This window comes from Psittacula echo (assembly GCF_963264785.1).
Source record: "Psittacula echo genome assembly, chromosome: 2".
In the NCBI taxonomy this organism is placed as follows: domain Eukaryota; kingdom Metazoa; phylum Chordata; class Aves; order Psittaciformes; family Psittacidae; genus Psittacula; species Psittacula echo.
The window spans coordinates 127804022-128092379 of NC_137737.1; the positions used below are offsets into that span (position 1 = coordinate 127804022).

General features: G+C 39.3%; 5 protein-coding genes across 9 annotated transcripts; 2 read left to right on the forward strand and 3 right to left on the reverse strand.

Moving 5' to 3' along the window:
- Nucleotides 1-56588: 56588 nt before the first annotated feature.
- Nucleotides 56589-125742, reverse strand: STAU2 (staufen double-stranded RNA binding protein 2; the record flags this gene model as incomplete). The annotated part of the gene is made up of 11 exons (XM_080611570.1): nt 56589-58985; nt 71898-71958; nt 77781-77912; nt 81350-81487; nt 85047-85259; nt 91187-91294; nt 96313-96472; nt 118830-118965; nt 120172-120331; nt 124319-124464; nt 125544-125742. The coding sequence occupies 11 exons, from the start codon at nt 125740-125742 to the stop codon at nt 58636-58638; spliced, it is 1803 nt and encodes a 600-aa protein (XP_080467696.1). The 3' UTR covers nt 56589-58635.
- On the reverse strand, nt 125610-192264 carry UBE2W (ubiquitin conjugating enzyme E2 W). Of its 3 annotated transcripts, none has more exons than XM_080611572.1 (6): nt 192179-192264; nt 173954-174045; nt 170964-171066; nt 168266-168421; nt 167011-167086; nt 125610-125751 (listed from the first exon to the last, which is right to left on the reverse strand). In XM_080611572.1, exons 1-6 carry the CDS (start codon nt 192191-192193, stop codon nt 125729-125731), a joined length of 465 nt encoding a protein of 154 aa, XP_080467698.1. In that variant the 5' UTR covers nt 192194-192264; the 3' UTR covers nt 125610-125728. The 3 variants fall into 3 exon arrangements, with proteins under 3 accessions (XP_080467698.1, XP_080467699.1, XP_080467697.1); XM_080611573.1 differs by lacking the exon at nt 125610-125751 and adding an exon at nt 150178-161163; XM_080611571.1 differs by lacking the exon at nt 125610-125751 and having other exon boundaries at nt 166863-167086.
- Nucleotides 192265-202456: 10192 nt separating this feature from the next.
- On the reverse strand, nt 202457-215597 carry ELOC (elongin C). Of its 3 annotated transcripts, none has more exons than XM_080639388.1 (4): nt 215484-215597; nt 206832-206890; nt 204530-204673; nt 202457-202889 (listed from the first exon to the last, which is right to left on the reverse strand). In XM_080639388.1, exons 2-4 carry the CDS (start codon nt 206833-206835, stop codon nt 202699-202701), a joined length of 339 nt encoding a protein of 112 aa, XP_080495514.1. In that variant the 5' UTR covers nt 206836-206890; nt 215484-215597; the 3' UTR covers nt 202457-202698. The 3 variants fall into 3 exon arrangements, with proteins under 3 accessions (XP_080495514.1, XP_080495515.1, XP_080495516.1); XM_080639389.1 differs by lacking the exon at nt 215484-215597 and adding an exon at nt 215316-215458; XM_080639390.1 differs by lacking the exon at nt 215484-215597 and adding an exon at nt 215048-215288.
- Nucleotides 215598-215691: 94 nt separating this feature from the next.
- On the forward strand, nt 215692-221491 carry TMEM70 (transmembrane protein 70). The gene is made up of 3 exons (XM_080639387.1): nt 215692-216260; nt 216974-217085; nt 218239-221491. The coding sequence occupies exons 1-3, from the start codon at nt 216111-216113 to the stop codon at nt 218685-218687; spliced, it is 711 nt and encodes a 236-aa protein (XP_080495513.1). The 5' UTR covers nt 215692-216110; the 3' UTR covers nt 218688-221491.
- A 3937-nt stretch (nt 221492-225428) lies between these two features.
- On the forward strand, nt 225429-233230 carry LY96 (lymphocyte antigen 96). Its single transcript, XM_080611225.1, has 5 exons — nt 225429-226407; nt 230576-230665; nt 231599-231727; nt 232650-232702; nt 232947-233230. The coding sequence occupies exons 1-5, from the start codon at nt 226314-226316 to the stop codon at nt 233046-233048; spliced, it is 468 nt and encodes a 155-aa protein (XP_080467351.1). The 5' UTR covers nt 225429-226313; the 3' UTR covers nt 233049-233230.
- The last annotated feature ends 55128 nt before the right edge of the window (nt 233231-288358 follow it).

The window sequence follows — 288358 nt, forward strand, 5'->3', positions numbered from 1 at the left end:
CTTTGCAACAGCTCTTAATACACTGTTAGACTAAAAAGAGCAAGCTATAAAAAAGCACTGATTTCTCCTGGAAAATTACTAAGCTTCCTCCTTGTAAAGTGCTGTGGAAGGTCCCACCTGGCGGTGCTAGAAACTCCAGCCCTCTGCTTTCCCAGGAAGTGACAGCACAGAGCTCCTCAGTTCCTCCCAACATTAGTACTCTCTGTCCTTCATTCATGTTTTTCACCAGCTCCCCCCAGCAGTGAAAAATCAGTCATCACATCCATTTCATTGTTGTGTTGTTTCAATCTGCAGGTTGCATTGGCTGACAGAGTGGATGCTATCCCTGGGCACCAAAGAGCTAAGCTTGAGGTCTAATTGAAATGGAAGAAACAGGTTTTTGCCTCTAACATTCCATAGCAAGAAAACGGTAAGCAAAGGGTGAGATGATGTTTGAGATCAGACAGAAACTGACCTATGATCCTCATCATGCAAATGAAGGACTCAGTCATGCAGTTTTCTCTTTGGAGAATGCTACCAGGCAGAAGTAACTTGACAGCTGTGCTCTCATAATAGTCAGTCTGTATTCCTGTACTCTCTTCAGTCCTGTGCATTGTTTTATTACTTTGTATTTAGATGGCGAAAACTCCATGACCTGCACTACACATCATTGAATCTACTAAATCTGCCAACACACCTGTATCTACTAAATCTGCCAACACAGAAGCTTACTCAGCCAGTGGAATTATTTGATGTGATCACTCACTACTAAGTGGGTTGAAAGCACAAACTTCTCTCAAGCCCACCACTGCAGAAACAACCGTAGCATTTTACTGACGTGGGCAGGACCCAATTTGCAGCTCACTTGAAAAATAAGTTATTTTTGAACAAAGTTCCTTTGTTCAGTTTTAACACATTTCTTGACTTGTATTACCCACTTCTTCCTTTCCCATTCCCAAGGAAGTTTCCATTAATCATCCCTCTAATGGAAACACTTGTGTCTGATCACTGAGGAGTAGACACAGGCATAGACTTGGACATGCACTGAATAAGAAGCCCAAGGGAAGCCTAGCTGAAAAGTTTGGGAAAGCAAGGATGCCTTTTTAAAATAAACTTTGTAGAGGTCAGCAGGACAGCAAGGGGTCAGCACCAGGCAGCCATTGGGTGGATGGCACAGGAGAAAGACAACAACACTTGTCATTAATTATATCTGTTGGAATGCTACACATTTCCCCCCCCAAGTGGTAGTACTCCAAACATCCAAGTACAATCTCTCCCACGTCCTACTCGACCCCAGGCAGGGCACATGCCAAGAAGCTTTCATACACGAGAAGCCAAGAAGTAGCTCATACAAGTGGAGGTTAAAGAATTTAAATTGTCCCTCCACTTTGAAACATTTTCTCTCTAGATTAAAGCCATCATCTCACAACTGTCTCTTCTACCAGTGAAATGCATATTCTCTTTGAGCTAAATATGGCTAGATTTCTGTGCCCAGCATCAGGCTAACAGAACTCTGTCTTTGGAGTGGAATAACTACTGGGAACTGGGCTGATGGAACAAGAACTCCACTCCTAAAATTAATCCTGCATGATTCTAATACCACATGCCACTTACCTGGGTCTAGACGTATCCTTCTCCTATAAATATTTATTTTCAAAATGTCTGCAAATGTCAGACTGCATCACTACAGAGGATGGTCTTGCATAACTTTGAACTATTCCTATTTATAAAAGTAATTGTTTCATAACCAGTAGTATCTTTTATTTTAGTAAAATCCCCAATAAATTGTTAATTGGAGAAGAAATGGCAGACTAGTAATTCATGGCTGGATTCATTCTCACTTAACCCTGAACTTGCCAAGGACATAGTCAAAATTAATTGTCTATTGTGAGCATCCAGAAGACAGGTATCTCTGGAGCATAATTTATCCTATCCCAAATAAATAGAGAAATAAACCTCTGAAAATGCTTCTTTTTGTGCTTTCATTATAGAGAAACCCATAAAACTAGCCCAATCTAGAAGTGTTGTAGGTGTCTGAAAGGTATGCAAGATGTTTTAGTGACTACATAGTTTATGAGGAAGCTTTGGATATTAGAATTCCAACATAGTAGTTATAATGCAAAGTAGTTGTAAATCATAGAAGAATATTACCTGGCCATGTTGTGAAAATTTCTGCCCATTTCTGCAAACTGACCTGAGATGTCTTAAAATCAGCTTCTGGCATTCTTTAGTGTATATGGAACAAAACAGCAGAATCAGCTGGGCAGGGGGTTCATAATGGAGGACAGTGGGGTGTCCCCTGTACACTGCAGAACCCTGTCTTGCACTAATGGAACTAGACAAAACTTAGCAAAATCGATCTGGATATACTAAGCCTTGCTAATGGGTTCTGAATATTAAGTGGGGAAGAAAAGCAAAGCCTAGGCTAGGGTCACTGAAATACAGTTCACTACTCTGTGGTTTAAGGAGAAATTCCCCTATGAAGCAGGGAAACCCCCTACCTGAAACCCACCTCTTTTAGATTGCAGTGGAAAATAATACATCTTTTTGCAGAAAAGGAGATCTGTAGAAAGACAGAATTCCACCAGTAGATAAAACAACAGACTGTGGCTGTGTTTTCGTTTTTATGATGCATCCAACAGTGAATATTCAAACTGAGTGTTAATGTCTGCCACTTCGAGGTCCAAGATGGGCTTTGAACTTAGAGCTTCAGAGCCCAAGTTAAATCACCAAATTTTTTTGAGAGCTTTTATTTAACTTTTCTTTAGTTTTCAACCTTTCATACAGTCATAAAACATGGGCAAAAATATGCTCACTTTACAAACAGAAAAATACTGTGGTAGGAAACATATGCTGTGGTAAGACACAGTATCCACAGGAAAGTATTAATCATTTTATTACTGAAAAAGGGAAAGCTACCCAATGCTGAAAAAGTAGTAGCAGTGTTAAAAGTAACTTGTCAGAAGGATAAAGAACTCCAGAGTCATCCCATGATGTTTGTCACTCAGAGGTCTGTTCTTCAATCCCATCCTTGAATAAGAGAGGTATGAATGGAGACCAAGTTACACATAAGAATTTTAAAAGCAACCCTTCCTGCCTTCCCCTCAGAAAACAACAGCAAACAGGAACAGTAATGAGCCTGGATGTGTTGATTTAAACCATTTGCAAAATTGCAGTTCTCAGTTGTTCTTGTATTAACCAGAGACCGGATGCTAGGCTTCCTCTCCTATTTTGAGAAATTCATCATAGCTAGAAATTGCTTCTACAGGAGATGGAAAGAAAGGCTTAAAACGCAAGAATCCATTATTCAAAACTGCAAACAGAAGTGAAAAGAAGACCTCACCAAATCATCAGATTCAAAAAGCATCGCCCAGAATTCATTTGTCAGCTTTCATCTGAGACCTCATTATGAAAGCAAGTTGGCACCATACCTGGGTACACTTTTTTCAGTTTAACTGCTCCTCTCTGATAATGTGCATGGATTTTCCTGGTCTGTACTACTTGGACCAGCAATGAATGTTCCAGGTAAGTGAGATTTCTGTTCCATAATTATAAACCACATATATTCATCAATACATAAGCCAGAAGGGAATCTGAGTTGGTCTGGTCTGTCCTCCCTTATGTCCTATTATAATAGTGCTGTCCTTGTGTGTTCACCAAAGAAATCCTATCCTGCTCCACAAAGTGTTAGAGACATTTAGGAGTCACTTTCCATGAATAAACATTTTTCTGCTCAGAACTTATTCTTTGTCATCTGAATTTGCGTCCCTTCAAAATTTTGCTATTGGTTCTTATTATGTCCTTCTCAGATAGACTAAAGAGTCCCTTAGGCAACAACAATTTTTATTTTGTAAGTACTTTGACAGACTCGAGTCAGCTCCCATTTTTTTTCCCTTAGACATTACAACAAATGAGCTTTCAAGTCTCCCAACAGAAGGGATTTTTCCCCACTTCCTCCAGAAAATACTTCTTTTGCGGCTGCTTTCTGAACTTACCTCAGTGTTTCCATATCCCTTTAAAAATGCTGTCATCAAGACTAGATGAATTCTTCTAGCATCAGTTTGACCAATGCCATATACAAGGATGCACCTTGTAACTCATAAATACTATTACCTGTGACATTCGTGGTCAAGTAGTCTTATAGGAACTCTTATGCAGATGCCCATCTTATATGACCCCTGATCAGTTACTTACTTTTTGGCTAAAATTCTTTGTTCCATCAGTATGGCTTTGGCCCCTTGCTCCTTGATGAATAATCGTGCAGTTAGCTGTGTCAGGATGTACTTTGTTGAATCAGCTGGGCTTACCATATTGTATTCTACAACTTACCACCACGGAACACTCTGCTGGTCTTTATGCTATCAGCAAACATTACTAAGAGATGATTTTATGCTTACTTCCAGAGCTTTGATGAACATACTGCATATAACCCAAGGCTGAAAACTGAAACTGTGTTTTATATATACAAATAAAGTGTTTATTTCTGTATAGTGTAGAGAAAGAGCAACAGAGTTTATCATATACTGGAACAGATTTCTCAGGATAACTCAGGAAATGCTGAATATATAAGAAAAATAAAAGAGCAGGTCACATTTTTTGCCCTGGTCTGCAGTTTCATGTAAACCAATGATAGGATTGAAATGGAAATAGATATATATATGTACCAAGAAGACACTGTAGGTCAAGCTATCTGATTTCTGTGCAGATTAAGTACATGAAACCTCATTTTTGAGTCTAGTACATGGCATACTCAAAATCGACGGCCAACTCACACTTTGGCAGATTAGGCTTAAGGATACATATGAGATCTGTGAACTGTGTGTATTAACGGAGTTAATAAAGAAGAAAAGAAACAAAAAAGAGATACCTAAGCCACACTTTTGTTATGATGCGAGAATAAAGGTGAATATTGCCAGCAGTATAAACTACCAAACATGAAGCCTGGAGCTTTCAGTACTATGCACTTTCTTAATGCAGAATACCCTATTCCGCTGAACTGAAATGTTTGAAGGCATCCAAAGAGATCTTGCTTGCTTGCAGTGGGTCGGCTCTGCGTTGGCTAAGACGCCATCCAGCTCCTCCCTCATTCTCCCCCTGCCCCAAACAAGATGGGGGAAAGAACTGGAATGGCAAAAATGAGAAAACTCATGCATTGATAAAGTCCGTTTAATAAGTGAAGAAAAAGGAGGTAAACCCAAGTGATACAAAGGCACTCACCACTTCCCACCAGCAGACCAATGCTCAGTCACCCTGCAAGTGATGGCTACCTTGGAAAAACTCTTAACCCTTTCTCCCCCCGCCTTCTCCCCCATGCTTTATTGCTAAACATAACATTAGACAGCATGGAATATCTCCTTAGCCAGTTAGGGTCAGCAGCCTCAGCTGTGTCTGCTCCCAACCTCTTGCCCACTCCAGTCTGTCTGCGCTGGGGCAGAGTGAGAAACAAAGAACACCTTGATCCTGTGTTTGCACTATTCATCAGCAGCTTAAAGAGTGGTGTGTTATCAACACTGGTTTTGTCACAAATCTAAATTGTAGCATCATACAGGCTGCTATGAAGTAAATTAAGTCCATCCCAGCCAGATCCAGTATACTACTGGGCAACAACGGAGTGGTACTGAATTCAGTGGGTATTGAATTCAGTGGATACTGAATTCAGATTATGAAAGCAAGTGGTCAGAGTACTATCATCAGCTCTGCTCTAGCCTAAAAGTGGGGGTTTACCTCTATTGGCTATACAATATACAGAATTTTTAACAGCTGTATATCCTGAAGTCAACAGCCTGAGACTGTAGATTGTTATAACTAACAGAGCTACGAATGCCCACCTCCTCTAAACAATACCGATTCTTTCAAGAGAATAAAATATATCTGCATAAAAAATGATAGGACTCTTTCCATACAAGACAAAAAAAGGCTTTCTAAAAACATGAGCTATGCTTCACTGAACTTGTACTGCTTTTTTTAAAAATAGGTTTTTATATTAAACCAATTTGTCTTTATTGCTTTTCAGTCTTAAACTTCATGGTCTGCTTGCTTCAGTATCTGAAAATCAATTATTTCAAAGTATTAATGTTATGAAGAGTTAGTTGGACAGATTACCCTAAAAAAGATTATTCTAAACATTCAAACTGCTTGAAATTATTTAGTATGGCCTTACTTAGATGTAAAAACAATGACTGTCCTTGCATCTTACCCTTTTATTAGCTTACCAGCTCATTTTAATTCTCAAAACTCATGTACTTAAATACTACTCACTGTAGAGTAGCAGCCTGCACTGTCTCAATGACAGGATATTAAATACCCTGCACTCTGTTTCCATTTATTGTAGAAAGAATCTAGGTCTATTGCATCCAGAAATGGAATTAAGTTATCAGAGAATATTGATTTTAACCTTGAGAAATGCTGTGGTATTGATGAAAAGTTTAATTGTGAAATAGAGTTAAAATAAAACTGAGGTAGAATGTCACCTATTAATTCTAAATGGAGTATTAGCAATAAAAGGCAAAATTAAGTTCTGAAAATTCAGGTTTCTGCATCATCCTCATTCAACTGTGATGTTATTACTGGCCAAAACCACTTGGGTTTGTTCCCATAGCTTAGCTAAAAGTTTATTTGTTGATATATGATCCCATAAAAACCATTCTCTGAGTCGGGATGGGAAAACAGCTTAGATATCCAGCCCTTCCTCTGGAAAGGTTTTTTAAAGGCTCCACTGCTTTGGTCAGACTTTTGTGTCTGGGCTCATAATCTGGGAAGAGCAAAGCCATGAATCCCCCAAAGTTATTATTTTAGATTAAGTGACCTGTTCTCAGGCTGTTATTCCAGCCAGGGAGGCTGGCAAGAGAGATTAAGGTTATACCTACCTACAGCATAATAGGCTCTTCCCACTAAGTTCCTGGAAGCTGAAACACTGTGGATTTTCTATCTATCTTATAAATATCCAGTTTAAGAAGAAAAAAGGATCAGGTAGTCCATGAATTTAAGTGATACTGTGATCCCATTACAAGCAGAAACCTTTGGACCTTTCTAAGTTTTACATTCCATTGCCTCAAGCATTTCCTTGAATTATTTCTTGCTGAGTTCAGCATGCTGAACAGTAGGGTTTGAAGTTTGAAGGAGGAAGATTTGGACACACTGGAATTACTTGAGATGTGAACATCATGCGGAAGAACAGCCATGGCCCGCAGACTTTCAGTGCTCTTCAGGGCCAGACCCAGCATATTTCATTCACCCCAGTGACAACTCCCAGGGTGTGCATCAGATCAGTTCCCAAGGTGCATACACTGAATGCCTCAGGAGCAGGTACCCTTTGCCTCCTCCAGTGATCTTGCTGCAATGCCTCCTGCAAGCCATGCACTTGAATTATGTCTGGGGGAAATGTCAGGCTGGAGAGAAGTCCGGAAGGAGGCCTTCTGGGCACCTGCTTCTTGTCCCTGCATGAGGCTGGGACATAGCCAGAGTATATACTAGCCTCAGGAGCTCGAAAGCTCAAAAGTGATTTTTGAAATAGTGAGCCCAAATATTTTTGGTGGTAGTTATATCAAATGGATCAGAAAACTGGAGCAAGTAGCTGATAGGGCATCTTATTAAACTGACAATAAGATTGAAAATTACATTATTCTGAATTTTGCTCTTTTCTAGACCTGAGAAGCAGGATGTCATGAATCCAAGGTTTTCACACATGAAAAAAGCACCAAATCACATTACAGGTATTCAGGCAAAGGAGCTCTGTCTTATGGCAAGTCACATTCAATTCTCATTATTATTTGTCAATCTCAAAATGAGTGTTCATCCTCAGTGAGCAATTTTAAATTCTTTGGTAAGTTTGAAGGAAGTACACAGGATGGACTTGAAAAGTCGCGTTGTGTTCTTCTGTTTAATATTAAATATATTTTCTTTCTTGTTTGCCTGGGGGGGTTTCCCTGAGGAAAGAAGCACCACGTCTTTACATTCTCTTGAAATATTTTTTCTCACTAGTTCTGATGAAACTTCACTGCTTCTGATGAAGGAAGTGGAGATGACAATGATGCTGATTCAGAGGCACACACCAAGAGTTGTAAAAGCTGCTGCCTGAAAGGGATTATGTGTTCCTTGAGCTGTTATATGCTTAAGGAGATATGAATAAATTTCCGAATTCCAAAATGATTAAAAAGATAGAAATATTCCCACAGAAAAAAAAAAAAAAAAAAAAAAAGAACCAAAAAGAAGGTTGGTGAAATGGAACCTATTCATGCCAAATATTGCCAACACATTTTATATGAATAGGATGTCAGATGTCCTGGAGTTATTTATACAACTAGTCTACAAACAAGAACTGTCAGTACCAGAAAAAAATGGGTTTCATCTGCATATTTTTCAGTTCCAGAACATTTACAAACCTGTAGCACAGAATAATCCACAGACTGTTGTGTTCAGTAGATTATACAACTAAGAATCAGAAGACTGGTTCGTTCTGCTGTAATTTAAGGCTGATTAAGTCATGGTAGGGACTGTACTGACCATACATGATGTGCGGTCTTCTTTGACCTCATCCTCTAGATCCTAGTTCAAAGAGTGGAAAACATCTGAAATGAGACCAACTTTTCATAGCTTTCTTAGTCAGATATGGGCTATAGCATAGGCATGATGGTCACTTTTCATGGAAGCTAGTTTCATTGTCACTATTCTCAATCATTTCTTTGAAATACATATAGGAGCTTCATATCACTATTAATTTTCTGTAAATGTAAATTATTATCTCTCTCTTCCTTCTAAAGGTTCAGACAGAAGGAAAAGTTAGACACTTCACTAGTTCTTGGTATTTATCAGAGGATTTTTTAATGAACAAAGAATCACAGTGGCTGAAAATCTGAATGTAACAATTCAGGAATTACTGAACTACTGAAATATAGCGCAGTTCAGTTTCAGCATAACCCTAAGCTTTATTGCATTTTTCTCTTTAGAAACAAATCTGCCTTAGGCAGCCTATTTTTGACAGACTAGAGTACATCCTCCATAAACCTAAATTCATATGATAAGCTCTTATTCATAAATCCAATTTTATCCTTATTTTGGAGGGAAAAACTAAAGATAAGGATCAGCTTCTACACTTGCCCGTAGCTGCTTCAGAAGAAGGAATGCAAGCTGACAAAGCTTCTTTATTTCTACTTATTATTCTAATTACTTATCCACAGTTTGGATCATGATTGCCTCTATTTATACTGGGAGCCTACACATAGCACTATTTCTGCATGACTGCTTGTCAAACAAACACCTCAAACAATGATAAACAGCTCTCTTTCATAATCAGAAATTCAGAATTTTTCAGAGGATACAAGTGAAACATATTTTTTAGATAGAAGGTGGCTGACCTGCAAATTGGAGATGTATACCTCAAATTTATTTATAGAGACAGCTTGAAGTAAAGCAAAGTCCTGAAATAAAGATTAGGGCTCACAGTGCATAAAGTAAACTTTCAGTAATAAAGCATATTTACACACGTGAAATATTCAAAGTTCTTAACATGGTATGCAGTATGCAGCTATACTTTGTAGGCATACTTTAAATGTACTTCAAATGTACTTCAAATGATCCTGTTCTAACAAAGGCTACCCACGATTAGCATTAAATGAATGGGTTTTTTAACTAGGGAGAACAACAAAGGCTCTGCCTCTGATTTGAAAAGTCATAAGAAAGAATGAGCATGAAATACCAGCTTTCATTTACAAACAAACCAACATTTTAAGTCTGGCTCTAAAGTCTTTACACATGGTACATTTAGGGAAACAAAACCTGCTCATTGTTGTATGATAGGAAATGATGCAGTTAAGTGGTAGTGACAGTCAAGTTTCCATCTGAAAATCAGGGTGGCTAATGGGAAGCATTGACACAAACTGTTTTTAGCCTCTGTGTAAGAACCTGCCGTACCAGTGATGTGCCCTAGAGGTCTGACTCGCAGGCTGCTCTGCGTGACAAACTTCCTCCACGCACTACAGAGCAAAGTAGCACTAAGGAATTACTTGAGAGGAAGTTTGTTAACCTATACAAATTTGGGCAGAAAGAAAGGGATCAAAAGTTTTAAGAGAGTAGTACTTGATTTCCTTCCAAGGAGCTAATATAATGCAGTCCACTTGTTAAGAGCCTGCTGTGGCGAGGTGTTGAGAGCCCAGTTCAATGGGCTGCAGTCAGCGTGGGATGCTGAGCAAATTCCAAGTTGCAGACTGAATCATGCAAACATCCAATATGCTCACAACAGTTCTAGCAATCATCCTGAAGGTTTGCACATAACCCACGGCCATGCAAAAAGAAGGTTAGAGCATATGGCAAGATTTTTAAGAGCTTTGAAAGACATTGGAGAACTTTACATGCAGCAACAAAATATTACATGTCCAAAGGCTTCAAAGGTGTTTGCAAATATCACTATCATGCTGTGGGACTGATCCTGCTGCCACTCTCCTTTCATTTCAGCAACCCCCTGCTGAGAATCTGGGAGTATATTGGCTCCACAGCTCTTCATGCAATGACATTTACTGAAACATACCGGCAGAGACAACATGGAACTGTTATTCGAAAATACTGATGTAAGCATAACTCCTTCAGAGGCTAACAAAGGTATATGTATACAATTACAATATTTTGCAGGTTCAGATCTGTCCTGTCATCTACCCAGTGTGTCTGCTCTAGCCTAACAGTTTCAGTAAGGTGAGCGTGCTTCCAAACAGGTGATGTGATACCTGAGAAATTCCCCTCTTGTCCCCAGCCCCTTCCTCCACCATTCATCTTGTGTGAACAACCAGCCCAGAATATGCTATCTAATCCTAGAAGCTCCTTTTAGGACTAACGTATTGCCAGTTTTGGTCAGACAGCTGCTTTATCTTACCCTGTACTCACGGCTCAGATTTTCACCCACTTTGACTGACAGCAAGAAGGAAATTGCATTACCCTGTTAATCTTTGAGATTGTCACAAGGATCCACAGCGTGGCATGTTGGCAGTATGGTTTAACTCAGATTGTCTGCTTCAAAAGTGAATGTCCTTTACACTTTAGATAAAGAAAAGCCTTTGCTAAACCTACACTACAGCAGTGGTTATTCAGGTATTTTTTTTGGTGCCAACATCTGCTTAAGCAGTTCTTCTCCCCTCTACTCCAGTCCCACATCACCATACAGCCCTTGTGGATGGTCCATTGATTATGCTGCTGCAGCTATCTATCAGGACATATCAGTGACTGGTCTACAATTAATTTGCCAGGAAAAATGAAGTTATATTTAATGCTGGGCAGTTTTCCTATTTATCTCATTCATTCCACAGGCCTGAAGAGATGCACCAAGACAAGGGGTGGCATGGCACACATACGCGTTAGTGTCGCCGCTAACAGATGAACTACACTAGAAACATGATTCACTGGGAAAGTTAATTCAGTTATACAGGCTGACTCACAACAGGAACCATAGGTTGATTGTGGAATAGTGCAATTATTCTATTCTCTAGAGAATACCTACACTAGTTTGGCAGGACAACTAGGCTGATCTAACACTGTGCCACTTCTAAAATTAGCTGTCCAATCTATCCCCCCATGCCAGGAACATACTCCTGCCTCCAGTCTACCACCACCATGTGCATCTGCTGATGCCCAAGGAGAGCCATAAATCTATTCCCATGTTTTCACAGGGTTCATTTCTCTGAACCAAGTCCCTGCAGGGGCAGGTGATGGTGCAAAAGAGCCAGAATGAACATGAAGTTGGGAGTAAGGTGTCAGAAAATGGATGAGACCACCTCTTTTGGCAGCAGGTAGCAATTAAGTTGATTTAGTTTTAGTGTCAAACTACATAATGACTGACGACATACAAAGAAGTACTTACTACCTGTCCATCAGTCAATCCTCCAGTGAGCATAAAAGGGTAGGAAGGTTCATTCTTCTGACTTAATGTGGTGGCATGTGTTAGAACTGGGCAAAGAAAGTGGATTAAGTTCTGCTGAGCTGAGAGTTTTGGGAGGAGAAGAGGCATGGCTCATTAGCTCCACTAGGCATAGGGGAGAGGAAGGTGGCTTTTCACCTAGGGGCTTAGGTAAACACAAGAATTTCACAGGAAAATGCTTTAAGAAGTCAAGCTTGAGAGGAAAGAGACTAAAGTTTGCATCTTAGCTGTCTCTTTAATTAACAATGGAGATACATTCTGTGGAAATTACACATACAGGATTAATTCTGTTTAGTCTCTATCCTGTGTAGTTCGTAAATTTTTATGGCCTTTTATCAATTCTTTGGTAAAAGGTTTCTGAAATGCAACTTCTCTCAGTTGATGGTTCGACAATACAGAGACTTTGGTAGTAATACCAGCTACAGAGGAAGAAGGGCTCATTCAGCATCCCTCCTAGCCTGAGATTCGTGAATGCTCCATCCTTTGCGGTGTTCAAGGCCAGGTTGGATGAGGCCTTGGGTGGCATGGTTTAGTGTGGGGTGTCCCTGCTCATGGCAGGGGAGTTGGAACTAGATGATCTTAAGGTCCTTTCCAACCCTAACTATTCTATGATTCTATGATTTTCCACTTCCTATAAAAGTCTATGAAAGATGAAAGAAGCAGGGCTGTAGAGATGAAGAGAGTCTGGTAATAAAATAGTGTGGTGCTTAGAAATATGCTCTCTACTCTGAATACCTAGGTCTAGCAGAAGGTGTCCCTGCCCATGGCAGGGGGTTGGAACTAGATGATCTTTAAGGTCCCTTCCAACCCAAACCATTTTACCATTCTATGATGATTCTACCATTCTATGAATATAAACACTGGAACAACAACAGCAATGAATTAGAGTAAATCGAGGGGGGAAAAAAGATTTTAGCCCCTCAGATTATTTCTCTCTCACACCTTGTCCGCATCACAGCCTCATCTGTGCGTGTGCTCTGCTCTTCCTGCTAAGGATGCAGCACTGCTCAGGCAACAGCATAAGGTTCCCAGTGAGAGAGGATACAGCTGTCTGACTCTATAGGTGGTCATCTGGGAGAGGAAAGACCGGGATTTCATTTTCTACTCTTAAGTTTGTTGTCTATTTTAATCTAAAATTTAATTTTCTAAATATATGAACACTTTTAGGTAATTTTAAGGTACAACAGTAGCCTGTATTTGAAATTAAGCTACCATTAATATGATAGTAGCCTAATTGTTTAGAGGGTGAGGTACAGACCCATAGCTCTTGCATCATGTTCCAATCAGAACACTGTAGGCTTTATTAGCACCTTTTTTAAAGTAGCTAATTCTTTGACTAGCTATAACTCTGAAGACCTGTTTGAAGTCAAAAGATGAAGTGAATTTAGTCCCAGTCTTTGATGATTCCACAGAATATGTCAGGAACTTTGGCCATTTGTGGATAACACTCCACATAGACAGTGCTACCTCCATGGACATACAGCAACAAGCTTGAAGGACATAACCTGAGGGGTCATTAGGAGCCTGAGCAGACCTCAGTGTGGCAGCGGGAGCAGTTTGTTTAGCTTTTGTAGCCTGCATGTATGTTTAGGAATACAGGGACAGCCCCAGTTAGCAGCTTACAGCACTGCCCAGAGTGGACTTGAAGCTAAGTGCTTCTTCACTGGTGACATGTTTTCTCCCAAACAAGATCTGCCAAGCCAGTTTTCTTTTTAATTTTTCTAATAAAAGATTTGGGGCTAAACTACTGCCATTATAAATGAGATGAAACCATGACTTCTCTGTTGTGGAATCCAGCCCTTCAAAGTTTAGGCGGTAATTCCAGATTGTTTTCTTACCCAGTATTGCTTATTCACCTGTTACCAGCCTCACAATGTTTTCATTCAATAGAGAAAAATTTGCTTGATTCCTACCTCTCAACAAACAGAAATTAACTGGCTTGCTTGCAACCATGCATGAAGACATTAGAACCAGCTGCTGTATATCTACAGCAGGCCTCAAGATTAAAGCACTGTACAGTGCCAAGTAAATTGACCTATCCAGCAGTTTTCTCTGGAAAGAATACTGCACAGAACTCTAATATACCTCTTCTAATTTTCTTGAGTCAGCACTAAAGGTAGATGGTATTAGGTATTTGCTTCACATCATTTACAAGGGAAAAAAGCTTTCATGGGAAAGTGTAGCAAGGAGCTGAAGTGGTAAAAGAAAAGACTGGTGAAATGCAGGTTGTGAGAAGGAATCTGGGGCAGAAATAATGAAGTGCATTAAACCCCTTCCTTTAGCATTTGTTTTCTCCAGGACTACACTGCACTCTAATGCTCATGCTTAAAAAGAATAGCCTGCACAGAACAGTTCAGAACAGGCTCCTGCTTCACTTGCATGACCTTACCCAGGGAGAGAGTTGGCACGGGGTACAAAAGCCCCCATGTCCCACCAAGGTCCTCAACCACCAGCCTGAGGCTGGGTTTCCTCCAGCAGTCCCTGCTCCAGCACTGCCAGCAGAGATTACTAATTATGGCAGTGTGGGTCTGTAGCACTGACACCTGTCTCCCCAGACCTAAATGTGCAGCTTCCTTCACAGGGGCCTCCCAGAGACATCACATTTGAAGAGCTGTCAATCACCCATGCCCTGGGCCAGATTCCTGTAGGTGACCTGCAAGTGAAATATTTCCCCCTACTAATCCCCAGTAGCCATCAAGGGCTCTCTTTAACTATGTGAGATGTCACTATGTCAAACAAAAACGGTACTAATATCTGCTTCTGAGGAGAAAGTTAAATTCTGTTTCCTAATAATTATTTATATCAAAGAAGATGACTGAATCAGTGACCTGTCCTCTGCCTTCAGTTTTCTTAGAGCCCTCTGTTCATCGGGACAGCAATAGCCATGGGAATCACGGCTCTCTAAGGCCTGGCAGCTCCACAGCCCGGCAAATGTGCTGTCTCACTTTGCCTGCGGTTATGCTCTAGTGAACAAAGAGCAGCAAGAAAGCTGAGCATTGAACAGCCAGTGTTCAGGGAACCAGGGACCAAAGGACATTCCATCTCCTGGCTTTGGAGGAGTGATAATGGGACAGGCAAAATCTATCTGCAAAACACGCTCTGGATATGGCATCATCAGTAGGGACTTCTTAGCCAATACTGAAGGTAGAAACCCAAATCAAAACATGAGCTTGGAAGTGTGTTACCATTTAGATATTCATAGTCCAGCTGATATGTCAAACCATATACTTGCTCCCTCTGCCAATAAAATTATAGGGATCTAGATACTTGGGATTACATATGAGAGAGAAATCTTAATGAATTCAATATGGCACCTTTATGTTGCTTATTTTATATGACTACTCAAATACATATATTTTAAAAACATAAATGTGTTCCTTCTGTGGGGAGACAAAAATATGGCTATTGGCTCTCTTGAAAAAAAACAGCTTATGTAGCAATTTTTAGCTAGAGTTGGTTTAAAAATTAACTATGCACATAGAAAAAAAATACATCTTTTTCTAAAGAAAGACTTTCAAAGAACCTTATGAGGATTAGCAATGCATTGAAGCCAAATATTTCACAAAAAGAACTTGGAAACAAAATGCTGGTATTCTTTCTTGGATTACTCTCAAACAGAGGCTTCTGACTATAACAGTATGCAGTACTTGTGTGATATGGACAATTGCCTTGGGACTGAGAAATCAGTTCTGCAAAGCACTAAAAATGTTGAAGATCAGCACTTTGCAAGATACCGCCAATATTCTTTCTGGGACCAGTTACTTGCTGAGACACCCAAACTGACTTAGTATTAGTGATGTATTGCAAATGCTAAATATGCCCTGCAGATCTGAATACTACTTTAGTAAATGATTTTTCCTTCAAGCATCGACAGAAAAATCCCTGTAAGTCCCTCCTGCAACAGACTAGTGTTTATAAGAGTACAAAAATTCTTCAAGAAAAACTGTGGATTAACTTTAAAGGAGAAGGTATATGTACCATGCAAAAGTGAGTTTTACCAGAGACAGTTAAACCTGTTGACTGGAAATGAATTAATTATTTTTATAGAGAAAATATTTAGGAAAAAATAACAAGGTAGATATTGGTGGCTTAAGAAGATCTAATGGTAAATAAAGGATCTATTTCATAAAGCATGTATGAAATAGATGCATGTATGTCATTTTACAATGTCTTGGACTGTTTAATTATTCAGAACAACTTAATTACCGGTTTTTCCTATTCAGCTGCAATAAGTCTGAAGAAAGCTAATACTTGAAGATTTGTTCCAAATGAGCAACCAGATTCCAAAAACTTTATGGTGAAGATTTAGGAGAGGATTAGTATGAATAGCTGTGTCAGTGCCGGCTGACTTTCAAATACCTGCCCATGGCTTGATTTTTCAGAAAATATTTGCTCAGTTCTGAAAAATCAGTTTCTCTGATGAATTTTTAAAAACTGAATCATCTACAATCACAGGGCATTTGAAAATCTATTTTCTCTTCCTCCTAATGTTTTTTGGTAACTACACTTTCTACAGTTCTAACTAACAATAGTGAAACAGCAAAGAGAGAGTTTCTAAAAGTGAATCTTGTCAGCAAATAAACCATTGGTATGCCACTTAAATAGCTTCACTCTTGGCATGCTAAATTTTCATGCTCTGATAAGATTTTGGCATGATCCTTTAATTATTCCTGCAAAGAACACAAATAACTGAATCATGAAGCACTCTGTTATCTTGGTGTCATTCCCAGTCAAAGGCAATATGACTATATGCAAAACATCACTATTGCTATTACAATGTAAATAAGGCAGTAAAACCCTAATAAAGAGATAAAAAGTAAATCAGCACGGTGTATCAACTCTGCAAAAAGTAAACGCTCAGCTTTGTCATCCCTCGAAAATAGGGAATAATAAAATCTGCTTTAAAATGCCTATATAAAGGCTGAAGAAGTAAGCCACTTTCCTTATGGAGTTTCTCAAACTCTCTTCTGCAGCACAACTGTCTTTGTGTATGCTTGGGGAAAAGGGGTCCAAAAGCTTCATGAATTATTCAAGAAATCTAGAAGCATTACAAAGGACGTCCCGCGACACTGCGGCCCTGGCTCCCACCCTCTGCTCATCACACAGACTAAAGGAAAGCATAGTCAAAGGCCCTGTAGCTGGTGCCACTGGTGATTATTTTCTTCACACAGATCCCATAAATGCCAGTGTAGGTGCAAAAGAACAGTCGTCTCCATGCTCCTTCTCTTTTGCCATGCTTTCTCTTTCCATTCTGATCTCTCTGGACACATGGATTAGGGAGAAAAGTCAAGTGCTCCAGGCCATAAACTGTTTTGTTCCTGTTCATAAAAGGGATGCACACATGGAAAATCCTGGGTTATAAGTGGAAGCCACCACCTACCTGATGCTTTGATACCATTGTATAAATTCTGAACAGGGACTATGGTACAAAACCAGTGTCCTCAAAGCCAGCTCTGGGCAGAACCTTTTCAGGTACAAACTTATCCAAATTACATGTCTGAGATAACTATCTGCTGCCAATACAGCCACATCCTGTGGAAAGGAACTGAGAACTGAGGTAAGGTGTATTTCATAGAACTTCAAGCACTTGATTAGACATAATCCTTAAAATTGTAAAACCAAAGACTGAAAAACATGGAGGCACTGGAAACTCCAGTGACTGCCTATGCAACCCTAATATGGTCCTTTATGCATGTGCAACACAGCACAATCTTTAAATACACGCTCATTCTATTCCTGTCTAATGCCACTCACAAGATGGGCATATTCAAAAGAGCATCTCTTTTCCAAACCTGTCCCATCACAAATCCAATATTTCATGACAAAGAAAGGGGCAATTTGTAAGGATGCCTTGGAAAGCAGCAGAGCCCACTAAGCAGAGCACTGGACCAGCACCTATACTTCCAGGTTTGCTGCTGGTATGGTGGCTGATTTTTAGCAAGATGCTGATCATCCTTATCCCTCATTTCCCTATTGTAATATAAACACAGTGGTATCAGCTTTCTTGGTATTTAAGATAGATATACCAGTAAAAAGAGATATTCAATAAGCAGTTTTGAGAGACAGGATTCGCACACCTCATACAACCCTCACTTGTCAGTGGAAAGACTGAAAAAAACTCCACACCTTTCAGTTTAAACAAATCTAAACATTCCTAATCCTTGGATCACACCTGGAACTATTTATTACCAAGATCTGATCCTGTGATGGGATTAGTTCAACCTCAGTGTTACAGTAACTCCACTGTGGTTTCACTCTTGTAACAGGGAATAAAAATACATACTTCTGGAGTTATGTTTCATATTAGATGGTTAGCATATTTGTATGAGCCCTCATGTTCCCATTCAGATTCAGAGGATCCCATTACAGAGTTTTGTATGGTTATTTTCTACTTCTGTGTTGGGTCAAGCTTTCCCCAGGGTACACTTCTAATTCATAGTCTTCTACATTATTATTACCCTTTTGACCTAACTGATTAGCCAAAGTTTGAGGCCCTGAGGGCTGCTTCTATTAGGAGGAGAAAATTATAAAGTCAAGCATCTTTTAGGCATATCTAGTTAAAAAAACACCTCCCAAGTCACTTCCCTCAACTTCACTCCTGTTTCCTTGAATGTAAGAGATTCACACAACAGCAAAGTATCTCTGCCATCCCTCTTGGAGTCATTTCAGCCAGAACTCAGATCTTTGTGGAACTGTTCCAGTGCTTATCTAATTCTTTTAATTTCACTTTCTTTCCTTCCTTTGAATCTTTTGCAATGTTTTTCCTCCTGCTTCAGCTGCTTTTCTTTCATTTGCTTTTGTTCTTCTCTTCCAAGTATATCCAGCTTCCATAAGGATTAATATCCAGTCATACCCTTCTTCCATCTAGTTCAAGTGCCTGAGTGTCTCCACATATGTTTTTGTTTCAGGAGGTAAAATGTGTCTGGGATTAGGTTAGAGGCTGCTGTTGTTTGAACTGCTGCTAGCATAAGCTTACCTATTCCTTAACGAATGTAGCAAGGATGCAGCATTCATCAAGTTCCATGTTATTTCACCCGAAGATGGGTGATTGCCTATTTTTGCAATGCTATGGAGAGCCTTCTGGTTCACCTATCTACCCCTTTTGGCTGGCTCCAGAAGCTGCAGCCAAACCAGCACTTCTGCTGGTTGTGCCAGTGGTACGTACGTGTGAAGGAAGCAGCAGAGTCTTCCCCCAACCTTGTCTCCCTTGCTGCTTGCAGGATAAACAGCTGAAATAGCTCAAAGGAAAGCATCAGGAATGAGAAGCCAGGAGTGTGGGAAAGGCAGGACGGTGCTTTTAGCATTTGTGTCAGCACACCTAGCTTGAAGTATTCATCAAACCAGCCTCATCCATGGCAATCTCCCTGAGCTTTGTGCAAGCAGAAATGCTTGTATAGTTGACACCAGTAGCTGCCAGTTTTAATCTGAGAATTTGGATAGGAATGGAATGGAAAAGCTGTGAATTTTTAGATGACAGCAGTTACATAGAGTAGCATAAAGGGTCTCAATGCTTTCTAGCTGTCATAAATAGCTATCCAAATGAATTAGAGAACACAACAGGAAATATGCTCATGATGAACTCTACCTTGATCCTGCATTGACACAAGGGAGTTTTGGTATTTCATAGCTTTAGCAGCTGGAACCCTTAAAAATTTTAAGAATGTAGGAACCTCCAAAAGACTGCTGTGAAAAAGAAGTCAAATTTATGGTGACTTGCCCAGTGCTAATAGTGGCATTTCTGGCACAGCACCCTTTTGCCCATATCCCCATCTCCTAGCCCATCTGATCACAGTGCTTTCCCCACAATGGGAGTCCAACTATTATCTTCAAAGCAGAAATCGCTGTGTAAAAAGTAAGCTGTAAAAATAACTAGAGAGAAGTACATCAGAGAATGCCCTGCTTGCAGATACACATTTTCAAATAAATCTCCAGCATCAGTTCTTGTGGCAATACTCTAAATCTCGTGGCATTCTCTAAACTACTGCAGCAGTTGTGCTATACCTATAGCCCCAATCTATAACACAAATATTAAAGCGGAAAAAAGGTGCATAAAATCTATATTACCACATTAATCTCAAAAGGACACTTGGCTAATATAAAATTCAGCATCATCTTCATTGATGGTTCAGGGAAATAAAGTTGTAATAAATCGCTGCAAGGCAAAGTATTAATGATTGAATGAGGCTATGCAATTAAGGTGTAACTTTTAAAATCGCCTTTGAGGTTAAACATAGAAGAATTATGAGTAAAAGGGCAATTAAGTGCCAGACTTTTCAATCTAAGGTCTCCTCATCAAAGATTCAGTTACCTAAATTGTTTTTCACTATTTCAGAGGAAGAGCTGGGTGTAACAATATTTCATCCCTCACAAGAGGAAGTAAAGAATACTCTTTCAAACAAAAGCACTACCAGGCTATCAAAATCTTTACTAAGAAAAATAAACTAATCAAGATTGATCTACTAGGGCTCTCAAGTTCCCAAATTCCTAAATGTTAACATTGGGTTATAAAAGGGAAAAGAAGTGTAAAATGTAGCCATTATCATCTTCACAGCACAACCTTGAGTAATATATATCTTAATGAAACATGAGCTGCACAGTGTACCTGATATTTCTATAATCTGCAACTTTTTATACAATTTTACATGCTGTGTTTAAAAATAATTTCCTTCTGAAATCTTTTAAGATTTATTTTTGAGGAGAAGGATGGATTCACTTATGCTTTGATCCTGCAGATCTTAAATTACTTCAGTATATATAATGTCTCTATTGATTAAAGATATCCAAATCTAAGTGTATTCAAGATTGTGAAGCCAATTTAAGTTTACCTCAAGGGACACATGAAAAATCTAATACTTACTGACTGAAAAATTAAACTAGCTGCAAACGACAGTTGTGCATAAAAATTACAAAAAGACACTTTGCATAGTATTTAAAATAGCAATCTTTTTTCTACATTTCCTTTCTCTTTCCAAGTGACAATGTGCTAGTACATTGGTATAAATTAGACAATTTTGTATTGTCATATCACATTCCATCCAAGGTTTCCAAGGCATGTTAAAATGCAGCAGTTGAATAACCAGACTCATTTTGTGAGGTTTCGTGTCTGTATTTCTAGCAGAAAAGAGTGGGGGAAAAGGAATATAAGATGCTTCTCACCCACCATCATTAATATTTCTATTACTGTGCTGTAGATTTCACTACTATATCTGCATGATATAAACAAATAAAGACCACATGCAATTTTCCCTTGGGCAGAATGAAAAGGGGAGAAAAGAAAGAAAAGGAAGAAGCAAAATTGACGGATGCTAGTCACATCACTTTCTGCATGTCTGGAAAGCCCTCAGAAGGCATATGTATTCCAAAATAACTAAAGAAATTCAAAATTCACACCAGTTTTTTGCAAGAGCTCACAGTTTTTATTTTGAACTAGGAATGTGCTATTTTGCTGTAACTTAAAATAGCCATGCACAACCCTCCTTTAGGAAAATACCACACTGAAAAATGTTCCTTTAAGATGCACAAGACAAAACTGATTCTCTTACTGACTGAAGTTAAACCAAAGTATCTCTAATTAAAAACTTACTTCCAGAGTAGGTAAAAGAAGAGTTCAGGAAGACAGGAGAAAAAGAACTATATTAAATGTGGTGCTTTTTACCTTGTGCAAAATGGACATCTTCAATTGCACCATTAACCTTGTAGCAACTGTTGCTACTGTACTGTTCAAGTTTCACTGTGCACCAATTTAAACAAGAAATGTCATTTACTTCTGCCACTCGCATTAGAGTAAAAAATCAGTTCTCTGAGTTTCAAAAGAACTTATGAGCCTCCTCACAGAGCTGTTTACAATGGCCTTTCCTGCTTAACATTTCTGAGATACATAAGGCAGCTTTCCTGACACAAGGAGAAAAGTGCAAATTACTTGAGTATTCAGCATCGTAAAACACAGCCACTGATATAAAAGCTGAAAATGTGCATACCAGCTTTTTATTGTGCGTTTACAACCCAATTCAAGTTTATGAAAAAAGTTTCATTAAAAGTTGAATTATTGCATATCGGGCATGCTGGCATTACATTGACACTAAAGTAAAAACCAGAGCCAACTGCATTCCTGTTTGCTGGATGCAATTGAGCTTCTGTACATACATCTGCAATTTTTAAAAATTCCTCCTGCTTCTACAACAACCCTCTGCTAATTTTCTTCAATTTTCTGCTCCACTAACTTAAAAGTCATTTCCTTAAGAAAACAGATGACAGACAACCTGAGTGACTGATTATATTGTGCCATCACTTTGTTTTTTCTCTGAGGCCTTGGTTTAAGAGGATGGATGTTAGTGTAAATGACAGAAAGGGGAGCTTCGCATAGGATTTCACTTCTGTTCAAAGACAAGCTAATGCAGCCTCGCTGAGGTGCAATCAACTTGACAAATGGATGCTGTGCAGCCCTGTGCCTCCCACTGAAACCCGAGAGTCTGATTTACACAATATTCCCCCTGTAAACGAAGGGAAGCCCAAATTCCAATCAGACTTAACACTGCTCGGCTGTATAATGGGTTGATCTGATAATTCCTCCCATATAATGAAATCTGATAATAGTGGGAAAAAAATACATCAGAGAGAATGGAATACATTAATGAACTTGTAAAAATACACTTAAGTCTTAACAGATTTAATAAACAGAGGAGGGATGGCTCAAACCGGGAGTCTTCCTATGTGGTCAGCAGTTCTCAGGTTTAACAATGAAGCTGACTGAAAATACAGAGTTTCTATTTACAATTGACTACATTCACCACACCTTTTTTCAGATGGCCAGGAAAAGAAAAAAAAGCATTTAAATATCAAAGAAAGCTTTGTCATATGTTTACATGTCTTGCCTTGTTCTGTTTCCCCTTCAAACTAAACTAATTCTATGATACATGCTGTTTTCTCAGGGAAATGTGAGTCAGATAGAAATGTTTTCCTACCCAAGAAACGTCGTTTCATTTACTAACTGGAAAAAATAGGAAACATTTGCTTCTAGACTTTAATGATATTTTTTGAATTGAAAAACAGTCAATTCAATTTAAAAACACTTTTCACACAAGTTCAACAGCTGGCACAAAACTTAACTGAATGCTTACACTGGAAAAATGTCACAAAAATGTCTATTAAAATCAGTATTTTTTGTGTATCATAATAAACTACTCTGACTGTCATTGCTCTCTACAAATAAACATTTTGCCTTAGCAGCTACAATTGCGACCAGAAGCTGTTCTCACACATATACGAGTTGACTAGGGCAGGATTTTTAGGGTTTTATTTACTTTGCTGTTGTCACAAATAAAAGAAAAAAAGAAAAAAACTTATGCAAACATTTCATGCTGAAGTGAATGGATTTCAACAGCTGCTGATTTGGTGACATCGAGAACCCCAGTGGAGATGTCCTGCTGAATTAACGTCTTGGAAATGTTAAAAAGAAACTTCAAACAGCCCTTGTTTAGCAGGCGGTCGAGGCTCGCTCTCGGTGGGGATCATGTGAAGACTAGCAGAGCAGTCACTCAGTCATGAATCAGACTTGTCAATAGTTGCCCATTTTCCCAACAGGTGTCTCAATCACACACCATCATCCTTCCCCCCATAGACTTCTGTTCAACAGAAATTGCTATTGCACAGGGCACTGTTTTTCCTCATATGAGACATGTATTGCTTTCTTAACAACCAGCTCTCTCCTACAGTCTCTACTGGACTTTATACTTGGTATAAACACATCTCTCTTGCCTATGTGAGCTAGCAGGGAAAGTATGAGAACTGTAACACAGGAGCGAGGAAGCCTTTATTCCTTTTTTATTGCTGCAGATAAGCACAGCAAACACCAAACAATCATCTGCTGTTTTGTCAGATACTTATGAAATGCTATTATATCAAGGTACGCTTTGTGAGTCACTATGCAGTAATCACTTGGTACTCAGACAGAAAAAGGCATCACTAACATAAAAGACTTTACTGTAAATAAAAATGTAGCAAAATGTTTCATATTAACTAAATAAAAAATAAAAGGTTTAAATTCAAAGCACAGGAAACCATTTTCCAAAAGATTTTTTCTTATAACTAACTTTCGATCATCAGTTTTTACAGTATTTTTTGTAATTAAATTATTTTTTCTAAGTTTTTGTATCCTCATTTCTTTTATATGACTCATACATACATATAACTATAAAAGTAAATTAAGTCCTATGGGTCACAGCTGTTAGAATCCTGAAGAATTACAGGCATTCACAGAAAATTTTAAATTACATAGTTTTTACCCTATAAAGAAGTGTTTATCTCTACTCTTACAGCTACACTCTTTGAGCCACACCAGTATTAAGCAACACAACAAAAAAGATTAGGGAATTTTTGTCTTGCCTTTTGAGTTAAAAAGCAACAAACCAGTAAATATTCTACAACATTTACTAAGGCTGGCACAATTAGAACCAGCTTTGTATCACCGAACAACTCTGGGCTTCCTGTTGTTACCTTTGTTTTCCAATTTCATCTACTATATGTACACAAAATACTGATGATCTGAAGTAATCATGAGCATTTTCAGGCCAGTCTCTTCCTGCATCAGTGGAAGAAGTACATTTGTAAAATAATGTAGGCAGGTTAGTAGCAGCGTACTTAACTTTTATAGTAATAGCTCCCGTGGAAACTACAGCTTCTGCCTGACTCACAAATTAAACATAAAAGGAAATTTATCAAAAAATATGTCAGCTTTATGCAATGTTTTAAAATCATAACCCCCTTGTATCAGACTTTATAAGAAGTTCTCTAAAGAAGGCAAACTCTTCAAATGTAGCATACAACCTAGTAATTTTCAAATACCTTTCAAATTCATGTCAAATGAAGTTAAGACAGCAAAACTGGTGCAGTTTGATCATTCCAGCTGTATGTCAAAATTCTTCCACATTGTTGGATAACATGAAAGTGCAGCACCAGTTCCTGTCACCCTCAATTTAAAAACTTTTGATATACTACCTCTGAGCATGGAGTTGTTTAAATACTATCTCTAACATCAGTAAACTGCATGTACCACCTGCACTGTGACTTGAGTTACTGAAACACAACACTACACAATTAAAGAGATCATCTCAGATTTCAGCAGAAAAAACATTGTACCGAAGAAATTTATAACAAAAGAAAATATTTTAAATATATTTCAAATGTAAAATATAATTTGATTGTGTATGTGATGTATACACAGATACTTAATTTATACAGGATACACCATAATGACAAGTTGTTTTTAAGTATGCTGATGGATGAATATAATCTGGACCAGACCTTGAAAATGCCTTGTAGCTGAGTGACTTTACCTACAAGCAACCCCTGTGAATTAATTTTTGTAACTTAGCATATAGATTTTTGCAATTTCTGTAAGTAACGTATAATGTACACATTACTTCTTATGTTGCACTGACAGCATGTCAGTATTTTTTCTTTTGCTCTGAGATAATTTGTAAGGATTTTGTTCCTACTCATAGCCTTAATCTATTCAACATTGTATAAGAATTTTGACATAAGACTGGATTAATCAATTGGTTTCAACAGGACTGCTCAGATGTACGCTGAGATGTTCTCAGAGGTACATCCTGTGCATCTGTACATAGAAAACTTGTATCTTTTGAGATTTACTTTCTCTGCAATTTTTGACATTATATAAGGATATCATGCACAGAACATGTCAGGTGATTATTTAGAGAACACAAATTCATCCTCAGCAAATTCAGCCTTTAATGACATTTACCTATTGACTGATGGATTTTGAGCAGGAGCCCAACCCTGTACAGACCACATTCATCAAAAGCATCCTAATCATACTAGCATATTAACATCTTGAACTTTACTCCCAGCACTCAAGGAATGCAACTCATGGAATAATGAAATTTAGGGGAAATTGTATCTTGTTTTTTAAATGTAAAGACTTGCTTTTGACACAGAAAATGCACTCTTGCTGCACTCTCTGCTTTCTCCCCAGCAAAGAGCAAGAATAGCGAAAAAAAACCCAGTTACTTTGGAGCAAACCACTCATGTTGACATGCAATCATTGTAAAAATTGAACTTTCAGCAGGTAATCTGCAATGATGCAAGTTCCATTTCATGGACACACATTGTCAGAATCATATTAAGAAAGAGGAAAGCGTTTTTAACAGCAGAGATAACACTGATATTCTAAAACTTGAGCATGCTTAGCAATAAGCTCCAAAGATTAAAAGATGTCTTAACAGATCAGATGGTTATGAAAAAGAGTTAGAAGAATAAGGTATGTAAAATCTTCTCTGTATTTCAAGACTAAAGAAGCTTAAATTATTCTGCTTATGGAAGAAGGTGTGGGCAACCTAAGAGGACCTGCAGTACCTACAGTAAGAGAGATTTTTTAAGATCTTTTAAAAGGTAGAGGAAGATCAGACAAGAAGAAAGGCACACAACTTCTCTCAGACTCAGTGATATCAAGCTTTTTTTCCTTCTGCCAGACAAGGAATTTAATGGAAACTTCAGCTGCAAACTCTGCAACACTGCCTTTACCAAATTTCCTGAGCCAACACACTTCATCAGTGTACTTGCAATATCCATTCTGAGACCCAAAAAGACTTTCTGACTTCTTTGTATAATAGAAACCAATCCACATCACCTGGTTATACCATTGTAAAAGAAAAGAGAGCAAAAGGGAGTTCAAAAACCAAATTATCTATTCTAATATGAAATATGTGACATAGCTGGAAACTGCAAGTTTCATGCAGTTTTACATTAAAAATTAAGTGTAGGAATATCAGTTCTTAGTATGACCGTATTCAGAGATGCCTTGTTTTACTGTTATGCACATAGAGAAGATCCTAGACAAAATGAAAATGTGATACTAATCCCAGGGAATGTTGCTGTATTTTGTATTTCACCTCAGATCAGCCTTCATTCACATCAGTTGAACTTGCATTTCTGACTGTCTGTACCTTTGTACGTATTGATCATTAGGTGATCTAAAGGAACAACTCATATGCAGACCTATGTTAAGTATGCAAATGTTTACAGGATCAGGACATTTGGTCAGAATTTCTTAATGAAAGTGGTTTGGAAACTCATCTGGTATCATTATAAACTGAATGAGTAAAGTTCTGGCAAAAAATAAGGCACGCATCCATTTAAAATCTGTGCGTGTTTTTTGTTTCTGAATACCATAGTTTAAGGTATCTAAATCATAAGTCCTGCCTTAGAGGGTGTATTTAAAATGTAGCCTTTATTTTTTCTCATGAGGCTTTAATTTGTATTTTAGACTTAGGATCATAGTCCATATTAATTTTGAAGCTTCATGATTAATCTTTAACTTTATCAAAGCTGTTCAGGTATCCTGAGTACTACTATCTTGTTACACATGGCAGTGTCTTACGCTGCTGATGGAACACATCTTGCCTAAATATCTCAGCAAGTGATTACCTCTGAAACAACTTCTGGTGGGCTGTTACATCAGACTGTTTCATACCTTCTCATGCTTTCTTTCATTAAAAAATCTTTCAAGCAAATAAAATATCCTTTTATTTTTTAATACAACACTTTAAAATGCTACACTTATTTACTTTATCTTCAGTACCTTTTAATCACTTAGACTTTTTGTCTAAAGATGGTACATTGAAAACAGACAGTTTACTCCTTATCACTTCTCTCACTGTTTAGTCACGATTAGAAACAAGATGTTCCTTAAGATATTTCATAGTTTCATCAAATTCTGTTCTTCCTGGTTTTTGCAACCGGTTTTAGTACTGTTCTCTTCATTCCACTGCTTATTTTGCCACATTTCCCAAGTCTTACTATAAGTCAGTGCCTGCTATATTGCTGTATGTTCTAGAGGTTATTTAGATACGAAGTGGTCTTGACTTGTTATCCTAAAAGGCCTATCTTTTACACAGAAAATAATCTTCTGCAGTTAACACTTAGCTCACTACTCTTCCTTTCAGTGACATTCATTGACAGAAAGTAGAATGGTGACAATTTTATTTGGCCATTTGCTTAATGCATTTATTTTGGGCTTTGACAGATAAATGAAACCCTGCTCTTTTCTCATGACTTGTCAACACTGTTGAGATAGAAAGGTCTATGTCTAAACATATTAAAACACATGTTCACAAGATAGATGCAGACTGACCTATAAAGTGTATTAAAGCAGTCATTGCTCCAGCTGAAGAACTAAGACAATTGCACTTAAAAGGAGTGTTTTGAGGGGAAAGTGTGGGGACTCCTTGCTACACTGCTCAGCTGACTCTTCAAGAAGCTCCTTTGCTGCTAAAAATGTGTTCATGAATTCCCCTTAACAATAAAAGTTACTTTCACAAAACAGCTCCAGCCATATTAAAGCCGTCAGCTTTTGCTTTTATTTTTCATATTTCATTAGGTCTCTGTTACAACATTGTTTAAAGACCAAAATTGAGAGTCCAAATTGTGCATTGCTTTAAAATCCCAAATACTGTTCTCTATTTAATGTTGGTCTTGTATCACTTTGACCTGAAGAGTGACACAAAGCCATCAGAAATAGGAAGGATGCAACCAAAACTTCTATTTTTCAGTACATTGTACATACTCCTTTTACTCCAACTAAAAGTCACAGCAAAACAGTCTTTGAGAATAGAGGATTAATTTTATCACTTTCCATCTACATTTGCCCCAGGTGTTACCTTTTATAAATGAAAAATGATTAATTGAAAAATATTACTTTCCTTTTTAAATGAAAATGTATGTTGTCCCAAACAATCTCTTTACACTCTACTAAACACAGACAGGGATGGCTAGAGGCTACAGATCTTTAGGTTCTCCACTGATGCATAAACTAAACAAAAAAGACAACCTTACTTGTTTCAGAAAGCTTTATTAGAATAGGAATCTTTGAAGACAAACACAAAAGATTCTAATATGTTTAGATTTTATAATGTAAACAACTAATTTAATGCATCACTAGCAACTTACAATAGTCGCCATCTTGCAACATGAATGCAAGTAAAAACTGATGTAATCTGTGAGATATTTCAAAATAATTAACTTGAGAATGAAAAAAGAACTTTTATTGTGTAAACTTTCCCTGTTTGCATTTTTTAAAAGGATCAGAAAACTGCAGCAGTTGAACCTTCGCTAAATGAATGTAACAAGCAATCTTTTGAATTGGCCTCTAAATTTAGAAGATGTTATTGCCTGAGAAAGGCTATTTGATCAAAAGGGGTTTAAGTGTTACTTATCAGGGGAGTTTCAAAACACTCAGCAAGATCCAGTTTATTTAAATGAGGGCCAAAAAACTTTCAAATTCTTGCAAATTTTCTCAAAGTACTTTGACATGTGTAAATCTATTTGCCAGCATGTCAGACTACTTCTGTGCTAATATTTTTGTTTATAAGGGCAAATGGGGCTTTAAACCATTTTTTGGTCAAGCCAGTGTTTGATGCCTCCTTTTAATTTCCTTAATTCCCTCCCAAACCCGTATCTTCTTGCTTAACTATTTTGCAGCTTAGAAAGTTATAGCAAACATTCCTTTCCAATTTTTTGCTTTTGTACTATTTTCCTCACAAGCATGGATAGATGCATGATGACAAAAAAAGGTCTACACACTGATCCCTGTTTATTTTTTATTTAATTTGAAAGTATGTTCCTGTTTTCTGGCATACTCCAAAACCAAGCCCCTGGTCCTGCAGTATTAGCTGCATTGATGAACTGAGGCACCCTGGGAAGCCTCACTCACAAGAACAAAGCTTCACGTACACCCAGCTGTCCCCTAAATGACTGACAGTGTATTATTGTACCACTTCACATAAATGACAATGGGGTACTGAATCAAATATGACAACATAAAAATTTTCTCAATTCGTAATTCCCTACAGCCTGCTGTGTTAGAAAAATGACCCCAATTATTCAAAACAGGGTTAAAAGACGAAATATTTAGGGAGTAGTCTGAAATAGGACTGACCTGCTGAAGAGCCTGATGTCTTGAAGCAATGACTAAACAGGCGTTACGGGATCTCACAAACCAGGTAAAACCTGTGTGTTACTGGGATGAGCATGGTAGCCAGTATCAGCAAAAGGTATGCTTTTTATGTAAATAGCTGAGGCATGATGGGTACAGGGACTGCTCAGAGCCCCACTGCTATCAGCACATAGAGAATTGAGCCTTCAGCACTTACTGTATCGAGCTGCCAGTATAAGAGATTTAGCAACAGCAGAGATATAAACAAATGTCAAGGTGTCCCTTACAAATTCTTGCCATATATCCAAGTTTTAAAAATCCTGAAGCAAATGCACAGCTTTTTTACAGACATCTGAAGAGCTGAATGTTAACAAAGAGAAGCTCTCATTTTGTCTGCAGGTTATGCTTAGAAGAATTATGAGATCTAGCATCAAGACTTTCTGGGGACTGCTGGGGAACACAGTGACTCCAGCAGAACATGTCTTATTACCTTAAACTGCCGTTGTAGCCTGACCTAGCAGTCCCTCCTTAGGGTCCATGTGGCAACCTCCAACCATGAGGAGCACATGGCTTGCAGGTTTGATCAATGCCGCCACCACCTGGATATGTATTGGTGGCAGGGATGGGGTTGGCTGTAGAGCAAGGTAAGCATATTCTTCCTGAAAAATAGATATACATTGGAAAAAGCAGCTTTGCGTTGGCTAAATCTGGTTCCAGAGTTGGGACAGGTATTCTGCAATTTCAACTGTAAATAACTTCAGAAACTTAGAAGTTATCTGTTAGTTTGCTTAGCTTTGGCCATTTGTGAAAACAAACGGGCAAGATTCACTTGATGGTCAATACCGGACTGTGGAAAATCATAGCTTACAGCTCTTTGACTCCCAGGAGGAACTGAATCCTTCTTTTCACTTTTCAGAACAGCCCCCTAACTGCCATCTTGTGGGGTATTACAAATAAAGAATTCCCCCAAACCCTTCTGCTCATGCAGCTCTACTGAGCACACTGTTTTAGTGCATCAAAGAAGATGATTACTTTGTGCTTTTTACTTTGTGTTCCTGTGGCCACCCAGCTGTGCTGCTCTGTAGCATGAGGAGGGTTCCTACAGAGGATTCATGCTGCTGCGGAGAGAGGCATAGAATAAAATTTACGTCTTCTGCATCTTGTGTGAGCACACAAGCTGCTGACCTTGTAGGTAAAATAATGCATTTTTCCCACTAGCTTTGTGAATCTCAGCTATTTTCCTACTTTCACTACAAATGCCCTAGTACAAAATTAATTATTTTTTTTGGCTAGACGCACTTTTTTCTTTAGTTTGGGCCAATCTGAATTGTTTTTTTGAGGGGATGCAGGATGAGAGAGGAGATTTTGGACTGTAAAATCAATTATTTTTATAGCTGTAAGGATCTGTGGAAAACTAGGTCTCACAGTCTCCCTAATGATGGGAAAGAGAAAGAATGAATATGAAGAAATACTTATAATTAAAGTTTAACTTAAGACTTCACTGTTTTGGTTTTGCTTGATACCTCCATTTTAGTGTTTATTATCTCAAGTCCTGGATCCTTGAGACAGTGAATTACTTGGAAGCAGTCTTACATTCAGCATATGTGAAGGATCTTACTGGAATGAAGCATTAGTACTGGGACACAGGCCATCTGTAAGGGCTATGAAATGGAGGACACAAGTACATATGGAGCTTCTGGGGATGCAAGAACTCCCGTCAAGTGAGGATATTGCACATTAGATGCTTTGAAGAGAAGGCTGGCTGGTGACTCCTTCCTGTCTCAAACAGTGGGATGTTCTAACACGATGATCTGAGAAACTCAGCGAGACTACAAAAAACTATATATGAAATGAGTTTGGTAGACAAGAGAGGGACTTAGATTCTATGTTAAATGAGTTATAGGAAGGAATATAAACACTGCTTTTCCCTGGAGATGTCTGACACTTTTCCATCAGGGTTTCAATGGCCATCATGTAAAAAAGGAAAGTGAAGTAATTTCCATGATCAAGCTAGGATAAGTCTTCATCTCTTTCTTGATGGAGTATTTAAAAAAACATCCAATGAAGAAAGCAGGATGTTGTTGCACCATGAATATCTAGGAACTGAATTTGATCTTAGTGCTCCCAAACATAGCTCCACAACTTCCTCATGCTCAGCAGAGATCTAAAGCTTCAATGTACTGATCCATATTACAGGTAGCATAGCTTAGGGAGCAACTTTAGAACTGAACTTTAATTTGGACAGAAACTTGCCACAGTCTGCACTGAGTGTGCATACACGACTACTTTGACACTCTTCCCATTACCTGACAAAACTATTCCTTTTTTCCTCCAGTAATGCTACTTCTGCCCAGAATAGATGCAAGTTTGCCTACAACAGACTGAGAAAAGTGCTTCAGCACCAAAAACATCACCCAAACTACATACAGATGAGTGCATAAGTTATGTAGACACAACAGATGACTGGATCTTGCAATGGGAACGGTGCAGTCCAAGTTTACAGAAGTGCTCAGAGTAGCCCACCAGGGCTGGTTATGTTGTGTTAGACCTATCTCAAAAAGAAGAAGGAAAAGTTTTTGAAACTCTGAGCAGATATTCAGAGGAAAATTGTACCAATTTGCTAAAAATAAAGTGGTGACAGAAGGGAGTGCTGTTTTGTTATCCCATTGTATGTCATGGGACATAAGCTTGGTTATTCCCCTGTAATTACTCACAAAAATACTAATTACTTATTACTAATTGCCTATAAAACCCAACTTCCTTCATTTTTCTTTAAGGCTATTGTCAGAATATTTATTATGAGATCCTGGCTTCTTGCTATGAATCCTTGAAATGAAGGGCTGTAGGATGTACTGTGTGGATTCAGAGGAGCTGCATGATGATTATGCAAACAAAAAAACTATGAAACGTCACTTGTACTAGATAAACTCATAATGCCAGCCATGTGATATCATTTCAAGAGAAGTGGAAAAATTAGGTGCAAACACAATTTTGGCAAAAGCACATTTCTTCGGATGCAACATGTGCAAATCATTATTTTGTCTTGTAGAATGGTTAAAGTAATGTATTTTGAAATGGCAATTATATCATTAGTGTGTTAAACAACTTCACTGGATGACAAGTGATTAAACACATATCAACAAACAGACGCAGCATTACTTTGATTAGTGTGCGGAAAATGCCACAGAATAACTCTGGCAAGTACAAGGTGGGTGACAAAGTTGAGTTGTACACTCTGTACCTTTCCTTGTCTAAAATGGAGGTGCCTACAAAAAAGGCAACTGGGTTTTGACCGAGTGTTAGTTTTAAATCATAAGGTTTGAAAGGTTTTACCAGTCCTAGAAATTAAAATGAACATAGCTATTAAAATTAAATCCCCTCAAGGTCAAGATGAAAAGTCCAGATTCTTGATAATCCCAACTGCAACATAAGGTACTAGAGGGCTCTCCTTCCACTTTGATTTTGCCTCCATCTCTGTCACCAACTTTTGCCTAGTAGGTGTATGCCTATCCAATTTTAACTGTTGAGTAGAAAAACCCACCTCTGTTGTCTTCCCTCTGTTTATTCCTGTCAGGGAAAAAGCTGGTAGATTTCTTGATACTGCAAGAAGGCTCAGTCTCCTGCTGCAGTGTGACAAGGAAGAAACTGACACTTTCAGCTTCTCCAGACTTCTCCAATATCTTTCCCTTTTAAGCTTCTTCCCTAACACCAGCAAGAAGATTCAAGATTTTTGTATTTCCCCATTGGCCAGCTGAACCTAAAGTAACAGCAAAACAAACCAACCCAGAGACAGATTTGCAAAATACGGGTAGCGAAGAGCTGGCCTGTAGTCCATAGAACGTTGGCTCACTGCATGTTGTTAATGCCTTACTTTTCACTTCCACGTGCTATGCTGCACTGAAAGCCTGCTAATGCAAGCAACTAAGGGTGCAGTTCAAAACATCTAAACTTCTCCAGCTCAGGGCTGCTATGATCCTGCTCTTCCTCCTTCCTTGTGTGTGCATTCCTGTTATTTTCTTATGCCAGATCATGCTACTGTACAGAGAACAGGTTTAAGAGTACCAAACAAGACAAACCTTTCTACAAAAAAATAAGTTTTCTGTACAGTTAATTTTTGCCTCATCCTCTTCAAGTGACATTTTACAAGGTGGGTAACCTGATGTAACAGCTTGCTGTTGTGGGAGTAGGTGGCTCCTCCTCCTCTTCTCTTAGCTGGGCAGTCCTGATGTCTCCCTTGTGTTTCAGCTCTGGTACTCCTGTAAGCCCCAGTAGATCAGTTCAACTCACTTAACTGGATAAAAACTTGAGTTAGTTTCTGCCGGCTCAGTGGTTTAGGAAGTAGCCAGGATTGGAGATTAAGTCGGTGAGAAGGAACGACCAAGATAGAGTCTCCCACTATGGAGATAACCCTGCGACATGGTCCTGGGCAGCCTGCTCTAGGTAGCCATGCTTGGGCACAAGGGTCAGACCAGATAACCTTCAGAGGTCCCTTCCCACCTCAACCATTCTGTGACTCTGTGAATGTCACCGCTCTTGTGAAACCTCACCAACAGTTGTCACCAACAGAAAACAGTCCCCATAAAATACATGGTCTTTGTCATCATTTACATGCCAAGCAAGGTCAGACACCCTGAGACTGCAACAGCAGCATTTCATACCCTGCTGACAATACTGTGCAAACAAACATTCATACACAGAGCCCTGGAACATCCTATTCTGCATCTTCAGCAAGTAGTCACTTTGGGAAGCTGCTCAAGAAGCCCTGAATGATAGCACCGAAGAGGTCTGGGAGGAGATAGCCAGGCCTCGGTTTACATTCTGTTCCCATGTGGCAGTTAATTAATAACTCACTTTTTGAAAATGAAAGATGACACATCCTGGACAAATACAAATGTTTGATCTCGGGCTCATCAAGGAAAGCTTCAGCTGCCAGGGAAAAGCAAATGTTCTGCCACGTACATCTAGACTGAGATAATGTGAAACAGAAGATGAAGAATACAGGGAGAATGTACCAACATTCCACACACAGTCATGGGGAGCACAGCAGATGAAGAAAAAGTTCCAAATAGCAGACAACAACCTGGTGATTCTAACTAAAACCTGGTGGGATGACTCCTGACTGAAACTTCCTGGACACAATCAGAGAAGAGTGAAACTTGGTGCTATATATCAAGCATGAATGGGCTCTTCTGGAGCGCCAGGCACTCAGCTGTGGCCATGCCTGACTAGCTCTGAAGATTAGGGAACTGTGAAGGAGAAGTCAGCAGTCAGCCATATCACACTGGCATGAGAAGGAGATGCTTTTACAAGGTCAGGTAGAAGTCCTGATGATGAAATGGCTGTGACAGAATTGCCAAGCTTTAAGAAAAATACAAGAAGATTGTCACTGAGTCAAACTAAAGTTTTCTCATTTTATTAAAGAAGCCATCCCAAAGAAATGAGAACTGCATTTACAGTAAATCAAGTAGAAATAAGCTGAAAAATGAAGCACATCATAACACCAGCCAAAAAAAGCAATACATGTATCTTAAAAAAGAAAAAAACAAATCCTAATATTTTCTTAGTTTTTGGTTATGTCCAGGACAAAACTGCCCCCTAAAGTAAACATCTGAACATCTAGAAAACAAGAATTTCACCTTAGAACAAAAATAATTTTAAGCAGGAATTAATGTCATGTCCACTAAATAATCTTTCTTCATGATGTGGAAAAGTATCTTAACAAAAAACCTAATCCCATTAATCTTTTTCAGTTACAGCACTGGACAAAATTCTCATCCTCTACATACTCACTGACTAGAGCATTAGGATTTTTTGGCTTTTGCTTTTCTTACAGATAAGACAGTGATGCTGGCTGGCATAAATTCCCTAGACCTACCATTCTAAGACCATAATAAATACAGAGATGTGGAACTTTGTATGTATTATGTATTTGCTGTTACAGGCAAAGTTCTTCTTAAACCTTAAGTTTCAATGCTTCAGACACCTTCCCCTGAGCCTGCCACTCATCTCTGAGGTCTTTAATCCCTAAAGAACTACTTCCACCTTTGCTGTATTCAAGTGCATTGGGAATTGTTCACTGTTGGGCACCATCGCAATTCGTTAGCCCTGCCCAGAAATGCCTGTTTGCAGGCCTGCATTGATGGTTTGCCTCATACCACATTTCTGTTTGTTTGTCACTGCTGTTTGTCAAGCTTTCTGTCAGCAATTGCTGAAACTGCTGAGCATAGCATCTTCATTTCAGCACATCTCCTCCCTGTTGGACTCTTATCAAGTCTGTCTTATCAGTAGCTCTCTACTTCTACAATTTCTGCCCCTGCTTATTCCCTTTCCAGCTATTTTTATACTTGAAAATAAAAGTGATAATAGTGGTAGATTATACATAGCATCACACAATTGTTATCTGCCCTAGAAAATAAAAGTATTCTATTTTAGGCATTATAAAGAGTAGGAGAGTTCTAAAAACATGGTCTAACATACAACACAAATATAATGGATTGGATTAAATAGCATGGACTAAAAATATAATCAGAAAAGGTTTGCTTTTAAAGAAGTTGTCACTTTAACAGCACATCTCATTGGGACTATAGGGTGAAGTAAATGGCAGAAGTCAGTAATAAGCAAATGGACAATACTGCCAACTCCAAAAACTGCACATATATTAAAACCTCCAAAATCACCAAAAAATATTAATAAGACTTTAAGAAAATGCACTGTTCTTTGATCTCTCTCCTGAAATTTAAGTAAAGAACTGGTCATTCCTCACTGAACATCAAGTTACTGAGGGTTAAAAATTCAGTTGTACAGGCTGAGTATTCCATGGCAAGCATTCAAAAAATCTCAAAATGGGCCCACATAGAAAAAGAAATCATTCAGGAAAAAAGTATTCTAAAAACCATTACATTTCTACCAAAGATGTTGGCACAGCTAAACACAAAACCCAACAAAACATGCGGCAGGCTAGACTGCAGTGGTGCTTCAGGGATGTCTCCCTTTTTTACTGTTTGCCAAAGGAAAATGAAAGAGCAGCAACTGCTTCCACAATACTGCTTCGTGATCAAATGAGATATGCCTTGTCAATCAGTCATTTGAAATACATGCTAATGAGTGTACAAGTATGAAATGTTTATTTTAATCTGAAAGAGCTCAAATGAAGTATATGGGGAAAAAAATGTAAACTCATTAAAATCACAAGTTAAACCAATCTAAAGAATGAAAACTTCCTACAGAGTATAGGAAAAGAGCAAGTGACTTGAAAAACTGCTGTGTCAAGTCTTGGCATATTTGAAAAAGCCAGATAATGTACTTATGCAGGATTGTAACCATCTGGTATCCGCTGGGAAACAAATCTACCACTGGATGTGAGTAGAGAGATATATTACAAAAGACAAATCCAATGTAGAAGGCAGACTGTAGTGCTGGAGATGCCAGTGGGAAGCTGGTTTTCTTTTTCTTTTTTTTCATTTCTCTTTGGTTTTTTGATCAAGGTATGTGGTCAGCTGTGCTTCTGCTGCCGCAATATAGGGACAAATCTGCTATACAGCTCCCACCACTTTCCCACGAACTATTCCAGAGTCTCATTTAGACAATTTTGCTTTTAAGAAACATAGAAATTCTAAAATCTACATTTTAGAATGAACATGAGAAAAATTATACTCATGAGCATAGAAGTGGACAGATCCTTAAGTCAAACTATGTCAGGCCTCATAGATGACACATCAACATGCCTCCATTGAAATCACAGGCTTTCAGGTGACTAGTCCTAATTACTAATCCTAATTACCATACAATGCAAAAGAGATGATTTAAAAGTAATAGACTACTTAAGATAAAGAAGAGTTTCTAGAATTCAAGTTTTATAGGATACAGCTATCTTGCACTTATTGCATTTGCAACGTTAAAATGTGGGTAATTCAGCTTAACAAAGGTACAGCAGTTCTGTCTCCTATTTTTATAAGAATAATAATGGTATCAAGTTAACCTGCTGTGAGGGAAATGGGAGAAAACCAAGCAAAATCATACCAATTACACAGGAACAAGAAACAGAAGTTGGTTGCTCTGGGGTTTTTTCAGTTAGTCCATTAAGCGCTGTAATTTTGTCATTAATTAACATCAGTGCCTGACAGACACTTGATGAGCTTTCTGTTTGTTTGCTAATGATTTGTTATTCTCTGTTTATTCAGGTGATGGTAAATAATGCTTCAATCCAGTCCTGCCACCCTGTTTATCAAACACAACCAGTCAATAGCATCCCTTTTCCCAGATACTGGAACTCTTTTGATATTTAGGAAGGGGACAAGCAGAAATTTGTGAATCCTGTCCAGTATGTGGATCTCTTTTGTGACCCAGTGGTTGACAGTTGGCTTTTAGATGATTGTTTTCTTTTGCTCTCAGCTCAGATGAAATCTTTGCACAAGTGATGTGGGTTCAATAATGCAATCACACCATCATGCAATGACAAAACATTTTTCTTTCCTTTTTAAGAACACTGTTGAAAACTACATAACTAAAACCAATGAACCAACGATGAACATTTTTTAAACTTCGAGTTAGTTGAAGCAAGATCAGAAAATTTTAGCTACATTATGTTTCAAGCAAACCTATTTCTGCACATCCTATGAGAAAATCTTTATGTGATTTTATGTGGCTTTTTTTTCCTCCCAGAAGAATGTCCTGTTTGGAGCACTGAATGGGTATGCTTGGGATCAAACTAATGCTGCACGTAATCTAGAATTTCCTCATTTCTAGGTGCTTGACTTTGCAGGCTCAATAACACTTTTTCATTTAGATGTCTTAAATATATAATTATTCAGATGGCTTAAATGTGCTTTTTGCTTACAAAGTCTTTTTTCTGTTTACATATCATACTCTAGCCTAAATAAATGCTAAGACAAAGGCCAAGCTGGCTGGTAGCCCAGAATGTAGTTGTTACCAAATTGACAGGGACCACCTTAAATTCATTGAAATGTCTAAATATTGCATTTGAGTTATAACTAAATTTTAGAAGACAATCTTTACCGAAAGAAAAACAGAGTGACTTTAGAACAGCATAAACAAGTTGCTATATGAAATCAGAATTGAATGTCAAAGTATGGTCTGACTTACCATAGCTCTCCATTATTATAAAACACCAAACACTCAAACACTTAAGGACAGGAAGTATCCTCATGTTACCATGTAAATAACTAATGGGCTTAGTTTATGTTAACAACTAACTTAGAAACTTCCAATGAAATAAAAAACCCCAACAACCCACCAATCAAAAATATGGCTAAAAGTGTCTGAAACTTTTCCTCAAAAGTAACTAATTCTGGTAATTATTAAGAGTTATTCCTCTTTCCCTCTTTCCTTAGAGAATTTGCCACAGAGCCTAATAAAATGTATGGTAAATGTGAACACAGTACAATTTAAAGATGGCCTGCAAAGGCAAATAAAACTGGTACTGTTTCCAGTCTACTGAAGATCTGAAAGGTACAAGGTTTGGTTTCATCTACTTGTTTCCTTTTTGCTTTTAAAACTTTCGGAGTAACCAAGTGTTGCCCTGCTTTTATACTTAAAGAGTGTTGGAGGACAAGAATAAAACGGAAGCCCCCCTCAGTTCCCATCTGAAGAAGCAGGGCGATGAGTGATTAACATTGAGGGGTTTTTTTTGTTCCTGGCTTTTAGCCAGAAGCTTGAATTAAACATTTTAAGAACAGCCAAACAAAATGGGAGTTTTACAGTCTGATTAAAAATTCCTTTCCCCTCTCAAATGCCAGTTTCTTGTGACACATGATGGCAGGAGATGACGGCTTCATCTCCCTGCTTTTCCAGCTACCCTTAATCTTCTGTTACAAATAGGATAGACAAGACCTGATACATGCATAAAATCAAACACAACCTTTGCAGAAACCTTACATCTGACTTAAACTAAAGCAAGCTCTTCAGGCTTCCTAATATGTCTTAAAAGTATGTAAACCGCAATATAGTTTTGTCTCCTTTTCGGGTCACCCTTTAGATCTAATCAGGATTTTACTATGGCAAGATAGGCAAATCCCAGTGACAAGAACATGCCATATGAAAAGCACAAGATGTGTTGAAATTTAAAATCTACTAATGCTGATATTCTGGCCTTAGTGGATATTAATAAAATTACAAGAGTGTGGGGTGAAGGTATTATACCTGGTCATGGCTGGCTTCAATGGAGCTTCCGATACCTTGGAAAGTCATCTGCACAGGAGACAGTGTCAAACAGGTCATACACTCTTTGCCATTTTGTCTATCACTGTAGTGTACCTATAACAGAATAACATACGTAATCTGCTAAACACCAGGTTTGTACAAGGGAATCATGCTAAAATACTGTCCCTTTTCAACAAGTTTGTAAGAAGAATTCCAAACATTTACATTGAATTCATCTTCAGTATAAAACAAGAAGTGTGTAAAATAATACTGAACTGGGGCCAAAATTTCTCTGATTTGTCTGTTGGATAGTTTTTCAAGTGCTGTGTTTTTCATTTTCTGAGACCTGTAAGACTGAATCCGAGATGTTTATCTCTATAAGGACCTAGCTTCAGGTTTTCTTTTCCAGCCTAGATATAAATTTAACAGCATTGTGAAGCTTAGTTATGTAGCATACGTGTAAATCATTATACCTCCAAAAACTTAGCAATAATAATTTAAATTTTTCAACAGTAATTCCATTTGTACCAAAATCCACTAGCTCTTTTGATATGGCTAATGTATATTTGAATTTGATTTTTAATTAAATCCAAATGACAGAAAAAATGGGGAAGGACTCACATCCTTCTTGAGATGTCTAGGCTATCCTCTTCCAAGAGTAACTCATGCCCTACTAATGTCAAAATGTGCATATTGAACCTGAATCCTGCATGAAAAACAGAGGAGGATAGTGCTTCTATTTGAATTATTCTCCTTGTCTTCAGGCTCCCTTTCGATAGTTCTTAAATCCCCTAAAAAAAGCATGGATTTTAATATGTTGAGACAAAATGAAATTAAATGTTGCCAGTGCTTCATTATTAAGAACAGGTTGCCACTCATGCTGAATTGTTGAAATATTACAGTTCTCTGTGTAGCTCCTGGCTTCTAGACAGGCAGATCAAGCACTTTGTTCTACAGGAGAGGTGGAATTTATTTTATGGTGGTAATTTACATTGGCTATGTGACCCCTGTCAGAAATGGAAAGAGAGATCAGCTCTGCTGGAGACAGACCTTTTATGTTAGTATCTATTTACAGCTGTACAGCTCTCAGGCAAAAGTTACATGATAAAGCCTCATCTTGACATTTAAGCTACAAAATTAAACTTTATTATTTCTGAAGACAACTAGGAACAATATTAAAGTTATTCCAGTGGAAATGATTTAGTGACATAAGTATATATGATACTTAATTGTACACTGTGTGAACGAAATCCCCTGTGCCTAGCTCTTCTCTGCCACAGGTGCAAATTGAGAATAATTCAGCTGAAGCAAAATCAGTGCAAAACTGGCTGACAGGAAAACCAAGTTGATGCTATAGAATTATTTTACCAACAACACATCAAAACAGTTTTACTGTGGCCAAAAGTAAGATACAGAATGCAAAATTCTTGTACCGTGTATAAAAATATTAATTTCACTCAGCCCTTCCTAAAGTTTTCTGAACTATCCCTGCCTCTCTCTCTCTCAACCCCCACAATATGTGCCTACTAAATTGCTTGTGGCTCTCTGCCAGAAAAGGCATACTACTTACTTAGAAACCACAAGAGGCCCCTTAGCATATACAAGGGTTTAACTTTGATTAATCAAAAGAGGTATGAAGGTATGAAATTTGGCTTGCAAATATAAACTGAAGTTCTTTAAAATGTCAGGGACTACTGTTACGACAAGGACTTAAGAAGCTTCCACAACTGTGATATCTGGTTGCAAGCTTGATTCTGCTGAGTATGTGTTGCAGGGATGTGATGTGGAGAAATGGGGCAGAAAACCTTAAGAGGATGATTCTGTACTGCAAATATGACATAGCAAAATGTGCAAAATCTGGTGACCGAGAAACATACATGTCTTAGATCACATATGGAGAAATGGAAAAATAGCACTTTCTGAACTGCATAGCATGCGTGTAGGCTTATTTGTAATAAGACTAATATGAATAACGTTACACTTCACAAATGTCCACAGGAACAAAGCAAAGCTAACAAGCTGAGAGGAAAAATTATAATTAGTATTATGTGACATTATTATCTGCAATAGCAGATTTGATCCATAACCCCTGTAGAGTCCCACATTGAAATTGCAATAAATTCAGAATTTTGGTTTCTTTCCAGGCTTAACTTTCCTGAAGGAATTTCATGATGCACTTTTGGCTTCATCTGAATGTATCAAGCCCATTATTTTGTAATTCCTTAGACAACAGTTCTCTAATTATCTCTTGCCCTGTTGAAACTCTTCAGCTGAACCAACCCAAACACTTTCTATGTTAATAATATGAACAGTAATATAAAACCCAAAAGATTGCACTTTGAATGGGGGACAGAATATAACTGTGTCCTGCCATCAAACCTCTCTAGTCTACAGATTTGTGCAGTCACAGAAACATTCAGATTTCTTCTACAATTGGCTTGGTATGAACAATTTCCCAAAATCACATTTTGTTATTTATCAGTCTAGCTGCTACATTCTCAAGCTCTCTATTTAATTTCTTTCTTCTTCAAATCTGATCTATGCTTGGTTTTTTTTTGCCAACCAAGAGTGCGAAGTATTTACCTATTTGAGCAGAATGCCCAAAATAGGCACTCCAACAGATAGGGTAGTGGTTGAATAGTTACCAAATAGTCTAAATAGGAGCAGATGCTTCTAGGTTTTCGGACAGCAGTATAGCATTTTATATGTCCTAGCTATTACAGCTAAGTATGGGAGGAACCTGAATGTCTCTAAATCTGTTTGAAGAATATTGTACCATCTAAGGCAGGGAACAAATCAAGTAAATACTTGATTCAGTATTTGCTATCAAGGAATGGTGACTGAAGGCTGGCCAAATTACTCACAAATTAGCTTAGTGCATTTTAAGGATTAAACAGCAATGAAATTTCACTCACTAAAATTCAGAATGTTTTATTTGGATAACATATAAGCAGAGATCACCTTATAGAACAGCATTAGGAACCTGGTTAGAAAATAATGGCCAGCATACAGATGTCTGTAGTAAGGGTTGTGTAAGTTTCTGTGTCAAATGCAAGACTCCAGCCTCAGACTATTATGAGTGATTTACACATAATTCTCCTCCAAGGTATGTCCACACAGCACAAAGCAGCACCACAACAACAAGATCCTGGCAATAACTCTACATGAGCCTGTTCATTTATTGGAAAAAGCACACAGCACTGCTAGCTTTTCTCCTGGGTAACTACATACGTGGAATATCTGAGATAAATCATGTATAACCAGCTCAGAAATCCCAAACACAGCGCTCCATGGGTACAGCACAAAACCTCTGTGTTTAAAATGCAAAGTGCACCCCGGGTATCAAAGCAATGACATATGTTCTAGAAGTCATTTTTTTCACAAGCACATGCCATGCATTTACTCATACATGTATGCTTTCATGTTTGATATCCACATGAGATGCAACTATATATCTTTTTTCACAGATTGTTTCAGTCAGGAACAAGCTGCATGGCATGAGTATGTATAGAGGGCTAGTACAAACTGGTGTATGTATATAGAAATGTATGTGAAGGTTTGAAACCATTTGACAACTATGTTGAAATTTGGCCCTTGTTTTTAATACTTTAAATTACTGAAGAGATGCAAATATTTTGACGGACATTTATAGCTTCCCATAAAGAAAGATATAAGATGAATGTTTACAATGTTACAACTGAATGTGGAATGGCATAGCCAAAATTCTCAACCTTTTATGTTGTTTTATAAAGGAAAAACTAAATTACACTGCATAAAACTGCGTAAGAAATTACATTTAAGGTTACTTCTATCATAAACCTGCTCTAAAAGCAGGAAATTTCATATTTCGTACTTTTATAAAGGCATCTCTTGAATCTACCTTTGCTATGATACCTTCCTATGTGTAAGCATCCTGATAGAAACTGTAAAAATACTGCAGGATTTGTCTTGAAATAAGCTACTATAATCCACTGGATCAATATGCAATTTCAGATAATGGCCATCGTTAATCTGGATAAGTTATTATGTAAATTGAACAGGATAGTCTGCTGGTCTTCAGTGGGCACTTCTGGATTTGGACATCCATCCTTTTGCAGAAACAAGGGCTATGGTTTACTGATTCACAACTGAGGAAGGTGAGAGACCTGTTATACAAAGTAGTTAAGCTTAACTATAATATACTGAACTACTGTTAGAAACAAGCTAACTGTGCATTAACCAGAGACCAAGAGGAGCAAAAATAAAGACTACTATTTTCACACACTGCTGCTTAGGTGTTCACAGTTTGAAACACATCTTCTGTCTGGCCAAACACTTTCTTTCTTGACCATTTAATAACTTAAAAGAAATAATATGCACTACCAAAAGAAAGAACTCATCTGTGACACTGGAGTTCACGTTTCCAAACCAAAAAATACTCTGAGTCAAAGCACCAGCAGGAGTCTTAGAATGCTAGACAGAAATAAACTAGGTAATAAAATGCCATTATGTTCAGCAATGCACAAATCTTCTGGATTGACAAGCCTGAACTATTTTGTTAGAACAAAGGATGGTATTCCTTTAAATCTGCCCCTTAAAGGGAAAGCACCCAATTTAATAATGAATTTACAGAATAATTTCCAAGATTCTATATAGGCTGCTCTGGATTTACAGGGACAAGCAAACCAGAATGGGCTCAAAAGTCACAAGAGTCTCAAGAATAATTTTTCTTTCTTTAGCTTCCCAGTGAAATTCTTGTTTTTCCATACTGGTCTTTTATTTTTCCCTTTCTGTTGCTCTTCTACTTATAGTTATGTCATCTGCTACAAAGAAAGTGAAACAATTCTGTTTATTTGAGCTCAAACTCTGTTTCATGCATATTTACGGGTGAAGGAATACTCCTGGTGTGAAAATAAATGAAATATACTTTCATTTATAAAATAATTAAATAAATGAAATATACTTTACTATACTTTAATAAATTAAATATACTTGCTCACTTCAGCCATCTTCTCAAAGCCAATTACAGGAGCTATCACTGTATAGTATTCTATTGTATTATCCATAGACCTTTCCTAACAAATAATATATTAGTCTCCTCAGGCGTGGAGCAGCAAATATCACTTTGCATTCTTACTACCTGCTTTACAATTCCATATATTTTATTTATGAGAGTAGAACAGGAGTACAGTTAAAAGGAAAAAAAAATTAAATTGGGGAAAAAATCCCGTTGTATGCACAAAGACTTTTACGACAAGTTAAAGCATAGATAAAAAACAAGACCAAGATGAAAAAAAAATTGTCCCAGATGAAAAAATAATATGTACAATAAAAAAAATATTAAAAAATCAGAAAAAAAGCGTTGAATCAAACTGTTTCCTGCAATGCTGGAGATCCTTGATGTAGTGCGATTACTAAATATAGTATTTTACTAATCTCAGCAGGGAGCTGGCTAACTGCATGCCCGTCAGATGTTTTTAACAGTCACCCCCTGTGGAACAAATCTAAGGAGTGCATGAAAAACACCCACATTTTAAAAAGCCCCCTTGCTAGATCATTAAGGAAAGATAAAGGCCTGTACATTCAGATGTGATATATAACACAATCATTGTGTCAAGAAAACATATGTTTGATTAGTGCGCCTCAGGTTCATTAATCGCTGTGTCTGCTTCACAGCAGTGGGCAAAGTTTCCACTGCAGCTACTGCACGGAAGGGTAAAGACACTCGGTAGCTTAAAGACCAACAGTTCAGCAGTAAATCTTGAGCTATTCCAACATGCTCCTCTCTTACAGAGTTTGAATAGCAGCTGTATCATAGTCTTAAATCTTCATTAAAATATGGTCCTAGGGTTTAGACTAAGAAATAAAACATTACTGTACCATAAATAGCTAACAGCAAGCAGACTAAAGGCATTGTCACAGGTTACTGCAGTAGTATTTTATGCTCCTCACTATAGTAAGGCAGATAGCTGACACCTACAAAAAATGTGAAATACAAATAACAGTGAAAAAACTTACTTGATACCGTTCCAAAAGAGAATATACAAAATATCTGCTAAATGCAAGACTAGTTTATTGTCTAAGCCAAAGAAGCTTGTACATCTGGAGTTTTTTCATGCTATTTAGATATTCCCTGAATTTGGAGCTCTTGTTTGAGTGATGCAGGAGATCGGGAAAGTTTGGCCACATATTATACTCAGTCAAGCAAGGGAGACCCAGCTCCGTCCTGCCTCTGGACGTGATATTTGGTTCTAATTAAGAGAAAATTAGCTAACATCACGGTGTGCAGCACAATCAGTACAGTAAGGTGCTTACTGTTTACCTTCCCTGTGTCAACCTTAACCCAGGTATGTATATATAAAGAGAGTGCTCCTGTGGAGCACACGCAAAGTGAGCATCTGAGCAACCATATTTTCAATGGCTGGTATTCAAGTGTGAAAAGGGACCTGTCTGTCTGACAGAGAAGCTAAAATCAGGAGATAAAATCAGGACACGGTTTTCTATTAAAAATCACACTTACATTGAAAAGTAATGTAAGTGTAAAAGTTACACATTGCTACTTGTTCATTTCCTCTACTCTAACAACTAAGATATGTATTTTTTTGTAGACATAGTAGAGAGTAGTTGAACTACAGTGAGTTAAACCACTGAATGCAATCTTCCCCCCCAAAAAATGAGTAAGAAAAGAATGATTAAAAATATATATTCAGAAATTAAAACTGCAAAGCACTACAAAATAATGTAAGCTATAGCTGACATGGTTTTTGCAGAAACAACTTGTTTGCCTCTGATCCATTCACCCATAATTATTCAGGTAAATACTGTATTGTCAAGGAGAAGAGTTGAAAATAAGTTTATAATTCACAGTCAAAGCAAATATGAAAAACTGGCAAATGTGGGATCTCCTGTTGTTATCATATGGCCTGAAACACCAGAGGGAGGTGGAAGAGCTTGTGTCCTGCTAATAACATACACAGCGGATGCGCATGGCATGGAGCACTTGTGTTGGAGCCCCTGTCTTGGGTATCATCCTGAAAAACTGACTGACATGAGAGAGGAACTCGGTTAGTTTGGAGGGAGAAAATTATCTGGGTTTAAAATAACTTTGTAGCAACAGCATGAATGGAAATATGTTTTCATGAACAATCTTTTTAATTACAAAGGTTGTGAAGCATTGACTGTTCTCCATTTACAAACTGCACATGAAAGCCCCAAATGCTGCATTACTGAAGAAGGAAGAGGATCACTGTGAAATTGTGAGTACAAAACTAGCTGCTTGAGTTTGCTGAAAAGTCTGATGCTGGTACAGACACTGGGTTTGTGCACTAACCTAGATATAGGGCAGTATGCAGAAAGAACCACCCTTCTTTAAGTAGAACAAGAAACAACCATTTCACTTCTGACAATTATCCTGCTTCGTTGTGCTCCCGATACTGAACAAGACTGAAGGAAACAACTGCCAAAAAAACCCTTCCCTGAAAGCCTCAGCTTAAGTCACAGAGGGGAAATAAACTGTTACTTGTCTCTTTTCTCCTTCTTCACCTTTTCTTCTTGCCTCTCTTTTTAATGGTTTCTGCTTGAGAGCTGAGTTCCCTTATAATTAAAATGAAAACCCAGTCTGCTATGAATTCACCACCTCACCTTCACATTTTTGCCAGCTGAAACTTCCAGTCTTTCAAAGTTTTGGCTGTATTCCAAGCCAAGGTCTGTAGCTAAGTTATCAAGTCACATTAGGATTTACTTAGAAAGATTTTGGCAGGGAACACAGCCCAGTGCATTTAGTTCTGGCTGCAGTATCTTGAGAGATCCTGATAGCTTTTATACTTTCTCACACATAAACCCTCTAAGTTCTAAAATTGGTTATGAAAATATAATCCACATTTTTTCCATGGACCAAGTTAAGCACAGGGATATGTGAGAGGATTTCAAATTGTTATTTGCAAGATGTGAGGAGAAAAGCTAAAATGTTACTGAGGTGACATCCACACCTCACCTGGGGACCCAGGCAATGCCATTAGCCAGCTATTCTCCATTTATCCTTCTTTCCTTTTAGAAACTGAAACAAAAAAGAAGCACCTGGCTGTTTATGGAGGCAAGAACAATGAAACTTCAGCAGCATTTGAATAAAGGGCTTTCTTCCTTGTAAGAGGGAGAGAGGTAACAATGGCCAGAAGAGAAGAAAGCTAGTTTAAACAGATTTCTGGCCAGAAGCCAGGTAGTTGGAGACCTTGTGTTAGAAAATTTGCTGCCCCTTGTAGCTACATTTGCATTTGTTTTCCTAATTCTGCATACTTGTGAATTAATTCAGAAACATTCTTCCTGCAGCAAATATTACCTCTTGCAGTATGCTCTTGTGAATAAATATGCTAGGTTTCCGAAGTTGCACACCTTTCCTTACGGCAACTAGTAGGAGGATGATTCTTATGGTTATTTTTATGCAGAACTGCTACCACTATTTTGACTTCCTTTGAGGTCAAAAATAGGATAATGTGGACTAGATGGTCTACAGTCCAGAGAAACATTTCTGAAGTAAATGGAAACTAATGAAACCATTCCTTGTAGGTCTGCCCTGGGTCACTGCCATCAACTGTGGTACTGTCTACCTTCCCTCTGAAGTTAGTTGATTAAAAAAACCCCTGTAAACCAGAATGCAGTGAAGTCCAGGTGCTTTGATTTTTACATGAAACTCTGTCTTTCAGGAACAATTCTTCCTATCAGTTTGTTCTGGTTTATCTCTCCCTCTATTTCACATTCCCAGCATGTTTTCTTACTTTTGGGTAGTCATGTATGAATTAGGGCTGGAGACCCTGAAGCCCTTTCCTATATAACATAGCCATTCAATGTCAAGTTGATTTTCAGTGTAGCAGCACACTCGCAAGTTTCTGAGACTGAGGTAAGGACCCTCGATTAACAGGTAACCTGATGTTGTGCAAATTAGAGATACCAGTAAGATTATCAATAAAATCCTGACTGATGTGCTGCCTTTCCTTAGAAGAAACTACATTCCCTATTAACACAGCAAAAATTGTAGTTTTATTCCATTGTTGTCTGGAATAAATGTGGGAGTTTCGTAGCAAATAACCTGATCAAAGGGTACAGGTTTTCTTCACAGCACAACACTACTGTTCTATGTGTAAATTCACATGGATAAAAAGAGCTCTCCTATTTCCCGACTTATGCCCAGTGGCACAAAACTGTAAAGATGCCAGCGAAGTATAAAAGGCTGTACTAGTTTTGACTGGGATGGAGCTAATTTTCTTCACAGGAGCTTGTACAGTGCTACATTTGTGAGAGTACGCTCTGCTGCAAAACAGAGTGGATAACACACTGATGTTTTCCTTACTGCGGAGCAGTTCTTACGCAGAGTCAAGGCTGCCTCTGCTCCTCACACCACCCCCCCAGCGAGTAGGCTGGGACAGCTGGGAGAGATGAGCACAAAAGACCACGGGGATATTCCACACATCATGATGTTAGGGTCAGCCTAAAAAGCTGGGGAAGAAGGAGAACGGGGAAGGTTTCGAGTCACAGCATTTGCCTTCCCAGGTAACCCCTGCACGTGAAGAAGCCCTACTTTCAGGAAATGGCTGAACACCTGCCTGCCAATGAGAAGTTGTGAATAAATTCCTTGTTCTGCTTTGCTTGTGCATGCAGCTTTTGCTTTACCTACTAAACTGTCTTTATCTCCACTCACAAATTTTCATACTTTTACCCTTCCAATTCTCTCCCCCATCCCACCGAGGGGAGCCAGTGAGCTGCTGCGTGCAGCTGAGCTGCCCACCACGGTTAACCCATAACAGTCCCTTCTAGCACCCAGTGTAGGGCATGACAGGTTTGAGGTAGCAACAGATTTGATCAGAGAACGGCAGATCAAATTTATAGCTGGTTAGCTACTGTTTGGCAAGCTCCTGTGCTTGCCATGGGGCTTGCCTGCTCCACTGTAGAGTCTAGTGCTTGCTAGTGGCTGTTTTTTGCTTCTACCATTTCCTGTTCTCCTTATCATCTTATTCTGCCTGAGAATGTACTGATAACAGCAATGGGCTGGCAGACAGCCAGGGCATTGCTGCTGTTCCTGAGGTGCTGTACTGGACAGGCTGGAACTCAAGTCCTGGGGACTGTGACTGGATAAGTGCATGCTAGAGCAGGCACATCCAGAAGCATATGTGGCCACGGAGTAGTCTATGCCAGAGCAGGTAATCCCCTGAAGAGACTGTGGCCTATGGGTAATGTCAGGTAAGGGCATGCTGGAGCAGGTACGCTCCTAAAGGATGGTGGTTTGTGGATAAGCCCACACAGGAGCATACGCTCCCAGAAGGGTCTTTGGGCCTGTGGATAAGCCCATGCTGGAGAAGGCAAGGAGTTCATTACAATGGCCTTATACAAAGGGACAACAGAGGAAGATTGAAATGGATATGCTTTTAAACTGTAACCCAAGATTTGAGTTGTATGCTATAGAAAGTACTATAGCAGGTACCAGCTGAACCAGCAGAGGACAAACCTCACAAGAAGCCATGAAAGTGCAGCAGTGAGCCAACTGATCAGACTTCGGTGTCCAATAACACCATACAACACACCACTTCTCTTGTCCTGAGTATCTACTGAAACAGATAAACATGGACTAAATGGACTCAATGGACGTTTTGTGGACTTTTTAAAGGGATGGCCCATACATTAAGGGAATGCTATCTGTGTATAAAGCAAAGGATGGGAAGCAGGGGGGTGTGTGTGTAGGGAAGTGGTGCTTAATGAGGATCTATTGGACAGTGTTGGACCAGAGCATATTGTAAACGGTATGGAATAAGGTTTGGGTTTGGCTAGGATGGAGCTAATTTTCTTCACAGAAGCTTGTACAATGCCAAGTTTCGGATTTGTACTGAAAACAGTGTTAACAACACAGGGATGTGTTCATTGCTGCTGAGCAGTGCTAGTACAGAGACAAGGCTTTTTCTGCTCCTCACGCCACCACCTCAGTGAGCAGGCTGGGGGTGCACAAGGAGCTGGCAGGGGGCATCCCAGAGACAGCTGACACCAACGGACTCAAGTGATATCCCACACCTATGACATTCTGCTCTGCAATTAAAGCTGGGGAAGGAAGGAGAAAGAGAGGACATTCAGCGTGATGGCATTCATGTTCTCAAACCGTTACACATGATGGAGCCCTGTTTTCCTGGAGATGGCTGAACACCTGCCTGCCCACAGAAGCAGTGAATAAATGCCTTCTTTTGCTTTGCTTGTACACAAACCTTTTGTCTTGCTCTCAACTCACAAGTTTTCTCACTCATGCCCTTCTGAATCTTTCCCTCATCTCACCAGGGGGGAATGAGTGAGCAGCTGTGTGGGGCTTAAGCTGCCCACTGGGGTTAACCCACAACAAAAGTCTATAGTAATTTGAACATCAGGCAATAGTTTGGTAATTGGTGAAAGTGCAAGAAAAAGTATCCAGAGCGACAGAAACTGAGATAATGAGGACTTTGTACATCATTTCTAAAGGTGTTTATACTCCCTGTGGGTAAGGGACCAACATTGCTGTTGAGATTATTGTACTGGCCATTGAGCGTGGCATAGTACAAACACACAGGAAGATAATACCCTTCTGCAAAAGGCCAGATTTCAATACTTCCAGTGATGACAGCATACAACATCATTCCACACATCATTTTACAGGCACCAATCTGACCATTGAGCAGGTGCAGTGCTAGTAAACTTCACTAAGACTCAAGGCACTGGGAAAGGAACCAAAAGCCCTATTCCACTGCTTGTTTTGCAGAAGCATGTATTGATAATACATGGCAGCACAGTCACTTTTGAGCTACTTCAAGGGGTTTCATGAGTACTTATTTTTAAACGTAAATGTCATTAATTCCCACTGCCCTTTGAGTGTTAACATGAAGGCAAATCAGCTGACTACAGCTGCCCCTGGGCCTGACCACACACTACTATTTTAGAACAATTTCAGTAATATTTGCAGTTTGGTTAATCCTGCTGGGAAAGAAGTCTCCAACAACTTGAGGGGGGAGCTAGTTGCACAGTTATATACTCAGAATCATAGGGGGGCTAACCCCAAATGAGGATGCCGTAGTATTTGCTTTAAAAGCCTGATTTCAAAAGTATTCTCTAACATTATTCCACAAACACGTTCATTTTTTAACACCCTAATTTTTTCCTGATTTCTGGAGATAAGATCTTCTTCAAAGAAGCATTTATATAAAATCAGTTTGCTGACATAGCATTCAAATCCATTTTACATTAATGATGCCAGGAAACCTGCTGTTGTAATTTCAAAAGCTCCCTTTAATTATGGATCGTTTTTTCTAATTTGAATGAGTGATGAGCCTTGCACTCCCCAGGACTAGCCCATTTGCTGACATTCCAGTCCCAAACTGACAGCGGCCACAAACCTTTTTGCAGCTGACAAGTTCAAGGACAGAACAGTATGACCTGAGTTTACATTCTAGTTTTTAGCACTTGCTACGCTTTCCCTCACTGGCTTTTCCTAGAGACTTGCTAAAACATACCTTTTGGTTCATTCATCTGCAAGGAACTTCGAAATTATACTCTGACACCACCATAATTTCAACTATATTCATTATAACAGATTCAGTACATAGATCTCTTCCCCAAAAACACAGTGAAATTTTATATTTATTTTTCCTCAAAAGTAATTTGAGGAAATCTGAGGAAAACCACATCAGTAATTCATGACTCATAAGAGGTGGTTTGAGTTTTGTTCAATTTACCATAGCTCACCTCAATTTCACCCCTAAATAAAGCACAGAATCATAGAATGCAGAATGGTTCAGGTTGGAAGGAACCTTTAAGCTCATCCAGTTCCAACCCCCCTGCCATGGGCAGGGACACTTTCCACGAGACCAGGTTGCTCAAAGACCCATCCAACTTTGTCTTCAACACTTCCAGGGATTGTGCAGCCACAGCTTGTCTGATAACTTGAACACAATCACCACAAAATGATTAAACTTCTAACTAAAACTTCTGTAGTGTAGGCTCGGTAGATAACTACTGAGGAAGAGTGAAGGTGAATGACCTAATGTGGGGCCACTTTACACAAGACAGTGAGCCACCAGAAAGGCTGAAAGAAGCAGAGAGAAGTTGCTGCTTTCTGTCCTCAAAGAGTAATGGAAATGGAAACAACAAAAACAAAATAGAAGAATGTCTGTTATAAAAAATGAGACAGGACATTTGGGATGGGAAGGCAATCTATAGCCCATCAGACACCCAGAGACAGGAAATACCCATTGATTTTCTGGGAAACCATGGAAGCTTCATTTTAATGTGTTGCTTCAAAGCACTTCATTGAAGTTTCCATCTCTATCACAGTATTCTTGTTAGTCTGTCTTCATCTCTTCCCATTGGCCTCCTCATCAGGGAGATTCTGCAATACTGAGCATTTCTCAGAATGCTTTTACTTAATTCTACTCACCGGAACAACAGAAAATGTCTCTTAAGTCCCTTTACTATAGCTATTTGAAACTGGAGTCTATGTGAAATGCTTGGGTTTTTTTCCTGCTTATTTTTCTCCCTAACCAGCAATTTGTATCAATGAATTCTTGTAATTTTCAAAGCTAATTCAGAGATCTATGTTCTTCAAGAGCTCAAGAGATTGGTAAATGTTTTGCTGTAGCCTTCTCCTTACCTATCATGGGGTTTTTTTGTGCAGTCCTCTTTGTTACCCAAATCCACAACTGGTGTGTCAATCTGTTGCCTTCAGACATACAATAACTAGTACAAATAAACAATCTGGCCTTAGTTTTCCAGTCCTAAGTTATACTGAAGATCAAAAAAAAAGAAATATCCTGGTGTGCTGGCAAAGATCGATGAAACTTAAGTTGAACAAAATTCTGCTTGCTGTGGGAAGAGAAAAAGATAGACTGAAAAGGGATAAGATGTTGCTCTTACTAAGGTAAAAAACAGCTTCCAAGGTAAGAAAGGAGGGACATAGCTAATATCAAGACTGCCAGGGAGCTCTTTCAAATTAAGTATGCATATTTTGCTGCATTATGTAATGAGCAAGAACTAATGAAAGGAAAGCTGCTTCCATCTAGTGAAGTTCAATGAATTTTAATTTAACAAAGCAAGCAACGTTTCTGAATTGTGACCTGCTTTGGAAAAGAACTGTTGAATTGAAATTGTTATTTTGGTCATCATCAATGAGTCGACACACTTGGACACAAAATGTTAATGAAGGAAGATAAAGGCAACTGCACCAAATTTCAAGATATGAAAGTTGTAATGTGATGATAGTAATTTATATCCCAATTATTTCCTTCAGGCTTAACCCTTAATCTCTTGCTCATTCCTTTTGTATTAAAAATTTCCCATGAACTCAAATCTGATTTTCATGAATGCATCTAGGTTTGCTTCAGAAGGAGTTTCAGGCCCAAATTCTTCACCATTAAAAAGACTAGGACCTATTAAACTGTGATGAACACTGTCAACAAGTTCTAACAGTGAATTTAATATTGGTCAGAGAAGGAGAACCCTGGGTAAAACCAGGGTTGGGATTCACAAACCTTTGCAAATTCAGGCAGATCAGATGCAAAGCTCACCCACTATCCTTTACTAGGGAAGCCAGACACCAGTTCTGTGGAATTGCATTTGTTAGTAACCACAGCTAACTCTGAGAGACCACAAAATGGTCACAGCATGGCCCAAGCTACGACAGATGGTTGTTTCACATACCATGCTGAGTCTGAAGAAGCCAGACTTGCTCCGTTTTGCTTGTTCTGTAAGTGACTACATCCTTCAGTGAAAGCAGAGAGCAGGCACCGAGGAAAGTACCATTATCAGTCACACTAGAACAACAACCGACAGCACATGAGGACATGTCTGCATCAGGCAACATAGCACAGGGCAGAAGTCTCAAAGGTATGACTGACTTCACAGTGTGAGGCAATAGCACAGACTTGCAAAACACTATGTAGGGTGCCCAGGCTTACAAGTGAACTGCAAGTTAGGTACCTAATTTGCACAGATGTTTATGAAAATTCAAAGAAGCATCTACCTTTTCAGATGATTTTGCAGCTTTAAATGACTTGCCATTAGCATCCATAGTCCTTGTGTCAATTTTGAAAACGGCATTTAAGTGTTTCTTAAAATTTAACCTGCTCCCGGAAATTTGCAATTACATTCAAATCAGACCAAAACTATATGTTTTTCCTTAAAATTCACTGAGGGTTGGATTTCCCTGAAATTTTCCTCACGTGTGTATCTCAGTAGTGAGATTCAAGCACTCCTAGATTCCATCAAAGCAAAATGAGGGCTTGTTTTGTTAAAGCCATAGTAGGGAAACACTTGAGCTCAGTGTCAACCCTAATACAACTGTGGAAATCTAGTTTAGGCCCACCTCTGGCAACAATTCAAAACCACACACTGAAATGTATGTGCCACAAGTAAACCTGACTCTAGAGCATGCAGCAGGATTTCTCCTATGCATGTGGTCTCTCAGAAACATATGCCTTCGGTACTGGCTGGGGGAATGAGAGGCATTTAGAAATGCCCAACAATAAAATGTTTAAATCTATCAATGTATAAAATGGAACATTTAAGCCTCTAAACAAATGCTAAGGAGGTGGGAGGGGACGTAAGATATAAACTGTGTAACCATTGCAATCAAAGGAATGCATCATGTAGAAACTATATCCTGTGTGAGGTTTTATTATATAGCCACTACAGAGAAAATGTTAAGAATCTTAAATCCTGCCAATGCAGCAAGCCAAGTATGTCTGCCAGCCACACACCAGGCCTGACTGTGGGCACGCAATTGTGGCTTTTTAAATTTTACAGTCTTTCCTTCATGGAAACTCCCAGGGGAATTTCCTACTGGACTACCTGCCACTTGGGTTTTGCCTCAGTAAAAACTAGAAGCTCAAATTATTCATGTGTAAACAGCTTCTCTTAATGTTTCCATTTAAACAAACTCTCTGAATAATTCACTGCACTTCAACAGTCAGCAAAAATAACTGTAACTTTCCTAATCTAGTTACAAAACAATGGCCAAAATACCACATAGTCCCTTAAAAACAACAACTTTACCAAAGCTGAATTTTCCTTTAAACAATCTCTGGGCAAAGTCTGCAAAACAATTAACTGGTAGATCGTATTCATAAATAGGAAGCAAGCACCAAAATGCTTTATTCAGAGTTTGTAAAGGCTTGCTTGAAGTATTTGTGTTGAATTATCACTGGTAATTTGAAGCCTGAGCCTTGAAAGTATCCAAGCTAAACACCTGTTTTTCAGTGACACTGAGCTGCTGCTTATCAATTACAAATATACTTAGAATAATAAGCCATAAAACATAAAAATGCAATTTTTTTTAGTACTTTTCCATACATTGGTCCCAGTAACTCTTAATATTAGGGGCTTACAATAGAACATGGCTGAGATCATATACAAACAGTTTAGAAGAATTTAAATAACCGCATTTTAAAGACGTATCCCCTGAGGCTACAGAAGTTAAAAAAGACCCATTCAAATAAGCAAATAACATTTTTTACATTTACAAATGAAACATCATATGAGTATTTATTGATTTTTTTAAAAATTCAAAAATACATAGTAACAGAACAGAATGTATACGTTCTTCAATGAAAGACAAAACTATGGTTATCATCCGGACCAGAATACAAATACATGCTAACAATTTAAAAATCATTTTGGGTCATTCAGGAAACATGAAACAAGCTAGCTGTTTGCAAATGCAGTAGTTTTCTACTTTGTAAATATGCCTGAGAAAGTTAACCTGTAAAGAAATTGGCTTTTAAACTCTTACACACAAAGAGCTTTTTAGGCTGAAATGGTGAAGAGACCTGTGATATGCACCTGACAGGCCACCGAGCCATTTCCCACAGAGATTCTGTTCACTGCTCCACCTCAGCTCAGCCACCCAGCAGCGGCAGAGTTTCATATCAATACCAGGCTTATTCAAGCGAGGTGTTAAAAACCATGCAAAGATGGTGTAAAACCATCAGTTACATACACAGCAGACAGATGTTAATAATTGAGATTCTCTACCAAACTCCTTGGTTTGTATCACGGCCAAGTAAAAAGTAGTAGTCTAGTTTACGGATGAAACGGATTATATTTTTGGCTCAAGGTAAGACCTTTTATAAACAATTTCTACAGAAGCATCTAGAATCAAAGCATGAGAAAAAAACAGGACAAACACAACTAATCATTTTACAGTAACCACATACTGTAGGCAAGTAGGAATCAAAACAGTAACATAAATTGTGCATTGGTTCTATGAAAATAAAGAGTTACTAGAAGACACAAGCAATCTGACAAGATGTGAAAGCGAGCAGTGAAAACTTCATGGACTGAATTTCTTTTCATCAGAATTCATGTGTTTCTACTGCAGGCAGGTAACAAATGGAACTCAGGAAAACTGAATTCCTATTAGCAGCTTAACTCTACTACAGTGAGGCTTAGGCTTTTACCGTTTCTTGTATTAAGAGACAGTCAAACTAATAAATCAAAAATGATACTTTCAAAATGAAGACCAAAAGAAAGCTGAATGTACATTTCAGACAGAAACAGCATTAGATCAAATCCACAACTGGTGATATCTGATGTATGCAAATGTAATTGAACTATGCTGCTTATGCCAACAGAACATCTGACACTGCATCTTGAATTCTAGCAGCGTCTTTTAAACCACTTCCAACAACTGCATACTTTGTAAATTACATGGGCTTTGATGAAAAAAAATTATTGTCAGGCATGCAAAATTCTAACAGAAACCTCCCATTTCCAGAATTTGGTTACATGATCAAATTACATATGCTAGAACATATGAAACCAACTTTTCAAATGAAACAAATTCACAACTCTGAAAAGCAAATCAAAACCACCCATATAAAAAACCTACGACAGGAAAAATAGTATTTCTACATAGCTCATTCTATCCTCTGGTGGTGCAACACAGCAAAATGAGCTACTGTCCTTATTGTGTGTATTTTGCATGTAATGGTGATTGGGAAGAGACTTCCTTTTCCCATCTCCCACACTGCAGAAATGACTGGATGTACTACAGAGGCTGCCACACCTATTCTATGAAATGTAGGGTATTTGCCATTGATGGATACAGGCTATCAGTGCTGAAGAACTCATGCACTAAACTCAGTGTGGTTCATCTTACATTCTCTAGTACTGATTGTGATGTCAAAAACATTCTGCATTGCTCTGACATCAGTTCTGCTCCTAGGCTGCACCTTCTGATGAAAACGTTGTTCTACAGCTTACAAGTGAGGGGTGCAGGGTGGGAGGCAGAGTTACGGCTTTAACGACCTGGCCCAGAAGACAAACACAAAGTTAAGGTGGTGCGTCACTACCTTCTGGATCAGAGTCGAAGAGAGAAACTAATGCCAGAAGTATGTAAAGCTTCTAATGCCAAGAGGTGAAGACTCTTACAGAAGTGCAAGTAAAATCACAATTTAAGCCCATAATTATTCAAGGAGAATAAACAAAGGAGAGAAAGATGGTCTGCAGTAAGGTGAATGGAAGGAAGGAACAAACAAGAGAAAGAGAGACATGTATATTGGTGCAGGGGTTGTATCTCCTGGACCCAGAAACTGCCTTGGACACCATCTAGTTTTACAAGATAAGTTACATGCATGCCCACATTCAAGAGGGCAAGAGTGAAACCTTGATGGCAATGCTATGATTCTGGCTGAAGAGCTTCATTTTCCCCCTCCCATACCTGAAAGCCTTGAATCCTTGCCAAATACTCCAGCTGTTTTGAAGGCTGCACTGCAGAACAGGGGGAGGCAGGAGATATTCCTTTTAGACCTATGGCTTCGGCAGTTGGGGATGTTCCATTCATGAGAAGTTCCCTGGCAATCGTAGCTGTGCTATTTGTTGTAGGAGATATGCTGAAGAAAGAGCTAGAAGTCTGGCTCATTTCTTTAGATGACAAATAGCTTACAGTAGTACCAGGGGCTGATTTGTTGCGGCTTGCTTCCATCTCTTGATAAACATCAGGAGAGAGATGGAGTATTCCCTTTGGTGCTGAAAACAAAGACAAAGATCATTCTCATTACTCTAGAATGGGTTTGGCATGTGGACAATTTCATTAACATATTTTGCAGTTGAAAACAAAGTAAGCATTTAGAAGCAGTATCTTTTTTTTCCACAGTAGCTGCAAATGAAATTGCATGATTTATTTAGAAACAAAGCAGATTTGAAGTACCTGTCTTCCTACTCTTCCCCCACTCTTTTTAAGGATTTACAATCCTGGAATTTAAAATGGTGGCTAGCATAGAATACACAACACAAACAAATAAGGTTTGGAGATCTGAAAACCATGAGGAACAGCTGCTACTTCAAAATAGCAGCACAATCATTATTTCACTACAATCTTCTACCTCCTATCTTATGCAATAATTTAGACTGTTATTTTAGAAAAAATTTAAACTAGCCTATGTCAGCACTGTTGCCACCAGAAGTAGCTCTTTTCTCTCCCACCTACAGCTGCTGTTTGTACTCTCCAGCTGCACTATTGCTTGTGCCAGGACCAGCACCTGTAGGACCATGCAGTGATGCTCATGAGAATGAGCTGCTGGATGCAAAGGAAGGACAGCTTCTGGCAGTAGCAGCACTGCTTCAAGTGCTGGTTTAAAGTGTTTGCCAGCAGCCTGTGCTTAAATAACCTTAAACTGCCATGCAACCACATCATTATGGTGCTGCTGACTCTAATGTTTTCAATTAAGAGGAAATTATTTATTTATGTATTTATTTAGCTACATGTATGGCATCCTATGGTTTGCAAATAGCTATGTGCCTTGGACAACATTTATATTGAACAAAAAAGCATGCATGTGTCATCATTAATATCAATAGGAGTTAGGGTAAACATTAAAAAGATCTACATTCATTTATGTGAATTACTTTTAATTTTTCAGTGACATGTAAATTAGGGATAATTTGTCCACATTTCAAAATATTGACTATATTTTTAGAAAGCATCTCAACCCTAAACCTGCTTGAAAACAGGAGTACATACTTGATCAGTTTTGCAGATATTCCTCTGCATGGAAAGGTGCAGAATTAAGTCTCAAATTTGCTAGTTTTCATATACAGTGAAGCATTTGTTGGGAAAATGAGTCCCTAGTTTGCTGATATAAGAGGAAAACCATTCCTATTATTAATAAATTGAAAAATGAAATGTGTAATTTCATATTAATAGCATACTTTAATCTTCCAGCATATATCTGAAAATAAGACGGGTGAACTTGAGCCATATGGCATTTCATTCTAGGGATGATAAACCTATTTGTTAACTTATTTAGTAATCCCAAGAGAAATCAAAGAGTTCAATGCTCAGTGCATTTGCAGTACATATTAAATTCATCTCAGAATGTAGAAAGAATTCAAAGAGGATAAGAAAATTAATTTCCAGTTACCTAGAAAAGACTCTTCTAATCCTAGTAGTGAAAGTAGTATTTTTAAACAAAATGTCTACCACAAGGAGAAGACTCAAAAAATATTACCAGTAATTAATATCCTCATTTTCTAGTACATGGTGAAAATCGAACTTCCTCATTGCTGACTCAGGAAACTGCTTACAGGTGAATCTTTTAATTGAATTACTCACACATTTGGCTTTTAAATTAACATTGCTTTCAGGAAGCTGGAGTATCACCTTGTACCATTCACAAAGACCTAACTGTTATTCACTTGATTGCTATCCCTAACTACCTTTGTGGGGCTGGGGAGCTTGGCTGGACCCTGAACTCTAAAACTGTTTTACCCAGTCTTACAACTGGTTCCAAAGCCAGTGGACCCTGTGCTGAACTCTAGAGCTAAGCACAAGTTCAAGACTAGTGGGGAAGATAGACGACAGGGTCCCTAAAATTTTGTTTTCTCTGTTTGGGACAATTTAGATTATAACTTCATAGATAACAACTATGTAAACATGCAGCATTATTTTATAGCACATAATCACTATATGATAGTGATTTTATACCCTTTTTCTAAGGCTATAACCTCCAAGGCCTATCACTGCTCATATTTTTAAACAGTCTTATACAAGACATAACATGAATGAAAATTAAAATAGATAACACAGACACTGACAGTTGATGTTAGGATACAACACCAAACAGCAACAATAATATTGAGTGGCAGGTGTTCATTACCTTCTAAGACCTGCCCCCTGCAAATCTGATTTCCCAAAAATATTTGAGAAACAGAAGTAAAGACTGAATAAAAGACAAAGCAGTGTACTTGTTTGGAAATAATATTTTTCATATAAATAATCCATTTTAGAAAAGCACAGTACAACGTTAGCTTAAAAAAAAGTTTTAAAGAAGTTTAAAATCAAGTCCAGTGCTGCAGATGTCTGTTCCATTGATGTAATATTATTTAAAACAAACATTTCACATGCTTTCTCAGCCATTTCACTGTTTTTACATGATCCACCCAAATATCTAACTGTAGTCTGGAACAATGGTTTGGAATACTTCCAGATTACTAACCTTTCTAAATGTTAAAATAATTAATATGCAGCATATGATGAATAAAACAATATTGAACCGAGTATGGCAGATGTTCCTAAAGTACTGACTTTACTCTAATGGTGATGTTAAATTAATAATAGTACTTTTAAACTTATGCAACACCTTTCTGCTAAAGACTTCAAAGTGCTTTATAAGCAATAATTAATTTAAATCATACATTGGCTCCGAGAGACAGATATTATATTACCATCATTGATTATCTCTGGAAACAAACTAATGTAATATTCTAGACATTACATTAATATAGTTGCAAGCTATTAACTTTTTATATTCAGGGCCTATGCTTCATGCAGCTTCTTTCCTACAAACTAGTTTTAAAAAGACAATAAAACTTGGACTCTGAAAACTTCTATAAAGCATATATTAATTGTAATTCATTATCTATTATATATTATTGAGGATTATTTTAATACCATTCCGCACTATTGTTTGCTTACTTCAACTGTGTTAAATTGTAGAGTGTATGTTTGCAACAGTTTAATTATGGTAGTAAAGTTGTTATCACAAGACAAGGAGTATGACATCAACAGAGAAGTAAGTCAAAGAACAAAAGAACTCTTCAGAAATTATCTGAATTAGTCTTCAAACAAGTACTTTACTGAAAAATACAGGAGGAAGAAATGCTGTCCTCTAACATCTTTATGCATTGCAGGAGAACCTCTCTAGGTAAATATTTTCATATTTTCATTAGTCTTCCAGCTAAAAGCACTTTGGATTTTTGTGTCCACTAAATATTGATCCCATGCTAACTTCACCATACTCTAAAGGTTATCATCACAATTATTAGTCATTATCATTTAAACCAACAACATTGCATCTTCTGCTAATATAAATGGAAATGGAAATTATTTTAACATTTCATGAATGTATCTCTAATTTTAAGGTACGTTAAAATAATTTCCATATATACTACTTAAACCTGTGGGCAAACGTGCTATGAAAATATGCAGGATAGTAATGCAATGTAATCACTAACATTTGAAAAATATGTCTTATTCATCCTTGGTGGTAATTGTTAGCAGTCTCTCACAATCTTCTGAAGTCTCTGAAAACTCCACACCAAAGGGCTCTCTTACCTATACATACATTTCTTGATCTTCCATTGTCTGCTTTTGCTGTCATGTACTGGACAACCACCAAACAGTTTAGACTCCAAGGCAAATGTACAATTAAGATATAAAATGGCCTGACTGTCCTTCACAAGCCTTCCCCTTGAAGTGTAATCCCCATGCTTTGGTTACACTTATTTTCACAGCAGCAGTAGCAGAGGCAATCTCCAAACAATCTATTGGAGTGGGGTTATTTTTATCCCTAACCCTTTCTTTGAGGGTCCCCTTGGCTGGGAAGACAAGGGGACCTTTCTACAGAAGAGTTCCCCACTGTCTGGACCTTCACTCCTTTTGGAGTTCATGGAAAACAAAACTAACCACGAGAGGGACCTTCTGCATGGGGAATAGGGTGAGGAATAAGAATGACCGACAATAACACCAAATGAGCCCTAATGTAGTAAGACTCTGCAAAAATGGAATTTGTTGTTATGGGGCAGTGACAAGCTCCCCCACAGCAGTGGGCTACTAAGTTAGGAAAAGTTCAGAGCCATGACAGTGTTCCCTGCACACTATCAGGCAACACTGTCAAGGTACCACTGGTGTCCCATTTTCAATTTTCTATTTCTGTCAGGAAGATTAGAAAAAATGAAAAGCTGAAATTCCACTTTTACAATTCAACTCCAAAAGAAGACCTACAGCATGAGGCTTGTATTGTCAATCTGCATATACATATCAGTGCTAATTTCTTCTCTTTTCTACTTGATCACCACTGTAGGGATACTCTGTCTTCAATTACTGATTTCTTGGGGCTCAAGGTCAGTCACCGACTTTTCATGTTTATGGACACTCAGTATAATTGGTCGAAAACCACAACTGAATTCTTCCTTAGAGAACTACAGTTTTCTCCCTAGGCTTTCACCTATCCTGCAGGAAAGCTATACTTGTTGGTGTGCACAAGCAGTGTAAGCTGGTGTATGACTTCCCCCAACATCCCTGAAGAGCATATGCTCTTCCCTGCACTACAACCAGTGAGACACTAGCCAGAAGGAGTATTTTCATGTCTTGTGTAACGATGCACAGCAAACCATGATATAATTCTGTATATGACATGCTCATAAATTAACACCCTGATATTTGAAGCAATCCATCACTGGATGAAGAAAAGATTGTTCATAAAGAGAAAATAAGTATTTTTGGAACTGAATAAAATAATCGGTAATCATCAAGAAGCTTTCTTTCAGATTATGCTACCTGTATTCACATTGAATAAAGACTTCTTATATTGTGCTGCTTAACATATGTGGCACAATCTTCCAGTAAGGTGTCAAGCAGGAAATGTTAGACCCAGATCTAATCCTGACTTCACTATTATGTAAATTAAAATGGACAAAACCTTAAAAGGCACAGAGGACTTTCACATGGAATGATTCCTTCATAGAGCTGGCAGGTTCTCAACATGCCCTAGAATACAGTCCATTAAAAATCCACTGAGAGAAAGAAAAGAGAATTTACAAAACCAATTAACTATTTCAATAGCAAGACTGGAAAATGTAAATGTCATCATAAAAAGAAATTATCATTTTATACTCCACTCCCTATAAAAACCTATTTATATACTAGAATATTTTCAAATTTTGTTTCATTACCTCAGTAGGAACTCAGAAAACGTCAGTCAAACAACTGAATAGGCAAATAATATGGCCATTATGTTCGCAGTCTACAGGCAATCTTGGCTTGAAATACCAAGATGTACTCATTACCTACTTAACACAGCTATCTGCTGTATTTCTAAGTCACCAGCTACTGCAATATTCAGATATGAAAAAATGTTTTCTCATTACACAATGTCCTTCAATCAAAAGATCTCATCTACATGACCTTAAACAAACAGATGTTATGTAAAGTCACTCATTAAAATACTGGGGTTTTTTTAACCTCAAAATAACCATGACACTGAAGTAAATACTATTCAGTTTTTCGTGAAGTCAGTTCTGATATCTTTACTTTCACTGGAACATTTTCTATACAGCCAAAAAGGAAACTGCAGTATTGCAGGAGACAAATTGTATTCATTTCCATAACATCTGATGCTTAACTCACGTGAGGCAAATCCTTTGAAATCTCCCACAGCTTTACTCCTGCTTGGGAACATAAGATTTTTGTAAAAATAAGACTTAGTGTTTGCTGTGGGGAATTTCTAGAGGAGATTCTATGAAATAATCCAACAAAGAGATGAAACACCTACGCCATTATTTTACATGGTAACTTCCGTATCGTAAGTTTCCAAAAAAAATCAGTGTACCAAATAACCTAAAATTAAGATGAAGCAGGTTCTGAAAAGAATTGATCTAAATGCAGAAGAAAAGGCAGTATTCTTATCAGTAAAGAGCAAATTTAGAGCAGGAGCAAATCAAGCTAGTGAACTGGCAGAGCAAGGTTCTTGTAAAAGCTGCAAGAATGTGATTTTGAGGAAGTAAAGCAATTAGGAAGTGCCTAAGTGCAACTGGAGGTGACCTGTGCAGGCAAGACTTTTCATTAACAGATTAAGAGGGGAATGAGAACGGTGATGATGAAAACAAAGGCTTGACCCACAAGTAGAATAGATGAAAGTATGAGCAAGTCTACTAGACACGGATGGAAAGGTTGCTGAAGCTAAGAAGGTCAAGGGAGACATCAACAAGCACAGCATAGGTATGAGTGAAGATGAAATCAGAGGAAGCAAAAGCAGTGCGGAAATGGAAGTCATAGGGATAAGGAGTTTGATGTAATGGAAAGGAGATGGAGGACAGAATGGAGAACTAAGTCTTGATTATGGCAACAATAAAGCCTCAGATCAAGAGATTTAGTTCTTCAAAGACATTATTATCCTAGACTATGGGTGAGGTACATGGTGGGTTCCAGGTTGGGGGAGAGTAAGAAAAGGAGAAATTACTTCAGGAAAGTGAAAGTATTTAGAGAAACACAGTATTGAGGTTATATGTGTGATACTGGTCTGTTTGCCTCACTGAGGACAGAAATTCAAATGCAGATAATTTGTAGAATTACATTATCAAATCTGAATTTACAAGTTAATATAAAAAAAAGAGCTCTGCATTGCTATTTCACATGCAGGTTTTTTCAAAGGAACACACTAGCAACGCTGAACAAACGTAATTCACATAGGAATTTCAGGGGACTAGAAAAAGCAAAAGAATAATTTCTCTGAAATTATCTCTACCCATAGAGCTGGCTATCTGCTGTAATGGTGGCTGTTTCCCTCTTTATATATTCTAGATATATGAAGAGCTTAACGGTTAAGCAGTCTCCTAGAAGGCTGTTTTAGGTTCCTTCTCAGCCTAACAGCATTCAAACCATAAGCCTTACAGCCCAAGTGTATTTTTCGCATATATGCACAATCTGTACTACTCAAGAACCAAGGAACAAGTTGCTTGCAGAAAATAATACTTATATATTTTTATATATATTTTATATATATATAATATCCCAGCCAGGGAACACCAGAATACATATCTGCACCTTCCCTTACAAATGCTTTAATCAACAGATAGACTACAAAGTCATGATCCCTTTAGATCACTCCTTCTGTGTGGATTTCTGGCATTTTGACAGCATGTGACTTCCTATTTTCTGTCTGCAAATCATAATGACATTAGATACATATCTCCAAAAGGCAGTTGCTGTTATCCAGATTACTCCACCCCACAAGTACTCTCCTTCTAGTGAAGAAGGAAACTAAAACTGTCTCCCAACTTTCTGGACACATACTTAAAATACTAGGTACTTTAGAAATACCCATTGTCCTTTAAACTCAGCAAAGAAAGTATCACATAGGAAGATGTGAAGCTTGCGGTACTTTAAGCACTCAACTTTGCATCTCAGTAGAGGAAATGTGGGGAAAGGAGAAGGATCAATTGCAGCTGTGATCTTACACATGTGAATTGTGCCCAAATCCCACTCACACACAAACATGCTAATTTGGATCTTGCCATCAGTTCTCAAAACAACAAATAATAAAGAAAAAATAATCACACTCCCCTGTTTTGTTAATATGAGGTGTTTTTCAGTATTACATGGTTTAGAAGGTTTTGGGTTTTTTTAACTATTTCAAAATATATATGCAAGAGTTAGTTAATTGGTATTATTCTGGATAAATTATTACTTCATTCTGATTGCTAAATGAAATACAAAAATAATACATTAGTTATTGATAATGCCAAATACAGCACACATTTCCTAGCTTCAGTAACTCAGGGAAGAAAAAAAATCGGGACAAATACTCTCTGCTTCTAAATTTATTTTTCCTATGTCTTCAAGTGAGAAAGAAATTCTAGTTATCTTATATCCTCGCTAGAAGATGAGATGAATCCAGAGAGGCAAGGTGCTACCAACTGCTATAAGAAGGTTATACAAAACGTAGACAAAAGGCTCAGCTGATGGAACCCTGAACACACAGTGATGGTATAATGTTAACCTGATAGTATGTTTGCTAAAAAAAAACCCCAACCCACTAACCAAACCAAAAATACCCCAAACCAAACAGTTTGAAAACTACTGTTCTGTGGCCTTCTGTGGCTTCATCAAGTAAGCAGTGTTGTCAAATCCTCTTATTGTGGTTTCTATTCAGAGTGATGTATAAATCTAACTTCTAGTAAGAGTATATTATAACTGACAAAGTTTAGTAAGTTTGGAAGCAATTCAAAAGTGAAGTCCAAAGAAACAGCAGTACTTAATCAGAAAAAATGCATACAATCCACTGCAAACCACCTTTGAAAAACACCCAAATGAATTAGATATTTCCACAAAACATAACACACAAATGCCAATTAAAAATGTCTGAAATACAAACAAAAGACTTTATTCCCAAACTGCAGACTTCAGTTACTGTTCATGGAAACACAGGAGTATTAAATTATCTACTGGAAGTCTTCACCAAATTCCCCAGTTGAAAAATAAAGACGTAGAGGACTATTAAAAAAAGTCTTTCTAAAACTAGTGAGGGCCAGAACTAGAAAGTTCACATAAATTTTGCTTCCTCCAAAGGGAGGATGCGTGAGTATGCAAAATTTCATAAATACAGTCTTTATTTTGTGTTTATTTTCTCTTATCAACTCCCACCTCCCAACATCTAAGCAAGAAATTGAATGCAACCATATAGTTAAGGCTTATAACAACACTGTATATTTTCTTTTTCTTTTTTTTTTTTTATTTCTTAATCTATTAAGTAGATTTTAAACAAGTATTAAAATACATGTTATTTATGGAAAAAAGTTTAGATTTCCTTATCACAGATTTAAGAAACTCTTCTGAATACCTATTTGTTTTTTTCTTCTTGCCTTTTTTTTTTTTTTTTTTTTTACTGTGAACAATTGCATGAGATCAAATGTCTCTGTTCCTTAGGAGATCATCTGCTCCTGCTGCTCATTTACCATCTGAAATCATAATCATCTGTTGGTGACAATCTAATCATCTTCACAGTAACTAATTGTGATGTCACAAACAAATGATTATGATTTCAGGTGGTGAACAAACAGCAGGAGCAGATGTACTCTGAAGAACAAAGACTGTAAAGTCATGCATGAATCTCTAGTAATAAAATGTTACGCAAGAAAAACAAAGAGCCTGTCCTTTACAGAGAGGTAGGATCGCTCTATGTTTTTTTTATTCTTATTAGTTTTTCAATACTTTGTGACTACCCAAATTGCAGGAAACAGATAAATAAAAACTGTACTATGGAAAATTAAGGGTGGGGAACATATAAAACCAGTTAGGGTCATTTTTTTTCTTCTCAGAATTATAATATATAAAACCACTGTTACTTTTTCCTTTTATTTTTATGCATTTTTGTTTCTCATAGCTCATTTACAGCTTCTCCTAGAAGACATACTGTATGTTTGTGTTGCCCTATCCAGAAATATAAAACCTAAGTAAGTTCCCAACAAAATGCACTTTGCATTAGGATTGTTTGTTTGTTTCATGTTTTGTTTTTTTGTTGATAACTCCCTAAGTTAAACCCAGACTGACAAATGAGCATTCTGTTCACAGTAAACATCTTCTGTATGGGCTGCAAATGCTTGCGGTCTGCACACAGTGTCTCCAAGTCTCCTCCAGAAGCATCAGGGAGAAAAACCCCCAGTCAATGTTCTTGTTATTTCACATGTGAAAAAAGTCTAAGATATCCCAAACCAAGAAACAAATAGCTTCTTGCTTCATCTTTAAGATTGTGAAATGAAGAGGAAAGGTGAAGAAGTAAACCTGTCAGAAGGAGCTTTGCCAGTGAGTAGGTGTAACAGAAGTGAAGTTTGCTGCTAAGGTATCTGTAAAAGTAACACAATAGAGGTCAACAAGAGGAGTTAATTTTCAAGGATATTTAATAGGGAATACTAAAAATGCATTGACTGTAGGGTATTTCTCAGCAAAACCAAACCACATAATAAGGCTACAATGAAATCTGTTCTACTGTACTAAAATATGGCTGTTATGATTTTTGGTTTACTGTATTAAAGTATACAACTTCACTTTACTACTCCAGTTTTATTTCACACAGTTTCAGATGGAAACAGTGTATTATGCACACGAAGAAAGAGTATCTGCCTGCAAAGGGAAACTTTAATAGAGTGCCAATTGATACAGTAGATTCATGCTTCTATCAGAAAGGCCATTTTAGTTTAGAAATACCAAGAGAAGTATCAATGAGAAACTAAAAAAGAAGACCTATTAGCAATTTGTTCAGGCAGAAATGATACCACATTTAGAGAAGAAAAATGCTTTTCTAGGTCTTCCATGAATCATGGATGAAATTGCAAGGTGAAGAAAGACTGGTCTGTTCTTTATATAACCGTTACATATTCATCCTCCTCTTATGCCTTTATCACAGAAAATCAGTTAAGCTGTAAATTTTAAAGAAAATACCCTAAAAGAAAAAGGCCCTTTAGAGGTGAAGAGTTAAAAAATCAGTAAAAAAATGTATGCTTGTTGGTAACATTTTGGGTTCAAACCCTTCCTGTTTTGCAAAAGGATAGCACAGTCCCTATGAAATGAAAAATTATACCCTTTTATCAGCTGTTTATTATTAATGTTGCCTCTAGATTGGAACCCTCAAAAAGGAGTTATGGGATTAAGAACAGTGGTGTCTGAACAGGACTATGAGAAATAAATGCTCTGTGTCTATCGACATGATAGCCACATCTTCTTTGATTTCCAATTTACTTGGAAATCAGAAGAATGTAAATGAAAGCATCTAGAAATATCTTTCATGCATTAGAAAAGCACCCCAGAATGAAAACCTGTTTCTGTACCACCGCCTGTGGTGGCTGCGAAAACATCTGTGAGCAGGTCAATCTGTGAAAAATAAGTTCTTTGGTCAGCACAGGTTTAAAATAATTTTTGTGTTGATCTTGTCTCCTGTTGAGAGAGTTTGCCTTTGTGTTTTCCTTCTGGACTTGAAGTCACATGTATGACTGCCAAAGTTTTCTTGCCAGATGAAGCCTGAGAAAGGGACTATTTTTTCTTGTTGATGTAGTAGACGGTTGTGATGTCATCTATAAATATATCTGCTACAGGACACTGAGAAAAGCTAGATGTCTTATTCTGCTGTTCCAAACTCATGTATGTTAATGTTTAAAAATGTTAGCATTTGAAGATGTTTCAGAGGCTATGTCCTTAGAGATTTTGACAACACAAACAGAAATCACTTAGAATGGGAATGATGGGGATTGACGGTAAGACTGGAAGGAAGCAATTAACAAGAAGGTCTTAGAACCTGCAGAAACCTTCTTTTCAGGGAAGCACAATGACGTGCTGAATCCAAGAGTAATTAAATACTAGCAAACTTTCGTGTAAATTGAAGCAGAAATTATTTCCCAGGTCTGACTGGAAATTCTGCATGTATACTGGAACAATACTGTATCCCCTTAAAATCTGCTTTTAGGACCATGTCCTTCAGACATATATAGACAAAAAATGGAAGGCAGCTTATGTGTGTGTCCATCTCTAGTACAATCCTTAGCTAAGGGAGATGATGTTTGGGACTCTTAAGAAGTTCAAAATTCAACACAGTTCAAGAGAAGAATCCAGTGCTCATGGAAAAGTGAAGGAAGTACTATTAAAATATTATCTTTACCACTCTAACCAGCAAAACCCTAGCTATAAGGTCACAAAGGTCTGTCCTATTCATTACCTGTTGCAATAAAACTGAATTTGGTCTTCACCAACAAGGTCACTTGGGCCTTTGTGTCTTTAGACATGGCTCAAGGAAGAAAGGAATTACCAGCAGCAGAACCTGATCAGGGTCAGGGATGTCTTGAGAAATTTTCAGCCCATACAAGTCCGTTGGACCAAATGGGATATATCTTAGTGTGCTGAATCAACAAGCTTATGTCATTGCGAGGCCACTCTATTATCTTCCAAAACATCATGGAGATCAGGAGAGGTCTCCAACGCCTGGAGAAAAGCATCATCATCAAAAAAAGGCAGGCTGGTCAGCCCCACTTTGTCCCTAAGAAAATCATGCAGCAATTCCTCTTAAAGCCATTGATGGGCACACAAACGGAAAAAAAAAAAAAAAAAAGCCATTGGGAACAACGAGCATGAATTTACATTATAAAAAACAGCCTAAACAACCTCATTACCTTTGTGATAAAATGACTGGATTTATGAACGGAGGACAGTGGATGTTATTTACCTTGGCTTTAGCAAGGTTTCTGACATTGTGCCTCCATCAGCATCCTTGTATCCAAGCAATGATGTTAGAATCTAGATACATAAATTACTAGATGATGAAAATCTGTTTGGATGATCAGGCTTAGAGAACAGTGATATGCTGTGGGGACCCAATAGCAGCCTTCCAATACCTAAAAAGAGGTTGCCAAACAGATGGAGCCAGGCACATTACTAAGGTATGCAGAAGAAGAACAGGAGATGATAGTCATAAACAAACAGAAGATGTCATGATTTGGATAAAAGGAAAACAAATCAAAGTGAAGATAATTAAGCACTGGAACAGGCTGCCGAGAGAAGCAATGGAATCTCCGTCCTTGGAGAACTGGAAAAAAAAGACATAAGCAATCCTGTCTGAACTCTGTAGTGACCTTGCTTTGAGTGGGCAGTTTAGATGACCTCCAAAAATTCCTTACAACCTGAAGGATTTTATGATTCAATGACTAAATAAAACTCTCCTTGCTCCTGCACTCATTCATACCTACACTCACAGGGAGGATACTCAAGACTTAATTCACCTAATTGCAATAAAACCCCTAAAATATTTACAAAAAGCATTTCAATTGTCTCTTATAATCCAATTCCTACAGAGACAAAGAGAACTAAGTATAAATTTAAATTTAGAAAGCAATACTTACTGTTACTTGTTGGCTCAGGAAACCCAACATTCTGGCCGTTCCAACTCTTGTTTTCTCCAAGCTGAAACAGGTAGAAAAAAGACAAATAAGTAAAGAGCAAACTACTCCTTAAACAGAACATTCATGTTTATAAATTAGTTGAAAGATCCTAAAAAGGATGACTTGGGATTGCCACATCTGCTCACAAAATTTTGTTAAGACATCTTAATTTTTGCCTAAAATAGGTTCTTTGAGAAATGCACCCTTCATGAATAAACATTAACAACTATTGCCTAACACTGAAATATAAATGTTTCCCCAAGGATTAGGCTCAACTCAATGTTACCAAATCAGACTTAAAATCAAATGTTTTATGCAGCTCTCAACTGAAAACATACACATACAAGAGAGAAATTATATTCTAAAATGAGAAGATCCTAATATCTGTCTATGAAAGAATGCATAAACACCACAAAGTATTTTGGGTATAATTTTAAAATATTTACTTGCTAGGAATACTTTTAGTTACTGAAGTGGACACAAAAAAAAAGATTGCAATTTTCCATTTGATTTTAATACACAGACTTTTTTGAGGAAGCTAATTGCCTTCAAATTAATTATATTATGTTTAACACCAGGTATTACTCTGACACAGGGAGCAATTAACACAGAAGTTAAAAATTGAGCCATTCCTGAAGTCTCCACAGTAATTAAGATGGCAGTCTTCTAGAGTTACGTGTAAATGTGGACAAAAATGTTCGAACTTTCTCATGAAATAGGAGCTATTGACAGTCAGCTCTATGAATGTGAAGTGAATGACCCTTTTCAGATTTCACTGGGGCTACCCCTTGTCCTATCCTTATACGCCCTTGTAAAAAGCTCCTGTCGCTACAAGCTTTCTTGTAGGCCCCCTTTAGGTATTGCAAGGCTGCTCTAGGGTCTCCCTGAAGACTTCTCCATGCTGAACAAGCCCAACTCTATCAGCCTGTCTTCATAGGAGAGGTGCTTCAGTCCTCTGAACCACCTCTGTGGTCCTTCTCTGGAATCACTCCAACAGGTTTGTGCCTTTCTTACATTGAGGACACCAGAATTGCACACAGCACTCCATTAAAGGGGAGAATCACTTCCCTCGACCTGCTGGTCACTCTCCTTTTGATGAAGCCCAGGATATGGTTGGCTTTTTGGGCTGCAAGCACACACTGCCAGCTCATGTTGAGCTTCTCACTGACCAACACTTCCAAGTCCTTCTCCTCTGGGCTGCTCTAAATCCATCCTCTGCCCAGCCTGTATTTGTGCTTCTGATTTCCCCCACCCATGTGCAGGACCTTGCACTTGGACTTGTTGAGCCTCATGAAGTTCACCCGCCTCTCAAGGGTGTCAAGGTCCCTCTGGATGGCATTCCTTCCCTCCAGCATGTCAACCAAACCTCCTAGTTTAGTATCATCATCAAAATTGCTGAGGGTGCATTGAATTGCACTGTCCATGTCGCTAACAAAGATGTCAAATGTCCCAATACCAACCCCTGATGAATGCCACTTGTCACTGGTCTCCACTTGGACATTGAGACATTAACTGCAACTCTGAGTGCAGCCATCCAGCCAATTCCTTATCCACCGAGTGGTCCATCTGCCAAATCCATGTCTCTCCAGTTTAGAGAAAAGGATGTCATGCAAGACAGTGTCAAATGCTTTGACAAGTCCAGGTAAATGATGTCAGTCATTCTTCTCTTATCCACCAACACTGTAACCCCATTGTAGAAGGCCACCAAATTTGTCAGGCACAATTTGCCGTTAGTGAAAGCATGCAGGCTTCACCAGTAACTCCTTTTCTTCCCATGTGCCTTATCATAATTTCCAGGAGGATCTGCTCCACAATCTTCCCAGGCAGAGAGACGAGACTGAATGGGCTGTAGTTCCCCATGTCTTCCTTTTTTATTTCTTAAAAATGGAGGTTACATTTCCCCTTTTCTGGTCAGAAAAGAGACCAGGCTGCCATGACTTCCCAAATATGATGGACAGTGGCTTGGCTATTTGAACTGCTAGTTCTCTCAGGATCTGCAGATGCATTTCATCAGGTCCCATGGACTTGTGCACCTTCAGCTTTCTTCGATGGTCTAGAACCTGATCTTCACCTACTGCAGGCAGTTCTTCATTCTCCCTGTTCCATCTTTGCCTTCTGCAACTTGGGCAGTGAGGCTGGAGCACTTGCCAGTGAAGACTGAATCAAAAAAGTTGTTGAGTAACTTGGCCTTCTCCATGTCTCTGGTAATCACATCTCCTGCTTCCTTCTGGAGGGGCCCCACATTTTCCCTAATCTTCCTTTCATCACCAATATACCTGTAGAAACTTTCCTTGTTGCCCTTGACCTCCCTGGCCAGATTTAATTCTTTAGCTTTCCTAACCTGATCCCTGGCTGCTTGGACAATTTATCTTCATTCTTCCCAGGCTACCTGTGCTTGCTTCCACTCTCTGTAGGCTTCCTTTTTATGCTGGAGTTTGTCCAGGAGCTCCTTCCTCATCCGTGCAGGCCTCTGGCATTTTTGCCTGACTTTCACTTTGTCTGGACGCATCACTCCTGAGCTTGCAGGAGGTATTCCTTGAATATTAAGCATCTTTCTTGAGCCCCAATTCCCTCCAGATCTTCATCCCATAGTACTCTACCAAGGAGATCCCTGAAGAGGCCAAAGTCTGCTCTCCTGAAGTTCAGGGTAGTTAGCTTACTGTGAGCCCTCCTCACTGCCCTGAGGATCTTGAACTCCACTATTTCATGGTCACTACAACCAAGGCTGCCCTTGAGTTTCACTTTCCCCACCAGCCCTTCACTGCCGGTGAAAACAAGGTCCAGCATGGCACCTCTTCTTTTTGGCTCCTCCATTGCTTGGAGAAGGAAGTTATCATCAATGCATATGCAGGAACCTCATGGATAGCTTACACCTTGTTGTGTATCCAACAGGCATCAGGGTGGCTGAAGCAACCCATGAGGACCGGGGCTTGTGAACATAAGGCTTCCCCTATCAGTATATAGAGTGCCTTATCTGCTCAGTCTTCCTTGTCAGGTGGCCTGAAGCAGACCCCCACTGTAATGTCACTTGCCCCTGCCCTCCCTTTAATCCTGACCCACAAGCTCTTGGTTGGCTCCTCATCGATCCCCAGGCAGAGCTCTGTGAACTTCAGATGGTCACTGATATAGAGGGGGAATCCCCTCCTCATCTCCCCAGCCTGCCCTTCCTGAAGAGCCTCTATTCTTCCATTCCAACACTCCAGTCCAGGTGAGCCACCAGTCTCTGTGATGCCAATAGGATCACAGCCCTGAAAGTGTATGCACACCTCTATCTTCTCTTGTTTATCTCCATGCTATGTTTGTTTCCATAGAGGCATTTAAGTTGGCTCCCTGATGAAGCTGATTTACTGGATGGAGTTTGTGGAATTCTTTAGTGCTTCTCTTCAGATGCTCTCCTCCTGACCTGCAATCCCTCTCCAGGCTCTGGGCAACTCTTGCTGGTACTGGTATAAAACTGGTAGGAGCTGGAGGGACTGAGGTTCCACTCCCTTGGCAACTTCAGTTTAAAGCTCTCTTCACCACCTTGGCAAGCCTATGACCAAAGATGCTTTTCCCTTTCTCTGACAGATGAACTCCATCAGCCCACAATAGACCAGGTTTCTCAAAGTGAGTCCAGTGGTCCAAGTAGCTGAACCGCCACCTGTGGTACCCGTCCTGTAACCATCTATTGATTTGCCAGATTTGACTGGCCCTTTGACACTCCCTCCTTTTGACTGGGAAGATTGATCAAAAAACTACCTACACTCCAGAGTCCCTTAAATATATTTGTATTTACTGCTGTCTGTTACAACAGCATGTTTTTTGTCATGAATCCATATTCTGCATCCATAACATGATAGGAAAATAAGCACAAGTATGCTGCTACCATACGAGAAGAACATTTCCAGCTCTCCTTATTCATCTCTTTTTTACTGTTTATTAACTTGAGTGTGATGGGGAATTTAAGAATTCCCTTAGTTATCCTTAGTGTTGCTGTCTCACATGAATGCAATCTATTTTGGTCTTCCTCTGCCTAAGAGAATTAAAGTGACAAGAAGAAATCAAAAGATAGAAGCATGAAAAAGTAAAGACATCACAACTCTCCATTTTCACACATAGAACTGAAGTTCTGATAGCTGCAAAAAGTCTCCCAGGGCACTGTCAAACTTTTTTCTCAGGGCTTCACACAACCATTACAGATTCCTTCCAGCAATCTGATTACCTCAGAAAAGAGCAGAGCCTTTACATTTTACATCACCTGGATTACCTATTTACCTGTGCTGCCATTAGCACCATGCATGGCTCTTATAAAACTCTTAGGTCTTCATTAAAACAATTAATACAGTCACATTTTATGCACTGAGGTTAAGGAAAAAGCTTTGACTTTGGTTCTGTTTTTTTTGAAGGGAGGAGGAAAGGGATGAAAGAATGTGGGGGGTGCAGAGAAGTTGCCTTTTTTAAAAGCATCAAAAATAACACAAGTGAAAATTGTCCATTTAGATGCCAACCTGATACGTCAGCTAATCTATGTTGGGCCCCATTTTGGAGTCAAAGAGAGAAACAAATATCTTTTAATGGCACATCTTTATTGTGCAACTTATATGAAAGGAATTTTGCAATGCTCAAATTGGTAGACATCTAAGGCTATTTTCTCTTCTCTCCAGCACAGTATCTGAAAATATGTTCAGTCTATTATATACAGAAGATAAAGCCAGATGTTCTAGATATTTTATGTCCTTAACCCCAACAAAGCTACAAAAATTTGTTCTATGATCTTGAGTACCACCACTACATAAAATTTGAGTAGTTCACATTTTTTGGATACTGCATCATGTTTGCTCATTGTGTTCAGAATAACAGCAGGCCATTGTATGCTTTCCTATCAACTCTAAGATATCTATGTCTGCAAGCATGTAATTTAAACCTTTTTTTTAAGATAATGCTCTTGTAGGCAATAGTTTCATAAATGCAGCGAAATGAAGCAGCCACTCTATTTTTTTAATATAACTACAAGTTTCCACTGCATAGAGCTCTCCAAAGCAACTATGTTGTGGGCTGAATTTTTTCAGGCTTTATCTCTGAAAATTAGTGAGTAAAAATAGTTCAGCCAGTTTGAAATCCAAGAATGAAAACCTGTGTTTTTCTCTTTTAATTAGTTTTTAAAAAAGCCCTTTGGCCAAACTGGCAGTGAAGAAAAATTGATAGAAAGTATCTTCCAGAGCAGAAAAATCTCAGCATTCTGGTGAAAATGAATTATCATTTGACTCTGTCATAAGCCTTTTTTAAAACAGCTATGAATGTACAGTGTCTTCTCGCTGGGAACACCATCTAGCTTCCAAGTACCTCGGTTTAGGGTATGGCACACTTGTTGAAGACTAAGTGTAATTAAGAAGAGTGAAGAACATAGTGACGGTGAGTATGACTAGCATACATCGAGCAGCTCCTCTTAAAGAAGAGAGAAACAGGAGATACAACACTAAGACAAACATTGACTACCATGGCTGCTTCATGTATGAAAATTACTAACATCATTCCTCTCAGTGCTCTTTGGATGTCCAAAATGGATTAAAAGCAAGACGCACATTCATCCTGATCGGTAAGTAGAAATAGGCACGCATATCACATGTACACTTCTGCATACGGACTATCCTATAGAACTACACTTCTGTTTGTAATTACTCTTAGACTAGCACACTACTAAGTGTAGCTATAGAGCTGTAGCTAACAAAGGCTGAGCTCTGACAAGCAACCTCCTAAAAGAGGGGGTGCACATATTTAAGCTTCCATTCTTACTAAGTGACTAGCTGAGACAGCTAAAACTCAAGACAAGGGTAAAATGTGGGCATTGTAACAACTGACCCTTACCTTCTCTGGCTGGTCTTGAAGAGGAGTAGAGGCTTTGTAACCCAGCTGTAGCAACATTGCTTCTGCTGCATTTCTTTTAGCTATTTTCTTGTTTGGGCCTGTTCCAGTAGTAATATCATTGCCTACTTTCACCTTAGAAAGAAAACATTGATCATAATCCCAACAAATGTAAGACTTCTTAATATCAGATGTAATAATCTTGCTGACCTACCAACAACTGTCAGCCTCTTTTGATGAAAATGCAATCTTGAAAAAGTAAGAACAGTGCAAAAGGGGACTACAATACTGCTTCAAACAGAGGAGCTGGTTCAGATTTTTCAGAAGGTCCCCAAACTCATACCTCAAAGAGCTACATTTTTCTGTCTCTCAATGTACACACAGTTGTCTTTCTCTTCCACCAGCCTCTGTCAACCCCATTCTCTCTGCTGAACACCTCCTCCACTCTTCCTTAATGCAGGAAGGAAGCACTGTAGGACTGCTTCCTCTTTCTTGTAGAAGCGCTGCCTTCTTGTAGAAGCTACCCTGCATCATCAGGACAGTATCCAGAACAACGGAGAGACAAACAATTATCTGGAGATTTAAATTTAGAGTGGTTTCTAAAGAAAGATGAATGTCATGTTCATATTCCTCCCACTTTGTCGCACGCACTGCAAGGAACTTGGGGGCTGGGTCTGCTTTCTTCAGCACTTACACCTGACAAGTTTTTATCAAAATTGTCTTTGGAAAGAAGTCTCCTCATTGGACCTGTGGCCTGTACTGCACAAAAGGGTTCTGACAAACAAGATGCCTTTCATAAAACTGGGAAAAACTCAAATCTCAAAATAAAGGCAAATTATAGACAATGGATATTCACGAAGAGTGAAGCTCTAGCTTATTCACAGAATCATAGAATGGTTTGGGTTGGAAGGGACCTTAAATATCATCCAGCTACAACCCCCTGCCATGGGCAGGGACACCTTCCACTGGACCAGTTTGCTCCAAGCCCCATCCGACCTGGCCTTGAACACTACCAGGGATGGGGCAGCCACAGCTTCTCTGGGCAACCTGTGCCAGGGCCGCATCACCCTCACAGTAAAAAACTTCTCTCTAGTATCTAATTTGTTGGCTTTTAAATTCTTGAAGCTGTATGTGTCTACTTTGTGATATTAGTGCTGTCATTGCTATTCATTTATGCAATATTTATAGCTCTTGGATAGGTATATTTCACTCTTTCCATTAAGCCATTTTATTCACCAGATTTTTTCTTAAGATAGTGTATTACCTCAAGGTGCATTAGAAAAAGGAAACCAAAATAAAATAAGAATAATAAAATAGCCAAGGTAATTTGAATGAAAGAAACCTCAGAGATTAAAGACCTAAAACAGTCTGGAAGGAGCTTTAAAAATATTGTAAAAATAGTCATGCACTTGTTAAATAAATAATAGTAATAAATTTAGTAATTGATGTTATACATTAATTATTCACTTTCCTCAAATTATCATTTATATATTTTCCTCATAGCTTTCATTTTTCTTTACTCAAATACTTATTAATTCTAAACACAGAGGATGTAAATAAATAATAGTGATCATGAATATTCCTTCTAAATGCATATACAATTATGCAAAAAAGCTTTGTCTGCCTAAACCAGAAACATTAATAATCTCAAAATATAAACCTTACCTTCTACGCAGTTCCACAATCACAATTAGAAAATACCATATGTGCTACAAGTTTATATGCAATAAAATTGAGGGACTTTAATGGGACAAGACAAAATGATAATTTATAACATAGCTCACAATAAATCAATACACTGCTATTTCTCAGACCTGTAAAACTGGTTTAGCTATTATTAAAACCTCTATCAAGGATTAAAGGTCTGACTACAAAGAGAAAGAGCTTTCTGAAATTAACTTTGGGAACAGAACACCAACTAATGTCATCAGAGGTTTTCTCGTGTTTATCTAGTAGTCAGGACAAGTAATTGGATCCATTTCATCACATCTAAGCTTGCTCTTTGTGTGACAGATAAAAATGAACATATTATCTCTGGATATTTTACTTCCACATTCAATTAAATTAAAAGAAAACATTGTTTAAGTAGTTTATACAAAGGCTTTTTATTCTGATAAGGTTCTTTGCATGTCATAATGAATTCACTGAGACTTCCTGAAGGTGGGAGAAACAGCAGTATGATTTCAGTGTGAAAATATTACAAAAGTGGAAAAAACGGAGCTAAAGCGTTTAAAAGTATTCATAACAAAGCAACTGTTGTATGGAATTTCTTTGACTTTCCTAAGTCTTCTTAGATAGGGGAGACTTCTACATGTTCACTGCTTTTAATACCCTTTTTTTATTCAAACCAAGGATTTTGCCACTATTGAGACTCCTCCAACAGAAAAAAAATTCCCAGCCCATCTTTCTAATACTGGACTGTGTTGCACAGTCATTTTCCGATGCCTCAAGCAACCACCTCTAACTGTGGACACTGCCATGGGAGTCTAAGCATGGAGAAAGGGACTGTCTGTGATACAATTACTCTTTTTTCAAGTACTTTCAGGTAGGATAAAAGGCTGGAAATCCAAGTTTATATTCATAAATCAGTTTCTGCAACAAAAGGATCCCAATATCTTCTTTTGTGTCAGAGACAAACATATCATCAAGAAAGACCATCGAGGTCCAAGGAAATTAAGATTGTTAGCCTATCTTGACAAACATGAAGGAGGGACTCAAAGATTTAGGGGAAAACATAATTAATTTCCTGGAGAAGGAGGTGCTGGAATGTCATAAATTCTACTTGTGATCAGAAGTGACATTTTGGTGTGGTTTGTAGACAACAAGTCAAAATATGTTGTGGCATGCTGTTCTGAATTCTTCTGGCACAAAACTACCCACGAGTGAAAACACAAAAGTAAAGAAGTCTTTCCTGTTCCTAATCTTTCTCAACCTGCTCTTGTGCTATCTAACAAAATATCAAGGCTATATCAAATCTTTGTGCATGTTCTTCATTAAAAAATTAAAGAAGCATCAATGATTACTGTTTCTGTATTAGGTCATGAGCCTTTAACTGGATGGGCTAAACCACTTGATGTAAGGCTGGTTTTGTGATATTTCAGACATGAACAAAGCCACAAAGAAACTGAAAATCTGAAAAGATTTATAACACTATTTTTAAAACTGAAATGCTTGGTAATAGGGAGATATTTATATCCATATTTCAGAATACTTGACTATTACAACCTTTTGATCAGAAAACCCCAATTTTTTCAAAAAGACAAGTAAAAGTAAATAAATCCTGAACCATCAGAGATAAAGACAAGTGATAAGACCATCAGGTGCAATAAAAATAAGGAGCATAAAAAATGCAAAACCACAACAACAAAAGCATCTAAAAGGCAACCTAATTGCCATTTGTTTCAGAAGAAAGTTTAAACAGGCTTTCTGATACTGTATTTCTTGCATAACTGACCATAAAGCAAAGAAAGAGCTAAACACAGACGGATCCACTTCATATTATGCCACGATTTTGCTTGAGTTTGAACATAACATAGCAAGGGCATTATCTCTAATGTGATGGCAGATGATACCTGCATAACAAACTCTCGACGGCGAGGCATTCCTCTCTCTGAAAGAAGAACATACTCTGGCTCCTTCTCCTTTTTGGCCTGTTGGATCTGAGCCAGACGGCTGATGGGATTCATTCCTTGACCATATTCTGGTCCAGTCTAAAACAGATTTAAAAGAAAGAACTGTTATTTCAGCATATATCCATGCAACTATTATGCTGCTGCAGTAAGTCATTTACGAGCATTACCTCTTCTTTAATACTGCCTTTGAGACAATAAGAAGCAAACTTCTTCCCATCGTCTGATCTGTTCTGAGACAGAAGGTAAGAATTCTCAAGCACAAAACTGTTGTGAAAATTATACCTCTATTGTCTGCCACTGTTGCAGGTAGCATGGATACCTAGTATCTGTAAGCTACTAATACCCTCATGTATCTATGGAGGTCCTATGGGGATGGATGAAAATTAGCAGGTTCATCAGTCAATTGCACCTTATTGCCTTATTTCTATGACCTTTCCCCTTAACACCTTAAAATAGGTTGCTGCAGTGCTAGAGTATGCCATATGCTGAGGTGGGATTCACACGGGAACTTAAAAAAATTTGCCATTTAACAAGGAAGCTGCCTCTCTCAGCCTTCCTGCCTTCCTTCTCAGCACTCTTGCCTCCCATTCTACAATGTAACTAAAGGTGTAGAAGGTTTGCTCTGTTTGTGTTACAGGAATTCACCCTCACAAAACTGTTAGGCAGTGAAGCTAGAGGAGTAACCCCAATGGTTAGAAATGTTGCATAGTGTGAGCCACCCACAAAGTATTTTTCAAATGTTTTACAGATGAATCCGCACAATAACATGTCAAAACGTATGCTTGGTGGAGGAATTAAACTGATGCAGGGAAAACAAAAGGACTGACAGACTGATCTGTCCAAGATTTCACAGACAGGTGAAAAACTGCAGTCCTTACAAAACATTTAGTTTTGAAGTCCTTTTAATATGCTATTAATCACACAGCAAATACTCTCTGAATGCAAATAGCTATGAAAATATTTGTTTGTAGTTCTTACAAAGAAGAAATTAATATCCAAAAAAAATTCTCTGAAGTCATATTTAACTAATTTATATACTATAACACAAAGAATGAACTTGCAAATGTAAAAGGCATTTGAATGTAGAATTAGTTTTATGTTATTGAGTTACTTCATGAAGCCATTTGCAGGATATCAGCATTCATGCTTGTTTGAGCTTCTCAAGTAAGAACAAAAAAGTGGTTCAGAACCTAAAGAGATGATCAGCAACTGAAGGCAAAAACCAGAGAGGGATATTATATTAAGAAAGCCGTGCAGCAAATCCTACATAGTGTAACTGCTGAAATTGTTAAGAGAAGATGTAGGTGAAAGAATTAAGACAATGTCATGCACAAGGGCAGCTGTGTGGGCAAGAAGCCAGGCAGAGACAAAATGCAGAGCAGGCTAAATAAAGTGCAGGCAATAAGATATAGCCTCATAAATATATACGCAAATAAAAATAAGTTAGCGTTGTAACTTTTTTTAATGCTCAAAACATACGCAGGTTAATTTAAAAGGTAATGGACATACTGAAAGGATTTCAGAAGTTTGGCTATTCAAAAAATAAAAACCTTCTACATATCCAGGTTATTCTGACTATTAACATCTCTTTTAACATGGCAAACTTCAGATAATTCAATGTAAAATTGTAATGGTAAATGGTACGTGGTAATGTGAGATATTTTTTACATTATTATACTCTTAGCATCTTTCTTGAGAAAATCTTTCCAAAATGAGACCGCCAGAGCTAACAGCCTTTTCAGATCGTGCAGCTGCATTAGTGCTGATGGGTTTCCATTAAATAATTTTTTATGTTAACTTTTTCCTGGACATGCTTGAGAATTAGATCCTCAGAATTAGAGTAGGAGACAGGTATTTAATTAACCAAGCTTGTTTTGACAAATCACTCATTCTGTTTTGAAGACAAAGAGGAAGATGATGAAGGAAGTCTTTGTGTTGATTTTCCCAACCTGGTTTTGCACTTTCCAAAGTATTTGCTTATTTTGAATGGCTTTTATGTTGGCTGCTCCTACACTCCTCTGCACTGCGTGTACTGAGTATACAGATTTCCAATGGTCATACTTCTAGTAAAGTAAGCATTGATTTACTCATTTTTACAATCTACCAATGTAACACTTGATGAGGACTGAGTTCAAGCCATATTGGTGTAATACTGTCCATATGTCCATATTATGCAAGCCATGGACATAATTCAGAAAAATTGAAGATTTTTTTTTTTTTTTTTTTTTTCAAATAGCAAGAGGCAAATACAGAAAAAGAGATAAAACTTAGGTCCTGAAACTATATTCTGAAGTACAGATTTTGGACATGAAGGTTTCCTGTTTTTTCCTGCAATTCTAGTCTCAAGGTTCCTGATCTGCACAGTATGGGGCAAAAGTGACTCTAAAACCAGAGAGAAAGTGAGTATCTCTCCACCATCATTTACATTGACCTAAAATGAGTATTAAAGTCTACTAATGTGCACTTATGTATACCAAAATGGCTATCCAACATGCTGGACAATAGAAATTCATGCACAGAGAGTTTAACTACTTCCTCACAAAATGCTACTTCCTAAATTAAATGCAATGTAGCAGATTCCAGCCATTTCCAAAGCCTTGTCTTCTATATTGAGAAAACGACAAGTTAATCTAATTAGCTGTGCAGTACTGAGACCAGGTAGCGATGATTCACAAATACATGGACACTGTGTGGCTGCTTTGGTTAGATCATTTGGAAGACTAATTGCTTCAAACAACCCTTTGATCTTGTATGAATTTAGGCTGAGTAGACAAACCACGGCTAGTCACCGCAGACTGACTGAATTGTAGAAGTAGCAATAAATTACTGCCACCAAGAATAAAAGCACCACTTATGAGGCCTGAACTCACAAAAATCAAGAGCCTCTAAAGGAAGCCTCATCAGTGCAGCAGGAAGCACATTAATAGCCTCTGAGACAGGGTATGTTTTAATGGAGAGATGGTGCAAAGTCTGCAAGTTCTCCATGGGCTGGTCTCCCATTTTCAGCATTTTCCATCTGTATTTAAGTGCTAAAGAGCATTTTCAAACACATACTAACCTTAACACAGACACCTGAAACAGAAAATGTGTTGTCCTTTGGCACTTGGCACAGTAGGCTGAGATGTCAACATACTCTTTCAAAACTTTCAAAAATTAAATTGAAGCTGAAGCCACAAAATTCCCAAATCCAGCTCCACAAGGGGAGGACGCAGGACTGTGAACTGTTTCTCTGTATATCTAGTACTTCATATATCTTTCTCCCTCTTTAAACTGAGGAAGGGGAAAAGACCAGGAAGAGAACCACCACATATGCTTAGTAAGGTCTCCCAAAGGAGATGATGCTAAAACTTCACATGGATGTACAGAGCTGCTTGAAGGGTTTGATCCTCCACTAGATTTGGACCAAACCCCTGAAGACTTCAGTGATGTGAGCTCAGTTCTTAAGCTGAGCACTTTACAAGCTATTATGTGTGAGAATTTCACAGCATTCTCAGAATTTAAAAAAGCACAGGCATATTGGCACAGGCAAACAACAATATTGACAGAAAACAAGAAATAAGCCTTTATTGATTTTAAATCTGAGTAACTGTTACCTTCTGAGCAAACATTCTTAATTCCGTCAAAGATGGACACATACCTTCAGTATTGTTTTTGGACGCTTTTTAAAGTAAAGTTTTGGCTTTTCAATCACAGGAAGCGGAGGAAGTTTCTTAAGTTCTTGTAGGACAGCTATTGCAGCACGTTTCTTTGAGAGTTTCTTACTGTTGCCTTCTCCTTCTGCAGTGAATTCTCCTACTGTAACTCGTGTAACAAAACTCTTCATGTGAGGAGGTCCACTTTCTTTAATCACCTTTTAAGAGAAAGTAACATTGATTCAAATCACTCTACAAGAATATAACTTACTGTTTGTATCTCTGCAATGTACTTACTACTAATGCAGTTTTCCTACTAACTGAAGGCATTAGATGAATTTCCATAAAATGTAGACAAATATTAATTACGGTATCACACTTGAGGACAGAAAATTAAGGCTAAGTAGATAAAACAAGTCTAATGATCATGTTCAGTGTTTCCCAGAAAGTACAACAGACGTATGTTTTCAACAAGATTTATACAATAATACAATACACAACAATAAGGCATATTTAGACCAAGGCTGCTGAGTTTTTCCTTGCAATGTGTTTCACATACTAAAGAAATTCAGTTCATGAAGGTCCACTGCACTTTGGCTATTTCTTTACGTAAAACATGTTCAATACTAGATTTATATGGCATCACTTCAACCCATTCATCATTTTTTCTATTATCATTGAAACTTAGGATGCTTATGCACAGTTCCCAAACTTCAGTGTGAAAGGTGTGTATCTTTATGCTGTCCTGGCTGCAGGCAGCATGTCTGCTCTTAACTGCTAGTTTGCCAGAGAACACAACTCAGAGCAATATCCTATACATTTGAAAGCCTGCCACATTCTCACCTCCATGACTCTCAGCTGTCCCTCCCAACAGTACCAAAAGGAGTTACCAAAAGAACCACCACAACTCACACAAAAGCCATCAGTTCTGAAAAGATTCATTTACTCATTCCCTTCTAAACATATCAGGATGACACTGAAAAAACCCATTTGATGTACTTCTCCAACATTAAAAGTTACAATAATTTGGGGAAAAAAAACCCAAAAAACTTCTAAATGTACCTTCCTTTAGCTCTTTTCCTGTCTTCATTTTTACATACACACACATCCCCTTTTAGGAGGCTGTACTGTTAGGATGCATTCACCAACAAATCACAGCACTGCAAGTGGTAAGGTAGCCATCTCTTCATGTATGCACCCTATACTGGTCTGGACAATGTCTATCAGGAATTAGAGACCTCACTTGGGAAAAGGTTCAGCTATTTTGTTTGATGGGCGGAAGCAGCTACCTAATTTAATCTTTGTTACATGTAATGTGCATAAGGAAACATTAGAGCATCTTGACAGGCATCTCTTTGTAGCATCTTCAAAATCAATACAAATACATATGTTTTCAGTAGGCAGAATTACATCAAACCATTTGTTGAAGTGTAATGCTTGAGTGCAAAGGAATTGAGGTAAAGGTGCTAGGGTCTTCTTGGTGTAATAACTACATTTTTAATAGGCTGAAACCTTCAACCTTAATATTATTACAACATGTTTTGTATTAAAGTTCTTTTTATCAAGGTCATGTCCCTTGCATTATTTAGTTTTGCTATTACACTGTAATGAGGTCTCCTTAGGCTTGTATTTCTTTTTTAAGCTCTCTTTTGTGGCAACTTCACCCAGCATATACAATTACCACAGCAGTTATCACTAAAAAGACACAAAATGAAAATTAACAGACAACTTTGTCCACATTTTCCCAGAATAAGACAACATCTGTGCCAGCATGGGATTTTGCTGTTGTAGTCCAGCAGTGTTCCCACACTTAAGATTCCAGGTAATAATTTCAGAGGTGTTTTCAAGATTGCCTCACTTGAAAGGTGCCCACTAATGTTCACCACGTGAGAAGGTAGCAGTGCTTTTGAGACCCAAGCTGAGCCTCAGGAAGCTGCACTGCCTGCATCAGAGCTGGGACAAGCCCAGCACCAGGATCTCCTGCTCTCAGGCACAGTTAGGCTTCATATCAGTGCTGAACATCTTCATCACACTGCAGTGTTTCCCTCTCTGTTTTAAAGGCGTATCTAAATCCATCCCTGGACATTGCTCTCCAAGTATTACAACATGTTGGCTGGAAAACATGGCTAAATTAACCTTACTAAGGTCCTTAATCTTTTTGTGGTCTTACTAATATCATTATATAGGTGTTTCTACTTACAGGCAATATAATGTATTAATAAAACATATAAGAATCTCTATAGTGATCAGACTAAAAATGACAAAATAACATGCTTAACAAATATAATTGCTGAGTTCCTAAAATATAACTTTCATATAAATTTTCTCATATTTGTATAAATGCACATAAATATATATGTATATGAAGAAGAATGTTAATACAAAACTTGATTATATTTTCATATACATGAAAATGTACTTCTTAATATAAAACTAATGTATTCCGGTGTGTTTTTCATCTTTTAAACTTTTTAGTATGTGACACAAGGTAAATAATTGCCTGGAAAATATTCAAAACTGTTTCTTTGTTAGTGTGTAAATGAAAAAAAGTCTGTGTTGTCAATGGAATGAACCCCATAGGATTTAGATGGGATCTGGATCAAGCTAACCATCCAAATTTGGTAATTTAGCAAAAATAATATTTACCTAACAGCATTTTTGGTTAGCCCCAGGTTTTAGATCTTTTTACTCCACATGATTTCAAACAGTTGTTCTGTAAGCCTTGGGACAGAAAACACTGAAAAGAAATTCAGCCTTTGCTGTCCAAGAACACTATATGCATTAGTACATGAAACTATTTCCTCAGTTGAAAGATACGACCCGTGGACCAAATCATGGCTAATTTAAAGCTGAGAATTTGATTAAAGGTGACAGTTCAATACACTTTTCTTTTTGTGTTCCACAGATTTAAAGAATAACTCCGGCAAGAGAAAACACATGGGCCCGAAACACATCTAAGGTCAAGTTACATCAAAAGTGAATTTGGCTCAATTTAACGAATCATGCTGACAAATGAAAAACAGCAGTACAACTACAACGAAAGAGCAATGCAGGTTCAGCTATTAATGAAACTCCAGGTAGGAAATTCAAAAGATTATGACAAGATTAAATGGACATAAAAAAGAAACCAATAATGGGAGTACTCAAAAAGCAGGTCAACAAAAACATGTCACCTATATCCAGTGATTATTAAGAAGTTTTAAAATACCAATATATTAATGTATTTCCATATGCCGTACAGGCACATCAGATTTTCCCCGTTAGAAAAAATAAACCTGCATGTTTTATTAAAACTGGAGTAAGGAAGGGTGACTGACCATCATGCAAAACCTGAACAAGAGCTATTCAGTATGTCCATCATCCAATCTAAAAGCCTTAATCCCCAGGAGAGAAGGAGCTAGATGGGTGTGAGACTGCCTGCTGAGAACTTGCTCAGCCTCCCAGCATCAGCAAATTGGTCAGTTCCTGTTTCAAAATACAGAGTCTCTGCCTCAGACTGGGACACAAGGAACTGCAACTCTTTTTTCCCAGAACATTGGAAGCAGATGGAGGAGCAGAAAATCTAGCTGCTCAGGCACTCTATGCCCTCACTACTGATATTGAGAATACAAAAAAAATTATAACAAAATTACTGTATTTGCTATTCTAAAGAAAGAGCACTCTAATCCAAAGTAATTTTCCCTTTTTTTACTGAAAAATAAAATGACAACCTAAAATAATCCAACATGTTCTAATAACCGAAGCTGTTGACTTCAGTGATCTCTTTTCAGCTCTCCCAACTCCTTACTCACAAATCAGAAATAAAATCCATGTATGTTGCAAAAGAACTGAAAAAAGCAAGGTTTTAGCCTACTGCCAAGGAGGGAATAAGAAGCAAAATGACCATTTTTCAGCTATTCTAACAATTGCTACAGCAATCAGTTTTGTACCCCTCCTTAAAAATTGTTCACTGAGAGTCACAGAATCATAGACTGATTCGGGTTAGAAGCGACCTTCAAAGGTCACCTAGTCCAACCCTCCTGCCATGAGCACGGACATCTTCAACTAGATCAGATTGCTCAGAACAACATCCATCCTGTCCTTGAATGTCTCCACAAATGCCTTCGAGCAGTTGTGTTTTGACTTAAAAAGGGCATGATTAAAGGTTAGCTAAGGATGCAGCAGTGATAAGTATGGGGTAAAGCATGTTCTTTGTCAAAATTGAATGCTTTTATTTTAGTTAATAATTTAATAGATAAAAATTCCTTAAAACTCATCCTAAAGTTCCTAGGCAACTAAAACTAGACATATTACATGAAACAGGGTAGACAGAAGAAACCCACAGGGCTTTGCATACTCTTGCTATTTTCCACTTCTTGTGCAATTCTGAGGACATGTTTACATAGAACTTTACATATCTTTATGGCCACTGCTTCGTTGCATAACACAGCAGTGTTGGAACATTTGCTGAAGCTTTGTCAGATGAAGAAAAGGCAGATCATTTTATAGCTATCACACAAACACACACACACACACAAAATGTCAGAGAAATATCAGAGAACGCTTTGATGTCTGCCTGGAATAACACAAGACCATTTGTAAATAAAATCCTATCAGAAACATCAGATCCTGGGGATTACCCACAACTGCTTAGCGTTTTTATTGAAATATAAGCCAGTACCAAGTTCAACCAAAACTATTAAGGATGTCACCTATGTTAGATATAACGGCAAGAAATAACAAAAAACCTGTCCGGAGAACAAGAAACTGCCTTTTTTCAATTTTGATAACATTTTTTGGCAAGTGACACATCAGACTTTTCTTATACCAAGTTATCTCTGCCTTCATTGTCTATTTGCCAAATGCTCTTCCTTAAATAAGCTGAAAAAAGGAATAAAATTAAGAAGACATCTGAAGCACTATCCCTTTTTACTTTCCAATCTCCAAGGTATTCTCTGACCCATGACCATACACCTCCTTGCAGTTTAGTGTAATGATTTGTATGGAACTATTCAAAATACTTTCTAAATGCTCAAGAAAGAAAATGATGTGTGAAAACTGAAACATTAATTATGAGCTTCCTTTTTGAAACACAGGCATGTGTTTCCATTATGCCTGATCTTATAGAAGAGTTATGTTCTTTATATGTAGTTGCAAATTGAGATAAACACTCCCAGACACCCCACTTTTATCCTTGAGATTTTACATTCTCTTAACTTTCTAATTACTCTGTATCACATAGACCATACATAAGAAGCATATAGCATTTGTTATACTGAGGAATTCCTTAGTCAAAACAAATATTCCTTGTCTCTCTTACCTTCCGAGAGATTTCTCAGATCTCTAAGGTCCAAATATCTCATTTGACATTGGTCAATACTCCGTTTAAATGTAAAACAAACCCCAGAAATATAAAACCTTAAAGTGCCACTTATATCTGCATTTTCTGCATTACAGAGAGAAACATAAAGGGAAAAAAACCAAGCTTGAAGTGTGGTGGTTTCTACCACAACAACGTTGGATTTTTATAGCCAGTTTGTGTAAGAACTGTCTCAACAGAAAAAACTTTCCTGCTGCTATTCTCCCATAGTTAGTTCATTGATAGCATTGGAGCTATTCCAAATATTCTTTATTACTTCAGGTAAACACAGGTGTCAGAAACAGGTTCTTGGATAAAATCATGTTAAATGAGAAAAAAAAAATCATGAAGTCGTAAGTAGAAATAGATTAGGAGTCAAACAGTGTGGAAGATAGAAAGATATTCATGGCTTTCTGAAACCAGTACATTGGATGAAAAATGTCTCAGTGGGAACCTTTAAAGTGTAGGAATGCCAACAGTTAAAGCAAAGATTTTGGCTGACTGTTTTGAAGATTATTTCCAATCAGACTGAGTGTGGCTACTGATTTTAATCCCACAGCAGATCCTTGAATTGTCTCTCTGCCATGCACCCATTTGCAATCAAATATTAGGTCTCTCATATCCTGAAAGAACATCTAATTTAATAGTAAAAATTCAGTGTCTTAGACTTTGATACACTAACATCTTTTTTATTTTTAGTTTGCATTAATTCAAACGTAATATTCATAACGTATTGTTAACCGTGTTAAATTGTAGGGGCACTTTTTTCATTCTTTCTTAGCAAACACACAAGTAAATAACACATACCTCAAAACTGACGGGTATATTGCGCTTCAAAGCAATTTCAAACACTACACTGATCTCAGACTTGTTTGCATCTTTATCTTCTTCTGATTCTTTTCCTGTTTCTCCATTCTGAAAATGAAGAATACATTATCATACTACAATTTTTAGAAGATGGAAAAATACAGTATGCTTCTTTCCTGATTTCTCAGACTCTTGAGACCTCCTGTCAAGCTGTATACCAGCCTTTTGTACATCCATCTCAGCACCCCATTATCAGACACCCACTAACTGTGAAGCCATATATAATGCACTTATGATTCATAATAAACACATACACATTAATTGATAAATTAATGATAGGTGGCAAAATACCTTCTATGGGTTTTAGTGTTATTAATGACATGGATAATAAGCATGTGACACACACTTCTTCTGTCAAACATGAGGATCAAACAGACTCTCTGTGGATAACCCTTTCAAGCAAGGAAGAAGTACAGAAGACTGTACTTCTCTCAGAAGAAATTCACTGAATCACCCCCATGCTTTGACTAGGTCACCAGGTTACAGGTGTCCTCAGCAGGTCCAGCTGGTTAATGGCCCCTCTATCAACTTCCCTGTGGGAGTTATGACCAGTGTGAAAAGGTAGTGACAGAGAACAGCTTGCTCAACACAGAACATTATTTATTTATCCATAGGAACATAACAAACAGAGAGGCTAAGAAATAAAACAACAAAAGGCACATGCAAACATTATCCTGCCTATAATTCAGCTTTACACCTTAGGTAAGTAAGTCTTATTTTTCTCAGACAAACACTAGCATGGGTATCAGTGAAAGAGTTATTGCCTTCTACAACCACTACCATTTTTGTTTTCCAGGCCACATCTTCCTTAGTTCTCAAAGGTTTCACTTTCAGCTACTTTCAGACTGCAAAGCTCTGAATGTTTCAAACTGAGATCTTTCAACACCCATGTAACCTTGGCCAGGCTCCTAATTTTTTATTAGTGGAGGTAAACATCAAAGAAACTTTGCCTAAATTAGGTGGATTCCTGCAGAGTTCCCATCTTACATAACAAAGTCTGATCTAAATCTTCAGCCCCCAACATAGCTGCACAATGCAGATACCAAAGTTATAAAATAACATTCAAAAGCATTGGGTTCTTCACATTAACAGTGGAATTTATCAACTTTTTATCTACCATTAATTAACTCTTAATATATTAATCTGTAAGATAATGCAGATCCAAAAATCCAGCAGTCAGCTACAGCATGCAGACGGGGAGCACATTTTGTCTCACTAAATGACTGCAAAATCCCGAGTCTGAAAGAGCAATTTTGATCCATAACATTGATCTGGAGTTATATACAAAACTAAAACCCCAGGACACACCTCCTGAAAAAATAGGGTACAGAGCAAAGCAGTAACAAGGGTAGTTAGAATTAAATTATGTAAGACCTCTACTCATTTCATATAATGAAAAGTAAAGTATGACTTAAGAATGCAGGTCATTATCTACAGGACAGGCAAAGCATTGATCAGGTTCACTGAGAAAGATGACCTAAACAGAGTTAAAGGGACAATACTTAAAAGTAAAAATATTTGGGGGGAATATAAAGAGTATCAAATGTAAAGAGTGGGCTACTATTAGTCTGGAAGAACATAAGTGACAATCGTACCCAGTATTGCATTCCATTAAGCTTGTGTTTTATAATGGACACTGATAAGCTGAAAAGCTGACAAAAAAAGCTACAAGGATGAACTACTGCTAAAAAAACCCGAACTTTACCCTGAGACAGTGTGGAAACAATCTGTTCTATAAAAAGCTTCAAAATTACTGAAGCAAAATTTGTAAATGTATATAGGTGAGAAATTTTTGATGTCTGCTTGTCACATTTAGCAAAGATAAGAAAATACCAAATAAATAGAAAATGAGGCTAAGTGAATTTGGCAGAAATACTTTGCAAATTATCTTTGAAGTGGGGAATTCTCAATCACTGGTATAATCTACATAAAATAATACAAAGCCCATTGGATTGTCACCAAGACTTTAAGTCAAGAATGTTTAGGCTTTCTAGCTATATTCTAACTTAACCAGATATGTAGAGTCTAATGTAGAAGTTACAGTTTAAAATTTCATGATCAATACAAACACATCAGTCCACAAAATCCCATATTGTCCCTTCTGCCCTTAAATTTATACCATATCTTTGCATATTTTTCCACCAAACTCAGTGAGAGAGTTTAACCATGGGTGAAGAATAGGGAGAACCATAGATTTTACGTTTTAGACCTTAGTACTGAGCAATAATCTTTCAAGCCAGTTGTGTGACTTCCCCAAGGAAGACAAAATATGTTCAGGAGTGTCTCAAGCATTCTGTATTTAAATTTGATCCTCATTCCACAACTGACACTTTAATTGTAAGGCCTTTCTTAGCCTTACATCTATGAAACAACAGAGGTGCTTTGGCAGGCACACAATACCTCTTTTATGAAAGCAGGTTCATATTCACCTGTAACCCTGCCCTGTTTGCTGATTGCTTCTTGCTTCTGCTCACCTTATGCTCTTCTACACATTTGCGCAATGAAGTATTCAGATGGCAACACTCCTCTTTAGTGGTTTAATATGGATAAAAGATTTTAGCCTTAACTAAGTTTTTTTTTTAAAGGAGGGCAAAGGGTATCTAAAAATCAAAGAATACATAGAAGGCTATATTTTAAACAAACATAGTTATGAAGGCCAAAAGGTAAACCCATATATTTACTGTGTTATATTCCATGGATCCCATTCCAGTGAAATTTACTGAGTTACTAATGGGATGCAGGTCTAGATTGTACCAGGTCTGTCCTTGCTGCACTCTCTGCTCTCCCTGGAAGCACAGTGGCAGTGACTGAGGAAGAAATAAGCTAAATTTAGTCACGCAATTGAGGCCAGCCAGACTCTAATGTGTACTGGCCCTTATCCATGCATGCTGTTTGAGGAATGGTGGGTGAATCAATCATCTTCCATGGCTGATCAAGCAGATGAATTCTGCTTAAGGAAGCAGAGTGTCACTGAGCTCACCCATGTCCCACGGCAAAGGCCTATCCCACCACCATGTAGCAGCCCTGCGCAAACTTCACATGACCAGAAGCAGGGAGGAGGCTGAACCTTGGCACCATGAAACACTTAAAACTCTTACTTTAACCAAACTCTAGTTCTCTGAAGAGCTACGCTCAACTCCACATGTTGCAGCAATTTGTTCTCCACCATGACCTAGGCATAGCGTTGCCTCCCGCCTTCTCCAGTCACCTACACCTCTAACCCATGAAGTAACAGAGCAGTTTTTTCATTATTAGCTCCCTCTACTCTCAGCATAACCAAGCCACTGAGGAGTTGACAGTCTCCTACTTACAGACAGCTGCTACTGAGATCCTACCGTATCCCGAGTGGTCCCCAACTGCTGTACCAGAAACTCACAGTGCTCCCACAGGTTTTACAAGTACAACGTGAATGTCTCAGCTAATCTACAGTATTGTCTCCTGACAACTCTACCCTGTTTTTCTCATAGCTAACTGTGGATTTGAATCAGTTTACATACACAACTCATGGTGCTGAAGAGAAGAATGAAACTACTTCATGAGCTCATGAGAGAGGCAACACTACAGCAGGCTACAAGAGGTTTTTTTGTTGTTTTTTTTTTACCACGACTACATTTTCTAAAAGCTTGCACATCTTAACAGACATTGATGTAAATAGACACTAAACAGAACCAATTAGGCAAGAATGTTAATTAGAGATTTTATTACCTTTGCTAGGTAAATTGCATATGTACATGGGCTGTGAAAACTCAGTATATAAAGCAGGTCCATATTGATGTTACATATTTACTTCTGTCTACACTTAACATCCTAAGCACTTAGTGGTTTCATTTCCGTTCTGATTAATGGATATCTTGAATTCAAAGATTTTTTGATAAAATATATTATTAATCATACAATTTTTTAAAACTAAGAATATGCTGAGCTAAAAATTTGTTTGAATAACATGAAATTCCGAGCCAGGTTTGTGCTATGGATTCATTATTAACCAATACATTTGACTAGAAACCAGAAGAGAAATGAAGGGAATTAACAGTGAGAAAGGAAACAGGGATTCCTCCTAAGACTTTACATATTCTTGTTTAATAGTTTTCCTGTTTTAAAATAAAATCAATATTAATTCTACTAAATTATTTTTAAGAGAATTTCCTGATCCTAAAAAATAATGCAGCAAAACAAAGGGGTGAGTCAAACTCTCTCTGGATCCAAAGGAGGATGTAGATGCAGGGTGACGCAGAAAGAACAAAGATTTTTTTCATTATAGAAAATCATTTGCATTCTTAAAACATAGCTCAAAACTCAACACTCTCACTACTCACACAAGACACTGAAGGCACCATTAGTAATGTTTTGTGCTGTGCACAGGAGTTCAACAGGCATCATCAGAAAAAGTGTACAAAATAAGAAGATTGTCTCCTTATGCATTCATTTTGACTTATTTGACTGAGAAATTTTATTATACTTGTCCTTTCAATTTGCAAAGATTATTTTGACAATAATTTTTGTGATATATATTTTTTAAAGTATGATGCAACATTTTTATTTTTAAGCAATACACCTCTTACAACACAGCAATGAGAAAGCTAGCTATTTAAAAAGGTACTAAATGGCTGAAAGCCTAAACCTATCAGATGGATGACCAGTAGCTGCCAAGTGAGCTCCGTCAGGTTCTGGGGTACATTGGGCACAAGTAATTTCAACCGTAAAGATCACATTCATGGCACAACACATATTCAAGACTACTAATTAAATCTCCATTAAGCCATTGATTAAATGGACACTTTCTCCACTTCTGGTATAATCTCAAAAATTTTATTTAATTTTTATTTTATTTTTTACTTAGCCACTGCTGACAACCCCATCTTTAAAATCCCTACTTATTTTTGTTATTTAAGTCTAGCTCCATTTTAGATGTGCTGTTATGAAGAAAAAAACAATACCAATTTGTCAGTATTATTTTTCTAATTACTGAGGCTAGTAAGAAAAAAAAACATTTAAAATTAAACATTGAAAAAATGGCAATTAAATTGTTTGATTTGGGGTCTTAATGTGAAGATTCTGACACAAACCTGAGGTAATTTTTCTGGAATAGGTTCATTCTGGAGAGCTTGAAGGGCCTTCATTGCAGCATTATGTCTAGCAGCTTGACGAGTCTTTCCTTCACCAAAAAACTCACTGTTGCCAACAGTTAACTGGACATAGAAAATTTTAGGCACTGGGCAGTGATACCTAGAAAGAAGTCATGAAAAGAAAACAATATAAGTTATGAATTTTAACCATCAATCTTATGTAATATAGAGCAGTGGTTAGGAACAAAATGTTATCTTTTCTCACAGAGTAAGACCTAACACTCAAATATATGGACTGTTCCTCAGCAGGGCCATCAGTAACTCTGACAGCATCTCCTACATGACAACCAGCTCTTCACCCACATTTGCAGGGCTCTGCAATGAGCTCTACTATACTTCAGCCCAGCTGCCCAGCTCTGCTCTCTTTTCGGTTTGAGTCTTGAGAAGATTAAACCTAAGGAGAACGGAAAGTTCCAGTGTAAGCCACGCCTGGGAGACAACTCCTGTCCCACAGGAAAGGCACGAAGGAAGAAGCACTGCAAGGTCTCTCATTTGAAACCTGTTGGCGTAGCTCAGCTCACCCACATTGTTTATCTTTTTCTTTTTTTTTCCCGTCCTATAGAAAGATTTCCAAATATAATGGCAGGGTTTGATTTTCTGAGTATGTCTGAAAGGCACCGAAAGACAGATAAAGCAAAAAAAAAAACCCATTTTCCTATGAACTGGCACAGATATTATTCCTCGAAGAAAACAGTACCTCTATTCGAATCATCAATTCCACATCTCTGTTTTCGATAATAATAATAGCTAACACAACCCATACTCACTACCCTGAAACCTGTCTCTCACTAGCAGCAGATAAAAGAAGGCGATGTAATGCCATTCTTGGGTTTGGGAGGTCCTGTCACAGCACTCTGACAACTACAAACATAAAAACTTGTCTACATAAGCAATAGCTATAGAAAAGAAGTATTCCACCACCATCCCCAGACTCATTAAAAGCAATTCAGTACAGACAACCAGTTCTAATCACTGCTAAAATTTTAATCTTTTAAGAGAACATTTCCAAAAAGTTCTCTAATTATATTCTACATAGATGAGGGAATCTTCTTCATACTCTTTGCTCTGTAGTCTAGTCTGCCTGTGCCCCTTCCTCAAACAAAGGCTTCTTACACACTAGAGATTTAGTCCTTGGAAAAATATATGCCTATCAGAAATGGTATTTCATTTCTGACAAATAGCTTGTATCTATTTTATGGCATTGCAAAAAAGCCCAGGATTCCAAAAGCATGGGCAAAAGATAGGTCCATCACAACAAAACTAGAATCATTTGAAGACAGAACAAAGTATTACATTTTCCTTCCTCCTCTTAAAGGATCCTTATTAAAGCTTGCTCCCTCTATTTTCATCTGTTGACACAGACGGTGAATTTTTCATAAGAAGACTTTCTGACTTTTCATTAATAATTGTAACTGATTTGTTTCAATTACCAGACAAAAAGGTATTAGATAGCAGCACACTTCAAACTCAAATAAGCACTCCAGTCTCAGTCCCTAATTCTAAAAATAAAATTATTTGGAAAGGGCAAAACCATAACACTGGCTCCAACAAGCCTCTGGCTATAGGGCCTTGGAGGGGTGAGCTAAGTTGCCTTTATGACATGCTAAAAGTGGGTATTTGCTTTCCTGTTTACAGTTTTAACACAGTTACAGGGAATTATTAAGACCTGGAAATGCATTTGCTTATGTCACATTTTCATAAAATTATGGAATAACTCAGGTTGGAAAGGCTCCTGGAGGTTATCTGATCCAACACAGCACCCAAAGCAGTTCAGCCTCTGAAGTTACACTTGTCTTGTTCAGGCATTATCCAGGGTAATGTGGATATCCCCAAGGACAAAGATTCCACAACATCTCTGGGCAACCCATTCCAGTGTTTGCCACTCTTTCTGGAAAAACATTACAAAGGCCCTATATGCATAATGAAATTCAAACACTATGGTGTCATTCATTAACAAAGCAGCTGTCAAACCAAAGAAACAGCAACATTAATTTCTACCCCACTCCACCGTGTCCTTCATTGCTTCTGACATACAGCATTTACCTTGTGCCTCCCTTTGCTTCTAAAAGGTACACAACACCAAGACACTACCAATGTGGCAAAATCTACAACAAAAAGTATAGTGGCTTGAGACTGAGATTTACTTCAAAAAGAATGCAATTTTTTTCAAGTGAAAGGCAGAATTTCACTCTTTCCCTTCACTTAGTGAGTTTACGTAAAATGCTTCCTGTATCAACATTTTCCTTTGGTTTACTGGTTTTATTTGGTTTGCAATATGGTTTTAGGGTATATTGAAAATATGTTTAGGGAATATGCAGGCAATAGATGTAAACAATACCTTGAAAGAATTTAAAACTAAGAATCAAGAACAGTCCTTTGACACCAAACATAGGTCAACCTATATTTCCAAAGTGAAAAATATTACACTTATTTAAAATCAAAGCAAAAATAATGAAAAGCTTCATAGTCACCATCAACTCCACTTCTTCCACAGCTCACTTCGAGCTGTCTGTCCCTTGCTCCTCTACACTGCACCTGCGCCTTTTCTTCTGGCTAACCAGTCCCAGCTCTCTCATTCTCTCCTCAGATGAGAGATTCTGCAGTCCCTTAATCACCCTATGGCCTTCACCAAATTTGCACTGGTTTGTCCATGTCTCTCTTGTACTGGGGAGCCCAAAACTGGACCCAGCGCCAGGGCTGAGGCAGGAAAGGATAACTTCCCTCAACCTGCCGACAAGTCTTCTAAATGCAGCCCAAAATGCTGTTGGCCATCTTTGTTGCAACAGCACATTGCTGGCTCATGTTTAACTTGGTACCAACCAGGACCCCCAGGTCCTTCTCTGCAAAGCTGCTTTCCAGGCAGTTATCCTCCATCGTGCAGTAATGTATGGAGTTATTCCTGCCGAGATGCAGGGATTTGCATTACCCTTTGTTCAACTTCATGAACCTCCTGTCCACCCACTTCCCCTGACTGTTGAAGTCCCTCCCTCCGGATGGCAGAGGAACCCTCTGGTGCATCAGCCACTCCTCCCAGGTTTGTACCATCTGCAGACTTGATGAGGGTACTCTCTGCTACACTATCCACATCATTAAAGAAGATATTAAACAGTACTAGCCCAGTACTGATCACTGGTGTACACCCCTAGTGACTGGCCTCCAGCTACACTTTTTGCCACTGATCACAACCCTTTGAGCTTGGCAGTTCAGCCAGTTTTCAAACTGCCTCACTGTCCACTTATCCAGGCCATACTTCATGAGTTTGTCAAGGAGGATAAGAGACAGTGTTAGAAGCCTTGATAAAGTCAAGATAAACAGCATCTGTTCCTCTCCTTTCATCCACTGAGCTAGTCATCTCACTGTATAAGGCTATCAATTTGGTCAGGCACAATCTTACGTTCTTAAATCCATGCCGACTGCTTACAGTCACCTGCCATTCTTAATATGATCAGAAAGAGTTTTCAAGATGATTTCCCCCACAATCTTCTCAGGGACTGAAGTGGGGCTGACTGACTTACTATTTTCTCACATCCTCCTTTCTTGTCCTTCATGAAAACAGAACTGAAATTTTCTTTCTTCCAGTCCTCAGAAACCTCCTAACAACAGCAATCTTTCAAAGATAATCAGAAGTGGCATCACTATGACATCATTCAGCTCCCTCAGCACACATGGATGCATCCCATCAGGCCTCATGGACCTGTCCAATTTGTTTAAATGTTCCCCAACCTGATCCTCCTCCATTAAGAGCAAGTTCTACCTGCTCCAGACTTTCCCACTGATCTCAGAGATGTGGGACTCCTGAAGGCCAGTCTTATCAGTAAAGACTAAGATGAAGGCACTCTGAGTACCACTATCTTTTCCACGATCATCAGGTTTCCTACCCCACTTAACAGTGGTCCCTAGTCTTCCTTTTGCTGCTGTAGAAGCCCATCTTGTTGCCCTTAACATCCCTTTTGAGACTCAACTTCCGATGGACTTCAGTTTTCCTAATTCCATTACTGCACACTTGTACAGTGTTTCTACATTCACTGTTGGTCACCTCACCTGGGTCACAAATCCTGTTTGAGTTTAGACAGAAGTTCCTTGTTAATCCATGCAAGCTTCCTGCTGCCTTTACTTTACTACCTGCATGCTGGGATGGACAGTTAAACCACTCTTGACCTTGGAGGAGGTAAACCTTGACAAGTGTCTCTGGACTCCTCTCTTCAGAAGCGTATCCCCTGAAATTCTTCCAAGCAGGTCTCTGAAGAGACCTAAGTCTGCTACCCTGACGTCCAGCTTGTGATCTGTGATATTTGCCTTGTTCTCTCTTTTCAATATCCTGCTACTATCTCATGGTCACTGCACTGACTCCAGCCTTCACATCTCTGACCAGTTCTTTGAAAGTGTGAGCTCCAGCAGCAGTGCCCATGCTCACTGATTCCTCAGCCACCTATGTCAGAATGCTGTCACTGGTGCACTACAGAAACCGCCTGGATTGCTCGTGCCCTGCTGTTAGGCTGTTTCCTCCTGTCGTATCACTTGTTATTTGGGAGAAGAGACCAGCTCCTCACTCCATCCTCCTTCCAGGTAGTTGTAGAGAGCAATAAGGTCCTCCATGAGCCTTCTCTTCTCCAGACTAAACAAACCCAGATCTCTCAGCTGTTCCTTTTAAGACTTACTCTCTAGACCCTTCACCAGCTTCTTTGTTCTTCTCTGGACCAGCTCCAGCACCTCAATCTCCCTCTTGTAGTGAGGCACCCAGAACTGAACACAGTATTTGAGGTGCAGCCTCACCAATGCTGAATACAGGGGGACGATCACCTCCTTGACCCTGCTGGCTATGCTATTTCTGACACAGGCCAGGATGCCATTGGCCTTCTTGATCACCTGGGCACAAGCTGGCCCATGTTCAGCAGCCATCACTCAGCACCCTTAAAGGGTGATTAACCCTCTCTGAAACAAAAGCACAACTTTTGATCAGGAGTAGCTGACAGAGCTGGTTGGCTCCTGCTACAGCTTGCTAGAAGCCACAGCCTCCTGCTGTTACCTTTTCCCTGCACCAACAGGCACCTTCAAGTTCCTCAAAGAGTTCCCAGGAACCCTCCTACCATCCCAGAAGTTCTCAGATCTACAGCTACAGCCTGAACCTGCTAACTCTGTTAGCTGCATCTTAGCACAGGATAAGCTCTGTCACGCAAAAGCAATAGCCACCTTGATAGCACATCACACCTCATTACTTCACAACCCTCTTTAAATAAGAAGAAAAGTAGTACTGCTTTTAGCAACTACCTAGGCTTAGGGAAAATACAATATCCATCAGAAGTTCTTGTTTCTTATTTAGTTACTAGACCTACTTTTCTCTCCATTACAGGCAAAGAAGAAAAGCACATGAACCTTAATTCACTTCATAAACTCAGACCCTACAACAGGCACTCTCTTTTTGCCTCCCGCCTCCCCACCTTTTCCTTTAAAGAGTGTTTAGGGAGTTATTTATGTGATAATATGGGAAAATGATATTCAGCCTGTGGCTCTAGAGCCTCATGCAGCTCTTTGGCATTGGCAGAATGATTAGGCTTTTACATGGTTTTGATTAAACTTTTCTTGCTCTGCTTGGCCTCAAGCAGAGTTAGAAGAGCACTGATAATATGAACATTGCCAGGGAAGTGCAAAGGAGCACCTGAAATGCTCAGAAAATGAACTAAATCTGTGAGGATACTGGCTTTTCTACAACATGGAGCATGTCAAATAGAACATCCTCCTCGTCTCAAGGGTGAGGACAGAGTCAGTATTAACAAAACCCTTAAAAGTGATCATAATATTACAGTCTGAAAGTATGGTGTGATGATTAAACTGAGTTTTAATACAGAATGATTCTGCATCCTGAAGATAGATGCTCATGTAAGGAACAACTCCATGCAAATTTAAGATTATCTGTCTGCCACTAATCATTAACAAACCTTCCCAATATACCACATTTGAGTTACTAAAAAGGACTGAAAACATTAACAATCTTGGAAATGTTTATACAGAATTTGCTGTTATGCAACAACATATTAGCACATTTTCTATCACAAGAACTCCTATATGTCAGTCCTATGCTTCTTTACCCCTCTGACACTGTTCAGCCACAGAACTGAAACAGTCAGGATTTCCAATAGCAACACTTCTCAGACTCTTTAGGTTTCTGAAAGTTTTTAAACTACCTACATTTAAAGAATACACATCTCTCTGCACTCTACATGACAGCTACAAAGGCTATGACTTTCCTTTGGATAAAATTCCTATGTAAAAAGTATTCCCAGGTGATACTGGCACACTCTTTGGACAGACACAGCCAAATGACAGATTACAAGACCAGAAGACAATGAAAGGACACATGAAATAATAGATTCAATTGGAATGAAAAAAAAAAAGTGATAAAGGATAATACTGTAACAACCAGTCACATATAACCTATTAAACCAAGATAATTTCTATCTGGCTCTTGTGGACATTTGAGATTCTTAAGAAGACCCCTCAGAAAAGAGGTCTGGAAAACAGGATCTCTTCATTTCCTCTAAGTTTCACAGCATCAGAAATCAACTTTTCAGCTAATGTTGTTGGTATCACTTTAGAATAGTCAACCTGAAAAGGACATTTGCTCTATGACTGTGACCTGGAATGCCAAGTTTCAGCAATGAGCAAATATTTACAGCTAGTTATAAACCACTAAAACTAGGGGTTCATAACAGAAATGCTGACAGACCTTAACTAAGTTGGTGTGAGCGGGCGCCACTATAATTAAATAAATCACCAAAGTCTGTTGACAATTAGAAAACTCATTTCGGTTTGCCACAGAGACAAACAAAAATTCTGTTCATTATAATTTTACTGGAATATGATGTCATAACATGTAAGCATACTGAAACAATCTGCTGCTTTTCTAGCCAAAATATTAATTGCATACTAAGGAGCCCTTGGGGCCTCTTCCTTTTTGGCCATCAAATCCACACACACAAAGACAAATAAAGTATTAGTACATACGTTATGTGTTCATACTGCATTTCCTGCATTTCTCTGGATTCCTCAATGGCATAAATGTTTTTGATAAATATTGCTACTATATTCTTAGAACGGAAAAAAAAAAAAAAAAAACAAGTGCAAGCTGCAGCTCACAAGAATCAGGAGATTTATTTAGATTTAGCCTCCTTTCCACTGTTAAAAATTCTAGTGAGACTTTGTCTAAATTCTAATGGCCAATGTATTCTTCACCTATGTAAAAAAGAACAAATCTAATTACTTCCCCACTACACAAGTGTTATAGGAAGCATTACCCCATTCCCATTTCTTAATGCAAAGTGAAGAGGAATAGGGACCATTCTGGCTAAGGTGAGGGCTGCTAAAACACACGATACAACATGGAATGGGAAAGTCATTCTTCAGATGCCAGCTCTGTGCTGAAAGGGTCATTTTCTGTGCTTTTTCCCCTGGCTCCTTTTCCATACCAACTCAATAAAGCTGGCACCCCTGCTGAGACTGCTTAACCAGGAGAAAGCCGTGAGCTTCACAAGTGGAGGAATAAAGAGCCACAGACTGTGCAGGGGAGCACGAAACGGCATTTGCTGTGAACAACTTTTTGTCCGTAACATTTGGAATTCCTCTAGGGGAGCAAGTTGCTTAGTGCAGCTGTTCCCTCGCCATGTCCGATTTTTCTAAGCAGTCCATTAGCCACGTGCATTTCTTACAGATGTGAGTTCTATGTTTTGAAGAAGGAAACATCCAGTTCAGCCACTTTTGTCTTCATACAGTCCACCTCCTGGTTCTTTCAGCAGGTCCACACCACCACCTGGGAACAAAGAGGCTCTCTTTTCCAAGTACTCCTTTTGAGAACCACAGTCCATTATGCCTGAATCAGTCTGGCTGTCCTCTTTCAGATTACCCTCACACCCTCCAAAAGCATTCTTAATGTAAAGGAAGAAAGACAAGGAACTATGCAGCGTTTTTTGCCACAGATATCTGTTATTAGATGGAAAGATAATCTGAAATTTCTATTCAGCTGATTTATTTAAATAGCCTATGACTGTTTCCATCTTTCTAATGGTGACCTCCCCTCAGCTACATAGACAAGATTTTAAAAAATGAAAAATCACATATACTCATCCCAGATCATTCTTCATTAGAAAGATGGTTTTAAACTATAATCTGAATCTTTAAAAGTTTAAAATTAATTCATTTTTAATTATTCAATATTTTTTCTCTATATAATATTTGCTACGATCAGTTTACGAAACCAATTTTGACCTGGTTCTAGAAAATCACTAAGCAATAGAACACTTAATTGACCATGTAGGAATTGTAAAGAATAACCATGAGATGGAAATGTATTAACAGAGAGAGATTCAAAAGCATCTGTAATTTTTTTAAAAATGATAAAACATAACAAAGATGCTTCCTATTTTAAGACACAGAAACCTCAAACCCTTTCTATTTCAAATGTAAGAATGCAAGCAAATCCTGCATTAAACACTCAAGATCCATGATTTGCAGGCAACTGCATACTGCAGTCTTTTTTATCTATTAAGGTCTATTAGAAAACAGTGCTTCTCCTGGGAAGATGATCTAGACACTGAGTTGATACTTTGGAATCTCCTAATACTCAGGTTGGCTATACTTCTGTTTTTGTGGCAATACTATCCTTTAACTTATATAGCTCACTTTTTTGTTATATCTACCGTCTAAGGTGAGCTTTCCCATTCCCTCTCAGCCTTTCTTTTTGCAAGGGAACAAGTCAAGTTAGTTTAGAAGTCTTCTGTACAAAAGGCTACCCACTATCCTGATAATCCTTCATAGCCCTTCCCTATGCTTGCTCCTGTTCTTAAATATGAGAGTCAAGAATGGTAGAAAATATACTGTATGAAAGGCTAACAGTGTTCTGTGTATTAGCAATATTTATAGGTCTTTACTGGAAGTATCTTGCTCAACCCATCTTAAAAATCACATTTGCCTCTCCTCTGGTTCAATCACATCAGCTGTTCTTAGTTTATCTTGCAAATAATTAACAATATTAGATAAAAACCCTGTTCTGTGATTTCCAACTGAATATCTCGCAGGTGACAAGCAAGTTAGTGCTATTAGTGCCTACGGTCTTCATCTTACATTTTATATTGGAAAGTCTAGTCTCATTCCATTTCTAATGTCGGTCCTCATGATCATCCAACTCTTCCTGGCATATCTTGATCTTCCTGTGTAGCAATTGAGCCTTCAACATCACATGAACTTTTTCCTACTTTTTCTGCAAACACCTTTAACAAAAAACTTTAGAAGTTTGATTTTAAAACTGAAAGATCTGTATTTAATACATCTTCCTCCAAGTTTGACTTTTAATACTGCTGGTTATTTTTCTTCTCCTTTCCCATCTTGCATTTCTTACACAAATCCTTCCATTTCCTTTACTTTAATGAAAGGGGTATCCTTATCTAATGCTACAAAATGCTTAACTTAATCTCACAAATACAACACTTGCTTTACTCTCTTTACCTAAAAAATGAGTTAACACATAACATGCAAAGTTAGCACATTAGCCAGACATAATCTACCTTTAGCATACAGTAGCTTCGTAGTGAGTTTTATCCTTTTTTATTTGCATATCTTTATTTATAATTTCTTTTAAACTTTGTGCTGAGTCTGGGAGTATTTCATTAAGTTAATGATGATTCCCCTTTTTTTTCTTCTTTTCCTGGGCTAGAGACTATGCAGTTCCTTCAAGCAGTATGACTATCTTAATCAAAAAGATTGACTCATGATTTCAGGATCACAATACTGAAGCATTCCTAAGTAAAAAACAAAAGGGAGGGGGATTCAGTTTAACATAACATTATATAATGTGGACTCTTTCCAGGAGAATTTGTGATGACAAGATGATAACATTGCCACATCACTGTATCTCTGAATTCCAAGTTGCTCAGTACAGACATTTGACTGTAATAAGTATTTCAGTATTCACTCTCTACACGTACCACTACTTTGTTTACCATTTGCAGCAAATATGTACATCAATAAGTAAAACCACCTGCTCCTCTAAAGTAATTAGGAAAAAAAAAAAAAACAAACCTACAGACATTTTAAGTTAAATACTTTAACAGCTATGGATTAATCTAACGAGTAATACAGCAAACATATTGCAGCACTAGCTATAGAGAGATGTTTCCATGCACAGAAGGTTCAGATCTCTCCTTCAACTTTTTTTACTCTCTCTCCCTCAGTGTAAAGCCTCAAAGTTTAGAAGTTAACACTTTTCGAAGTGCCAGAAGGGTCTCAAAACCAGACCAAATACCTTTTTTTTAAAGAACAAAGAAAAATTAGTGCAAGAGAGTAAGAGGAAAAGAAGGAAAGGCTAAGAAGAATAAAAGGGAAAAAAAAAACATAGGGAAAAAAAGACCATGAGATGAACTTTCCAAAGTACTGTACACTGCAGACTAAGAGAAAAAACAAATGAAAAACAACAATCAAAATCAAGAAGAGAGCACAGAACAAAACGTTATGTGCCCCTGAAGAAGTATTTTTATCTGTCAACTGAATAACTCAGTAACGAAAATAGTCAACACAACTTCAACTTATTCTTGACTGCAAAAATAGCATAAATAATATAAGAACATAACAAGAATACTGCCTCCAGAGTTTAAGGGATTGGAAAATGTCAAGTGGACAATGTTGTAATGGAGATAGCAAATGGCAGGGAGAAAAAGATAAATACAAGGAAAATGTTCTTTTCCATGCCATAAAAACAAGTACAATAAGAATAAAAGAGAAAACATAATGAAGCTGCGATGTACACTGTATACTTAGAGGTTAAAGCAGATATCCAGAAGACAAACATCTCAAACTCTTATCTACTTCAGCTCATAAAATTTCCCATGAACTGTATTACTCACTAATCTTTACAAGCATGCAGAGTGATTACTGAGAATGCTGTCCAAATATCCATTACAGTAAAAGAACATAAACAATGTTGCATATCTGACTACAATATCATTTTCTTTCTACATCAGAAACTCATGTTAAAAAAAAAAATCATGTCACTTGTCACCTAGAGACCAAGCAAATGAAAGAATGAAGTACCTCATTTAATTTTATCATATATTTATACTGGTAATATAATGCTAATAAAAATGTTACTAACAAAATTATCTCAGGCTGAGGACTTCATAGGAATTAATTAACCTAAAATTCCACAGAGGAAGAAGGCCCAAGAAAGCTCACAGTGTGATTCTCACCATCCAAATTAACTTAAATTCAAATAACTAGGGTATATTGGGCTATATTCTGTTCCCACTTGGAGGAATGTAAACGTAGGGATTCAACTGCATCATCCGGAGTAAAATAATTAATTTGTAATTTTAAACTTGGCAATTAAATGATTTAAAGTAAGAACAAACGATTAAAAGTAAGAACAAACTCTAAAACCACACTTAATTCCAGCTTAAAGAACCATCTCTCAGCAGCTGAGTGCAGATAACTGAGGATGCACTCTCCTACCTTGCTAGTTATCATCTCTGCATCCTATGAAAAACTACTATCATGGCCAGCTACCACTTCTGTCCAGAAAACTCCCCATCTGTGCCATTAGACTTGCAAAGAAATAAAATGTGACACAGAGAGAGCTTGGTCAATTAGAAAGAGATATTGTGTTGTCCTACATCGATCCTATCAGAATGCTGAAAATAACGTGGATGGTCTTATGAAGGAAGCTTTATGTACATCTGTGAAAGGAAGGCAAGGGAAAGGATCTGTTAATCCATCTAGTGAAGTTTGGAAGGGGCAAAAAGGTCAGGAACTAAAAAGATGAGTGGAGAAGTCTTTCCATGCTTTAATTCCTTTCTGTTTAAAAGCATAAAAAGAGCAGACTTCCTAGGGAAACTTGTTGATGAATAGCAGATACAATACTCTTTCAATATTCAAGCTTTAATGGACATAATGGATTTACACCAATGTAAATATTGTAAGACAACTAAATATAAATAAATTGCTAACTAAAACGCAAAAGTGATGCAATGAGGGTGCAGTAGTAGCAGTCACCAATGCACAGTGACTCACCTCAGTTGGTCCACTGAGTACAATTAGGTACTGAATATTAATGCAGGAAAAAAGTTAAAAAACGTTGGATCAATATATTACAATATAAGTTGCAGCTTGGTAGAAAATGTATATAGGATAGACTGCAACTGCATTCTAGAAAGCAGGGACTCCAAAAAAGACATAGAGGACAGAGACAGCAAGGACTGTTAGAATAGAATCATAGAATCATTTAGGTTGGAAAACACCTTTAAGATCCATCAAGTTCAGCTCCTTCAGTACCCCTGGCTGGATCCCACCTGGCTCCATAGACTTGTGTATGTCTAAGTGGTGTAGCAGGTCACTGACCATTTCCCCTTGGATGATAGGGGCTTCACTCTGCTCCCAGTCCCTGTCTTTCAGCTCAGGGGGCTGGGCACACTGAGAAAAAAAGTGTCTTACTATTAAAGACGGAGGCAAAGAAGGCATTAAGTACCTCAGCCTTTTCCTCATCCATTGTCACTGTTTCCCCTCGCATCCAGTAAAGGGTGGAGATTCTCCTTAGTCCTCCTTTTGTTGCTATTTACAGAAACATTTTTAATTGTATTTTATGGCAGTAGCCAGATTAAGTTCTAGTTGGGCTTTCGCCCTTGTAATTTTCTCCCTGCATAAGCCCATGACATCCTTGTAGCCCTTCTGAATTGCCCGCTCTTTCTTCCAAAGGTCAGAAACTGTAATTTATTCCTGAGTTCAGTCAGAGCTCTCTGTTCAGCCACGCCAGTCTTCTTCCCACCAGCATGTCTTTCAGCACATGCGGATGTCCTGCTCTGGTGCCTTTAAGATTTCCTTCTTGAAGTATGGCCAGCCTTCCCGGACATACTGGAACTCCTTTGCTCTTCAGGACTGCCTTCCAGTGTCAACCAGGCTCCTAAACAGGCCACAGACTGCCCTTCAGAAGTCCAGAGTAGCAGTTCTGCAGAACCCCCTCCCTGCCTTTTCTTCTCCAAGAATCAAAACCTCTGTCATTCATGATCTCTATGCCCAAGATGGCCTGCAACCATCACATCACACACAGGTCCTTCTCTGTTCATGAACAACAGGTCCAGTGGGGCACCTTCCCTAGCTGGCTCACTCACCAGCTGTGTCAGGAAGTTATCTTCCACACACTCCAGGAACCTCTGAGACTGTTTCCTCTCTGCTGTATTGTATTTCCAGCAGACATCTGGTAAGCTGAAGTCCCCCATGAGAACAAGGGCTAGCAATTATGAGACTTCTCCCAGCTGCTTATAGAGTATTTTGTCTGCCTCTTCATCCTGGTTGGATGATCTATAACAGGCTACTACTATCTGCCTTGAGGGCCTTCCCCCTGAGTCTTACCCATAAACACTCAAACCCTATAGTCAGCAGCATTAAGCTCTAGACAGTCAAAACATACAGGTCTATCCCACTGCCTCTCCCTCCTTCCCTATTCCCTTCTGAAGAGTTTTATTTCCTGTTGTATCCAAAATGGTTATTATGATTTCTGTCTTAGTAAACAAGGTCAGTACAGAGATTACCTTTACTGAATGGAACTAAGGTTCAGCTGCTGATGTCCACCTCCTTAGGAATTCCTATTTCTGTTTCACTGACACTAATGTCAGACTTGAATCTAAATCAGTGAGGCGATTAGCCTTCATTTTGCCCTCTCTTGTCTAAAAGCTAAGGCAGTTTTGGGTTAGGTTTTTTCCAGAGATGATTTCCCTTTTGATCACAATACTGGGGGATTCAGCCCCATTTCAGTGAAACAAATTATCCAAACAAATCATGGTGCCAAAGTAACTGATGCTGTGAATGCAGCTATCCTTTGTGTGACAACGACCAACTTAAACAGGCATTCCTCTAAAATATCCTAACAAGAGAAGCAGATCTTCAGACAATCCTGGTAAATAGCATTTCAGAAGAGATGTTAATTGTACTTTCTTTCACAGAAGCAGCCACCAAAATCATGACTGCAGACAAGACCTGAAGAGAAACTGTAACACAGTGGCTGCTGGTGAGAAGTTCTGCATTCAGACTCCTTATAGTCTGTCACAAAAGAATCCTGAAAACCTTTCTTGAGAAAATGCAATACTTCCTCAAACCTGTGGTAGAGCTTTTAGTTCAAAAGAGACAAAGACCTTGGACTAGGAGAGAGTACAATTCCAATCAGATCTTACTGAGTTATAATCTGTTAAAAATTAGCCACTAAGCTTCTTTCTGCTTGCTTTCTTCAGGAAACTCACAAGAGCGTCTCAGACTAACGTTTGCGCTCTAACAGCAGTTCACCTGTGCAATTACCAAAAAAAGCACGTAAAGGAAAGAGGATGTATTTACTGGTAACCACTGCTCAGGTTCTGGAAGAACATATTTACTGGTAACCAATGTTCAGGTTCTGGACAGAGCAGAAAGATCGTACCAAGAAAGGGAGGCCACCCAGGCTTGCTTCCACTGAATGCACTATGTCACGTGTCTCTCGACTGAAATACCCACAGCTCAGCAGAAGTACAGGAAAAAAATAAAAGTGAATAAAAAGCTAACTGTGGAAAGAAAGAAACACACCCAAAATGCTCCTGCTCCTAGAGGAGCATTCCGAATCAGTGCTTACATTTATACACAGCAGCAATGCTAGTCTTCTCTCCGATCCTGAAAGTAAAGCTGCCTTAAAACAAGCAGATCTAGAGAAAGGACACCCAGTGAGTTGCAAAGCCAAGAGACTGAAGAGATTCACAAGGTGCTGAGGCAGGCTGTTGGCTCTGAAAATCTTTGAATCAAAATGTTTACAGGAACTCTCCCAAGTTGAAGAACAGCACTGAAAGACAGACATTAAGAAACCAAAGATGAAGAGGATCTATAATTCACTTCTTCATGTTTTCAGCCTAAGTGAGAACAAGACAAGTCACAGCTGAAACTTGGGGAGAGAGATCTGGAGCCAGATGTATCTTCTCCAGAGCAAAGAAAGATCTGATAAAGTTGACAATCAAAAGAAAAGAACCCTGTTCACTGAAAGAAGCTTCAGGAGAAATACCCCAAATGTGAGCTAAGGACCACAAAAGGACAGTGTAGTCCTCTTAGAGTAAGAAAGCAAGTCATCTGGAGAAGTCAGTATATCCAGAAGGAAACTGAAGACAAATATTAAGAGAAGAATAAAGTATTAGGGCTTAGGAGCTCCTGTATAAATAGGGTCAAGAGCTCATTGATAAAATTATTTAATCTTAAGTGAAGACAGTTTAGGACACTGCAATAGCATCAAATGCCATGCCTTGAATACCACATTTTATGCAAGAAGAGTGTTAAGCATCTAGAGGGTCTTCAGCTAAGGCTGAGAAGATTTTAATGATACCAGGCAAGTGCACTGACTTGGAGAACAAAGAGGCACTGTACTGGGAGTACTACCCAAAAAGTTTTCTCTTTGTTCGTCAGCTTGATTTTTAGTCTACATGGCATTATTTTAACAGCTGTCAATGTAATACTGTCAATACACTTATGAGTATGTATTTTATTGATCCTTCATCGGTTAAAAGCACCCATTAAGGCAGTGGATGAGTTTGTCAGAAGGATTACATGCAAGCCGTGCCAGGACACATCACGTAACATCATCTTGTGAGCACTGTGGAAATATCCAGGTGAGGATAAATAATAAATAAATAAATAAGAGGGTGAAGGGACTGCAGAAAAATCACTTTGGGATAGCATTTAAGGAGTCTATAGATTCCACAGCAGAATCTGGGGTTTCTGATCCCAGATACTCGATGTATTTTTATGATTTAAAACACTGTAGAAATTAAACATTAGCTGTCAAAAATTTTATTGCAGGAATAAATATCCTCCGTCGTTTAAGGATTTTTTATATGGTTTTTAAGCCAAACATACTAATCACCATTGTCTAAACTGATAGCTACTGGCAATGGCAAAGCTCATCACCTGCAAGCTCCCTTGCCACTGTTCTTTTGGGAAAACTATCGTAAGACAAACAGATGTTTCTGCTGTTTGAAACCAACAGGAAATGGACTTTCTCCCTTTTCCTTTCCTAGAAACAAATACTAGCAAAGAAAAATCCTAGCACAGCTGTACTCAACACTTTCCTTATAACAATATGTCTGTGTGGGAGGCAGGCAATGAGTGGGAACAAGCAGGCCAGGGGAAGTGAAATGCAGCATGCAGAAGACAAACACAAAGAATTCATTTGAAAGTCTGTGAGTGGATTATTACACTAGCATGCTGATACACTAGCAGGGTAGTAGCAGTGTGATGTACAAGAGTCTAAGCTACAATCTGAATTCTACCTCAACTGATAGTGTACAAAACTGAATCACCAATCAGCTAACAATCTCAGTTCCTTCAAAGTGAATACATATTCAAATCATCTGAAAGCTTCATTAGTATGAACAGACTGCAGGTTTTGTGGCCGAACTGCAGCCTTATCTTTAAAGAAATGTCTTTAGGTCAAGGCTGAGAAATTAAATAATATGGTGAAATGCAGAATTCTCACTATCTTTCTGTGGAAAAACCAAACACTTTAATTTTCACTGCTCATAAATTGGCACCTTTTACTCGCACTAGATTTACATAAAAAGCAGACAATGTCATTGAAGTTACCGCATTTCAGCCTCAATCATAGGGAAAGAAAACCTGACAGATGAAAGAAAACTTTGCAGCAAACCCAGTTTTAATTGATTTTTGCTGGATTTAAGACATTTTAAAGTAATGAAAAGCTTCAGAACAGGAAAAGGCAACTTTTGAAAGTGCTTCTGCTGTGAGACTCTTTACAACAAAACATGAATTCATGCTGCCATCTAATGGTCTAAACCAGACCTTTCCCGCTGAACAATCAAACTGCTAATCTGAACGATCACCTGCATTATTCTTAGAAGTATTCTTTCTTTCCTTAAATTTTAACTATCTGAAATCTGTATCTGTTGTTCAGAATGAAATTACAGTGTCTTTAGGGAGATATAACCTATTCTAACCAAACTCTTAATTTCTATTTCCAAGTAGTTTTTAAAAACCCTTTCTTCCAAAAGTGTTTTTGGCCATTTGTCCAAAAGGCTGCAAGGAGGGCAAGGAATGCAGAAAGGAGTTTTCTCAAAGTTAGTCAGTAAACATCGTTATCATCACACCATCTTAATCCATAAAATGCAAATTTTAAGGACAAAATTTTGCAACAATTTACTGGAAATGCAGGCAAAGCACCTCTGACTTTTCCTGGCCTTTTTTAGTGGAGGATGTTGTACCCTGTGGCTGTAGTCTGAAGCTGACAACTGTAGCAAGGTAAAAATCTCAGTGCCACCTCACACCACTCCTAACCAAGCGGGTTCTTCTCTTGTAACTAATTCAGCTAAACCCAGCAGGCTTCCAAACTGGGGGTTCACTCAACCTGGAGAGCAAGGGCACTGGTGTCCACAGCCTAACAGCTTTTTGCAGCAAAACGCTATTTTGTTCAACCAAAAGCAGTTCAGTAGTTGCATGCCTGCCTCTCCTTAGTACTATTATTACCTAGATATGCCCCTAAAGTTTGTTGTTCTGAAGCTTTTCTCTCCCTCCTCCCTGGGAAGAGATTTTTATCTTCTTCCAGTCTTTCCACTGCAATAGTCAGATGACTCCCACTATAGCATTCATCACATTAGTACAAATCAACATTCTTAGGATTATTTCTCAAGTATGACCCAGCTCAAGATCAGATGCCTGAAGGTATTTAGTTAATGTATAGAAGCTAAGTTGCTATTATAGTGAAGCTCTGGAGAGCTCCATACAAAAGGTAGGCATCCTTGTTTGTAGCGTGACAAAGAGCGTTCTAGACATGCAACTGCTCTGACTAGACCTTCTACCGGTTAGAATGGGAAACTGGGTTTCTTGTGACCAGGCAGAGACTATTTGAGAGGCATCTGAGCTTGGATCCAAATCCCAACAGCACTGTGATGAACAGCACCTATTTGCCCAAACACAAGCACACAGTACCAGTTGAGATGCAGTCATGTACCCAGGACATCCGCATTATATGACACAGGACTGATTCATGAAAAGCAGAAGTTTCCCATGAATAGTTGGAGTCCTGGTGGATTACATGAAATAGTATGATGGCTGAACACTACTTTTAGAGATTCCTTCAATTGTCTAAACTTAGCTACATGGGCCATTTGAAATGCTCTAGGGTATCTTGCCTGGCCTTCAGCTGCCACTCTAGCAAAGGTCTCCTCTAGGTCTTCTGTCAAATCCACTGTTCCCATATTGATGTCTCAAACGCCCTGCAATGTCTCAAGGGGCACTAGAGGCCTATGTTTAGGCAACTTAGTGTCCTCACATCTGCCACAGTACATATACTTGGGAAAAAAAATCTGCTTTATACACAGCTGCACATAAAATTCTCCTCTGTTGGAGAAAGCCTCAGCAGAAAGCCCCAAATAACTGGAATTCTGCAACAGACAATAGGCTAATCATGTGCCTGAAGTCATGAAAGGACTTCACGGAATAATCTGGACTTTACCTTGTCCAGGGTACTGGCTGATCTAATCAATACTAGATCAAAGTCTTTCACATCCAACAACACTTTACATTATGCATTCCACTACTTGTGCCTCAAATGGACGAGGCTCTCCATGCAGAGAGAAGTCTCCTCCTGGAAGGTAAACAGGGTGCTCAGGCAGTGCAGAACTTCTAAAGGCCAGGAGAATTTCAGACTTCATTCCTTTCTGTAAATTAGATAATTGGGTTGTATAATCGTAGGTGTATTTCTGGAGACAGACTCAACAGATTTTACATTGTCTCCTTCAGTGCAACCCACTCGCTTCAAAATTTGGCTTCTAGCAGCTGTTCTTCTGGCTAGATTTTCCTTTCTTCCCCATGGGACTACGTAATTTCTGTGAAACAAATGAAGCTGGGTGAGGATTTAGATTGCTTTACTAAGCACATGTCAAGTAACACTAGCCTCAAATTTGTTCCCTTTGATACACATATTTAATCTTTAACTCAGCATTCACAGAAGAAACAAGGTTTTCATTTTATTCTGTTCTTTCACCATACAATCTTCTATTAATCTGATGTGACAAGTTCAGTAATTTATACCATAATCACACAGCCTATTCTCTTTTTGATCATTAGTGTGGGCAACATATTGATCCACTGTGAAGACAGCAGTTGCAGATGTAGCTGGCCAAAAACCAGTCCTTAAACTTCCTTTTATTATACCTCATTTTTAAAGTGGTGAGTCAGTATTCAGGGCACTGGTCCACAGGGCTGATATACACAATTTCAGGAGCAACTAAGCCTAAGCAAACGTCCTATGCATCAACTCAGTACCCAGAAGGGGAGCTGCCTGCCCAGTAGGTGGGAACTACATATCCATGAAGGGTGTCGCCCTGTGCTTCTTGGCCAGGCAGCTTGGCTGGCTCCAGCAGAGGCAAGGATGTGCTGTTCTCTTATTTCTCCAAGTCTGGCCTTGCAAACAGCACTGTAAATAAGCTAACATCAAAAAAATATCTGCTTAGAATGACAGGGCTATGAAGAAAAAGAAAAGGAGGAATGGTCTGTGTACTCTCACTCATGCACTAAGGGGAAAGGTGATAGTCTTCTTAGTCTGCAGTTACTCAATTATATATGCAGGAAAAAGCAACCACATACATGAAAGGCCGAGAGCAGCAGAACCTGCCAAAGTGCACAGAAGCTGTAGTTTATTCCAGGGACCCCACCACTTTGCGTGACATTGCTTAAAGAACTATCACACTATCCAAATTCCTCAAAACCAAGCAAGAAACTGCTTAAATTCCTTTATGTCCATTGTTCAGCTTGTCATTGTTTTGCATTTTCTTTGTTCCTATACTTCACAAGTGGTTTTAATTTTGAAAGCCTTTTTCTTTTTTTTTTCTCTTTTAGTAAAGGTTTTTAAAGCTTTCTTGATTGCAGTGAGACACACTTTGAGGAATTTTGTACCATAAGCAAATAGCTTCTGAATTCTCGAAGAAACAAAGGGTTGAGTTTTGTGATGTCTTTAACACTATTTTCCATACTAAGACACCAAAAGCTGCTGGTTAGTTTCTACCGGTTTTATTCCTTGGCTTAAAACACTTATTTTAGGTAAATCTACAAGATGTAACTTCTGTTTTGTCACTTACAGACATTCTATAATTGAAAATACTGTAGGACAATTTAACTTCAGGAATGACTCTCTTCAATTCTAACTGAATTAAAAATAGCTTAAAATAAAACAAACGAGCATTCAATGGTGACAAGGCAAGCTGGACAACCCTGTAGTCAGAATCAGCATCTTATTTTATTAATTGCTCTAATTTGAACAACCATGAACAAGCCAACTGCATACTCAGGGATGTGAGGGAATATGGGTTCTAGCACTGGCTACAGAGATGAGTAGTATGCACATTTCATCCTCAGCTCTGCCAATATTTCTCAAACCTGAGTTGCTGTTTCCAGCCTTGGCCTCTTCTGAGCAGAGTGCCAGTTCTACTGAACTGTGCCAAATGCTGTGCTGACAAACATGAAACCTAACCAGCTAGTAAACAGACCATGAGAGCATCAGCACCTTCTTTCCCACATTTGGTTTGTAAAGCTCTTAGATAAAAGAAGCCATGCAAAATGCAATGTTAACCATTTTTAGCTTTTCTGTAATGTATATTGTTTGAACTGAAAGGTCCTGATGTGCCTTTGTTGCAAAATTGCTCAAAACTCCAACTTGCGAGGCTTTAAACTGGTATAAACCAGTAATAAGACTGGTAAATTTTGAGTGCCAAAACAGAGGTTTTTTTCCTTTATTATAATCTCTGTTAGCAATACAGCAATCCTGACTGGCAGAGGAGCAGCATACAGTGTCCCATACTGCACCTAGCCTGACCCTAAGTGGGCTGTGCTGTGCTGCAGGACCCATGCCCAGCATGGCACATAGGATGAGGCTGTGCTGCACAAATCCCTCAGTGACAGGACAGACCTGCTGCAAGAGAAGTGCCTGAGGGCAGCTCGCCCTTGGTACCACCTGCATGGCCTTGACTTTATCTAACAGTAAAGCAAGAAGTTCTCATGTGAACACTATTTCTGGTTTGACCATAGAAATTACAGGGTTGTCTCCTTGTAAGAAAATCCTGTAAGAGTGTGAATGACCAAGAAGGGGAGAATCTCTGCTGAGGCCAAGGTCTGCATGGGACACTGTATGTGGATCTCAGTCTTGCTCGAAGCTACACCACTCAGGGCTCTCAGCATCTGAAGGGATGGAAGATTATCTTTGCTGTTCTCTTCTTATACTGGCAGCTTATACATACAACCTATACTGTATACTTCTTACACATCTTCTTAATGATGCCTTACAGAGTCTAAGTGTCTTTCTTACTGGGATCATAGTGGACCAGCACCTCCAAATGAAAAACAAGGAAATGAACAATTATGTCCAGCACAGGAGTAGTCCCAAAACCCCAAAACAGTACTACATAGCATCATTGTTCTGTTTCATCTTTACTGTGGCATACATGTGTAAGCTGGTATATGCACAGGGGTTTATGTATGTGTTTATACAGGTAGACATGCATATCTATTTTTTTACTACTTAGTTTTTATCAATCTACTAGCTACAGTATTTTTAACCACCCTGCATGGTGCAACTGCACTCAAACAAGCACAATGAAGCAGGGAAGTTCAGATTCTGGCCTTTTGCCCCACCCCACTTTTTTTCTATCTGTACTAAACCGTACAAATAGCGAAGGTAAAGATGCTTCAAAAATTCAGAACACACTGAAGAATGAAATATTTGAATAGCCAGTTAAGAAACTGCTCCACCCACTAAGAGTTTCAAATTTTTTAATCTTTATCAATTTGATACTTTAAAAACATGGTTTTAAATACCATCTTCTCAACAATTACTCAACTTACTACAGTAATTACTGCATCGAGGGAGGGCTCTGAATATAGATTTCTAAGCTATGAAATAAAGGATTTTTCCTTACTAAACATTGAGGATTAAGGAACCAAGATAGCTGGACATGCAAAATGGTTAAAAAATGGAAACCTGAGAATGGTTTCAAGCTAATTTTCAAAATGCAGCCCTCCTAATTTTATATCCAATTTGTAAGAAAAGAGCACTTCATTTTTAATGATACAGATTCTAATCACATGCCACTACAGCAAAGAAAAGCAAAACCTCTCTCTAAAGTTAATGTTCTGCATCCTCACTGCCACAGCTGTATATTGTAACTCCAGTATGCACATTAAAAAACAAAAACAATTGTTTTACATGTCTTTATTCCTTGCGACATGCTTAGGGCACCTCTCTTCTTTTAGAAGGGATTATGCATGTTTCGAAATAACACTGCAGAGACTCTTCTTCATAGAAATCTTAGTTTCATTCTACTCTGAAATAACTTAGGAACTTCACAAGGATTTAGAGCAGATTTATAAGCAATGAATAAAAACAATGAAATAATAGGAAAAGTACAAACCTCTGATTGTACATGCCCCGGAAATTGTAATTTGCTCTATAGTTGGGAATTGGCTTTGGATCTAATGGCCTGTAGATGGCAGGCTCTCCTCTTTTCATAGCCAGACCATTCAGCTCCACTGTTGGAGTTATACTGCCTGCAAAAAACCCCAAAGAATACACGTAAGACACTTAAACCACAAATATTGCAAGAGAAACAAGCAAAATTGGGATGAGCAGCAAAAAGAGACCTGCATGATATTCTTCTGCTCTTAAATTGGAAAAAAAACAACTATCATGACATTTCAGTTTCTCTAAAAGATTGGAATCTAGATGCCAACCTAACCACAAGCAATAAAAAAGAACATCTAAACATTTATCTCAGTGCATTCTCTATGCAGTTTCAGTAGATTAATCTTCACATATGAATGAGAAAGTCAGTGCTATAATCAAGCTGGTTATTCATCTTTCCAAAGTGCTTATGACACTTCCTTAAACTATAAAGATAAAAGAATAATCTCTCTTCCCACTGAATACCATTAAATAAAACCACAAAGAGAGCAATAAGCCATTGAAACAAAGAGCAACAGGCATTACTGCAGTCATTTGGTAGTCTTACAGGTTAGAAAAAATGTTTTATTTGCAAGACTTGAAAATTTAAGACTATAACTAAAAGCTAATGAGCTAACAGTAGTAATCTAACAAACTGAAAAACAATACTGGAAATCAGTGTCACTACAGCCATCTACTGGTCACAGAATACAAAAATAGCTTGGGAGTATTATCCTGGGCATTAGCCATTAAGGATTGTTTGGAAGTGGTGTGATAGCACTCTCTTGCTCCTTTAGAGATCAATACGTGGCTTCTCCAGGCCCAGGACGATGTTTTTGCCCTATGTCCTTCAAAATCACTGTGACTTTAAAAAGCTCAGACCTCTATAAAAAGGAATCCTGGGTTTGATTCTTGACATTGCAGAGTATTACACAAGCTTCTAGATTATTTTGGCTTTGAGCATATTCTTAAAGGGAAAAGCTGATAACAAAAGAAGTAGGCTTTAAGAGAACGCATTTAAAAGTCCTATCACTTTACACTGTTTTGTCCTGTATATCAATCATCTAAAATCACTTTGTACATGTCCAATCCTAATCTAAATAACATATTCATATACAGTTCAACTATTATGTACATTAAAAATTCTCCTGTGCAAATTCCCTAGAAGTTCTTCATTACACTATCATACCTGTAAGGACAGCTATGTTGATTCTCATTCTCCAACTCAACTTATATCTTGTTAAATTTATTTACTGGTAGTATAATATTCCAACACTTCAACAATATTTAACACTGAGAGGACAATGACATACCTGGATTATTGTTAACATTATTTTTGGGTGGTCTAGGTGTTGGTTTGGGAAGGGTAGTTTCATTCAGCGCTTTGCTAGCAGCAGCATGTTGGGCCTTTTTAATACTGCTTCCTTCAGCTTCCCATGTCTGTTCTCCGAGAGTCAGCTGCACTGTGAACATCTTCAAAGACAAAGAACAGGTAAACACTGGCAAGATCATCACTATGAACTAGACCAATCTGTATAAAAGCTTTCAGGGCTAAAGATAAACTGTGCTCTCTTTTCACTATGTTCAATTCCCACAAAACTCATCTGATTCTTAGAGATCAGCGAGTCCTTAGCAGTGGGCAACATAAAGCCTCTCGAACGACAAAGCAAAATTGCATAATGTTAATGTCAACTATGAAAGAACAGAATAATATTTAAACCAAGTAATAATAACATAAAATTTACAATCTGCTCCTGAAAGACTATATACAGGTCAGTTAAGACCACGATTCTACACACATTTGAATGTATTTAGTCACTCTACTAGTCGAAAAATGTAAACAATGTTACTACAAAAAGTAATTTTTTAATAATTCTGAATGGATATAAATGACTGCTTCTCTTCAAGGCAGCAGGAAACGTGGTGCAAATACCTGTACCCAGTGAAATAATTTATCACACAACCTGACTTCTGAAAATAATTTGTATTGTTAGGGCAGAGTCACAACCCAAATATGTTCAAAAATACAAAGTAAGAAAGAAAAGAAGTATTATCTTTCTGAATAAAACTGCAGCTCCTTAATGTGGACTCTATAGCAAAGAAACGAACTGTAAAACTTCAGAGTTCAGAAATGGACTAACTGATGAAAAAAATATATTTCAAATCTGGAATAAAGGATTATTTCAAGCAGTATCTATGCTGTGCAAATCACGAACATAAAACTCAATGCATATTTAAAACATTAGATAGACTCTTATCTTCTGTGTGATATGTCCATGTTCTGTTCAACTTGAGCATGTAAGAGGAGATAGGGTAAGAACTCAAAGTCTTTATCATATCAATTCCGTACATATAAAGCAGGATTTAAAAGACAAATACACATGGTAAACTAAGATATACCTACCTCAGAGAACATGCTAACTTACTTGAGACAACATAAAGAAATCTACATGTTAGTGTGAGCAGTATATAAAGTAAAATCTTTATTTTGATAGGTGTTTGTTCTGTAATTTTTTAAATTATTTAAACTTGCTGTATCCAGGACCAAGTACCTAAAGATGGGCAACCTTTAAATTTGCCTTTACATATATTTTCATTTAGCATGTACTTGCAAACAAGCATTTGAACACAATTTATGTGTGTACCTCCCAACTCAGCCCAATACATGTGCACACCATGCATATGAACTGAATGCTATAAATATATACTTGTGTCTTAATTACAGGCTTGAGCTTTGCCTTACTGTAACTTTCAGAAGCACAGTGCCAGTCCCCATATCACAGTTCCTATTGCCATGTCTTTTTCTTCCACAACAGTCATGACATTTCCTCACAGACAAGGAGGAAGAAAGAGTATCCTAATTTTGCCCTCTGTCAAATGCTATCCACCCCCCTCCCCCGAAAGCTAAGCTGGCTATTAGAGCTAAATACCTGTAATTATATAAATTATCTATAAACATACATCCTATTACTAAAAGAACTGAAATCTGATTTCTGAATGTGGAGTTTATGTATTTTTTATTTTTCAAGAAAGTATCAGTCTAGTATTTTTATAAGAGGAGAATAATATTGAATTTAAATAAAAATATGATTAATAATGGCTACTTATCTACCCATAACTCTCCTCTTAATGCTTAGAGCAATAAGCAGAAAATCAATACAATAAAGGACTTGCTCAGTTGACTTCTATGGCCAGAGCTCTAAACTTCTCAACTTAGCCCATCTGACAAACTCCTACAAAAAACTCACACACACAGTAGTAGGTGGGAATTTAATTAAAGGAATAAAACTGCCTAAGCCAAAATCTGGAGCAGTCAATGAAGTACTCAAGTTCTGCTGACAATTCTGCTACGAATTAAGTATTTCCCACCAATTTTTTGAGGAAGTTTGTATTCCTTACTTCCCCCCTAATTTACCTGATGGCTAGAGAGTGGAAATGCAAAGGCCACAGCGCTTACTCTTGTTTGTGCTAACAAACACTTCTAGATTTTTGTCATGATGAAGAGTCCACCTGGAGGGCAGACTCCTAGAAACTTTAACTGCACCGTCAGGAAGCATCACTTCTATCTCCACTGTTTCTAGTTTCCCATTTCACCCCAAATGTCAGAACTTACTTTCCAGAGATAACTAGAAAAAAGGATACAAAAAAATTTAATAGCATTTGTGTCACAATGCAGACAGCTGTCTCACAGAGCATGCCTCTGGAAATTATGAAAACCGCTAGTGAAGAACAGAGTTATGTGTAGGAGGAAAGCAATATGAGATGTTCTTTCAATGGCAAACAGCCGCAGCAGCATTACATCCTTCAGATCATGCTTTCTAGGACAAACCCAGCTCTGTTTCACATATTCTATCAGGTATATCAACCTGTTACTAGCAAGACATTATACTAAACTGCTAACACAGTTGTAATAATTTCTATGTCTCTGCTTTTTGTAGGTCAAAGGTACACAAGTCTGCATAATCTTATCAATATCACCCTTGTTCTTCCACCCCCTCCCCTCCTGTGTTTTTCGCATTTGCTGCACAGGTCAAAATCAGACTTAATATTGCTCTGAGCCTACAGAGCATATGTCTGGGATTTTTTTTATTTCCTATCCTGCTAAAATGTAAAATATAACCTGAATGTAATGTAACTCAAATCTCTTTACTGCTGAAGGAATATGAACAGCCAAAACTACACCTTTTGGTACACTGAAAGTACTTTTTATTTCACGGTAATGGATAAAAGGTAAAAAAATAAATATACAACACAACAGTGAAAAGCACAACAGATTTAACATGCCACAACCTAAAACCAACCAATCAGTGTATCTTGTGGTGCCAAATGCCCTCAGGAAACTGAAGAGCACTTTAATTTCCATTCACAATGAGCAATCCTAAAAGCTTTCTGACTCTCATTAGCCCTGCACCTGCTGACTTTTCTACCAGTATAAAGGATGCATGAAGGAGGTCAAACGAGGTCAGTGATTCACATCAACTCTGCACTAGCCGACAATATAACATGCAACTGAGAAACCAGGGGCAATGGCAGAGGGGCAGCCCACACCTAGCTGAAACTGTTGTGGCTGAAATCAGCAGTGTGACCCCACTGCCTTATACAGCTCTGCCACTCTAGAAATATTGAGTTCCAAGCAGCTATTAATTATGCCATAGTCTCTGTCTCTGAGTTTTTCAGGCTTTTTTTCTGCTCCTCCAGATTGCTCTTAACTAGGAAGGAAATTCAAAATTATGCCTGAAAATTATTATAATGAAAATATTCCCCTGTATTCCACATCACCCGAAAGCATCCTAATTTGTACTTCTAAAACAAAGTTGGATACGCAAACTGATATGAGAACTGCCCAGAACTGTTCACTAGAAACTTTAATGCTATAATCATATCAGGAGTCTTAATATCACCGGAAATGTTAAAGTTGCACAGAGTTTAACAGAAAGAATAATAATAACGTCTGTGCCCTATAATGCTAGATCCAATGATACAGCTTCAATGCAATCAACTTTATGGACACAGAATCATAAAAATAAGCACTTAAAAGAAATGACACAAAACTAGCTTTGTCGTCATCTGCACTACTATGAAACAAACCCTGAGGTAGTTATCAGAGGCACATCAACTGGGGAGAAAGATTCAGGCAGCTTAAAAAGCAAATGTTCCACAATGATTAAGAAAGGGTAGTGCTACCCTGGAAAGACCTTCACAAGGTCTTTTACAGAGACCAACAAATATAAACTCAAAGGTGGAAGTGAAAGTCACGTTTAAAATGATCTACAGAGCTTCCACAGAAATACAGACATACTTTCTGAAATCAGTAAACAACAAAAAGAAAGCAAAGAAATAACAGTAAGAAACCCCTCAGACAAGCAGCATGGCTGTGTTTGACAAGCACCATTGTCCAGACCATGAGATTAGTTATTCAGCATTTAAGGTATGGCTCATCACCTGGAACTGTGACCTTACCTTGGAATGAGCAGGCCCTCTTTCATTCAGAAGCTTATACTGGGGTTGAATTCTATTGAAACGGGCTAACTCATTTACCAGACACATTGGAGTTTTCTCTTTGGGGTTTGCCATGTTATCTTGGAGAGGAGCTGTAAATAAAGAGTCTGTAAAGTTTTTGTGGAGAAATATATTCTTCACAACTTCGTAAAGCTTTGCAAAAGCAGCATCATGCTTAGAAAATAAAATACTTTGGCTAAAAAATACTTTTGCACGTATGCTAAATACAATGCTTAAACGCTATTTACATATTAATCATATGAGAATACTTATTTTACAATAACCATTTTGATTACATGCAATTAAAAAAAAATACTAAAAATACAACTATTTCTCTCCAAAATGTCTCTATAAAGCATGACAGTGTAGGAGGACATATACATATGTTAACAGTTTCCACGTCACCAAAGTTTACTGTCAGGAGCACACTGGTTCCAGGAACTGACTACTCTTTCAGAATGGTTTCTTGACACTTCAAAGCAGAAGTAGATAAGGTAAGAGTTGCAAGACAAATATAGCAGATGAAACCCTGTGGTCCCCACCCACTTCTCCCTGGTGTTTTGGACTTTTCTCACAATAATGAAGTCACTCTCAGAGCACTCCCAAAAAACATCTTTTCTCTCCCTTTAAGGATTTTGTTCAGCTTTTCTTAGATGACTTACTTCATGTGTACTGCCTTACTATTTTGTAACTTTCTATTGCTTTTTCAACTGACACAAGTGACCTAACACACACTATCCCTTGCTTATTTTTTTAGGATAACATTTCTGCATTTTATACCCAGTTCAGCATAGGAACTACAGCATTTATTAGGCTACAAAAGAAACACTGAATACTGCCAAGCAGTCTGAAGACATTCTGTTCTAGGGAAGAGAAATACACTTGGAGACCTTCCTGCACCACTAAAACTTCTGGATAAAAGATACGCTCAGAATTTGACAAAATAGACATGTTCTTTTTTTCTGAGCTTTTATGTCATTGGTCAACACTTCACAGTAAGTCTGAGCTCAGTTAAAGAAATTTAACTTAGTAAACAATCTATTTAGCCAAAATATTTTTCTATAGGATTTTTTTTTCTTTATTCTAATCATCTTTAAGACCTAATTTATTTATTTATTTTTCAAATCAACAAGTCATCAAAAAAATTCATTTGAACACCAACGAAAATACACCTGAACCAACTTACCTGGTGAGTTGCTAGAAGGAGCAGGATCCACAAGGCCGGCAGTAGGACTGCTACAGCTGGCAGCCGATTCTGAAATGGATCCATTCATTGAGGATGGCAGACCCAGTGTATTTGTAGTGGCAACTGGTAGGGGTAGCACCATAGGAGACATGGTGGGTCCGGACAGGTTTGCTGTAGTCTGCATCTTAACTTGTGCCATTGCCTATCACTGCAAAAAACAAATTATTATAAGTGGGGTACTTTGAATTTTGACTGTCAAATAATGGTAGTGATATTAGCAACACTTCTTTTTTGCTCCTGGATCTGAGTCACAAAACTATCCACAGAAGTAAATGCCTCTGCAAACATTATTTCCAAACTGAAGCACTGAGAAACAGAGCTCACAGCCGAACAACATCACCAGAGCAGAAGCCACACGCCCTGAACGTTCTGCTGCTCAGCTATGGACAGACCCTGCCTAAAATACAGGAGGAAGAACTATTATTCTAGAATAAAAATCCATGTAACTATTTTGTTGATGAGATTAGCAGCTGCTAGTTTCTTCAAGAAAGAACGTCATTACAACAAACTGCCATAGCCATCTTTTGCCATAGTCCATAGTTTTTCCAGTAAATTGCACACAAAATACCAAATGAGGCGAAAAGAGAAAATCCCTGGGGTTTTCTGCCTGTTACCACAGTGCAAGAAAGAAAAAAAAAAAAAAAAAAGAGAGAAAACAAACACCAAACAAAATACCAAAGCAGCATGTTCTAAAAAATAACTGCTTCTTCAGTCAACAGGTGGAGCACCCCAATACTTATATAAACTACTAGCACAGGTACCATGATTTCCTAAACTAGCCTTTAACCGACTGCCTAAAGCATTTACCAGGAACGTGCCAGGTACTAATTATCTCTCTCCATCTACCCAAAATGAGTCTCTTCATTACCAGTACCTGTTCTTTGGCTAAGTCTACACTCATCAACAAATCAGAGTCAGGGCACGGCTCCTTCATACTATTCACTGAGAGTATGGTCCCCTGCAAAACTTTGGCTACTGACAAAAAACTCTTGAAAAAAACACATGGGAGCAGTTCAGAGGCCAGGAGGCACCCCAGGCAATCCACACAAGTAAGAGAGGAGGCAGACATTCTCAGTCCTCCAGGGAAAGCCTTGAACTTCTCCTTTTGGCATCAGCAGCAAACGGGATGATGCATTTTATGCAGTAGCATGGGCACAGACTTTATTTTTTAGGGTTCATGCCCATGATATGATCTGTACAGAGTGGATAGAGAGACAACCCCCAAAACAGCCAACAAGCAGCCTGGTGACCTGGGATTTTCTCAGCAGCAGCTCTGGTCCCTCTGGCAAAAGCAGAAGAGGACAGGAACCCAGCTCTCCTCCATCACAGCTCTCCTCCTTACCACTAGGCTGTTTGCTACTTCTGTTGAGGAATTCTCTCTTCCTAAGCAAAAATCCCATCCAATCCCCTCTAACTAAGATCTTACTGAAATTAGTAGAACTATATAAAAAAGTTCTGATTACATCAGTATTTTTGACCCCCCCAAATCTGTTAAAAAACATCCAAGTATCTCTACTCAGAGGGACACTATTGTTGGATTAAGATCCCAAATCATTCAATACACCATAAAGTGCAACAGCTGCACTATTATAATGAAAATAATAAATCCTATTACTATTGACTGTGCTTTGGAGAAGAAGTTCAGACTGGAATGTCAGTTTAAGTTCAGACTGGAATGTCAGTTTTATCACTGAGGAAAGAGACTGATTTGAATCTCTGGAAAGGCAAAAGTAGAAAATTGAAAATGAAGCTAAGATGCACTTACTTGCCTTCTCATAAATGTCTTAAGTAAAATGCCAGTAGTGACAAAAAATTATGAAAAAACATATGCAATCAGCTGAGATATATTCATGTGTTCAAAAATATGGACTATGCTTAGACTGTAAACGTCCTACTGCCACTAATGTCCTACTGCTGTCATACAACACAGCAGTATTATTAGAAGGACTTAAATACTGAGAATGTATAACTATAGAATTCTTTGGTATATTACATGTTTCATTCTGATTTTAAATATATTGGTACAGATCAGAATGAATTATAAAAGGTTCTTAATTGTAAACATCAAGTCAATGATGTCAGAATCAGGCCATATTTATTAAAATGAAACAAACATAATATGAAATATCATTACAATAATTAAAGTTTAAGAAACTCCTTACAATTTGGAGCATTTTAGCCTTATAAACATGATTATGAGAAAGCCATTACTCACATAGTACTCACATAGTAATATATGAGATATACTGAAGACTTATTCTTGGGCCCTACTAGCTGTGAATTATCCTTTATCTTCCAGTACTTCGAAAGCTTATTCTTCCTTTCAAGTAAGCAGAATTTACTAATGACCAAATAATGTGGTTTATGGTATTGCTGTTCTAAAGGCGGAAATTGTAGGTTTGATCCTTTGCTATTAAGGATAAAAAAAACCAGTTTGATAATAGCATCAGGGAAGTGTGAAAATCAGTAAGATAAAGTTGAGAAGAAAAAAAAAATACACTTTGTCCTACAATAAAGTGCACAGGAAGTTAAATTATGAAATCAGAATAGAACCATAACATATAGGTGCTGGGGTTTTCTTGTATATCTCAATCTGCAGAACTCCTATGAGAGATTATGAGTATTTTGTAAATTAATTTGTATAAGCAAGTGCCCAGGAAATAAATGTAATTGTTGGGACTAACTCTTTAAGTACATGACATATGGAGATAATAAATTTGTCATCAGTTCTAAAAATCCACTAGCAGAGGCAACACAGAGAACATAGTTGATATAATGCTGTCATGTCATTTTCACACTACCAAGCAATTAATCTTTGATGTCATGACAAAAAGGGGACAAAACCTACATGCTCCATCTTTTCTTTACATTTCTTACATATATACCAGTGTTGTACTATTCTATAAACAGCAAAGTAAAAACATTGTGAGGCCTTAAAGCCAGGAGCACAGACCCGTTTGTTACTACATAAAAAGTGTATGACCTGGGGCAGAAGAATTTCACTAAGCTGGTCAGACAGGAAATGCAGTTATATAATCAAAATATTGTTAAACCTTCTATGTGGATGCTTTTGAAAAATCTGGCATATACAAAAGGAAGAGTCTATTTACATATTATGAATAGGGTTAGAGAAGCCCTCGCATCTCATTTCAGGTGGCTAACCCAACTCACATCTAGGAAACCACTCCATCCATGTGTCTCCAGAGGAGTTCCCTCGATACTAGGCAATGCTCAGACGCTTGGATCTCAATGGGAAAGCAGGACTGCGCAGCTGTGACTGCCAGCTTTGTGTCTTTATTGAGCCGCCAGCTGCCATGCTAACACACCACAGCAATGGTATTTCTTGCAGTTCTGATCACATACATCTCTACCCAGTCAAAGTCTGCACATCGCAGTGCTGACATTTTTGTGAAGTTATATTCTAGACCTTACGGTGCCTTCTGCAGCATAACACTGCAGTGTTTTTAATGCTCTCACTCTAACCTGCACAGCTGCATTAGAAATGCTATGCAGGCATTTAAAGGCATGTAAATATACTATATCTGCATTTTACTTCTCTTCCACTTTGAAAGCACTTTGCACACAGGCAGCTACACAGGTTCCATTACCAGCTGGCATTAACTTTCTTGTTAAACTGTATCTAAACTGTCAATTTTACTCTCACACCAAAAATACTCAAACACCAAAACCAAAACAAACTCACAATAAAAGAACAAAACAAAACCACTTCACATTTTAAAGTTAAAATAATTGCTGTCAAACGTTCCATTCATTTTTCTTCTAAGTCTGGAAACACAACATTGTGGTGGGTTGACCCTGGCTGGACACCAGATGCCCACACCAAAGCCACTCTATTACTCCCCTCCTCAACTGGACAGGGGAGAGAAAATATAACTAAAAGCTCAAGATAAGGAGAGGGAGAAAACACTCACCAACTACTGTTGCAGGCAAAAAAAGAGTCGAGTTCAGGAAATTATCTCAAATTATTACCAATCAAATCAGAGCAGGATAATGAGAAATAAAGTAAACTTCAAAAACACCTTCCCCTCACCTCTCCCTTCTTCTTGGTATCAACTTCACTCCGAATTTCTCTACCTGCTCCCCCCCCATCAGTGCAGATAGAGAATGTGGATTGTGGTCAGTTTATCACATGTTGTCTCTGCTGCTCCTCCCTCCTCAGAGGAGGTCTCCTCACACTCTTCCCCTGCTCCAGCCTGGGCCCCTTCCAAGGGGTTCAGTCCTTGAGAAGCAGGCTGCTCCAACGTGGGTCCCCTATGGGTTCACAAGTCCTGCAGCAAACCTGTTCCAGTGTGGGCTCCTCTCTCCACAGGGCCACAGGTCCTGCCAGGAGCCTGCTCCAGCGTGGGCCTCTCACAGGGTCACAACCTCCTTCAGGCATCCCCCTGCTCCAGTGTGGGGTCCTCCTCATGCTGCAGGTGGAATCTGCTCCATCGTGGACCTCAATGGGCTGCACGAGCACAGCCTGTTTCACCACAGGCTGCAGGGAAACCTCTGCTCCAGTGCCCGGCGCACCTCCTGTCCTGCTTCTGCATTGACCTTGATGTCTGCAGAGCTGTTTTGCTAAGAAATTCTCACGAGGAAATTCTCAAGCTGCAATTGCTCCTGTGCAGTAACTTTCCCCTTCTTACTTAACTATGTTATCCCAGAGGCACTACCATCATCACTGATGGACTTGGCCTTGGCCAGCACTGGGTCCATCTCGAAGCCACTGGCATTGGCTTCATCTGACATGGGGGAAGCTTCTGGTGTCTTTTCACGTTAAGTCTCTCCAGTAACTCCCTCCTACTAAAACCTTGCCTTGGAAAACCGATATAAGCATTAATTTAGTTATATTCACAGATGCAGAATATTTTTAACTGTGAATATACTTGTGTTATGCTAAAAAGCATCACACAACATAAAAAATTACTTGTATTTTTTTCTGATGATTATTATTTCTTGTATTTTCTGGAACATGAATCAATTTATATCTTTAGATACGAATTAAATGTTCAGGTGAAAATGATTCTTAGAATATGTCACAGAAATTGAGTAAATAAAGACAGATAAGTGGATAAGACAGCACAGAAGGTGGAAAATATAAACAATGAATTCAAGTTAAACACTTTCACAACATGGAAAAATTGAAAAAGCAATACTTGACTTGAAACACAAGTTGTTACATGAAAAACCAATACTTGGAGAAACTAATGATCTGAACAGCTGAACCGAAGACTGGACTTCATCTGCACAGAAAGTGAAAATGCACATATGCAGCAGGGTGTTACCACACTTTCACACCGCTCTGCCATACAACCCGATGTATCAGTTCTAATCTGTGTACAAGTATGTTGCACATGACACATGGTACATACTTGTGAAGTGCTTTACAAAGTTAACAACTGAGGGTCAGCCACTGCTGAGCTTGTCTCTCAGATATCCAGTACTTCCACTTATACATTTGAATTGTTATTTTTCACAACAGTGTCACAATAATGATCCCAGATCCTTTTCTGCAGAACTGCTACACAGCAAGCTCTAGCCTGTGCTCTGCTTGTGAATCTGTTCTGCAGCTAATGAGGGTTTGTTCTGGTCTTCCTTGGAAACTCTTACAAAAAAAAAAAAAAAAAAAAGAAGACAAAAAATTTCAATTTTTTAAGCTCACACTGAATTCTAGGTAAGAAACGTTTGCAGCCTCCTCTAAGCCCTCTTTATAACCTTTACAAATTTAATAAGTGCACTGTTTCATCCACATAATTAATGAAAATATGGAAAGGCACAGGAACAGCAAGCATTACAACAAACTGGAGGCAGTGTCTAAGCAGGCAGCATCAGCATCTCAGAGGTTTTTCCAGATCAACCCCTGCTTTGATTAGCAGCTTTTAATGTGATTCTTCTGTAAAAGTTCCAAGTCGCAGAACACTAATAGTTAACAGCTTCCTAACTAAGGAGGGTTTGCTTTTAATTTTAGACTTAATAGTAACATGGAATTCCCGATTCTCCCCCTGTTCTCTTGATATCCCTTAACTCATTCAGTTACACAAAAGCATACAAAACTGCCAAAAGGTAAAATTTATTTCTTGTGTGCCACTTCTGACATTCACAGTAAATCTTTGTACATGTATGTGCATTACAAAGAGCACTACAAAAGTCCTAAGCTTTATATAATTTCTTTTCACTGGGTTATATCGAGCAGCTTCTTTGGGAATGACAGAAAACACACAGCTTTGCATTACTTTCAGAACAGCCATTAATTCAATCTTTTTTATTCTATAAAATCAAATAACAAGATAGCCACACAGTAGCAGTTTAGCAAGAGCACTACTTAAAGTAACAGTCAGCAGATGGTTATATAGAATTATTAATAAAATTTATCTTATTTCATACATTTTAAATAGGCAAAATTGTCAAAGTATGCATGAAATCACCTAGGGTCTACATATGTATCTTTAAATATATGTATTTCTATGTTTATATTCTATATTACTGCTGGTCCTCATTGTTTGTCCCTCTCCACTTACTCCTCCATCAATTTGTTGCTTTTTGCCTCACTATGGGTGCTTTGCCAATAGCCAAACTGATCTAATGGCTTGCTGCCCATGTCCTCCCTCCCCTACAGCAAAAAGCGAATACTTTCTGTTCATTTACCTAACTGAACTAGCTCAGGAGCAGCTCAGGAGGAAGGTCAGAGGAGCGCCTGTGTCTGTAGAGGGAGGGCCATAAACTCCTGACCTGGACTGGGTGCAAGGAATTAGCCCTTTCAGCTCCTGCTAATCAGTTTAGCTTTGCTGTCAAACCACAGACACCAAAGTTAAAGCTCCTTACACTGTTCCACACAAAATCCATGATCTTATTCCCAATGATTTCATCCTCAGAAACCTGTGGTCTGTATTTTATTTATTTTTTCTTTTTTTACAGTAAAAAAACTGGACATAGCTACTGGCTAATTAACAATTATTCATGACAGCAAGGAAACTTAGGCCTTAAAAGCATTTTACTTTCCTGAAAGGGAGGGTAGGGAGAGAGGGGAAACACTAACTTTCATTTTGCTATTTTTGATAAATTTTAATTTACAACCAAAGACAAAAATCCACACAAAAAGGATGGTGAATTGACATAGAATACTGGGGACTAATACTCAAAATCCAAGGAGCTGCAAGCTTTACAGAAAAGTTCCCCTACCTGCCCAGTGCTAAAGCCCAGTCCCTGAGGGCTAATCAAGTACTTCCTTACAAGCAGCTTCCTCTGCTCTTGGACTGGAGAGGAAAAGCGCTGCAGATAAATCCCTGGGAAGCCAAGGCAGGGCCAGGCAGCTGCAGTGAATGCCAACTCAGAACATCAAATCCCATCACACTTTCAGAAAACACACAAGTTGCTTTTGTAAGGATATTATCATCCACGGAAGGACTATCCTTTGCAAACTCCTATATGGGGTCAGTAAGAAGCCTTCTGAGGAGAGGCAGGAAGGCATTCTTGAAAAAGAAAATAAAAATCAAGTAGGAAATTGAACAGATTAAAAATCTGCACTCATAATACTTTTCAGCTACTTCTTCGAACAGCAGTCAGCTCAACTTCCCTTTCAAATTACTGGGCAAGCACATTAAAACAATCAAACAAAAAAGGACTTAAGACTCAGAAGACTGAGCTAGAAACTGCTTCATCTCACAGACTTCTTTTGAAACTATACTGGTTTCCTGATTTCCAATACCATGCTGATCCACAATGCTGCATGAAGCATATGAGTCCCTGAATCAATGACCAGATTACTGCTATCTGGGAATACAAATTATTTACATCTGTCACCAATTCAATCCTTATCAAACAATTCTCTTTACAACAGCTTTGTGTAATTTCAAAAAGAAAGGAAAATTTCCAAACAAAACCAAACAAAACAAATAAGGTAACTAATTACAGAACCAAAGACTAAAACCTAAAATTTCCTCAATCACCAAAATGGCCAAAGGTAAGAATATTTGTTGCCATTTAATTATGACGTGATAGCAAGGGGGCTAGAAAAGGCTTACTCTGCAATCAAGATAGGATTCATACAACTTCAAATACACAGTATATGTCACACGGGAAATATAATAAGCAAGCATTTTGGATGCAGTAGATTGCTTAAGCCACTACAGCAACAGACAAGTAACTAATATGAAAAACATGGGATCTACAAGGCCATTACATGTACAGTGTATCTCACGCAAGAACACTTACCCATTCCATATGGCAGTGCTGTACAGTGAGATATGAGGATTCAGGTAAGGATTAGACATACATAGGTTATGTATGTTTATGTTTATGTTGCTTATGTTTCCAAATATAAGCAAGGTGTCTAAACTCCCACTGGAGTCAAAGAAAATGCAGTTACAGAACTTAGTACTCTACTCATGGCTTCCAGTGTCATTTGAGAGTTACATCTGGATACCTGTATCCAGCATCAGCTGCTGCTTTAACAAGCTGAGAGAGGACTTCTGAAGACCCAAGCCACATCTGACCCTACATGTGGCAGATGGTTCAGATAAACCCCAACATGAAAAGGCAATGAAATGGCAATAATGCATGTATTTAAACAAATGTGTTACACCACTAGTCAACACAGCCAGCAGACCCAGGCAGTTATGCAAGGTGATCAACAAGTAGGCTTCTAATTTTGGATTAGCTAAACCACACAGCTGAATGGCAACTGAAGACTAGACAGGTTAACTTAGTGTCTCAAACTGTACCAGATGACAAAATACAGGCAAATGAAGCTTATCCGAAGTCTACTGCCAAACCTGCCCTCAACAAATAAGCAATCATGGACCTTACTAAAACTAATAGACAAAATTACAGAAGCAAGTAAATGCCCTTGCAGAGAGGTTTCCCATGTAATGTATTTGCCTAAGACAGGCCTTTTGTAAGGAATGATGGAAAATGCAAGGGTTAGGGCACTGACCGTAACTCTGCACATTTGCATGTGCAAAAGCCTAAAATTTGCTCACTCTCCCGTCTTCCCTCCCGCTCCCAGAGGGATGGGAAGAAGAATCAAAAGAATGTAAATCACACAGGTTGAGATAAGAACAGTCCAGTAACTAAGGTATAACACAAAACCAGTACTGCTACCACCAATAATAATAATGATAAGGGAAATAACAAGGGGAGAGAATATAAAACTAAAAGGGGAGAGGACAAGAAAACAATATGCACAAGTGATGCATGACACAATTGCTCACCAACCGCCAACCGATACCCAGCCCGATCAGAACAGAGATCTGGCCTTCTGGGTAACTCCCCCCAGTTTCTATACTGGGCATGACGCGGTGTGGTATGGAATACCTGTTTGGTTAGTTTGGGTTAGGTGTTCTGTCTCTGCTTCCTCCTGGCTTCTTGTGACCCTCCTCAATGGCAGAGCATGAGACTGAAAAGTCCTTGATCAGGGTAAGCGCTACTGAGCAACAACTAAAAACATCGGTGTTATCAGCATTGTTCTCAGACTAAAGTCAAAGCACATCATTGCACCAGCTACTAAGGAGAAAAATAACTGTTACAGTTGAACCCAGGACAGAAGAGAAACTTACCAAAAGTGAAGCATATTGACAGGCAGGAATGCAACTCTTCCCTTGCTTCCCTGGCACCAAAGCTGACATGAAAAAGCTGAGAAAGGAGCAACCCAGGCCACGCTGTATCTTCCTGTGTACAGCAAAACTCAATGACCCCAGCCTGTACACATGGCTTATTTTCTCTTCCAAGAAAGAAACTATAGTCAGGTCCTGTGTATATCAGACAGTCACTTGAAGTCTCAAGTGGAGACCTCACAAGAAGACATGAAAAAGAGCTCCTAAGTAGAAAAACTTTATTAATATACATCTTAAACCATAATGGAAAGAAAGATTGCTGTTCTCTGTTGAAATGACCAGGGAGATCAATCAGATTATCAACTCAAAGATTTAAATGCCAGAAGAAAACTAAAAGATAAGGAAAGACAATCTGTTACATCAGAAACTGAGCCAGTCAAGCATCAATGCTTTTCAACCTATTTACAACAAAAGTCCAAGGGGGAAAACTTAGGCTGTTTCATATAAATGTTTGATACCTTACAATAATAAACTCATCAGAAAGTTTGTCCCAGTTTACTGCTGCTGTCCAGAAAACAAAGATGATGATAAAAAAGCCATGGAAATTTCCAGCAGCCAACATGAACTAACCCAATTCTCATGCTGCCATAAGTTTTATGCCCAGAAAATTCTCTGAACCAGCCAGTCAGAACATCGGTTCAGACACAGCATCAGTCTGACCCACCCAGGATACCCTGAATTATCACAGAGAAGAAAATGTGAAACTCCTCCATGAAACAGCAAAGTGGTCATCAGAGCCTTCTTTGTGGAAGGCCTTCCACATCCAAAACCCATCATGGTTTGAAGTATATACAAAAGAAAGAGCTTATATATGCCTACACAGTCTTGCAGATGAGAGGCACATCACACTCCCCAACGCTAGAGAGTAATGTCCTTCTTTGTATTCATCTACTGCAGCTGAGTGTAACCACTAATCCAAAGGACAAAAGCTGGCTGTACAGTATTGTAACTCTTTAGATCTCCTCCTTACCATGACTGTAACCTATGACTTCTTCAAAACTGAAAACTTGTATCTCCCCTGACACTCTGTGATACACAGTCACATCTGTAACATTTCTGTAAAACTTACCTCACCTGGTCCCGCAACCCTTGGAAAAGGGAGAGGAGGACAATCCAGAGAGACTTGAGGCAACACTGACACAAACTGAACTGAATTTCCACGGCTACCCCAAAATTTACCCCCACAAAACATATCAGAAAGGTTCAAGAAGATAACTAATTAATTTAGTGGCTCCAGAAATTGTGAACAAGGAAGCTGAGATTAGAAATATGTGGAGTGAATTATTGGAAATACTGAAATACTTTATTTTACTTTCCGGAATAAGTCATTCAAGCACAACCATTTAAATCTTTCACTGAGACACAAAATAGTATACCGAAATGGTTACTGCTTGCCATCATATACAGCGGTCATTATACCATCTTAGTGCTGGTGATGGGCAGGTAAACCCCAGTCACCTTAGGTTAAACAAAAATGAGCTACTAAGCTTTTTCATGAAGAAAAATAGCTGAAAAGAAGGGAAGCCTAAACCACTAGTCTAACAATCAATCATCAGCTTAAAACTGCACAAGAGGATTAAGTAAGCAAATGAAAAAAAGGTGACTCAGACTTGATACACTGCCACTAAAGACTCATCTGCATCAAAGCTGTAATTGGTTTCTTACTTGTGATACTGGAGTCTAACCAGAGCTTCCTCCCGGAGCCCAGTTTCCTATTTAATTAGTATTTTTAAATTTCTCTCCTATATGTTTCCAAAAGCTATATTTTTTTCCATTCTGTGCTAGCAACTGGTAGTTATATTCCTAAGAGCTTAAATAAGATTTGGCTGATTTTAAATTACAAGATACTGCATTGTAAAGCATCCCTCCAACTTCTACTTTGTTCAGAAGCAGGCAAAAATTACTTCTTAATTAAGTTTATTTCCTAACTAGAAATGCAATATCATTAATGGAATTCAGAAAATTATCCCAGTTTTCCTTAACTGCCTATAACAAAATACTTCTCATATCATGTCAAGTAACAAAGATTGGTGAAGTAGCACAAACACGCCTTTCTCTTTGCTCCTGCTACCAACCCTCCTCATACCGTAATCACTCCCCATTATTAACAGCCACAAGATCTTCAGAAAAGGTGCTTTCAGTGGACAAAGCTGCAGGTTTTGTGCTCTGTTGTCAGTAGATAAAATTCTGTTTGAGTGCCTTTTTTTATTCTTCAAGAGTGTACTTAAAGAAAAACAGTATTTTACAGCTAGAGCGATGACTGTCCATCCTGTAGTCTCACACAGCTTCCAAGAAGTTTCAGCTCCCAGACCCAGCTGGGGTCAAATTGCCATTTCTCTTCATGAGTTACTCCTAGAGTTCCCCCTTCTTTAGCTCTCCCACAGATGTTGTGATTTTTGGATGTGATGTTTGGATATTGTGACGCTTGGATATAAGACAATTTTGACATACAGCTTATGAGACTAGCTCCCTGCTCACTGGTGGACAGAACGGGGCATAAGATACCTTGTCATATCAGTTCTGCAATGAGTTCAGAGGCTCCTCCCTATTTTAAGTGCAGCTCTCCTCAGTCAACGAATAAACGTAAAATAATTACTGAGTACTGGATTAAGCATACCAAGCTCTCTGAGAGAAGAAAAGCGCAAAATCTTAAGTTTTCAACTGGAGAAAATTAACAGTTTAGAGATGCTGTGTCTGGGGACAAGGCCATAAACTGTTGCCAAATTGATGTCACAAGCGTGGTTTGACAGCAACGAAAACAAAGAGGACAAAAACTAAGGAAATGGACAGAGCATATGTATCCAGTGGTGACCTGGGGCCACTAACACTGGACTCCAACAGACAAGATAGGAAGAGGCATGCACCTAGAAGAGTTAAGGGAAAGCCAGAGCTAACTGGTCCAGCCACATGCAGCAAATAGTTATCAGTGCAGATTCCTCAAGCATCCTGAGAATGAAAACAATCATCTACAACTCAGCAAAATACTCAAGGACAATCTCTTCAGTAGCCTACTGCGTCCTTGTAGCAAACCCATGCTCTGGACAGAAATTATGAAGTTGTGCAATGAAACTTAGCCATAAAAATGATTTATCTTTGGAAGAAACTACAGATTATAGAAGATTTTGACAATCCAGAAAGAGTTAAAAAACATTAGTGCCATGCTTACAGATCATTTCACAGTTGGCAAAGGCAGAAAACACTGAAGAAAAACTGTTGGATGTATGATCAGTGCTAAATGTTACCTAAGCATCAGAAACTTGCCACACACTGAACACATTCTGCTGAAGCACAGAGACTATGCTCTTCAGGCAGGATGACAAAAGGTTAATTTCTGGAATTGAATCAGTAAGAAGGATACTAAACTAACAACCAACAACAGAAAGGAAGAGTCCTGGTAAAAAAGATTTGGTTCAAACTGAGAACAATGTGGAGGCACAGAACCAGCATGACAAAAGCAGACTTCTTCCTCCAACTCCTTATGTACTAGTGGTTAGCAGTACCAAGTAGGATATAGAATCATAGAATCGTTAGGGTTGGAAAGGACCTTAAGATCATCTAGTTCCAACCCCCCTGCCATGGGCAGAGACATCTCACACTAAACCATGTCACCCAAGGCCTCATCCAACCTGGCCTTGAACACCACCAAGGATGGAGCATTCACAGCCTCCCTGGGCAACCCATTCCAGTGCCTCACCACCCTCTCAGTAAAGAATTTCTTCCTTAGATCCAATCTAAACTTCCCCTGTTTAAGTTTTAACCCATTACCCCTTGTCCTGTCACTACAGTCCCTGATGAATAGTCCCTTCCCAGCATCCTTGTAGGCCCCCTTCAGATACTGGAAGCCTGCTATGAGGTCTCCATGCAGCCTTCTCTTCTCCAGGCTGAACAGCCCCAACTTTCTCAGCCTGTCTCCATACGGGAGGTGCTCCAGTCCCCTGATCATCCTCGTGGCCCTCCTCTGGACTTGTTCCAACAGTTCCATGTCCTTTTTATGTTGAGGACACCAGAACTGCACACAATACTCCAAGTGAGGTCTCACGAGAGCAGAGTAGAGGGGCAGGATCACCTCCTTTGACCTGCTGGTCACACTCCTTTTGATGCAGCCCAGGATAAGGTTGGCTTTCTGGGCTGCGAGCGCACACTGAAGCCGGCTCATGTTCACTTTCTCATCGACCAACACCCCCAAGTCCTTCTCTGCAGGGCTGCTCTGAATCTCTTCTCTGCCCAACCTGTAGCTGTGCCTGGGATTGCTCCGACCCAGGTGTAGGACCTTGCACTTGGCATGGTTAAACTTCATCAGGTTGGCATCAGCCCACCTCACAAGCATGTCGAGGTCCCTCTGGATGCCATCCCTTCCCTCCGGCGTATCAACCGAACCACACAGCTTGGTGTCATCAGCAAACTTGCTGAGGGAGCACTCAATCCCACTGTCCATGTCACTGACAAAGATGTTGAACAAGACCGGTCCCAACACCGATCCCTGAGGGACACCACTCATTACCGGTCTCCAGCCGGACATTGAGCCATTGACCACAACTCTTTGCGTGCGGCCATCCAGCCAGTTCTTTATCCACCAAGTGGTCCACCCATCAAATTGATGTCTCTCCAATTTGGAGACAAGGATGTCATGTGGGACAGTATGGAACGCTTTGCTCAAGTCCAGGTAGATGACATCAACTGCTCTGCCCCTGTCCATCAGTTTCGTAGCCCCATCATAGAAGGCCACCAAATTGGTCAGGCAGGATTTCCCCTCAGTGAAGCCATGCTGGCTGTCACCAACCACCTCCTTGTTTTTCATGTGCCTTAGCATGTCTCCCAGGAGAATCTGCTCCAAGAGTTTGCCAGGCACAGAGGTGAGACTGACTGGTCTGTAATTCCCTGGGTCATCCATTTTCCCCTTCTTGAAAATGGGGGTTATATTTCCCTTTTTCCAGTCGTCGGGAACTTCACCTGACTGCCAAGATTTTTCAAATATGATGGCCAGTGGCTTAGCAACTTCATTCGCCAGCTCCTTCAGGACCCACGGATGGATTTCATCAGGTCTCATGGACTTGTGTACGTTTAGGTTTTTAAGATGGTCTCGAACCAGATCCTCTCCTACAGTGGGCCTAGGGTCTTCATTCTCACAGTCCCTGCTTTCGCCTTCCAAGACTTGGGTGGTGCGGTCAGAGACTTTGCCAGCGAAGACTGAGGCAAAGAAGTCATTAAGAACCTCAGCCTTCTCCAAATCCCGGGTAGCCAGTTCTCCCGATATCTTCCGAAGGGGGCCTACGTTGCCCCTAGTCTGTCTTTTACTTGCTACGTACCTATAGAATCCCTTCCTATTATCCTTAACATCCCTAGCCAAGTTCAATTCTAACTGGGCCTTAGCCTTCCTCACCTGGTCCCTAGCTTCCCGGACAGCATCCCTGTATTCTTCCCAGGCCGCCTGTCCCTGCTTCCATAACAAATAAGAGATCTTCAGCAATATAGGTGATGATTCAGAATAACCTGTTTTCCCAGACCAAAGGAAGTTATAAGCATAGCTACTACACGAGAAAAATGTAAACAAACTGTGAACTAAAATTTGGAATTCTTTCAAGTATTTTTATAAAGAGTCAGAAATAAAACGAAAGACAACTCTGGCTAAAAGTGCAACCTGATTCAGTGGCAGCATGAAATGATTCAAAATAAAAGGAAACCACACCTAGAAATGAGTGAAACTGAAAACGAAGTTTGCATATATGAGGAATGACAACACTGTCTGCATCAGCATAGGCTCACAACTACCTGGAGACAGAATGGATGGGTAGATGATGCTCTGAACTCTTTTAAAAGAATGTCTTTCTGACCACTTACTACACCTTCAGGACTCCAGTGCGATTATCTTCAGCAGGGCACAGTTAGCTTTTGTGACTCTGGAGCCATTCTAAACCAGAGTGAAAGAACAAACCTGCTTTGGAACTTGCAGAGAGCTAATGTTTTTGTTCACTACTGAGCCAAGAACTCCATTCCTTACCTTCAAAACCAAAATCAAATAAATAAAAAGTACTTCAAAAGGGAAAAAGGACCCTGTTTTCTACGATCTCCAACAGAACACGTGGTATTTGGCTACATATGTATGTCTAACACAGTCTTGCTTCCCGCAATAAAGGCATCTAGGCTGCGATGATATGCAGCACAATTTTAGGTTAGAAGTGCAGACCCCAGAGCTGTGCAGCAGAGGTCTGCAATCCAGCACAACAGCAAAGAGACCTACATTTGAAAAGCAGAGAAGACCCCAGAACTGGCTCAGCTAACCCTATTTACCTGCAGTGCTCTGTCCTGCCCTATCTTGAGGATATATTAGGTATATTAGTTTGATAGTAACTGTGTCCCTTGCTCCTGTCAACTATGAAGTGCCTGAGCAAAGGTAAACAGTACCAGTCAGTATTTACAGTAACAACAAATAAAACCGCTTCTTTTTTGGTGCTAGATGTCAAAATTCCTAGAGAGCACAGAGTTAGCTAGTAAGCGTAAAGGGCTTAAAAGCCTTAAAAAGGTCCAAAGTACTACCTGTAACCCAAAAAAGAAAAAAACCAAACCTAAATCCAAAATGGGCAAGTTGCTGCTTACTTCGCATTTACAATACTTGAAGTATGGTATTAAACTGTAGTATTAAAGATCCATATCACCAGCTACAGCAGCAGTTTGCTCTCATGCCTACCTGAAACAATGGTGGATGTTACAAAGCATCAAGGGGCTCTGACTGCAGTGGGATTTGAAGAGAACCAGAAAAAAAGAGACTCAAAGTTTTAGGTATAGCTTAATGGTCACATGAAAAAGGGCCTCCAAAGCCACGTCCTGTGGTGAGTTGCCACTGACAGTAATTTGTGGAACAGCTAGTTTCAGAACAGCCTTGTAACATAACAGCTGAAGGGTTATATTAATTCTTCTCCTGGGACCTGGCAAATACCTCAGGTTGCCTGCAAATTCATATCCAGAATGTTCTCATGAATGACAACTCCGTCAAGTCCATGGAAATGGGATCCAGTGCTGGCATCTTCAATGACTTTTCACTTGTTTCAGGCTCTAAGTGATAAAAAACTGGCCAGTTGAAGAGGCATGAAAAAAAGGTGATATGGATCATTCTCCCTTTTGAAGAGGTCAAATCCCATCTCTAACTCTGTGTATACAGCTAAGAAAACATTGAGAGATGTCTCTGAGAAACCAGGGTAAGCTTTACCAGCCTCTTGATCCAGGACAAGTTTCTCATCTGCTTTCATGAAGGACAGAGAGCCTTAGTTGCTGTGCAGAAGCTGAGAAGAACCTATTTCATACAAGACGAGTTAGTGTGTTGCACTGAATTACAAGAAGGCCAGTCAGAAGTTTTCCAGAAAATCCCTCCGAAGTAATTTATTAAGATTCCCAGGCCTTAAACTGGTACAAAAGGAATGTCTCTTGAGTACACATCTTAAGCAAAATACCCACTGGCAATGTCCACTTGAAGGCCACTGCCACCACAGACGGAATACAGTTCAAAGCAGCTGGGTTTAAATACTATCAGATACACAAGACCAGAACAAAAAGCAGTGAAGACATTTTCCTGTCTGGAAAGGAAAAAGCCCTGCAACCTAGTATCTAAGACTGGAAAAGGACCAGAATTGTGAGGGGGTGAGGGAGAGAAGAGGGGAGAGGGAGAGGAGGGGGCGAAATTAAAACAAACAAAAAATGAATACAGCTTCCTAACAAACAATTTTAGATTATTTCTTGCTCTTACCATGTTTAACAAAGCCTAAGCACATACAGACATTATTTCATTTCTTTGTTTGTATCACTACAACTGGACATGCTACAAATTGACCCAACATTGCTCTGTATCAGTTCTGCACTCTCACCTTGGGAACAGTATATCTCGATTTCCTCCCTTCAGTGTATCAGTGTATGGACCTGTGATCTGGCTGACATGGAAGATCTCTATCACTTACAGCCAGTTACTGACATCAATCTGCACATTTAGTATAGTGAAATTTCCGTATATTTGTACAACACCTTTTTTTTTTTTTAACTGGTGTTAAACTGCATGAGAAACCTACAAATACGTAACAGCTGCCAAAAATAAGACACTAACAATAGCAATAGTAATAAAAATTGGGTTCCCCATCTCTTAAAGAACTTTTCTTGTTCCAACAGGTGACCATTTCCATTGCAAGAAACTTCCCCAGAAAATCTGGTCTCCCGAACTCAAAAGCCATTTCCTTCAGCCTGGAGACAAACAGCCTCCTCAAAGCTGTCAAGCAGCGAAACTGGAAGCGTGACCACTGCCAACACCATCCTTTGGAAGTTTTCAGGAAAAGATGAGACTGTAAACACACCCTTTGAGTGTGTGGTACTACAGTAAACACCTCAGCAAGCTGTCATTTCCCAGAAACTAAAGATAGCAGGTTAACTTACACTCACCGTAATACTTGACCGCTGGCTATCACTGGGGATCTCCTCAAACACCAACAGCAATCTGTGCTCAAACACTCATTTATAGTTAGTCTAAAAAGAACCTCTCCCTCCTTTTTGACTAAAATAAATTATGGGGATACAGAAATATATTGGAGTCACAAAATGAAATAATTTAATATACAAAAGTGTTATTTGCCAGAAAAAAAAAAAAATCATAGTTTGCTTTTATTTGGTTAAGTATCAATGAATCTGTAACATACAGAAATGCAGTTGAATAAAGCAAAAGATGCAGTATGACACAGGTGAGCACACTGTGACCCTGGAATACAGATTTTACTACTGGGAAACCTTCAAAATAGTACCAGCCAAAAAAAAAAAAAAAAAAAAGGAAAACCAAAACACAAGACAGTTGTCTTTGAAATGAAGTACGAACAAACTTCAGCAGCTACAGACATGCATGTGACTTTAGCATCACACTACCACAGATGGTTTTTTCAAAATTCATTTTTAGATTAGAAAAAAAATTCCTTGTCACAACTCCTAAAGTGTTTCCAGAACAACACCTGACAAGAAATCTCTCAGATTTTTCCTCTCAGAGTTTTACTGAACTCTTGATCTTTTAATGCAACATACTTCGGATAATGCTGATCACGACTTCGCGCTGACAATGAGCAGACCCCCTAAGTGCAGAGCCCTTGACTTTTAATATATATGTATATATTAACTATGTTATACACAGGTTCCATTTCCTCTCTTTGCAGTTTGTTACTTGCTCACACCAACTCCATTTCCACCTTGCACCATACATCCTCTCCTCCCTGAACAAAACTGCCAGCCCCATTCCCTGATTTGCCTTCACAAGACTCCAGCCTTCTGCCTTCCACAGCCCTCAACCAAATGGAAACCCCTGCCTTATCCTTCTGACCTGCCGGTTTCAGAGACCATGTATATGCTACCTGCCAGCAAAAAGCAAGCAGACAAGAGTGCTGGGTTAGGTGAGAGACCCAGGCAACGCCTTTGGCAGCTCAGACCCATACTTGCGGGTATTCACAAGCATTAACATGGTGAAACCAGCAACAAGAACAGCCAAGAAGGCAGAAAGAGGTAGCAGGGATTCCTGGTTTCCCATGTGGATTTTGACATCAGTATCCACAGCAGCTTTAAGGGAGCCATTTTTTTCCTTTGTTTCTCTTTCTCTCTTTGGAAGAGAGAAAAAAAATCAAGATCTGTCATGAGAAATACAGACTATGCATGACCCAAAGATGAGAAATGCAAAATAATTGATTCTGGCAAAAGACAGGCCTAACTCCTATCTCATAGAGCCTGCTGTTGCTGATAAGAAATCAGTGTAAGCAGGGGAAGGAAAAGTGAAGCTCTGGTGGCTTATTAACAGAAGTTATGTTGTTAACAGTATCCTGAAAGGATGCAGTTAGGTCCTTTCCCACCACATTAGTGTGACCCATGTGAGGAAGCAGAAACTTGACTCTCCAATGGGAGATCTGTGCACGTGTGTATGTGTACTTCTGAACTATACATCCAGTAAAATGGCACTAAAACCTGCACACTTTGTAAGGCCTGCTCTCCAATGCTATGATACTACAAGATGCATTTTAGGCTGAAGGACTAGACATAATTGATGTATTTTTCAGACTTTTTGAAGACTGACAAGTCAACAGCCACGTATTTCAGACAGGTCAAAACAAACTGTCTAGATAGAGCATGACAGGTGCACCTTTCTTAATGGCTGGAGAAGTAGTCTTGAAATCAGAGGATCTGCTTCATTACAGCCGGTTGCCTAACCTTCCCAAGGTCATTTTTCATGACACTACAAATAAAACACATATTATTTGATTCACTTTCCACATTCACACCAATGTAAACCAGAACTATGGTGGTGTTATGTTTATAAACCTGTGTAGGAAAATCAAGCCTGAGATTTGCTCCCAAGGAAGAGGCTGATCAAGTTAAGTGCTTATTTAAACTTGATCAAGTTTAAAATAAACATCTCCAATCAGGTTTACCTGCAAGTAAAATTAGAACTTTCCTTTACAATCTACCTTCATATTTCAGGGCATAAGATTATTCAAATTCAATCTTATTTTGACATAATTCTTGGGGGACAAGGTAGCTTAAGCTGGCAATAAGATTTTGGATTCCAGACTACAGCCTGAACTGAACCCAAGCTGGATGATTTCTGCTAAAGCTGAGCAATGTTGGTGAAAAGTTCTCTGCAAAGCAAAGAAAATCTGAATTGCTCTTCCCCTCAAAAACTATGAACAAGCAGGCAGTCTCAATCCTGTTCCTAACTGTCAGCAATAGGAATCTTAGCAAAGACAGGCAAGAGCAGAAGTATTTCTCTCCAGGAGTCTTTCTAGGGCAAAGCTAAAGGTTCAGCTGCTAGAAATCAGAACTGGAAATCTTGCACTGCTGCTGGCTTTCTAGAAAAGAGATTTCATTCAGAAATCTGTCAGCCTTGCACTGTTTACCCAGACAGAGATGACTGTACAGGCTATACAGAACCTTCCTGTATTTAATAAACTAGTTAACTGCATTAATATTACCACCCTGGTGTAGACTGCTAACTTGGAATTACCACACAGCTCAGGAAGACCCTACTCCTGAGTAGCTTGATGCCACCAGTAACGTAAGCAAGACAGAGCAACATACGCTCACTTACAGAAGCGCAATGCTACTACACCTAGTTACACCAGAGCAAATAAGTCTTATATGTGCCTTGCAACGCCGTGGTTATGCATGCATGTTCCTCAGTAGTGTTCAATATAGTATTTCACACAAAGAGAGGGATAACAACAGCAACACTCCTACTTTTTTGTACAACAAACTTTTTTTTAGTACCATGGTATTTGCACGGGGAGCATTCCAAGCATGGCCTGAGGAGCTTATGTCTTGGAACAGCTTACTGGCCGTAAGGCAACACCGGGCAGATGCACTGTGGGGAGATTTTCTGCTTGGGTATCACTGGCTTGGCGGGTGTGACCCCAAGCAAAAGGCAAACAGCTCCGCTGCGGGATTTACCCTCCCCAGCTCGCTTCGAGCAGCCCTCGCTTTCCCAGGAGGGCACGGCTGGGACTTCAGGCCTGGCTGTGATAGAGATGAACTTTCTCCCACCAGAGACCTGAACACTGGGAAAACGCTGCCTGACGGCCGGGGCTACACCGTTTACCAGCAGTATCTCCCTGGGGCCCACCTCAAAGACAGCCCCCAAGCCCCGGTGCCGGGCAAAGGCCGGCAGACCGCTGCACTGCCCATCGCTCCGTAGAAGAGTCGCCGACATCCATTTTGGGAGTGGGAGCGCCCAGCCCCGCTGGCAAAGTTTCGGGCCCTGTCCGAAGTTGGGGGCAGCGCAGGATGTGCGAGGCGAGGGTGACCCACACGGCACCGACGAGCACTACGGCCGGGCTGCGGGATCCGCGCCGCCGCCCCTCGCCCCGCCGCCCCTCGCCCCGCCGCCGGCAGCTGCCACCCAGCGCCTCCGAGGCCGCGCACCTCAACGCGCAGCCGGGCCCGGGAGGACACGCCGGGCCGCGGAGCAAGTTCAGGTCGCACCCAACTACTTCCCGAGGTCGGAGGCAGGGCAGGCCCGGCGACGATCCGCCGAGCCCAGCCCACTACCAGCGCACGGCCCGGCCGCGGCCCGGCCTTGGAGCAGCGGCCGCCGCCAGCAGCCGCGTTTCGGGTGTGGGGAGCTGCAGAGGGGGCTCCTCGCCGCCCCCGGCGGCGCTGGGCGGCCCACCTGTGCTCCCGCCCGCGTCCTCCGCCCCTCGCGGGGAACTGGGGGCGCCAGGCGGATGGCGGGGTTGGCGCCTCCTCCACCGCCGTACCCAGCCGGAGCAGAGCCGGCCGGCAGCGCCGTGGCGCAGAAGAGCCTGCCGGGCCCCGGGGAGGTGCGGGGCGCCGAGGGACCTGCGGAGCCCTCGTCCCGGAGCCGCTGCGCCAGCGGGAGGAGGGGGTGACGGGACGGGGTCTCGGACATGATGGCTGAGGCAGCCCCTTCCCCTGTGGCGCAGCCCGGCGCGGCTCCCCCCATCCAGCGGCCCCCCCCCCGCCGGCTGGTGGCGGGTCCGCCCCACGGGCCCGGTTACCTGCTTCCCGCGGACACTTTGGAGACGCCTCCAACATCGGCAAACACTAAAGAGAACTGACCCCGCCGCCGCGGCGGCCGCCGCCGGCCCCAACCACTCCGCCCCCCCCTCGCCCTCCCGCCGCCACCGCCCCGCCTCGCCGCAGCAGCGCCGCCCGCCGCTCCTCGCCGGCCTCCTCTCGCCTCGCCGCCGCTGCCCCCACCGCGCCCCTCCGCCCGCGGAGGGCTCCCGGCGCTGCGCGCCGGCATTGCTCCCCCCCCGCTCCCGCGGCTCGAATGGCCCCGTCCGAGTCCCTTCCCCGGCCCGGAGAGGCGGCGCGCAGCGCTCCCAGCGGCGGCCCGCGGCACTCCTCCCAGCAGTGCCAGCCGCTCCCCGGGATCCCCCTTTCCCTTCGCTTTGCCGGCGGCGAACCGCCCCGGCGCGGTCCCGCTCCCTTGAGCCGGGTGCTACGGAAGGAGCGACATGGGGGTCATCTCGCTTTGCGAACCGCCTGGCGATGGTCGTACCTCCGTGTTGGTCACGTCTCCTGACCCCTGCTGGCTGCTCCCGAAAGCGCTGCCTGCGCTGGAGGCAGGGGATTCCTGCTCTCCCAAAGAGATTAGACTGCAAGGAACGGAATAGCGAGGCTTAGTGCAAGGAAGGAGAAAATAATGGCTTGCAGAACCGAGTGAGAGGCGGGTAAACACAACGCAACACGGCAGGAGCTTTCCTCCTGGGCGGAATTACGGCAAATGGTGTTGCTGAAGGGAAGGGCAGCCCGTGCGGCTGCTGGGCACTGACTGCCCTGTCCGGGGGAGCCCGCAGGAACGGGGCCCTGCTGCACTCCCGTACCTGCTCCAGTCCCCAGCAGCGGTGACACTGGGGCCCCGGCTGGCCCCGCAAGTCCACACCCTGCCACGGCCCAACGGGATCAAGCCCTGTTTCACTTGGTGCAAGTTTTTGGATAGCCCCGTGTCCGTGCCCTTCCAACCAACAGCTGTCCTGTGGGTCCACCAGCAGTTACCTCGTTGCCCATCTTTCAGGTTTTTGTATGGCCTCTACAAAGGAACAGCTAGAGAGAAAAAATAAAAGAAAGCGAAAGTAAAAAAAAAAAAAAAAAGCAGTTGGCAATCAGATTTGAGGCTGTGCAAACCTGAGGTTAAAGGCTAAACCATTTCTTGAAGTCCTCCTTTACATTAGAAATCAATAGAAGAGAATACGGGAAGGGAACTCCAAGACAATCTTTAGCATTAAAAAGGTAACATTGAAATTCTTTATCTCAAAGTAATCAAAAGTTTATTGTTCATTTAAGAAAAAAGGCTTCTGAGTTTAGTCCATAATCTACCTGCTTTACTTTCTAGGAATCTGCTTTCTTGACTGGCTCAGGTAATTATTTGTCAAGTAAAACAAACCAGAAATTTTTAAATCCATGACAAAGCCTGGTAGGAGCATCAGAACTTGAAGCAATGAATTTCCTGCCCGATTTGCAAGACTGCGGTAACAAAACTCCTCAGGCTTATAAACAAAACTAGATTTGGGAGATGTCTGTATCTTTTTCCTATGCAACTGAATTTTAATGACAGGTATGGAGTTAGAACACTGGACATAGCAAATGTAATTTGAAAAACCCAGATACATAAGTCAGGATCAGAATGAATCCAAAGCTCTCATTTTCTCCGGTTTCTCTTCCTCTTTTTTCTTTGAATCTTGACTTGAAAACAAGTGGTGGATCAGCATGAAAACTGACCAAAAAACAAAAAGATGCAGCCTGACAGGGTTTCCGAGCACATGGTATGGACACACTCCAAAATAACACAGAGCCCACCTGAATTTTGGTAGTAAGCTTATATATTGCAGACAATAATTTATATGCCAAATAAGTGCAATGACACTTGGTGGCAGAACTGTATTACGAGTGTCTAAGTGATAGCAAGGTTTTATTCAACCCAACAGATTACTAATATGAGATTTAAAACTTATTTAATCATAGCTTTAGAGCTCAGCATTTGCTGAGATATTTTTATACATACCCTGTGTTCAGCTGTGGTAGCTTGTCATACTCCCCTTCTCATTCCTTCACTGTTTTTCTGTTTCTGAGATTCCTCATCCCTCATTTCATTTAAGAGCCGAGCACAGAAGTACATAGTATAATACAATTTCTTCTGTAGTCTTCCGATGCAAGTTAGCAATAGATAATCGTGCAAGTACCTGTCACAAGGCTACTACACGCTTCTGCGTGAGGTTCATTCAGATGCTGAATCATAAGGCTGTCTATAAAAGATTTTGCTGCTTTTTACTTTACTTATTATTAGTCATTTCAAGAACAACCTGTACATACCGCATACACTTAGTATCCGTGTATCCAGCAGAAAAATGCATTAGTTGAATGTCAGCATCAGGTTACAAGGGAAGTTTTCTGAACTTCCTGCGATAGACAGAATTCCAACAAACCTCTAAAATTTCCAGTCTGTGCTATTAATTTCAATAGCTACCATTTTTATAATATTGCTATTATTACAGAGATAAAAACTTATTTTAAAAACATATCTTGAAATACATGTATTAACTCAGACGAGTCTCATACCTTAATATACATACTGTGCTGCAAACAACATACGGCTGAAAGAAAACTGAATACAAAGAGCAAATTTAATTGAAAACTTATCATACATTTTTTTTTTTTTTTTTAAATACACTGATAACTTCTGGATCTAATTTTGTCCAGGTATAAAACCAAGGATCAAATATTAGTGTTTTGGTTTTTAGTAAAGTTTCCTGTATGACTGGAGATTTACATACATGAACAATTCAGTTGCATTACTAGCCACTCTTCAGATTTACTGTACCTTCATGGGTTTTTTTCCCTGATATTGATATGGGATGAAGCCTAGTCAGTACCTCCAGTAAGAGCAGCTTAACAGAACTTAAAGCCTCTCATTTTTGGAAATGAGATGCATAGTTTGTATATACTCATCCACTCCATTAATACATAATGGGAGTGTCATGACTTGCCCAACAATCTAGTTTCAGTAGGTAAGTTGTTAGTAGGAGTGATTAATTCAGTATGCAGTTTGAAAACAAGAGGAAGGGAAAAAAAAAAAAAAAAAAAAAGCCAGACTAATGCTTAAACGTCTGTGCAAATGCCTAACTGGAGGAAAGGACACAGAGGAATTCCATTTGTGTACACGAGAGCAGGACACTTGAAGACACTTGGCCTTGTCATTTTTAACCTTAGATTCAGGAAAAACAAACTGGCACTTTCAAGCTGACTTGCAAGAATCAAAATATTTTAATTTTTACTGGTAAGTTTTATTATTAGAATTGTAATTAAAAAGAAGTCACCAACAAATGAGTTTCCATCTCTCCATACACACTGGTACAACAAAACAAACAAAAATCCCCCCAGAAAATGCACAGTAATGTATTTAACAAGGAGATTGACAGAACCACAGAAGCGGCAGACTGCTTTTAAATCAACATATTAGAAACAGAAAAATTGGTTGAAAGGAACTCTGAAGGTCACCTGCTCCACCACCCTCCCTCACCCCTCCCTCAAAGAAGGACCAGCTTTAAAGCTGGATCTGACTTCAGAGTTCACAGGTTGCTCAGTTTACTTTTGAAAACCTCCACAAAGACTGAGATTTTACAACCTCTTCCAGCAATCTGTCCCAGGGTTTTATGAAGTTTCCTTTTAGCTGCACTTCTAAAATGTATATTAAAGGACTTAGTATATATTTTGATACTAAAGTTGAAAGAGTAATTAAGCTATTACAGAGTGCTCATAATATACCAATAGGAAGTGGACAATGCATTACTTGTATTAGTCATTCAACTGAGTGAAAGCCTCTAATAGCTTAATACCAGAAGAATGGGTCACTTAATTTTTTAAATATTATTTTTCTAATAACTAAAAGCTATTAAAAAAACAATAGCCAGGAGTTTGGGATTACATTTAATTAACAGTCAGCATTATTAACAAACCTAAGTTTTACTGGACTTCTGCTCTCCCCAATTACAGGTGCAGAACTGTGACTACGAAGGTAGATTTTTGTCTACAATGCATGTCATACTAGTGACAAAAACAATTTATCACCTTATGCAGCACACTGAATGAGACACATGAACAAACCAAGATACAATAAACTTACGAGTCAATACTATACAGAGTTTTCTCAGGTAATGGAAACCATTTATTCTTTATGCTCCAGTGAAGACTCATGAGCATTAATAACGCACGTAACACATTATCTTTCATGATTCATGTCTAAAATGCATGTTCCCTAAATCAGATGAATCACACAATCACTTTAAGAATCTAAATGAAGTGAACTAGAACTTGCACTTGTCAGCATATATTCAACTTTTCCCATCACTTCAAATTACTGTTGGTGTAAGGACATTGTGCAACTTCTAGGCCCTCATCTCCTTTAGCAATTAAAATTTTCTAGAACACACCAAAGTGAGTCCAGCCAAACAATGTGCTGATTTTGCAACTACCAGCTTGCATCTAAGTCTCTTACCATCAGGGTATCAAAGCCATTTTTTCATTTGTTGGCCCACTGACCCAAATTCAGATCGTTCTGCAGATAGAATTGTATTTCTCTGTAAATATTTGCTCTCACACATCACTGCTGGAAATAGTAAAGCCTTGCCTAAATGTAATTTACTTATTCTTTGAACAATGCTAGTGAAATTTAAAAATTATACTGGTAAATTATTTTATAGTAAATGTTAGGAGCTGTATTACACATTCAGAAAACTTCACACTATTCACTATCCCAGTTCACTTATCCAAAACTGCACAAAAGCTAGCCCTAAGTCTCTAGTTTTAATTTGTACATTTAATTTGTTTGGGGTTATAACAACATGACTGGTTTTGTGTCAGCCATTTCCATAATTTTCTATTTAATTTTCAACACAAGGAACTAAGAATTTTCTGTACAGTTATCCTGGCTTCTTACGACTATAGAAAATGCAATTATGCACATTTGCACCTATCTAGTTAGTATGCCTAATAACTGTATAAACTTGTGTGTTATGCAGTTAGTTAGTACACACAAGTTCATCATCTACGTAGAAAGCAGAAAATTTTTCTTATTTCCTACGTTTCGAGATTTAGAAAACTAGGTTTGGATTACTCCTATAAAACACAGATAATGGAATTTTTGAAGAAAACCCAACTAATTCAGGTGAATCAGGGCTTCAAATCTCATGACTACAGGCAATGAGGACAAATGTAACTGCAGTTTGATGAATTAGTGAGAATTAACGCCAGAACTAGCAACCTGAAGACCATAGTGTATTGGTTTTCCATTGCAAAGTGCACAGTCAGACATTTAGGAATGGCCCACTTCTGCATCACTGGGCTTTGCTCAGGAGACAAGTATAGGAAAGCCAAAGTGTAATTACAGGCCAAAGCAGCAATGGAGTCTATAAGATTAAATTCCTGTTTGCAACCCTGGGTTTTTTTTTTTGGCTTTTGATTGTTTGTTTGTTAGGGATTTGCTTTACTGATAGCATTCTGACTATGTAAAAAGGCTTTCAAACAAGTGCAGACATGATGCTGTTTTCATTGACAGCATTGTATGAGCATTACGCCCATCCTGAAGTGCTTTTGATTCTCGTTAGTGCTTCTCACTGCAGGCACAGATTACAGCACCACACCTCAAAAAAAAACCAGTCACTGCATCAGTCTGTCTGTACGTCAGTGTCAAGAGTAGGTACACTTATTAGCACAGTTGTGCTAGCGAGAGATTGTACCTAATCATACCTACCAACAACTTTACCAGTGGCAGACTATAATGGACTAAGTCACAAAGAAAGCAGGGATCAGGCCTTTTAAATCTTAAAGTAAATTAAGGCCAGTGTTGGACATGAAAATTAAATATTTCACTAACTGCCAAACATGTGCTTCTACCAGCATCAAATTTACCAGAAACAGTTCAGCAGATGTAAAAAGACACAACTGATCTGCAGAGAACTAAATCAGCAGAAAGGTACTTTCCATTTTGTAGTTAGTTTGCTTTTCCACCCAGCTATGTAAGTTATACTGCTACAAAACATCTACTTCAGTAACAAACTTATATTCCTTAACTACCACACTAAGGTAGTTAAGGCAAACTAAGTCTAACCCTCCTTAAAATGCTCCTTTTATCACAGGACTCCTTTTATTGCAATGGAAAATCTCTGCCACAAGTTGAAAACTACTTGTATTTCTGCTATTTTGTAGAAGTTAATTACTTAAGGCGACTGGGCAAGAATATAAAATTATACAGGAAATTAAACCTATATTAAATTAGTAAGTTTTTAAATTATTAAGTTCTTGTTCCAAGAGAAATCTTGGACATCTACAAAGTCAAACAACAAGCAGAAAAGACAGAAATTCTCTGTGCGCAGCATTATGCATACAGAACAGACACACTCTTCACAGAGAAAATGGGTTTCCCTCTCACCCCCAGCCAAAAAAAAAAAAAAAAAGCTTCAGAAATTACTCGTATTGTAAACATGAATCAGTAAAACACACACAGGGCTTACCACAGTCAATAGGAACAACACTAAAGCATTGCCTACACGTGCTCGGAAGTATAGAATTTCTTGAATGATGAATGGAACTGCTAAAAGCAAAGGCAACCACCAGCATTGTCGCTCCAATGATGTTCGTTCCCAGAGGATTACCGATGCCTCCAATTTGCCATTAAAACTATCTCTTGCTAGCATATATCAGCTTCAGTTTGCTCAAATTTTTAAGTCATGGCTCTCAGAGCAACTAAATGTGTGCTATTTCTAGGGACGGCAGCAACATGCAGCTTCAAAAGGTGAAGCACTACTGAGCAAACACTAGGTATTACATCAGTTGAAAACACAGAATTTACACATTTTATACCTACATCAAAAGCAATTTAACTACTCCACTTCACCTACAAAGTAGCCATTTCTAAGTGAGTTTACTCTGCAAGAAGTTTGCTGTATATTATACAAGTTACAGCAACTAGCACTGTAACTTTTTCACAGGACAAGAGGGGATTAATAGTATAACAATGTACTCTGAAAGAGACGCAGATCATATTTACGTTAGATGAAGTTGGTTAAAGCTGTTTGGCTTCTGATCATTTCACAGTCCTGTCAAAATTAAGTGAGTCCCCAACCCTTAGTAAAGTTTTTTGGGGGACTGCTAGTAAAATTATAAATGACTGTCAGTAATGAAGCATAAATACTTTCATGTAAGTAATCTGACAAAACCAGCTGCACTAAATCCAGCAGGACTTTTTTCTGGAGACCAAATCCTGCAATACTACTTTGTAAATATAAAAAAGAATGAATTAAATGCTTTACTTTGTGACAAGCTCCTGACAGTGACAGGACCCTCTACTCAAAATAAAGCCAGGCGCACTAATGGCTTTCCTTTCCATGCATCCCAAGGCAGCCATCTAGCTACAAAACAGTACGGAATTGGCTTATACAGAGATCGCCAAAAATTTTCCAATTAGATCTTTGGTTTACTCCAAAGAGAATCCCAAGACATTAAACATGAGGTGCAGGGATGCTCCGGACATAACAAAACTTGTCTTCCAGATGAAATGATAATTCCTATCATTATCCAAATGGTAAGCCTTTATAACGTTCACTTTCAAAAAGTGTTGCACAGAAGCAAGCTTCAAAAAAAACCCCAGTACAAAGTAGCTGATGGGAAAGTATAGAAGCAGATGACATTTAGATAACTTTAAGAGAAGTTCTGAGAAGTTTTATGGAAAAGAATCACAAGCTTTTCTATTCAGCATTTCCTCATAGTACCTCAGATACCAGGAAGATGTGAGTAACGTCCAGATATGACTTAGTCTATTCCTACAGACTAAAACAAGGAAGGAAGCTAACAGAAGTCACTTTCAGAACTACAAAAACATATAACAAGGTACCATACCAAGTCTATTTTTCACCTGCAAGACTGCAGAATCAGAAACAGCATGGTCTACTTTGCTCAGTTTACCAAGGCCTCTGAAAAATTATTGCAAAGCAAAAAGAAACCTATTACCTCAGTTCATGGAGAGAGGCTATCTATTCTCCAAGTTGTAAAGTTTGATCAGACCAGCAGTTTTTCTTAGTACAGCTTATCCCAACAAACTCTGATAATGGTTTTTATACAGGACCCTGATCGTTCTCTGCTGGATCATGACCACAGTTGTATTGCATTTGCCCTCTTCAACTTTTAAAGAACTTCGTAAGCAGAATTATAGCTTGGTGCAATTACTGATGTCCTCTTAAAAAAAAAGAACTGACACACAAAAAAATTAACCTTCAAGAACTGATTGCCCCCCCTTTCATTTCTCCCTCCCACCTCACTTTGTGAGCATGTTTTATCTCCATACAGCATTCTTATTGTGTTAGTCAACACAATCTGCAGGAGCATTTGAAAGATCATTCCCAACACAGGACTGTCTGGACTCTTACTTGTTTAAGGAAGCCAAAGTCTCCTGTTACTCCAGCATGATGTTTAAGACTGAAGTGATACAATAACGAGATATGATAACGCAGAGATATGTAAAAGGTTTAAAAAGTTATAGTCCAAAACTCAGTGTGATATAAAACACATTAGTGCAAGGTGATGTCCCAAATTTCTTTTCTCCCCTGTAAACTCAAATCCTTATGCAAATCAAGACTTCAAGGCTCAATATACTCTAAACCATCTGGAGATTGGATGCTTTATCAGTCTTTGTAACTTGTTTACTTTGTGTTGTATACTTCCTATACTGCTATCTTCAGAGTACTAATCTGCAACAAACTGTTTAGACCCAATAAAGATGTGGGTTGGGGTTTTTTTTGTGCATGCAAAGATAGCTACCAATGTTTTCTACAGATTTATGGACAATTTAAAGAATGATAGTCAAGAGCTAGTCACCCTTCATCACTGGTCAGAATGACATCAAACACTCTTTACTGACCAATACAAATAACAAATAGAGATTAAAACAATTTCCTCCATCTTTTGAACAAGACCTTCAGAATAAGGGGTGAGACAAGGAACAGCGTGGTTTTGTCCTGAAAACCTTCTATCACAAGTGCAAGAATCCTGTTCTGTAAGCATACAATAGACAAATGAGGTCCGTATCCAAGACTTCTGTTTCAAATCTTCTCTGTATTAGATGACTATACCACATTTGGCTTTCTATCTAATCTCAAGAACATCTGATTGCCTTCCTTTAGGAAAATTACTGGCTATTTTCTGAATCTGAATCAGCTTCACTGAATCTGTAACTCTGTATTCAATGAAGGTCTGACAATGTTGGTCTGATAAAAACTTAACCGACAACATCCACACAAAGCAATGCTGGCTGCTTGCTATTTAAAAAAATAAAAATTAAAAACAACCCCACAACCTCAAAAAATCCCAGGCACAGACACTCAAGGCAAAAGATCAGTCAAAGGCTTTGTAACAACAGACAGAAGAATCCCCTGCCAACAGATGAGCATAAGCAGTCCAGATCCCCAGGTCAGGCTTCTTACAGCATGTAACTCAGCTTCTGCATAAAACAAGGTTTCTAGTACTTTATATTATGCAGAAAAGTCTTAAAGATACAAAACAGGTTTCCAGCCATCACCTCCCAAAACCCAGCTGCACAAAAAAATCCTTCCTATTTCTTGCACTAGCTCTGAAACAATTATGCAGCAAACGTTCAATATGCTAATTGAGAAGATCCTCACTTCTTCACTTCAAGTCAGTTCCCTACTAGTCTAACATGGTGAATCATCTCAGTGCAGGCTGGGACAACCAAGCTAGAAGACAAGGTAAGAATGTAAATCATATGACTGGAAATGAAGGAGAAGGAGTACAAATCCCTCCTTTTCAGTGGCAGCACACTAAGAAAAGACACTGAATAGCAGGAATCCTGCTTGATTTTATATGTCAAGATAAAATGCCATGGAGAATTGCATTAGCACCATCCATATAATATTGTAGTCCCGGGAAGAGAAAGGGCACAGAATGTTCATCTGAACAGATTTAATCCTGACCTACTTGGCAAAAAGCACTCCAAAGAGCTCCAAAAGAATAGGTCTCCAACTGCTGAACACAAGACAGAAGTTTTATGGTCTTATCATGGAAATTTTAAATATCAAAAGCCAGATCAGCATGAGGGAAGCAAATGTGGCCAGTGTTACAGGATTTCAGATTGTAACATCTTTCTTAGAGGGTACCATTATGGTTTCCAGTTCTTCGCTAGATTCCTATTCCAGCAAAGCAGAGTCTCTTGTAAGCAGCTCTTTCACCAGCAGAAGTCTGAAGAAAAATGACACTTCAAAAGACAAAGTTACTTGCAGAAAATATGTATATAAACTGAAGGGGTTAAATACAATCTAACCTACTATCACTTACACACACCTTAAGAGCTACTATGGAGTATCATACTAAAAAGACTACGCAGAGAGGCTTATAAATCTGATCGCTACACTGATATCAATCACAGCCAGCATAGCATTTCTGAATTCCTGACAGCTCTGTCGCAAAAGTAACTGAATGTAAGGAACAGTGCTTCTGCCCTCCACCATGAAATGGTACACACGTATTTCCATTCAAGGGTAGCAAACTATTTTAAAACAAGAATTTATTGTGTTATAGTATAAACACACTAAACACAAAACAAAGTGTTTAACAATATGAACATTGACACAAAATAAAAGCAAGATCATTTCAAGCTAATTCTGTAACCATTTCATGTGAGAAATTCCAAGTGAAAGAAAGTTACATGCACAGGGTCACCCTACAGAAAGGATGGCACCACCTTCATCTAATTCAAGCCCTATTTCAGGACATCATAGCATTGTCAGTATAGTTGCACTATTCAGAGAGCTTGAGTGGTACACAGGTTTTGTCTTGGCTCTCTGCATATAGGTGAACTTACCCACAGATCTACAAGAGAACCAGCGGAGACATTTGAACTGTAAACTAAAAGACCTGAGGTACATTCTCTTCTAAGCTACCTTGTATTTTTTTTTTAATTTAAGTATATTATAGGGGAGATTGAAGAGCAGCACAAATTTGATTATTTAACTTCACTGTAGTCCATGTGATAGCATAGGTCAATAAAATAATGCTTTGCACTACAACACCTATCTTCAACAAAATACATACAGTATGTCATAAGGCTTCTCTAGAAACCAGGTATTGTAGTATGGCAAGCCATCATATGAAAAGATACATGAATCCGAGATGTACTTGAACCGTGTCTTCAGAGACATTACCTTGTGTCACGATAAGGTCTCTTTCCTGTGGACTCTTTGATAGGATCCATTATGTAAACCATTCATACATGAATTTCTCAAAGATGCATCAATCACTTCAATCAATACAGAGCAGCTAACATGAATATACAGATTAACTATCAGATTGCTGCTCTTTCATACAAAACCATTTCCAAGAATCACCAGTTTGATCAACTCTCAACAATAAAATTTTGCTAAACAGAGTCAGGAGCAGAACTATTTCATTTGCTTAAAATTATTATTTTTGGCTTTTAAAAGAAATTGAATTCTATGTCTTAAAGGCTCATTGTGAAAATATATACACACATCAAATTTATATCCAAAGCTAGATTTCACCATTGAGTTTTAAAGGCCAAGGGATTTTTAAGTGTAGAAAAAATAGCAGTTCCTGAAGTATACTGTAGCCTCACTTCACTGCCAATATCCCTAATTCAGTTGCTGTACAAAATACTTCTCTGAAGCAAATCCATCTGAACTCCATCCACCCTGAGTTAAGCATCTATACTTTAATATGTTTTAAATATTAGGTAACAGAGAAGTATGTACAAGGCTATAAAACTTGTCAGTTATCACAGAGCAGTAGGGAAAAAAAAAAAGAATCAGTATTTTCAGCCAATTTTCTGTTTGCTATTGTAGTTATTCAGTCTGGGTTGGGTTTAGATTTCACAGGGGGGTCTTTTGGCTTTTATTTGTAGACATTCATGCATTAATCACTTGATTTTTTTTTTTTTTTTTAGTGCAATAATAAGGCAACAGTAAAAAAAAAGTCATAGAAATTTTGCATATGTGTAAAGGTATTAAGTTTATAAAAGTGCTCCTAAAAAGACAACTAATGGCAGTATCAAAATATTACAGAGTGGTGAGAACAACTATCATTTCAATAAATGTTGCTCCATAGAAAAATGTCTGATTTTAGGCTTTTTCCCCTTTTTTGGTGAAGTAAAAGCCTGGAAAAAAAATTCATATGGATGCATGGGACAAGCAAGATAAGAAAATATACTTTAATCTAAACTTAAATAAGAAGGTCCACACTTTTTTGTCAAAACATTAAGCCTCTGTCAAAAATGTATTTTTTTTTCTTTTTATAGTACAGGATTAAAAGACAAGATGATGCTTACAAGATAAAGAAATAATTTACATGAAAATATCTTCTGACAAAGCTTTTCAATCAAAATATTGTTTTGTAACATTCAAACATGACATACAACACAAAAGAAACAGTGAATGCAAACAAAAAATGTTATATGGATTGCTTTCAAACTCATAAATAAATGAAATATTGGTGTAGGCAGTAGGGCTCATGCTGATGGCTAGCAGGAAATAACAGTGTGCAATCTATTTGGAAAAAGCTCTAAAGTACAAATTACAAGCCCAATTACGGACTGCAGCAAGTTCAGTTATATCACTGCCATCCTTTCCTATCTCCAAAATAAATTCTTGATAAATCACTCATACCCTAAATTACTCATACCTTTGCTTCAGAGATATGAATAACTATATACAAAAAGTAGTTTTATTTCACCATAGGGATAACATTGTACCTCTCTGCCAATGTCACTTGAAAAGCCTTCCATGTCAAAACAATTTGACAGCAGATAACAATTTAATAAATATGCAATGATCTTATTACAGTCCTTCAGCTAAGCATGGTAACTCATGCTGCTAGTTTTGTAATCACAGTGCATAGAATCCAAATATCAAAGAATGGGGTAGCTTTTAAGGTAATGGTCGATCCCTTGCTTATAATCCAAATATATCTGAAACTTCCATAAACTCTGTCATGCATCAATCTTTTTTGTGGCAGGAGCAAAACCTTTCCCTGGTACAATGTCCATTGCCGGCAATGGATGCACCAAAACCGCCAAGGAGCTCAGTGTTATTGCACAATATATGAAGACCTGGAATTCTTCCAAAAGCTTAAAATAAAAATAATGGAATTATTTTGACATTTCTGGAAACCTGCATTAATACTGTATGACTAATAAAAGCATGTCAGTTGCATGGACTGAACCAGCGATCAACATGCGCCCAGAATGCACACTAGTAAAAATGCAGTCAAAGGAAGTAGTCTTCATTGCCTATAGGTCACTTCCAGTCAAAGGTTAAAGTTCAAAGACTGAATGATCAAAGTGCTCATTTTCTCAGTAGGACTATCTTCTGCTACGAGGATCACAAAATGGTGGCATCAACATGTGTCATCTTTAAAATAAAAGAAGAGCATTTATGGAAAACATATAAACATTCTAAATCCAAATCAGCAAGGTGCTGTAGGCAGAAATAATCCCAGCATTGACAGTAACATGCAGTGGAAATACACTGAATGAGTAATTCTGTGTTTCTGTTCAGTAACGACTCAGGTAAAAAGATAATATTAAACATGAAACTTCCAAAAATACACATACACTCCCAGGCATATTAGCATTGGCAAGTATTCCATTAAAAGGACAGTTATTTTCATACTCTATATTTGGAACGCCACTCATCAGAAAAATGAAAAACCAAATACACTTAACATTTTGCATCCCTGAAGTACAGCAGGTCCACTTCAATTATCACATTGGGAAATCCTTTTATAAAGAATATGTAGTGATAAAAGCTGGCAGAGTGTGCTCCTTCTGATGCACTGAATATATGTATACACACACATATATATTCATATATATGTATGTACATTTATTTCTCAAGAATCAAAACAAACTACAGCTGACAGAATTATGCAAAAATAATATGTTTCTACTGTAATTCTAAAATCTTAAACCTGAAAATAACTCGTGTTACTAAATTTTTGATATGTAATTGCACAGAACATTACAAAAAAGTGTAATTTATGGCAATCTTTCCTGCAGTGTGCTCAATACTAAAGTATTTCTCTTCCACACATCCACCTGCAGTATATTTGCATCTGGCAACAGTAAATATTAAGCTTGTTAACAGAAAGCAAACTTACTGTCTATTTTTAATGCACTTGTAACCTCACACACCTAGAAAATATAGCCTCATAAGCAGTATTTTTACTGTGTAAATCTGTGAAGATTTAGAATGCATAAAATAGCTGTGAATAATTCTACATTTTCACTGAAAAATATTATGTCATTAATAATATTGCACGTAAAAAACCTCTTCATTTTGATAGTAGGGTACTGCAGATGTAAAATAGACTGGACAGTATGCAAAAGAGATAGAACGGGTATTTCAACTGTGTACTAAAAGTTTAGGCCAAATACCAGAGACAACACTTTCTACTAAAAAGCCAAAACAAACCCAAAAGCAGTAAGGAGATTCTGGTTTAAAACAAACACCATTAATCATGGCAGTGAGGTAAAGTTCCTGACGACTGGAAAAAAGGAAATATAACCTCATTTTAAGAAGTGGAAAATGGATGACCCAGGGAATTACAGACCAATCGGTCTCACCTCCATGCCTGGCAAAAGCTTGGAGCAGATTCTCCTGGAAGGCATGCTAAGGCACATGAAAAAAAAGGTGCTTGGTGACAGCCAGCATGGCTTCACTAAGGGGAAATCCTGCCTGACCAATTTGGGGGCCTTCTATGATGGAGCTATGGAATTGATGGAGAGGGACAGAGCAGTTGACATCATCTACCTGGACTTGTGCAAAGCCTTCGATTCTGTCCCACACAACGTCCTTGTCTCTAAATTGGAGAGACATCAATTTGATGGGTGGACCACTCGGTGGATAAAGAACTGGCTGGATGGCCGCACGCAAAGAGTTGTGGTCAATGGCTCGATGTCCGGATGGAGACCAATAACAAGTGGTGTCCCTCAGGGATCGGTGTTGGGACCGGTCTTGTTCGGCGACATGCACACTGGGATTGAATGCGCCCTCAGCAAGTTTGCCAATGACACCAAGCTGTGTGGTTCGGTTGATACACTGGAGGGAAGGGATGCCATCCAGAGGGACCTCGACACGCTTGTGAGGTGGGCTGATGCCAACCTTATGAAGTTTAACCATGCCAAGTGCAAGGTCCTACACCTGGGTCTGAGCAATCCCAGGCACAGCTACAGGTTGGGCAGAGAAGAGATTCAGAGCAGCCCTGCAGAGAAGGATGTGGGGGTGCTGGTCAATGAGAAAATGAACATGAGCCGGCTTCAGTGTGCACTCGCAGCCCAGAAACCCAACCATATCCTGGGCTGCATCAAGAGGAGTGTGACCAGCAGGTCAAAGGAGGTGATCCTGCCCCTCTACTCTGCTCTCATGAGTCCTCACTTGGAGTGTTGTGTGCAGTTCTGGTGTCCTCAACATAAAAAGGACATGGAACTGTTGGAACAAGTCTAGAGGAGGGCCACGAGGATGATCAGGGGACTGGAGCACTTCCTGTATGGAGACAGGCTGAGAAAGTTGGGGCTGTTCAGCCTGGAGAAGAGAAGGCTGCGTGGAGATCTCATAGCAGCCTTCCAGTATCTGAAGGGGGCCTACAAGGATGCTGGGAAGGGACTATTCATCAGGGACTGTAGTGACAGGACAAGGGGTAATGGGTTAAAACTTAAACAGGGGAAGTTTAGATTGGATCTAAGGAAGAAATTCTTTACTGAGAGGGTGGTGAGGCACTGGAATGGGTTGCCCAGGGAGGCTGTGAATGCTCCATCCTTGGTGGTGTTCAAGGCCAGGTTGGATGAGGCCTTGGGTGACATGGTTTAGTGTGAGATGTCTCTGCCCATGGCAGGGGGGTTGGAACTAGATGATCTTAAGGTCCTTTCCAACCCTAACTATTCTATGATTCTATGACCATTGCCCTGTTTTCACAAAAATCTACTTGACAGCAAAGCCAGGCAACAGCTTTATGAAACAAATTTCAGCCTGGATGCCTAAATAAACTGTATCTAGAAGTTCTTCCTCTGTCTTTAATACAACATGATCAATTCCAAGCGTGAAATTTCACAAGAAATACAATGTACACTTGAAGCAGGTTTTGGGTCGGGCAAGCAATCTAGAAATGTATTTAGTTATCAAACACCAAGAGTCTCGAAACAAGGACATCAGTTTGTAGCAAACAAGGCTCCATAACTCTGCTTATGGAGTTAGTTGTTGGGGCAGGGATGAAATGAGAGATTACAAACAGAGACACACATTTACACATCAGAATATATCTCAAACTGCCATTTTGTCTGTGTTCATATTGGTTCCCTTCACATCAACTCCCAGCCATGCACTACTTGCTCTCAGTTAAAAAAAAAAACAAACAAGGCACCTACTGGAAAAAAAAAAGTAAAAATAAAGAATTCCTTCAAATGCATACTCTAAAAGTGACAACACTCTTCCTCCTTCCTCTTCAAAACACAGGGATTCAATTTCACATTAAAACTAAGCCAATCCAATGGCTAGCTGACAATAGAAGGGGCAGAACCACTCTGCATCTCCCTTCTCATGTTCTCGTATTAGCACTGGCATTTATTTCACTCAGTGGTTTACCCTTGAGTAGCTGGTTTTTTCTCAGTTTAGATTGGTTTTTCTACTCTAATTTACCCAGCCCAATGTGGCTGAACCACAAGATTAGATATGTGACCCTTCAGTTGAAGCAGAAAATTAAGATGACAGAATCACCCCTTCCAAGAGCTTGTAATTTTTTTCAGGTGTACATGATGTTGAAGACAGTTCTTTGCCACAGAGAGGTGGTTAAAATTAGCAGGCAAGCTACACTTCCCATTTTAGAGTAACCCACCATTTCTTCAAACCCACTAAGAAAACATTGATAGTTTAAAGATCATACCTTTGCAATCTTGTTTTAGGAAGAGAAACGTAAGTACTTGCAACAGAGAAAGAGCTAGTGACACACAAAACTTGAAGGAAAAACCCTGTAGCATTTAAGAATTTTTTTCTCCAATGGATATCAGGTGTGTTTTAATTTCTAATTAAGAATTTAATGGTAGGGGTAAAAGCCCCATTAACTTTTAATCATGACCTCCTTTGCAATTAGTACTTCACATGGAAGTTAAACAACAAATGAAAATACTATGAAGCAAGCCAGGACAAGTTATTTAAATGAATTGACTTTTTCTTGCCTCAGGTTGGTTATCAGATTGCTGTGAATCTGGAGGGGGGAGGTAGGGTTTTCTGACTTCCAGAAAACAGCCACTGTACTTACTTCAAAGTAATTAAATGACATATTCTATGGACTATAAGCAGCCTAATGGCTTTGAGCCACAATAATAAAGCAGCTTTCAGAGTCAGATAAACCCACATTTCTTTTCCATACTCATTTGGCATTTTACTTCAATTCAAAACTCAAATTGACGGTTATGAATAAGAAATCATAGCAGGATCTGCAGACCGTTCTCCTTGATAGCCTTCAATCCTGAATCAAAACAAGTCTAGTACAAAATAAAGACATATTTTAATCACAAAGTAAAGTGAATAAATGAAACTTTGTTTCTCTTTTAAAATAACTAGTAAGTGAAAATAAAACTAATTAATAAAAATTCTCCCAGAATTGCCAATGAAGAGGAAGCAAAACTAGAAATTGAGAAGCACCAAACACATTACAAGAGTGGAAAAAAACCCAAACAAATCAGAAAAGAGAAAGTGACTACTGAATAATGTGGTAAAGATGAAAAATGCAGCCTTGTGGGCAACAGGATTGTTATTCTTGGAGTCAATTTTTAAAACAATATAATGTACAATCACATGGTATATAGCCCTGACTTTCTTAAATACCTCTTAATCCCATGACATACACACTCCCCTGACTGTAATTGAAGTCACCTTGTTTTAGAGATACTATTAAGAGTATTATGAGAAACTGAGTTCCATTCTCTTACATTACCATGTATCAAAACCCCAAGGGTCACAGCAAGCATTATGAAACTCTCAAGTTTTTCTTGTTAAGGCATCCACAGGCTTTTAAGAATCAAAGAGTGAAGGCTTCAGTGTTTGCCTCTGCAGTCATTAAGTCCCACTGTCTCAAAATACCTGGTCTCATTTCAGACAGGGGACAAAACATGTCCTGGGGTGGGAAGGCAGCAAAAAAATAAGAGGATGTCTTATGATGGAACCTTCAGTGAAAGGTAGTGATGGGATCAACACCTCCTGCACCATCCTAGCATATAGCATTACCTGCCTTAACACATCCCTTCCCAAAATACGTGGGCTCCCGATAACCTCATTTGTACAGTATTTCCCTACAGAAAGCAAAGAAAGTGTTGGCCAAGAAGCATAGCTCATCTCTATCCCCTCCTCCTTTCTTTCCCCATCAATGAAGTGGATAAGACAAGCACATACAACTAACCCCAGCTCTGGGAAGAGGACAAGAAATTTTGGGACAGAAGAAAGAGTATAAAGACAGAGAACACATGGAAAAAGGAGAAAGAAAACAAAACAAAAACCACACACACAAAAAAAACCCACAAAAAAAAAAAACACCACACAAAAACAAACACCAAAAAAACCCGCAAACGAAACCAACACAATACTAGCACTGCAGACATTATAACACTATACATAGCAATTCTAGTATTGTTTTTTATCATGTACATGTGGAATCTTATTACTGTATTATTGACTATTAGCTCCTAAGAGCCTCTTTAAGTCAGCCAGCTGTCCCACACTGGAACTCTGATTAGCAGTGGAAATTATTAAATCACATAGCTGTTTAAAAACATACAAGCACCATTCAATTGCCATAAAAGCTCTTGAAGCATTAACAACAAACAAACAAACAAAAAAAAAAAAAACAACAAAAACAACCTGGCTAGAGAACTAAACCTAGTTTCATTATGTACCTTCCCCAAAACAAAACTTAAGACTTGTCATGGACTAAACACAGTTTACAAGAACTTTCTTTCAAATCCAATCCTAAAATTTAAAACCTATATATCTGTGCTGTTACATTTCCATTAGGAATTAACTGAAATGTAATTTAAAAAAAAAAAAATCACAGCAGAATATCTTAGAAACAGGATTTTAATAACTTTTGAGATTTAAAAGGAGAGTTTAAGGCTTTGAATGTATTATTCTACTTCCCTACATTTTAATTGCCTTCAGCCTGAAAAAAGAAAAAGTAAACAAAATTCCTAGTCCTAGTTAAATACTTACCATGATACCACCACTTTGTTTTCTTTGGATTCTTGTTACATGTTCTTACATAAAATGAGTTATCTGGAGGTCGCCTCTGCAACAGAAAAAAAGACCTACAAATAATCAAACAATCCTCATATTGTAATGCATGAGCTATCTAATAAGCTTACAAAAGGCTACCATGTGAATGCAGTGAAAATGAGGCAACAGACAGAGCTAGACCTTTGTCAAGAAAAGTCTCCTATAGATCCAAGTAATAATTCTTACTGGAGATACTTCAAGCCAAAAATTAATGAAAAAGACCAAACAGTCCAGAGGTAGAGAGGGAAGGAAATAAATTTTAAGAAAGCAAAAAACCCAACCCAAAAGAAAGGAACAGCTGTGATTCAAAAAACACAACCACCCAACCAAAAAAATCCAAATTAAATTCCTTTTGCAATTTGGAATCTAATTCTGATATATTAGATCCAATTCACATCCATACACCTCAGCTTGCAGTGGGTGAAAAAATTAACATAAACAAATTCTGTATCTGATCCACACTTCATATTCTTCAGTTTTCTTTACAAGTGTCAAAGTGTCATCATTATGCATAACCAGAGTCTTAGGATACAATACAAAGCCATTTGGAGAGTGTTTTTCTACCACATACACATAACTAGGACTGATTGGCATGTGACATAAATAGGCACATTTGGATAGCAGAGACATACAAGCTCTGACCACATCTAACTTCTATATATACTCCACTGCAAAAGAAACAGTCAAAAGTAAAAGGGTAGTCTTTTAACAAAAAAGGCATAAGGTATTAGTGCCACTCATCCATGATCAAAAAAAGCAGCTTAGCACCATCTACTTTCCTGAAATGAAAATAACAATGATCACTGACATAGTACAGCTGTAAAGCCATGCAAACATCTGCACTGGAGACTTTTCAATAGTTATTTCACACTGCCTTTACAGACGGAATCATTTTACAAAAAAACTGTCCTAAAACGTGACTGAACTTCACAATTAGTACAATTAGAAGGGTTCCATTCACTCTTTTTTGCAATAATGATATATGCACAGGTTACCATGAAAACAGCGACAAAGCACTTACTGCACTATTGTGCAGTTCTAGCTCAGTATTCTTTCAGTAGTAGAAATGTATATATTGTAGTTTAGTCTATTTTAGAATTTTGAAATGAAAATCTCACTTTGCAATGTAGAATTCTATTAACTTTTACTTAATTTACTCCAACAGTGCCAACAGTGCCAAAAGTGTTCATACCTTTTCTTTGCAGCTGGAAAGCATGCTAATAATGCTAAGACAAACAGATTGCACTGAGAGAGCTGGAGACCAGTCTTCTGTTAGAATAGATAAACAGATATGACCATTGCTATAAACATGAGGATGAACAGGAATATTGTCTCCAGTAAACATGACCTAAAAAAAAAAAAAAAGAACAAATAACTGTAATTTACTGTCCAGATTTAATTAAGATTCTGTTGCTTTTGGGAAAATAGTAATACATTAAGAAGTGGATCTGCCATTTTCACTTACACTAAATAATACACTTTACCATGTTAGGTTCATTCATTTTTGGAAGCTATTAAATGAAATATAAAATAAGACAATGTGAGCCTAAATAGCTAGTGAAAACTGTGTTAAACAAATGGTTCAGTGTAGGTTGTTTTTTTCTCTATGGATATTCATACAGCATAGAAAAATGCGAAGGTAGCACCATAAAGACATCAAACTAAAATTTTTATATTTTGCAGCTTTGGTCTTTCACGTCCTGAGGAATACAGTTTCCTAGCCAAAACACAGGATGATTTCATAAGCTACAATGTCATACACCAGGAACAACAATGAGACTCACAAAGGAATATTTCTGTAACCCTGGGCACAATACAAATTGAGTTCTGGACAACTCAGCCAGGTTCCAGCTTAAATAATAAAACGCATCAACCCTATTAACTATAACATAAAAGACTTGTACAAAGAAAGTATGGTACCTTATAGGGCATATTTTTAGATCATTATTTCAAATGAAATATATTTTTATTAGACATGGATAAATATGGAAGAATAACATTTATAACCTTAACTCCGCCCTATTAAAAGATAACATCACAGAGTCAAAAAAACGTTAGAAAAGCAATAAACTATTGCTCTTATGCCAAGTTCCTGTCAAATGCATAGCTGGCTTGGGACCAAGGGAAATGGATTAAAAATTTTGTAGCAGCATTTATCCTCCCAAGCTCCCTAGCCAACATAACCACTATCATCTTTTATGCAACAACATAATAAACCTCTACCACTCATACACATAAAAAACCCAAGAGCCTCTTAAGTGTTTCCTAAGTTATACATATATATGTATGTGTACAAATACGTATACGCGTACATGACACACCCACTTACCACTGACTACAAGTAAGCAGCAACATCTTCATCATGCAGGAAACTGAAATCAGAGAGTTTAACACCTATCTGCCAAATGGCAGATGGATTTCTAAGGCAGCAGAAAAACTGGATGCAAAATGATCTTCCGTAAGTCTTTAAACTGGTATTTCTTAAGCACTGAAGCGCTTACTTTCATACACCAGTAATATATTTCGCTTTAACTAATGTCTTCCTTTTATAGGAAAACCAGAACTAGGCATATTAGGCAAGTAAAATTATGCACGCTATGACAGACAACATACATTTAAAGGCAGAAAACAACCAGGTGATTAAGCAGTAGAAGTGTAAACTGTCAATTCACAGTAAGCAGATTTGCAGGAGAAGAATTACGACCCAGAATTGTATCATATAGAATGAACATACTGCACAGCAGCATTTTTATAAAATTGTCTACAACGAACAAGTATCAGGAACTTAAATTCCTAATTGTTCTCCGAGCTAAAAGTCATCGTACATGTACAGATCTAATTTGTTGCTTTACCATAAATTGCACAGAGCCTAATGCGCAGATCAGGTAATGAGTACAAACAGCACCTACTTGAAATCAAATGCAAGTGGCTACAGTGTTGTGCATTACCTACAAGCAGCTCACTGCAAACCCCATGAAGTGCAGAAGCACAGATGGACAGTTTGTTCTTTAAAGCCTAAGACTGAAATGTCAGCATTCTAGTTTTTAATCACAGTTCCTAAAAATATGTAATGTTTATGGTTTAAGTGCCTCTCACAGCTCTGTGCTTCAGTTTCAACACCAATGAGAAAAGTGTCAGAGATCATTCTTGGAACTTTGAGCTGAAACAGACAAGCCAAGAACTGAGGCGCTCTTGCTTTTCTTTCTCCTGTTTCAGAAAAGCAGGGCTGATAGCTGAACACTACTCTTACCAGCTATGTTTTGTAACACTTCCTCCAGATAATGGAGGGATGGATGTACAAAGCTCATTCTGCAGCCTAGTGGTATTGCCACCACTTCAGTTCCTTTACACTGCTGTGAAAGCAACACAGTATCTCCCAGCTCAATTCTAACCACTAGATTTCCAGGCCCCTCATAGACATGTCACCATGTACCTATGAGAATCCCTACCACAATTCTCCAGATGTATTAACACGCCAGTAGAGAACATGCAAGAGGCTTAAATACGAACTAGAAAAAAAAAAATATAGAAGCTGAAGCAAAAAAGAGAGGATGAAAAAAGCAGTTTGTTGTTTACTCTGCTCCTGTACCACAGTTCAACAGGATCTTCCTACTTTACCCTGTGTTGCTCTTTTGTAATATATGAATATCAATCTCAAGCCTCCAATTTACACTGCTCTTTCGTCTCCTATGAAATCAAGTAAACTGTCACAACACTATACTTCACTGCAGAGTCCTTTTTAAAAGAAAAAGCAACTGCACAGTGTGTTTAATACAAACTGAAGTAACTAAATCTCATATCAGGATAGGTGGATAATATTTATATTCAGCATGTGTCAGGCAGCTATAACCTAGAGGTAGCGTTAAGCAAGAAGGAAGAAATCAGGTTACCTGAGGCGAGTCAAAAGGATACCGACTACTGAACTTAAATAGAAGCTGAAATTTCTCCCCTTCATATAGTGTTCCTGGAGCACCTTCCATGTCTACAATCCACCTAATGAATGGGAAAAAAATATTGTTAGCGTTGTGGACTGACCAATTACAATTTTCTTCCTGGAGCACAGGACTAATCTAATCAATTACCAATGACAGCTAAATATCCATTAGTATAATAACAATCACAAAGGTGAGTAACATAACAAGCCTACACTTGAAGGAAACAAGCTTTGTATTTTACATACAGGCATTTAATATAGTGCTGTAAATTATACAAGTAATTATGACTTGAACTCAACACCAAACCATCAGTTCCCAATATAATGACTGTTAATGTGAAACAACAAAGCTGAAACAATAGTTTACTATTTATTTACTATTACTGTTACAGTTTACTCCTACACAAAAACAGGGCAGAAGAAAACAAAATGTCAAGGAAATCATTCATACTGTTTGAATAAAATCTGTATCCAAGGGGAAAGGGCAATGCTACTCTTACATCTGTGAAAAACTCAGAAATTTAGTGCATATAACCTGACAAATAATGGAACCAAGACCAGAAAAGTTAATATAGAAAGGAAAAGTATAGAACAGGAAAGGTCACAGAAAATTAAAAACAAAACAAAAAGGATAATTTGCAACTATAATAAAGACAATACCTCAACATATCACAGTATTCATTTTCCTCTGATTTTCTCCTTCCATCATGACAACAGGTAAGTTTTTTTACAAGTGGAGCTGCTGGGGGTGGTTGGATTTATGGGCGGTTTTTAATCCAGTCAAAAATAGATGCATATTGTTCAACACATACAGCAACATCCTGCTATCTAGCTTCTGTCATTTCTTACTTCTATTGCTGATCGCTTACTACCATCCTTTGCAGCATCACTTCCCCGTTTTTGTCTTTCACCCTTGACTAAGTTTTATACACTTGAGCAACATGACAAGATGAAGATTCAGCAAGAGACTCAAATAACATTAACATCAGTCTCAAGCAGGGCAGCTGAGATTTTCAGAACAGCACCGTGTTCAGAAAAGCTGACATCTCCTCCAGCTAGCAGTCCTGATGATCCTATTCCCACCCTCTCCATCTCTCCTGTCATATACACTCTCTCTCCGTGTATTTGAGCCATGCACATTTTTTATCTTCTATTATTCTTTTGTTTGGTTAGTTGCTTTTTGGTTGTGGGGGGGTTTTTGTTGGGTTTTTTTTGGGGGGTTTTTTTAAGAGAAATTGCTTCTCTACTGAACTGTCACACTCTTCAGCAGAAATGCATCTTCAACAGCAGCACGGTAATAGCTGTACTGGTGTTTCACATTTTAATTTTGTGATTTCGCCTATCTGCACTCCAGACCACTTGTCTCTTCTTATACCTTCTGCTTTTGCATTTATACACATAGTGGACCAACACTCTTCAGTTTTATTGTTGCTTGTGATCCAGAACGTCCACTTCCAAGTTTTTAAAATAGTTTCATTTACTAAGTAGAAGATAACTCTGCCTGGACTTTTCTCCTTTTATGGCCAAAGAATCAACAGAACCCATCTTTCCTGTGTGCTTTATGGTTTAGCCATCTCATGTTTCTAATCCTTGTGTATTTAAAATAGATGATTGCTTAACATTTCAAATGACCCAGTTACACCATGGGAATCAGTTATTTTATTCAATACCTTTCAAACCCAACCAGCATTGCTACACAAATCTTTACAGCACCAGTTAAAACTGCAACTTGATTAATTAACTCAGAACATGCTACTTGGCACCAAAAACCCTCAAAGAGAAAAAATACGATGTTATTGAGACAGGAAGCCTCTTAAACAGCAACAACTCAAAGATCTAGCATGACAGTAAATAGGAAGTTTTCACTTTCAAGGTATAAAAATTGTACATAATGTCTCTGGGAACAAACACCCAGACTTTTTTCCCTTTTCCATTCATCTGTTGTAAACTTTCTATTTAAGTGTAAACTTAAATTAAATGAGTGAAAAACACTTGCAATATGAGACTGAGTCCTTTCTTGGTTTAGTCACATTCATCTGCATGAAGTATCACAAAAATCAGCAGCATGTAAAAAGCGATAGTGTTTAACTCAGCACACAGAAGGCTCAGAAAAGCCTCATGTAACATGGTCTGAGTGCCACTTCCAAAAAAGCAGATGTGAAGCACCATCAGAAGTCAGCTCTATATTATGCTTTTAAGTCAATACATCAGCCAATAATACAGAACATACAGCTTGCCATTCATACTCACACATGCTAAGGATTTTTTAAACATTTCTCTAAAATTAAACTGAGCAAATTAGTTAAAAGAAAGGTCAACAGAGTCTAAATCTTTTGAACTGCAGTCAATTAAAGAAAAAAGAAAAGTTAATACCAAGAATATCCCCTGTCCATTTCAATGGATAGAACATAGAAAATTTAACAATGCTATTCTCTGTTCTGCTAATCACAGAAAAAAACACAGCAGGGAGCAAAGTACAAATGAATGTTGTTGGTTAACTTTCTTTAAGAAGTTTCCTCCATTTGCTTTAGAGAAAAAAGGTAAGGGAAATTAACAGCTACAAAATGTACTTACAAAAATAACGTAGACTAAACCATCTACTTAATTATTTCAATAAATCTAGAGGGGTTTCAGAGGTTTGTAGTTATGAGAGATTGCTAAATTATTTTATTCTAAAATATGCAGAAGCTTCTACCAATTGACAATTTGTTAGACACTAAATGCCTAATAAAAAATTAATGAATTCACTATTAAGCTCCTGAGAGTGTCCAGCACATCACTGCAACATACTCATTAAGCAGAACCATGTCTTTCAGTCTATTCCCTAGACTAAAACCAAAATTCAGAATGTTACTTGAAATAAGTGGTGGAAGTGGCCTGCAGAGAACTTCTCATTACATATGATTTTCAGATTGATAGCAAAAATAAAATAGTGTATATACTTACTGTGTAATTGAATTTTGTACACTCTTTTCATTTAGAGTCATTCCTGGAGGTGGATCATTTTGCAATGCCAATAGTTCTTTTTGTAATCGTTTCTATAAGGAAATTGTATAAATATTTGAAATATTAAACAAATTTCTACAACAAACATTCACATTAAAGTACATTGCATCAATTACTGAAAGGTAAAAGGAATCTTATTTGAAAAATACAAAGTGAAATTGAAACATGAGAAAGAGGGAAGACTCCTTGTCCCAGAAATTAAACTGAAAAGTCACAAACCCTAAACTTACTGTTTTGGTAAAATGCAGCAGCACTCACATCTGCAACACTGCTAAGTGAAGAACTGTGTTGCGTTATGAAATATATAGAGGTATCCAGAATTTTGTCATAATACAAAGATGTCAGAGCTACACCTGGCAGCAAACATTTCATATTCCCCCGACAGCATCAGATTTACAATTAATTCTCCAAGATTTTAACAGCACAACTCTTCCTCCTCTTCTACCTGGCATCCGTGCAAGCCTTTGCCTTGTCCCAGGTCATTCCACAGGACAGAACACAAAGCTAAAACAAGACTACGTAACTTGAAGAACACAAACTATATTACAACGTTATAGTAACTGCACCTTAGAACATACAGAGTGACAGTATTTAGAAATACAAATAGCCCAGGTAATTCCTACCTATTTTGGTATGTATAAATCGGTAACTGCAACCAGCTGCTTCTCTCACGACTACCAGAACTGTTTCTTGCAACCTCTGGAGCAAGTGAAATGCAATCTCTGTGAAGTATTGCTATTGGCACTGCTTTCAGTGTGTTTTTTCTGCATATAAATAGTTATTTTGTCATTTCCAAGCCACATAACGGAAAGTTCAAGGCTTTTTCATTTCTTATTCTCCTTTTTTCCTGCCAACAATTTTAAGATTTACCGCCTACCAGTCCATTTCCATCATCCTACTATTTAAAATGACATTACACTCAAGAGGAGTAAAAATATATGGTTTTGGAGTTTAATATCTAATGCTGACTCAACATACAATTTTTTAAAATTAGGTTTATCATGCACTTGTAGCTGCTTCTTACTGATTTTCCAAACAACTTTTCTGGTGCCTAGTAGAACTTAAAAAAAAAAAAAAATGCACAGGGGAAAATAAAGTGTTCATTTGCCAACACAGAAGCGATTCAGGATCTCGTATCTTTGACACAGAACTACTGCATTTATTCAAACACGCAACTCCTAAACGAAAAGGTCCTTATACATTCAGTTTACATTTTGAAATAACCTTCTATCACTATTAAGCAGCCCTGAAAACTTGTTTTGGGCTTCCATTTTTCAAATCCTTACCCTGAACCCAGACAGACACTTTAAGTCTTTTATTTTTAAGCAATTACATAAATACACACTCCAAATGTGGGATTTCACCCCAGAATTGCAGGCAATCAGGACATAAGACCAACAACTGCTATTAGAGATGACACAAACCTTTTCATTTTTGTTCTCTCCAGCCATAGTGACCATCTTGGATAACTTCCCTTGGAATTAAAGGGCAAAAATATAATTTTATAATAAATTCCTAGATTTCTCCTGTCCCCATAATGACAGGAACTCAAACTGCTTTACAGTTCAAGGGGGAAAATGCTTATAAAGATTTCATAAGTATTATTCTAGCCACCTCAGACAGAAGCAAGTCAAAGTCTTCACACAAAGATAACTACTTCTACTGGACCAAATGATACACATTTAAGATGTGATACTTTGGGGAACACAAGTCCTTCTTTGGGTTTTCTCCAACTGGAATAATAAAATATACTATTCATTTTACAACATTCTACTATTCCATTAACCACGCCATACAAGTTAATCATACCTTATCTGACAACATAGCTGAGTATCTTCAATAGGCTTTTGCCAGACATTTTCAAGATTTCTTCTATCAAGCATCAGCCCAATTACTTCTGTACAGTTTAACAAAGAGCTGCCTGCAGACCTTTCCCAGAAAATGCTCTAGAGCACTCTACAGCAATTGCAACAAATTGCAGAGTGCATCGCAGCCTATTAACAAGAATTAATTCCAATACCAAGAAATTGTTTTAAGAGAGGGGTTAATGTTTAGAAAAAAACCTCTCTGGTCAATGCTTTCCAGTGTCTGACTATTCTCAAGATATAAAACGTTTCTTTTATATCCTACTGGACTATCCCATGTTCTAGTTTGTGTCTGTTACCCCTTGTCTTCCTTCTGTGGCTCCATTTTCCCCAACATCCTCCCACGAGGCTGTTGCAGGCATCAGCAAAATCTTCCCTTTCCCTTCTCTTCTGAAGGTTCAAGAAATCCAGTCAGCTTTTCCTTCTACATCATGTAGTACAGCCCTGTACCATCGTGGTGGGCATCCGTTGGACTCACTCCTGCACATCAATATCTTTCTTGTACCAGGGCTCCCTAAAGACAATACTCCAGATGTTGTCTCAAGTGCCAGAGACAGGAGAAAAATCACTTTCCTTGAGCTGCTGGCTACATGCCTGCACACGCAGCCTAGGAAAATTTGGAAGATACTGTCCAAAGATATTATGAAGGAGATTGGGGATTTTTAACCTCTCTCCCTTACCATGATTTAAAATAATCTGTCTCATTAATATACAAAACTGGATTATCAGGAGTCAAATCTAGTTTAAATTAAAAAAAAAAACCTGCCCTCTTAAATGAAGTTCTTGCAGACCAGATTCATAGAGTTTAATTAGGAAATTGAGCTCCTGGTTACCACAGTAATTCAGAAAACATCTCAAATTTAAATGCTACAACTTGAAGTGAATTCCGGTGTTTAACAATATTTGTACTAGCTAACCAAAGCTAACGAAAGGGGGTACAAAGAACATTAATTCTCTCAGAGTAACGCTACGTCTAAAGACTACTGTACCACCACGCACAAATCCAGAAGCATGCACTCTTAGCTTCAAGATAAGTCATTTATGTATTTTTCAAGAAACATGACTCCGATATACCAAGCCCACGCACGTTACGTACAAAAGGCATGCTGCAACTGTAAATTTCTGAAATTAAGCATTTGAGAAAGAACAGTTTCATATGGTGAAAAGCCTGCCCTGTATTTGACAGCTGTGAATACAGAAGACTTTCTCCAGCACAAAGCTCTTGAGAATTAGCAGCAACTTACATAGCAGGACAAAGTATAATGGATTAACGCTTTTCAGAAGATTTTAACTACCTTATTTGTAGATGCTCATAAACTTCAGAAGATACCTCAGGGAAGTCACCTCTCCATCTTCTTAACACAAGCATGGATCAGTATTTCTTAAAATATCTTGGCCATTAAAAGCCTTTAACATTTCCCACATCACTATCTCTTGCTTTTATAACTGGAAGAATTTTCTTCACAGTAAGAGATCTAGGCGAGAATCACAGATCACAGACAGAGAATTCTTACACTTATTTCAACTTAGGTTTAGCCTTCCCCAGTATCTACTCAACTAAACACATAATTCTTTCAAGCCAATGCAGACTGCCCTGAAAATACCCTCTGGTAAGTCCACTCAGCTTGACAGAACCAAATGCCCACACAGTCAAAACCAGAGTAATTTTACTACAAGCAAACTACAACTGTGATACCTTGAAATGTGGTCTTTGCGACTAATAAAACAAACAAAAGAGATACAACAACAAAGAGTGGTTTATACCACATTTTTCTCCCGTACTTATTCAAATATCACACTAAAATAAAAAATACTAGCCCAGTCAGAATACAGCTCTTGCTTCACTTTCACAATAGTTACCACAGAGTAAGAGAGTAAATCACGTCAGTTCAGTGTGATTCTTCTTCCAAAATCTATTTTAGCTACTTTTTATCTAGGAACTCTCAAGTTAATTGTCTATTATTTCATACAGATATCAGAAACTACTTGGTTCAGTGATCTGCAGAAGCCAACCTGTCACATGACAGTAGAAGAATAAAAATAGCATTTATCACCTGGAAACTCACTCAAAATAACTGTCAAAAAAAAGCCCTCAGATTCAGATGCTTAAACACAACAGAAAAAAAAAAATAAAACCAACCCACACAGAAAAATCCTAGTGACTGACACAATATCCAATGTCTAAAAGATACTGAATCTGTCACAGAATGATTTGGCTTGGAAGGGACCTTGGACGTTATCTAGCTCCAACCCCCCTGACATGGGCAAGGACACCTTCCACTAGACCAGGTTGCTCAAAGCCCCATGCAACCTGGCCTTGAACACTGCCAGTGATGCTTCCTTAAATACCAAAATAATTAAATACCTTAATGTTTCCTTAAATACATGAGGAGGTACAGCACTTTGGGTAACTTACACATCCACATGCAGGTTATACTAAATAACATTCAACAAACATTCAGAAGTAAAACTTTTTTTATTTATTCTTAAAAGTGTATATAATTAGGAAAAAAAAATCAAAATGTTTAGTATCTTCCTAAAGGACCCAATTTAAATTCATTCCCGTAAGTTCCTACTCTCTCTCCCAGTTCCGGGCATCAAAAGAAGGTGCTCCTATTTATTAATTCTTCTAAAGTGTACGCCTACAAACCTTTACTTACTCTTCATATCCCTGGTGAGCCTCTTCATCCAGCTCAACTACCTTTGCCTTCAGTGGCTCTTCCTGCAAAATCTTCCTCTTCCTTTTTCTTACTTGTGGTAAGATTTCAGTACTGGTTTAGCACCTTACACTTAAAGAAATTTCAGTCTTCCTTCATCTCCCTGAGCTCCTCAGTTTATTTCACTTTCTTTAGATTACAGAAGTTTATTTAAGTACTCTATTTCCAGAACCATTTTGTTTAGTCTTTTGCTCAGTTTAAATCAAACCAGCAGGACCGATGTAATTCTGGTTTTAAGATAAGATGATTTAAAAGATAACTATTTATCCAGATCATCTTGATTTTCTGACTTTTGTGGGAGGGAAGCAGGGAGCTATGTAGGACCAGTCAGCTACACCAGCCAGGAAAATCTACATTATTAGCCACAGTGGCATTTGTCTCCTCTTTCCACTAAGGTACCTAATGACTAGTGTCACAATACGTTTTCAAGAACAAGCTACCTAAAGGCACTCCCAAGACCTTTGTTCACATTTCAGCCAGACAGTGAAAGACTATTATAAATTCATAAACCTAGTACAGAAAAAAAGGCAAAACAAAGTGGTTTTGACTCAAGTGATCTTTTTTTAAACACACATTACTGTTTATCTATAGCACTGTTATGATTAGTACTATCCTGCAAATGTTCCCTTCGTTTCTATCCTCCTAGTACAACGCATATTTTGCAGTAGTACTGTTCCAGTTGTCAATGCTTTCCTCCTACCCCTGCCATACTTCTATTTTTGCTGCAATTTCCAGATTCATACCCTGCAACAGTAGTTCATGTCACTTTGTTCTCTTGCTCAGGCTGCTATTGCTATTTATATACATTTAAGCTCTGTCCTTTTTATTTGGCATGATTTGTTGTTCATTTAACTGCGTCATGTATTTTTTGCTTTTCTATTCACAGTCTCATCCCTTTCTTCATCTTTCTAGTGATTTATAAAAACCTTTCTTAAGGCTTTTCAAATCTGATAATTTAAAATAGTGAACAATGGGTAGATTTCACTCTTACATGCTTGTCCCTTCCTTTCATACTGAGATTATACAGTCAGTTTTCTGTTCTGTACAAAGTCTTCAAGTCACAAAATAGCTCCTCCTGTAGCCATACTGACTTTTACTACTATTCCTGTTTATTTTTTTCCATATTGAGACGGCTTGCCACTGTAAATTTGCATTTTCTTCTGGAAACTTTTACCTCTTCAACACTATAATCAGGAGACCACCTTTATTTACATATCTCCAGCCCATGTTGCGACGTGCATATCTAGTCAATACCATTACTGGTTTTGCTTTTTTTCTTACCACAAATCAAGAATACATTTCTTTTCATTACATACTCAAGTTGCATTCAGCCTCTTAGCCAGCCCCTTTAAACCAATACATAAGCTAGTGCAGCTACTCACTCCCACAATAACCTCGAAACAGGTGTTTCCTATACGCTGATATGCTCCTGGGAGCTGTTCTTTTCATAACACAAGACCATCTTTCCAACATTTCTGCTAACCCATCATAAGATTTCATACAGAAGCTCCCTTCCTGCTTGTTCACTTTCTATTTAGAGAGACTGCAAAAGAAAACACAGACTGCAATCATGGAGTTACTTATGTAAAGGGGGATAAACAAAGGATGCACAGGCAATCTTAATTTGAAACATCAATTCACTATCTAGATGGAAACAGAACACCAGAATAGGAAGATCAGAAACCCAAGACTGGATAGCACCACAGTCCTTCAACTAAAGAAATAACTAGCTGCAAAAGACAATGAGTAGTAACATAATCAGTAGTTTACACAAGTATTTTCAAAAAGGTGACAGTCTTTGAAACCAAGATTACTTGATCCACCTGCCTCTACAGGAAAGGATGACTCAAGGATGAAATCAAAGAACATAGCTTAACACTGATTCAAACATCCGTTCCAAAAGAGAGTTTATGCCAGCAGTTGAGACATGACTGACATAGCAATGGGTTGTATTCTGTTGCTAATTCTGTCAAACTGGATTTGTGCGACCCCTTCGGTTATCCTCCACAGATTTTCTAAAGTGTCCAGCTCGTAAGACTTCTCCAAGCATATGGAGCAAAGAGCAAAAACATTAACTGGTGCCAAAGGAGTAAAATTCCTGCTGGCTCCCCAGACAGCTCACAACAACCTCTAACATTTCAATCCTGACAGCCAACACTCAATGTTTGTCATGGTTCCAGTTAAATGTATCTCTGAAGCCAATAGCTTCTAGCACCTTTACTAAGCAAAAATACATACTTCTCCTCCAAACTGGCACACATCTTACTTGGCCACCTGTGGAACTGGTGTGGTAACGAGTTCTCAAATGCCATCACTGAATCCTCACTTGGGTTGATTCCTGGTGAATCATACAAAGAAGCAGAAAGCAGGGCAGAAGCATACAAAAAGATGCAATATGTGAAAAGAGGAAGAGAGTAGCAATTTAGGACAGGAAGAGATTTGAAAGTCAGCAACATACGTATTTCAGAATGCATCTTCTATAATCAAATAGTTGAGCTGCTGTGCATCAGTGAGTCAGATGTTATATATATCACATAAATGCTTTCTAACAAATACAAAATTATTTCACTGGTCTTTTTGTCCCTGTCGAGTACCTCAAAAGGCAATAACTTATATTCCTAAAGCATATATGGCAATATTACCATCACATTCTCCAAATCCAGGGATCATTTTCCAATTCTACCAAAACCAAGTATCATACCCATGGACAGACAGACAGACAGACTTCAACCACAATCTCCCATGGTGAAACGGTGCAGGTCAAAGGTATTTTCCTCCCCCACAATGAAAACTTATCAGGCTTTTGTAGGCAATTTTTACACGCCTTTCTCAATGCCTTTAAAAAGGAGTATCACAGTTATCAGGTGTCTATTTCCAGTTCTAAGCCCATTGCCAAACTCTTACATCAGCTTTGCCACTCTCTCAGAAAACTAGAGCCTAGAGAGCTAAAGTTTAACAAAGTTATATGCAAACAAAAACGTGTCTAAGGTGAAAAAGCAAGGCACTCTTAGTTATAAGAGTCACTACCAAGTATGGATTATGTACATATAGCTGACGGCAACTAAGATAGTCAATGAATATTGTTTCAATTAATGTGCTATGCTTCATAACTGCAGTGGGCAAAGCATGCATACACTGTTACACTGGTGCTGCTGATCAGCAGTAAAATATCAACACCATAATCCAATCAAGTTTGAGCATGTGCCCATACTCCTGACTTATTATCACCTCAGAGCTGAAACTATGAACTTTATGAAGGTAAATTAAATAAAGAAAATAAAATTGAGGAAAGATCAATGAGTATATTCAACTGTCATATCTTTGCAATTCTTGAATATTCCACTTTCTGTAGTTTCAAGAAATTCTGCACAAAATGTGCAGTGTTTTAAATGGGCAATATCTTAAATGGGCAAAATAAAAGATAAACCATCTTAGTCAAATATTTTACCTATGATGAACAACCCTTAACATAGACTTGAAAGTCTTATTTTAGAGACTTATCTTTTCTTTTTAGAAAGAAAGAAAGGAAGAAACACTGAGCTGATTAAACCACCAGGAGATTCAATACAAGGCAGGATATATTAAGAGCAGTGGTAAGAGTCTGTCAGAAAACTGCTGGGGAAAAAGCTATTTTTTTCTAAGAGTAGAGCAAACCCTCAAAAATGAGCAAAACAGCTTCGAAAATGGGCAACAGCTTCCCTTCATTTCTGTTGGAGGAAATGCTCCACCACCACACCTTCTTTTACCACTAAAACAAGCTGTGATGGGTGATTAAGCTGGAATGCAGTGGCCCTTTCACCTGGAGTGGTAGGGACTTCTACTAGTACTGCTCAGTTAGGTAGTATCAGGGGATATAAGAAACTGCAAGATAGAACAGCAACTTCACAGACTAGAAAGCATGGGTGCCCAAAACATCTGCACCTGAATTCTGTTAGAATCCTTCTATTTCCATACACTTTAATTCCCTTCTCTTTGTTGCTGTGATGTAAGAAAGGAGTAGCCTTCCAAGGCCAAGCCTTCTTAGACACTGTAAAGTCAAATCTTAATCTGGTTTGGAGATCAAAGAGGAAGAAAAGCTAACTCATATATTGTTAAAAGTTAAAAATTAATCCCACAGGGGCTCCACTCTTCTATTTTATGCTGGTAAAGCAGCTGCACCCCAGGGACACTTAACAATATTTCTTCTGTAACTACCAATGATTCCCTTCCACACCCAAAGATATAAGTGTAGCCAACAACTTCTGTTAGCACAAAACCACTGTCAGTACTAGGAAGTAGTTGTGGCAAATAATTTACATTTCACTTATGAGCTATAGGCTGTCACCTCCTTGCCCATGCAAGTCCCAAAATGTTTCACAAAAAACATCTTTTCTATTTTGTCCTGGGTTCAGCAGCAGCAGTCATTTTTTCTACTTCTTAGTAGCTGGTGCAGTGCTGGTTTTTTGACTTTCGGCCTGGGGATAATACTGATAAAGCCGATGTTTTCAGTTGCTGGTCAGAATGTTTACCCTGACCAAGGACTTTGTGAGTCTCATGCTCTGCCAGGGAGGAGGGGAAACCAGGAGGAAGTAGGGACAGGACACCTGACCCGAACTAGCCAAAGAGGTATTCCATACCACAGCACGTCATGCCCAGGATGTAACTGGGAGTTCCCTGGAAGGGCTAGATCACTGCTGGGTGGGGGCGAGGTATCGGTCAGTGAGGTATCGTATTCTCTTCCCTTGTTATTTCCTTTATCATTATTATTATTATTGGTGGTAGCAGTAGTGATTTGTGTTATACCTTAGTTACTAAACTGTTCTTATCTCAACCCATAGGAGTTGCATTCTTTCGATTCTCCTCCTCGTCCCTCCAGGAGCGGGGGGAAGAAGCCGGGGGGTGGGGGGGGAAGTAGACTGCGTGGTTCTAATTTACAGCCTGGGCTTAAACCACGACATGTTTTGAAGAAGTTTTTGCACGCAAGAGACGAACGGGAACCTTGTACCAGAACAGGAGGAGCTGTTAACAGGCTGTAACACTACCGTTGTTACACCACCACCATGTTGATTCATAAGCAAAGCTATTGCTAGTCTGCTAGTACAACCTACTAGCCTGAGAGAATAAGACCACCACCAACTCTATTTTCAGTACTTTGGTTCTTCCATTCACACATTTCTACTGAAAAATATCTCAAATCCAGAATATAAAGTTCTAAACACTGAGCAATAGTCCTGTTTTTCAAACACAACTCCTCCACAGAAAAAACATTTTAAGCAGTTTGAGTATTGCTGAAATTTACTGCATGCTACTCTCTAACCTTGCCTTTAAATACCAAAAATCTCTCAAAAAGAAGATAAACAAGATTAAAAATTATGACATTTTAAGAAAAAAATACCTGCTGCAGTTGACTTTGCTACTCAAGAGAATCTAAGGAACAGATGAAAGTTCCAACAAATTAAAAAATCCTTTGCTTCCTAATGAATTGAGTCATTCAAGAAGGCCCCTGCAGAGTGTATCCTACAACTCAGGAGAAATAATCTGGCCCAAACTCCCAAGCAATGCGCATACTTGATTATCATAATCCTGTGTGAATTTTTCCTAATCAAAGTTTTTCTGGTAACTTTTAATCAAGGCCCAGAGGAAGAAAAAAAGATAATTGTCTGGATGTACTCAATTAAAGCTTCAGCAGGACACACAACAACACAGCTTCACAAAATACTCTGTCCAAAAAAAAAAAAAAATAATACCAGGATCTGAAGAATTGTTTTTCAGTTTTATCTATTTTTGGCTGAATATCAGGTTTTCAATCTGTACTGAGAATGCAGAAGCAGATTAGTCTCCTCCTCCTCATTCCTAATAAAACATGTTAACATCTGGCAACCCAGTTCTAATGTTATTTTCCCAGACCAATCCATACTTCAAGTTCTGAATGACACGCATTTTGTACATTTCGCTCTTTATAAAAGAACCAAAAGGCAACACATTAATCATTTAACCAGCTACTTATGAATAAGTTTCTACCACAAGTCTTTTCTTCTTCTGAGCATTTAAAAATTTCATTAGGTTAGGCACTGGAGGGGAAGGATTGTTGATTTCTCACTTCACTAACAGAATTATTACCTTCACATGCTCCAAAATATTCTATGATATTTGACAGGAAGCAACACAGTCCTCTTCTAAACAGAGTAATACACTTAAACTCACTAAGAGGTACGATCAACTTGAAATCACAACTACAGCATAATTAAAGATAAATCAAGAACTACACACACACACAAAAAAAAAACCACTCCACTTTCAGAAAAGCTTTTTGCCAGATAATCCAATTTTTTACCATGAATTGTCATTTTAAAGCAAATTTAAGTCAAATCCACTAATAAAAAAATAAGACTGACTGCTAGTCATCTGCTTTATAAATGGAGTCTTCAAATGTACCAATACCCAGCACAAACCTCACACAGTACTAAGAAATCAAATACAAATTATTTTATCTTTAAAGGACAAGTGTCTGGCATTATTTGAACTGCTTCAGCTAAAGAAATGAATTTAAGACAATAGCAAGGGCTGGCACAACCATATATTTACTTGGGAATTTCTGGGAATGCCAGAAGATGCAAACTATAATAAGATTTAAATCATCATCAAATCTGTATCCCTAAATATGACACGGAGAGAATTCCTAACTTAGGAAAACTCAATCCATTCAGCTTCCTTGTTCCTTCTCACTAGTGGCCACCAATTTCTAATCACAAAGAAATACATAAATCTATGTGAACAAGTAACATCAAATTCTATTACGCATTTTATTCCAGCAGACTTCTAGAGACAATATTTGCTATACTCTAGTGAACATCTATTGATATACATACAAGATTGTCTTCCTGGGGCTGATCCAAGCAGTATTTTTATTTAAGCTGAATACAAAAAGATGAACAATTTTGTATTTGCAATCACCCAAGGAGAAACAATTGTTTTTTAATACTGTGTATGAAAGGATGAATAGCTAGTAGCATCAATCAGAGCATTAATTATAAAAAAAGAAGCTGTCTCACAATTCCTGCTCTACCACCATTAACTTCTGTCCTTTAACACATTAATACTGCTCTCAGGAAGGCAAATGACGGGATTCTCTCCCTTCTTTCCCTGCCACCCTGGACTGATACCTGTTTTTCATTCTAGTGATTAAGGTGACCTCAGAGAAAGAAAAAAAAAAATAAAAAAAAAATAAAAAAAAAAAAAATTGCAAAGGCTGGCAGGCTCCAGAATACCTTCTGAAAGCCCTCAACTATCAAAAGCAGGCAGAAGACACATTATCTGACCTTCATTCTATCACAAAAGGTTGCTTATTGGCTCTTTTTACTTAACCTATTTATTTCCTTTTTTCTTTTTTTTTTTTTTTTTAATAAATGAAGCTATGCAGGATTCAATGAATGTGTAATATTAGCTGTTTCTCCCTTCAAAAGACAAAAACTCTTCAAAACAATGCAAGATGCACAAAACTTCTGGCTCCAAGTACTGAGCAAGAGGCCTTTGCTGTGCTCTTCCCCTCTGCCCCAGTGGAAACTTCAGAATGCAAGCTGCTGGAAAGCTTGTCTCTTGGTTGTAAAACAAGGCTACATAAGAGACCTGGTGATAATACTGAACACATTTGTATTTGTTGACCACAGCTATAACTATGGCTAAGTTCAACAGAAGTTGCGCATTCTCTCTTTCATTTTAATAGGGATAATTTAACCACACAATCTATGGGAGTATTCACCAGGTAAATTATACCTGTATAATTTATAGTGAAGATCCTTTAGTCTGAAAGCCTTAGCTCAGTACAATTTGAGCAAACAATTACAGAAAGTGCTTGATCACCGAGTTTCACACATTGTTTGAGCTAAGCTGCTTTAGTTTATTAATTAGAAACTCACAGAACTTTCCAAGGGAGTAGCTTAACAAGACAACATTCCCTGGCTTTTGCAAATTGATTGTTTTGTCTTCTCCCCTTCTTAGAGCTCGAATAGCTAGGCCTAAGAGCAAATACAAGTACATCACTAAACTCTGAATAAACAATCAGATGGAATAACTATTCTTTACAATAAATAACCATACTTTTATTTTCTTGATTTAAATCATAGCTGTATTCATAAGATACCAACATTCAATGTGACAGCTTGAAAGCATTCATGGTTTTCTATATTTTAGCTATATAGTTGGTCTATTTGGAAGAAAGGCTGGTGATAACACTCAGGGACACTGGTTTCAGTAAATTTGCCTACCATTTCTTTCTTTTTCAGAAGTGAATTCTTTCATTCTAGCTCAAAAACTGCGCAGTTGCTGCACAGCAAAGTGTTTCTCAAAATTTTATTTATGAAAGCAGATTAAAAAAAAGGCAAAAGAGACTTCTTAGGGCCTTTTTTATTATTTATTAATTTATATATATAAATTATAATAATTTATTATTATATTATTAAAAGTACCTTTTATTTCTCTTTACTGACTTAAAAGACTTTTCAATTTTAAATTTCACCTGATATTCAATTGATTTAAAGTTTATTAAAAAAAACAAGAAAAAAAAAATTAACCAAGATTGAACTAACTCATCTTGGTTAAATACTTATGTATTTTGCATTTATCTTCTTTTACTGTAGCTTGGCTATATGCCAAAGCTAATATACAACATATCAGTATAGACTGATAACTGAAGGTTACATAAAGGACTAACAAATTCTTAGTGGACAAAAGAAATGTTTTTTACTCTCCACCCATTCTGGTCTCAATTATGGTACTTGCATTTTCAGTTTAAAAAGTTACTGAAATTTTTATCTTCAACACTATTTTACCAATGGCACCACTACATACTTCAAGATGTTACTAATTACCAATAATTTCATTGTGTTCATATCCCAGAATTTATTATATAGTTGCAGTAACCACTCATTTTCTTTTATTTATCAAATATTTTGTTTGATATTTATCAAATATTTTGTTTGAACACCACAAACAGCATCCCATACTGTGACATTTCACAGTACAGAACATGCGCATCATCACTGAAGTTTCAGTTGACTGAAAGCTTTCCTTACTTAAGGTTGGGTTTGTTCAGTTTTTTTGGAAGATATATTAAAAATAGTTTAGAAATTCTTCCTGGACAAAGCTGCCAAATTAAATAAATAAAAAACTTATTCCCAAATTATTAAATAAAAAAGCTGACAATATTAAAGATAAAGCAATAAGTAATTGTTCTGAGAACAGCTGGAAACACACAACTTCCACTAAGACTAGAAGAGCAGGTAAAAACAGACCCAAGAGCAGATAAAGAATAGAACCAAGTAAGTTTAATCAAAAGCGTATGTAATTTTTCTTGAGATGTCAGTGGCCTGAACGTATTTTCCCCATCCCCTACCCCACTGGGTGAAACTTGTGGGAACCTTTTCCATTGCAACTGACTTGTGTTTTGTGATAAAAGATCCTGGTGATCTCGAATGAATTCTGCATTGTCACCTAGCTCAATTATTTTATTAAATGCCTGTTCAGACATATATTTTTAAAAAAACTATTGCTGGAACAAGACTTCTCAAGTAGCACTTGATTTTGATGTGCGCATGTATTTTGATGGCAGCCCACCCACAGGCAGTTTTCAAGGGCAAAGAAAAAATAAAATCCTGATTACACAAACGGATAGTGAAAGCTGACATTCTACACTCTTGACTAAAGCTGGTTGTGTCATTAACTACAGTAGCTCTATTTAGTCAGATTTAAATATCTACATATACAACTCTCATGTGCCTAATTTTAAAGAAAAGACATGAGGTTATTCTGGGTAATAAAACACAAACCTAAACCTGTTCCCATGGATATATTTGTGAAAGCTGTTTAAAGATGTCAAATCATAATTTACAGTTTAAAGTTATCTGGTATTAAAACTGAAAGGAGGGGAAACGTAAAACAATGTTAATTAAAATGTCAGCATTACAGATAAAGTCAATCTTCCAAGTTTAAGATGCAAATAGCTGACATTCTGTGGGTTGAGGGAAAGGCCTTAATTATCTAACACTCTGTACAGCAATGATGTATTTTTGTGCATTTTCAACTGAATTTCCTTGGTGCTACTTTCTACCCGCACTTCTATTCTTAATGCAGGCTGTTTCTCCAGCTGTTCTGAGAGCAACTGTTTACTGCTTATTATTTCCTCAGCATTTACTGCATTTCTATGTTATCTGTAGCTTTACGAGCTCACATTACTAAAGAAGTTATACCAAATTTTCTAAAGCTAATCCATTCCAGTCACTTGTCCTACACTACTTAAAACTTTTCAGAATATTTCTGGGGTTTGGGGTTTTGCTTCTGTTTTCAGGGGGTTTTTTGTTTTGTGTTGCGCTTTTTTTTTGGATTTTTTTTGGGGGGGGGGGTGTTTTGGGTTTGTTTATTTTTTTTTTTCCATGAAAAAGTTGCACAAGCTTGTGTTTTTCTGGGAAAAACCTTGAAATAAATGCTTTTTCTTCAAGGCTTGTTTGGGGGTTTTAATTTTTTTCCTTGAAAAACAAGCATCATTTAAAGTTATGCAAACCAGGTTTAAACCAATCCAGCAGTAGCAAATTAGCCACCACTCTGGACAACACTGAGGTCAGAAAACAAAACAAGATCGCATCACCATTGGCTTCTACTATTCTGGAAGAAAAGCAGTACAGAAAACTATCATTAAGGAATGCCCACACAGACAAAGATCACAATGAATTTAAATGATACACATAAAGGCTCAAAGTCACAAATTTTACAAATCACTACACATCAACTGAACCAAAGGAGCTCTTCAGGCGATGTTCAGTGCCATTGGCCAAAAGAGCTGATTTGTTACAGTTTCAAAACCTTCCTTGTAGGCTAACTTAGAATAAGCTAAACAGGTAACTCTAGCTTTAAGTTCATCAGAGAAATTTTGGTGGATCTGTGAAAATAAGATGTAACTAACCCAGGACATCATCCATGGCTGTATACAATTACAGCAGTTTAAGAAGTAACTAAAACTTCTTTAATGTATCTATATATAATTCTTATTAGAAATAACATGCCCATAAACTGCAGTGACAGACTACTGGTATAGTTAGAGACTGCAATGGGTAGCACAAATATTTCAATTAAACACTGGGTATTTAAAAACACTGTACATAATCAGAAAAAGGACATCTTTTTCTGTCAGGCAACTTACATATTAAATGTTAGTACTGATAATAATAAATTATATGATCCTGAACTGAAAAACACTTAAAATTATACACAATAGTTTCTTTGTAAATGCTTTTCACGCTGAAGATTTAATTGTTAATTAATAGAAGAATTCAGAGCCTTGAAACCTTGCTCACTTGCAAAGGTGTCTGCTATTGAGAAGCTAATTTTACAGTTCAATGCTAAATTTTCATTTATACTTCCTATTAAAAACACAATAACAAAAAAAAAAAAAAAAAAAAAGAACAACCAACAAACACCCAACAATTCTTTTTCCAATTTGCTAAACAACATTACTAAATCAGTAGTTTCCTAACCTCAGGAAAAAGTCATCAGAACATTCTGCAGCTAGCAACATACAGACAAAAAACCTCTAAGTTTCCTTGAATGTCTCATCAAAAGACAACAGAACACCAGTAATTAAAAAAAAAAAAAAGAAAGTGTTATCTTGCAGCTGGCATTTCTAAACTGAAAGCAATTACAACAGCAGACCTACCATGGCAGTGTTTTCAGGAAGTGAGTACTACCCTCTTTCTTTTAGGCAACATTTGACATTCATGTACCCTAAACAACTTCATTTAATTTGTAATCAACATTTCCCCTTTACGGAGGGAGCAACAGGAACGAGGGTGAAGCAAGCTGCAGAAGGTCATTTACTAGGCCAGAGACAGCAAGACAGCACAGGTTTACAAAGTCCCATAGAGTGCCTGCTTCAAGTTTTACAACTACTATTTCCCTGTAGCTCTCACAATTTTGTAAAATACACTACTTAATAAATCATTGTCTCTATTTTGAAGTTATGCTTGTTAAAGGCTCAACGTTAGAACAGCATTACAAAACCGCACTTGACAGAAAAAGCTGACAAAAGGAAGGCAGATCAGACTACCTAAGCTACAGCTAAATGAAGAACATTTTGTACAGTATGTTCAAGTACTTGATCTTGTTTCATTTCAGTATTTCAGGAAGACACACCATGGGGTTTTTTATGCTTCTAAACTTCATGAGCAGAATTTTCACCCCATGAAATTCAATACTCTGACACCTTAAAATTTTTTACTATGCTAAATCCAAGCTAACAGGACAAAACTAATTTCATTCATTTTGTACACTCTTTCTGGGCTGTTCCATTACTAGTGGCAAAAAATGTGTTATACTGAACCAAAACAAAAACAAGAAAGAGAAAAGAAGCAGCAGTCTGAGAAAGGAAACAGGAGTGCTAGATCATCCAGATCTAGAAACAAAATGGAAAACTGTAAGAAATCGAGGAAAAGCAGTGCAGTTACAGGTGAAATCAGGAAAGACAGGGCCTCTGCCATAAAACCCAGCTATCTTCTCTCCTGCCCAATCATAATAAATCACCACCCACTCAGAGCAGCACACAGGGAAAGTGATCCATTCTTGCAGAGCAATTTCTGCAGCTACTATTTAAGAACTCCTTCAGAGAAGGTATGAATAAATAATTCAGCTGGAAATACCTGTCAAGCAGCAGGATGTTTCATGCCACTGTACCTACAGCAACCTTATACAACCAACTAAAAACAGGCATTATTTGTTCACAGGTCTGACACCATACTACAATCTCGTTTTAGGGAGAGAAGGAGGAACCCACAGGCAACATGGGCACACGCTTCGGAACGAGACATTCCTGTCCCCAGCCCCGCTGTGCCCGAGGATTACAGCTCCGTAACGCCAGAAACGCCTGTGAAGATGGAACTGTTGGTCACATCCTTCGACACCGCCCTCACGGTGGCACCGGGCGGGTGTCCCTGACCTTCCCCCGCCTCCCCGCTACGCTGCGGCCAGGAAGGGGACCTAGCCGCCACCTCTCAGGGCGGCCAGAACAGCTGAGCACCACGCAAACCCCGTCTAGGGGGACAGGAATCCCTTCACCTTCCCCTCACCTCCCCAAGGAGCAGGGACATCGCTGCCAGACCTCTCCCCGAGGTACTTCGACCCCGCCGCCCTCCCGATTCCTCGCCCGCCCGATATCCTGTCCCGTCCGCCCTCACTTGCGGCTCCGTCCTCAACCCCTCACCCGCCGCGGTCCGGCCTCGAGCCTCACAACCTGCCCCAGGGGTCTCACCTCCATCCCAGCGCCGGACTGGCCCTTCCCCACCTCGCACTGCCCTGCCGTGCCCTGCCCTCCCCAGACCCGCCGAGCGGCCGCCGGCCCCCCCTACGCCCGTTGCCGCTCCAGAGCCGCCGCGCAACCGACCCCCCTCAGCCGTTTCCCCAGCAATTACTCCGCCCGCACCGGTCTCCGGAGCGCACCACCACACACACGCCCGGAGGAACAGCTACTCCCGACTCCGGGCTCCCACCGCCGCCGCCGGGTCCCCACACTCCGGCGCTGCCTCGCCTGCACCGCAGCCCCAGCTCCACCGCAGGCTCCTCACCTGCATGGACGCCATGATAGATCCTCCCCCTCCCCTCTGTGCCGCCGGCCCAGGCCCACGGAGACGCAGCGCCGCGCGACCGTCCCCTCCCCAGTCACGTGCCCGTGCGGCCGGCCCAAGGCCCGAGCATGCGCAGCGACAGGGCTGTGGGGACAGTGGTGCGCTGTTGTTACTGGGTTGCCACCGCCCTGGGCTCATGGGAGGTGCATTGCTGCGCCCAAGGGCCTCTCGGTGCTGTGGGTGGCCTGCTCTACCGGCGGCAGTGAGGGAGTCCTGCGTCTCCGTGGTGGAGTGGGCTTTGACTCCCCGCCCGATCTGTCTCTTTGTAAGGGTTTTTAGCTGTGCAGTCCAGAGTGTTTAGAGAACGTTGGTGATGGTGGCTGTGGCCGTCTACGGGTTTCTCTGGGCTGTGGGAGAAGGCCTGCCTGCGGCTCGCGCTGATGGATAGTTCTGGTAAGGGGAGACGTGTTTCTGTGGCAGTCTGCCACAGGTCATCAGATGGACTGATTTTTCTACACTGGTGGTCCAGAGACCAAATTAGCATGGGTGTATTTCAGAGAGAGCTTTTTTGCATTCTACGTTTTCCTTTCCTGGACTGGAATGTCTTGTGGCCTTTGCACCGGATGATTTTGTGGTAACTGTGTAGGTGAAAGTAAACAAGCACCATTCACTACAAGCAACCTGCATGCAATCAATAAGTTAAGCAACTTGTGGAAACACTTTGTCGTAAAGCAGTTGTTCCAGCTGTAGTATTGCAGACCTAAGGGATCCTCAAACATAGACAATTTTTTTTCCAAAGATAAACCTATAAAACTCATAATCTAGTGGATATATAATATCAGGGGTTACTAAAGTACTGATTTTATAGGTCATTATAATTTCCATCGACTCACTACTTTGGCTGACGTTCAAAAAGCAACATTGGAGTACCGTTCTCTGCCCCTTCATACCCACACTTCATGATGATGTTAAAGAATCCCCTTGTGTTCCCTCTGATCTGTTGGCAGCACCTGATTTTTCCTTCAGAGATGGCCTAATTTGTGCACATCCAATGAAGTTATCAAACAATTGGTTTCAGTTTGTATTTATTTTGAAACCTGATTCTTTAATTTTAGACCTCAAGATGGGTTGTGCATCTGAAAGCCTGCCTACTTTCTTTAACCTTACTATTTAGCTTGACACAAGATACTACTTCAACCTACAGCTTTACCTTCCAGTGTATTTTTATGTATCCTCAACTTTAAAAACTGCTAACTGGAGGAAAACAAAAACCCAGCACAACAAAGCATAAGCTTTCAATTTGTATCCAGTGTCAACAGTATTGCCGATGTCGAAGTGAGCACATCAACTTCTGGGGCTTGCTTAAAGGGACAAACAAAAGGCAGCATCACCCTTGTCCTGTGAGGCAGCTGCAGAAGAAAGCGAGCCTCTTGGCTTTGTGGGAATTTGCTGGTGACAGAATTGAGCATGTGTTGATTTCTGAGTGGGAAAGGAGACTAGCATGCCCCAAGTAAGGATGGAAAAATGATCGCCACGTAAGCCAAATCCTATACTTATTGTTTTCTAAATTCAGCTTCAATTCTCAGTAACAAAATATGACTTCCTGATGCTGTGCAACCTGGCACTGCTCTACCAACTCCATTTAAATAACATTTAAGTCAGAAGGGTCTTGCTCTGTGTCTTTTCAAGTCAGTATTTACGTACTATATGATTCTGCAATGCTATTTAGGTTGCAGAGGATTTATTGCATTAAGTAGACAGATTAAACCTAGTAGAGGTTTTTTTCCCCTGCAGTTCTTTGAACTAACTTAGGCATTAAATGGAACATCGCTATTTCTGTTTTACTAGATGTTGTTGTTTTGCATGAACCAAACATATGTTTATCCTAAAATACACTTCTTAATGCCATATGCCACAAAGATAGCAAGAACATCAAGTTTAAGCAATGGACATGTGTTCGGTTGTAAACATGGACATATTGACTATCCGTGTTGATGTAATCACAGTGAGTTAACCTGATTTCAATCCAGTATATTCAGTTTCTTAACCACGTTCCAGAAAACCCTTGTTGAAGGTCAGAAGATACGAAAAGGCATAAGCTTATGAATGCCAGCACACTTTGTAGGCTGCAAGCTGGTTTTTGCACGGAAAGATCAGCTTTGTAGTCTTAAATGATCTGTAATTGGTATAAATATGACTTATACTCTGTAACAAGGAAAAAAATATCTCTGGACAAAAAGCCACCTTAGCAGAAAATCGTAGCTTTTAACTGCCCTTACCTTTAAGAAGACTTTTTTCCTATCACACAGAGGTTTGCAGTGTTAAAAATAAGGCACCGTATTTTGAACTAAAATATTGTTTACTTAGATATAGCTTCAGTTGTGCTGCAAATTCCATTCCTGAAGATAGCAAGCATGAAAAGCAAGGGGCAGCTTGCCCTTCACATAAATAGAGTACAAATTAATTACTATCCACCCTGTCTTAACTGGGTATGTAAGAAATTAAAGCATTACTCTGTAGCTGAAACTCATGACCAGAATCCCCCCATCCCTAAATTCACCTTGAGTAGAGTTTATTCTTACAGGACTACCAGTGGTATATTTTATCACTGTTGTCACATCTTTGTTTTTTAAAGTGTTGCACAATTGCCTAATATGTATGTGCAACATTTTTAGCTCTTCATCATCATGGGAATAGGTGCAGCTGGAGAATTTTCCCTGTGTTTTATTGTTTTGTTGATTTTTTTTTTTCCCTTTCCTCATTTCTCAGTAACCTGGCTTTGAGAGAATGCTTTTTAGTAAGGGTTTTTATATAGTGCATGGGGATGCTCTAGGGATTCAACCTCCTTAAGCACAATAAGAAAACAAACACTGTTAGCAGACTCCCAGAGAGAATTTATGTGAATATCAGTATTTTCTTCCTTAAATACAGTTCCATTCTTGATTTTGCAATAGCTCATGGTATTATTTGTTCTCAGTTTCTCAGTAATCTCAGCAATAAAGGGCCCAAAATCCCAAAGTGGGTAGATTTCACAAGGAATCAGTTATATTGTAATGTGCTGTTTATTTCAGTGCTCACCTTTACCTATGCAAAATGTACAAGAAAACACTGCAGTTAATCCTTCCAAATCTGTTGCAGGTGTAGAGATAGCCAATGCAATAGCTGTTTGGTTTTTGAAAAAGAAAGCTTTAGTCTTTGGCTAATGCAGCCTGATCCTGCACCAGTCAATCTAAATTTTGCCAGAGACTTCAAGGGTCAGAGCCCTAGGTCCCAAATACTCCAAACTTCAGGGGTAAGAGTAATTTCTTCTGTTATTTTCATCATTTTGGAAGCTATCTTGTAGTGATCTGATCAAATACATGACTATGACTCACATATCAAAAACATATAAAACAGATAATGAAAACTGTACCTCCTAGTAAAATTCTTTCTATAAATATTCATGAATTTGATCTAAAAATTCACTTTTCTTCAGAGTTTGCATTACTTTGCGTTTACAAGAAAAATGCAACTACTGTTCAAACTACGTTTATTAGGTAATTGATCTATCTAGGCAGTTTCACAAAGGTCGAACATGTTTCTTGATTAGGGTCTCTATAATTTTATATTCCATCTCCTGTGTTATCCATAATGTTTCCAAACATTACCAAGCATTTTTTCCCTCCGCTCTCCCCCTTTTTTCCTCCCCTATATAATTTTTCTACATACTCAACTATCACTGCCTGCTGCTTTGCAATTTCTACCACTGTAATAACACAGGGGATTGATTTCTTTTGTCTGTGTCCACTAGACTTTTTTAGCTTTACATTTTGGCTCCTTCTAAGGAGGAATTCAACTGTATGTTCACATTAACCTCCCCATATTACTCCAGTGGCATAGCAACCATAACTGGCAGTGCCAGGAGAGAGCTTCTCACAAGTGAGTGTGAAGGACTCCCTGCTTCTCACAGGAACTCTGTCAACTGCTTCTTCCACTCCTGCCTGCCAGTGAAGGAGTTTAAAAAGTCTGTGGAATGGAGACCTAATGGCAAGCACAAACATGATGCACCTGCATCTAAAGGTGTAGAATCAAACCAAGGCAAGGTTCTACCAAGAATATCAAAGAAATAAATTGCATACATATCTAAAAATGAAAAAAATACCCTAAATTTGCAAGATACCTTTGAGCTGTCAAGATTTTATTGTTGTTTTATTCCTCAGTGATAATGTAGGTTTTTCATCAATGACATATTCCATTTTCATCTTGGTTCAAAATAGTAACAGGCAGATTCTGACTTCCATCCCAGGACTTTCAAAGGGACAAAAGGAGGCTAAGGAAAAGAGAAGTTTCACCTTACTCCTGATCCACTGGATGTGCAGGGCCTGCACAAAGAGGGTAGTATTGGTTTTGGATGTCATATGCTTCCATTTCTTCTCTTGTCTAGGATTTGACAGTTTTGCAGCCACTGTGTGATGTGTGAATTTCAGCTTATCCACAGAAGACTAAACTACCAAAATAATTTTCCATCAGATCAGAAAAGAGTCTGGCTTAATATGTAGGCCCATAGTTGTTATAATTTCTGCAGGGGAAGAAGAAGGGCATGTGGCTAGGCAAAGGAGTGGAAATGCCTGTTTTAGTAATATGCCTTAATTAGCAATTTGTAATAATTGTCAAGCCATGTTTTTTGGCACCAGTAGTCTGCTAACTCTTTTACATGCTCTAAAGACAAATATCTATAAAGTCTGTAAAAAATTAAAATAATGAGGATTGTGTAGGGCCTATACTCATTTAAATAGATGGATGCATTAAAAAGTGTGAAGTTATGTAATTATTAAAAGTTCTTCCACATCAAAAACATCCTTTTCCAGAGCCCATGTGAGCAAGTTGATTAGTCTCCATCAAACAACAAGGGTTCAGACGCTGTTCAGTGGTAATACCTGTAAGATTCAAATACAATTACCATTTATTCGTTTCATTTTAACACTAAAGACTTTGCACTGCAGACTTCCCAGGTAAGCCCAAGAGTACTATGAATACCTAGTTGATTTTGTTACAGGAATATGCAGAAGAGACTCTTCATAACCAATGAAGACAATACTGATAAGGAATTTTTAAAATTAACTTGCTTTTTGGTCTTGCTAGTCTGGAAGCAAGATAAAATTGCTGGAGAAGAGGTTTATTGGGTACCCTACTCTGTGCTATTACAAACTCCTGAGTGCTGAGGAGCAAATCCTCAAATGCACACATCAGACTGCACACTGCCATCATCAGACCCTGCACTCTACTTACAGAGCTGGCGGAATTGCATTTTGCAAGCCTGTACACCAAGATGACACTGGGCCAGCCTGTCTATTTGTGTTTGTTTATTTAATATCCCATGGGAAAGACAGGACTTCCTATGGGATATGGCTATGTGAGAAAGGGAAAGGGAGCTGTGTTAAGAAAACACTATAGATGAGCACTTACTTGACTATTTCAGCTGAACATTTTCAGACAGCTCTCTTAAGTCACAGTTGTTTGTTACAAGTCAGAATTTTTTCTTCATTGAAGGGCTCTATGACAAATCTGAAAGCAGCTTAAATCTTAATGCAATATTGATATATCATTTACCTGTTTTGTTTGTAGCAAACTCCAAGTAATTCTGACTCAAATGGAGTGTTACTTCTGGAAAACATTATTTGTTAATTTAGTATGGTAATGTGGGAAGTTTTTTCTTGCATGAAAAAAGAAATCCTTTGTGCCAAATGCAGTTAGATATTTTTCAGGTTTCATAATACCAGCCAAAACTGAGAACTATTTATGTGAGAGTACAGAAACCTGTATAACAAGTATCCCATTGTTTTACTAGACAGAGAAACAAGAATTTATAGCAACCTAAGGCATGAATTATGTATTGCTTACAGCTTATGTAGTGGTGATTTTGGAGATAAAGGTTTTCTATTATTAAGTGCAAATAGGATACCAGTGGCATTTTTTTTCATGTGGTCAAAAGCATTCGCTATGAATTCTCACCTGAAAGGGCAGTTTTAAATCCGAATTAACATGAAAGGAATTAACAGTGTTTTGTTTTAACTTCAAAGTGACTTGGGGTTCAGGAAAGAAGTTGGCAACATGTAAGGAGTAGCACTACTTCATGTCTGTATTCCCCCCGAACTCATCTCACAAAACTATCCTGAAAACCAGTGACTTTGGCACTGTACAGTAAGATTTTAATTTACCAAAAACCTCTCAAGTTGTTACTTTCACCAGTCTAAATTGCAGTATGTATTTCAGGGGAAACTTTAACTTAATTTTCCGATTCTACCCTCAACTAGTGAGGCTACAAAACATTACATGTTTAACCTCTTGAAAACTGCCCAAATATGTAAATTCAGTAGGGTAAAAGGTTGAAGAACTCCATTTGTTAAAGTACAGTCATGATCTTGCATCTCCAATTCTCCTCCCTTGGAGCATGGGAAGAAAATCCTATATTCTGTAAACATAAACCAGTAACATGGCAATGACAGAAGTATCTTTTTCTTCTCTCCTTTTTTTATCTTTGTGACCTTTCTTCCATAGAAGAAAGACTGCACCACAACCTATGTTTTAGATGTAATGTACACAAAGCTTTATTTCATGACATGTAACGCTTGTTAAAACTTGAAGTGATAAAAGCTCACTGTTCTTTCCCCTGTGCTGCCCTTGTGATGACACTCAAACAAGCTTCATGAGTGGCTGATGATAATCACAAAATCTATTGTGTGCTCTTTACTTGTTCCTCCAGTCATTGTGCAACACATCGAGTTCACAGCATTGGGAACTTCCCGTAAAACTGTCATCTAATAAGCTACATTTAAAAAGAAATCCAACTCCAATCCAGTTCACAGTTGAACTTTTTCCATGGGAAAAACTACCTAAGGCCCTTTCTGCTAATTGCAAGTCTTTGGTCTGTCTTTAAAGACTCAGTGTAATGTTTAATTTCCAAATCTACTCAACCTTAAAACACTTGAGTCCCTGCTATTTTTCTTTTATTCAGTTGTTGAAATGAAGTTTACACCACAGCCTCCACCCTTAGCTTTCGCCAAGGAAAACTGCTATTTCTCACTAGTACCTACACGTTAACACTGCTTTTATCAACTTTGCAGAAAGCTGTTACTCTCTTATAGTGTGACATTTGAGACTTAACAGAGTAAATAAAACTAGGGACACAATACATGGACTGCAAAGTTACTTTTCCTGCCCCATTAATTTCCTTGTCCACTTTATCTATGACATAAACCAAGGCAGGTGTTTCAGGCAGGTGTTGGGAAGTCCCTTTCAATGGGAAGAGTGAAAACAAGAAATGGTGAAAAAAACCTCGATAGCCACTGCTGCAACTTGCGCCTGTGAAATACGATGCATAGCGATAAAACGCAAATAGAAGCAACCGATTTTCCACACTTACTACTGTTAAGAAATGCCTTTCAGACGTCGTGTTCAACACAGCTGTTGAATGTAATGGCACAGTGAATCTGGATGGTGAATCCTCCTTTCTTCAGCCTCAAAACCAAAAAGAAATTCCATCTCTTGTGGAACGGAGTTCTAATCCTTCCAGATGCACAGACTACTTCATGCTTGAGACCCATCGGAGACTTCTTCAGCAGCTTAGACATAGTCAAATGATGAAAAACCCTGATCCAGCAGGACTTTTGTCATTGCTTGCAGTTACTGAAGAATCTGGAAGTTTCTATGGCTAAATCAGTGGTTCAGTTTAAAATTTGAACTATCAGATACAGGACTTGCTTAGTAAATAAAAAGGAGTATTATGGGACACCCGAAGTCTTCAAAATGCCCTCTTCAAGGTTGTTCAGGAATACCATCCTCTTTTAGTACTTGGTAGTTTCTGAGAACTGTGCATACTTGTAATTCTGAGGAGCACAAAGATAGCAGAACACTTCACATCTATGAAACTCTTCAGAACTATGGACACCTCAAACTTTTAATTTTACACATGCAGTTTCACAACCTAGTATCCAAACACATATTAGCAATTTGCTCACCACATAGCCATGAAAACCATGATTCTCCATGTGAATATGCTCTGAAAAGCCATAAATCAACAGAAACACAGGTTTAAAAATTTTCAATATTGAAATTTATTTCAAACTCAGGGGTTAAGCGTGGTAAGTTTCCAATGGCCTGATAATAGCACACCCATGTCGCTATTGCAGAAATTGCACTAATTCCCTCTGCCCCCCTCCCCCTTAGAAATCTGATTAGTTTTAACATCCGGTGGTTTTGCAAATAGTGTGGCTCTAGGACACTACTGCATTTCCTGAGTGTTCAAAGCTACTGTATTATACATTAAGCTGAAGGAAAAACAATGAAGTTATTATTCAGAACTAAACCAGCTACTTTACCTTGCTGCTGAAGTACGGAATCATAAAATGCAATGTATTTTAACAGGAGATAGTTTTGGAACACTTAAAGAGGGGAAAAAAAAAAAAAGGAAACCCCAACTTTTTATAAAAAGACATCCTTTTTACTTCAATTTTAAACTAAATAGTTTTAAACTTCAAGTCATTAACATCCAAACTATTAAAAATGGCCAAAGAACTTACAACTTGCTCAGACTGAAATGTAGTTGGGACTAAAATATCCACGTCAGTACTCTTTGACCATTTAGGGTATTCCTAGTGGCTCTAACAAAAGCAGCACAACAGGGTATCTCTGGTTTGTGTTTATCTTTTTAGTGCTCTTGAAAATGAGTTACTAAGAACACTGACCAGAGTGCTTAAACATAGGATTTCAGACTATTGCCTTGCAACGCACTTCAGCTTTATTGTGCAAAACCCAATGTAGTCATAAACATCCCCACATTTAACACAATAAATTGTGCCAAGTATGTGATGTGAATGTCAGCTAATCTATCAACACATTGACAGATGTCAGCTTGTCTATCCAAGCATTGTTCGAGCCCAGGGTAAAATTTCGTTTGTCACAACTGAACTCCTCCACAGGCAGACTGCATAGTCTATGTAAGTTACTGGGTTTTGTCCAGAAAAATCTCTTCACAGCTGTATTTACATTGGCAAATGGGTTTAGAGGAGAGTTTCAGCCTTCTAAATTCACCATGAGTTAATAACATCAATAGAGGTCCCACCATCTGTTAGTGGGATTTTTCCATGAAAGACCACAACCACTTCTTGATCAAAACAAAGCTGAAGCAGTGGCAGCTGATGGAAATGCTTAACTATGTCGTTCTGGCATAATTTTTATGATGCATTAGATTTATTCTCATTTACAGATGATTTTGGCAGAAGGGTTCTTCAGGCTGCAGCTGAACAAAAAAGCAACTTCTTGTCTCAAGTTTTTGTTTTTGTTTTTTTTTTTTGTTTCTTTATGGAAATTTGTTTTGAACAAAGAGCTGATAGTCTAGGCAACTATCAGCAGGAACTACCAAGAGGTGATGTGTTCCACTCTAGTATTATGTCAGTGGCTTGCCAATCCTTTTTCCCCTAAAATATTTGTAAAAACATTGGAAATACCTATGAAATTTATAAAACAGCTCCTTAAACATCTGCTTAATGCCCTTTCCCTTCAACTATAAAAGACCTCAACATTTCAGGGTCTTTTTCTGTGGATACAAGAGAGAGATCGAGGAAGAGGTAAAAGATAGGATAACTATCTTTTCAGTTGCTGTTACAAAATTTAAATGACTACTACTCTAAAGATTAAATACAGACTTTACATAACCAATCACAACAATGGAAATAAACCATAACTGAAACCATATAAAATCCTTCTCAGTTCAAGTGACAGTTCATTAGTAATAGCCTTATAGGTTATACAGAAGATAATATACACAGATTCTAAGTTATTTTTCCCCTTAAAAGCCACTGTCAGTATGATCACAGTCTTACTGTACAGACAAGTGACTTGAATATTTGTAAATACTAATGGGGAAAATTAAAGTTATAAAAGGAAAATGTATCAAGTACACCTTTAGACATTACTATACTATGATTTAAATTAAAAGCCCTAAGCATTCTCCTACACACTCCACTTTCAACCTAAATGGAGTATCACTGTCAGTATACAAACCTCAGAGGGCACTGCTAATCTAATTAGTATAACTATGCTAAAGCTATCTTACAAAGGAGATTAAGTTCAGATGTTTAGAAACCTTAACAATAACAGAAAGTTAGAAACCCTAAGCAGCTACTCATATTTAACTATAATTACCTTTTAAAGAGCATTTGACTAAACTCCAATATTTTCTATGGTCATTTATTAAAAGAAAGTTCTACCACACCTAAAGGATAAGGCATAGCCATCTACTAATTGGCATATTTGTTTATTTGTCTCAGTTCGTGAAAAGTTCCTTATTTGTGTAAGCAGCAAAACAAATTTCAACTGAATGATTGCTATATGCGAAAGGACTGAAGGCAACTGCCTCTGCAGTGAACTTTACAGTTCTCAACAGCACACACGCAACATGCTATCTGAAAAAGTTACTAACTGAACTACATGTATTAAATACTGAAAAAAGTTTTACATTTTTTTATTATAATTTATTTTATTTAACAATCTAAGAAGTTTGCAGCCATCAGAAGTTCCAGTGCAATTTCAGGTGCAATTGGGAATTCAGGAATCTCCGTAGAGCTGTTAGTATAGCGGACCTTGTAGGTGAAATACATGCATACTTTGGATAGGACATGGGATGGGATCTCTCTAAAATTCACCTCATTTGTTTCATTTTCTGCAAACTGTCCTGTAGAAAAAACCAAAACAAAACACCAAACCAAAAGTCAGACTCTCAATTCACGGCAAGATGAAATGCTTTACCACACAAATACAACACATTCTAAGTAGACTTGTGTTAGTCCCATATTCCTAGGTATTCAGCATAAAGCAGGATGTACCGCATTTACAACCCTCAAGAATATTAAGATCCCCTGCATTACAAAATGTTTATTTTGGCAGCAGTCTATTAACAATATTCTGAACAACTACACCAGAAATTTAGGTTTAATTCTAATGCTTGCTTGGTAGGTGGCTCTCGTTCAGTTCCAAAGGTCACAATAACAGTATTACAATCGAAATTTCTAGCTGTCTTAGCCAAGAAAGAAGTCTATATGTTCTGTATCTGCATATGCATACTTATCAGTAGTCCCTTTTATGATCCCAGTAACTTTGAATTTTCCAGTTTCAGGCAGATTTAACAGAGGGTTGAAACCTCAAAGACACATTAACTTGATAAGCTGTGAAAGCAGGCAGCAGGAGGGACAGGTAGGGGATGACAGTACAGAAGAGAGAAAGCACCCGTGTCAACTTCTCCCTCTTTTCTCCTCCACCCTTTTGGTCTTCACAGATTACTTCAGACACTTAAACCAGAGGCAGTCATATATGCAGTAACATGAGGTCCTTCCCTGCTGCAAATTCATCTCCCCTCCTCTTAAGCTAGCCTTTGACATTAAAAACAGGAACTCTTTGCCATAGGATCTCATGACCATATTGTGGCCTAAACCCCAGCAAGTGGCTAAGGACCACACAACCACTTGCTCACTTCCCCCTGCAGTAGACAAGCGAAGAGGAAAGGAAGAGCAAAAGGAAGAAAAGTCATGGGTCAAGAGAAAGAACTGTTTAATAAGCAAAAGACAAGTGGAAGAAAAGAAAAAAAACAATTCATGCAAAGGTGATCAATCACTACCTCCCATGGGCAGACTGATGCCCAGTCAGTTCCCAAGCAAAAGATGGCTAAATAGCTAACCTCCTTAACCTGCTCCTCTCCCTGTTTACTTCATGAGATTGTATGGCATGCAATATCCCTTTTGTTAGTTTGAGTCACCTAACTGGTGGTGTTCCCTTCCAACCCCTTGCACAATACCCCCACCTATTCATGGAGAACTGAGAAACAGAGAAGGCTTTGACACTGTGCAAACCCTTCAATAGCTAAAAACTTTGGTGTGTTATCAGCATTGTTTTGGTCACAAATCTAAACCACAGGATCATATGACCTGCTATGAATAAAATTAACTCTATACCAGCCAGACCCAGCAAAGAATACTAAAGGCTCCACCATGGAGGTGGCAAAGAATAGCTACCAACTCCTGTTTACTTTGAACTTGACAGCTACACATTTCATGTAATGCCCTCAAGTTCTCACACCATGGGAAACTAGTAGTAATGATACTGTAAGGTCTCTAACTCTCCAAAAGCAGACAGAGTCTAATTACATGGCTGCTAGTATGAAACCCCCCCACAGGTGCAATGTTCCACTGGAAACAGGAACTAGGCAGGATCTGGAAAAGTTACCACTTATTCCAACTTTCACACACTGTGTGATACAAATTCAAACCTGTCCAAAAGTGAGAACAAAGAACATGAAGGTACAATATCTTTTGTACCTACCTGGTCCACTCAACATAGCTTTTATTGTTCCTGATGTTAATGCATGCTCTCTTTTTACAATGAACTCATGGCCATCGGAGGATATTAACTTCACATACATAGCATCTGGGCCCTCACACCCACCATATGTTTTCTCTTCTCCATCTATAACGGAAAACAGAGTAACAGTTTCAGAACACACTGAGCGATTCACATCACTAAGTATGCAAGCTGCAGTCTTCTCTATATTTACAAACCAAAGAACCCAATATAATCAGAAATAAGACAGAAGCATTTTGCCTATTTGAAAATGGCTTCTCTGAATCACTCAGCTATCTGTTTTGAAGAAAGAATTTATGCAAAAGTAGGAACTTTTTTTTTATTAACATCTCTTCTCTCTCATTTCTCCATCACCAAATTCTGACATGATTTCCAAAACCTAGGTATGGATGAAATTTTCCTTTAGACATTATCAGGTGAATTGAACATACTACTGCTTCGCTCCATGAGGCTACTGCCGTATCTATCATACTTAGTAAAATGTATGATAAATATGGCTTTACTTACTAAAAGTTACCTGAATACACAAAAACCAAACCAAACAAATAAAAATCCCACAAACAAACAAAAAACCCACAAACAAACACACACACACGCCCCACAAAAAAAAAAAAAAAAAAAAAAAAAAAAGTGGTTTTGAAGTACAGGTAAGAGTAAAAGCAGTGAGTATTCCTGTACTGAAGAAATGATATAAAGATTCAGCCTCCCCCACCGCCCAGCCAAACCAAGCACTATGCAGTGTTAGTGCACATCCGTGTCGTGACCTTTGCTAGAAACAGGGAAAGTACAAAAGCAGGGAATTTGGAAACTCTCCCCACAGCAGTTTTGACCGCTTTTTCAATTTCTCTTCTCCCTTCTGTCTTACTACATACCTACCCTCTGTTTCTCTAGAAGCCCTTATCCCCCTTCCCTTTTTTGCTCCTTTATTTATTCTCTCCTAACAGTACTCTCTTTAAAAGTTGAAAAACCAACATGTCTGTTGCCACCACTGCACTGTTCGCTTTGTGCAGGATGAACAGTTCCTCCATCTTGCACCTGCCTTGTCTATTTAGGCAGCAGGCAGGAACCACTGACAGCTTTGTGCCTGTAGAGTGCTCAGCACTACAGGACACCATCACACTAAGGAGACTTGACTCTGTATCTGGCCTTTGCATATTCCTGTAAACTCTTCAGGAATAAAGACTGCAGTAATGTTAAAATATTTTTGAAAAAATGCATGTAAACCCCACCCCACCTAAATATACAATTCTGTCAAATTCAGACTGGAAAGTTAATGCCTTCTTTCAAACACTGTGTTTTCTAAGGGACTAATATAGCAAGTATTGCTAGAATACCATTAAAAGCACTTGAACTTGACACTGCACAAAATTTGATTTTCAAAACAGTATTATCTTGACAAAAAGTTAAAATTGAAAGTCCTAGAAGTTCTTCCAGCTTGGGAAAGTATAACAGAAAAGATCTGTACCCTTCTAGAAAAGTGATATACTGCTAGTATTTCATGACTGCATTCAGAAGTACGGGAGGTGAAACAGATATAGACTACAGCCTTGACATTTGATTGTTAGTGTTGTTTTTCCTTCTGACAAAACAAGGAATAGGAATTAATTATGTCAAAGTACCTCACGTTATATCTAGTGTTACAGCAAATACAGAATTCCCCCAATCAATAAAGCTGCTTTGTGAATTTGAAGTGAAAACTGAATTACCGTGTAGTTATTGCAGTTTTAATACAGTATTGCCAGTGCCAAACATGCTGAAGTACATTCAGGAAAAGTATAGATAAAACTATAATCTTTCCAATCATGTTTCATTAAGTAGTCATTTGTAGAGGCAGACAACAGTTTTGGAGATTTAGTCAGATCACACACAAATGTAACTTATCAGAAATCAGTCCTTATTATGATCTCTTTGCCAGAATTCAACAGGCTGACATTAATTAACAAACAAAAAAATGTAAAACAGCACACAGTGAAATTTTTTTGTCTACTACGTAAAAGCTTAGTGCTACAAAAGCCTAAAGGCATCCTGTTTTAGCATGTAAATTTTCAGCACTATGCATATTAAACAAGTGAAATCTATTGTTAGGTAGATGCATTCTGAACAGGTCTTTCGGCAAATGAACAGTCACTTGAGAAAATCTTCCTAAAAACATCTGTAGGGAGTTCCATTAACCCTTGAGGCTACAAGAAAACCAGTGACAAGATCAATATTTAAAGTCTTACAATCCACCTCCTCTACCCAACCTTCGAAATGATGAACTTACCCATTCTCTTCTTCTTAATTTTTTTTTCTTTTCAACTGCAGCTTTTGCAATAGGAGCGTCTGAAAAAAACCACAAGTGGCAACATCTTCAGTCAGTAATACAATTTCATAAGTCATCTTTAGTTATTAGCCTGAATGCTACCATAAACACTCTGCAGAAAGGAATCTCATGATATACAGCATGCTATGTTGATGAACATTATGTTTTGAAAACATTATGCTCTGAAACTTATTTTTCCTGTCGAGAGATCCCTACCATAATCCAGAAGCTGGAGAAAGGGCCCAAGAGGAAAAGTATGGAGTTCATCGAAGGGAAATGCAAATGCCTGTACCTTAGGAAGAATTACCCCAGGCAGTACTGTCTGGGGGCAAAGCAGCTTTGCAGAAAGAGACCTGGGGCTGTTGGTAGGCACCAAGTTGAACATGAACCAGGAATGTGCCTTTGCAGCAGAGGTGGCCAACAGCTGCCTGGGCTGTATCAGGAGGAGTGTTGCCAGTGGGTTGAGGATGGTGATCCTGCCCCTCTACTCAGTACTGGTGGGACACATCTAGAGTGCTGGGCTCAGCTCTGGGCTCCCCAGCACATGCCAGGCTGAACTGAATCCTGCAAAAAGCCACAAAGATGACCAAGGGGTGGGAACACCTGTCATACAAGGAGAGACTGAGAGAACTGCGGTTGTTTAGAGCGGAGAAGAGAAGGGTGAGCAATGACTCTAATCAGTGTGCACTAAATACCTGGCCTCCAACTTATCCTTTCCAGGAGATTGACAGTTCCTGATACAGCCACCAATGTCACCTAGATAGTCTACTTCAGACATTTAACGTAGGTATTTACACGGTAAGTTAACCAGGGGCTTCTATAGGTTATAAATATTGACATCCAGCTTGCTACAAATTTTGCCAGTTAAATGAATCCAAAGAGTTAGAGAAATAGAAGCACTTGTTTACAGAACAAATCTGGTATGCTCAGTTACAACATTTATTTCTTTACTTTGAACTGCATCTCTGCTGTGGAAAAGAAAACTTTGGAAGAGAAATTCCAATCACCCACCTGCTGTCCTAAAATTCCTTTCACATCAACAGCTACTCTCCAAACATTAACCCAGTACAAATCAATACTACTGTTCAGTAGTACATTACCACTGTTCTGTGCCCACACATTCAGGAAAACAGCACCAGTGATTCTGGGTGGTTTCACAGCTGATACCCAGAGCTGGCAGCAGCAAAAAGGCTGGTAGGAATTCTGACAAACCATGTTCTTGCTTTGAAAAGCAACAAGTGACAGCAGAGGCATGAACTGTGACTACCCACTAGAAAAGGACTCCAGGTGTTAAAACCAGAATATGGACCACTACTCACATCTCTTCCCTCCAATGTTTCTGGTAAAAGCTTAGCAAAATATGAAAGCAAGTTGAGGAGGAAGCTGCAAGATTTGGAGGGAGCATTACAGAGATCTCTGCATCTCTTCAGAAGATGCAGCTCTTTGCTACTGCCGATAGCTTCACTTCTCACCATCACTTTCACGCCAATTTGTTCCATCTCCTTTTTCTCAAATTATTTCTATATTTCTAAAACTATAAACTACATTTCTACAAATATGCAATAGTCTGAATGTTTCCTCAAGCTTTCAGAGGGTGACTTACTATGTACACATAATCAAACTACACATGCATAACCAACTGTTTTTAGTTGTCTCTGGAGAACTCAGCAGAAATCATCCTCCACTTACATCATGGTCTTTGAAAATTATCCTTATTTCACAGAAATAGCTTAAACTATTTTCCTTCCCCGCTGCTATCAGGCACATCTTCACCTATACTCTTGCAGATGAAAAGTTCCTGAATATACAATTCAGGACACATTTCAAGAATGACCTTTGAGAGTTAACTTGCATCCACTGTCATTGAGACACCTTAATATCAAGTGTTAAGTGCCTTTGCCATTTTCAGTAATTCCAGGAACTCATCCAAGGAAATTACATCTAGGTGCTGGAACAGATGCAGCACAAAGCTGATGGGATCTTTTACCCTATTTCAACAGTTTTTGTAAATAGATATCAATCATCTTATTGGAGAGTATCTGTTGCTCAAGAACTGAAGGGATACCTGACATTACTACTTCTGCTTTGCAGGAGAGGATCACTTTGCTACCTCCCTTTCAAGCCACAGAATCCTTCCCTACATTCCAAAAGAGTAGTGAAAATAATAGCAACAATAAAACAAACAAACAAACAAACTGAAAACCCCAAACAAACAAAAAAACCAACAAAAACAAAACCACAGAAGAAGTGATACCATTTGGAGGTACTGGTGATGATAACATGTGCCTTGGTTTCCCACAAGAATAATGCCACTAAATATCAGAATAAATACAGGCTAGTTAGTGGGAATGCAAATATATTAACACCTTGCAAGATAAAAGCATAACTTGAGAATTCTAATACATTAAAACTGGGGAACTGAAAAAAAATGTCTACACCAGAACATTAGAGTTGTCCCCAAAAGCTGCAATTATTAAATTATAAATATAAAAAGAGCATTTTTATAAAATCAAATGAAATGTGCTATTATATGATGGGGGGGGGGGGGGAACCAAACCAAACCAAAACCCAGCAGTTAACACTTGAGAAAAAAAAAATTACCAGGCTCAGTGGTCTGAATTCAACTGTGTTAAAAAGGAAGATGGGATAGAAGTGCAGTAAGTGTTGCAGATTTAGGATATGCTGGACTAAACCAATACCTAAAAAATGAATCAATCATTTCCTTGAAAAAAGAAAACCCAATCAAGATGCAATCTGGAATCCGTAAATCATAAACAGATGAGAAGGTAATCTTAAAATGAGATAGAATCTTACTACCAAAATATAGTATGATGTTGCAAACATGGAACAACTGGGCCAGAAAAGAGCTACTAATTCCTCAAAAAACTCTTTGTTTTTTTTGTTTGTTTTAAACCATGCTGCCAGAAAAAGAGTAGGCAGATTTAGACAATACAGAACTGGAAAGCACTGCAGAACAAATAAGTCACCAGTCTTGAAAATTACAAACTAGGAGCGACATGAAAATATATCATATTAAATGCAAGATTCCTGCACATAAGGACTGATACAAGTTTCTTTCATGTAGTGAGGGCTTGTTAATTGGGAGCATAGTCATTCAGTGGTCAATTATAAGCTGATGCAGCACTGTAATTGGGGTGGGGGAAAGGAGAAGGAGGCAAATGCATATCAAGGATTTCTTTGCAATAAAGATGGGGAAATATGAACATTGTTGCAAGTGAGCAACAACTTGTCTGGAATACAACACACAATTCCGAATTCCTGTTTTCAAGAAAACCAAATTCTAATTACAAGAACTACAGAAATGACCAAAGAGCCTGTTAGTCTCGCTTTACTCAGTTTAGCAAAATAAAACTACAATGAAGATACACATAAGAATTTATTAAAAGGATAAACAAAGAGGGAAAAGTATTCTAATGTTTTTCCTCAGTTTAAGTCCAACAAAAGAACATACACTAAAAAAAAAAGAATAAAATTCACACTGCTATTCCAGAATCCAAGTTTGGTTCCAAATACAGAACAAAACAAATATTCTATTGCCAAAAGTAAGAGATGCAGAAAGCCTACCTGCATTTAAGAACAAGGCATAATACATTCCATTATATGATGCATTTGACATGTAAGCAAGGGATACACTTTGGTTTCACTCAGTTTCTATTCTGGTATCATAGAGTCAATGCAACAAAAGAGAAGGAAAGAAAACCAAAAAACCTGGGAAACATGAAAAACCTAAAAAATAACCCCAAACCAATAAAAAAATCCAAACCAGTAACTCCAAGCCAATAATAACCTGTTAGCATCTACTGGTTCTTCTTCTGGATTGTCGTGGTTTAAGCCCAGGCTGTAAATCAGAACCACGCAGTCTACTTCCCCCCCACCTTTCTTCCCTCTGCTCCTGGAGGGACGGGGAGGAGAATCGAAAGAATGTAACTCCCATGGGTTGAGATAAGAAGAGTTTAATAACTAAGGTATAACACAAATCACTACTGCTACCACCAATAATAATAATGATAAAGGAAATAACAAGGAAGAGAATACAACCGCTCACCGACCAGTACCTCACTCCCACCCCGCCGTGATCCAGCCCTTCCAGGGACCTCTCCGTTCTACATCCTGGGCATGACGTGCTATGGTATGGAATACCTCTTTGGCTAGTTTGGGTCAGGTGTCCTGTCTCTGCTTCATCCTGGCTTCTCCTCCTCCCTGGCAGAGCATGAGACTCACAAAGTCCTTGGTCAGGGTAAACATTCTGACCAGCAACTGAAAACATCAGCTTTATCAGTATTATTCCCAGGCCGAAAGTCAAAACCACAGCGCTGCACCAGCTACTAAGAAAAAGAAAAACTGACTGCTGCTGCTGAACCCAGGACATGGATCAAGAAGTGTTCAGTGTGTCATGATGCTTTAGAAGATACTGCAGTTCAAAATTATTGTTTTATGAAAAGCATCTTCTTCTCTAAAGCTACATTCAAGTCGTCTGAGACAGTATTAACATGATCTTGCGCAAGCCACAGCTTATTTTTAGTCAACTATCTTATTGGTTCCAAAGTTTACAGAAAAATAAGTGGGATAGCAGAAGTAATACACCAAAACACTGGCACAGAAAATCATAGAATAGTTAGGGTTGGAAAGGACCTTAAGATCATTTAGTTCCAACTCCCCTGCCATGGGCAGGGACACCTCACACTAAACCATGCCACCCAAGGCCTCATCCAACCTGGCCTTGAACACTGCCAATGATGGAGCATTCACAGCTTCCTCGGGCAACCCATTCCAGTGCTTCACCACCCTTAAAGAATTTCAAGATTTATTTATTTCTTGGATAGAATCTTGCTTTGCTATCTAATAGGAGGTAGAATTCCCAGTCACACCCAAGTTATTGCTTGTGGGTATAGTAAAAATAGTGTGGAGAGAAATTTGCTGCAGAAAAAAAATATATTTTTAATTGACAATTGCATGTCCTTAAGTGCTAAATAGTAGGTTAGAAACAGAAAAGTCAAGTGACCTAGTATACTCTCTTACCAGAAATTCTTTTCTTACAGTGTATTTTCCAATGCACTATTTATTGAAAAGGATGTCACTATTTCCTTCTGCATAATGAAAACAATAGAAGTGACTTTTCTTCCAAGACAACATAAAGAAAGAGACCTGTATTTTAATTACTTTTCCACATTCCGCAGCTGCTCATCTGCCTTCACCAAGACTACACCAAAAGGGAAGAGAACAATCCAAGTTTTCTGAACACTCAAGCATTTGCCTTTTTTTACTATGTATTGCTGATCTGCCTATTTCAGACTCCTGCAAAGAACCACTGATTATTGTTGAAGCACATTCATAATTCCATTTCCTCTTCAAGAAGCTTATGTGGCATTAGCAATTACGTAGCTCAACTCCCTGTCTTTAGTATCAAAAATGCACGTATATTAGGTACTACTGCTCTTCTGCCTTGCTTCCTTAAAAAAAAAAAAAAAAAAAAGTGAGCAAAACCTGCAATTGTTAAGAGGAAGATTACATAAAAAAGATATGCCATTTTTTAATAAGTGAGGGAGATTAAGAGACAACTAGAACCAGTGCATCTGGCACAGAAACTTTCCAACCAGTCTAAATAGGAAGCTCTTGCTGTAGAAAACAAAGTTCTCATTAGGTATTAAAGAATTGAAAATTTTCACAAGTTGCTAGAATATTTACACCTATGAGGTAGAATTTAACAAAGTATCATAAAACATGGTAATTAACCCACACAAGGCATGTGTTCTTGTTAGCCTACTTCAACATCTTATTCTCCTCCTTTACAACTCTAAGAAGAAATACTAGGGTATGGTGAGTTTCGTTTGATCTCTTTTCTACTTCTCTTGAGCACTGAATGCAAGACAAAAGCCAAAGCATGTGCATGACCTTCCCACCTCACTCTCAAAGCTGTGTACTCATCCCCAAAGCTTCCCAGAATTATAATTTCCTTGTACGTCCTGTATGTATGTCAATGAGACTGGAATAGACATATACTTATGCTATGAAGGGCATACACCAACTTAACTGAACACATGCAAGCACTGCACAGATTCCTGAATGCCACTGCTTCATTCTGCTTAGCACAAGCAAATTAAATCTATGCAAACATTTCAAGCACTCAAATTCTTTGATCCCACAGAAAACTCTGAAAAACTCAGATTCTGGTTGAAAGAAAGGCAAATGGCTTCCAATTCATTAGCTGCGCAGTGCACACACAGCCTCTGTCTGCTTCAGCTGGTGACATTTTTTATCTATTAATTTTTGGAAAATATGGGCAAATAATATAAATGTCTTCACAATTCCTTGATCAGTTTAGAAGCAAAATGTGACATTTTCTGGGTGTCATTTGTATATCTGTAAGAGTTCATCAGCAAACAAACACTGTTGTGTGTTAAAAGAGAAGCCTCCTACTCTTCAAGCCTAAATTCTAGTCCTATTCTTGATCCTGTACACTAACTTGTTTAAAAATACTGCTCTCCAGTTCAGTACTCATTGTTCACCACACATAAAGAAACCTTAATGTAAATGAGGATTGTAGCATACTTGGAAAACACATGAAAGAAAACCTGTACGGTGTGATTTATACATCAGCTGATTCACTGCTCCATGCTCACGGGCACTAAAATTCAAACATTCAGGAGCACAGTGAAGTGTGACCAGATAGTATACTGTGGGTGAATGCTAGTTAAGATAAACAGGAGGTGAGGTAGGATACCACATAGGGAGTATGAAAGATCTCACGTAAGATGTTCTTCTTCTGCCCATGGAAACTTTCCTTTTCAGTACTCCCAATAAAGTTTTAAGGGAAAAAGAAAAGGCAGGGGGGTGTTACTGTTTTCCTCCCAACATACAATAAAAGCCCTGTACTGTACAGCTCTGGCCATTAGGGATAAAAACAGCTGCTAGCAGATTGCAAAATGTCATAGGCATTCATCAAAGACTACTGTTATGCAAGCCACACCAAGTTGAAGATAATTTAAGTTCTGAACCTTTCTAGGTGCAAGAGAACTTGTCAAAATACATCAGAATTACTTTATTTCCATCTGACAAAACTCACAATTCTATGACAAAACTTGGGGGTTTCTTGTAATATACACTGAGAATTGCAAAAACACATTCAAACATCTGAAGCTAAGTACACTTTTAAAAGGTATTAATTTCTCCCCAAAGTGTAAGGGTTCGGGAAGCATGAACACAAACATACTGGAAAAAGAAATATGAGGTTAGGAGATAGAGGAAGATACTCAGAAAATCCACTGGATCTCCTCATGGTACCAATATTAAGTCTTCACATTAAGACTATATGAAACCACCCAAATTTGTTAATCCCCTACTGTAGTATAAAAAACCCCCAGAAATCTCAAATTACTTTGACACAAGAAAAAAAAAATAAATGCTGAAGTGCTGAAAGTTTCTAAAGAATATCTCAAAGCTCCCAATGTTAATAGGAAATGCCCATTACTGACAAAACTTAAGTACATTAAAAGGCTGACCTCAAGGTGTATGGTGTGCACTATGTGTGCAAAGATGATAGCCAATGTACCATAAAAAAACCCTAATTAACACTTATTCCCCTTGTAAGTTCACTCTTGACTTAATAAACGTTATTTCTCTCCCAACAATAGTTTTTTGGCCACTATATATATATGGATAGCAAAACCAGGAAATTGGAGCACATCAGGGATTATTCAGAAATGTGTATACAAACATACATCTTATCTCAAAGGTCCCTCACCTGCCTATCTATGTTCTTCTGGCTTTCTTCCAAAGTGAACTTTTGCAAGTGATCTTCAGCAAGCCCAAGTAAACAAGTGGCCTGTGACTATCTAAACTTCCCTACTAAGCTTAGCTCATAAGCTACAGTATTAAATACACATCTTTAAGTTTCTGCGCACAAACTGAGATTAAACTGGACAACAAAGTTAACCACTAATACCACCATCACCTTTTCATCCGAATGTCTGAAGCCATCAACAACTTTCCAATGCTTAGGTTCCTTTATATTAAAGCAGAATCTTTCTCTGAGGAACACATGGTACTAAGAACCTTATTTTTCTTACTATATGTAAGTGTATCACTCTTCTGTCAACCTTGCTTTGCTTATATTCGTCGACCATTACAGCTAAAGCACTTTAACCGGCACTTCTCACCTTGGTATAACAACCCCTGCGGGTGCATCCTAAATGCTTTTGGCCTTAGCTTTTTCCCACTCTCTGGGGCCTGGCGTGGGAAGAGGGTGGGCGTCATTTGTGGCGGAAAAAGTTTAAGAGCGATACTTAATTAAAACGTGGTTCCGGAAAGCCCCTATCCCGGCGGCGCCTGGATTTCAAGGAGGCCGCTTCGCTCCCGCAGAGAAACGCGCCCTTCATGACCGCCCCGGCGGGGACCCCCAGCCTGGCACCGCGCCCCTCCACGCACCCCCGGCCGCTCCAAGCCTCCCGTTCCGCGGCCCGGCTTCCGTGCACCTCTAGCAGCAGAGCGATAGCGGCGCAGTGGGCAAGGCCCGCTGCCCTACGAGGGGCAGGCCCCGGGGCTCCCCGCCCGCCTCGGCCCCCAAACAGCGGCGGAACCGCCGCAGCCACTCACCCGTCAGCACCGCTCCCTCCGCCCCGCTCGCAGGGCCCCGCCGTATCGGGCCAGTTGCCTCACAAGAACTTCCGGCCAGGTCGCAGGTCACTTCCGGCTCGAGCCCCCCCGGCGCCCTGCCCTTGGAAGGCGTGCTGCACCCGGCTCCCGGCATGCCGTACGGCGGGAACGGTGCATGCTGGGGCGCGTAGTTCCGGGGGAAATAGGTTCCTGTTCGCCATGTTAGAAGTGGAAGGGAGAGATGCTGAGGCCGTGCTGCCCAGGCTGTTTTGGGGCTGGCGGCAGCCGTGGTCTCCGAAGGCGGGCACAGTCTGTGACTCACCGGACGTGGGTCCTAGCCCGAGGGCGTACGCTCTCAGCTCGCCCCGCTCGGCTGTTCCCACGCATGCAGTGCCAGTGGCACCCTTGGGTGCCGTCTAACAGTCACAGCCCACCCTCTTGGCCGCCGTGCTGTACCGCCAGGTGGAGGCGGCCGCCGGCAGCCTCGCGAGGGCGCGGTGGAGTCGGCCGGACCGCTCCTGCCGGCGGAACCAAAGCGCGGGCTTGCGGGGCGGTGAGCGGCTGCCGCTGGTGCACCCGTCGGCGCGCTGCTCTCTACCCGGCCGCAGCGGGACGCGGTCCGATACGATGCTGCTGCTGCGGGCTGCGGGCTGTCGGCGTGCCGCCGCCCCGGCCTCCGCTGCCGCCGCCGCCTGGCTGAGGGGCGCTGCTCATCACGGGCTCTCCGCCGCCCTCCGCCGCCGGGCGGCCCAGCCCACCGCCCCGGGGACCCAGCAGGTTGTGTAGAAGAAGGGGGGGACGGGGACGGGGCCGCGCTGCCCTCCCCGGGAGGAGCTGGCCGGGGGCAGGGCGGCAGTCCTGGGTTCGCGGCTTTTTCAGTTCGGAAAATGGGGATCTAAATGAGGAACTTAGGTCCCCCTCAGGGCTATTTGAGATCAGACGGAGGCCTGGCAGGCGTGGGCCCTGCTAGTGTCCGGGTGCAGAGCCATATGTGAAATAATGGCAAGCTGAGTGTTCGTCAGTGGGCTTGCAAGTATTAAATGCTTTCTTGGGATATCTACATGGAGAATTACGAAAACAGTCAAGAAATATATTAGTTCGACTTTGTGGTGTGATTTGTAGTATAACATAACTTTAATTTCTAATTTAAGATGCTTGGAGTAGGTTCAAGGCTAGGAGAAACCTAGTGTGCTGTATATGTATATATGCTTATATATGTATTATAAGGAAGAAATTCTTTACTGAGAGGGTGGTGAGGTACTGGAATGGGTTGCCCAGGGAGGTTGTGAATGCTCCATCCCTGACGGTGTTCAAGGCCAGGTTGGATGAGGCCTTGGGTGGCATGGTTTAGTGTGAGGTGTCCTTGGCCATGGCAGGGGGGTTGGAACTAGATGATCTTAAGGTCATTTCCAACCCTAACTATTCTGTAATTCTATAAAGTCTAGATTGGTGCTGATGTTGTTTGGCCATATACTGCGTTCATCTTTTAGGTTACATCTCTTCAAGGATTGGCTGTTCGCAGCCTCAGCACATCCACCCCTCATGATCACCCAGAACACGGAAGATTAGTTTATAAAGGAAATTTGGCAAAGGCAGTGTTAGGTATGTGACTTGAAATTATTTGTATTGCCTTTTTTTTTTTTTATTTAATTATTTAACAGTGTTTGATAACTTTAAAATCAAACATTGTAAAAGTGAGTGTTCTCTTTTCCAACCCTGTTAAAACCTGGATCCTCTGTACAGAAAAAATTGTGGTGATGGTGCGTGGTTTCTGCTTCTACACTTGGGTGTGCAGGGAGTTCTGTAGGTACTGTGCACCTCTGTAACTTTGCAGCTTCTTTCTGTTTCCCTTGCAGCTTTTGGAGTGTGTTACCCAGCCCAGTAGCAAACAAAGACTAGCTGTAACTGCTGTTTGCATTCTGTATGTTTTCAAACGTTACTGAAGTGTTTCTGAAGTAGACAGATACTGTGATGAAATGCACTACCTGTGACGAGACTTTGTTGATCGTTCTTTGACCAGTTAATGTTACAAAGTCCTACTGAAAAGTCACCTGCTGGATGTTTTCTGATATGCATTTTTGAAATGTATCTTAAGTAAGGAGGAAGTATGCTTTAACACACTTAATAACCAGAGTGTTTTAGACTACTGGTTCTCATGGGGGCTTAAGGACCATGGGTTATCCACAATACTGGTTACTGCCATTTAGGCTGCATGCAAGATGACTGTGGAGTACTTGTTAATATTGACTAACATAGGGTTTCCAAGTTGCGCATGGTAGGAGACCAGGCAAGCTTCTTTATAATGCACACTAAGTGTCAACATTGGTTACTGATGAGGAGAGAAATTCCCAGTCATGTTTGTGATGTTTACCATTGTGTCTGTCCATGATTGGATCAAGTTTCTTTTGAAATCAGTTTCCTGTCTGTGAAGTAAAACCTGAATAGGTGTGCATAATATGTGCTAGTAGCTGAGTTCATCATAGAAATAGAGCCAGTTACCAGCTTTGATAAACCCAGCATGAACATATAAATGAACCAGAACAGTGGCAAGAAGACAAGATTGAACTTCCAATGGTTCCTTTTTGAGCTTAAGAAAAAGGGACCTGGATTTTCAGTAACTGCAGTGGTTCAAGTAATGCAATCAATACCCAATAGCAGAACTTATGTAATTATAGAGAAAACATATAATATACACATAACGTAAATATACACATAAGTATTAACTTTTGTTTTCTTTTTGTTTTGTTCTATGTAGGTGTGAAGTTTTTCTCTTACTCCACCAGCATATTCAACCTATTCATGATGCCCTACCTCATGTTCAAAACTGGTATTGGATTTGAAAGTCTGTTTATACAAGCTGCTTTTTATGGGGTGGTTGGGTTTTTTACATTTGTAACTCCAGTTACGTTGCATGTCCTTACAAAAGGCTACGTGATTCGACTCTATTATAAAGATGAAATGGACACATACACAGCCATTACATACAATGCAATCTTGGCAGAAAAAGCAACTGTTTTCCATCAGAAAGATGTAAAGATTCCAGACATCACCAAGATGTTTACAACATTTTATGCTAAAACCAAGTCAATGCTTGTTAATCCTACACTTTTCACAGATCCTCAGGATTTTAACCATCTCATGGGCTATGACAAATCCTTTTATTTTAACTTAGAGGAAGAAAATGAAGCCAGTGAAAAGAAATAATTCGAAGATAATGAATGTCACTATCATTGTTCACGGTGCCACGCTATAAATGGGAAAGAATGTAAAATTTTCTTACACTTTCTTAATTGTCAGATAGCTAGAGTTTCCCCAATGCATTTTTGGAATGTATAAAAAAACTCAAAATATTTTTTTGAACTTAAAAATGATGTGAGGGTTTCTTCAGAGTTAATGACACAAAACATAGTAAAACCAAACAAACAAACAAAAAAAAAGCTTAGATCCGTCTTGTGCTTTTAATGTTAACTATCCAGGAGAAGTGTAAAACACATGGGCTGTGCAGCAGTCTCACCATCTCCATTGCAAAGAGAACAGTTTCTTTAAGAAGAATCAGCAGTGCTCGTTACCTGTCAAGTGCATAGTTAAGCTTTAAAGATTAATTATCCTTAATCCAAAAAGATCAGGCTTTTTTGTCAATGCTGCTGGTGGTACAAAGGGAGTGGAAATGAATTTCACTTTGCTTTGTGAGAGCATGGGTAGCCAGGAGGAGTCTTCAGAAAGCAGACAGATATTGTTGCTGGTTCCTGCTACAGCCTCTGTCTACGGGCCTGCAGGCCTTTGGAGAAGACAGGGAGAATGGCTGCTTTGTCATAATCTCTAGCTACTCACAGCTTCTCAATGGTTTCTTGATCTAGAGCCCCATTCTGAGCAGCCCTGACCCCAGAGGTCGAGAGCTGGAAGCCTTTCTCTTGCTGGGGGGGAAAGCGCCTTGGCATAAGATTTGCTCTGTGCATATGCCATCGTAAACAGGTGCTGTATCTGAACTGAATTTAAGAAAATACTAGAAGCTGTTTGTTAAAATGGATTCTGTGAACATGTAAGGTGGGGAAGCAGAAGGGAATCTCCTGTAGAGTGCTGTTTATGACTTGTGCTGTTAAAAGCATACCTCTTGATTTTAAGCACTGCGAAGAAAGCCACCTTTAGCTCAAGTGAAAAGAGGATTAGGTCTTTTTTATGTGACTAGACTGGTTAGTTCTGCAGTCTGAGTACGCAGAAATTGGATTTAAATATTTTTAGTCCAAGGAGAAGTTTGTCACATAAACTGACAGGTACCTTTTTTCAAATAATGAACGACATAATATTTTGAGGCTTAAAAATGACTGAACTAAAAAAAAAAGGCAGCAAAATTCAAATTAATCCTTTTGTATTAGAAGTGCCCTATGTAATAACTAAATCTTGCTACTAATAAAATCATCCTGATACTGCAAATAAAAAGAAAATAATTATTGCTACCCTTCCAGATGTTTCCTAAGTTCTAGCTGAAAAAACGTATTTAAAAGTCTAAATGTCTTCCAAGACTATTACTGCTGATCCCCATCATAGGATGACACTATATATCACATTAAGCCATTAGTGTTTTAAGATGTTATTTTCCTGACTGTTGAAGCTGCTCTCAGTGTACTTGCTGAGTAATTATAAAGCGAATCATCCCATCCAGATATTTTTGAGACAGTTTGGAACAGCTATAATTTTAAAAGCCTGCTCTATCTCCATTAAGCCAGTATCACTCCTTAGGTAACAATAATATATAACAAAAAATTCTGTAAATCATACTGAAGACATGAGGCCAATTCTGACCACTTGGTTGTACTACTTGTCCTTATTGAAATCATGGTTTACACCTAATTAAAAATAATCTTTGCATGTCTGATGTGTTTACTCTTCTTTTTGTGCTTGCACATAAAGTTAACTTCCATCTTTAAATGCCAAGTACAGAAAGAAGAGGACATAAGAGTTTGCAGGAGAAGGACCCAAAACTGTAGTATTCGAACAACCGTTGTTTGTTCTTCATGTTAGAAACAAAATAAAGGAATGGAAATGTAACTCAAAAAGACTTCCAGATGCATTTCTGTTTTACTTTGGGTTCTGAACAGTTTGTCTTAATGCAGATATTTCATAGTGCATGGAGTGTATTTCCAAGTGGGAAACTGCAGTGCTTGGTGTCCTTCTAAGCCAGGAAATGTGCATAAACCAAAACATGCTCTCTTGGTAGTAACAAATTCTGCAAGAGAAGTGACTGTAGTGTGAATGTTTCAATAAATACATTGCTATCAAGTAATTCCCAAAGCTTGGTTATGTTACTTCCACATCCTTCGCAATCTTATTAATTTTGTGAACTTTTTTTTTTTTCCCGATTTATATCCTTGGTGAAAAATACTTCTAATTGCAGAAGTATTACTCCCTGCTAACACTGTGATCCCTGGAAGCTGCTGTTCTTTCTTTGGGTGTAGGTAATTTGTGTACAACGTGGAAGAAACAATTAATTTATAAGACCTAGAGATTATGCTCAATGCTTGGAGATTATGAAGGAAATACTGATGTAGAAGCCCAGTCTTCTAAAATATCTGATTTACAAGCTATCTTATTTGCAAGGCTACACCTACTATGAAGGCTGCCAGCTCCTGCAGCCTTTCCAGTACCATCTTACTCTGGTACCAGTTCCACTTAATCTGCTGTGAAGGACAGGAATGTATAAAATGACTCAAGCTTCTTTCCTAGACATATGCTTCCTATCCCTTTCCAGCCTTAAAAGCTTCCACAAAAGGTTATACATGATTTTTTTCTTAAGGAAACAGGCAGGATACTTGTGAATTTTAATTTTCAGCCTTTGAGTATGTGCTGTTTTCTTGCCAGTGTCTCTCTCCATTTTTCTCAAGTTTTTTGAGTTTGTCCACGATATTATTCATTAATCTCTATCTGTTCTTAATTAGGAAGTACAATGCTGCTTGCCATTCTTTAACGTTATTGTTCAGATTAAATTATCCCACAAGCCTCAGCCTTTCCTTGCAAACATAAAAATTTCTGATGAGAAAATTATCCCCTTTTGATACTTCAAAGAGAAATCTTCAAAGCTCTGAGGTACTTCACACTCTTAACCACACTCTCTAGAATTAAAAGGTAACTAATGTCACTGGAGCTTGCTTTATTACAAACCAAAATCGTGCATTGGCAAAGATGAAGAAAATCTGTAGATATTTACATGGTACTGTGAGGGCCTAACTTAGGTGATGGAAACTTCCTGAAATTCTGTTTGTGCTGCAAAAATTAAGAGCACACATGAATTATTACAGTTGCTCAGTATAACTTAATAGGTGGAAACTTGGTAAGCTGCTGCGATTTGGTTGCTTTGGAGTTCTGTGGTCATACCATGGGTTTCTTCATGCTCTCATGTACAACATGACCTGCGGCAGCCCCCCTGAGAAATGGGACAAGTGTGGTAGCTAGGGGTTGGATCCACTATAATAAGATTATCCCACAGCTATACAGACCTCAGCAAGCAGCTATTTTAAGCAGGGAAGAACAGAGAACAAGAGCTGCAAAACATGTCCAGCTGTCTCCATTTCTGGAATACCAGGATGAACAGTTGCTGTGGTGTACTTTCTGACAGCCTCAGGTAGGAGACAGCCCTTTCGTCTCCCTTCCCCCTCTGCTTTCTCTTCTTTATGACAGCTTTAATGGTTTAATGTGTACTTTAGGATATAACTATAAGCTTTAATCCTAATTGTGTCTTGGAAAGAATAAGCTGTAAGCCTACTGGCAACAGGCAGAAATATTTCCAACGTAATTGTTTCCGCAGGATACCACCTGGTTTATATTTGCTTCACTTTAATAGTCTCCAGTGGTTTAATGTGATACGTTCAAATCAAACCACTAAGCCAGAGTGCAAATAGCATTTAAAAATATATTCAAAATAATGCACATCACTTTTTTCTTTCCACAGCTATTTGGTTTCTTACTCAAATGCTACCAGCTCACCACCGGCTATGTGCTGGTGCACTGTTCTTGGGCTGGATTCCCCTGACACTCTCAAGCACTTCATCAGCTGTGTGTAGAGGAGCTGACTCCTCTGCTGCTTTCTAGCACAACTTTCTACTTCCACTATAAACATTGTCAGATGGGATGAGAGGATTTGAAAGAGAGATTTATCCATGAACTGCTACAATTTTCTATTCTTCATGTTGATTGCTGTGCATGTTTCTGTTTTGTGAATACATGCCTTATGCCTTACCTATAACCCCTTTATATTGGAATGTCTTCAGCAGCAACCCTAAACCCAGGATCAGAAGTAATAAACATGTCTGCCTTCAGCTGCACAAAGATCTACTTCAAAAACTGTTGCAAATGGTCCTGCAAGGAAAATTAAATTATTATTGCCTTGTTATTGAAAAAATGTGTCTAACATCTCAAAAGAGTTTTCCATTAACAAGAGGTTTTGGTACATGCCAAGACCTAGGTCACAATTTTTAATTCTGTCTGACTAACACTTTGAAATGGAGTACTTTCTTCTGCTGTACTGGTATCCTGTTATTTATTTTTCTGTGATGGGATATTATATAATGTATATTATAAATCTCTCCAGAGGGAGGTTTCAGTGACTTATAAGTGCTTATCTGGTCAAAGTACTCATCTGCAGCCAACAACCCAATTACAAAGTGATTATTTTGAAAAGCAATCACAAGTTAAGCACTTTTTAGATATCTTGAGAAAGAAGATAAAAATATCATTAATTAGTTGAAGGACTTTAACCACAAGTTGTTGAGGAGGCTTGGATTTAAAATTTTACTCTCAGCATCTTGATTGTAGACACCTACTTCATAGATATGAAGTCCTAAATTTTCAAGGCTTGGATTTGTTTTATGTACTGTTAATGAAATATAAGACTTAGTCCCTACTGAATACAGTTGCAAAGGATTTAAAAATAAATGAAAATGAATGAATAAATTGTCACAAAACTCTAGTGAAGTAACACTACTGTGCAGCTCTTTTCACTTCTGTTTCTCTCCTTTTCATTTTCCTTCTGTATCAGGATATGTAAGAAAAAGATTATAGTAAAGAAAGGTTATTTAGTAAAAGTAAAATATATAGACCTTTATGTTCTTCTTCACCAGTGACCTTCATAATGACCTGAAAGGGACAGAGGAGACTCCTCACACCTCTAGTCCACTAGTCTGGGGCTTCAGTGAGCATGACAAGAGGTTACTTCCATGAATGGCAATCCATACACGCATCAAAAGCCACAGCATCTAAAACAGAATTTGTTGAAAAGATTTTAAAATTATTGAGGTTGTTTTGATGTAAGGACAATTTGACCAGACACAGTGGTCAAGGTTGTGGACTTTATAATCATGGTCATAAGTGAAACTTTAGCCCTGATACCAGTAGCACTTATTGTTTCTAGTTTCCCATTAGCAAACCAGATTGTTTTAAAATGGAGCTTAGTTAAATGTATTTTTTAAAGCATTGCAATAGTCTTGTGCAATAAGGAACAGGAGGGATTACAGAGGTTTCCCCGTGTGTCTGTCTGTCTAGGCCACCAGGGGGGACTCATTCCTCATCTATATCATTTATTGAATCAAGGATCTGAAAAAAACCCCACATGTTCTTGAACCAGGTCTAGAAAGTCAAAGAGTTCAGCAGAGAGCTTGTCTTCATTCATGTTAAAAGAGCTTTTATATTAAATCTTGTAAATCTACAGCGCTCTTTCCAGTCTGCGCACGTACATCAGTCACCCAATGCACCGTGCAGCGAAGCAGGTACAAGTCTGGCTGAAGAGGGATGTGCTTTCAGCTGGATAATCATATGTATCAATAGGATACAGCCAGTGCCATCTGATGCCCATCTCAAACTGACCTATTGGACTGCCAGAAGACAGAGCCTGGCTTGGTTTCTTATTGATCAGACTCCACACCAGTAGCCATGGCTTTGTGGTTGAAAGGAGCCTTTTTTTGACCAAACATGCACAAGGTGGCTCTTCTTTAGTGGATGCTTCATCACGCCTTAGTGGCTGTTGCATCACTCCATTTCTTTTTTTCCCAGCTATTACATCCTACCCAATTTATTTCAATTTCACTACATATTTTACTATTTTTAAGCAAAATTTGGCCATTTTGAAACCGAACTGTATTATTGCTATGATCACAAAGGGTCTCTATGTTTCATGGCATCCTATTAAACAACAGCAAAAATCTGTGTATGATGTATGTGTTCTGGAGATCTGTCAGGAAAGTTGTGTAATTTTGAATTCCCACTTAAAAGATAAAGGTTAGACATTTATTTCATTCTTGAACTCTGTGAGGGCAGTGGGACTCTTCTTGTGGTCTGCAGAAAGATTTGGAAATACTGAAGAGAATTCTTCAGCCATATTAAATTTCTAAATTTTTATCTTACTTTGTGAATTATTACATGTATTAGTTCATTAAAGTTGGCACTTTTAGGTACTTTTAATTGAATTCTCACCTTCCTTAACTAGTCTTGAACTCCCCCCATCTTCTGGGCGCATCAGTCATGTTTTTGTGCATGTCCCTAGTCCTAAATTATCTTTTGCATTGCATATTCAGGCTTCTGAAAACTAATTTTTTAATCTTTTGCACTTTATAATATGTAAAATATTACCCTGGTGTGCACAGAATTTATGAGAATAAAAACTTCCAGCACTGTGTTGGGGAGTGGGGAGAGTCATAACAATTGATTAAGTTATATTTGTTGTAAGTAATTTTTCTTGAGTTTCTGGCTTAGCACAAAACCAAATACCAGTCTATATATTGCTTCTTTCTCATAAAAAATACAGTTTCTGATCTAAGAGGAGCCTGCAGACATACAAATCAAGAAGGTAGTGCATGAGAAAATAATTTCTGTAAGTCATTCTTCCATATATTCAGTAAGTTTCTGTATTTTTTTATATTCAGAAAAGAAAAGTAATTGCTTTTCCTGTCAGATGGTGACTGTGCTCTCTTAAATATGGTATTAGACTTTTTTTGATCTATTTCTGTAGTTGGGACTAGCAGTATTGCTGGGTTTGTGCAGTAAAAGCTGGCCCAGGTTTGGGTCATGGAATTGGTATAGTAGATACAGAAAAAATGTTTTTCTTTGTACTTACCAATTGTAATTTTATGGATTTCTAAGACTGCTTTCACTAAGAAGTGTAACTGTGATAGACATAGCTTTGAAGACGGGTAGCTGATTGTACAGGACATCAGTGGTTCCACTCAGTAACAGGAAAGAAAGTTGCATTCAGCTCCTGCATTTACCTCCGTTTGGAAATACATAATCTAATTACACTCCTCCAGAGTGCTGGTGTGCTCTTAAAGCATGGTGAGCTTTGTAAGAAATTCATACTGAAAACTTGTGAGAGTTACTGAATACCATATGAATAAAAGAGTAGACTTAGTCTTCATAATGTGTGGATTTTTCTCTTCTTTAGTATGTACAGGAATCTCTGTGAGAGTTTGAAATTATGCTTTAACAAATGTTACGTCTGATGAGTCAACAAAAATTGCCCTTTATGTACTTCTGGTAATCATAATTTTACTTCTCCTCACTTCCCCTTTTCACGCAATTTTCTCTTTCATTTTTCACTCATGGCTTGAGCTGTGTTGTCTGAGGAAAATGTAATGTTTTTGTTAAAACCAGAAATACATTCTCTTCACAAAATTTATTGTGATGATGACTGATAGTGCTGCAGTAGGATTAAGATTGCAAAGAATTTGACAAAATAACCAAAGACAAAATTCCCTGAAGACATGTGACTGAGGATGACTGTGCTGACTTTTTGTTCCTCTTTTCCTCAAACTAAGTTTGCTCACTGAATAGTGAGCCAAATAAGTAACCATGTTTGGGCTATTTCTTCTCATTTTATTCACCCCTGGAGTCAGTGAACTTCTTTGTACGTCGTCAGATCTAGAAATGTCGTATACTTTTTGTGGTAAGTAAAAACCAGCTTATTCTTTTCTTACTGGCATTTGCACAACTGTTACTGTAGTTTAAGGAAATATGATCTTTCGTATTGTTTCTTTGATGAATACAGAAAAATAGAAAGAAGTCCAGCTGTTATATTTCTGTTATTAATTAGCCTATTATAAGAATTATACTTCATAGGCATAAACATTACCAGAATGCTTGTTGCAGCAACTATGAGAGAAGTTTACTCCCAAGTAAAGCGAATATGTTTTGATTCAGAAAATGTTAGTGGATAAGGGATTTAAACTTGTTTTCAAGTACTGAAATGTATAAGTTGTCCACATTGATTTAACTAATATATTGCAATGAAAAGCTGTATTGAAAAAAAGAGGGAATGTGATACTGTGTCTGAATGGAGGATCAGTCATGTCTGGGATAACAGAGGGTGTTCCTTCTTGCTGTGTCTGTGTTGTGGGCTGCTGGATCTATGTAGTTCACTGATTTTTTTCATTTTGTTGATTTTGTAACAACTTGTCACATCCATGGTGTCTGTGTTGAACAGGCCTAGCGTGCCCATGTAGACTCAGTGGCCAAAAGGTGGCCTTTTGTGGAAATATTTTGCAGGAAAGGCCCATGTCTTTTGTAAATTTTGTGTGCATTACTAGTGTGTATCACTGTAAAATAGCTCTATAAACTGAGGTGTAAAAGGAGATTTTTATTTTGGGTACTTTGCTTTACATTAATACTCATGTTAAAAATATAGCAAGGATAAAGTGATCATACATAAGCTCACAAGCCAGACCTTTTGGTGAGTTTTGTTTGATCTTCCTGTTGTAATTTCCGGTGGGTAGTTCTGTCTGAGATGAGAAGCTGACTGCTGGTTACTGACAGCCAGACAGTTTCCCTTTGCACGTCACTGCTGTAATCCTCAAAACACATGACAAAACCCTTCACTGTAAAGCACCCTGCCATCCCATTTGGTCTCTGAGTTAGGGCAGGCAGCACATCTCCAGACTCACAGCAAGCAGGGCACTTCATCAGCATGAGCACACTAAGGAGGGCAGAAGCAAACTGACTTGAATGGACTTCTTTCCTAAAATAGTAAAAACAAAAATGCTGTCTGGAAATCCTTCCAAACGCTGTCACTGAATGATCTTTTTAAAAATCAAAATACCAGCTAATGGGCTCTAAATTTGATTAGATTCAGGTTGTATGATGCTTTATCACACTGCATTTGACACTGTGCATTGTACAATGCTAGGTGGGTCACTCAAAAAGCAAATCTACTCAAAGGCTCATTTACATTATCCTGGAAAATATGCTGGTATATTAAAAACATTTTTAGCTGTGCTCAGCAAGTTTATATAGATTCCATAGTTAGCATAAGTAGGGATATTTTCAGCAGAGGACCATGCTCACCACTAATAAAATGTTCCTGTAACTTCAAAAGGGGAATAAAGGTACTTCTGCCTCTCAGTTTTTCATGCAAAGTATCAGCCAAATATCAACCAGATAACTGACTTCTCTTGCTACTCAAGAAATGTGCCCTGTAAGCATATAAATAAAAAATATATTTCAAAATACATATTTAATACTTATCATGAATACTTATATTAGGCAATTTTGTAGTATATACCTTATGTTAAATCATAGAATCATAGAATAGTTAGGGTTGGAAAGGACCTTAAGATCATCTAGTTCCAACCCCCCTGCCATGGGCAGGGACACATCACACTAAACCATGTCACCCAAGGCCTCATCCAACCTGGCCTTGAACACTGACAAAGATGGAGCATTCACAGCCTCCCTGGGCAACCCATTCCAGTGCCTCACCACCCTAAGAGTAAAGAACTTCTTCCTTATATCCAATCTAAACTTCCCCTGTTTAAGTTTTAACCTGTTACTCCTTGTCCTGTCACTACAGTCCCTGATGCAGGGTCCCTTCCCAGCATCCTTGTAGGCCCCCTTCAGATACTGAAAGGCTGCTATGAGGTCTCCATGCAGCCTTCTCTTCTCCAGGCTGAACAGCCCCAACTTTCTCAGCCTGTCTCCATACAGGAGGTGCTCCAGTCCCCTGATCATCCTCGTGGCCCTCCTCTGGACTTGTTCCAACAGTTCCATGTCCTTTTTATGTTGAGGACACCAGAACTGCACACAATACTCCAAGTGAGGACTCATGAGATCAGAGTAGAGGGGCAGGATCACCTCCTTCGACCTGCTGGTCACGCTGCTTTTGATGCAGCCCAGGATACGGTTGGCTTTCTGGGCTGCGAGCGCACACTGAAGCCGGCTCATGTTCATTTTCTCATTGACCAGCACCCCCAAGTCCTTCTCTGCAGGGCTGCTCTGAATCCCTTCTCTGCCCAACCTGTAGCTGTGCCTGGGATTGCTCCGACCCAGGGGTAGGACCTTGCACTTGGCATGGTTAAACTTCATCAGGTTGGCATCAGCCCACCTCACAAGCGTGTCGAGGTCCCTCTGGATGGCATCCCTTCCCTCCAGCGTATCAACCGAACCACACAGCTTGGTGTCATCGGCAAACTTGCTGAGGGAGCGCTCAATCCCACTGTCCATGTCACCGACAAAGATGTTGACCAAGACCGGTCCCAACACCGATCCCTGAGGGACACCACTTGTTATTGGTCTCCATCCGGACATCGAGCCATTGACCACAACTCTTTGCGTGCGGCCATCCAGCCAGTTCTTTATCCACTGAGTGGTCCATCCATCAAATTGATGTCTCTCCAATTTGGAGACAAGGACAGTATCAAACGCTTTGCACAAATCCAGGTAGATGACGTCAACTGCTCTGCCCCTGTCCATCAGTTCCGTAGCCCCATCATAGAAGGCCCCCAAATTGGTTAGGCAGGATTTCCCCTCAGTGAAGCCATGCTGGCTGTCACCCAGCACCTTGTTGTTTTTCCTGTGCCTTAGCATGCCTTCCAGGAGAATCTGCTCCAAGAGTTTGCCAGGCACAGAGGTGAGACTGACTGGTCTGTAATTCCCTGGGTCATCCATTTTCCCCTTCTTGAAAATGGGGGTTATATTTCCCTTTTTCCAGTCATCGGGAACTTCACCTGACTGCCAAGATTTTTCAAATATGATGGCCAGTGGTTTAGCAACTTCATTTGCCAACTCCTTCAGGACCCGCGGATGGATTTCATCAGGTCCCACGGACTTGTGCACGTTCATGTTCTTAAGATGGTCTCGAACCAGACCCTTTCTTACAGTGGGCCTAAGATCTTCATTCTTACAGTTCCCCATCTCCCTTCCAAGACTTGGGCAGTGTGCTCGGAGCATTTGCCAGTGAAACTGAGGCAAAGAAGTCATGAAGAACCTCAGCCTTCTCCAAATCCAGGGTAGCCAGTTCTCCTGATAGCTTCCGGAGAGGGCCCACATTGTCCCTAGTCTGTCTTTTATTTGCAATATAACTATAGAATCCCTTCCCGTTATCTTTCACATCCCTAGCCAAGTTCAATTCTAGCTGGGCCTTAGCTTTCCTAACCTGGTCCCTAGCTTCCTGAACAACATGCCTGTATTCTTCCCAGGCCTCCTGTCCTTGCTTCCACCTTTTGTAAGCCTTCTTTTTTCCTTTGAATTTTCCTGAGCAGCTCCTTATCCATCCAAGGAGGTCTCCTGGCCCCCCTGCTGCACTTCCTTCTAGTTGGGATGCAACACTCCTGAGCTTGGAGCAGGTGATCCTTCAGTAACAACCAAGAGTCTTGGGCCCCCCTGCCCTCTAGGGCTGTATCCCATGGGACCTTCCTAAGCAGGTTCCTGAAGAGGCCAAAGTCTGCTCTCTTGAAGTCCAGGGTAGTGAGCTTGCTGCACGCTCTTCCCGTTGTCCTGAGGATCTTGAATTCGACATTTCATGATCGCTGCAACCAAGGCTGCCCTGGAGCGTCACATTTCCAACGAGCCCTTTCCTGTTGGTGAGCACGAGGTCAAGCACGGCACCTCTCCTTGTCGGCTCCTCTATTACTTGCAGAAGGAAGTTGTCTTCCACACAATCAAGGAACCTCCTGGATTGCTTGTGCCGGGCCATACCGTTACTCTAACAGATGTCAGGGTGGTTGAAGTCCCCCATTTCAAAATGTGTATGTGTTTATTCTGAGTGTGTATATATGTATATTTTTGTTGTTTTCCTGGAGAAGCCTATTCACGCTACTAATAAGAATACTTTTTTCCTGTAGATTCTACAGCCCATGCTTTCATGTTTAATTTGACTCCTTGCAGCACCATGAAGAAACCCACCTGGAATGCTGCTCTCACCTGGATCCCAAGTGAGTTCCTCTTGACTACGTAATTATATTTTGTGAATGCAGAAAATTGAATACAAGCAAAAAGCTGACATGCCATCCTAAATGCCAAATGATTTAGGAGATCAGTTTCTGTGATTAAAACTGGAATAGATAAACTACAGTGATGGACAGAAATGATGATTTGTGGAAATAAGTGTATGTGAGTTTTACTTGTTGAATCAGTTACTATAGCTCTACACACTAACTGGCACTGTACATGCAAACCCGAGATGGTTTAGGTGCAAGTGCATTTTTCTGGAAGAAGCAGACAAGATTTGCAAGCCCTCAAGCTATTTTGGGCTGAGGAAGATCCACGTCTTTTTTAGGAGAGAGAATATCATTAGGCTAGCCATGTATGGCAGGACTTCTACTAAAAATATTCCTGTTCCAGAAGCTGGAAATGGTACTGGATTGTGTATGAAAACCCAGCTTCAACATTTAAACCCGACTTTAAGATGGCAACCTGAGTTACTTATGAAATGACTGTGTCATAAATTTCACCACCTGAGTAAAAAATCTGGAGCTGGACTAAGTTTGCTTCCCTGGATAGATATCTTTGTGACAGCTACCAGCATTCAGCACAGCTTGTTTGCAGCACCTTCTTAAAACTAGAGATTCCTCATCTGAGTATTTGTTTGGCTACCTGTGGAGCTGAGTGAACTCTGTTATCTTTGGCAAAGAAATTAAAGCAGGTTTTGAAATTGTTCACTCAAATGCTTTTTAAGACTGGTGGGTTTTGTTGAAAACCAGCTTTTTGTTTTACTGGAAATAACAGTATCAAGATATGTACTTTTGCTAGTTTTGGAGAAGTCTTAAAAAGTGTTCTATTTTAGGGATCACCAGTTTTTATCTGTCTGCATGTATGGTTTTCCTCCCCACCAGCTACCATTTTCTTACTTGTAATGTCTTAACTAGGAAGTGACATCATCTTTTTGAAGATCGTCTTCAATGTCTGGTATGATGGTGCCAAAGCGCTACACTGGAAAGAAGTGATTTGCAGTGGAGCTGATGATGAATACTCAGTGTGTGGAATGCTGAAAGGAGGTGAGTGTGGAAAACAGACGGTGCCTTTCCCTTTCCTGGCAGGTTCTCTCCACAACAGGGCTATTATCCTCCCAGCCATTTTCATCGCTAAGCAGGTTTCTGAAAAGACCCATGCAGGCAGATCTTTCTCTCCACAACCAAGACCTTGCTTGGCTGGCAGCAGACTTCAGAGCAGGCAGTTATCTGGTGCCAGAATCTCACTGAAGTAGAGAATTTCCAAATTCTATGTTTTAATATCCTTGTACTGCAGTTTCCATCTCTATAAGTTAGGATTACTAATAGCCTTCATCACATTATAACACTTTTATTGTTAACATCTCTAAAATTACTTGGAAAGACTACACTTGACTGAACTGTGCAGAAAGCCAGGGGCATTACTAATATCCAGAACGCAGTTTATTTAGATAAGTGCCTAGATGGGTTTTTAAAGAGATTCTCCACACCTATGTATAATGCTTTCTTTTAGTAGAGTCAGTCCTGTTCTAGGGGCTAACCAACATTAACATCACACAGGTTCAGATCCAGAGTATTCCGGCAGGATGTCAAGCTAAAGGCCAAAAAGACCTGTAAGGAGGTCAAAATACAGAGCCCATGTTTTCCTTTCTTTAAAAATGAACATAATCTCTCTTTGGTTATCATTCAGCTGAACTGCTAGTATAAGTATGGGAGTTATCACAGTGGGATGGGTCTGTAGGAGGCATTACAGGAGCATTGTGGTTAATTTCTATTTTCTAATATAGTTTAGACAAATAGGCAGAGCTCTGGGAGAAGAAACAGGTGAGAACTTTACCAGTGGAAGAGTAAATGGCATTGACACTACTCCTAAGAGATATGCCATATAGCTTTGAAGTTATTTCGGAAGTTTGATTGATGGCTTTATGATTAAGTAACCATTTGTGTTATAACTATCTCTGTTTTACAGAAACACTTGCAACAGCGTTTGACATTAAAGGTGCAAGAACAAAGTTTCCAAAGGTACTTCTCAGCATTTTATATAAAGAAATAACAGTAGTAAAATCACATACTTCCATGCATGTATTTTCTGAAAAGAGGTGTTCACCCAAACTGTAAAAGTGGCAAAAGAAAATGTCAGAAAACTTTCTCATGCTTGAAGTTATGACTCCAGTTCTCACAGAAATCATCAGAACCATTCCAAGCAGCTACATAGACAAGAGTGGGCAGCATTATGCACTAATTTCCTTTTTCTTGCTTGTTTTAGGGCAATTATAGCATTATTTTACAAGGATTTTCTGATGATTCTGAGAAAAATATGATCATATGCTTGAATTTCACCATGATAGTAAAACGAGATGCTTTCTGAATGCAAGAAATGTTTCAAATAATTGCAGAACATGGAGGTCGCTTCTGCAAGCAACTGGAATCTGAGCTGTGAAATAATAAGCACACTAATTTTCCTGAGGTAGAGTACATCAAATACTGTCTGGAAAGCTACATGATGGATAGTCTTATCCATATATAGCACTGCTGTAATCAGATGATCAGTCAACTTTCACAGAATATCTGGGAATCAGGCATCCTGATTAATCCCCAGAATAACCCTGACTGGATGTCAGGCTGAGCATCTTGGTGCTGTGCCTTGAGTTATGAAAAAGCTGAGTCCTTTCAGATTGTGCTAAACTAATTCAAGGCATTTTGAAGTGTAAGACTTAGAAGTTTACTTGTACTCAAAATAGAACAGCAATTGAATCTGGGAACCGTGTTGTGTGGGGTTTTTTTTCTTTAAACAATAAAATTTTTTGTACAATTGATTTTGAGAAATGTTTTTTATTCTCCTCTTGCTTTCTGTTAGGTGTTTCCTAATGTTCTCTGTTTGCAGTGAGCTGAACCAAAAGAGTAGCAATTTGTACTAGCTGATGTGCCTAACATGCAAAGTGGAACATGTTTCCGGTTACACTGATATGGTATGGCTGAATTTAGCCATCCAGAGCTTATAACTGCAACCCCGTAGTGGTTTTTTAGCTCTTGCTCAAAGACCAAAGGGCAGAGGCTACACAAGCCTTTCAGAAGCAGGAGGATGGTCGTTGCCCAAGAGTTTGGTCTATTCCTCAGCTGTCAAAAGCATGCCTAAAGCTTTTGCTGTGTCTTACTGCCCCTTGAGCAGCCCGACATTCAGCATGCACCTTTCCTCTCTGCTGCGCCTCCACACCTGAGACCTTTGGTAATATTTTGACAGAGTATCAGATTTGGCCCTCAGGAAGAGAGCTGGCATCCTTGGATGCCACTGTATGGTGAAAGACACCTGACGGGAGCAGTGTACAAATGCTTCCTGCCTTCAGACAGCTACCCTCCTTATGATGTTAGGCTGCCACGTTCTCTTTCCGGCCTCAGTTCCCAGCCAGTGGTAACTTCATGAGTTCAGACACTTTTCACTAATGAAGTTGCACGTTGCACTGGCTGCTGGGTTGTGCTAGCAGATTGCTTCCAAACGCCTGAAAAAATGAAAACCCAGAACAAGCCAACACTCTTTCAGGCTGCTAAATACCGAGCACGGAAATTAGCAGAAGTTAAGCTTTTGACCTCACTTTACTTGTAAAATTGTTTTTGAAATAGGGAATCAGAACACTGAAGAAAAACCCTATACCCAAGTGCGTAGATACTTCATTTAAAACTTGGTTTCAGTATAGCTAGTTTTGCAATCTAAAGCAAAATCAAGAATTAATACAAATATATAAAGTCAAACTGCATCATGTCTGAAGACAAGAAGCCACAGTTACATCCATGTGGCAGTGGCAAAGTCTGTACTTGTGTTCAGTCCACAGACCGTTCCAGAAGCAGTCCATGATGGAGTATCACAGCAGCTGCTGCTTATATTTGAATCAAGTCACTACAGTTGCAATCAGTTCCCTCTGAATCTAAAACATTAATCAAAAGCAGACGGAGAGCCTGATAACCAATACCTACTTTTCTTATTCTATTTTGCACATTTCAAATAGTATTACTGGTCTAGGTAACACTTTTTACTGTACGAGTGTTTGTATCCCTGTGTACCCATTTCACAGTGTCCAGTAATCAACAGCTGAAGCCTCAAAACAATTTTTAGTGACAAAGTGTTTTGAGATTTTTGCTGCCCTGAATTATTCAAGGTGTTAGAAGAAATGCTTTGTTTATTAAGCAGCAAATTCCACAGGTAGGAGAGATTAACAGCTACTGGAAATCAAGGGCATTCTTGTACTCTGTTTTTCATAGGCACACATTTTAATGCCTTGTGGATTTTACAGAAAATGTACAGTATATGTAAAGGTAGAAATGGAATTTCTGTATCTAAATAGGGACATTTACAGATAAACCTATGTATTCAGTAACTTGCATTGCAGACTTTTATAGTATAGGTCTTCAGCTGAAGGATTATGATTACACATACCAGCAGATAGGATTGCGAGGCAGATCACAGGAGCCACAACTTTATAAAGCAAAGACCTTTCAAAGGCCTCAGGCTCTCTCCTGCACATGACTGAAGGTTTCTGCTCATTGCAGTGCTGGTGGCTGCTGTGCCACGTTCCCCCATGGACAAGAGGAGACAGGGTTTTGTGAGATGTAAGATCATGCAAACAGGTTACCCTGAAATTGCTGTGATACCGTAGGGTGAAGGGCACAGCTGAGGGCAGAGCTCTACTCTGCATGTCTTGTTCCTGGGACACAGCAGTTACAAGGCTTTCTGCTGTTGTCTGGAGCTGACAAAAGTTATCATTTAACATTTTTCCTTTCCAGACTTTCCCAAGCCCATACTTGGGGCTCCACATCAAAGAGGAGTCTACTGAGAATGAGGTGAATTACTTTGGACTCAGTAAAGACTGATCTGAATGCTTCCATTTTCCTCAATTTATTTGGTCGGTAAACTTGGATCCATTTTTCACTTCTTCATTTCCTGGATCTGTCCAGAGTTGGAATGGTGTGAATGCTGTGAAGCAAGCCATTCACTAAGTATTTCTTGCTTAAAATATTCACTGAGACTTACACATCCTGAGATAACTGCATTTTCCAGTGAGCTGTGCAAAGCCCCCTCCCCTGCAAACTGCGATAAATCAAGGAAGGCTTTGTGTGTAGCACACTTATCTGAAACTAATATTTAAAGCCTTCACAAATATCTCTTTTTTTCTCCCTCATTACTGTTGTTTTTAAGCGGCTGTCAGGAACTGCTGCAGATGGGAAAATAGCTTTTCTTCACCCCCTCACCCTCTGTCACCAAATATGTAATTATCAGAAGAAGCAGTTCCTGTAAAATGTGTTTTCCCATAAGAGCGCACACTTTTTGATCTGTGTTATTACAGTTTCATGTGATAAAAACGGTAAAGCATGCATAGGTTCAAATGAAAGAAGTCCTGCTAACCGCAATAGCATATACATTTGCTGTCTGAAATTGTAACATCATTTAAGATAGACACACAAAGGCAATTCCATGTAATTCAGGTATTATGAAAGTATATCTTGTTTCCAGGGATGTACTAGAAGGCATAAACAATCCCGCAGTCACCAGTTAGCTTAGCTAGTAAAAAGTGTGCGTACTCATACTGAACAAATAAACTACATGATGCCTGCAGCAAGAAGGAGTTGAACTTGACGATGCAGGAGATGTGTCTGGATCTGTGCTGCAGGCATCAAAAGAGAAACATAGCAGCGTTAATCCCTTTTGCACAATTTTTTTTCTCCATGAAAAATGCTAGTAATTGCCTTTGAGGTGTCAGTGTACCACATTATGCTGAATGACTTCAGCTGCTTCATTCTGCCTGTGCGTTCCTGCCAGCACAGGGAGCGCAGGGGCAGCAGATGGGGATAGTGACATTTCTAATGGGAAGAGGTAGGGAGGGAGGAAAGGGAGTGCAGCTCATGTCTGCAGAGCTCAGGGCAGAGAGAGCAGGAGAAAGGAAATTTGTAAACTGTCCTTGCTGGTGTTAGAAATGACTGGACTTTGGACGTCCTAGAAAATAGTCACTTGTGCACACCTACTAGTCACAGGGGCCTTGATGCATGGCTGCTATAGATTGGTATGCCCATAACCTCTTTCCTTCAAGGTACATTTTACTACTGGCAAAAAGAGACCTTATACATATACATATACGTATGCGTATACATATACATACACATAATCATACATTTAATATATATACACACACATATATACACACACATATACACACATGTATGTATTTGGCCAGATAATATATAACAGCTTTCCAAAGCTTCTGAGTGAAAAAAACTGGAGTTTTTTAGAGATGGACTTTAGCCTAAACAACTGCCTTAGCTACAGGTGTTGTGGTTTTGAATTTAGATGACTTACTAACATAATTTTTTACTACACATATATTTTAACTCTGTAAATTATAATTTTCTTTTAGTGCTTTTGGTTATACGGAAAGCAAATGGGAGAAAATATGGAGTAAAATGATAAATACAGTTTCAGATTTGAAAATATGGAAGAGAATAAGGGAGAAAGTATAAGTGGGGTAAAGTTACAGAAAATATACAATCAAACACAAGATGCTTGAAATATTTATAGACAAAACATTGCAATATTGGTGAGTCAGATGCTAATATTAGGTTTACTTGAAAGAGGAGATTTTCTCCATTCTGTCAATGCACAAGGATGAGTAAGATACCATAATTCTGTGAGAAGAGTTAAACTCACCATAAGCTCAAGGTATTCAGCAATTACAATTATAATGATCTGGGTTTTTAGTACTTGGATTGCAATGGTGCCTTCTGTACGAAGCTTTTAATCAGAATTGTTGCTTCCCTGCTACATACTGTATAAATATGAAATTAGTAAGATAATATTTTAAGGGTTCTTTGAAATGTGAATCATGGACAGATTTGAAGCACCTACTAAGCATCTAGCCCCAAGAGAATGACCCAGAATCCCTTAATTCTGCAGTGAGATTTTTTAACACCTCCAAAGAGCAATCCATAGATCCTATGCAATGAGGGGACTGGTTTGGGGCAGTGCAAGGTAGCAAGGGATGGCAGACAAACGGAATTAATTCTTATTTTCCAGTGCAATTTCCCCTGTAAATCGTATTTCAAAGCATTAGCAGGCTGAAATGCATACAGCATAACACAGTAAAGTACATACCAGAATCTAAGCACATGGATTTCATTGGAATACAAAGCTGAAAATAGAGTCAGATGCCTAGCTGTGGTGGGTCTTGACCATACGTATTGTTTAGATATTTAAATTGATGTTACATGGATTTGACATCAAATTTATTCTATTTTGCAACAGTCTCACACATTTCTGAGGGACAACACACTGACCTTACTTCTGTGAAATGGAAGATGCTAGGCAAACTAAACTATCTTATTTTCCACCACAGTAAAGTATGTGGCTGTGTTATCAAAAAGGTTGTAACACAAGGACATCAGTGCAATCTCTACACCAAATCACTGACCCTTTCAGTGATTGCTTTCTCTGTTTTTAGATTCTATCATCTGAAGTTTGAGAAACTGAGAAAAAAGCAATACCCTTTGAGTCATGTTGCCCTAATGTGCACTGCAGTCAGATGGAAACTTTTCAGTCTGCCGTCTCTTGGTGGGACTGGAGGGTTTTCCAGTTTCCCAGAGGTCATTCACAGGAATCACTGCAGACTTGTGAACCTCAGGACCATAGAATCACAGAACCACAGAACATCATTGTCACTCCTTGGTGGACTGAGGTGGTTACTGCCAGCCAACACCCAGCACCTTCTTTTCTGTAGGGTTGTGAGCCTTCCCCACAGTATAGGTCCGGTCTGACAAATTAATCTGATTTCCCTAAGCTTACCATGTTTGGTATCTCATCGTGCACGCAGTATCATAGAGAGAATCTAGCAGTTGCATGGTAACCTCAACTCTATACACAAAACTTTTTCTACCAAGAAGAAATAAATATCAAAGGGTTAAAACCTCAAGCTGACTCTCATCTTGCTAGGCTACTACATTTTCCATGTTCTTGATGTTAAAACCCCTACTTGATATAGTGAGTATTTCCCTTTCCCTCCTTCCCTTAAAACTGTGAAACAATTTGCACACTTGGAGTTGAGGTGAAGGCCTCTGAATTGGGTGAGGTTTTTGCCCTGTTACTGGGAGTGTGTTTTAGTTGCTGCAGAACAGTAGGGGTTTTTCACACAACCCAAGAACCACTACTTAATAAATGCATATATACAAAGTAATGAGATTTATCATATCCTGCAGGGTACATTTTTTGTGTTGTCAAGAAAGTATTATTCCCTTCAGGAGATCTTGATGCATGTGAAAGCAAACTACACAATGTTGCCTGCATGCAACCCACTATAAATAGTGGGTTTACTCTATTCATTTCTGTTGGGAAAAAACCCTAAAGTAATATTCGACTGTTTAAACAGCTAAGTTAAATACTAAAATGTTCATGAAAAATGGAATATGCTCTGTTTAGGCTTTAAATTCTTAATAACTCTTACACAGCTGGTATCACGCCCAATATAAAAGGAGGAGGTTGGATGCAAGTTAGTGCCTCACTTTGTGAAATCAACAACAGCTCTCTGGATTACAGTGCTAGGAGAGCTTATCTGTGCTGACAATTGACAGGCTATTATCTTGCTGAATAAAAAATGAGCAATCAAATGTGAAGGGAAGCACTGTACTTGGAACAAATTCTACACATCCTTAAGTGTGACACAAACTTGCTTCAGTCAATGAAGCCATTTTTTAGGAGGATTTTTACAGTTTAGCCCTTAATAAGTGCATACACGTAATATGCGCTTGTCACTGTGCTCCTGAATGACTCATAAGACTAGAAACATGGCAGAAAGCCTTTCACCTGTAGACTATCAGCATGAATCTGCTATGCAACCAGAGGTGCCTCCTGCAAGAAATTTTATGCAAAAAATCCCAAGCAGTGTTTTCTGCAGATCTCTCCACGTATTAGCAAATTTCCTCTCCTCCCCTTACTACAAGTTCTACTGCGTAAAAATCTCCCACAACATGGAGGGGTTTTGCTCATCAAGTGTCTCTGGGTCACTCAAATCCATGCGCAGACTGAAGTTTTGAAGATGGTTTTGTTAAAGGATTTGCCACTGGCTGAATCAGCATCTTTCCAGCCTCCCAGGGAAATACAAATGAAAACCAAACCTAAGTGAAGATGGTAAATCATGTAGTGGTCACTTGTGTTTCTTCTGCTGCAGCAGGAAGAGTCTTTCTCCATATGGTCATATAGTGAAACCGTCTGCAATGCCATGGGTATACACTGAGGAAAAAAACGGGTTAAGAACCCTGAAAAATCATACAAAGCTTGGAATAGACAGAGCTGGAACACCTTTGTAACATTATGATTTTCTGGGATGCTGATTCCTGGCCAGGACTTGCAATGGATTCACTATCAGGTCAAGTTTTCAGGGAGCTGTTGGGCTGGAGGCAAAACTCAGATTTAATCATACAGTACTGAAATTAAGAGAATTATTTTCTTGCTTAAAATGAGGTGTTAATTATCTTACTAATTAAAACCAGACTAATTAATTCAGATAGTGACTGACAACACACAAGAAGAGTTGTAAGTAAAAGCTGTAGCAGTGATGCTGGGTCACTGAGGACACATGCAGCCGAGGGTAGTCAAGGATCCCCTGTCCACAGAAGGGTGCTTGCTCCATAGGCTGATCCTAGCAAAATCTGCCCTTGGTTGCTCAAGCACCTCCACAGCTTGGTGCCTTACCCTCTAGGAAACTAACTTGGCTACAGTGGTGGGTCCTGCCACCAAGGTCAGCAACCTCCCATGCCGCATGTCCCACTGCATGAAGGTTTAGGAGGACTGCTGGAGGTGCACCTGACCTGCTTCTGCAGCCACTGGCTCAGGTCTGGGCCCCTTACCACCTCTCTCCTTCTGCTCTATTCCTTATTTGCACTGAAGGAGGAAGAGGAGCCTGTCTCTGTTGGTATGGAAGTAGACAGTCATCTGGATCTAGCAACAACTGTGAGCACCTCTGCTTGTAATTCAGCATCAGCCTGAAAATAAGGCTGGGAAATATTATTATTCAGTAGAAGGGAAGTGAAAAGCTTCTGTTGCCTTGGAGCTATTGTTTCTCCCTCTAGCAGGGCTGCTTTGAATATTAAAGAAACTAATAGTGATTCAAATTAAAAACTGTGATTAACATGTACTGGCCTAGCGTGCTTAGCTGTGAGAAAGCAAGGGATAATAGAAAATGATCCAAAGCCTGTCTTGCAAAAGTGAGCAATCTCATTAAGTTGTACACTGCCTGCTGCAATGAAGTTATTTTATAGTGAAAAGTGACTTCTGTGTTGGCATTTGGCATAAAGCCGCTGTTCTGGTGAAAGCAGAAACCATTCCTTCTTTAATTTTTAATTAATAATTTGATTTTTTATTAAGAGTTTAACAGGAAGAACATTTTCTGTAATTTCTGTGTTGTGTTTTGTTGTTGTTGTTGCCTGGAACATTGCTGTGAACGTATCCTGCAATGGCATGCCCATGAATATTATTTTTAGATGAAGCTTTGCTTCATCTTTTTTATATATCTCATATTAATTTTAAACATTTTTTCTTGCATCTGCTATTACCACCCCCATTTCAGCCACATGCCTTTATTCATTCTTTCAATTTTTCTTTCAAGACAAGCTCAGCTATTCTATTTAAATGTCTTCTTTAAATTGTATTTAAAACTGCTAAACTAAATTTATTCTGCATATAGCTTTTGCATATGATATGTATGACCAAAAAAAGATAGTCCTTTTCATCAGCAGATGCTAGAAATGTTTGTTCATCATAAAAAGCAGAAACAAAGATAATAGCTGATTAAAGAAATAATGTGTGTGTGATTTTATATAGGTATATACAAGAGCTTTAGCAGCAGACATAGCAAAAGGGCTGGAGCTTCTTTTTAGCAGTAGCTGATGCAGTTCAATCTCTTACACAGCCTGATGTTGTCACTTTGCTGCACATGTTCCTTTCCTGACCCCGTTAGGGTCAGGATTGCAACTACCCTTACAACATGAATATGTTGAGTTTATTAAGGTGGAAGCCATTTTCGTGCTAAAGACCCTCATTAGAGCTTTCCATTTCTGTTCTGTACAAATATGGATCTCATCTATAAAGATAAATTGTCACCTGAATATTTTCTGAACCTCACAAAAAGGTGACACACAAAAAACCCTCAAACACCTTTGAGCTGGGGAAAATTGGCACAAGTTAGTTCTCCTTGCAAGCTGTATCTTGTGTTAAGAGGTGTTAAGCAGCCACAGCCTCTTGCAACATAGTGCTGAAAAAACCCGTGATAATATGAAGATGGTTCGTTTGAACATGCATGTTAGAGGTTCTCAGAATTGGCTCCTGCAGCTGGTTTTACAGTCATGGTCTCTTCAAAACTGAAGAAAGCACACCTTCTTCTATTGTTTTACAACAACTGGACAAATTCCACATGGTGAAAGTTGATACAAACCCACTAACTTTATCTAGAGCCAGAAGGTCTTTGCAGCAGCTATGGGAAGGCCGTTTGACACAATGCAGTTTGGACAGGTTTTTTTCGAGTATTAAAAATAACTGTAACTTATGCTCCTGCAGAAAGCACTCCAGTAGCAGCCCTACAGCAACTGGACGTTTAATTTCCTAGCTTTGAAATGTGACACTTACCTGCTTGCTAATAGGCTACGCAATTGCTAATTAGCAGGTATGGGACCTCAAGGATATTCCTGTTAGAGCTATAAAATGTCTGTATGAGCCAGGCAATGAGAAGGAAACATTCCCTTCTTTTTCACTGAAGTGATGAGAATAGCTAAATACTTATCAAAGAATCTGGAAAAAGAAGATTCATAAAACTCAGTGATTTTCCAGAAGTGATGTCTTCAGTCTTGGGATGATAACTTTCTGCTGCCACTGCATTCACTTGTGACTGAGGCTGATCCTTCGGATTTGTTGAAGAAGGAGCCCTGTGCTACTAGGAGAATTTGGCTGCCAAGTGTGAGCCTGCTTTAAGATATGGCAGGAGACCAGAGGGATGATGCTTCTGCTGGAGTTGAAGTATCCTCAAACATTAAATTCTTCTGCTAGGTCTTCAGTCATGTTGTCTCAAAAGAAGTTTTACTGGAAACATATACACAGAGAGAGCTGCAGAGTGAAGAGATCCTGATTTCATTTCCCAGGTGGCTGAACTGGAATGTCACTGACCTCAACCACATTTGCAGACCAGAAAGCTGTGCCTAGGAGAGCATCCTGACCGCAACAGACCAGACACACGAACTAAACTCTACCCCTGACTAGCTGGATAAAGGCACTTGTAGTTGGATCTCCTCAAAAGAACAGACTACCAGGTGACCCAATAGGACTGAGTATTTATTTAAATGCGGAGACTTCAGTACCTTGTAGTCCTCCTGGGCTTTTGTATGTATTCCTTCTCTGAAGGAATTCCTGAACAGATCTCTTTTAACTGAGGTTTTTTATCTCACAGGTCAGTGTTAAAACTGAATGCAGTATTTATTCTAACGTGTGTGCCAAGGAATAAAGAATTACAGACTTGTAGGTTGCATTTCAAATTTGGAGACTGCTCAGCAAACAGGAAATCCTTACTTTACAAAATGTAAAAGCAGCCTTTTCACTGGGTTCAGAAAAGACTGTACAGCAATGTTAGTGACAAAAAGTTAAACGTTTAACGATGAAGGTGTTAATGCTAGCAAAATATAACAAAGAGAGAAGGTGGTTTATTAGACTTACTGGGTTAACACTTCATTTACAGAACATTGCCCTGTCTATTTAACAGCCAGAAGTAATAAGACTTTTGATTTTATATCTTACTGAAGTATTTTTCCTTTCTCTGGCTACTGCATGGAACAAAAATTCAAGTCTAACCTAATGAAAGTGGTTCCACACAATAATATTCTGCCATCACTTATGGATGAAAAGATTTGCTTAGGTTTATATACACATGAAAAAAGGAAAGAGTTTTGACTTGAATGAATTATTTCACAACTGATGAAAGTTTCAGGAAAAAAAGGAGAATGTAATGAAATCTACAGCCTTAATTCAGCTGGTGATAACCTGTAGATTTTGTAATGAAATGAAGGATTATATTGTCTAAATTCAACAGCAAGAAATCCTTAGGGAAGGAAAAGTCCTTTGGGGTATTTGGCAAGTAGACTTTATAGGTCCCATGGCACATATCTCTGAAGGGTGCAAATTCATTATGACTGGGGTAAAAAAAAAGTGATCAGTTCGGGTAACGCTTACCCTACATGCACCATATCCAGATACGGTTTAAATCTCCCACCCCCCCTTCCCTACTTCCTGGGCTCAACTTCACTCCCAGTTTCTGTGCCTCCGCCCCCCCCCCAGCAGCACACGGGGACAGAGGAATGTGGGCTGTGGTCAGTTCATCACATGTTGTCTCTGCCGCTCCTTCCTCCTCAGGGGAGGACTCCTCACACTCTTCCCCTGCTCCAGCCTGGGCCTTTCCATGAGGTGCAGTCCTTCAGGAATAGACTAACTCAGAGTGGGTACCCCATGGGGTCACAAGTCCTGCAGCAAACCTGCTCCATGTGTGCTCCTCTCTCCATGGGACCATAGGTCCTGCCAGGAGCCTGCTCCAGCGTGGGCTTCCCACAGAGTCACAACCTCCTTCAGGCATCCCCCTGCTCCAGTGTGGGGTCCTCCATGGGCTGCAGGTGGAATCTGCTCCAGCATGGGCCTCCATGGGCTGCAGGGGCACAGCCTGCCTCAGCATGGGCTGCGCCGTGGGCTGCAGGGGAACCTCTGCTCTGGCACCTGGAGCACCTCCTCTCCTCCTGCCCTGACCTTGGTGTCTGCAGGGCTGTTTCTCTCACATATTCTCACTCCTCTCTCCAGCTGCAGTTGCTCCTATGCAGCAGCTTTCCCCCTTCTTAAACATGTTATCCCAGAGGTGCTACCACCACTGTCACAGATAGGCTCAGCCTTGGCCAGCAGTGGGTCCATTTTGGAACTGGCTGGCATTGGCTCCATTGAACATGGGTGAAGCTTGTAGCAGCTTCTCATAGAAGCCACCACTGTAGCCCTCCATGCTACAAAAACCTTACTATGCAAATCCAATGTATCAGCCAATACTAATCATTCAGCCAGATAATGTGTGACATTTTAAAAATAAAATAGCACAGGTATCTAACGCATGGAGTTATATGGACTTCTCACTTGCTCTATCAGCCTCAGAATAAAGATATAGTGGAAAGAAGGAATGGGTTGCTTAAATAGCCACCCAAATAGCGTAATGGTGACGACTGGGGAAGAAATTTAAAGCGGAATGCAAGACTGCTAAAATCCCAGCTCCTACTCCTACTGGTAGTCCACTGTACGGAGGTTTTGAAGAATGCCCAGTGGTGAACCAACACCAGCAGAATGCTTTGAACACCTCAGTATGGTGTCTAGGAGACCAGGTGAGAATTTAACACTTATCACTTGGAAGACACTGTGTTACTCTGAAGCACTTTTGAGGGAAAAGAATATGGGAAACTGTTGACACTGTGGGAGTGAAATTAATCATTGAGGCTTGGATATGATCCAAGACCTAAGTCTTCTTTCTCCTTTCCTAGGAACTGCTGAATAAGCAAAAGCCATCATTCAACCCATGTATTACAGAAAGTGTCTATCTAGAGAGTACACAATGTCTGCTCTCAGCTTTGTTATGGAACAAATACAATAGAACCATCCTTCCTCTCTGAGAGTGCTGATGCAATGTAATGTCATAGACAACGTTTTATAGACAGATAGGAACAGCCTCACACTCACAGGCCCTTGTTCTCATGGGGGACTTCAACCACCCTGACATCTGTTAGAGTGACAGTATGGCCCGGGACAAGCAATCCAGGAGGTTCCTTGATTGTGTAGAAGACAACTTCCTTCTGCAAGTAATAGAGGAGCCGACAAGGAGAGGTGCCGTGCTTGACCTCGTGCTCACCAACAGGAAAGGGCTCGTTGGAAATGTGACGCTCCAGGGCAGCCTTGGTTGCAGCGATCATGAAATGTCGAATTCAAGATCCTCAGGACAGTGAAAAGAGCGTGCAGCAAGCTCACTGCCCTGGACTTCAAGAGAGCAGACTTTGGCCTCTTCAGGAACCTGCTTAGGAAGGTTCCATGGGATATAGCCCGAGAGGGCAGGGGGGCCCAAGACTGTTGGTTGTTATTCAAGGATCACCTGCTCCAAGCTCAGGAGTGTTGCATCCCAACTAGAAGGAAGCGCAGCAGGAGGGCCAGGAGACCTCCTTGGATGGATAAGGAGCTGCTCAGGAAACTTAGAGGGAAAAAGAAGGCTTACAAAAGGTGGAAGCAGGGACAGGAGGCCTGGGAAGAATACAGGCATGTTGTTCAGGAAGCTAGGGACCAGGTTAGGAAAGCTAAGGCCCAGCTAGAATTGAACTTGGCTAGGGATGTGAAAGATAACGGGAAGGGATTCTATAGTTATATTGCAAATAAAAGACAGACTAGGGACAATGTGGGCCCTCTCCAGAAGCTATCAGGAGAACTGGCTACCCTGGATTTGGAGAAGGCTGAGGTTCTTCATGACTTCTTTGCCTCAGTTTCACTGGCAAATGCTCCGAGCACACTGCCCAAGTCTTGGAAGGGAGATGGGGAACTGTAAGAATGAAGATCTTAGGCCCACTGTAAGAAAGGGTCTGGTTCGAGACCATCTTAAGAACATGAACGTGCACAAGTCCGTGGGACCTGACGAAATCCATCCGCGGGTCCTGAAGGAGTTGGCAAATGAAGTTGCTAAGCCACTGGCCATCATATTTGAAAAATCTTGGCAGTCAGGTGAAGTTCCCGATGACTGGAAAAAGGGAAATATAACCCCCATTTTCAAGAAGGGGAAAATGGATGACCCAGGGAATTACAGACCAGTCAGTCTCACCTCTGTGCCTGGCAAACTCTTGGAGCAGATTCTCCTGGAAGGCATGCTAAGGCACATGAAAAACAAGGAGGTGGTTGGTGACAGCCAGCATGGCTTCACTGAGGGGAAATCCTGCCTAACCAATATGGGGGCCTTCTATGATGGGGCTGCGAAACTGATGGACGGGGCAGAGCAGTTGACGTCATCTACCTGGACTTGTGCAAAGCGTTCGACACTGTCCCACACGACATCCTTGTCTCTAAATTGGAGAGACATCAATTTGATGGGTGGACCACTCAGTGGATAAAGAACTGGCTGGATGGCTGCATGCAAAGAGTTGTGGTCAATGGCTCGATGTCTGGCTGGAGACCAGTAACGAGTGGTGTCCCTCAGGGATCGGTGTTGGGACCGGTCTTGTTCAACATCTTTGTCGGTGCCATGGACAGTGGGATTGAGTGCACCCTCAGCAAGTTTGCCGATGACACCAAGCTGTGTGGTTTGGTTGATACGCCGGAGGGAAGGGATGCCATCCAGAGGGACCTCGACACGCTTGTGAGGTGGGCTGATGCCAACCTGATGAAGTTTAACCATGCCAAGTGCAAGGTCCTGCCCCTGGGTCGGAGCAATCCCAGGCACAGCTACAGGGTGGGCAGAGAAGAGATTCAGAGCAGCCCTGCAGAGAGGGACTTGGGGGTGTTGGTCGATGAGAAAATGAACATGAGCCGGCTTCAGTGTGCACTCGCAGCCCAGAAAGCCAACCGTATCCTGGGCTGCACCAAAAGCAGCGTGACCAGCAGGTCGAAGGAGGTGATCCTGCCCCTCTACTCTGCTCTCGTGAGACCTCACTTGGAATATTGTGTGCAGTTCTGGTGTCCTCAACATAAAAAGGACATGGAACTGTTGGAACAAGTAAGGGTGGTGAGGCACTGAAATGGGTTGCCCAGGGAAGTTGTGAATGCTCCATCCCTGGGGGTGTTCAAGGCCAGGTTGGACAGAGCCTTTGGTGACAAGGGGGTTTGGAAATTGATCTTGAGGTCCTTTCCAACCCTAACTATTCTATGATTCTTTGAATGTCACTAGAGACCTGTGGACAACTTAATTGAGACCATAAAGCTAACTTTGTCTCAGCTTTATGGAATACCGGCCTACAACTTGGACCCAGTTGGTCCTTTAGGACCAATATGGGACACAGCATATTCTCAAATTGAAGAACTGGAAACTTTAATCACCAAATATAAAAAGGCTATTATTTGTCAAAAACAGATGACCATTGCTATCAAACATGATACTGACAGGACTTGTCAGAATTGCAACAAAAATAGAACAAACTGCTGGACATCATTGATATTATGTTTTTATGAGATATGCACCATCTGCAAATGGCATAACTCATCTTATGTTACATACTATGATCATTGTATTATTGTGCTGCTTTTTATTAGTTTTGCTGTTAATATGTTTTTATGTCTATGTTTATCCTGTATTTCGCTGCGTTGAAAGCATGCATCACCAGTTGTTACCTGATTTGGGTTTAAATGAGTGCCCAAATCTTCCCCCTGGCCTCAACCCCAGCAAGGCAATACGACTAACAGTACCTCCACTCACCTAAAGGGTTTTGCTAGGTGTTTGGTCTATGCCAAGTGTCGAGTGTGACGGTCCATCAGCTCTGTTTTGGCCCAACACACAGCTCATGCCACAGCCTGATGTGTGCTGGAGCCACTGGGGCACAGCAAGAGCAATGCATGGGCAGGACACCATGGGAAGAAGAGATAAGGGTGACTCTGAAACTGTTGTCACCTGCAGCCTCCTGTCACTTGCAGATCCTGTCTCCTGCAGAGGAACCATCTGTGGGTTCCCTTAGAATCCACTAAACTATGGAAATGTATAGACCAAGCTCTCAAGCTGGAAGGTAGACATACGTCAGCTTACCCAAAAAGCCTCTGGGGGCTCCACCAGCAGCTGGACTACTGAGGCTCCTGTGGTCCCCAGTGTGGCACAGGGATTCCCACACTGCAAGGGAGGAGGAAGGGCGAGCATGCTCATCATTGGCTGGTAGCTGCTTTGGTTGCAGGTGTGTGAGCTAGAGAGTTTGTGACCTGGAGAATTTGGGAGTAAATGAAGTGATGAATTAGAGAATTAATGTGTTACACTAGTCTGCACAGATGGCATTGAGCTCACATTTGATTTTTCTTTTAACTTAATCAGTTCCTGAAGTAAAGTTTAATTTGCTGAGTATGTTATTCTGTAAATTGAGATGTCCAAACAGATTGTGACATTTTCCTGTGTGGCAGAGGTAAAAAATTGGCAGAGAAAGAGAAACCTGGCATATTCCTTCCTTCAACTGATAAGTGTCTCTGATTACTACTATTGAGTTTTAGATGTGAGATCAATGCGCTGTGCATAGCACGAGATACCTGTAAATCACTGGGGATTTAGATATTTCTTAATTAACCGTACTATTTATTTTTAAAGAGAGAGAGCTCTGTTCTGGCCTTTGAGGATGAGGAAAATCTTTGCCGAGTCACCTAAGCCTTTCGGATAAGTGTTATTTTCTTTGTCTGTCACTATTTGTGTAGGTGTTAGATCTGCCTCAAGACATACCTTGATCCAGAAAGAGGGGGGTGAAGTAAGATTGTTTGCATTTGTGCTTGTGAGGGTTTACTTTAGCACAATTATTCAAGTTCAGATGTTTAAACACTTGCCCTTGTTTTAGCTTAGGAGAATTATTCTTGTCCATGAAAGAGAAAAACCTAATCCAACCCTCAGCTTTTTCTGAGGACTTCTGCTGCTGTAAGATTTTTTCAGTCAGTTCATCCTCCCCTTCCCTACAGTTGTCCTTATCTAGGGAATTTTCCTCTGCCAAGTGGACTACAAAGCTTACAGCATGCCATGCATATCTTACATACTGTCCTGGGAGTCAGCTGCAGAGTCACCATTTCTGTCTGTTGTCCAGTCAATGAAAACAGATTCTCAGCCCTACAATTACGAATCGCAGCACAGGTCCTGGCTGCTTCACCTGAGTTTGCTTGCTTTATATGAACAAAAAGGAAGATGAAAGTGGCTAGATTTTCAAAGAAAAAGGCTACACTACTAGCTAGTTACCGAGTCACATAAACTAATTCAAAGCTGCCCAGTAGATTTTAGCGGAACTTCCTTTGCCTTCTAAATGAAACTCTACAGCCCTTTGGTGTTTGGCAAGAAAGCAGGCTGACTGAAACCGTTCTGGAAAAGCTGCTTCCCAGCTCTCTTACAGAAAGTGTTTGCTCATTAGTAGGAGTCATTGTTAGAACTGACTCCACCTCAGCATCTCAAGTACTGTCGGTCAGCAGCTCTGATTGCTGGGCATTTCTTGAAGCAAGACACAAATGTTTCCCTTCATCTGATGTGGCTGAGAAAACTGGCAATTACCAAAACGTTAGATCTTGTTGCTTAAGCCTTCTGGATTCTGTGTGTGAGGGCAACTGCCATGCTCTGAGATTAAGAGCATGATATATTGAGATGTACAGGCATTCATATTCCACTGTCACTACTTTTATTTGTATCAGGACTATATACCAGCAACGGGTTAAAATGTGGTATGGAGGGAAACTCAGGGAACCTAAATTGCAAAAGAGATTAGTAGCCTTGTTACACAAGACTGGAGGTTTAATTCGAAGGCATGTTTAGTCCAGCAATTCTTTCATTTCTGATAGTGGTATATTGCTCAAAATAACATCACTGTTGTTAGTAAGTGAATGTGGAATTCACCTGTGTTTCCCTCTTACATTTTATTGGCTGCTCCTTTAGAAGTTCAGTATTATTTGGCAAAGGGCCTGGTAGTAAGAATAGAGTGTATGCTGAAAGGTTGGTCACTATATTCAGCTTCTTTGTGCACAAGTAAACAGGAGATATAAGCAGCAGCAACAGTCTGTAATTCAGTGAGAAAATGGCAATGTTAACAGCAAACAAGTAGATAATGAAGTAAAATTCTGCAGGGACCTGGCAAAGGAATAACAAAAGGTGGACGGCCGCACGCAAAGAGTTGTGGTCAACAGCTCGATGTCCGGCTGGAGACCGGTAACGAGTGGTGTCCCTCAGGGATCGGTGTTGGGACCGGTCTTGTTCAACATCTTTGTCAGTGACATGGACAGTGGGATTGAGTGCGCCCTCAGCAAGTTTGCCGATGACACCAAGCTGTGTGGTTTGGTTGATACGCTGGAGGGAAGGGATGCCATCGAGAGGGACCTTGACACACTTGTGAGGTGGGCTGATGCCAACCTGATGAAGTTTAACCATGCCAAGTGCAAGGTCCTACCCCTGGGTCGGAGCAATCCCAGGCACAGCTACAGGGTGGGCAGAGAAGAGATTCAGAGCAGCCCTGCAGAGAGGGACTTGGGGGTGTTGGTCGATGAGAAAATGAACATGAGCCAGCTTCAGTGTGCGCTCGCAGCCCAGAAACCCAACCGTATCCTGGGCTGCATCAAAAGAAGCGTGACCAGCAGGTCGAAGGAGGTGATCCTGCCCCTCTACTCTGCTCTCGTGAGACCTCACTTGGAGTATTGTGTGCAGTTCTGGTGTCCTCAACATAAAAAGGACATGGAACTGCTGGAACAAGACCAGAGGAGGGCCACGAGGATGATCAGGGGACTGCAGCACCTCCTGTATGAAGACAGGCTCAGAAAGTTGGGGCTGTTCAGCCTGGAGAAGAGTAGGCTGCGTGGAGACCTCATAGCAGCCTTCCAGTATCTGAAGGGGGCCTACAAGGATGCTGGGGAGGGACTCTTCATCAGGAACTGTAGTGATAGGACAAGGGGTAACAAGTTAAAACTTAAACAGGGGAAGTTTAGATTGGATATAAGGAAGAAATTCTTTACTGTGAGGGTGGTGAGGCACTGGAATGGGTTGCCCAGGGCGGCTGTGAATGCTCCATCCTTGGCGGTGTTCAAGGCCAGGTTGGATGAGGGGGGTTGGAACTAGATGATCTTAAGGTCCTTTCCAACCCTAACTATTCTGTGATGCTATGATTCTATGATTCTATGAAAACATGCTGTCATGACATCTTTAAGGTCTGTCCATTTGAGGCCTGACAGCCATTTGTGCTCTGTGATGCTACACTGGCACCAACTGCAGAAGCTGAGGCACATCTCTTTTGCTGACTCTGCCATGAGGTGGTTATCACTGACAGACAAAGCTGCTGAGGTCAGAAATCCTGGAATGGCTCAGGGAGACTTGCCAGGTCTCATCTGTCAACGCCCTTGCTTTTCTGTTGCATGGATCCACCATGCAGACCCATGGGAAGTGGCTAATGAAGGTCCTTAAGTTTCATTTAGCAGCCTGGGAAAAGTGATACATGGATACAACGGTTCCCAGCTGCTTGACAAAAAAAAAAAAAAAAAAAAAAGAAAGAGAAAAGAAAAGAGAAGAAAAGAGAAGAAAAGAAAAGAAAAGAGAAAAGAAAAGAGAAAAGAAAAGAAAAGAAAAGAAAAGAAAAGAAAAGAAAAGAAAAGAAAAGAAAAGAAAAGAAAAGAAAAGAAAAGAAAAGAAAAGAAAAGAAAGAAAAGAAAAGAGAAGAAAAGAAAGAAAAGAAAAGAAAAGAAAAGAAAAGAAAAGAAAAGACAGGAAAAGAAAAGAAAAGAAAAGAAAAGAAAAGAAAAGAAAAGAAAAGAAAAGAAAAGAAAAGAAAAGAAAAGAAAAGAAAAGAAAAGAAAAGAAAAGAAAAGTACTCTTTGTGGTCCCATTGAGGAGTAACAAAAAGTGTGGGGAGGATCTCTTCTGACATAGGGTGTGTGTTGCTGCAAGCTATCTCTGCATGTCATTCCCTGTGGGCTGAGGTGACCTCAGTGTGTTTGGTGCTATGATTGTGGTTTGTCACAGCTTTCAGTGACATTTCTTTTAGGTTTTGGGTTTTGTCCTGTCACTAGTGTCATAGATAGTTTACTTAATGGTCATCAGTGAGCAAGTGGGAAGTACTAAAGTGCAATTCATTATCTTCAGGAAGACAGGCTGATACTGAGGCATCTTCCTGGGGCTCAGGAGGAGCAGATTTAGCTCCTTTGCTTTGCCCAGAGCTCCTGCAAGAGGAACTCCACCTGGACACACAGGCAGATGTGATGGTCTTGATAAGGAGAGAAAGCACTTGGGACTGAGTGTGGAGTGACCTTGAACACTGTGCTGTGCTCAAAAAAAGGGTGTTGTAGTGTCTTGGAGAAGCAGAATGCACCAACAAAACAGCAGACACCATCCTCAATCTGAACAAAACAAGCTGCAACATTCTCATTTTGTGAGTGGTCACTTATGCAAAAATGTGGCAAAAAGCAAGAATTAATTAAGTGTAAGTAGTGATGATACAAGAATATTAAAGATACAAGAACTTTAATAACTCCTCAAAGCAGGCCAATTAGCTGACCAAAGTCTGCATAGGATTAAGTTGGACAGGAGTCCTCAGACACCTATCAACTACATGTTGACATAGTATACAGTGTTGATTTTTCAGCAATTGACTGTTAGAACATTAAACTGCCAGTAAAACTTTTCTGATGACTGTCACACAGAGTAAGTAATTTGAATGAATAATTCACAGCACTTGAGATTTGCTGTGAATTTAGCTGCTTCTTCAGCTCACAGGCTTTTTCCTGGTAACATGCAACTTTCTGTACATTATTTGTTATTCAATCCAAATCAAGCAGGGCTTTGACTTAGGAACAAACTACAGGGCATGACGATGATTATCTGTGGCAGAATCTGATCCTACATTAATCTCTATGTTGTTTTCTCTCCCCAAGAGACAGAATGATAAATAGTCCAACAGAAGCATTGAATACTGAGTGTATGACTGCAAGTAGTCCATGTGTGTTGCGTTTTGGTGTGTGGTGTAGCTGGTAGATGCCTTGAGCTTTGGTAGTCAGAGAGAGGCTCAAATCTTCACTGGTGGTTTTTCATCTTCCCAAAAGGCAGGGAGCATTTTGTGGTGAGAAGGCAGATGGTAAAATTTATGGTAGGTCAGAACACGTTCAACATGTTTTGGGGGGCTAAGGCCACTTTGCCCAAGTGTTATTCTTGAGTAAAATTCTAATAAGAGGTGTTAACTGGCTTCAGTTTCTGACAAGTCAGTCTAGTTTCAGCTGTGAAATATTTCACAATGTTGCTTTCTGACAAATGACATTTCTTCTGTGCTGGGATGCTGCTGATTCCTTCTGGGAGTTCTGTCTCTCCACTTTGTGGAAAAGAATACTCAAGTTGCTTAGGAGCGCAGGTTTCATCGATTTTTCTAAGAACGTTAATGGAAGGCATATGTCACAGGCTCTCAGGCAGAGTTCACTGGCCATCACGCCACACAAGATATTTCTCTGGGGCTTTTATATTGCTTCCTACCTGAGCACCTCAAAGGGTTTGCTTATTTGATTGGGGATTTTCTTTAGTATTTGTTTGTTAGATGGTTGGTTTTTGTTTGTTTTTTCTCAATAAGCAAGTTTGAATGGCGCTGCAGGGATATGACAGCCTGGGTTGGAAAAATACAGAAGTGCTGATGCAGAACTGTGCAGAGCTGTTATATCAAAACGATATCTACTTCTGGACTCTGAGGGGCAGCTAGTATTTGCTATGCTTCTCTATTGCTTCTCCTTCCAGACCTAGAGGGGCCCTAGAGAAAGTGGAAAGGGTTTGTGTGTCTTTACCCTCTTAATATAGACATACCCAAAGTGATATGTCTAATATCCATGGCACTGCAGTGGAGTGAACCCAAATCACCCTGCTTTCACCTTCAACATTTTCTGCCTAGGCAAGAGGAGAGAAAGCCACCAGTGGTGACAGTAAGTTCAGTTTCAAGTCCTGCACTGGTGCCCTGGGGTCAGAAACGGGATATGTGTTCTACTTGTGAAAAGACAGCACCTAGTAGAAAGCTGAGGTTTGTTTTTTTTTTATTTTATTTTAGGAATGTGGGGCTAGATCTTGCTCTCAATCCCTTCTTCTCCATCCAGGCAGCTCCCCAGAGGTATTTGTCATGCCTCAGAGTAACAGAGCGTCTTGTTTATCTGCTGCAATGAGCTGCTGAGTCTTCAGAGGAGTGGAATTACATTCTGGATGGCAACTTGGGCTGCAGCCATGTTACTGAACATTGGCTAAAATTTCCCCTGGTTGTTGTCCTCACTTTAGCCCCCATCAGTGGTAACAATGTTGGGAGCAGTAACATAGAAAAATCCGTGGAAGCTGTTGGCATTTTATCCACTGTGTCATCTTGCTGTCTTCAGCTGGGTGACACTGTGCTGCAAATATTGTAAATATTAGCCTGTGCTCATATTGCTCTGAACCAGCCCTGTTGGTTCTCCTGGTAAAGCTTGGGACCATTTTTACTGAAAGTGTGAGTGAGATAACAAACCCTTCCATCCAGCAGCAGCAGACTGCCATGTATTCAAAATTTAATCTTAAAAAAGAGGTCAGACGCAGCATCTGGATTCTTCAGGGTCTTCAGTGTGGCTTTGAGAGGTGGAGAGGAAGACCGCCATGTTACCAGGTTAATGTAGATGCAACTTTGATGGTACAGCTCTGAGCAGGGTAGCTCAGACAGGGGGTCACATTGGGTGAGGAACAGCTACAGAGAACAACAGAGAGGGGCTGCCTACCTGCGGACAAGGATGTGGTGGATTTTAAGTCTTGCTTTCATAACACAAGTTTGAAATCTTTTATTTAGCCAGGTTTGCAGGGAATTGGGTGCACTCTCCATAAGTGTAATAATGACCTTGCACATCAGCTTTCTGCTGTTCCCATGGTCTTCAGGAGATTGCCCAGGCTGATGTCCTGCCATTCATGCCATGTATAATTTGTGTCATCAGGGGAATCATTTAGACAGAAGAAGAAATTCTAATTAGGAAGCTAGAATTCCTTCAGGATAAAAATGTCTATGCATTAGTGTCACACTGTCCCTTCTCAGCACTGCAAAAGCAGAGGACATGGATTAAATATACAATGTGAAATAAGAGATTAATCAGATAAACAAAAAATAGATGTCCAGTTCTTACGCTGAAGTCAATTCCTTTCTGGGAATTTGCAAACCCACACCTCTCTCACTCATGCATGCATGATCTCCTTTCCAAGCCCATTGCCTCCAGTGAGTCCTCAGAAGTTCTGGGACTTGCAAGAATGAATCCTGGAAATGGTAATGCTGGGTCAGGATAGTTCCTTTCAGTCGCTAACCTACTGTATAACAACCGCTGTGGGCACTCACTAAACTTTGTTCATTGCACTGTGGCCCTGGGTTTTTAAAGCTGGTGCTAAAAAAAGACATAAGTGTGGAACATGGAACATGATCCTGTATGCCATCCTTTCTCTTGGAGGTTGCAAGAGGGACTCGGGGGAACTAAAGTGTAAATAAGGTTTCTTTGCAGTGGTCGCAGTTAATGTACCTGTATAATAAAAGTGGGGGTGAGAAAGGGTAAGGAGGTATGCAAAGCTGATACTGATGGAAACCCTGTTACTTAGGCAGTGTTATTCAAGAACAATTTATCTGTGAGAAAATATGACACTTGTAATGTGGCCAAGTCCTTTGCAAGCTGTAGAGGCAGCTGCGCAGGCTTGCCTGAGGCACTAGCATGCCATCTGAGCAAGTTACAAGGAATTCTCTATTTAAATAAAAAGGAAAAAAACTGGTTCATGAATATCAGGCACTCTGTGTCCTGCCAGAATGTTCTTTTTATATCAAGGGTATGATTCTTTAGAAGAAGTACTTTTTTATCCTCTTTCAGACTGCTGACCAATTCAGTGGAGAGATAGTGCAGGCAGCAAAAAATCATACTTATCCCTGAAGTATCTCTGAAATAGAGCTTTCTGGTTTATCCTGTATTTCAAAGACTCATTCATGGGTAGATGGTGTGTGATTCAGACTCAAGCAGAATGAGATTCTTCTTGTCAAAGTGCAGACATCTGCAGTGTCTCCATCTAAGCGACCTGTCAACTCATCCTATAATAATGAATGGAAAGAAAAAAGTAGCTGCGTAGGACTGCTACTTCTAAAGTGTTTTGGATGTCAATGTAATATAAGGTGATTTGTGCCTACTTCTTTCTCTGAACTACAGAGGCATTTTTAGATGTCCATTGTAAAGTCCGGGGAAATGGACCTCACATGAAAGTATGCATCATTTTAAAAAGATTGTCTGGATTGGCCACAAAGCATCCAAATCTTGTCTTCTCAGCTTTTCTCTTTACATTGTCTGAGACAGATTCTCAGTTTTCCACTCATATCCATCATTTCCATTAAAGCACCATCATCTTTTCTCAAACTTTTCTCTCATACTACCTGCAGGCTGCAGACAGCACAGTCTTCAAGCTACCTCTTGGCAGCACCCAGCAGTACAGCAGCCTCGTAAACTACACATGTCCTGTCCTATGTACCACAAGGTGAGCTCTGCTGTGAAGTCTCAGTGTGCTGGGCATTGATAAATTGTGATGAGAGTGCAGGTGGCTGAGATCTTGGGATGAATATTTGCTGTTAGAACATGTCAGTTCACAACAGTAAAAAGAGCTGGCAGGAGCGTTTTGATTCCAAACAGATTTTTCAGTACAGCTTTTTGCTTTGTGATACTTTGAGACACAGAATGGGCTCAATTGACCTCTAGGAATAACCTCAGTTATCCTCTAGGAATAAACTCAGTTCATGTCTTGGGAGTACTCTAGTTAGATTTGGAGGTTTAACTTTTCTCTCCCACACATGAAGTATCCACTATCAGCTACTCCCGTGAGTATAGAAAAGGCAAATATCTTCTTGAAAGAGAGGAGGCCTCAGGAAAGTTACTGACAAATTTAAAAGAACCTCATGCTTGTTAATACAAGAGAGATGAGCAGTGGAGTATTAACTTTGGCTTATATGAACCAATCACCTCTAAAATCCAGTTGCTTCAACAGAAAATTATTATGTGCTCCAGGCAGATTCAGCTCTAGGTGGAATAGTTTTGCGCAGCAAAACCAGGTTGCTCAGTTATTTCTCTGAAAGCCTTCATGAAAGCAAGAGAAATGACACTGGAAAAGTAAAGGAGAGACTCTGAAATAATTTTAGACCTTTTTTATTTTCCAAGGTGGGGATGTGTACTGTGTCTAACACAAACTAAGCCTTGCAGTGAGCTGCTGCTTCTCTGGAGGTGCACACAAGTGCTGGCGATGATTCCTGTTGCTAGAAATGTGCCCAACTTTAGATGACAGAGACAACTGAGTTTGTATTTAAAACACTGCCTCACCCCAAACAATCCAAGTGTTGTTCATTGCCTTTGGAATAGATGAGGTGAAATACCATAACAGTGCAAGTTTTAGAGTTGATGGGGTATTTTTTGCGAACATGCTAGTGACCTTACTGTGAATGGTAGGTAGCCAACAGCAACTTCAGTTAGCATTCAGTGCTATAATTATGTATAAAGATCCTTGAAAGGACAAATAATTCACCCACTGATCTTTTACATTCATTATTTTGTATCTGAAAGGTGCCTAAGAATTAACTGGCAAATCACTTACTTAGGTGGTGTCCTGTGAGACCACTGGAGACCACTTCCTAAAACATGAGGGAAGAGATGACATATGGATTTTAGGTGAGTTACTTGGCACCCCTTGCCTGTGGCTGGTAGGTCCCAGTGGCAGGGAAATGCATGCTACCTTTGTTACTGTTGATTGCGGCCAGTGCTGTGCTGGCTTTGGGTACCTGCTGGTCTGTATAAATCTCCAGGGTTGACTTACACCATTTTCTGCTTAGAAGCTTTTGGCAAGATCACATATGACTTTCTGAGAGCTTTGTTTGTAGGATGAGGTGGGAGAGCTGGTGATGCAGGGTAGCAGCATCAGCTGCCCCGAGAAGGCAAATAGTCCAGATAGAGGACAAAAGGCAGGTGGCAAATTAGGAGCCGAACTTCTGTCTGTGGGACCAGCAGCCAGTTTCCTATGCTGCCAACTGACAAAGCTAATCACTGGGAGCTTGTATCCTCCCCATTGTCTCTGCTTGGCTGGCACCCACCCACAGTCTGCCTGAGCTTTTTCAAGGTATTCACACTGTTTCTTATAGTCCAGTCTCCAGCAGAGTCAATGCCATTAAGTATAGAAATGTCTGAACATGTGGACAAAAATTCTGCAAAGAAAAGAGGTAAACATCAAAGGACCTAGGGATGCAGCAGGGGCTGCAGCCTCCTGCCACCAATAATATGCAGGATGATCCCAGCCTGGGATCCCCAGAGCCAGTATCCCCAGCCCCAGTATCCCCAGAGCCAGCCTGCCTGAACCCCAGTCTAAGTTTTATCTACCTCGCTGCATGCTTAATTAAGGTAAGCAGCTTCCACCCTTGTAACTCTGTGCCAGTTCCCACAATACAGTAATTTTCACCAGCTAAGGAATATAGTTGTATTCTTCTGCACCAACTTCTAATCACCAGGAAAACCCTTGTCTCCTCAGGCCCTGTCCTTCTCCAAACTCAAGAAAGCTATTTATTGAGAAAAATTAAATATGAAGCTAGGAAATATGTAAAAGGAAAAGTAGCTGAACAGCTGCTAAACTCCAACTGTAGCGTGTCTGTATTTCTTGCCCTGCCTTCCTTCCAAACAGCTTTGGAAACATGCCTGCTTCATGTAAGCTGGATTTGTATTTCAGGGAATGCATGTGCACTACTACTGTGCTATAAATAAACACCTGCTGTACCAGGTCTGCTAGCTAACTTCATCCAACTTCTCTGAGGCCTCCTACCTGTGCTTTCTGCCTTTGGATTTGCACTGCCTGACTAGAACAGCGTCTAAGCAGAGCATAGCTTAACTGTCCTGTGTCCCAGGGATAACAAGATAGAGGACTTGCAATATTTTTGTTGTTTAAACAATGCTATAATCTGGTGCCAATTAAAATGTGAAGAGTTTTTTAAGGGTTTTAAGCCTAATATCACTTCAGGTTTTATCTATAATTACTTTGAAACATGCTCTCACAAATGCAAGATGTTTGCTGAAGCATATCAGTTTCAGTAAAGCTGATGTGACTTCTGCATGTAGACATGGCTTAAAGCTCTGAGGAAAGGGATTGCAGAGATGAGAGCTGACAATACTGTGTCACAACTCCTCTATCTTTTTCCTTCTCTTTCTAGTTTCACACTGCAGATTAACACCATAAACACCTGATGTGTGGCATCCTGCACCTATGTTTAGCAAAGCCACTCTGATTATATTTTCCCAGCTTTTCGTAGGAATCATGGAATAGCTAGGATTGGAAAGGACCTTAAGGTCATCTAGTTCGAACCCCCTGCCATGGATCAAATGTTTGTTCTAGGGTTGATGGTGAAAATTCTCTTTCTAGGGTAGACCACTGCCAATCTTGGCAAAAACTTCCTGGTATTGTTGCAAGGAGGAAGTCAGTTTTATTACTGCAAGAATTTTATTGTCAGGCTTTTAACTAAAATTTAAATGAAGTTTAAAGGGATAGCACAGGTAACCTTTGAAGACTTGTTGGAATTTTTTAAAGCATTTCTGTTGTCCAGGTTGGATTCCCTTTTGTGGTCCCTCATCTTTAATATCATTGTAGTATTCAAGTACAGTATTTATATTTGAAAATAGAAACATTCACTTAGGCAGGCATTCTTGAATTGTCAGAAAAAAATTCAAACTCATTTTGTGGACTACCTTACAATATGGAGACTGGATGTGATAATCACAAGAACTTCCACCAGAAACTTAATTCTTGAGCTGTATGAAGCATGCTGCTCCAGATAACTTCTCTCTGAAGCCTCAGCTTTGGGAAGAAATTGTGCTGAAACTTGGCTGAATGTAAGGACAGATTCAGGGAAAATTTGTACAGCCTGATTATATGGCATGGCAAAGAGAAGATTTACATTAAATTTAAGCTACGTATATTTGGATCTGATACTCATACAATCTTTAACTTCCTCGGTGACATTATGTAGCAATTATTTCCGTAATTCTACAGAGATGGAGAAGTTCAGATTCATTAATTTGAACTTCTCAAAACTGTGAGAGGCTTAGATTTTGAATCTGAATCGTATACCTTAGACCCATTTCTGTCTTACATAATTAATACCATGATTAATTACCAGGGAACACAGTGCCAGTGTAGCAGGCTCTTGTACTACCATTTCCGTAATCTCAGTGCCGGGGATGTACGAAGAGGTCACCTAGAGGCAATTATTTTGAGTGCCTTTCCCTGGTCGTCAGGCTTTTGGTAACATTACTTATTGAGATAACCCAAATCAGCTCCCCTGCAGTGGTAGACTTTTCTTGAGCAAAGACTAAAGGAGCTCTGATTACTTCCTCATCTTTATTTCTTCTAACTTTATTCAAGAGAAATAATATGAGATATTTAACTGAGGCAAAATCTCTCTTTTGATTCTGCTATAGTACTAGAAGAAATAGTTTGAGAGGGTTTTTTTGGAGACCAGAATATTTCCCCCTTTTCCCAGTCTCCCCAAAACAATCTATCACCTCTGCTCTTGCAGCGAACAAGGAACAGAGTTATGTGTCAGCCTTTTCCTTTCCTCTTTGTCCTGATATATATTTGCATCCTGAGGTAAATATTTTCTGCAACAACATTATTTTATTTCCAATTCCCAGAGTAAGCATTGATGCTGTTGCAGAGACAGTAAGGCTTCTTAGGTATTTTCTGAGCTATTCTGCCATTGATAAAAAGTATTTAGTTCTTTTTTTTCTTTTTAAGAACAGAAATCCTGGATTATTACAGATAAATTTCTGAATCCTGAGCTATTTCAAGAAGTCATTAGTTCAAGCGTGCAGAGATCTTTCATCTCCACATTATATTTTGGGTCATGAAGAAGATCTTTTGCAATTTTATAGGAATGCTTTCTCTCTTCAAAGACGGTTTTGGGTATATTAATGCTTGGAGTGGCAGACAAATCAGATTCATCACTGAAGTCAACTTGTGCTTACACTGAACTTCAAAGAACAATGGGATTATTTTCTGGCTGTTGTGTTCAGCAAAAATTGTGAGGGTTAACAGCTTGTGCTACTTTCTGTGCATTAAGCCTTTCAGTTTTGAGAAGAAAATCAAATCTAGCTGTTCTGCAGACAAATAACCTTTCACAACTTTTACTTTTGTAATCTGCATTTATATGTAGGGTGGAATATGAATGAAAAATAGGAGTTAATTTAGTCTCATGCTTGTATTTTGTGCAAAGGCGGAATGGTGTCCATGCATTATAGATCTGTTTAATATCCAAGGGAAGTTGCATCATGTCAGTTTTGAGCCCAAGTTTAGATATTTAGCTTGTAAAATTCTCAAGATTTTCTCTCAAATTCTGTTTAAATAGCTTATTTCAAAATGTTCCCTCTGAGTATTTACAACACAAGAACCACCACGTAGTTTTGCTGCCTGACAACAGAACTGACTGAAATACAAATGAACCTGTCACCATTCAAGCTGAGCAAAATATAAAAAGGAAACGAATGACACAAATGATGAAAACTAGCTTAGCTTTTCAAGAGGTTCCATTATCATAAATCTAAGATGTTGTTAATGCAGGCAGTTTATAGCACTTTTCATTCTCCCTCTTTCTGTACACATTTGATGTTTCTTATCTTTAAAGCCTTATTTCAAGGTTCACCTTTTTGCATTTATGTAGCACCCTGCACAGCTGGATCCTGGGCCAGGTCTGAGGCTATTGCAAGTTGCAATGATGTGTCTAACAATAACAACTACTCATACAACACATGGTGGGAAATGTGTTCTCATGTGCCTTTTCTGAAAAAAAAAAAAAACACCGAACCCTTTTATCCTCAATCAGTTTATGATAGTATTTGTGAAAACCTTTCACAGAGAAGATAGCAATGAGGTAATTTCACTGATGAATCTCTTCAAAGACAAGTGAGTTTTAAGTTAGGAAAAAAAAAAAGAAACATGGCCCATATGAGCCCATTACAAAAAATGGGTATAAAACCAGACTGAAAAAGGCATAAGTCATTATTAAATAGCAACCAAAGGCACATTGAAGAAAGCTGTCTTACTGATAAGGATTACCAGATGAATCATAGAATCAATTGGGTTGGAAAAGACCTTTAAGATCATCAAGTCCAAGCATTCCCCCATCACTGCCAAGTCCATCACTAAACCATGTTACTAAGGTCCTCATCGACATGGTTTTTGGACACTTTCAGGGACAGTGATTCCACCACTTCCCCAGGCAGCCTGTTCCAATGCATTTGACAACCCTTTCAGTGAAGAAATTTTTCCTAATGTCCAATCTAAACCTCCTCTGATGCAGCTTCAGGCCTTTACCTCTTGTCCTATTGCTTGTTACTTGGGAGAAGAGACTGGAACCCGCCTCGCTACAACCTCCTTTCAGGTAGTTGTAGAGAGCAATAAGATTTCCCCCGAGCCTGCTCCAGACTAAATAACCCCAGTTCTCTCAGCTGCTCCTCAGAAGATGTGCTCTAGGCCCCTTCACCATCTTTGTCGCTAAAGAGCAGCTGAAGCTTCTACTCTTAGGAGAGACTGAAGGACTCTTCAAAGTGGTGCTGCATCCCCTCTCCAGATGGAGCTCTACTCTTTTTCTTTCCTAAACCTCACCCTTACCTTCACCTAGATTACTATGAGGATGCTACTCTGACTTCAGGGTATGCAAGGATTTAAAAGACATTTTGAAAGAAGTATTTAAACCAGATAAAAGCAAACTCTAAAGGGATGAAATTCAGTATGAGACATGGGCAAACTTAGCTAGATATCTGCCTTTGATAACCTTTGCCAGCACTGATGCCTTTGATATAGAACCACAGGAGAAATTGTTTCAGTTGGAGGAAAGGTCTGAAGGACCGCCTACAGGAGACAACTGTGGGTTGTGTTGGAAGGGTCCCTGTCAGACTGAGAAGAGGTCATGATTGTAGCTTTGGCTCCAGTTCTGATTTACGTGTTTGTTGATCACCTTGTCACAGAGAGTACTTGTCTCCTAATGGAATTTGCTGACAACATGGGTTTAGGACAGAGAGGATTCCTACAAAAGAAAGGGGATGACTGTGATAACTAAGTAATAGAAATAGGATTAGATTTGACACTACAATATGCAAGCTTGTGTCTTTGGGAAGAATAACAGCAGTTTCTTGCAATATGACAGGAGTTTCTCTGCCAAACATTGCAGACCAAAAAAAAAGTCACAAGCATCTATAGTAGTAATGGAGAAAAAAGTCCCTTAGGGTGATGAAATACATCAAATGTTTCACTTCCAGCAGAGACTTCCATAGGGATTATCTCCACAGGATAAATTCCACTATAAACACCCCTCTGCAGTGTGCTGGTGAGACCTCTCCTGCAGACTGGGTGTTGTCCTGATCATGCATAAGCAAGTAACATGAACTCACATTCTAATACTTGCAGAAAACAGTATTGCCATGACATCAATGATGTTTTAGAACATACTAGAAATATGTTACTTTGCCAAGGAAAATGAATTGCTTTCTAGGAATGCCTCAAAGGTACAAAGGCCGGAGAGCAAAGAACTACTGAAACTAAAGAGCAATCCTGTCATTGTGACAAGTGCATATATAGAACAAAAAGAAGTTCTTAACAGAGAAACAAGTATTTGGATATTCTAGACAGAGCAGTAGGGCCAAAATTCTTACCCGTTCCTTCTCAATAGCAGAGTTTGACAGAGATGGACGAAGAGTTGGAATGATTAAAATGTGGAGTAAACTGCACAGAATAAAGACTTAGTCATGAAGTATCAAACAGAATTTCATTATGATTCTATTGCAATAGCTGCCCTGCCAGTTCATGGATGGTCTTGCCTCTGAAATACCAACTGGATGGGATATTTTAGAGCTCTCTAAGAAGGGTGCTGTTCCTGACGCTATAATCCACTGGAATTTCATGGCAAGAATGTGGACAAGAATGATACTTGTGCCAAAAACTCAGACACAGTGCAGAATTACACGAATGAGTGATGCAACTGGACACACGTTCATTGAATTGATGGAACTACACCCACTTAAACCAGCAGGAAACTTCTGTTAACTGTTAGCAGTGTAATGCCCAGGACATGAAGCATACTGGATGTGATTCTGCCCAGTAAAGGGCAATAGGAGAGATGCACAGCACACCTAGTCTCACATTAATGTTATCTATAGCACCTCGCTGGAAACTAAACTACGGGTTATTAGCCATCTTTGAGGTTTCAACAGGATCTAGGTTTTAAATCTAGCCAAATTGTGCCCTCTTCACTATGAAAACAAGGAGAAAGGATCTCTTTGTCATGTCCGAGGCCAGACCCCTCCAGATATCCTGCCTTTCTTAAAATAACTCTTGTTGTACCCTCAATAAGGAAGTTTATCTTCTCTAGATCCTGTTACACATGGCACTGGTGCAACCCAAAGCACAAAGGTGTATTATCCTTTATTTCTGTGTATGCACCCTAGTGTGAGTGTGTGTGTATACTAGCCTTTTATAGATTTTGTTTGATTTACAAAGTATTTACTCGTAGTTAGTTATACAAATGATATATCGGTAGTTGAATTCAGCTAAGTAAGTGGGCTTGAGAAAATGATGGAAGGGTAGGAAGGCCATACACTTACATGTCTTTTGGCTCAATGAATTCACTGAATTCCCCATTTCTGGCCAACAAGTATACTAATCTACTTACTAAAGACATGGCCTTCAGCTCCAGCCAGGAGCTATAAGGGAATAGTGGATACAAATATCTGTTTTAATATTGCTTAGTTTTCCTAGAATCAGATGTAGTTTTATTGATGTGTCTGAACTGTCACATGAATGGTTGTATTTTGGTTGTATTTTGGCTATATGGTTGCATTTTGGAAGGAAAAAGAAAGTTATTATGGTGCAGAAATTTCTCTGTCTTGGAGTGTTTTGAGGTTTGGCTGTCGTGAGTTATGAATTGGGGTTCTTCTTACAAGTAGTCTCCTCAATACATTTTTCTTATATTTTTATTCTGTTAGAAAAAGTTTAAGCTACCTTACCTTCATGAAGAATGCCACCTGGGAGAAGCAACAGAATTAATTTTAATTTTAGGTATTACTATGAACTTACATGAACTAACAGGTAAATAGATAATTTAACAGTTCAGGATCAATAATTATTATTCTGATTAATTTAGATATTAAAATTAACTTATACAAGATAAATGGCATTATTACTTACTAGATCAAAGGCTTTGAGGAATATTCATTTACATAGTCCACTGGCACAGATTTACTGAATGATTCTTGAAGTCTTTTAAGAACTTTGTGTTAGTGTTTCAGCTTATAAGACTTATATTTAGGGAGTGATGTCTTATGGACATACTGCAAGACAGTGTTTACAAGGTATTGTGTGCTTTTTTTGTTGACATAGAAGTTGATCTTGAAGTGAAAAACAAAATAAATTCAATTATAAGCTCTTTGAAATTACAAGGTTTCTTTTAATGCTTCCTCTTATTTTCCTTTCTTTGTCTCTTATTTTATAGTGAAAAAAGGTTAAAAACTTAAATAGAGTGAAAGAGAAGATTACATTTCAAATGTAACCTTTTTCTCCAGGACCGAAGGGTAAAAAATTGTAGTGGGAAATATCATATTTACTAAAATTATAAGGTCTAAAGTATTTATTTGCCTCAGTTGTTCAATATGATTACTGGAGGGGTGACTGTATAAATGCAGTTTACTCCATCTACCACTGTGTAATAACATTCAATCTGCTTCACAGTTCCTAGCTAAGAAGTCACTAATAACAACATGCAGCTGCCTCAAATTTCTCTATTTTCTAACAGCAAATTTAGCTCTCAGAGTTTTTCCAAGCAAACAGAAGGTATATCTATTCTAAGGGAATCAAGAGCCTAATGCTAACACAGTTGAAAATGCTTTACATTTGAATGGCTGTGTTTGCCATTTGTGGTGACTCGGGGGGAATAACTTCTTTCACAGTGCTGTGATGCTGCGTGCCGGTCACTTGCTATAAGCTGCCACTCTCAGCTGTGCTGCCTGAGGACAGGAGAAGAATTCTCCTCGGTTTATACCTTATACATCACTTGCTTATTTAGCCTAATGTGCCCTTCCTTCCCATCTGGGAAGCTACATATGTCTAAGGTCAGATAAGGGAATTCTGTTCCTTATTAACGAAAGTTGTTTTAAAATAAACCCTCCATGCGTGAAAAAGAGAGAGTTAAGCAAGGCTATGGCATCTCAAAATGGTTATTCATCCTTTTTTTTCACCATAAAGGGAAAAAAATGTTTTGTAAAGAGGGTTTTTCCTTCCTGGGACTTTATTGCTCACATCGTGAAGCCCAAATTAGGATTGCATTTTTCTGGATAGGTGAAAAGCTGTATCTTCAAATGACGTAGGTTATGGAGCAACTCAGCACTCTCCAGATTTAATTCTGACAGGCAGGAGCAGGTGGATGCCATGCAGCATAACCTTGGAAAGATGACCCCAAATGACTATTAATTTACATTTGATAGTTGTAAGATAAAGTAAGGGTTAATTAAGGAACTTCTAGATGGGGCACAGGATGTTCAGGTGAAAGGTGGAGCAAGGAACATGCTGCCCCAGAAATAGCCAAGCTGGTTTATGTTATTATTTTATTTTTTCTTAAGAAAGACCATCAAGTGATTGTGAAGCTCTACAGTAAAATGTGTTCTGTGATAACCTGAGTGCAATGTCTTTCAAATGCCTGTGTGGTTGAGGCACTGGTTTCCTGTAACATGCTGTGAGAGTATTGGTGGCTAGGATGGTGTCATGTCAACAGAGCACAAAGCAGGCACATTTTGCAGTATTTTGTGTTATAAAACTTTGAAAATAATGCTTCTCGCTGCAGCCAAGCTTGAAAAAATGGGCAGGACCCAAAAAGCCTTTAATAATGCTTTGCTTCCATTCCTTTTCTGCCATTTTTTTTTTTTTTCCAATCTGCTAGGGATCATCTGCGTTTCCTAGTACCAGAGTAGAGAAGAATGAACATTCTTAGTAAGAATCCTCCTGTTGCAGCTTGTCTCTTGAGCATCATATCTGTGCATTTATTTTGCTGTTAGCAGCAACAACAAGTGCAAACGAGCTATTACATCATCAACCAAAGATCCTGTATTGGGAAAAGAAGAGTTTGCTTTGATCCCAACTATTTTTTTTGGCTGATGAATTATTAAGTTGGTAAGAATACAAGTAAGCTCTGACCCAGAACAGGCACTTCTGTTTGAAGTATTCAGTAGCTGTATGGTTTTATTTTGTTCTATTCAGAATCCAAAATAACTGCACCTTCCCAGGAAGTGGGAAAGACTGTTCTCATTAGCCAGTGGGTTGGATGGTTCTTTTATTGAGAATAAGCCTCAGATATGCTAAGCTGTGGTTTCCTCCTTCCTGATAAATATCTCCTTCCCTTCCTCATTTGTTCTTAGGCATTGCAGCCCTCCAGATTGCACCATCTGGGCTGCACACACTGATTCATGTTGTTGGAAGTAAGAGAGACTCTTGCTGTTATGGGCAGAACTACATTATATATAGCCCTTTAGGTTATCTCTGAGTATGTCTCTCAGGTGACATCTTTGCTTCTCTGTTCCACCTCTCTGGTGGAAGTTCATAATCTGTTCAGTAAGGCCAACTCACTGGCTGAACTACCCATTGTGATTTTCTAGCTGTGGTATTGTAAGAAGCCTTGCACTTGAAAATCTTCTTTCCTGGGGATTTTTGAAGCTGCTGGGAGTGGCTCAAGCACACCTGAATCACAAAGGGAAGCTTATAATCATACTTTCTTTCATTTAAGCCTCCATCTTTCCACATAGGCCTCATTAAGAAAGCCAGACCTGTTACCTCCACCTCTGGGCCAGAAGCAGCACTCTGCTCTGATGTGTTTCTTCCTTTCCTGTTCTCCTTGGAGACCACTCATTGCCACTATATTTACTCCCAGCCTGGCCACTGTTCATCTGCCTCAGTCACTCACACATCTCTTCGAAGTCCTTTGCAATAATTAATGAAACACAGAGAGGATGCGCAGGTGAGTAGCATGTACTGTGGTATGCTCATGTAAGACTCTCAACCATCATCCCTCACCTTCCCAGCATAACACCAAAAGGCTGATGGAGTGCAGTACAGGAGAGCACAGGAGCCTCTGTGCCCACTGTCCTCCATGAGGCTAGGGGGAATTTTCCTGATATTCTTGGAAGAGAACTCTTTTCCTCATCTGTGTACCACATCTTACCCTTTGGCATGAAATCCATGCAAGCCTCAGGAGTGAAATGTAAGCTTTTCCTAGACCTCTTGGAGGGAGATATTGCACCTGGACAGGAATTTCTGTCTGTCCTAGCATCAGTATTGTACAAATGAGCATTTGCATGGTGTATTTTTAGCCAATATTGAAAAGTCTCAGAACTTTTGATATCATATGGAGTCAGTGATTGCCTCCAGTTCTAGAGAAATAAATCAGATTTTTTTGTCTTTTAATTTTTTCTTATTTCTTTGGTTTTGTTTGTTTGTTTTTGTTTTGTTTTAAATGTCTTTAATCTTTAGACCCTTAATCTTTTATTAATAGGATTATTAAACCTGAGAAACGGCTGAACCAGAGAAATTTATCCAATGGTAAAGCAGAATTTGACTTAAGACGATGAGAATGTAAGTCTGCAAAGTAATTTGCCTGCAGATAACTTAAACCACTACTGTCTGGGTATATGTCTGACTTGCAGTGGATGAACAACAGTAAATCCAACAGAAAAAACAGAGGCAATATTAATATTTTGGTAGGAATATATTTATAGATGAATCCTAGCTGTATGAAAAAGTCAATGTATTTGCAGGAACAAGAAAAGATATTGCCACTCTATCTTTTAACTTTAAAAAGGGTATTTTTAACTAACAGATGTTAAATTTGATGATGTATATTGGAAGTAATTTAAGTTTGCAAGTAAATTAACAGTGCTTTTCACTGTTGCAGAGTTAGTCTCATAATTCCTAAAGTTGCAATAATTGTTAAGAATCTCTTAAAACACACACAAGAAGATAATTGAGTAAGAAAATCTTTGAAATACAATAATTTAGGAAGAAATTGTTCTAAGTCCTTGTAAGCCAGACAAGGCATAGAAAGCTCCTCCTTTTTGATCTCAAGTCAAGAAAGAATTTAAATATATATGAAAAGGATTAAGCTGATTATAAAATGAACACATGAATATCAACATAAATCTATCTGTATAAATAAAAATTATAAATGTGTGAATATAGATTTTTCCCACTAGAAGAAATCAGAACATAAAAAAAAAATATTTCAATAAGGATAAAAACTGTAGTACTCTGAAAACGCAGGGAAACAAAAGGCTTTAACTTAATAGAGGCTAAAATAACATCCAAAACTATTTTTTCCCAGGATCAAGACAATAAAGATTTTTGCTTGGAAAATATCTCCAAAGTGCGTAGGAAAGCAAGGGCTTAAATTCAGTGACAAGTGAATTAGGAAAGGCTTGGCATGCTATTTGTTTGAGGAATATCAATAGTATAAGCTAGAAGTGGGCAAACACTGCAATAACAGCAAGTGACTCAAGGGAGATGGGATGTTTATCTTTGGTGTGAAAAGAAAAAGGAAAAAGAGATCTTGACACATAACAAAGGATAACTTTTAAAAGCCTGCCTGGAAAGCAAACTTTCTCTTTCATTTTCTGTGTAACTTCATAAGATGTGTGAAAGGCTTGATACCTTGCAAGGTTGAAAGTCCTGCTCCCTCTTGTGCTGCTGAGCCCAGGGAATTTGGTGGGCCCCTGCTCATCCCTTAATATCAGGTCACAGATGAAGGTAATTAAAGCAACACAGATTTACATGGTGGGAGAAAGTAATGAAGGCAGCAATATGTATTACTGCATCAGGCATGGATTCCTGCAGAGCAGCTTCTGAGAAGCCAGGGCAAGCTGGTGCCAGTGGTTATTGATTCAGGGATAGGATATCTCAAGGACAGGGCTTGTCATGTGGGAACTTCAATGGAATAGCAAAATGCCCTGCCCAGTTCTGACAAAATGGGCTCAGCTTAGAGAGATCAGCATGCTTAAACAAGATTTTTTGCTACTTGTTTTTACTCTTTGTGGTGCTATTCCCTGTAGTCCTTCAATTGTGCACAATACTAATTTTCCTTTATTTATATTGCGGATGCCATCTGTTACCCAGCACTGACATCACCTGTCCACACCTTCCACTTAGACACATCTATAGACTCACCAGGCTCACAGGGAGAGACACAAGATTTGTGTGAGAAGCTATACAGAGGTGATCACTGCATGGGAGACCTGAATTACTTGGATCTCCTTCTCCTTGAGGTAAACTTCCTCTGGACAGTTGAAGGCAGAATCAGTGGAAACCGGCCTTCACAGTATTTCCTTATTGTGCATCTACATTTTTTTTTTAAATCCAGTTATTGCCATGACTGTTTGTGAACGAAACAGAAACATCACAGGAGTGTCTGCTAACAGACTGCCAGAGCCCCTTTCCGAGGATGCACTTAGGAGCTGGAATAGAAGATGCCCAGAACCCCATGGCTACATGGGCTTTGTGTTGACCTGCAGGTTGGCTTTCCCTCTTTTGGTAAATAAGTTGTTTAGGTAACTGTCATCTTAATGTGTTCGTTTTCAGGAGTTAAAAATGGACCTGATATAACCACCTGAAATACCTGGACCTTAGTTAGAGAGATGGCCTTGCAGGGAAGGCAGGCAATTGATTTTATACATACTTGTAAGACCAGCAGCAGATCATTTTAGCATTGCTACTTAGCTACAGGTAGCTTCATGCAGAAGTCCTGAGCAATATGATTTATAGACTTGAGCGAGGCATGGAAAGAAGCCCCACTTCTGGTTATCTGTCCTGCTTTCTTGGAACAGAGCTGCTGTTAATGACTGTGCAGCTGCAGGAAATGGTGGGAGACAGCAGAGTTCTGCAAATTCATCCCCCTTAGTTTTACAGAAAGGATAAAGTATTGTTAAGATGAGCTTTCAAATTGCAAGCTCACAGTTTTCCACGCTGTCAGTATTATAACACTACAAATCCCCAAAGCAGTGGAGGTTTGGGTGAGGAGTTCCAAAAGCTAGGCTGAGTATCACTGGGTGTCCTGAGAATGACAAGGCTCCTGCATGCAGGAAAGGGGTCCTGGATGAGAGTGTCAAGGTTTTCCGGCTATCTCTCCACAGGCACTTGGTTTGTTTGCGTATGGATATTCTAGAGAGTCATTTTTATACAAAGAACCATATTTCTCGGTGTGCTGTGAGCGCAAGTGTATTTTTTCTGTTGTTAACAAGGAGCTGCAGCTCTGGGCAGGACCGGGCTGTGCTAAGACCTATATACTGGATGTGAGGGGAGTTTCAACCCTGTCTGGATGATGAGAAAATGTGTGGCTTCAGGTGGAAGAGGATGAGGAAGCTTGGAGTCAGCAGTGGATAGCTTCAGACACTGTGTGGTCTGAGCATATCAGTGATTTTCCTTATATCATATTCTTATTCTGCCTACCCTGTTAATGAAAAATGGAGGGCTTGGATGACATTTAAGCCAGCAGCTTAACCATCAACTCACATTAAACCAACCTATATTTCCACAGGAAGTGTCAGTTCATTTAATTTATCATCATTAAAATATAAATAAATGTAATACAGCAAGCATAACAACATGACAGAAGTAAGAAATAGGGCAAAATAGATCATTTGAATCTTAGCCCATTTGATCCTTCTGTGCCAAGACTTAGATGGACAGCAATGGTTCATTAATTGTGTGAGGAGCTGTGGCCTGGAGAGATGGCCAAACAGACATGTTCTTGTCCTGGCAGTCCCTTTGTTTGGACAAGGAATTTGGGGAATATATATGATTCTGGGTAAAATCACAGTTGTTTAGAAATGTTAGTGCTATTGGAATTGCCTTCTTCTTCCAGTAAAATCAATGCAGTTAATTCATCTAAAGATTTGCATGGTAGTGATGAGTGATTTAGCAACATTATGTATGGATTAATGTGGTTTTGCTTCTCCTTAATGGATGTCTCAGGTGTCCATCCTACCCTGCTCTGTGTTTAGAGACTTACCCTACAGCAAGCAGCCTCAGCCTGTGGTCTATGGCTGGTCCTCCTCCAAGAGATCAGCCAAAGGCAACTGTCAGAAATGACTCTTTTGTGGGTAGGATTGAATCTGTGAGACTGGAAACCATAACCACACCACTGGGCACATATTAGCATCTTACCAATCAAAACAGCTTAGCCACTGCTGCTGCAAGTCTAAATAACCACTCGGGTAGGTAACAGGAACCAACGTTAAGCACATATGCCAACTGTGTTTTGATGCAGCCAAGGCTCTGCTTCTCAGATTTTGCCCCCCTGCACTATCTGTACATTGGCCTCTTTTGCTTGAAGCTACAAATATCTTGAAATGGAGCCTAGACCTGTGACTTTTTTTGACGTGCTTCCTTCTCTCTTTTCTCTGTGATTTGCTTGGTTCGTTTTCCTGAGTTGGCTAGTCATGTGAAGGTAATTTCTTTATAAATATATGCTTCATAAAGTACACATGCAAATATATGTGTGTGTATAAACAGATATATACGTAAATAAATATGTATGCTGGGGAGATCTTACAACAGCCTTCCAGTATATAAAGGATGCCTACAGGAAAGATGGGGAGAGACTGTTTATCAGGAAAGGTAGTGATAGGATGAAAGGTAATGATATTAAACTGAAAGAGGGTAGATTTAGGTTAGCTATTAGGAAGAAATTATTTACTGTGAGGGTGGTTAGGCACTGGAACAGGTTACCCAGAGAAGCTGTGTCTGCCGCATCCCTGGCAGCGTTCAAGGACAGGTCGGCTGGGGCTTTGAGCATCCTGGTCTAGTGGAAGGTGTCCCTGCCCATGGCATAAACATGGATGATGTTTCAGTTCCTTTCCAACTCAAACCATTCCATGTTTCTGTGATTCTATAAAACAAAAATGACTATAAGCTTGGAAGTCTTTACCCTTCCTTTTTTCCCTCCTCTTTGTCCAGTGCTGTTTGTGGGCTCTCTGCTACTGTTGCTTGTGTTTTCCTGGCTGTCATTAACTCAGTTGTCCATGCTGCCTCCAAATCCATGGCAGGATGTAAACCTATCCAAATTTAAGTGCTTTGCATTAATCTCAGAATACTCTATACATGTATTTTAAGGTATTTTCTTTGACACATACACATATATACAAATATGACACATATCCACAAATATATACTCTTTGGAGTCAAGAATTGTGATCCTCTCACAGAATAGACTGAAACACTGCTACTGGCTTGGAAAAGGAGATATCATCTTCCTACACCTCATTACTCAGTTAAAAAACACCCCAAAATCCCGCTAGAAACAAGCTTCAGGTTTTGACTTTGTTGTCACTCTGTACTTTTTCTGAAACCACTGTCGGAAACATGTTTTTATTTTACTTCATAGAATAAGTGTTATAACAAGTCCTGATTTACAATATAGCACAATTTTCCTTATCTGAAATTTAAATGCAATTAAAAACATTAAAAATGTTAGTACCTGGTCTAAGTTAGAAGATACAGTAACGGGTGTTAGCTCATGTCTGCTAAAGCATGACCAGCCTTCTCAGTGTGACTGCATCAACCCCAGAGAAAAGGTTGTGCTCTTGGAAATAACAGTCTTTGAAATGAAAACTATGCAAGAAGCACAGGCCTGAGCAAAGTGGGAAAAGTCAATGAGCTCGGAAATTGGCTTTAGAAGCTCTGTGCATTGGGAAGCTCTCAAAATGGTCCAGCTGAGTGCTTTCAAACATAAAAGCTGCAAAATTTACTTTTGGAAAAGGGATCTCTTAGGAAATATGTATGGATCTTGTCCTCATTGCTCTCTCCCTTTTGCTTTTTTTGACAAAAATTAGAAAAAAAAGAAAGAAACCCCACAATTCTTTAAAATGTCAGTTTCAAAGTGTCAGGCATGAAGTTTTAAGCTGTACTCCCTAGCGTGTGCTAAGAAACAGCTTTCAATGTCATGAAATTAGTAAAAAAATCTCCACTTCTCGCAATCAAGCTTTCATGCTTGCCTTTCAGATTTAGAAGCTGGCCCTCCATGTGTCTGGGATTTGTAGGCTAAAGCTTGATGGCTGCTGTTCCAGAGGACAAACAGAGTCTCTTTTGCAAAAAAACCTTACCGAGTGTGGTCCTGCCTGTCAGTCACCTGTGATTTCTTTTGTTGGCAACCCAAAATGCTGACAGCAGAGCAGCCTCAGCCCAGCAACTGTTCCCAAGTAAAGAACCCTGCAAAAGCTGCGTGATGGGAGGAGGTTTGTTGTGACTAATGCAAACTGATAATCCTTGCAAGGGGATGGCAGTGCCCGGGGGCCGTTTGCCTGCTGTTGTTCCAGCCAGGGTCAGGAGGAGCCGTTAATATTCCTTCTCTGGAAGAGAAAATGTATGCTGGCATTAATGAGTGTGGCAAAATTCTGTGACAGTGTCTCTGTGTATTTCAAAGGGGTAGATGGGGTTGAGAGTAACCTTAATTTTCTTTCTCTTTTCATTTTGAATTTAAGGCAGCTAAATAATAAATACGCAGATGTAAGAGCTTTTGTATTAAGAGGTATAGAGAGCTTTCAGTGACACTGCTTGCTAGAAAGAGCTTAAATAGGAGAAACTTCTCTCTTGGTGCAAGTGTTGTTTTTTTAAGATGGTTGTTTATTTATCATCATCTCCCTTATTTCCTTAGCTTTTCCTGTGACTGGTGCTTGGTGTCCCTTTTGTAACACATTTTTTTTTCTCTCTTTATATTGTTTCTCAAAAGGAACTTATAATGCCACAAATAAATCTTTACCAAACTTATTACCTTCCTCTGTATTAACCACCTCTTCATCAGATGCTGACCACAGTTCTGGGGCTCTTTCCTGCTTTGCTTTAAATGCTGTCCTGAGATTCCCAGCTGGGAAGAGAAGACAGAGCTTTTCCTTTGCTTTCTCCCCATCCCACTCCTCCTCTGATTGTCAAATGTCAGATGTAATTACACTGTCCTAAGGAGAGAGGTCGTTGCTCTGGCACCATGAGAAACCATGTAATTGGCGGTCATGTGTGGGGGTGGGAAGAAGGATCGGCCAGGCTTGGGCACAAGGGATAATGGAGTCAGGTTTTACACACCCAGGGACCTGGCCAGGCTCGCAGTTTAAACTGCAAATGGTGATGGTAAGAGGATGATAACAATAACGTCACTGTGGGTGATGCCGTTCCTGCTGTGAGTAGCCAGGAAGCCAGCGGCACTCCTTGAGGGCTGGGGTGACCTCAGGTGCCCTTCTGCAGTGAGATGCTTTGATGGCAAGGCAAAGCCGACTCTTCGTGAGCCTGCTAGCACAATTGAGAGAAAAGGAGGACGTGTGATGTTGAGGATGGAGGGGAGGAAGCTGTAGAGAGCATTTTAGGATCCTTTTAATGAGGCTTTGCAGGAATAATTATGAATAAGAATGGTTAATAAAAGCATGGTACACAGCGTGGGTTTTCAGCACAGCAGGGAAAGTATGGGGTACTGGAATACTTCTGCCTTGTTTCTATAAGAAATTGGTAATAAACATGCAGTTACTGAGGGAAAACCTTTATGGCACCACAATAGGAAGCCCATCTCCAATTAAAGTCTCAGCATGATGGACAGCAAGTCCTTGCACAAAAAGGGGAATCATGGTTCAAACACTTCTCCCATCATGAATTAAAAAAGCTGGGTGAGGAAAGGTAAGTGGGTACATTGGGTTATTGCCAGGTCAGACCTCATGGCCAGGTGGAAAATGCAATGTCCTGGCTGCAGCTGGGATAGCTGGCGCTGCCCAGGGCTCAGTGACAACTGGGAGCAGCCTGTGAAACGGAGTATTGGAGGAGTGAGACCCTCTGTCCTCGTGCTGCCGTTCTACAAGGGGGCTTGCATTGCCTCTGCTCTGCACTTTGTACTGCTATTTCTGTTCAAGCACACAAGCACCTGTGAAAGAAGTGATCTGGCTGATCAGGCCATGCGGAAATGGCTGAACTGGCTTTTAAATCAAGGACTTTGAATTTAGTCATCTAAATGCAAATAACAAGCCAATATAAATTAAACTTGCAGCCAAAATGGTGCCTGTTGGGAAAATTATATATAAAAAAAATAAATTAACTCTCTAGAAAATCAAACCAGCATCTTTTCATATCCCAATTCCTTCAAAATATAGCGTCGTTTTTCAAAAGCTTTTCTCATGAGCAGTGGTAAAATCAGAGGAAGAGGGAGGTATTTGGTGCTTTTGGAAATAGATCTGTACGGATAAAACAGAAAATAAGTTCAGGAAATAGGGATGATTTATACCCTTCATTGTCTTCCTGGCTACATTTACTGTTCAGAAGTCTTTGTTGTTTTGCTCTAAGTGCGCAACCCCAAGCCCCACAGGCCTTAGGTACTGCAAGAGAAGCTGAGTCGATTTGGAAAGCCTGAAATGATAGAATAATGGAATAATATGTGGTTAGGGGATAACTAGTCTAGGAGATAAATGTACAGATGAAATAACCTAAGTTAGAATGATTTGTGTATGTAAAAAGATGACTTCTTTAGACATTTTAGAAAAATAGTTCATCAACCACAATTACTAGGCAGGGCTGGCTAACGCTTGACTGGTTTAAATTGCTTTACTAATTTAGTGACCACATTGTTTGAAAGCAGGACTTTATAAATTACTTGAAAAAAATTGTAGATTAAAGGGTCTGGGCTAGAGAAAGGTATGTAACTAGTTAGTTCAGTGTTTAAAACACAGGAATAGCGATACCTACTGTATATAAGTATCTTTTAAATCTTTCTTTGGTAAATGACTGCAGAGAGAAGCAGTGCTTTTCAGAAACATGTATCTGGAATTGTCAGTGGAAAAGTTGGTGTCTTAGGCAAAAAAAAAATAGGCAGAAAAAAAAAGAGAGAGACCCTAAAATTTAGTGCTTCAGATAAAGAGATCTGTCAACTCTGTCATGATACTACTATCATGGCAGACCCATCATCTCTGTGATGATTCACTGGTTTCCTATATTTTATTTCAAGAGAAGTTTTGCCCCTTATTTTTGAATCACATATGCTGATTTATTTTTATTTTTTTTAAGACATATAATTTGGTATTTTGGTAAAGAAATACTTCCCAGTTGTTTATCAAAACATTACAAATGCTAAAAATATAAGTAATTCAAGTTGATCAAATCATGGCATTATTGTTACTGTACTGTAAATGTCACCTTGACAGAATCAGAATAACAAACTTTAAAATACTGAGCCATAGACATCTGTTAGTTTCTGAACTGTTACCATTATCTTGCCACAGTGAATATGATTCTCATTTTTCTGTACCATTTTTAGGTTGTTTTTGTGCCATATGGACATCTTTTGATATTCAGGAAAAACTTAGAATAGAGTCACTTTGATGCAGAAAACCTGAATTTGAATGAATTTTTTGTTCTCCCTTTATTCCTAATTTGTAAGGAATATGTTTCATGCATGCAGACAGAGGATAGAAACTGGGCAGTGCCTTTGTTTATTCTACCTAAGGCCCTGGCTTCTCTTGTACCCTTATGAAATTATTTAAGATCTCTCTCAAAATTCAGTTTGTTTGCAAACTGTCAATACTGCTGTCTTCAGACACGATAGAGTCTGTATTTCAGTGCCAGGTCATGGTTCCTCCTGTAAACTGCCTACTTCTCTTTCAACAAAGACAGAAAAGAAATTCCACAAAATAATCAAGAATCTGTTATCCTGGCAATAGCGTGAGCAGAACTTTCTCGAAGCTGTGGAGTGCTCCTCCTATTATTGAAGTCTCCAGTGTCCAGCACTTGTTTAAGTAATGTCACTTCTCCCAGTGCCTTGAAGTGATTCATACACAAAGATCCTTCTTTGCTGAATGATGTAAAATGTTAGACAATATGCTTTAAGCCAGATCCTGGGCTGGTATTAGTCAGTACACATACATTAGATGGGCTCTTCCTTCTTGTCCTCAGCAATTAGCTCTTCTTATGCAAATAGCTATGGACAAATCGTCGGCTCATTCTAACCTCTGCCATGAGAGAATCAGCCCAGGTTGTGTGTGGGGTGAAGGAGGGAAGGATCTTGACCCCTGAGGTGTCCTCTGTGCACCCACTCATCCTGGTATCAGCCCATACTCACAAGGGGCATCAAATTTTGGGGACCTGAGTCATGGGGAACCCCACTGGTCACTGAGCCTTTGTGAGGAGGTCAAGACAACAGCCTTGGTGTTCATGTGTGCTGGGCATTGCTCCTGCTGGGGCTGGAGGGCAGGAGTAGGACTCATGCACACAGCAATGCTCCAAACCAGCTCCAGACCCTCACTACCAGGTCTCGGCTTTTCTCCCCTTCTGTGCTCTTGAGCATGTCGCACAGGTTGAGCTTATCTTTGGACTGCCATGATCAGTGATGCATGAGCCACATCATCTAATAACTGCTAAATTACAGTGTTTACTTTGAAAATAATGGTAGTGTTCAGGAGTGACTGTAAGGACAAATGTTCTGTTCTTCTGAAGATTCAGCACATCTTGGTGGTTAAATCTAGTTTGTTTTTCTCAGATTTATAGTGTTAAATTCTCAGGAAGACATTTTCTCCTATATTTTAAGCCTAAATAGAGAGCACTGGCATATTTTTTCACACAGAAATGTGCTTGTTAGAATGCTAATGTAATGCACTCAGTTCATCAATGATTTCCAGTTCTCTGATTCATATGATGGAATCAAATTTCACTGGAGTAAGTGAACTGCAAAGTGTAGCCTTCTTCCTACAGCATGTATCTCCAGGCATTAGAAACGTACTGATACTGAAAGAAAAATAATGTAAATGCCCTTTGTGAATGGGGAAGAAGCCAAGCTCATTTTTGTTCAACTAACCAGCTTGGGAAGTCAAGAGAAAACCGAACTGAACAACTGATTCATCAACTGGATGAAGTCTTAAGTTACATGGATGACAAACCTATCAATCATTTTTTTTAAAAAATACGTGGTATTTCTTGCAGCAGAAACATCCTGTAGTAATTGGGGGTTGGGTTTTCTTGCTTTTACAGCTCAGGAGAAGGACTAGACTTCAATTCCAACCAACACAGCATAAATGAATCGTACTTCCTCATAATATAGCTTTAGAAATAATTTGCATCTCACATGTCACTTTATATTTTTCATAGGCTATAAAGAACAGTTTCAAAAGAACAGCTCTTTTACACCAGGCAGAAAAAATACCTTAGCCTCTTAGCCCTCCCTTCCATCCCTCCTTTCCTCTATATAGTTATTTTAGTTCTTTGCTTGGTTTTCTCTATGGATTGTAAGCAGGTTGCTGGTGAACAGTCCAGGTAAGTCCCAAGGTGGGCTAGCAGGCAGCTGCTGAGCCCAGCAATGGGCTGTTACAAGAGTGATGCCTCCTGGGTTCCTATGTGACGCCTTGGAAAACAAGACTCCCAGACTCTGCAGATAAACTCCAGAAAACAAAGGACTGGGAAGGTGCTGAGGGAGAGACTGGAAGCGTGATGTCTGCTGTCAGCTCTGCCACCAACCCTCTGACCTTCTGCAAGTTACTGAAAAGCTCTGTCCTTCCTGTGTGCTTACTTCTCCCTGGTGCCGCTTCTGACAATTCAAGCAGCACAACCCCAGCTTTGAGTAGAGCAATTGCTACTTCACAGTAAATTTTACCCCTTCTTAAATATATCCCAGAGGCATTACCACCATTGCTGATGGGCTCAGCCTTGACCAGTGGCCCTCTTGGAGCCAGCTGGCATTGACTCTATTGGACACAGGGAAAGCTTCTAGAAGCTTCTCAGAAAAGCTACCCCTGTAGTCCACCTGCAACTAAAACCTTGCCACTGAAACCCAATATACAAGTTGTCATGGATCTGGGGAATAGACAGATGGACCAAATTGAGTACCATGATTTTATCAGTTTACTGGCAAGTAACTTTTGATCCTCTCTTTGGTAAAAAAACACCAACTTTTAAATTTGGAGTGCAAAGACTATGTACATAGGCAGTGAAGGCAGCTGACTGGTGGGACATCACGAGGACCTCAATATATTCTTAAATTTACAAGCAAATGGAGAGAATAGCAGTGATAATGGTTGCAAAGGATACAGAATTATCCAGAATATTCTAAAAAAAAATCTCACATTAACAAGACAAAAAAGGCAGATGAAATTCAGTGCTATAAGGGCAAAAGATGCACGTGGGTAAAAGGAAGTTCAACTATATCCATTCATGAAACTTGCATAAGCTACTAGAAAGAGATTTTTGGGGAGCTGTTGTGATCTTGCCTCAAGAGTCCCCTGTAGCTCATGGAGGAAAGAAGGGGGCCATTAACCCAGGAAGCTGGGAAACAGCAACGAAAAAAAACCAACAATAAAAAAAGGAGGAAGAGGACAATTAAAGGCATGCGGCGTTCTCCTAAACTTGTTGTCCCCACCCAGAACCGCTTTGCTGTCCTGCAGGGGGCTAAGAAGGAAAGGCACTTGCACCAGAAACAACCGGCTGGTGCACTGGTAAAGAAGATCTCTACTGGTGCTGCCAGGAAAAAGAAACGGGTCATAGTTGTAGGGGACTCTACTTTGAAAGGGACAGAGGTACCCATCTGTCGGCCTGACCCAGTCTCAAGGGAGGTGTGTTGCCTACCAGGGCACGGATCAGGGATGTTGCAGAGAGGCTGCCTGCTCTAGTGAGACCCATGGACTATTACCCACTTCTAGTGATCCATGTGGGTGCTAGTGATATAGATAGCGTAGCCTGGAGAACATAAAGGACTACAGAGCCCTGGGAGAGGTGGTTAGGGGCTCTGGAGCTCAGATTGTCTTTTCATCAATTCTCCAGGATATAGGGGGAGACCTTAAAAAAGCTAGGAGGATTGGCCAAGTTAATAAATGGTTAAAAGGATGGTGCCATAGTCAGGGGTTTGGGTGTTTTGAATACGGAACCCAAGTTAGTAGGCCAGGTCTACTGGGGGCTGGTGGAGCTGGTCTGATAAAGAAGGGGAAGAGCAGTTTTGGTAGGAGGCTTGCCAGGCTGGTCAAGGTTGCTTTAAACTAGATGTGTTGGGGGAGGGGGGCATCATTCCATCCCATCACACCCAGTCAGTTGCCAACACCTATAATAAATGCTCGGAGCGATGCAGAGATATTCCAGCCGTTCCAGCCAATGAGCCGGCTTCCTTTGGAACTCAGCTCGGATACCTCTATACAAACGCCCATAGCATGGGGAACAAACAAGAGGAGTTAGAGATGGGTGCACGTCTATGGGGGTATGACATAATAGGCATCATAGAAACATGGTGGGATGGCTCCTATGACTGGAGTGTTGGGATGGAAGGTTACAGGCTCTTTAGAAAAGACAGGCCTGGCAGGCGGGGAGGGCGAGTTGCTATTTATGTTAGGGATAGGCTGGAGAGTATGGAATTGGGGCTGTTCAGCCTGGAGAAGAGAAGGCTGCGTGGAGACCTCATAGCATCCTTCCAGTATCTGAAGGGGGGCTATAGGGATGGTGGGTATGGGCTGTTCATTAGGGACTGTAGTGACAGGACAAGGGGTAATCAAACTTAAACAGGGGAAGTTTAGATTAGATATAAGGAAGAAATTCTTTCCTGTAAGGGTGGTGAGGCACTGGAATGGGTTGCCCAGGGAGGTTGTGAATGCTCCATCCCTGGCAGTGTTCAAGGCCAGGTTGGACAGAGCCTTGGGTGGCATGGTTTAGTGTGAGGTGTCCCTGCCCATGGCAGGGGGGTTGGAACTAGATGATCTTAAGGTCCTTTCTAACCCTAACTATTCTATGATTCTATGATTCTATAAGTGTCAGCTCAGGGCTCAGTGGTGATGCAAAAGATACACTGATTATCAGGAGTCTTGGAAGCACTACTGAGAGATGGGCTCAGTTTCATTACTACTCTGTTCTGCAACACTGGGAATACAAATAAAGTGCAGGACATTTGTGTATTCTGAAGCTCAGGAGCTTTGAAATAAGAGGAGCAAAGTAATGAAGTCTTGCCTTTGTCCTTCAAAATGGTGTTAGAAATCTGATTTTGGCAACATATTGTCTCTGAAATCTCCAGATTAAATAACAATTTATTTCAATGTTTTGGGAAATTGTAACACAGGAAAAAATGTCTCTTTCTGAAATAAAGAGATAGGGGATTTTAGTATTGGAAGTGAATCATAATCTTTCTCAAGAAAGATTGCAGTCCTCTTTCTTAGGGAAAAAAAAGGAGATTTAAACACTTGTGCCTAGTTGTGAAATCACGTTAGTTTTTGCTGGTCTTACTGGCATCTGTGGGTGCTCTGTTTCAGCCTTAAAAACAATAAGACTGTGGGATCAAGAAATAAATGCAGCATTTTAACATTTTAATTACTGGTAGGAACTTGTGAGGTATGAATGCAATGCATTAAGAAGTGAAAGCTGAATTTAGGATGTACTCCTCACTGTTGTTTATGTCAAAGTTGCGCTGGTCTGACAGCAAAATATGAACATAGATACTGTTGCCACATTTTTTAAACAAACGTATTAAATGTTCCTTTTAGTGGATTAAATTGGTTTCCTTTCAGATGCATAGCCTGAGAGCTGAAAGTAGCATTTACGTTATAGAATTGCCATCCCTAGACATTAAAAATGTGTGAATCAGAACATTAAAATAATGACATTTCAAAATACACTAAAATCCTGGATTTTTTTTTCCTTCCTGGATTTTGAGCTTGAAAATTCCAGGTTTTGGGTTTTCTGTCTTTTCTTTGTAACCACCTTTTATTTTTTTCTTTAATGCAATCAAGCTGCTTTGCAGGAAGGTTGGAACTGGATGACCTTTAAAGTCCTTTCCAACTCTAACCATTCTATGATTCAGGAATTGAAGTCTCAGTGTCTAGTGTTTAATCTTAGCAAATATGAATGAAATAGATGTGAATATGAAATATCCCACCACTTGCAACAGGAAAATGTGAGCTGACAGCTGGATGGTTGATGTATAGGTAGTGTAAAAAGAAGGCTGGAGTCCAAAGCCTTACTCACAAGGCTGTGCCTGTAAGGCTGATGCGGGGTTTGATGACTGGATTTCTCCAGCCATCTCTAGGCAAGGCGCAGGAAACCAAGCTTCCAAAGCTCCCAAAGACACAGTGCTGATTGCTCCATTGGTGGCCATGATCTCAGCATCTTTCCAAGTCATTCTCCTACAAGCTTCTCCTAAAAGTTCATATTTAATTCCAGGAAACTCTGCTTACAATAGTAAGGATGAGGATTTATATCCTAAATGCTAGGGGTTTTTTAACCTCTGGAGGTCAGGAGAAAATCATGGTTTACATTTTTCTGTGGAACAACACTTCCAGGGAGATTGACTGCACTTAAGCACAAACTTATGGGAGAGATGCACGCAGAGAGTCTTTCACCCCATCCTAAGAAAGGTGTTTTGAATTCTTAGAATGAATCGCATGACGGAGAGTCCTCTTCTCCGAGTCTAGAGAAGGACCATTGACACCTCACTTGGCCACGACTGCTGTGCTGCAAGCTGCTGAATGGACCTGGAGGTGGGAGGAACTGCTTCCCTCACTGAATTTTCCTACTTTCCCCCGAAACCAAACTAAAACTGCTCCCACTTCTCTTTATTTTTTCTTTTATTGATTTAAAGATGAACATATAATGCTTATAACTGGGACATTGTGCCTTTTGGAATTAGCTTCAGAAAAAGCTCCTATTTATGTTGAATTGTTCCTATTAGTTTCCAAAAAGCCAGTAAAGACTTTCATAGAAAGCTGGCAGTGTGCACCTTGAAATCAATCTGACATTGATTTACTTTGCCAAAGAATGTTCATTCTCTATTCTTTTTTTACTTGGTGGGCATTATCTTTGGGTTATTTCAAGAGAGTTATGAAAATCCCATTATATGATCCTGCCAGACACCACTTATCAGCCAAGGATCATGTCTCAGATTGAAGTGACCTGTAAGCCTGACCTCAGTGCTATAAAAGCACTCAGATTGTTAACTTGGTTTGGCAATGCAACTTTCAAAGTGACTCTGGAAATGGCTGTAGTAAAGTGGGTTGTTTGATGGTTGTGTTCATACTCACACGTCTGGGGTGCATCTACGTTTTCTCTACGATGCCTGGCTAGTAGACGTGATTTTTGTAGAAGTTTCTATTCTAGACATAAATAGAGGTAAATTTCTGTTTTTTCAGTTATGAAGGGTGCTAAAAATACATTCTTTTGACAAACTGTTTTATTTTGAGGATGCACTGTATGTTACTAAGTAAATCACACTACCAAAGACAGGCCTAGAAAAAGGTTCAGTGAAAGTCTGCCGAAGAGGTTTGCTGGTGCCAGTTAGCAACGCTGACATTCACCTAATTTCTCTGGTGCTATTTTGAACATGATAGCACCAGTGTGGAAGTACCAGGATTTTGATTCCTCTTGGTTCGGTGATCAACTGCTTGTGCCCCTAGATGTTCTGCTGAACAAGTTTTCATCTAGGTCAGTTGCAAAGGCTAACAACGTGTGACACTGTAGGAAAAGCACGCCTGTGATTTGGGTGTACAAAAAGTCTTCACACAGGGCACTCAGCACTACTCAGTTATGGATTGATTTATTCAGATTTCTGACCTTTTTTTCTGTCTATCCCTTATACTTATCACTTAAATACACCCACTTCCAGAAAGAAATGCATCAACAGATTGAAAGCTTCCAGCATCCTACATAGCAGTCTTTGTCAGAAAGTACCAAGCATCATATTGAGTCGAAACTGCTGCCAGAATATCACTAATTTACGTACATAAAAATTTCAGCTAACGTGTTTACCCTCCATTTTGGGAGCAGCGTCATAAGATCTATATTGATGATAACTGTCAGACTTCAGCTAGAAGTGGTTGAGACATCATATCTTCAGCATCTGTTCCTCTTTCTCCCTATACAGTATTTCAATTTAAAATAAAACATGAGGATCTGAAATGTTTTGTTAGAGTAGCTCAGTTTTTGCATTACATACAATAACTTAGGGAACATAGAAAGAAAAAACATGTTAAGAAGTTCAGCCTTTTAAGGGAAGTTAAATTTCTCAAAGCACAAGCCCAGAATAAATCTAGATCAACACGTTACAAGGTAGAGCGTAGATAATATATATGATCTTTTGACAAGAACCTCCTGCTTACTGTATCATGCAACCTGCTCTAAATCATTATCCTAAGACAGGCATTTTTCACCCATCTTTAGCACAGGTCTGCTCATGAGAATGTGTCTAAAAACCATCTTTCATCTTGGACTGCTCATGGATTTTCTGAAATTTGAGTGTTCACTCCAGTGAGTTTGAAGTAAGCTCACCTGAAATGTGTGAATATTCATGCATTCAGACATTATAAACATTTCTTTTTAATCACACAGGACTTTCTGAGCAGGCTACCTAATAATGTAGGAGAATTTGTGTCCCTGGAGAAGTCTGGGACTGGATACAGCAGACACCCTGAGAGCAGCATAGCTGCTGCTGGTGCAATGTAGTTATAGCTGTGAGAAAGGGTCATGAACCTCTTGAATTTACCCCTTGAGGTCCTTTGCTAACTAGCTTTCTGAGAGGCATGCTGATGGCATCACTTTGATGAGCTAAGAGGTAGTAGCTTTCAGCTGAACCTGATCTGGGTTCCTGGAAGAAATCTCCATGTTTGATTGGGAACTGAGGGTAAAGGAACTGTGCTGGCTGGAAGGCCAGTTGTGTGCCCTGTTAGAATGAACTGCAGGAAAGTTCAAACTGTAAAACTCATAATTCTTTGCAGCAATACCATCTGCCATGGATGAAACACATAATCAGGAAAAGTTCACCTGGGACCTGGTCATTTCTGTAACTAGAATTAAGATTTGCTATTTTATTCACATAACAGTACTTTTATTTACTGCAGGCCAACACATATGACTTCTTAAATAATTAATGTATAGAGAAATTTTATTTTTTTGAGCTGACACTAAAGAACCTCCTAAATTATGTTCATATTGATTAGCTGACTCTCATTTAGGAAGATGATCAGATTATCTTCAATGTAAATATATGTTTGATGAAATGCTCACTGTCAAAATTATATGGGTTTTTACATTCCTCTGGTCTTAGGATGTAGGTTACTGCTGATTCAGTCAGTCAACAGTCCCTTCAAGACTTACCAAAGCTGTTACAGAGTGATTCTTTGCAATTTTTACTTTCATAGCATAACTTGCTAAGTATTATTTCTAAAATGAGCTGATCTCCATTCTTTTTTCTGCTAGCAGTGTGAGCTGAGTTGCGTGCTTCTTTCCTGCTGAATACACGTGTGACACAGTTCATGCATATCTCATTTTAAATTATGCTGATATGTTGAAACACGTAACTAAGAGACATCAGAAAATAGCCTGTACTTTAAGCACTTCTGTAGCCATTGGCAGGACTACTCAAGCCTGTTCAGGTATATTTACAAATCCAGAATGTAGACTATATAATTTGGTTTTAGAATTACAAACTTGGTCCTTTTTTTTATGATAAACTTAGTCCAAGTAATTACAGTATCTTTTTGGGCTTGGAAGTTCTATTAATTTGTAAGTAGGCTTTTTCAGATCTCTTAGGATTCTCTTTTCAGTCAGATGGAGACTTGCTATGAAAAGAAGAGACCATGTCCGATCACATCAACCAGATCAGCTGATGATCCAATTTCTCATTTCAGTAATGGGGATGCAACTTCTCTGAAGTCCTTAATAGCCTTGAGATGAAAAATTAGCTTAACAGAGCTGCCTGTCGTTTATTTGGTTTCCTGAACAGTGTCATACTATGCCAGACCATCAGGATGGCTTGAAAGTAACAAGGAGTATCAGTAATGATAATTGTAACAGTGATTTAAATCCGCTAACTATTTCCTGTACTAGATGACTATTTTGGTGATTATATGTGAACCAGAATGTAATCAAGGCAGTGCAAATTACTTTTTTTCCTTCCCACTATATCTGTGTTGATGCTAATGTAACTCTGAGCAACGACTCTGAGCAACCAGAAACAACTGTCAGAACACAGGGGGAAGCTGCAGACAGGGCACCTGCCATGTCTGCTCCCATCTGGGAGCTCCTACAGGCTGTTTTGGGTATTTGACTACAAATAAATCTTTTGGCAACAATCGACTACCAACTCCATTATTTCTGAGATGGGAAGTTGTGCTTCCATATCTCTCAAATGGGACCCCTGGGTGCAGAGATTTAAGGACACCAAAGAGCTCAGATGCTAACTGCAACCTGTAATCTTTCCGGTAGAAGAGTTTCTTGGGTTTGAAAACAATGGTGCCCATTTGCTTAGCTCACCAGCTTTATGCTCTCTGCTCTCACTGTCTCACGGCTCCATCTGTTTCCCCAGTTTCCTGCTTGCGTGCTTTTTTGGGCAGATCATTAGACCTGTCCCAAACATCCCCACTGGGGAGAACTCCTTCAGATGTGTTTTCTCTAGCTTGGCCTTGCTTTGCAGTAGTGCTGATTTTGGAACTGTTTCCTGACAGCTTCCCATCCTTCTTGCTCTTGAGGGGTTTCTAAAAGCAGTGGTGACTGACAGAGTCTGCTAACAAAAACATGAACCCTTTGTTTGTCAGCTGGAAAGGAATAAAGTAAAATTACATGGGAAACAAAAAATTGCATCTCCAAATAGGCACTAAACTATGACAACAAAGAAGTAAATATTGTTTATGTATAAGCTCTACAAGTGAAGTATATGCCGTACAAAATAAAAGGATTAAGTCAGTCCCATCTAGTCCCATCCCAGAGAGCTTGCTTCTACTACTGTTCTGCACATCTGGCTGCTTAGCAGGACCTCTAATAATGGCAAATTAAAGTGCTAGCTATGAGCACGTAGCCTGTCATATTTCACAGGGAACCAAGCTCTTTTATATCAAGTTATGCATCTTCTATGCAATAATTTTTTGCATATGGATTCATCTTCTGCAAATAAAATGTAAGT

What these genes read in the sequence shown, in the direction of transcription:
- UBE2W (XM_080611571.1), bottom strand. An exon ending in GTACAAAATTCAATTACACA is followed by an intron (nt 171,067 to 173,953) that starts GTAAGTATATAC and finishes CCCATTCATTAG; the next exon opens with GTGGATTGTAGACATGGAAG. An exon ending in ATCCTTTTGACTCGCCTCAG is followed by an intron (nt 168,422 to 170,963) that starts GTAACCTGATTT and finishes TTTTTTTTTTAG; the next exon opens with GTCATGTTTACTGGAGACAA.
- ELOC (XM_080639388.1), bottom strand. An exon ending in AGCTATGTTGAGTGGACCAG is followed by an intron (nt 202,890 to 204,529) that starts GTAGGTACAAAA and finishes TTTTTTCTACAG; the next exon opens with GACAGTTTGCAGAAAATGAA.
- TMEM70 (XM_080639387.1), top strand. Translation starts at nt 216,111, where the DNA reads ATGCTGCTGCTGCGGGCTGCGGGCTGTCGGCGTGCCGCCGCCCCGGCC. An exon ending in CCGCCCCGGGGACCCAGCAG is followed by an intron (nt 216,261 to 216,973) that starts GTTGTGTAGAAG and finishes TTCATCTTTTAG; the next exon opens with GTTACATCTCTTCAAGGATT. An exon ending in TTTGGCAAAGGCAGTGTTAG is followed by an intron (nt 217,086 to 218,238) that starts GTATGTGACTTG and finishes TGTTCTATGTAG; the next exon opens with GTGTGAAGTTTTTCTCTTAC.
- LY96 (XM_080611225.1), top strand. Translation starts at nt 226,314, where the DNA reads ATGTTTGGGCTATTTCTTCTCATTTTATTCACCCCTGGAGTCAGTGAA. An exon ending in GTGTGGAATGCTGAAAGGAG is followed by an intron (nt 231,728 to 232,649) that starts GTGAGTGTGGAA and finishes TCTGTTTTACAG; the next exon opens with AAACACTTGCAACAGCGTTT. An exon ending in CAAGAACAAAGTTTCCAAAG is followed by an intron (nt 232,703 to 232,946) that starts GTACTTCTCAGC and finishes TGCTTGTTTTAG; the next exon opens with GGCAATTATAGCATTATTTT.